Source organism: Antechinus flavipes, chromosome 2, assembly GCF_016432865.1.
Source record: "Antechinus flavipes isolate AdamAnt ecotype Samford, QLD, Australia chromosome 2, AdamAnt_v2, whole genome shotgun sequence".
NCBI lineage: Eukaryota > Metazoa > Chordata > Mammalia > Dasyuromorphia > Dasyuridae > Antechinus > Antechinus flavipes.
The window spans coordinates 444,348,396-444,634,833 of record NC_067399.1 but is presented as its reverse complement, the minus strand read 5'-3'; the positions used below and the strand labels follow the sequence as shown (position 1 = coordinate 444,634,833).

The window sequence follows — 286,438 nt, the reverse complement described above, 5'->3', positions numbered from 1 at the left end:
TTTTTCACTGAGAATGTCTCTTCTTCCTCTTTCCCATCATTCAAAGCTCAGCCCAAATGCCACATCTTCCATGAAGCCTTTGTTGGCCATCCCAGGAAGGAGCACTTTCTCTTCTTTCTCTGACCTTGGTGTCATTTATTCATGTGGTATTTGGGGTGCATGCACTGCCTTATGTTCTTGATTTAACTTTTCCTCTGGATGTATATCTGATTTTCCTAACTATCATGCTAGTTCCTTCAGGGCAGAAGCCTCAAGTATTTTTCCCTCTGCCTTCCCCATGCACCTAACATCAGGAATGCTCCTTGAGATTTGAGATACACACAAGGCATGTGATGTTGAAAGCATTTGGAGGCAATTTTGTCACGGAATCATTTTGACACCAGCCCCCAAAGCTCAAACTATCCCCTCTGTCAGGGCTTTGTCACACTGGAATCAGTGGCTATGATTTTTTGAGTTGTTGAAGCCCCCCTCAATATTTTCTACCTGTACAATCTCACTTGGCTGGATAGCTTTCAGTCATTTCCTCCCTGCAGAGTAAAACATGATTTTTTTCAGCATAAGATTTGCTGCCTCCTTTATGGATCATCCCGAATAGTTACACACACACCCCAACAGATTTGATAAATGAGGCTGTGGAGTTCATCTCAGATATCTTAAATGTGCTTCCATCTCTGGTTGGGGGTATATTGCCCACAACCCTGGGGCCCTGTGTAAGGGAAGATGGGGGCTAATTCTGCCTAGTTCCACCCTGTACCATCTCTTTTGTCCACAGCAATACTAATCCATAAGGAAGCACTGTATTTTGTATGTTTCGTTCTTTGTCTCTGCATCCCATGTGTCTGACATACAGTAAATACTTGATGATTGATTGATAGACTTTTCATAAGTGGGTTTTTTAAAATTTTCAGTAGTAGTTTATTTTTCCAAATACGTGTAAAAATAATTTTTCACCATTCATTTGTGTTCCAAATTTTTCTCCTTCCTTCCCTTATCTCACCCCTCCCCAAGACAGCAGGTAATCTGATAGAGGTTAAATACGTACAATTCTTTTAAACATTTCCATATTTGTCAGTTGTGCAAGAAAAATCAGACCAAAAGGGGAAAAAAGCATGAGAAAGAAAAAACAAAACCATAAAAGCTGAAAACACTACACACACATACATACATACATACATACATACATACACATCCCTAGTCAGTATTCATAGTTCTCACTCTGCATGTGGTTAGCATTTTCCATTCCAACTCTATTGGAAAGGACTACTACAAACATTTTTTATACATATGGGTGCTTTTCCCCCTTTTATGATTTCACTGGGATATAGACTAGTAGAGACATTGCTGGATCAAAGGATATTCATGGTCTTATAGCCTTTCAGGCATAGTTCCAAATTTCTCTCTGGAATGGTTAGATCAGTTTCACAACTCCACTAATAATGCATTAGTATTCAATTTTCTCATATCCTCTCCAACATTTGTCATTTTTTCCTGTCAACATAGACAATCTGAGAAATATGAAATGAAACCAGAGGGTTGTCATAATTTTCATTGCTCAAATCAATGATTTAAAGCATTTTTTCACATGACTAGAAATAGCTTTAATTTCTTCATCTGAAAATTGTTCATATCCTTTGACCATTTATCAATTGGGAAATGACTTGTATTCTTTTGTAAGTGTTTATTGAAAACTTTGGTTGGAAAATGACATCTGCATCCAGAGAGAGAACTAAGAAGATTGAATGTGAATCAATGCATATTATTTTCACCTTTTTTTTCCTCGTGGTTTTTCCTTTTGTTCTGATTTTTCTCTCCCAACATGATTCATGGAAATATGTCAAAAATGAAGGTGCATGTATAACCTAAAAAAAAAAAAAAGTTTACTGAATTGAATTTGAGTTGCATTCTTTTTTTTTTTTTTTATGGTAGAAGGAAAAAAGTGCTGGACTTAAAGGGTCTGGCTTTGAGTCTCCACCTCCATATCCATCTGTAGTAATAAAAGAATGCATATGTAATAGTTACTACATATGCATACTCTCTCTTTCTCTCTCTCTGTGTATATATGTATATATATAGGTCTATATTTGATCCTCGATTCAACAGGAACCAGTAGTTGAGGAATAACACTGAATGCAATGCAGGGAGACCAATCACGAGCCTACTATGATAATGTATAAGGAGCAATGAGATACTGAAGTCCAGGGGCAGATGTGTGAGTGGAGATAAAATCAAGACTTGGCAACTGGATTGGAGTGGGGGAAGAGAGGGAGTGAAGAGTCAGATGACTGAGGTTGTCCATCTGGGATGATTCAGACTCAGGCAGTGAAGAGAAACAGGGAAGTTGGGAAGAGAAAGGTTTGGGAGAAAAGATGATGGGCTCTATTTTACACTCAAGACTGTGACATGGGATCAGAGCTCAGGCTATACATACATATATATATATATGTATGTATGTATGTATTACATATATATATCCACATACATACACATATCTGCATTGAAATAATATTTAAACCCAAGAGAATTTATAAGGGCATCAAGATTTTAAAGAGAAGGAACAGTGCTGAATAACATCCATAGTGGGAGAAGAACTTGGAAGCTATTTCAACTAAGTAAAGAACAGCCAGCTGAATGGAAGAACCAAGGGAAAATGGTATAACAATCAAAGAGAAGAAAGTGGGCAGGAGGAGAGGAGAGAAGTCTAGGGGGATGAAGACCAAAAAAGCCCTTGAATTTGGCAATTAAAAGGTCACTAGTTACTTTGGAGGGCACTTTTAATGTCACTGGGAAGTGATTAAAGGAAGGTTTTTAAGCATGGACACAAACATGATCTAAGATTAACTTGATGACTTCTATAGATTAGATTGAAGTAGGGGATAGTGAAGAAACAGGGAGTCCAAATAGGAATCTACTGTTCAGTAGTTTAATCTAAAAGTGATGAGAACCATCAAGATGATGGTTATGTGAATATAAAGGATGGAGATGAAAGCAAAATATTTTTGAGGTAGAATACAGTGAATTTGTCATTTGGTCAAATGATTGGAGAGAAGATGGGGGATAGACTCATGGAACCAGATGTCAAACTGTTCTACAAAGCAAAAATGTATTTTTTTAATACTGGTTAAAAGGCAGTAAGGAGGCACATTGAACCAAGAATCAAAAAGACCTGAATTTTAATCCAGCCTCAGGTACTTGTGTGACTTTGGGTAAGTCACTTAACCTGTCTATCTCAGTTTTAACATAATAGAATCTATCTCCCTGCTTTGTTCTAAGGATAAAAAGATAATTTGTAAACGACTTTGCAAACTTCAAAGTGCTCTATCAATACTAGCCATTATAATTCTTTTCATTTATTTGTGTTGTTTTTATTCTTAGTTATCATTATATATATATAAAAAAAGATTGTCAGTGGAACAGAGTAGATATATAGCATACAGAAGCAAACATAGTAACATGGTGTTCAATAACCCAAAGACTTCAAATACTGGGGTAAGGCTCATTATTTAACAAAAACTGCTAGGAAAATCAGAAACAAGTTTTGAAAGAATTAAGTATAAGCTAATACATATATACACATATGTCTGGAAATCATCTCACATTGTATATAAATATAAACTCGGAATGGGCATGTGAAACAGACATAAAAGTGGAATTACAAATAAATTCCAAAAGTAAGGAAGAAATTACTTTTCAGATCTAGAAGAGTCTATGGCCAAATGAGCATCAGAGAAGATCACAGAAGATAAACAATTTTGGTCATATAAAGTTTTTGCATAAACATAATGCAGTTAGAATGGAAACAAATAACTGGGACTGAATTGGGAGGAGAACTTTGAAGCAAATATCTCTGATAAAGTTTTCTCATGTACAAAATATATAAAGAACTAATGTAAAAATATATGACTAAAAGCCATTCCCAATTGATAAATAGTCAAAGAATAGACAGTCTTCAAAGGAAGAAATCCAAGCTACCAACCATATGAAAAAATTTGAGAAATAATTAGAGAAATAAATATTAAAGTAGTTCTATAGTTTCATCTTTTACCCATCAGGATGCCAAATTTGATAGAGCAAATGACGTTATCCAGATCACTGGAAAACTAATGAATTATTGATAGACCTGTAAATTGGTACAGCCATGTTGGAAAGCTGTTTGGAATTATAACCCCTAAAAGTTACTAAAGTGTGCATACCCTTGATCCAACCATAGCACTTGTATCCCTAAAGAAATCAAAAAAAAAGAGGAAAAGGATAGATAAGATGATAGAACTTTTTAGAGTTCCCCAAAATTAGAACATCAGAAGATACTATTAGGAGATAGTTAAACAAATCATGGTATAGGAATGAGTGGAATAGTATAAAAATTGGCAAAATTGACAATTTCAGAGGAAACCAGAATGATCTCTGTACTGTAAAGTGACCAGAAGAACAATTATAAAATAACATTTTAGAACTTTGAAATAACTTTGAAAGATGGGAGATGAATATAAACTGCTTGCATTTTTGTTTTTCTTCCCGGATTATTTATACCTTCTGAATTCAATTCTCCCTGTGCAACAAGAAAACAGGTTCTGCACACATATATTGTATCCAGGATATACTGTATCCTATTCAACATGTAAAGGCTGCTTGCCATCTGGGGGAGGGGGTGGAGGAAGGGAGGGGAAAAATCGGAACAGAAGTGAATGCAAAGGATAATGCTGTAAAAAATTACCCTGGCATGGGTTCTATCAATAAAAAGTTATTTAAAAAAAAGAAAGATGTTAGAATCCTGATCAATGCCATGATAATTCTTGAGTCCAAAGTCTACTCCCGCCCCAAGCCAGAAGTTATGTCCTTAAAATGCATTTTGAGACAGAGTTAATGTGGGATTTTGTTTTGCTGAAGTGTGTGTATTTATTACAGAGGTGTCTTTTTCTTTTGTTGTTGTACAATGAAGCGGGATTGGGAGTAGCAGTGGAAGGGAGAGATAGTAAATGCTTATAAAAATAAACGTTAAACAACAACAACAAGAAGGACGCAAAGATGAGATTTTGAACATGAGAGAATAACAATGACAAGGATCCCAAGAATAAAGGGGCCAAAAAAAGGGAGCTCAGTGGAAGAAAGCAGTTCAGGACTCATTTGTAAATTATAGTATAATGATGAAAAACAAAAGGCAATCCTTTGGAGAAACTACAAAGGAGATAGAACCCCTTCGTCCTTAAAATTAATAGTTTAATCAAAGGATCCAGCTGTAAATACTTTCCTGTCCAGCCTCCTCTTCATCTGACCCTTCCTCTCCTCCACCTTCACTGGTTTCTGCCTCTCCTGAAGACCACGCTTTTCCTAAAACCCTGCTTCCCTTCAATCCCTACCCAGCCGTTGGCATAGAATCCAGCCACACATTAAGAGCTTAATGTTTGCCTGTTGACATCTTAACCTCCACCTCTCTACATCACAGACTAAGACAGTGATCCTTCTCTACTTCTCCTTTCTCTAGTCCTAGAGCCACAATACTCTCCTCTGCCACATTGCAAGGAGGAGGAAGGGAAGTCTACTTTTCAGCAGCGCCCCCATCCCTCTAATTGCCCCTTCCTAACTATTATTACCCTATTGTATTATCTTTCCCTATTAGAATATAAGACTATTGAGACTTGTTTTTGAATTTGAACCCATTAGGTTCACCATAATATCACAAGATCCAATCATAAAGTTTAATAAGTATTTTTCATCATAAGGTTTAATAAGTATTTTTCATTGTTCTTTCCTTTTAATGCTGGGATTCTGAAATTCTGTGGCTCTCTTTTATCCTTTTTAGTTTCCAGATAAATTCCAGCTCTGCTCTTGGAAAGAAAGGGTTCATTTAAGTGGTAGAATGGGGTTTGCTGAGACATTTTCCTGTTGGAAAAAAAGTACAGATGAGACTTGGGCATGATCGGGGAAATCCCTTCTTCCCCTTTTCCCTTTCTTTCTCTCCCTACCCCTTCAATCCCCCCACACACTTCTAGTTTCTCAGTTGCCTTCTTTGAAAGAACAACTAGATTCTGGATCATTTATTAAGCAGGAACTGTGGTCAGGCATTTCACTGAATACTGGTAATAGAAGTAAAAAGTGAGGCAATCCTTTTCCTCAAGGGGCTTACTATCTTCAATGGGATATAGTGCTTTCACCAAACAGTAAATACAGGATAATAAAAAAACAAACTAATAAAAGTAGGTACCAATCCCTGGAGGAAACAGCAAAGTCCTCCTGTAAGCACCTTGAAAATGGAATTTTTTCTATTTTGTATTTTATCCCCAACATCTACTGTAGTGTCTTCCACAAAGGCAGCCTGAATTGAACTCAACTGAACAGAAATTAATTAAATGAGTTTAATTGACAGGTTCCAGTATTTTCATGTTCAGGCTCAGATACCAGATTTCAACTGAATCTCCCCACCTCTTCCAGGAGTCCAGATCCTCCTTTCTTAGCATTTCTTATTTATCTTGAAGCAATTGAGACTAAATGACTCGCCCAGAGTCACACAATTCTAAAGTGTGTGGGTCGGATTTGAATTCGGGTCCTTCTGACTCCAGAGCTGGCATTCTACCCACTGTGCCACCTGGCCGCCTGCTTTGCTCACATTAGTTGACTTACCTAAAACTGGAAAATAATCTCTTCTTCAAGTAATCTCCTGGCACTTTGCAGTCTATCACATTTTCATCTACGCTCTTGTTATCTGTGTGTATCACATTTCTCCCAGTGGGCTGGGAGTTCTTTTATTTCTCTCGACATCTCTGCTAGTGCCCAGGACAGCGTCCTGCCTGAAGTTCTCTGATGCTTATTCTTGTCCTAGGTGACCTCACACAAGCTACTTCACCTCCCTGGGCTCCCTGTAAAACTGAGAGGTTGGACTTATTAGATGGCCTCTGAAGTCCCAGGTTCTAGAAGTATGAGCCTGTGGAATAGTTGATTAATGAATGACTATTGAGTAGTGGGTAAAGTCTCACTTTATTGTACCTTCTGCTCTAATGGGCATCCTGAAGGAGAGTACAGAGGTAAGGGAGGACATTGGAGTGAAGAGAGATTGGGAGAGGCTTTCTGTAGGTGATGGGGTTTTGGTTGGGTAACAGCCCCAGCTACAGCTCTCTGTTAACTATTATATAATAAGTGTATTAGATAGATGTAAACAAAATTCCTTCAATTATGAGGGACCCCTAATAATGAATATGAAGAATTAACTGACTGATTCTGAGAAACACGGGAAAAATTTATTTGAATTGATGCAAAGTGAAATAAGGAGAACCAAAAGAACAATATGCATAATGATTACAACAGCATTATTGAAAAAATGGCTAAAAGGAAACTAAACTGAGTTACAGAAAACAAAAACTAATGGTCCTGGAGGAGAGAAAATGAAATAAAACATTGTCTATATTATCATATGGATCTTTATGGTTAGTTTTTTGTTGTTGTTGTTGTTGTTGTTGTTGTTGTTAGGGAGGACTTTCATAAGGGAAGTGACAGGAAGTGAGGGAAGGTAACTTTCCAGATGTGATTATGAGTTTTTAAAAAGGCATCAATAAAAATTTTGTTTAAAAAGATAATGGCATCTGCAAACCCCCTTGACTTCCTTAAATGTGCAGGCTATGTATATATATTTAAAGCCTCCCACTCCATTTCCATCCTGAGTCAGTTCCTGAGAGTGAAAGGGGGAAGGGAGGTCAATTGTATATATCCATTCACTTCCCTCTATGTGAGGTAAAAGTTTTATCTCTAAGGAAACATATATTTCTCCCCTTTCTGTCTTTCCACACTGAATTTCCCTATCAATTTGGATAGTTACCTGGATAGTGACTCTGGGACAAGACAGATCCATTCTCCTCAGGAAAAAAAACAAAAAACAAAAAACAGTAGGGTCAGTGGTCTGTTTGGAAGGGGTCAATACAGCAGGTTTACCCACTGTATTGTAAGTCTCCTTCATCCCCGGGTCAGTTCTGACTTTGAGTCCTGCCTCATCTATTTTGTCTAGCTTTAAGCATTTACCTGTCTCCCCCCTACATTTTCCTAATTTGGCAACCCCTGACTCTGAGGTCCTCCCTGAGGAAAGTTGGTTGTTGTCCTTTGTTCCTGAAGAGGGTCAAAATGACATCACTGTTAGAATCAAGTTACAGTGTGACTGACTGGCTGATCAGACCCATACACCCTCAGAATGCTCTGCCACAAAGTCCTGATGAACATTTGAGGTGACTTCTCTAACTTTGCACGTCTTGAGCTTCTTCTGAGCTAATTCAGTTCTCATAGAGCATAGAACCTTCTCTGATATGGACACACCATAGTTCCCATGGCTTGCAGTCAATTCAAAATTTCTTTATAGAGACCATGAGAATGTCCTTATATCACTTTTATTGGTTACCTTGTGAGTGTTTGCCCTGTATGGGCTCTCCATAAAATAATCTTTTTAATAAATGTACGAGATGAAAAACTGTATAAGGAAAGCCCTAATATATTTTTGGGCTTTTGTGGTTCCCTTTTTGACTGAAGGAGTTGAACAAGATGATCTCTACCTTCCTAACTCTGTAATTCTGTGAGACAAGTATGGTATTTGGGAGCTGTCCTCTCAAATGTCCGTGTACATCTGCCCCAATCCCATGCCTGTGCAAATAAAACGGGAGATGTGAGAGAGAGAGCTAAAGGCAGTGGGGGGAGAGGGGAAAAGCAAACCAAAATCCAAGCAGAATCAGCTAAAGGCTGAATTCTCTCTTGAAGAGACAGCTGCACCTGGAGATTCTAGGCCCAAGGACCAAAGAAATAGAAAGCAGCCACCCTGGTGCTAGGAAACTTCACTCTGAGGCTAAGGGATTGGGCCTGGTTTTCTAATAAAGGGCTACCTGGCCCGGATAGAATAAGTCAGTCTAATAATTCATGAAGGCGGAACTTTGTAATTAAACTGTGTATCTATAACGTGAAGATTCCAAAAAGTCCCTAACTTTATACTTAACAGGCTCCAGAAACTATATGCTACAGCAGTCACTTTAACATCTTCATTCCCTCCCTTATCAGTGGCTGCTTCCATCTGCCCCAAAACATGATCAAATGTCTCTAATCCTATAAAATCATTTTTGACCCTCCCATATCACTCAGATACCAATCCATCTCTTTCCTCCCCATTACTTCTAAAGTTTTTTTTAGTAGTATTTTATTTTTCCAAATACATGCAAAGATAGTTTTCAACATTCATCTTTGCAAAATCTTGTGTTCCAAAATTTTCCCCTCCCTCCCTTACCTTCCTTCCCCTCTACAAGACAGTAAGCAATCCGAATTAGATTAAAATGTGCAGTTCTTCTAAATATGGTTCCCTATTCATCATGCTACGCAAGAAAAACCAAATCAAAATACTCCAAAGCTTCTTGAAGAAGTTTTTCGTGTCAATGATGGAGGAGCTTTGGGAAGACAGGCACACGGTTGCTACAGTAACCCTGCTGGTAGAAATGCACATTGGTCCAGTCATTCTGGAAGCCAGTTTGTAATGATGCTATAATAGTGTTCGGGAAGTGCTGGGTGCATTGCTAAAAGGTGCACTTAGTAACAGATGCAATCAATCACCTCTGGCTGGTTCCCTTGCTCTCTGCTGAGAGAGATGGGGGACTTGGGGAGGGGGAAGGGTGTAACATGTGATCTGTTAGCAAACTGAGGTAAGTACATTGTTTGGCCACCAGAGGGAACTCGAGCTACCTGTGAGCAGAATATTCACTACCTATCCCCCCTCCCTCTCATCCCACATGCAATTGTAGCTCAGCAGATCTGATCCCAAATATACTTGAAAATTACACAAAATGCAAAATTTCTCCTCCAGTAACTGGAGCCCCATTTCTACACCCCCATGCACAAAAGACTAGATTCATACCCCACTTAATCCTAAAACTCCAAACTCATAGGAGTCACCATTTGCAATTTATGTCCTTGTATTTTAACATAAATAGCAACAATAAAACTAAGCTCCATATAGCCGGCCATAATAACACTGAAACCTAGGTTGATTTCTTCTTTTCTTCCTAATTCCTTTTTTTACCAGTGGGAATAGAAATGAGCAGGAGCTTCCTCTAATGCTTTTAGGAAGCAGAAGTAGAAGAAAGAAACTATGGAACAATCCTGTTTCACTTCACTTTTGATAATTTCTAATTTCACCCCAAACTATACCCTACGATCTTTCTGGACTCAATTCTTTTCCACTTTCTCTGGTCATCATTCATACCCATAAATACATATACAGACATATACATATGTATGCATACTATCTATACAACCATCTCATATATATATGCACCATAAATTGATATATCCATATATATGTATGTGCATATATATAGATTATATAATGTATATATATAGACATTACATATATAAATACATATACATATATTTATATTCTATGCTTTTCCCCTTGGGAAAATGAATAGTTCTACAAAAAGATCACTTCACACTTGGTTTTTCCACAATTGCAGTCACAGGGATAAGGTGCCTTCTTTGTCCTTAGCCTGTAAAAATCTGGGTGGAAGTGTCTTTGAGGGCAAACAAGATAGAAACCCAAGAACTCTAAGAAATGTATGTGGACATGCATTTTTAATATTTTGATCTTTTGCCCCCCTTTTTTTTTACCCTGGGGTAGCCTCCTGTAAAGTCTGCAATGTACTGGGCTACTATCCAAAAAAAGGTGACTACAACGTCCATATCTCTGTTTGATTTGTCAACAAGAATACTAAAATCATAGTGATACAGAGAAGAGTGGTATGGCCTTATTGCAAAGATAACATACAAAATTGTGGTGATCTCTATTTTTGTGGTACATAATGGAATATTACAGTACTCTGGGAAATGATATCTCTATAGGAACCGAGGCAAAGTGAAACAAACAGAATTAGGGAAAAATATACACAATGCCTTCAACAATGTAAGTGGAAAGAACAAAAATAGTCCAAACCAATTGCTATCTATCATTACCACCAGGCTCGGCCCTGAAGAAGAGATGGGGAAATATACAACTTTCCCGTTTTCACAGAAGGGGAAGACTAAGTGTGTGGAACATAGAATATAATGCCAGATATGGGTGATTTGTTGGCTAGTTTTACTAACTTGTTTTCACCCCTTTTTTCATTTTATAGTCCTTATGTTAATTGATCAAGGGTAGCTAGGTGATGCAGTAAACACCTGGACTGGAACCAGGAAGATTCATCTTCCTGAGTTCAAATCTGTCTTCAGATACTAGCTGTATGAGCCTGGGCAAGTCACTTAATCCTGGTTACCTCAGTTTCCTCATCTATAAAATGAGCTGGAGAAGAAAAAAGCAAAACATCCCAATCTCTGTCAAGAAAACCCCAAATGGGGTCACAAAGAGCTGTACACAACTGAAATGAATGAACAACATTAATCAATCAGTCAGTAAGAATTTTTTAAACACCCACTTCACACCAAGCACTATGTTAGGCACTAGAAATACAAAGGGGAAAAAACCTGAAACTACCTGATCTCAAGGAATTTACATCCAAAAAGGAGACAGCTAGATGGTAAAGGCAGTAGAGTGTTCAAACTGGAGTCTGCATAGTTCTATCTCGGGTACTTACTAGCTGTGTGATCCTGGCTTAGTCACTTAAGTTCTCTCAGATTCAATTTCCTCACCTGTAGAAGGGGAAAAAATACTACCATCTACCTCATTGAGTTGTTATGTGGAAAGCTCTTCCCAAATTTTAAAGCACAATGGGTATGTGCTGTTGTTAAATATAGTGGGTTTGTGTCGTATGTAATATGCAGTAGGCTTTTCTCTTATGCACAGTGTGTGTTTGGTGATTTTATTGGATATTAGAATTATCAATGCCAGTCTTAGCCCCTAAGTAAAATGTGCCCCTTCATGACAGCTGGGTGGAGATCTATATTTCCTTCAAAGCCAAGCACTGGGTACCACACACAGGAGACATTTAATAAATGTTTGTCTTCTTTTTAATCATTGTTGTTTGGTTTGTTCTTGGACCCATGATTTCATCTGCGTAAGAAGCTCCCCATCCAGGAACTCTTTTTTACCAATGGGGGTAAATAATTGCTCGGAATCTAATTGTGTAGAAAATTATTTAGGGCCCTGAAAGGTTGTGACTTTCTCTGTCACACAATCAGCAAGCCACCCTGACACCAAGGACAGCTCTTTGTACATTACTCCATGAAGCAGCCCCTTTGGTTTGTCCTATCATAGGGCATGGTGCTTGGGATGACAGAGAGTCCTGAATTTGTAAGCATGTGTGAGCATCTTATCCTTATGCTATGACCAGAGGGCCACAGAGTCAGTCTATGGGTGTGAGAGCAAATCCTATTTCTGCCCTTGGTTTTATCTGGGTAAGGGGCTGAACTCAGCTGTTGAAATGACTTTTGAACTTCTAGATTTCCAAGTTTGTCCTCAAAGAAGAGATAACCTATCTCCTTCCCTTCTTTATTGGGGGAGTAGTGGTGTTATGAGTGTGGATGTCAAACTGAATTGATGTCTGCTATTTCCTGCCAGTGTGAGTTTAGACAATACATTTCACCTCATCAGGCTTTCTTCCAATCCTCTGTAAAATGGGAAGTAGAGGGAGGAGAAGAAAAAAATCTTGCTAGATAATCTCTAAAATTAATCTCTTTAAATTTTTAATCTCTTAATCCCAAAGATGTTGGTCCTATTGAAACTGTCCAAAGACCAGGCAGGGGAAGGGCAAAAAGTAGCAAGAAATGTGGACTCTGGGTCTTTCATCTGTATCCATTAAGGCTTCATGGGCAGAAAAGTGATTCTGATATTCTGGCTGGTTTATGAAGACAAGGGCAATCAGATGCTGATCCACAATCAATAAGTCAATCAGTGAACACTTACTGTCTTCTCAGGCCCTATGCTTAGCACTTAGGGGGAAAAAAAGAATATAATATAGTCTCTGCTTTCCCAGAGCTCAGAATGTAGTAGGGCTGGGCCAAAAGGTAAAGATAAAAATAGCCAAAATGTATGGTGCTCAAGAGTTCCCTCTTGGGTCATCAATTTAAAATTGGAAAAAACTTTAGGGACCATTTGTTCCAAACCTTATTCTACAAAAGAGAAAATTTAAGGCCTATATGAAACAATTTGCCATGGTCATACAGAAAGTAAATGGCAGACAGGGAAAAATAAACACAAACTCTCTTAAATCCTTCTACAGTAAATTCTTCCTCTTTTCCCTCTAACTTTGTAATAAAGGTTCTAGGACTCAGCTTCTTAATCTGTGATTTTCAACCCTATATGCAGTCTTGTAACTGAATGTGTGTGTGGGGGGGTCATAAAATTGTGATTTATTATCAGTAAATGCTTGATTTGCCTACCTATTTTATATATCTATGTACCCAGGGTCATGTAAAAATTTGTCTGGTGAAAAGGGTGGGAAAAATTTAAGCAGGTCTTCTCTAGAAGTATGGACTACCAAGTGGGAGAGGCTGAAAGGAATCAGGGAGGAGAGGGAATTAGTGCTAAGGCTGAGGAGTCCAGACCTGAGCTAACACAGAATCTCAGGGCTAGAGGGGACAAATAGCTGGAAGAAATAGTCCAAAACTTACTCAGAATTATCTATGACAGGTTTAAGAAGCTAGAATCTGTAACATCCTCAATTAGTGGTTATCTAGCTTCTTCTTGAAGATCTCCAGAGACAGGGAATTGGTCAGTCAGTCAACCAGCATTTACCAGACCCTTATTGGGTATCAGACACAACTAAACTCTGGGAATATAAACACAAAGGAAAAAAGAAGGATAATCCTTCTCCACAGGGAGCTTGTATTTTACAGAGACTTGTTCAGACATTCCCCAACTCATGGGCATCCACTCCTTTTCCAATTCTTTGCAACTACAAAAAGAGCTGCTACAAACATTCTTGCATATGAGGGTCCATTTCTCTGCTTTATGATTTCTTTGGGATACAGACCCAGTAATGGCACTGCTGGGTCAAAGAGTGTCTTTATGTAAAAAATGAAGAGTTGGTTGTTCTGGGTGCCCTCCTGAAATGAAGATTCTAGGAAAGATCCCTCCAATCAGAGGGAGGGGTTCCAGGGAAACAGGGTAGTCACAAGATTTGAGTTTGAGTGATTTGAGGGTATGATGGAGAAATCCAAAGGAGTACAGCCTGGTGAGATTAGTTCTTGTCCTTTATTCCCCAAGAAAATGAAAATGAATGTTAAAAATCAAGTTGCATTGTGTTCCATTGTGGCTGATCAGACCAAAATAAGCTTAACATACCCTACCTCAGGTCGGCACAAATAGTCCATGTGAACATTTGGAGTAGAAACTCCAACTGTGCAAATTTTGCATTTCTTGTGAGTTACTTCAATTCTACTTGGAAAAGAAGATGTGACTGGTCTGTGTGCCTTTTCCCCCAGGCAGTCCATTACACTTTGGAGCAGCTTTTGTTGCTAGGAAATTTTTTCCTTACAAGAAAAGTAAACTTTCTGGGAATTTCCCCTCATCTCTCCTCCTAGATCTGTCCTTTTAGAGCTAAACAAATTAAGTCCCTTTATCCTAGGGGAACTTTATTTTCATTTAATGATATTTTATTTTATTTTTTTGTTTTGAAAAATAAAAAGCTTTAATTTAAAAAAAAGGCATCATTGGTAACTTTGGAAAAAACAATTTCAGTTGGGTGATGGAATTGGGAGACAAATTTCCAGGGGAGGAGAAGTGAATAAAAGGTATAGAGGTGAACGCAATGAATATAGATGGTTCTTTCTTTTTTAAAAAATAAAGCTTTTTATTTTCAAAACATATGCACAGATATGTACAGCCTTGTGTTTCAGATTTTCTTCTCCTTCCCCCAACCCCTCCTGAGATGGCAAGCAATTCAATATATGTTAAACATGTTAAAATATAAGTTAAGTCCAATATATATAAACATATTTATACAATTCTCTTGCTGCACAAGAGAAAGCAGATCAAAAAAAGAAAGTAAATGAGTAAAAAATCAAAATGTAATTGAACAACATCAAAAAGAGTGAGAATGCTATGTTGTGAACCACACTCAGTTCCCACAGTTCTCTCTCTGGGTGTTGATGTCTCTCTTTGTCACAAGATCATTGGAACTCTCATCAGTTATCTCACCGTTGAAGAGAGCCATGTCTGTCAGAATTGATCATCATATAATCTTGTTGTTGCCATGCACAATGATCTCCTGGTCCTGCTCATTTCACTCAACATCAGTTCATGTAAGTCTCTCCAGGCCTCTCTGAAATCATCTGGTAATTTGTTACAGAACAATAGTATTCCATAACATTCATATACCATAATTTATTCAGCCCTTCTCCAACTGAGAAGGCATCCATTCAGTTTCCAGTTTCTAGCCACTACAAAAAGAGCTGTCCCAAACATTTTTGCACATGTGGGTCTTTCCCTCCTTTAAGATCTCTTTGGAGTATAAACCCAGTAGAAACACTGCTGGATCAAAGGGTATGCACAGTTTGATAACTTTTTGAGCATAGTTCCAAATCGCTCTCCAGAATGGTTGGATTCACAATTCACAATTCCATCAACAATGTATCAGTGTCCCAGTTTTCCCGCATCCCCTCCAACATTCGTCATTTCCTTTTCCTGTCATCTTAGCCAATCTGACAGGTGTGTAGTGGTATCTGAGATTTGTCTTAATTTGCATTTCTTTGATTAATAGTGATTTAGAGAAACTTTTCACACAACTAGAAATGGTTTTAATTTCTTCATCTGAAAATTATCTGTTCATTTCCTTAGACCATTTATCAGTTGGAGAGTGGCTTGGATTCTTATAAATTTGAATTAATTCTCTATATATTTTAGAAATGAGGCCTTTATTAGAACACTTAAATATAAAAATGATTTCCCAATTTATTGCTTCCCTTCTGATCTTGTCTGCATTAGTTTTGTTCGTACAAAAATTTTTTAACTTACTATAATCAAATTGTCTATCTGGTGTTCAATTATGAATTCCAGTTCTTCTCTGAACACAAATTTCTTTCTTCTTCACACATCTGAGAGGTAAACTATCCTATGTTCCTCTCTTATAATATTACTCTTTATGTCTAAATCATAAACCCATTTAGATCTTATCTTGGTATATGGTGTTAAGTGTCAGTTGAGCCTTAATTTCTTCCATAGTAGTTTCCAATTTTCCCAGCAGTTTTTGTCAAATAGCGAGTTCTTATCCCAAAACTGGGGTCTTTGGGTTTGCTATAGTTCAATTATTGCCTATTTTGTCTTATGATCCTAACCTATTCCACTACTCTATTTCTTAGCCAGTATCAAATGATTTTGATGACTGCTGCTTTATAATATAGTTTTAGGTCTGGCACAGCTAGGCCACCTTCATTAGCATTTTTTTTTCATTATTCCCTTGAAATTCTTGACTTTTTTTTTTCAGATGAACTTTGTTACTAATTTTTCTAGATCTGTAAAATAGTTTTGTGAGAGTTTGATTGGTATGGCACTAAGTAAGTAGATTAATTTAGGTAGTATTGTCATTTTTATTATATTCACTCGGCCTACCCATGAACACTTGATATTTTTCCAACTGATTAGATCTGACTTTATTTGTGTGGAAAATGTTTTGTATTTGTACTATCGACAATTATTTTGAATGGAATTTCTTTTTGTATCTCTTGCTGCTGGACGTTGTTGGCAAGATATAAAAATGCTGATGATTTATGTGCATTTGTTTTATATTCTGCAACTATGCTATAGTTGTAAATTGGTTCTAGTAGTTTCTTAGTTGATTCTCTAGGGTTCTCTAAGTATACCTTCATATCATCTGCAAAGAGTGGTAAGTTGGTTTCCTCATTACCTACTCTAATTCCTTTAATCTATTTTTTTCTCTTATTGCCAAAGCTAACATTTCTAATACACTATTGAATAGTAATGGTGATAGTAAGCAGCCTTGTTTTACTCCTGATCTTATTGGAAATGATTCTAGTTTGTCCCCATTACATATGATTCTTGCTGATGGTTTTAAATAGATGCTACTGGGTTTTAAGGAAAAATCTACTTATTCCTATACTCTTTAATGTTTTTTAATAAGAAGGATGTTGGATTTTATCAAATGCTTTTTCTGCATTTATTGAGATAATCATATGATTTTTGTTAATTTGATTTATTGGTAGAGGTGATATATATGCTCATAGTTTTTTAATGTTGAACCAGCCCTGCATTCCTGGTATAAATCCTACTTGGTCATAGTTTATTATCCTGGGGATGACTTTCTGTAATCTTATTGCTAATATTTTATTTAAGATTTTTGCATCGACATTTATTAGGGAAATTGATTTATAATGTTCCTTTCTCTCTATTCACCTTACCTGATTTAACTATCAGCAACATATCTGTGTCATAAAAGGAATTTGGTAGGACTCTTTCTTTCCCTATTTTTTCAAAGAATTTAGATAGTATTGGAATTAATTGTTTTTTGAATGTTTGGTAGAATTCACATGTAATACATGCCCTGGGGTTTTTTTCTTAGGGAGCTGATTAATAGCTTGTTCTATATCTTTTTCTAAAATGGGACTATTTAAATAATTTATTTCATCTTCTGTTAACCTGGGCAATCTATATTTTTGTAGATATTCTGCCATTTCATTTAGGTTATTAAACTTATTGGCATATAATTGGGCAAAATAACTCCCAATTATTGCTTTAGTTTCCTCTTCATTGATGGAAATTTCTCCCTTTTCATTTTTGAGACTAACAATTTGATTTTCTTCTTTCCTTTTTCTAATCAAATTAACTAAAGGTATATCTATTTTGTTGATTTTTTTCATAAAACCAACTCTTAGTTTTATTTATCAATTCAATTAATTCAATAGTTAAATAGATAAAATAGGTCAGTTTTCTTTTATGATTTCCTGTAAGATAATGTCTAGGTTCTTTTTTTCATCATGGCTTTCAGGAAGTCTAATAATCCTTAGATTGTCTCTCCTAGATCTATTTTCCAGGTCAATTGTTTTTCCTAGGAGATATTTCATATTTTTGTCTATTTTTTCTTTTTTTTGTTGTTTTTTTTGACTGATTCTTGAAGTCTGATAGAGTCATTCACTTCCATTTGTTCAATTCTAATTTTTAGTGTATTATTTTCTTCAGTTATCTTTTGTTAGCTCCTTTTGTAATTGACCAATTGAATTTTTTTGTTCATTGCATTCTTTTTCCATTTCATAAAATTTGTTTTTCAGTAAATTGGTGACTTTTTCACATCTCTTTTGTAGGGCATTATATGCTTTTTCCATTCCTTCTTGAAATGATCTTATTTCATTTCCCCATTTTTCTTCTAACTCTCTTCTTCTTACTTATGCAATCTTCAAAGAAAGCCTTGTGAAATGGGGACCAGCCCATGTCTCCCTTTGGGGATACATCTGGAGTTGTTTTGCTTTTAGAAACCTCAGGATTTGGGGTCTGTTCTTCTTCCTCTCCATAAAGGCTATCTATGGTGAGAGTTCTTTTTTGTTTTTTATTCATTTTTAAAGGCTTGAGGTCTGTTCAATGCAAAGGAGAGACAGCTGCTTTAATTTGCCCTGGGGCAGTTCTGCTGATTGATTTCCAGTGCTGGGTAATGGCTGCTAGGTCTGGCCTTCTTCTGGGGCTCAATAGTTTACAATTTGCCTTTTGTAGCCAATCTGCCAAACCACCTGCTTTTAACCAAAACAGAGAGCCTAAGAGGCTCACAGTGATTCCCAGATGGGTGAAAGCTGCAATGCTCTGACTCCCCACCCAGCTCCTTTCCCCGGGCTCCCTGTGCTGCAGTCTGGGCTTGGCAGACTGTCCCCCTGCCTGTTTGAAACAGACCTGTTCTGAAGTTTTTCCAAGGTATCTTCTTTTGGGAATGTGTTGTACTCCAGATATTTGTGGGTTCTGTGACTTCAAAACCAGTTTAGAGGCTTAATCTGCTGTTGGTTTGAGAGAAGGTCAGAGGGGGTCACAGAAAGACATGTCTGCTCTCCACCATCTTGACTCCACCCCCCATATTTTATTTTTTATAGTTACAGGTAAGATAGTTTTCAACATTCATTTTTATAAGATTTTGAGTTCTTAATTTTTTTCTGCCTCCCCTTCTTCTTCCCCAAGACAGAAAACAATTCAAAATAGGTTATATGTGTGCAATCATACTAAACATAGTTCCACATTAGCCTACAGTGTCCTTTTCTCCAAGCTAAACTCCTTGCATTCCATCTATCAATCATCCCATAGCATGAACATGATCTACTATTCTCTCACCAGCCTAATTGTTCATCCCTAGATTTGTCCTGATTTACCAGTGTTTTCCTAAAACATGGCACCGAGAATTGCAACTGTAAAATGAGGGGATCAAACTAATGGACCTCTATGGTCCCTGCCAATTCTAAATCCATGATTCCATGATGACCCTTGATTTGGAGAATGTCTAAGCCTACAAATTCTTTTGAGACAACTCATGACACTGGTCCCTTAACTCTATACTCAACACCATGCTCAGAGGACCACGGAGTCAGTCTAAGACTATGAGAAGAAATCTTACTTCTGCTTCAGTTTTATCTAAGTCACTGGGATCAGCTTTTGAAATGACTTTTGGTTACTAGACTTTCAGACTTGGTCTCAAAGAAAAGATAAGGAAAAAACACCTTCTTTACTTTGTTATAGTGGGTACAGTGGTGTTAAGGGAATGAACATTTTATGGAATATTATTTTTCTGTAAGAAATGACCAACAGGATGATTTCAGATAGGCCTGGAGAGACTTACATGAACTGATGCTGAGTGAAATGAGCAGGACCAGATCATTGTACATTTTACCTTCTGAATCCAATTCTCCCTGTGAAACAAGAGAACTGTATGGATCGCACACATATATTGTATCTAGGATATACTATAACATATTTAACATGTATAAGACCTCCTGCCATCTAGGGGAGGAGGTGGAGGGAGGAAAGGGAAAAGTCAGAACAGAAGTGAGTGCAAGGGATAATGTAAAAAATTACCCATGCATATGTACTGTCAATAAAAAGTTATAATAATAAAAAAAAAGTAAAAAAGAGAGAGAGAGAGAGAGAGAATAAACATTAAATATGCTGTCAGCGAATTGGTTAATTGGTTAAAATTAGTTTGCTGGGTCTGATAAGCTAGTCTTCTGGAAGTTTAGGTCTGATGTTATATTGAAATAAGACATTGGCAGGCTATTCAATAGTTAACATAAGGAGATTTACTTAGCCATGGAAAAAGAAGGGTATTTATTTCACAAGGATGTACAGTGAGGGTATCTTGTATTGATTCAGGTGAATCAGCTCTCCTACTTCAGAGTTGTCCATGGTGCTCAAAGAGAGCCAATCTGTTTTTGTACTCAGCAACTAAGCAGTCATGTCAATGGCAGAGCCTTTCAAACCCTCACCCATCCACCCAGGGAGTCAGTTATTAAACATTCAGCAGCATCCCTTTGCTCCTATCACAAGTTAATTTTGTTAAATTCTTTTTTCTTAATTTTTTGTTTCTTGTTATGAGAGAGAGCTTTTTGGGTATGGGAATAAAGAAGGATAAATTTGGAAATGAAGATAATGGGGAAAAAAGTTATCAATGAAAATATTCAAATGTTTAAAAATAGCAGATAATATTAAAATTATAATTAAGTAAGTAGTGGGGAAGATATTCTGATCTTGGAGCCATAAGACCTAGGTCAGGCACAATGCTAAATAATGGGAACAGAAACACAAAGAAAACAGTATCTATTTTCAAAGAGTTTATCATCTAATGGGGAAAGAAAAACACATAAAGGGGAGCCAGAGAAGGGTGAGACTATAATCTGGAGATGGCCGACAAGTGGAGGTCTAATTCTTGCCAAGATAAGGTAAAAATGTATCTATAAGACGCTGTCCAAGGAGCAACATCCAAATTTGGAGAGGGGGGACAAGGCAATAAGGACCAAAGGATCAAGGGCAAAATGAGGGTCACTCTTCTGACTGTGACTGTTCACCTAGCATTTATTAAATGACTACTGTGTATCAGGCACTGTGTTAAATTCAGAGAGTAAACTTGTAAGCAAAAAGTAAGATGGTTCCCTTCCTTAAAGAACCTCTTTACATTCTAATAGAGAAGAACTACACCAAAAAAAAAAAAAAAAAAAAAAAAAAAAAAAAGGATCTGAAAGACTGGAATGGAATGGGAGATGAGAATGCTGATGAAGACTCAAAACCTCAGCTGGGAGGGCTACATCCTGTCCACAAAATAGAGGCATCTTGGAAGGAACACATCAGTGAGAGAAGGGAGCCGCTTGTGAAATAGGTGAACTATTTCAGTAGGGTCCATCAGCATCCTCCACTTCTTTCACAGCTTGATTTTTTGGACTGTTTTCCTCATCCTTATCTCCAACTCCTCATCTCCACCCTTTCAGATTCCCTTAATAAGCTATCTTTCTCCATTAGCAAGTCAGTTCCTTGAGAATAGTGACTATCCATCTTACTTCCTGGTATTTGTATCTCTAACTCTTACCATAGCATCTACCACATAATAAAATGCTTAATCTCTCTCTCTCTCTCTCTCTCTCTCTCTCTCTCTCTCTCTCTCTCTCTCTCTCTCTCTCTCTCTCTCTCTGTCTTTGCCTTTCTCTGTCTCTCTTCTTCCCTCTCCCTCTCTCTTTCTTTCTTCCTCTCTCTCTCCCCCATCTTAGTCTTTCTCTCTCTGTGTCCTCTCTCTCCCCTTCCTCTTTCTCCTCTCTCCCTCTCCTTTCCCCTCCCCCTTTCATTTTTCTCTCTTTGGAAGTGAGTCAGAAGAGCCTGGAGTTGGGAAAACTTCTCTTCCTAGGTTCAAATCTGACCTCAGACACTTATCAGCTGTGTGATCCTGGGGAAATCACTTCACCTTGTTTTCCCCAGTTTGCTCATCTGTAAAATGAGCTGGAGAAAGAAATGGCAAATTCCTCTAGTATGTCTGCCAAGAAAACCCCAAATGGGGTCATAAAAAGTGGGACACGATGGCAACAACAAATGTTCTAGATACTATTCTAAGTTTTGGGGACACAAAAAAAGGCACAAGACAGTGCCTGTCTTCCAGGATCTTATCACCTAATAGCAATGACAACATGCAAACAACTAAGTACCAAAATAAAAAGTCATATATAAGATTAAAGGAAGGCCCTAGAATTAAGAGGGTTTGGGAAAGGCTTTTTATAGAGGTTGGGATTTAGTTAGGACTTGAAGGCAGCCAGGGAAGCCAGGAGGCAGTGAAAAGAAGGGAGAACATTTCATGCATAAAGAACAGCCAGGAGGAAATTAAATACAAATTTGGTTTTTAAAAAAATTTGTCTTCTGACTTGGGTAATCTTGAGCATTGGGACAAGAAGGGTATCAGAGTCTTGCTGTCCTTGGGAAAAGAACCTTTAAGACTTTAGGGTCAATAGCATGGCTTGGGATGAAATGTTACAGACTTTCTGTGAGCCTCAGTTTCCCACACTGTAAAAATGAGGTGCTCAGATTTCTTAGGCCTTTTCTACTACTTCCAAGTCCTAACGTCCAATAATCTGGTTCTTCCAAATCCCAAGCCATGCCCAGGGGAGGTGCAGCTCGGGGCATGTTGAAGCAAGGAGCTGCACTGTACTCTTAAACACATTACAGGTCCTGAAGGAGCTGGGGCTCAGGCAATGCTGCCTGGGAGACAGACATTAAGTGGGTGTAGTGGAGCATGTGCAGCCCTGAATAGCAACATGGGGGTGGGGGATCCCTCTAGAATTTCTTTCTCTTCCCCAGCCTCAACATCTTCCCATTTCTTTCCCTACTCCTCATCTCTCCAAACCCTTCCCCAGCTGAGGCTTCATCTCTTTTCACTGAAGTTTTTCAACAGCTTTTTTTTTTCATTAGTTTTCCTTCTTTCTAATCCCTCTTCCTCCAATCCTTTCTGCTTTTACAACCAGATTCATATTTGTAAGTCACATATAATGATCCTTCCCAAAAGCTTTTCAGGTTTTGCCATTGCCTAAAGTGCAGTGTAAGGGTCTTGGATTTTGAGTTGGGGATGACAAGTTCAAAGCATGGCTCTGCTATTACTTTAGGCAAGTGACATCCTGTCTCTGGCCTCAATTTTCTCATCTATAAAGTAAAGAAAGCAGACATGATGGGGAGAAGGGGGAGGGGGAGAGGAAGGGAGAGAGACAGAGAGAGAGAGAGAGAGAGAGAGAGAAAGAGAGAGAGAGACAGACAGACAGACACAGAGACAGAGACAGACAGAAAGAGACAGACAGACAGACAGAGACAGAGATAGAGAGAGAGAGAGAGACAGACAGACAGAGAGAGAGAGACAGAGAGAGAGAGAGAGATACGAAGAGAAAGACACACATGTGGAGAGAGACACAGAAAGAAATAGAAAGATCACAGAGAGGGAGGGAGGGAGAGAGGGAGGGAGACAGAGAGAGAGAGAAAGAGAGAGAGAGAGAGTGAGAAGAGGGAGAGAGAAAGAGAGTGAGTATTCAGACACAATCAGTTCCTTCTCTGAATATGGGTAGGATTTTTCATCATAATAAGTCCTTCAGAGTAATTGTGGATCATTGTACTGCTAAGAATAGAAGAGTCATTTACAGATGGTCATCTTCAGAATATTGCTATTATTTTGTGTATTTCACTTTGTCCATAGAGGATTTTCCAGGTAAAAATAGTATTATTATTACTTTTTTTTTTTTTTTTTTTTGCTGAGGCAATTGGGGTTAAGGGACTTGTCCAGGGTCACACAGCTAGGAAGTGTTAGATTCAAACTCAAATCTTCTTGATTTCAGGGCTTATGTGCTATCCACTGAGCCACCTAGCTGCCCCCAAAATAGTATTTCTTAAAGACAAAGTAAAAGAAGAGGAAAAAGATGAAATAATGGATACATTGAAAAAGTCTGAAAATATGTGCCTCTAATACTACTTTTTGTTGCTGTGTTTTGTTTGGAGGGTTCGGGGTGGTAATCAGAGTTAGGCAATCTGCCCAGGATCTCATAAGCTAGTAAGTGGTGTGAGGCTGCATTTGAACACCAGGACTGGTGCTACCCAGCTGCCCTTCTATCTAATATTCTTTATTTTTAATTTAGTATTTTATTTTTCCCAGTTACATATAAAACCAATTTTTATCATTAGTTTTTAAAACTTTGAGTTTCAAACTGTCTCCCTTCCTCCTTCCCCACTTTCCCTCATTGAGAAAACAAGCAATTCAATTTAGGATATATAAGTGTAGTCAGTCGTATTAAACATTTCCATAATAGTCCTGTTGTAAAAGAAAATATTGGCAAAAAAAATTCACGATAGAGATAGTTTAAACAAATATGCTTCAATATGTATTCAGACATGATCAGTTCTTTCTCTGCAGGTGGATAACATTTTTCATCATAAATCCTTCAGAATTATCTTAGATCATTATCCTGAGAATAGCTGTCATTCACAGATGATCATCTTACAATACTGCTGTGTCTAACATTCTAAAGGAAAAATGAATACATATAATGAACTTAATCAAGAAACATGAATGTTTTCATGAAAGAACAGTATACAAATCTGATTATCTGTTACATACAGTCTGTTCTGGGAAAAAAAAAAAAAAGAGATATACGGTTATCCCTTCCACATCTCAACTTTCCCTATCAAGATATCAATATATCATCAATGATATCATGATCATATCAATAATCATCAAGCAGGATGATTTCAGAGAAGCCTGGAGAGGCTTACATGGACTGATGCTGAGTGAAGTGAGTAGAACCAAGAGAACATTGTAAACAGCATCAAGAAGACTATACAACAATCAATTCTAATGGACTTGCCTCTCTTCAACAATGAGATGATTCAAATCCGTTCCAATTGTTTAGTGATGAAGAGAGTCATCTGCACCCAGAGAGAACTATGGTAAATGAGTGTGGACCACAACATAGCATTTCCACTCTCTCTGTTATTGTCTGCTTGCTTTTATTATTATTATATATTATGTTCTAGGTCCATCACTTCTTTTACAGGAAGTATAATCCTTACTTTTTCATGAGTGTGGGTCCTGAGATCTCCTTAACCTGAGTGTGAGTTCTCTTGAGGGCAGGAATTCTGTATCCCCCTTTTTGTCTTTCCCACAGCACCAGGCACTGGGCTGAGATTGTATTGAGCACTCAAGACTGTCTGAAATGTTATTCCAGAGACTTTTCTCCCTTTTGAGAGGCAGCACCTACATTCAGAGGATATTTGTTGTGGAGAAAATTCTCCCTCGGGGGGAGGCCTTCACATGCAGCTCTACAATGAGACTTACTCCAGAGAGTTTTCACATAGGCCTTCACCAAATTTAAAGATATTGTGAGCAAGAATGGTTCAGAGACGCTTACTGAAGGCCATGTAGAGAATGAGGAATGAAAGTTGGCCCCCTCTTGCACTTTCCACTTCTGTTCTTTGCTACAAACCAGACTCCAGTGTTCCAGGCTGCAGTGACCATAGGCTGTGATAGCCTTGGACACCTACAGCCTCAGTCCCCTATCTCACTCCCATCTGTCACTTTTGTTTCTCTACCCTATCCATTCCTACCCCCTTGAGCTTTATCTATGTTCATCTCTCTGAGCCTCTCCTTTCCTGGATTTCCCAATCCTGACTTCTGACCACTCTTGGGTTCCCATCATTATGGCCTGCAAGCTGATCCCAGTAATTGAACAGGTTCTGGGCAACTTTGTCTAACTTTCTCTTTGGCTCCCATAACATCTTACCTTATGAATATATTATACTCACCTTTTTCACGAAGTATCCCTTTCAGGAGAATGCCCTTTTGGCAGTATGGAGAGTTTCCTTCTTGTCCTTGTAACTTCCCTGTGCCTAGAGCACTTAATGAAAGGCTGTCAAATGGAACTGAATTGAATGTGGGTGATATCTGTGGTCTATACAACCTTCCTGGGTTTGCTCTACATTATTCAATCAATCAACAAACATTTATTAAACACTTACTAAGTATCTGGATCTCTTTAGGCACTAGGAATATGAAGACAAACCCCAAACAGGCTCTACTCTCAAAGGATTTAATATTCTATCAGAGTTATTCTATCACATTCTGTGGGTATATATAAATACAAAATAAATGTGAAGTAGATTAAAACTAATGGTGGAGAGTCACTAATAGTTGGGATTAGCCCAGGTATCATGAAAGTCTCCTCCAGGAAGTATCTTGTCTTGGGCTTTGAAGAAAGCTGAGGATTCTGAAGGCAAAAGTGGTGTGTCATAATCACGGATAACAATAGTCTGTAGGTTAGTTTGGGGGATGTTGTTGTTGTTGTTGTTGTTGTTGTTTTGGTTGTTGCTTTGGCTATTTGGGTTAAGTGACTTTTCTAGGATCACATCTTAAGTGCCTGATTTGAATTCAGGTCTTTTTGACTTCAGGGCTGGTGTTCTCTCCCCTTTGCCACTTATCTGCCCCAACCCTAACTTTTTTTTTTTTTTTAAAGCAAATCTCTTCGATGGAATGATGGGATGATGGAATGAAGATGGAATCTCATACACAAGGAAAGAAAAAAAAAAAGGATCAGTATGACTTGACCAAAAAGTGTGGGAAAGGGTATTTCTGGAAAGGTAGGTTGGAATCAGATTCCAGCCAGGTTCTTTATGTGCTGGAGAAGTTTGGAATAGTTACTGGAGCTTTCGGAGCAGGGGAGGGACTAGTCAGACTTTACTTTAGGAATATAACTTTTTTTTTTTTATTAGACTATTATATGAAGGATGTATTGGAGAGGAAAAAGAAAAACAGAGAGATCAATTTAGGGAATTCATTAAATGCCGACTATGTCCCAGAAACTGTGCTTTATGAGTATTATTTCACTTGATCCTCACTATAACACTATGAGATAGGTGCTGTTGTTGTTTCTCTTTCACCATTGAGGAAACTGAGGCAGACAAAACTTAAGTAACTTGACCAGGTTCTCACAGCTAGTATCTGAGATCAGATTTGAAATCAGGCGTTTCTGATTCCAGGCCCAGTGCTTTATCAGGGACTGTGAAATTCAGGACAGTCCTGTAGATTTTAGCCTCTATTAATAGAAATTAGGAATGAATGAGAACATTATTGCAATAGTACAGGAGAGATGAATGGAAATAAGACCAGGCAACTGATTGAAAATGTGGGGTGAGAGGGAGAAAGGGGAGTAGAGGATGACACTGGGTTTCTAAGCCTAAGGGACCAGATAGGGACTCTTGATATGGATAAACAGTTAATTCAGAATATTCCATAGGCAATTGGCAATATAAAACTGGCAATCAGCCTGAAGACCAGGTATATTGATCTAGGAGTCATATACATAGAGATAATTGAATCTCCGGGAGTTGATTATATATCTCTATATAATTATAATACATGCTATTTATAGAATCAGCTCTCACAGGTTAAAATTTATGTATGTATGAAATATATGTACATCTGTGCATATACATATGTGGGACACACATACATGTATATATCTGTATATTATATATACATATATTGTTAGTATATATACAACATATCCCAGCTTCTTAAAATGTGATTTGTAACACCATATGGAGTATCCTAACTGAATGTGGGGGTCAAGAAAATATGATTTATTATTAGTAAATGTTTGATTTGTATACAGATTTTATATACTTATAAAATCCCAATCTGGAAAAATATCTTTGGCAAAAAGGGGTCACAAGTGGGAAAAAATTAAGAAGCCCTGCAGTATACAATATAGAAATGAATATGTGTGTATATATACACATACAAAGGGAGAAAGAGAAACAGACTGTGGCAGCCACAGTGAGGAACAGGGTACAGATCATGATTCAGTAAAGGATATGGGGGAGTAATCAGAACTGTCTATTCCCTTTCCCAGACCTTACATTCCATTTCAATCTTTCTCCTTGACCTCTCTGAAGCCTTTAATACTGTTAATCACTCTTATTTCCTTCCCACTCTCTTTTCTCTAGATTTTTAGGATTTAGTCACTGACTCTTCCTTCTCTGTCTCCTTTGCTGGCTCCTCCTTCAGATTCCACCCTTGATGACCCTCAGGGGCCTTTTTCTCTTTCTTTCTATATTTTTTCAGCTGATATCATCAGCTCCCAAGAATTTAATTACTATCTTTAAAGTGACGCCTCTCAAATCTCTGCTGCTCTAATATCATATAGAGTTTCAGACATCTCAAACTGGAAGTCCAGTAGACATCTTAAACTCAATATATCCAAAACAGAATTCATTGTCTCTCCTCCTCTTCTGCCTTCCTTCCCCGCCTTCTCCTCAAATTCGTCCAGAGTGTATCATTCCTCTAGTCCTTCAGGCCTACAACCTAGGAGCAATCCTGGTTTTCTTCACTATCTCTATGTATCTAGGTGGCCAAAGCCTACTGATTTCTCCTTTGCAGTATTTCTTGAATACATCCCTTTCTCTCCTCTGACATTGCTGTCATTTTAGTGCACATTTTCATCATTTCACACCTGTATTACTGGTGGATTTGTTTTCTCACTCCAAACTATCCTCCATTCAGCCACTAAAGTCATTTTCTTAAAGCACAGATCCAATAAAGTCACACCCACCTCACCCTCACCCCCCCATTAAAAAATTCTAGTGGCTTCCTATTGCCTCCAGGAGTAGATGTAAATTAATGTTTGGCATCCAGAGGCTTATCTAAACTAGTTTTCTCCTACCTTCCCAATCTTCTTACACCTTATTCCTCTACATTCTTGAATCCAGTGATAAGATCTTCCATCTTTCAGTTCCAATCATTTTCTCTGGCTGTCTCCCATGCCTAGAACACTCTCTTTCCTCTACTCTGATGGCTAATTTCCCTGGTTTTCTTTAAATTCTAAGTAAAATCTCATCTTTTACAAAAGTTTTCCCCAACCCTTCTTAATTCCAGTGTCTTTTTTCTTGTTCCTTATTTCCTATTTATTTTGGGTATAGCTTGCTTTGTGTATATTTATTTGCATATTTTCTCTCCCATTAGATTGTAAACTTTTTAGGGAAGGAGTTGTCTTTTGCCCTTTTTTTTATATCCCCAGTACTTAACACAGTGCCTTGTTGCACAAGTCAATGTCTAATAAGTTTTATTGATCCATTGTCTCCAAGTCCTTAAATCTGGAATGAATATCTTTAATCAGTCGCTTGGAAATCTCTAATTTCTTTCATGATTCAGTGAAAGTGCCTTCTTACCTGAGGATTCCCTTCTACTTCCCAGAGCCCTTCATCTCAAATTATTTTGTATTGATTTTTATCCAGTAGAAGACAAGTTCCCAGAGGGAAGGAGTTTTTATCTTTGTTTTCCCAGTTGAAACTGTATCATCTGAATAACTGACCACAAATAAATAAATAAATGTTTGGTAAATTAATTTAGAAATGTAGGAAATCTTCATCTTAGCTTTGAAGATGAATTCTTGTTTTCGGTGTGCTCCATACTTTGGCTTTAGGATGGAAATTCCCAACTGGAAGGCTGCAATGTCCCCAGGCACAATATAGAATTCTTCAGTTGTCCAATTAGAGTATGATTAAAGCTAGCTGGTGAAGTGGATTGAGTGTTGGGTCTGGAATCAGGAAGATTCATCTTTGGGAATTCAAATTTGGTTTCAGATATCCCCCTCAGATATTTAACACTATTTGCCTCAGTTTCCTCATCTGTAAAAGGAACTGGTTAAGGAAATGTCAAACCACTTCAGTATCTCAGCCAAAAAAAAAAAAAAAATCTAAACAAAATAAAACTCAAATGAAATCATGAAGAGTTGGATTTAAATGAAAAGTGACCGAACCACAAAATGATTGAACTTTACCTTTGAAATTTTTGGCCCATTTATGACCGGGAAAAAGACCTGACCACAGTGATCTAGTGGAGAGAGAGCTACCTGTGGATCAAGTCCTAATTGATACATATTGCCCGGTTAACATTGGCAAGCTATTAAACTTCTCTAGTTCAGGGTTTCTTAAATATTTCCCACTCTTGACCCTTTTTCCCTGAGAAATTTTTATGTGACCTGGGTATATAGATATATAAAATAGGTATGCAAATCAAACATTAATTGATAACAAATCAAATGTCACTAACCCCCCCCCCAATATGCATTAGAAGACTCCATATGGGGTCGAAAACCAATTTAAGAGACTGAGCTCTACCCAGCTGTTCTTAATATGGGGCAGGACTATCCATGGATAGATTTTTAGGATTGTAAACAAGAATGGAAAAAAAAAATAATGCTTTATTTTTGCTAATCCCTAAATGAAATTTCCTTCAATTATAACTTTTATGACAATTATACCTAAAAGAGTTCATCGCGAGCGTGGAGCTCGCACCCACCCAGAAACTCAGAGAAGGTGCCTTCCCTATTCCATTGAAACCACAGGTCCAGTCTCTAATCCGAAGACCTGTGGGGAAACTGGGAAGGCAGTCCCAGAGGCTGGTAGTAGGTGGGAATTAATCAATCAGCTAGCCCCTAAGGGCGGGAGAAGGTAGTCTAAACCTAGTCCGGACCGTCTGGAAGTGACCTCAGCCCGGGCCGCCTCCACCTCTCAATGGGAAAAGGGGGTGGTGGAGGAGACCTTGTCAATCAGTTGCCCCCCTGGCCAATCAACAGGTGGCACCGCCTTCCCAAGCCCCTTTTCCGTCCTTTACTCCACCCTCCTACCCCCCTAAGAAAAAGAGGGAAAGAGGGTCGATTCGGGGGGTCTGGGGCCAGCTCTATCCGACACTTCTCTTTCCTTCCCATTTTGCAGAGCTGAGCTAGACGTGCTCAGGTGAGCGAGGGAGGGGGTATTACATCTGAGTGAGTCCCCCTCCCCCCGGAGTTAAGCTGGTGTCCCTTTAAGAGGTTGGGCTCCCCCCACCCCCTCCCTCTCGCCGCTTTGTCTTTCTGAGAGCCGGGAAAGGGGGAGCGTCTTGGTTCTAACTCGCCCGCCCGGCCCCTCTCCCCGCTCCCCGCTCCCTCTGCAGCTAGAGCTACGGACGCCACCGGATGTGGGGCGGGGGAGGCCAGGGGCAGCGGGGGCCCGAGAGCCCGGGGGCACGTAGGAGACCCTGTCGGGCTCCAGCCCAAAAGAACGAGAAAGAGAAGAGAGTGGAGCCAGGGAGAGACGGGCAGACTGGGAGAGGCCCGGAGGCAGGGGCAGGCAAATTGGGAACCGCCCTGCTGCTGGACTCGGTTCTCTCCCACTTCTGGAGCCCATGCACGTGTTGATTTAGGGTCAAAAGATCCCTCCCCCCCACCCCATCAGCCCCTTCCTCCCCACCCCCTCCAGCAGAGGGAAGAGAGAAAGGGGGAAAGACGGGCCCAGGTAGCCGCGGTGGCCGAGATGTGAAACTGACTCAGGCTGTGGGGTGGCTCTGGGACTTGTGCGACTGTTTGTGTGTGACTGTCCCAGGGACTTGTGTGTGCCGCCGTTGGTGTGGTCCTATTGCACGCCGTGACTTTCATTATTCGTACGTGGCTATTTCGGGGTGTCCGTGGGGGTGGCGGCGGCTGTTCCAGGGTGTACGAAGGACTGTGGCAGGATTCCGGCTGGGCTTGTGTTTCGTGTGTGTGTGTGAGAATGAGTGTGTGACACCGCTGTGTGCTCTTTTTCAGCCATTACTTCCTGAGTTTTCGGGACATCTTATCGGCCTCCAATCGATGCCTGGGCTCGTAAGATCGGAAGACTGACAAGGGGTTGGGGCGCTGAACCCGGACCGTGCTGGCTGTGGAAAGGTGGTCCTGAGGGCTTGCTTGGGGAACGCTGGGAGGGAAGGACGCGGCCTGGGTGGGGGGCGAACAGCCCCGCCTGCTGGGGGGCGGGAAGGGGGGGGTCTTTGTTCGGGATGGGAGGCGGGGTCTGCGCGGGCGGGGCGCTGGGGAAGGGGGGGGGTCAGTCTCCGGCGCCTCCTTAGTTAACTCGGCCCCTTCCTCCTCCTCCTCCTTCTTCTTCTCCTCCTCCTCCTCCTCTTCCTCCCCGCCCCCGCAGGAGCCGCTGCCGCGGCGCGGATTGCTGGATTGCTGGCAGACGCAGCCCTCGTCCGGACGCTGCCTCCTGAGCGCCCTCCGGGGCTCCCTGGCCTGCTGTTTGGGACTAACTCGGATCTGGAAGAGAGCAAGAGATCTTAGGAATGATGGCAGGGGTCGGGGCCCCCTTCGCCAATGGCTGCGGGGCCTGCGCTCCCTCGGAGGCCGAGGCTCTTCACCTATGCCGGAGTTTGGAAGTAGGCACAGTCATGACCTTGTTCTACTCCAAGAAATCCCAGCGACCTGAGAGGAAAACCTTCCAGGTCAAGTTGGAGACCCGACAGATCACGTGGAGTCGAGGGGCAGATAAAATCGAGGGAGCGGGTAGGTGCCTGCGGCCCCTGTCTCCTTCCCCACCTTCTTTGGTTGGAGAACTCGGATCGTTCGGTCCTGCAGTTTGTCCTGGGCTGGGGGAAGGGGGGTGGTGGAGATATTTTTGCAAACTTTATGTTTCTAGATCTCTTCCGCCGTCTGCTACTTCTCAGAATTTGGTTGCTTTGGGGAGGGGGCAAGGTCTAAAAGCCTTAGTTACACTCCCTTCACCCTTAGCCTGGCGATTTTTATTCGTCTCGCAGGCTGTGGATCAGGTACTGGCTGCCATGACGATTCGTCCAGGGAAAATTGGGCCCAGGTGCTATGAAAGACACCTTCCCACTCTCTTGACTACAGGCCCAGGGCGTAGAGATGTGTGTTCTTTCCTTCAGGAGAGTTGGAGTCATTGATGCTGGTGTGTGTGGGGAGACTGAATCCCGTGGTCGGAGGATAGGGATTATGTCCTTCTCCCCTTCTTCCTCCCCGCCTTCCCCTCCCCTAAATGCGCGCCCAGCCTCTCGGCTTAGGCTGGGAGAAGAGGGGTAGCTTTGTCTCCGGGCTTTTTCCTGCTCTGGGCCTGAAGAGGAAAGAAACAGCCACAGTGTATCGCTTAGGTTGTTACATTGTTGCAGTTAGGTTTGGGGGGGGGAGGGAGGCCGACAGGCCAGCCTGCCGGCGCCTGCCTCTCCCACCTCCCGGCTCTTCCCGATCCCAAAGGGAAGGAAGCTGTGTTTGGGAAGGCCTGGGAGGGAGGGAAGAGAAGGCCTCCCCTAGGCTCCCTCCTTCCTGCTGGGCCTTTTGTCCTAACACTGAATATCAGCTTAGTCTGGGTCAGGCCCACAGGGGGTTTTCTTGGAATTAGACCTAGTTAATGAGGTAGTCCCTGGCTAGGGGAATGGGCTACCTCTCCTAGTTAGGGTGCGTTCTGATCCATCCAGCCCTTCTAGTCTGGCGGAGGGTGTGTGTGGATATGTGTGTAATACAGTTCCAGCGTGTGGGCTCTCCTTTCCAAGGCAGGCCCTGAGGAAGAGTACTCCTCAGGCAAGGGGGTTGGCTTAGATCTAGACGCATATATATTGGCTCCTAGAGCAAGAACTTAGCTTCAGTGCAGGGCGAATGACATCCAGGACTTTTTTGGGGGGACTGTGTCTTCCTCCTTCCTGATGGGAACCTGGAAGTGATACCCAGAGGAAATAACCCATAGAACTTCCAGGAGGAGATAGCACCTGGTGGGGAAGTCTCACAATGGGCAATTAATTATTAAGGAAGATCTGAAGAGAGTTTGGCATTCTAGGCCTGAAGAGAAACAACTCTGGCTGTGGCAGACTGATGAAGGGCTTTTTCTCTTCAGCTAGAGCTGGGGTGGGGGTAGGGGAAGGCGTAGATTACCTCCCCCAGGAAGATGGAATGATTACTGTTTATATCAATACAGGACCTTAGGAGGAATCTCCCTTAAGGGCAAGAGCTAGAGAATTGAAGTGGTTGAGGTCCTGCTTCCTTTCACATTAGGCTGTCAGTCAGGCCCCATAGACCCAAGGGTATCCCCTTCCTGGGTCCTTGGCAGAGGCCTCTGTTCTTATTTCTATTGTTTTCCTGGGGATACCCAGTACTGGATTGATGTGTGAGTCTGCTGGCTGCTCATGACTGATGTTTGGGGGAGGAGAAAAAAGCACCTGATTTGAGGAGAGTAGGTGGAGCCAGGTGCTTCAAGGTTTGAGATGGGGTGAGGATGTTGGAGAAGGGATAGGCAGCAAATAGTTTGAGGATGTGCATGAGGTGACTCAGAATCTGAGGACAGCAGGAGGCATGTTGAGGAAATACAGAGCTTGGTATGGGAATGAGGCAAGGTTTTGGTGGGATTTGCAATCGGGACGGTAGAGTGACCTGGTTTGGAATTTGAGGACAGTGGGAGTGTCTCAAACCTGACTTGAGAACAGAGATGGGGCCCTTGGATCTCGGTTTCCAGAATCTCAGATAGATGCAACTGTAAGATAAGATGACCCATTCCCAGCTAGTCCCACAACTCCCAGGTCTGGGTTTCTAAATGTGATACCTTTCCAGGTCAAGTCAGCAAGCATTTTTCAGGGCCTATAATTCAGATGTCCAAACAGCATGGGAGATAGACTCAGAGGGGCTGGATTTGAAACCTGTATGATCCTGGCCATAGGTAGTGCTTAATAAATGCTTGTTTCCTTCCTCCTTCTCTCCATCACTTTCAAGGTGGTGTAGTGCAAAGAATGCCAGTTTGGAGTCCGTCTTAATCTGTCCTAACCTGGGGTTATGGGTTTTCACTAAGCTTTGGTTTCTTTATTTCAAACTTCAAGGGCTTGGTTAAGATGATATCTAAGGACCCTTCCAGCCTGAAATCCTGTTGTCCCTCAGTCATATTATTTGATTGAGAGCATGTAGGTAAGTTAAGTCTCAAGTTAGGACTCCATCCTAGGTTTTCCAGCTCCATGTACTAGGTTCTTTCCACCCCACTGCATGTTGTGCTTCTTGAGGATCCTTGCTCTTGGGGAGTTTATGATCTAGTAAGATAAAACACAAACACTAATTATGTGATAGATATTCTGTGATCCAATAAGCATTTATTAAGTACCTAATGTATTCCTTTTGCTAGGCTCTAGATCTAGCAAAGAATGAAAATTATTATTGCTTTCTAAGGGCCTTTATTTTAATAAGGGAGAAAACATGCACTTCCTTAAAACTATGTAGAATGAATACAAAGGGAATAAATATGTTAGCAATATGTATGGAGAGAATCGGGAAAAGCTCCATGTGCATGTTTGAACAGTTTTTTGAAGGGATTTGTTGAAGGGATTTTAGGAGACTCCTGGGAAGGGGAGTGCATTACAGGCTGGGGGGATGGCTAGTGAGGAGACATGGGAGTGGGAGATCATTGTGTGTAAGAGACAGGAAGAAAGCAGCTTAGCAGGATTGCGGAAGAAGGGAGTGATGTACAATGCGGCACTAATGAAAGGTTGAAACCAGGTTGTGAAGGGCTTTAAAAACAAACAGAATTTTATATTTTATCTTAGAGGAAATAGAGAACCACTGGAGCTTATCGAATGGTAGAGTCAGAAAAATCACTTTCAACAATGTGGAGGATGGAGTGGACTGAGACTTATGTCAGGGAGGCTACTTAGGAGGTAAGGTAAGAGATGTCAAGGGCCTGAATTAGTTTAGATAGCGTATGTGTGTAGGGAAAAACCCATCAGATTAGAAATGACAGGATTTGGTAATCAATGGAATAAGAGAGAATGGGATGAGGAAGAGTGAGGAAAAGAGGGCAACATCCAAGCTATGAACTGGAAGATCTTTAACAGAAATTGAGATCTTTGGAAGAGAACTGGGTTTTGAGAGGGAAATAAAAGGCAGAAATTTGAAATAAGTGTTTTTGTGAGATCTGAAGAGAAAGCAGTCACCAACAGGAAAGAAAGAAGGTGGCATTTGAGTTGGATTTTAAAAGAATAGTAAGAATTAAGCAAGTAGAGTGAAGATGACATTCTAGGTGGGGGAGACTGCCCTGAGCAAAAGTGTGGTGGTAGTGAGGGTACAGTGTTTGTCTAGGGATAAAGGGTTGTCCAGTTTGCTTGTAGTACAGAGTATAGTGAGGAGCAGCATGGAATGAGACTGGAAAACAGCAAAATTCGGACTACTTAGAGATCCCTCCAAGGTCAGAGACACTAGATCTTGGAACCAGTCTGGCCCTGTTGGGTTAGGTAGCCCTCCATATTTTTTTACCTTTCTCTGTTTCTCAGGAACTTATGTTTGGGGTTATATGGGATTATATGGGGTTCTGTTTCTCTATTTTTTTCTTCCCTTACACTTTCAGCCCCATCCGGAGGAGGGGATTGTGCTTCTTGGTGTCTCTGTCAGCGTCTTGGATCCAGCTCCTCACACTGTGCTTGTGGCTGTGCACTGATACATGTGTTTAGGGATATAGATATTTATATGGGGTGTGCCTGCCTGCCAGTGTTTGCTACACATATGTGGCAATGGGGGTGTGTATACATGAAGAGCCGGTGCACATGCCTTCCTTTCCGAATATATGTTTCTGATGTGTTCTTGCCTGGTGTGTGTGTGTGTGTGTGTGTGAGAGAGAGAGAGACAGAGACAGAGACAGACAGACAGGGAGAGACAGACATGGAGAGACACGGATTTGGAGAAAGACTGAGGAGAGAGAGAGAATTTGTATCTGTGGGCTGGAGTATGGTCATGTGAGAGAAGGAAAGGCTTATTGACTGTGACAGCTAGAAGAGATCTTCATTCATCTTTGTTTTAAAGAAGAGTAAACTGAGGCTGAAGAAGGCTAGTGATTCTGGAAGTCTGTGACATCCAGAAAGTGTAACAATGAAGTCAGCCCCAGAATTCAGTCCTTCTAACTCCAAAGCCAGGACTCTCCTTCCTGCTGTGCCACAGGACAGTGTGCTATAAATCTAAAGATCCCTAGATTAGTGTTCGGAAGACTGACTTTTCTCTCCGACTCCTTTATTCACTTATGGAGTAACCTTCATCCTGAGAGGGGTCACATTTTCATTGTAAGGCATTCTCTGTGGATGTGAGTGTCTGTACAACACAGAGCTGGGTGGCTCCTGTCTGGAGCCCCAGCCCTCATGTCCCAGATCTGAATCTTACCTCCCCTCACCGGCCTTCCTGGAGTGCCACTCACCTGGGGGATTTTGAGTGTCCTTGATCATTGGTGTCACTAGTAGGGGTTCTTAACCTGGGGTGAATGAACTTGTTTTATTTAAAAAACAAAACAAAACTTGATAATTATATTTCAGTGTAATAGGCTTCCTTTGTAATCCTTTGTATCTTTAAATTTTTTGCATTTAAAAATGTAATTTTGAGATTTTATCAGACTTAATTGATAGAGGGTATGAGGAACTCTTGCCCTTAAAAGTTATGGGTGATAAGTCCAGAATCATGATCTTGAGTATTTGGAGCTAAGGCAAAGAATGAAAATCCTGGAACATCCTTCTTGACTTCTGTGGAAATGTTCTGCCTGTTCTGTTACCAGGGACCCTGCATGTCCCTCTGCCATCCCTGGCCTCTTGTCTCCCCAGCCTTCGGTAGGATTGGCTGAGAGCGTAAGGAAGTGCCCCAGCCCAGGGTCAGCTTGATGAGCTAAGTCACAGCTTGACCTCTTTAGAATCCCTCATTTCCTTCAAAACTCAGCCCAGGTGCTGCTTCCTACGAGAAGCCTTTCCCAGCCCTCCCCCTGGGTTTCCTCAGTTATTTTGGGTTGATTTATTCTGTAGCTACCTCTATGTATATATGTTCTCTGAAGACAACCTCTTTCATTCTTGTCTTTGTATCTCTAGTGTATGGAATATAATATGTTTGTGTGCCCTTTCTCCCACTCTCTTTCTCTTTCTTTCTTTTCTCCTCTCTCTCTTTTTTCTCTCTCCCCCCTCTCCTTCCCCTCTCTGTTTTTTCTCTTTCTCTCCTTTTCCCTCTCTCCTTCTCTCTCTCTCTCTCTCTCTCTCTCTCTCTCTCTCTCTCTCTCTCTCTTCTTCCTTCTAATACCTGGGATTTCCTCAGCATAGGGACACCCAGGGAGGCTGCTGATGCTGATGAGCAGGTATTTTCTCTACAATTTGTAGCGTTGCCTGGGGCACCAAGAGATAAATGACTTGCTTGGGGTCCCACAGCTGGCATGTCTCATAGATGTGCCTTAGACCCAGTTCTTCCTGCCTCTGATACCAGTTCTCTCTCCAGACTGCTTTTCTGTATGTGTGTTTAATACATCTTGGTTGATTGACTGGTAAAAGTTTCACAAAGGAACTCTGGTGCTCGAGTAAGTACATCCCTGTATGTTTGTGCTATAATTGAAAGAGCTCTGGATGTGGAGATAAAAGACCTGGGTTCAGGTACCAGATTTTCCACTTCCTCACTGAGTGACCCTGGAAGTCATTTCCCCTTCTCTGTAGAATTAGAGAGTTGGGCTGAGTGACCTCTAAGTTTCCCTCCCTCCTCCCAGCTTTGTTGTTCTAGGCCTTTGTGATTCTGAGTCCTGGAAGAAGGGATATTTCCAGGTCTGTCCCTTCTGGACCAAAGGCAGTTTTCATCTGTTTTGAATGTTAACTCCTTCTGAGGGTGGTTGCTTTCTGACTTGTTGCCTGCCTGCAGAGAAAAGCTGTTTGAACACATTGACTGAGAAACTGCTGCTTTGTAGAAAATAAAAGCCTCTCCAACCTGTGTTATACTTGGAACTCAGTCCTCCTTCCTCATGGCCAATGCCCCTGTCCTAGGGATTAATCAAATGTTCTTTTCCCCTTCTTGATTTAACCCAAAAGAAATGGCTTCGAAGATCTCAGTCCTGGATGAATTGGAAGGAGGGAAGATGAACTGGCAGGGCACGAGCTTTGTTAGGGATCTGGTCTGGAGACTGATAACTCTTTCCTATCTGGTTTGGGTTGTTGGAACCCTCAAGGTCAGACATGGAAAGGGAAAGTTGCATGGATGGAGGTGGGATGCTAGCAGGGATTGGAAACAACTGTGTCTAATTCAAATCTATAAATATGTACTAAGTACTTGCTATGTACCAGGCTCTATAAGTCCACGGAGTATACTCTTTCCCTTTTGTATTAGGACATAATTTTGTCCTATTATGTCATAGAGTCTTTTGGATAATAATTATATTGATAATAATTCATATATCCATGATACTTTAAAGTATTCTCATAATACTGTGAGATGTTTTACAGATGAGGAAACTGAGGCTGTGACTTGCTCATCATCACAGACCTCTTAAATACCCGAGTCCAAATTTGAACCTGGGTCTTCACTTCAAGTCCACAGCTCTGTTCATAGAAGTATAGATTTATTCATTTTCAGATCTGAAGTCTCTCCTTCCTCCCTCCCCTCCTATCCCTTGAGAAAGTAAGAAAAATAAAACTTCTGTTATAAACACATATGTGTCCAGTAAGCAAACAAATCTCCATGAAGCATAGATTTAGATCTGCAAGAGACCTTGGAGGTTACCTAGTGCAATCCCTCCTATTTTATGGAAGGGGAAACTTCTCAGGGCTCTGCATTATCTTAGGTACCTGGGGAGAAGAAGCTTCTTGAAGGGTTGCCCATTTCATTGTAGGAACCAGCAGCGTGGACATGGAATCAAGGCCTGGTCTTAAATCCTTCTCCAACACTGACTAGTTTAGCTGGTAAATCTTGGGCATTTTTCTATACCCAGTGGCCACCTGCGCATTTTGTTGCCTTCTGCTGATACTGCCCAAGAGAAAGAAGAAGTCAGGAGCCCTATCTTTAGATTCCTGCATTGCCACACAGTTGTGGGAAATCCTTTCTTTTCTTAAAAAAACTCCTTGTAAAAGTCCTGTTGTGATTAGGTCGATAGTACAGATGGTCCTGTGTGCTGGGGCTGGAGCTGGCTGTGTGGGAACCTGGGGCTGAGATGTGAAAGCTGAGTTCTGGGTAGCTTCTGGCCCAAGTTTGATATTTCTCAGGAGACGCAGTTAGTGGAACTGTGAGATGCCTATTTCTTTTCTTTTAATAATATGGCTTTATTATTTTTTAAACTTTTTTCCATTTTCATTATTTATTTTTATAAGATTTTGATTTCCAATTTTCTCCCTCTCCTCTCCCCAAGATGGCAATTCATCTGAAATAGGTTATATATGTACAATTACATTAAATATATTTCCACATTAGTCATGTTGTGAAAAAAGAATCAGAACAAAAGGAAAAACAATGAGAAATAAAAAATAACAAAAAAGTGAAAATAGTGTGCTTTGATCCACATTCAGGCTTCATAAATCTTTTTCTAGATGTGGGTAGCATTTTCTAACATGAGTCTTTTGGAATTGTCTTAGCCCATCATGCTGAGATGAGCAAAGTCTATCAAAGTTGATTATCATGCAATGTTGCTATTACCAGGTACCTTTTTCTTTTCTCTCTTGGGAGGCTGTCAGGGTCGAGTGACTAGTTAGCAAGTATCTGATTTTAAATATTTAAATTTGGGGTCTTCTGACTTTGAGGCTGGTGTTTTATTCACTGTGCCACCTAACTGCTCCTGTGAGGTGCCTTTTTTTGATTCAGAGCTTCTTAATTTATTGCTGGAACGTATCTTAGAGAGGTCATTTTTGTCCAACTCCCTCACTTTAATCAGAATGGTTAGTGACTTGTAGTAAGTTAGAATTTGAACTCCGGTCCTCTGTCCAAGTGTGACATTCTTTCCACTGTTCCACAAATTCATCCTGACTTCCCCACTGTGCCAGAAGTCCTCAGTCCTGAAACAGGATTAATTGATCATCAAACAAGAAGCATTTGGTAAGTGTTTGTGCCTTGGGGGCAAGGGTACAAACATGCAAGGACATAGCATGAAACACCCTTCCTCTAAAAGGAGGTGTTTAGGAATCCTCTGAAAGGTGCCGGAGTGGGGAGCATCTGCTGCCCTGGCTCCCAGAAAACATGGACTTTGTCCCCGTTGGCCAGCTCCTGCTCCCTGGGAGCCAGTCTTGGTCAGGGAAGGAGACCTTTTTTATAACACATGTTTGAGTCTAAGACCCTGGGCGACAGGAGGTGCCGCTTCCTTCCTGGCCCCAGAAACAACAATGCTCTGTAAACACCCCCTCGGGACCCTACTGGAGTCTTGGGTGGGGCCCCAGGGAGCTCAGATTAGGAGGGGCCCGGGTTAAAAAGGATGGAAGGGGACTCAGCCTAGTAAGGAGAAGGGATCCTGAAGCAGCTGGAGGCTACTTTGGGAGGAGGATCAGGGAACTGCTCGGACTAGAGAGCTGCTGTGTTAGGAGGAGGTTGGGTGAGAGGGGAAGCTAAGTGAGGGCCAGGAAGAGGGAGAAGAGAGATCAACAAATGGGAAGGCTAGGAGGGTCAGTCTGAGTTTGGATGTGGGAGGACGAGTACAGGGCATGTGCTGGTAAATATTCTTTTACAAAGAATCTGCCGTGCTATTTTATTTTCTCAATCACTTTCTTCAATCTAAACTGTCAACAGAATAATAAATTAAGCTCTAATATGTAAATTGCTGGTTTCTGAGGGGTAAATGTTTTACACTGAAAAGTTTGACAGTCAGCTGAGGGCTCCAGATGGCTTCAGCACACCTGGGAGAAAAGGAACCTCTTGGCTCCTTCAGCCAAAGCTGGGGACAAGGAAGGGAGTCATTGGATTGGCCAGCGCTGCTACCAGATCATAGTTTGGAACTGAACTGGAGGGAGGAAAATTCTTGGAAAACTCTTTATCTGCTCCTCTGGTCTTCGAAGCCTTATTGAGCTGTGGGCTTGTCTGTGTTCTGGGAAGGGGATGGGAGGTGTATGTGGGCTATGTACCTTTGAGGAATTCTAAATCTAATTAGGGCCAAGAGTCTAACATACAACAGAAATTATCTAGTATCATTTTATTGTTGTTATTACCATCTCTGTTCAAGATGACATGCTATCCAATACTAAGCTGTGTGATGTCCAGACTGTTAGTAGATCCTAATGGACCAGTACAGGACTCAAATGCCTGCCTCAAACACTGAGCATTTGTTTATTATATGGGCATTCATAAATGTATAGAATTTGAGCTGGAAGAGCGATTAAATGGTCATCTTACCTGGGAGTTCTTAAGTTGGAGTCCACGAACTTAAAAAAAAAAAAAATTATAACTATTTCTATATAATTGGTTTCCTTTGCAATCCTATGTATTTTAAAATAATACTAGTTTTTTATTTTTCAAAATACATGTAAAGATAATTTTCAACATTCACCTTGCAAAACTCTGTAGTCCAAATTTTCCACCCAAATCTCTTCCCTAGACAGCAAATAATCTAAGATAGATTAAACATGTATAGTTCTTTCAAACATATTTCCACATTTATCACTGCACAAGAAAAATCAGATCAAAAGGGAACAAAATGAGAAAGAAAGAAACAAGCAAGCAAACAACAACAAAAAAAGAGATGAAAATACTATGTTGTGATCCACATTCACTATCCCCAGCACTCTCTCTAGATGCAGACGGTTCTCTTCATCATAAGTCTATTGGAACTGGTCTGAATCATCTCTTGTTGAGGAGAGCTGCGTCCATCAGAATTGATCATCTAATTTTACTGTTGCCGTATACAATGATCTCCTGTTTCTGCTCATTTCACTTTGCATCAGTTCATGTAAGTCTCTCTAAGCCTCTTTGAAATCATCCTGCTGGCCATTTTTTACAGAACAAGAATATTCCATAACATTCATATATCACAGTTTATTCAGCCATTCTCCAACTGATGGGCATCTACTCAGTTCCTTGCCACTACCAAAAGGGCAACACTTTTGCACGTGTGGGTCCCTTTCCCTCCTTTAAGATCTCTTTGGGATACAGGCCCAGTGGAAACACTGCTGGACCAAAGGGTATGCACGTTTTGACAGCCTGTGGGCATAGTTCCAAATTGCCGCAGAATGGCAACCCCCTGTGTATTTTATTAAAAAACATTAATCTGAGAAAGAGTCAGTAGATATCAGTGGACTTTCAGAAAGATCCATGATAAACAAACAAACAAACAAAACAAACTTTAGGATTCCCCTGCCCTAATCCAGTGCTCTGGAGGCAGCTGATGCTCAGAAAGGGGAAGCAGTTTACTTACGGTCACACAGCTAATAAGTGGTAGAGCCTGGATAAAATCCAGATCTTTTGATTACAAATTCAGTGCTGTTTCTATTGCACATTGTTCCCGTTGCCCCTCCTCCCTCCCTTTTTTCCCTTGAGTCTCACTTTGCCTGGTAGGACTGACTGGGTTTCTTCTCTCAGTGAGATGGCCTCGGTTCTCCAAGGTTACTAACTAGGGCAGTAACTTTTGGAAGTGGACATTTCCCATGCTGGGTCTCCTTCCTACAAGCTTAAAACTGTGACTTCCTCCCTTGGTGTGTGGTTTGGTTTGGGGACTAACCCCAGGTGACCCTACACCCCCCGGGGAGGTGGGGGATGTGGTTTCTGAAATTTGCCTGAGGCTGAGGGGGAGCGGTGTGGACATCTCCTTCGGAAACCTTCCAGTTGTTACCTTGGTTCTAGTGAGAAGTCTTGATTCTCCGTCCCTCCCTTGGTCTCCCCTTCTGCCAGTCCCAGTTGGGAGGGGCCAGCTTTGACCTGGAGGCCATTCCTCCTCCCATAGGTTGCCCTGGGGGCCTGTCCTTGGGGCCTTACAAAAGAAGCCTGCTCTCCTTTCTCTTTGACAAATTTTAAGATCTTTGAAACCCGTCATTTCCCCTACATTGTTTTTTTCTGGCGCTCTGACCTAACCCAGATCCACCTATTCATTTGCTTATTTAGCTGTTGGTCTGTCACCTCAAGCTTTTAGGCACTTTAAAAGTGTTTCTAAAATTACTCTTTTGGGGATGGGTAGAGAGAATGGCGCCTATAAAAGGTTGCACTCCTCCCTCTCCCCAGTATCTAGGTGTGATTATTAAGTCACTAATAAAACGTCCCAGGAGGCTGGGGGAGAGATTAGGAGTTGTAGTTATATTGTGTTTGTAGAAAGTACTTTCTTGACTTGTCTGATCCCACTGAGCTGAGATGGGAGAATTTACCATTGTCCTCCAGCCCTGGACGAGGGATAGTTAAATGCAGACTAGACGGGGACCCAGCCTTGGGAAGGGCTCTCTTGTTTCAGAAGATGCCCAGGGCCAGGGCAGAAGGGTCCCCGTTATGGGAGGGGCAGCCGGGGGAGCTGACCTTGGATGTGAGTGACCTTGGAACACGCAGGGTCCGAACTAGACGGGACTTCAGAGCCTGGAATGCCGGAGCTGGAAGGGGGCTTTCTGAAGGTCCCTCCCATTTGTAGAACTCTGACTCCGGAATCTCCTATCTTTTAGTCCAGCTCTTTTATGGATGAGGAAGCTGAGGCCTGCCGAGGGGAAGTGGTTTGCAACCAAACTTCTCTCAAGAGGGATCTATAACCTCCTGGATGACCAGGGCAGAATCTCTGCCCTAGGAGACGTTCCTCTCTGCTGAGGTTTGATTTACAGAGAGATGGGGCTTTCGACCTGCCCAGGAGGGTCTCAGTGATTTACCTCAGTTCCCCAAACAACATCGGGTTTTGTTCTTTGGAAATTACTGTGTGGAGAGGAGCAAGAGGTCACAGAATCTTTGCTCTTAAGGAGCTCGCTAAGGGGAAGTCACGCACTCAGATGACAATTGTGACATGAAGGAAGATGATTCATTTGCAGAGGAGCGGTCTTATCAGAGTGTTAGAAATCACAGGGCAGAGTCGTTGCTGGGGAGAGGCTGGATGGGGAGGGGGTGCCAGAGTTAGGCTCAGAGGGAAGGGACAGGTGAAGGAGCACACGGGGGCCTGGGAGGGCGGGCCAGGAACGGGTGACAGCAAGCACCTGGAACGGTGGGGCTGTGCGGAAAGTAAGAGCGTGGGCTGAAAGGGCCATAGCTGCTGAGTGTTTCAGCTACCGGGGCCTTTCTCAGGCTCTTGCTCCCAGAGATTGCAGGAAGGATCTAGTTCAGGTCAGGAAACATTTATTAAGCCCCTAGGTGGAGAGTGTTCAAATCCAGCCTCAGACTAGAATGTGACCCTGGGCAACTCACACCCTCAACTCCAAAATGAGGTTATAACCTCATCCAGTCTTCAGTAAAAGGAGATAATATCTGTGGTGCATTTAAGCACAGTTGGTGGGCACTTAGTAAGTGCTTCTCTCCCCTATCCCTCATCACTCTAATTAATGTGCCAGGATAAAGACAAATCAACCTGTCCCTGCTCTCCAGGGCCTTGCCAACGATCAGGTACATCAAAGACAGTGTTGGGGAAGGGGATGCACAGTGGGATGAAGGGCTGATGGGACACACGTGAGCTTCTTAGATTTAGTGTCCTGTTCTCTTGACACTGAACTCCAGGAAGGTGAGTGACAGCATTTTAGCTAAACTCTTTGTGCTTGTTGGTACCCAGAGCGGGGAGTCAGTAAATTTTGAATTGAATTGAATTCAGGTTAGATTTAGGCCTGAAGTCTCAGAGATTGTGCGAGGGACAGAAGACTGAGGCAGGGATGAGCAGTGCTGGAAGGGGCGAGCGAGCATTCTGGCAGGAGAGCTGAGTGGGCCCCCAAGGGTGACCAGGACTTAGGTGAGTCAGGACAGCGGGTACAGGCTGGAGGACCATGTGGACAAACCTACTGGCTCTTTGTCACTGTAAGGGCTGTGATTGAAGGCCCAGAGGAGTGGGAGGAAACGACTTGGCTGCCCCAGAGGAAGGACTTGGGGGTGAGACTAGACTGGAGACCCCAATGGGAATCAATATTTTTATCATTGGCTTGGGCGAAGGCATCCAGGACTTACTGGTTTTCAGAGGTCACTGAACTGGAAAGGAGACGCTTAATAAATGTTCACTTACTGACCGCAGGGATCTTTTGTGGGTCTAAAAATAACTTGACAAATTAAAATAATGGGTAGACTATAAGTAGAAAATAGGGATAAGTAGAGAATAGGGATAAACAGAGTTCAGTTTGATTCAGGAAATGATCTGTACAAATGCAAAATGAGGGCGGTGCGATTCGTTTGTGAGGAGAAAATTCTAATGGACCTCAAACCTAAATGGCTCGAGCCATATAGTAATGGGGAAAGCCAATGGGCTGCTTTGAGAGAGATTTGGTGGCCAGGATGAGGGAGGGGATTGTCTTGCTGTGTTCTACCATGGTCAGACCCCCATTGGAGTGTTAGGCTCAGTTCTGGATGCCGCAGTGTCTGGAAGGGCATCAATGAGCATAAAGTCCCCCAGAGGAGAGAGTGACCAAGATGGTGAAGAGGTCCCATGACTGAAAAGGAATTGAAGGGACTGGGGGATGTTTGGCCTGGAGAAGAGACTTAGGAAGAATGTACATTTCAAGTATTTGAAATGTCATGTCACCAGTCTCCAGAGGGGTAAAATAGTAATAATGAATAGCAATAGAAAAGCCTCAATATGTTCTTTAAAGTACTCTACAGGAGCAGCTGGGTGGCTCAGTGCATAGACTGGCCCTGGAGTCAGGAGGACTTGATTTCAAATCTAGCCTCAGACACTTACTAGCTGTATGACCCTGGGGAAGTCACTTAAATCTGATCGCCTCAAAAAAAAGTTCTATACAATCCGGCTTCACCTACCTCTCTGGTCTTATTTTGTATTGATCCCTCCCCCAATTCCTTTCCCACACTCTCCGATGAGAGTAGCTCGCCTCACTGTGCAAGATATGCTGTCTTTCGGGACTGTTTTTTGTCTAGGTGGTTTGGGTCTTTGTGATACACGTTCTTCTCACTTTTACCTCTTAGAATCCTTACTCCCCTGGGCACCACTGTGGGGTTGCGTTCTTTTCCAGTCCTCTCCCAACCCTCTAGTCCCTCTTGAAAAGCCAATTTGTATTTGTTTTTGGGATACATATCGCATTTCCCTCCTACAATTTAAGGTCCTGGAGCAAGTAAAATTTTATTCTATTCATATTGTTGTTGTATCCTAACTGCCTTACAAATGCTTAATGAATGGTTGTGGATTTGGATTTTATAGAGATTGGTCTTCAGACTGCAAAGTGAAGGATGAAACTTGTAAAGAAACCATTGTCCCATGAGAAGCTGTGGTAGTTATGGTTGATGGGAGCTCTCCGAGTAAAAGCTGAAGGCAGGTGCTTGGTCTCACAGGCAGAGGTCCTAAGAGTGAATAAGACTTTGTTACTGGGGAATCATTTGGGATCCATGGTATGATCATTTGAAGTATAGGCTTGGCCAGGGATCAAAATATTTTTAGTGTGCAAGGTCTGAGACCGAACATTGGTCTTGGTTTCTGGTTAGCTTTATGGGTTTTTTGACTAAGACTTTGGGTAGTCACTATTTTCACTTGTAGGCAAATGGGACACAGACAGGGAGGAAGGGTACGAAGGAAGGAACATGCAGCTGTGTGTTCCCAGAACCGCTGTCATTTTGACAATATTATAGGGAATTGGAGATCTGAGAAGATGTTAGCATTGTGAGCCTGTTGTGATGTTTCAAAAACAGAAACAAGGTTGGATTCTGAAAATGATAGGCTAGTAAACTTGCTCTTTGGGAAGATTTTAGAACATCTAGTAAATAAATGGTTGGTGAGCATCAATAGACTCTAACACGCATTCATTAAGAATTGCTAAATTAGCTAAAGTTCCTTTTTGATAGGATTGCTAAATCACAAGATTATAGATTTAGAGCAGTAAGATTTTAGAGGCTCTCTAGTCTAACCCTCATTTTAAGGAGGAGAAAACTGAAGGCCAGGGAAGTAACTTGGCTGAAGGTCAAAGAGGTCTGAGCAGAGGTGGGATTTGAACCCAGTGGCTGTGCTGACAGACAGAGAAACATTATAATTATATTTGATGTTGATTCAACAAGGCATTGGATAAAGTCTGTCATGAGACAAATGCAGGGAGATTAAGTGATGTGGCCAAGAACTCAGTAAATGTAAGAACTGGGATTTGAACCCTAAGTGGCATTAAAGCTGTTTGAATAGTTCAGAAACAAGGAGTGTAGTGGAGAATAGAAGAGATGTGCTCATATTTTTATGCTATCTAGCCATTACTTAGAAGATGATGCAGGAGGTATTCTTGTCTAATCAATATATACAAAGGTGAAGAGGATGAACATTATAACCAGGTAACGTCCTGTTATGGAAAGACAACAAATGAAACAATCCCTGCCTTTGAGGAGCTGAACATTCTGTATGGGGAAACAACTCATGTACATGGGAGTAAATTCAAAATATGTGCAAAGTCAGTACAAGGTAATTTAGGGTGTTTAGATCATGTTAAATTTGAGGACACCCAGCAGGAAATGTCCCATAGGCAGTTGGTGATCTGGTGCTGGAGATCAGAAAGGAGATATGAATCTGAGAAGGGGGGAGGGAGGGAGGGAGAGAGAGAGAAAGAGAGAGAGAGAGAGAGAATGAATGAGAGAATGAGAATGCTGAGCCTGTGAAAGCTGATAGGAGAAAGAGGACAGAAAGATAAGAAAGATAGGAAGAGAGAAAGGGAGAGGAGGAGAGGGCAGGGAGAGATGGGAGAGACAGGGAGAGAGAGAAGAAGCAAGAAAAAGAAAGGAGAAAGAAAGAAGAGGGAGGGAGGGAGTAGGCGAGGGAGAGAGAAAGAGAAGAAAAGGGGGAGAAAGAGACAGCAGGGGGGAAGCTAGAGATGGGAAGGGTGAGAGTGAAAGGGTTCAGGACAGAGTTTGTGCACAGCAGGGTTTTGGGGGTAGCAGCCCTTGGGGATGGGGCATGCATTAATCCAGCAAAGGAGCCTGAGCCGCAGCAGCCATATGGGCGGGAGACACCATCAGGAGGAGAGGGTGGCAGGCAGTGGGCAGATGCTCCGCAGAAGTCGGGAAGAACAAGGATGGAGAAGAGGGCTTCAGGGAGCAGCTTTGCTGAGAGTGGTTCCCCAGGAGTGATGAGGTCAGGAGCCAGACTGCGAGGGGCTGAGAATCAGGTTTCAGAATGATCTCAGAAGATGGGAATGCTGGACCCAAACCATCAAAGAGAACACTTACAGGATAAATGTAAAGTCCTGCATAGAGTTTCTGCATGCCCAGGGCTCAAGGGTAGTCCTGAGGCACACTCGTCTTGGTGGTTTTTCACTGGAAAAAGCCCCAGTGGTTTCTGTCTAGCATGAGCTTGTGATGAGCCAGTCTTGTGATGTGGCTGCTACCAAAATTCAGCAGGGCCTTCTTCTCTTGTGCTAATCAAACCCTAGTGGCCTGAGTAAGGAAGAAGAAAGCCCTGCTGTCCTTGTCCCCGGCCAGAAAGCAAATGCGGCTTTGTGTTTGCTTCTAGATATCATATTCTAGAAAAGCTAGAGAGAGTCCAAGGAGGGCTTCCTGGATAGAGAGGGAAAAAAAGATCGGGTAACTATAAAAACAGATACACGGCATTGTCTGGATTTGCAGAGCTAGAAGGAGCCTTCAAAGTTGTAAAGAACCCTTATTTTACAAATGAGGAATTTGGGGAACAAAGAGGTAAAATGACTGACAAAAAGCCACTTACAGAGAGTAAGTGAGAGAGAGGATGAGAATCCAGCTCCTGATTCCAGCCTGCCCTGTGATTTAAGGCAATTCCAGTAGACTTAGGTTGGAAAATGCCATCCACATCCAGTGAGAGAACTCTGAAGACTGAATGTGGATAGAAGCATAGTGTTTTCACTTTTGTCTGGTTTTTTTCTTTCTTGGTTTTTTGTTTGTTTTTTTCTCAGTTTTTTTCCCCCCTTTTGGTCTGATTTTTCTTGCACAACATGACAAATATGGAAATATGTTTAAAAGGATTGCACATATTTAACCTATATCAGATTACTTCCCGTCTTGGGGAGGAGGAAGTAAGGGAGGGGGAGAAAATTTTGGAACACAAAGTCTTATAAAACAAATGTTGAAAAATATATTTACATGTATTTGGAAAGTTATACAGTATTGGAAAATTAATAGCATTTTATTTTTCCAAATACATGCAAAGATAGTTTTCAACATTGTCTTTTGCAAAACTTTGTTTCAAATTTTTCCCTTTCATTCTCCTTCTCCAAAACAATCAGATATATGTTAAACATGTGCAATTCTACTAAATTTAAGTTTTGAAAATTTTTTTTAAAAAAAGAAAAGTGTCCAGTTTGGCATCAGGAAGATCTGAGTTTAAATTCATTCTCAGAGACTTACTAGCTTTGTGATCCTGGGCAAGTCACTTATCCCTGTTTGCCCCAGTTTCCTCATCTGTAAAATGAGTTAGAGATGGAAATGGCAAACTGCCCCAGCGCCTTTGCCAGGAAAACCTCAAATGGGGTCACAAAGAGTCCAAGATGACTGAAACAATTGAAAAACAGTAATCTCTGATTCCAAAGGCCACATACATTCCACTGTACCACAAAAGAACAGGGTCTTGAAGAAGAGAGACCTGTGGTCATGGGGGGTGGTCACTGTCCCAAATAAGTGAAGAACTGCTAGGAGCAGACAAATTTTGTGTTTGTCAGAATAGGATGATAGGTAGCAGTTCCAGTAGGCAGATTTTTAGCTTAATAAAAGAAAGAACTTTGTAGCAACTGAAATTATCTAACAGTGGAATCAGCTACCTGGGAAGGTAATGAGCTCCCTGTTACTGAAACTGTTCAATAAATCATATATTTAGAAAAGAAACTTTAGAGATCTTCAAATCCAGGGGTTTTAAATCAGGGGATATTTAAACTTATATGGAAACAGAATCGCCTCTTTATTTTCATCCATTTCTTTCCATTATTTTAAAACATGATCTTGAGAAGGGGTCCACGTGTTTCAGTAGATTGCCAGAGGAATTCACAAAACAAAAATGGTCAAAGCCCCCTGCTCCGGTCTCTCCCTCTTACCTGGTGCAGAACTCTTTCTCTGATTCATGGACATCCAGCTTGTCCCAGAGGCTGGCTGACCTATGCTTTAGTTGACTTGGCCCTTCATCCTTCCTGTGGGATCTCATAGCCATGTTTTTCCATCCATGAAATGGGCCCTATGCCCAGGGTTGAAATTACTTTGTGTGTATCAGGCTTGAAGATGTTTCTAAATAGCTCTCCATTCCCAGGACCTATGTCAGGATATCATACTATAAAGGATGAAGTACTAGGTGTGGAGTTAGGAAAACATATTTCAGAACTTGGCTTTGGTAGTAGTTGTGTGACATTGAATTCTTCACTTAATCTTTTGAGCCTCGGTTTATTCACCTATAAAATAGGACTAGTATTACTTTTGTTACCTCTACTTCACGGAGTGATTCTGGGGAAAGTGTTTTGTAAATAGCATAGCCATCTACAGATGGAAGTCACGAGCCTTGCTTATTGGTGGTGAATTCTTAAAATTGTTTTTCTTCCTCCTCTCTTTTACCCTATTCTGCTCCTGTCCTCAGAATGGCTAATGTGGAGCTGGGGTTGGTTTGTGTTTGCCAGGGTTGTGTGTGTGTGTGTGTGTGTGTGTGTGTGTGTGTGTGTGTGTGTGTGTGTGATGTTTTGGGATAGGAGGCTGTTGGGGGTCCCTGGCCCTCTGAGCCAGCTGGCTGAATGGCCTTTTCCTGTTTACCTAGTCAGGGAAAGGGGACCGGATGGTGAGTCAAGCTGGGGCTGCTCCTCTTTGCCAGGGCTGGGGAAGTGTGTGGGGAACAGCCATTATTAAGCACCAGCTGTGTGTGCAGCTTAGCACTTGGCTCTCTCTCATCTTGGTCCTTAGGGAGCTCAACTTAACTTTGGTCTCCTCTAAGATAGAGCAGGGACTGAACAATGCTTCCTTCCTGTAATTTGGTTCTCCTCTTGCTAACCTTACTTTGCCCCATTAGGTACCTCCCTCTTCTCCCCAAACTTAAGGTTCAGGTGAATCTGATTGTGTCCACTTGTCTGTGCAGGGGGCTGGGGAATGGGAGCAGAGAAGTCATCAGTCACTATCTTCTTATAGCTGCCACCTCCTTGTTCTTATCGTCACTTATGTCATTGTTATTTTATTACTCCACTTCCCCCAACTCAGTTTAATCCAATTCAGTAAACATATATTAATCACCAACTGTATATGCAAATCCCCGCTGTGGAGAGAGACAGAAGTAATCATAGCACTCCTACCTTTTAGTATTTGATAAATATACAAATAGTATAATTCAAAACCACAGATGGTGAATGCATCAGAAAGATGCAAAGGGTCATTACTGACTGAGCGGATCAGGGAAGCTGCATTAAAGAGGTGACATTTGATTGGATTTGTAAAATCTGGCTAGAAATTTTTATGGAGTGGGCAGGGCATCCTAGTCACAGTGAACAGTTCCAGCAAAGCTGGAAATGGTTCATGCAGCAAGCATTTGTTAATCACCTGAATGTGTTCGGCACTTCGGTGCCATTGCTTATAAAAAGCATTTGAGAGGAAAACGGTGTTAAAGGTAGGCGAGGAGTGCCCCCATGCAAGTTTAATCACGTAGAGCTTTGATTGCCCATTTGTAGGAAAGTTCAGGCCATGTCAAGTAGTAGAAATATAGAAATAAAGCAACAAAGATTGGGTGGATCAAGGATGTAAGGGCCTTGAATGCCAAGCAAAAACTTGAACTTTTGGGGGGCTACAGGAGGAAGGCACTGATGATTTTTGAGGGAAAGAGGCAGGACCCCTGAGTGTTTGAGTTTCAAAGCTGCTATTAGCATAGGAACTGTGACCAAGGAAATTCACCTTCCTGAACCTTAGTTTCCTCATCTCTGAGATGAAGGGATTGGACTAAGTGGCCTCCGAGATCCTTTTCAGCTCCAGAATACGATCTTTGAACTCCAAAGTGCTGTTGCTGTGAATTCTTCCTGAATAAGGAAGGCGATTCTGAGAAGTAGGATTGAATGGAGGGGGCAGAAAGTGGAGGAGGGAAATGGCTGCAAGATGGCCACACAGGCCTGCATGGACATGTCTTGGTGCCCTGTGCACTCTGGGTATTCCTCTTTGTGGTAGAGGATGGGCAGAGACCGCGTAGGTGCCATCCCTGACCTCATGCTCGTCTCGACTGAGAAGGCGCCGGTGTGACTCCTCGTCCGGGGACAGAGCATGTGCTCATGGGGTCCGAACTCCTAGCTGAGGTGGGCAGGGGAGGCTGCCAGGGGAGCTGGGGCTTAAAGAGGGGCAGAATTTAGAAGTGGTGAGGTGGAGAGGATCATGGGATCCCCAGGACAGCTGGGAGGGGCTGAGACTGTGCTAGCCTGGGCTGGATATGAGGGGGGAGAGAGAGAGGGAGAGGGAGAGGGAGACAGACAGAGGGAGGGGTAGGGGAAGAGAGGGAGAAAGAGGGAGAGAAACTGATAGAAATAGAGACAGAGAAAGAGAGAGAGAGAGAGAGAGAGAGAGAGAAGAGAGAGAGAGAGACAGAAAGAGAGAGAGAGAGAGAGACAGAGACAGAGAGACAGAAACAGAGAGAAAGAGGGGGGGGAGACAGAAACAGAGAGAGAGAGAGAGAGAGAGAGAGAGAGAGAGAGAGAGAGAGAGAGAGTGTGAGTGTGTGTGTGTGTGTGTGTGTGTGTGTGTGTGTGTGTGAGACACATACACACACACTCAGCTTCCAGCTGCACAGGAACCTGGCTGTGGTAACTTGGGGCTGGGGGGATGTGGGAATTGCCGGATGGCGGCTGCTTCCCCTCCTTGTTTCCTACATTGATCACTCCTTGTTCTCCTGGGGCCCTTAGCTTACAGGATAGCCAGAATGAGCCCTGCCCTTCAGCCTGGCCGGTAGCCTGGGGAAGTTGAACTAGGAGGAGAGTGGTCTCCCTCCCCACTGCCTGTATTTAATGATTACAGTTCTTACAAACACATCCATACACATCCACACACACTCTCACTCTCTCTCTCTTTTCTCTCTCGCCCTCTCCCTTCTTTCCTGCTCTCCCTTCCTTTGTCTCTCTCTCTTTCCCTCTCGCTCCCCATCTACTTCCTCCTCTTCTTCTCTCCCTCTCCCTTCTCTCTTCTTCTCCCCCTCTCCTTTTTTCTCCCCTCCTTCCCTCTCTTCCTTGCTCTCTCTGTCTATGTCTCTCTCTGTGTCTATGTCTTTGTGTCTGTGTGTGTGTGTGTGTGTGTGTGTGTGTGTGTGTGTGTGTGTATTGAGGCACTAGGACTGAGCTTTGGATGGTGTCTGTAAAGGGCAATGTTGGGAGCAGTGGAATCTGTGGGTCTTGGGGGAGGGGTCTCCTCCTGGGCATTGATTCTCCTCATAGTGTCTAGTACAGAGCCATATACTCAACAGGCCCCAGTCCTAACGTCGAAATGTTGGGGGCCGTGCCCAAGCCTCCCCCAGGGCCTTTTGGGCAATTACCCAAGCTTTCCTTACTCTGGCTGAATTCCATCCTCTGTCCTGATTATCCTGGGCTTCCCTACACATCCTGTCCACAGTGCATTGTACTGGCATTTTTCCTTTCTCTTTATGTATCCCCTTTCCACCCCTCCCAATGACTCTCCCTGTTCTCTTTCCCCTCTGCCTGCCTGTCTGTACTGCTGTCCTCCAGGGCCCCCCCAGCTCCATCTTCTGTCCCCAGGGACGTTGGCAGGCAGTCCTTATCGATCAGTCTCTGCATCCCGCAGCACTCAGCATCTTTTCCACACACTTAGTTCTTGCTTACATCCTGTTCTGAGTTTTCTAATTGCTTCCTGGGTGTGAGTCTTTGTCCAGCTAGGAAGCCTCTTGATACTTTGTAAATCTTTGAGTTAGTTTTGAACAAGTGGGAACGGCATGAAGGCTGGGATTGGTCTCTAGGACAAACTTTATTAAGTGTTTTGTGTTAGACACTGTGCTGAGCATTGGGGGGATGGTGAACTGTAGCAAAGGCTGCTCAATGTGGTCGTGAAAGCATTGGTTTGTGAGAGGATCCAGGTTCAAATCCCAGCTCAGCTGTGAACTCTTTGTGTAACTAAGGGACAGATTTCTCATTTCCAAGACCTCACCCCAATTCTTTTGTAAAATGAAAAAGCTGAGTCTAGATGGTCTCTTAAAGTGTCTTCTAGGTCTAGATATGATGGCTTACTGTGTTTTCCTTTGGTGTCTTCCATCTCTCTTAAAAATATATATTTTTTTTAATTTATGGAATAAAACAAGTATTTTCATAACAATATAATAAAAAGATGATTATACATGGAACTGCAAATCTGTCATATACAACTTGCTATTCCTTTTAAATAGATAATAAAGTTATCATGTAAAATTTTTACTTTCCCCCCATTCTAGAGATGACTGCCATTAGACACAAATATTTACGTATATGTAAAATCATTCTATTACATACTCCTGTTGATCACATCTTTTTCTGGATGCAGATAGGGTCTTCATATGACCTTTCTAGTTAATTTGGGTATTGATAGTTGTCCAAATGACTTATTTGTTCCAAGTTGTTCTTAAAAAATATCACTGTTGCTACATACATACATACATGTATAAATACACACACACACACATATAATATTCTCTTGGTTCTTCTCACTTCATCATTATTTCATGGAAGTCTTTCCGTGCCTTTCTGAGATCAATGAAGTCATCATTTCTTCTAGCACATCAGTATCCCATCACAATCATACACCACAACTTGTTCAGCTATTCCCAGTTGATGGGCATCTCTGCAATTCCCAGTTCCTTGCCACTACAAAGAGAACTGCTATATACATTTTTAGAACATATTGGTTCTTTTCCTTTTTTCCTAATCATCTTTAGAAATAAACCTAGTTCATGAGATTCTTTCCTCTCCGGTAGCAACTAAATTGGATCTGGGACTGCAGTAAGTAGGACACATAAACTATTTTGTTTTTAAAATTCCTTTTGGAATTTAAAAAAAAGTTGTGAACTTAACAAATATAAAATATAATGAGAATTTCCTCATACATGGTAGAACAACAACAATAACAAAAAAGAAGATGGGGCATAGAAGCTTGGTGCTGGAAGGGCTCAGAGATACCATTTACTTTTCCACCACTTCTACCACTACCACCTTTCATTTAGAGAAAATGGCAGAGAGAATTAGTGCAGGATCTAAGAGTTTTAACTTCATTCTCTTGATTTCCATTTTAAAGCTCTTTTCACTAAATCAAACTGGTCTCCCCTTGTTCCTTGGGTTGGTTATTGGGCCAAAAGATCTGGTGACATTGGGTGGAATGGTTGCTGTTTGGGCTGTTTGGTCTGGTTAGAGGGGCTTCCCTACGGCTTCTAGCAGCGTATTTCAGGCTGAGGGGCTTTATGTGTACTTGGTGTTGTGGGCACCTACTCTGGGTGTGCTTCAGGCACAGGGACATCCTATCTGAGGGTACCCTCCATCCCTGGGGGATTTTCATCTCCTGACTTTGTTCGTCCCTGTGTTGTGTCTGGGCTGTCAGTATCATCCTATGGTTTATCGTGGGTAGGGACCCAGCCCGGACTGCAGAAGAAAAGCCAGTTCTGAGGAGGTGATGGGAAGTGGTAAAGGCCCCCGAGAGAGTTCCAGCTGGCAGAGGCTGACAGCCAGGAGGGGAGCGATGACCCACCTCGAGCCCTGCACCTGTAGTGTCACCGCAACATGTATCTCCGTCTTTTCCAGATGCTGAGAGCCTTGATTCCTAAAATACATATATTTATTTTTCTTTTTCCTCTTTTTTTTTAACTTAAAAAAATGCTATTTTCAACTAGGTTTGTGGAATAGAAGGAAATAGCATCCCAAGCCTATTCCTCCCCTGTTCCGCCTGGGCTCAGAGCTCCTCACAAGTGTGTGTGTGTGAGTGTGTGTCTGTCTGTAGTTATGTGTGCCTTTGCTGCTGGGGACGTGTGTGCATGTAACTGGAAATGCTCTGTGTATGATGTATGCCTTTGTTGGGTCAGACAGAAGACTTTAGGAGAGGCTCTAGTATTTCCTACTGCTTGCTGGACCTGATGAGAAAATGCATTTTTAGAAATGGCATCTCCTAAAGAAATGCACATTCTCTCTGTCCGTCCAAGGAGGTTTCGCAGTGTGGAGTTGCGTTGATTTTTCTCTTCCTTGTGACCAGTTAAGGTTCGTGGGAAGCAGTATGTAAGTGAGAGTGGCGTTCTTTTTGTGTGGGGGTTTGAAGGCATGAGTCTCTGGGTGTATTAAAAATGACCATGCTAGGAACACAAAAGGCATCAATTAAGCTTCAATTTTAAAAATGACAGATAATTATCCTTCTCCCTCTCACCTCCCAGGAGGTTCATGGATTGATACATAGGGTATCAGTGACTCCTCCTGGACATGCATTTGTGTTTTATTTTTCTGTAGGACATAAATCTCATTGGATTATCCACAGGCCCTTACTTTTTATTAAGACTATTGCCTTCATTTGGACTTTATGCAGTTATGTCTTCTTGACAGTGTTGAACACCTTTGGCAAACATCCAACTCCTTGTTTTATGCCTCACTTGATATTTTTAATCAGAGTATTGTTGAACAAAGTTATTTCTGTGGTCACTTCTATCAAGCAGTCTCATATGATCTTAATGTTGCCTGGGGGCCACTTTGGGGTGGATGAGAGCTCTTTAGATTCTCACGTTTTGTTCTGTGGAGTCCAAATGCTTTTTTTTTTTTTTTTTTTTTTAAATAATCAGTAAATGTGCCAGGACCTTGTATTTATTTCTCAGTCAGTTGTTTGACTGTGGTGATGTGGCCTGTAATGAATAACTACAAAAACTTGCCTATTTACTTTATGTATGTGTGTGTAAAATATATGCATGTATGTATACATACACATAAGTATATTCATGAAGGAAATCTTTGATGACCATTCTCATGAAGATTTTATGGAGCTGAGAAAATAGGTGTCTGGATTGTTATTTACTGCTGTCATCCTGATTTCCCTTTTTTGGGGTAATGATATGGTCCACAATCTCTTTTCATTCTTTGGAGATTTCTGAAATATTCTGAAAATTGATTCCTGTGAATGGCTTTTAGAATTGCTAATTCTTAACAAAGATCTCAATTCTGTCACGTCTAGCTATTTTCCTGACTTAATTTTTTAAAGTATTTCCTCTTATATGTCAAGTATAATCCAAATGTGAAAACAATTCAACCTCAGAAACTTGTACAATTTTATTAGTGGAGATGGCATTAAAGAAAAGGAATTACCATCTCCTTTGTGACGGACCCCATGGATCCAGGGACCTTTCTATTGAACTTGCTGCTGAAATGTTGTCTCTTCTCCATTCATCTTTTCTATTTGCATTCTTAGCACTCGGCTTGGTGCTTTGCAAATAGTAAGTACTTGGCAAATCGCCCCATTTGCCTCACTTTTCTTATCTGTAAAATTAACCGGAGAAGGGAAGGGCAAATCCCTCCACTATCTTTGCTAAGAAAAACTCAAATGGAAGAGTGGAGAGTTGGACATGATTAAAAAGTGACTCAACAATAACAATATAATATTTGATGAATGCTTTATTCATGCATTTCATCGTCAGCTCTTCATTTTCACTCACCTTACTTATCTGGTTAGTTGCCAGATTTGTCATTTTTCTTTCCTCATTTCTTGTATCCATTTTTTTCTTCCACTCACATGGTCACCACCTTAGTTCAGATACTTATCATTTCTTATTTGGACTGTTATCCTGGTGTTTTGGGTCTGCGAGCCTACCCTCCACTGGGCTGTGATTGTGGTATTCCTGATGGAATTACTTGGTCAACTCCAGGAGCTCCACGTAACCTCTAGGATTGATTAGAAACTTGTCTGTCTGTCCTGGAAAGCCTTTTACAATCTGGTCCTATACTACCTTTCTAACCTTATTGTGCATGACTGAGAGTATTTGAGCAATGGGAATGGACTTTGATGGCTAGTTAGGAATTGCTGCTACAGTGGGCTTAACACGTAGTCACCCAATTGCTGCCTGGAGAAATTCAAGAAAGGAAAACTCCTGACCAAGAGATCTAATTGTTGGGATGCTTTACCTGACATTAAGCTCCTTAGGCCTCTCTGCATCTTCTACCCATTGCTCCTAAGAATTTGGAGACAATCATTATCTCAACTCCCTTTCCACCCTCTCTCTGTTGACTTCAGTGATCTTCCCCATCTAACTGCCTTCTCCATCTTATATTTGTGAAATTAATCTTTTGGACCCGAGCATGAGACTTTGCATTTATTTCTGCTGACTCTCATTTTATTAGGTTCAGCTCACTCCTAGCTTGCCGAGATCTTTTTAGTGTCATTTCTGGATTTGATGTTCTTGCCATCTATGCCATTTACTCAAATCATTGCATCGTAGGAGCAAACATATGCTAGCTTATTGTACTCACCACTTCCCTTTCTAGAGATTTACTAAATATCTTTTCATAACTAGTTTTAGAATTTTGTAGGAATTGAAGTTAAACTTCCTGGACTATATATAACTTATAGATCTTTTCACTTCCTCTTTTTTGAACATCAGAACCTTTGTCCTTCTTCAGGCTTGCCGCACGTTTTCCATTTTCCCTGGTTTTTCAGGAAGATCACTGCTAGAGGCTTGGAGTCACATCTGCTGGTTCTTGCAGTCCTTAAGGCTAGGGGACTTGAATTCTTTCAGGGCAGCATCAATTCCCTATTACTTTTGTTGTATCATTTCTAGTCTTGGCCTGCAGGATAATCATGATAGTCTCCTTTCAGTCAGAAAATGCCCACAGACCTCCTTCCCATGACCAACTTGTTCAGTGCCCACCAGCTTAATTTTCTTGCTTGCTGATTATTGCTGTGCACGTTAGAATTTGACAGTGTCCGAACTGGAAAGTGTTGGAATCCTTACAAAGTGTTAAGTCATTAGAATTGATAGAGACAATAATTATCTAATTTAGCAGGGTTCGGTATGATTGATCTGATCCTACAAGGAGATGTTATGGGCCAGAACTTGAAACAAGGTACTAAGTGGAATTGAGGAGACAATGGTTAAATCTAGTTTAGAATTGATTTAATCCTACAACAAATAATGGTTTCCCAGTGATATAATGATTGGTGTATACTCGGTGTACAGCATATAAGCAAGAAGCTCTCAGGGCCAGACACACAAGACCACTCTCAGAGGCGGAGACAGATTCATTCCATATTCCACCTTTGTGCTGGCTGGAGACATTCGGAGGGAACTAGGGGCTGAAGCTCAAGACTGTGAAGGACACAATAAAGAACTGGATTTTAACACCTGGCTGCATTTGGAGTGATTATTACTTTGAACTGAAACGAAGGCTGCCTCTGAAAACCTCCCCAAGAAACCTGCTCCAGAGAGAACCATCCTATATTTTAAAAAAAGAAGAGAACATCACAGAAAAGACTCATTAAGGTCATCAAGTCCAACCCCCTCATTTCATTTTATTTTTAGATTATAAAATTTTATTAATGCCTTTTGTTTTTACATCAGTCATTTCCAGATAGATGCTTACACCTTCCACTCCACTCTTCTCAAATGAGCCTTCTCTTGTAAAAAACAAAAACAATAAAAGGAAGCTAAGCCAAACAAAGGAAGTGACCATGGCTGGCTTTATATGTGACATTGTACACCTATAGCCCCTCGCATCTCCAGGCAACATCAGACATTACCAAAAGCACTGTAATTAGAGCTTTTTGCTTCATTTGAGTGTTTTTTCCATCATTTATATTGTTTCCTTGGTTCTTCTTCATTCTGTACCATTTCATAGAAGATCTTTACTCTGTACCATTTCATAGAAGATTATCCATGTTCTTCTGAATTCCTCATATTTGTCACTTCCTAGGATGTAATAATCCATGACTTTCAAATATCACAGTTTCTTCACTTGCTTTCCAGTTGATGGGTTTCTGCTTTGTTTCTAGTTTGGAAAGTTTCTAATTTCTAGATTGGAAAAAGCCCACCATGATTTTTTTTTTTTTAAAACACTATCTGTAGTTCATGGTTCATGTAAGTCATAGTATCCACTGCCTCTAGGGTAGGATAATCCTGAGGTGACTTCTGGACCCCAAAGCTGTGGCTCTTGGATTTAGATCAGCAGGTTATAGTGTGGGTCTAGTCCATGTGATGGGTTATGGAGTCCATAGTTTTTGGAATGGCATCCATGTATCTTGATATCTTGTTGCTGGGTTCTTCTATTCCTTTCCCCTAGAAGAGGAGTTAATTGGGTCGTTGTGCTATGGGAAAGTAGAAGGGGGCTGGGAGGTGGGCAGGATGTGGGTTTGAGGTACCAGGGGCCTCATGCCCTCCTCCAGGCCCAGCTCACAGTTCTGAGGAGAAGGTGCTTCCTTCCGGTTGGGGCTGAAACTGAACCCCGTTTCCCCCCAGAGGAGGGAGGCTGGTTCAAGGGGCTTTTCTTTTATTATTTGGCATAGTGGAAGCTCTTTGGAACAGGATCTGAAAAGAGGGGGATACTGTCACATAGATTAGAGGGAATGGGGGGCTTCAAGGGGGAACTTACTGTATCTGGGAGGAACCCAGCCCTAGGTAGTTGGGAGCTTTGAGGTCTATTTTGGCTTTCTTCCTTTTCCTCTCTTGTTGATGTCTCAGTTTCTCCATCTATGAAATGGGGAAAATTATTGCCTTTTCCCTATTTCCTGGAGATGGGGAGGAGAATGAGTTGGCAGGTAATATGTCTGGGCTCAATATTACTTAATATTAATTTTCAAAAGTTCTCAAAAATTGTGTCAAAAGAAATTTTTGACTGTTTTAAATACACTCTGCAAGTGGAACATTCTTTCCACTTTGCTTATATTTTAAAATTTAAGTTTTACAAAAATTTTATTTTTTCTTGGAAATTGAATAATGAACATCACTATAGACAACCAAATTCACTTAGTAACCATTCACATTTAAAGTAATTTCACAAAATGACTTAACACTTTTTCAGTCCCTCCCAAGAGACCAAGTTCCATTTCAATATTCTTTGACCATTCGTTCTCAATGACGTTTTCTTGCATGACTGCAATTAAGTGAACTCCATTATTCTGGTTCTCCTTTTTCATTTTCCATTATTTCAGAAAACACTCTTACTGGATTTCTTTGTTTTCCTCATAATTGTCCTTATTTATTTCATATTATTCCATTATATTAATGTAGCACAATTTGAACATTCCCCTATTAGTAGACATTTAGATTGCTTCCAACTTTTTTGTTATTACATATAATGCTTCTGTGAAGACTTTGAGCAGATAGTTTTTTTTTTCTTGTTTTTGCTAACACTGATAAATATATTCCTGGCAGTGAAATTATCTTTCAGAAGTAGGATTATTTTTGTAACTTTTACCTCATATTGCCTGGATTGCTTTCCAGAAAGATTCTACAAGTTGTCCATCCTGTTAGCACTGAATGTGGATGTGCCTCTTTATTTAAAAGTAAATTGCTACTAACTCTACTTGACAATTTGATATGGTGAGAGTCAGTGTGGTATACTAGGTAGAGATGGCCTTGAAATCAGGAACTTGAGTTTATGATTTGCTTCTGGTGTGTGTGTGTGTGTGTGTGTGTGTGTGTGTGTGTGTGTGTGTGTGTGTCTAAGTGTGTGAGAAAGAGAAACACAGACTGACACAGGGAGAGAGAGAGAAAGAGAGAGAGAGAGAGAGATGAAGAGAGAGAGAGAGACACAGAGGGAGAGATCACTTATCTCAGCACTCTAGGCCACTCTTTAAGGATCTGAGTTAAAAAGAAGGTGACAGTGTATGGGAAGAAACTGAACCCCATTTCCCCCCTGAGGAGGGAGGAGATTTTTGACTGTTTTAAATACATTCTGCAAGTAGAACATTCATTCTACTTTGCTTATATTTTAAAATTGAAGTTCAAGGGGCTTTTCTTTTGTAGCTTGGCCCAGTGAAGGCTCTTTGGAACAGGATCTGAAAAGATGCTCATCATTCCCTGTACCAGTGGATCCCATTCCTCTTCCCTGGGTGGTAGTGCCCCCAAATTGTGTTTGATTATTGGTGAGATTCGGTTCTTACTGTGTTTCCCCATTTGAAGGTGGTCATTTGACCATTCATCAACCCCTTGTGGAGGTAGAATCATTTAGTTTTGGGTAAATCGAAGAGCCAGAGCGCTCTCTGTGAGCATGTTTGTGATGCATGAACTGCACTTGAGTACCAGTGGGACTGAGAGAGCATCTCTCACATGGCCACAGGAAGAGGAGCCAGGAGCAGAACACTGGGCTGCCGGGGAAGGGTCTGGGCTTGCACGCACTCCCGGGGTGACTGAGTAAGGCACAGCTTTCGTAAGCCTCAGTGTTCTTGTATGTAAATGGGCTTTAACGAGCTTTTCCTCAGACTCCCTCCTGGAAGTATTATGTGAAGGCACTCACGACTCGCCAGGTTTCTCTACATCTGAACCAGCATTTATTTTTTTTTAGTATTGTATTTTCCCCAAATACATGTAAAAACAATTTTCAGCATTCATTTTTGAAATGGAGTTCCAAACTTTCTCCCTCCCTCCCCACCGCCCTTATTGAGAAGGCAAGAAATTGGAGAGAGGCTGTACACATGTAGTCACAGCATTTCGTTTTTCATTGTTTGGTCATTTTGCTGGTTATGAGGCGGGAGAGGAATGGCGGACACGGGAGTCCGCTGCCCAGGATGTCACGGGGGATGCCTTCCTGTAACTTGGGCCGGGCTGGAGGGAGGTCAGCCCTTCCGAGGGCAGGGCCATGGTCCAGCGGGGCCGGGAGGGGCCCTCCCCCGCGGGCAGGCCTTTGGGCCACCAGACAGTCCTGTGCGGGGGAGGAGGGTCAGGTTTGCACAAGAAAAGTTGTTTTCTGTTTCAGAGGTGTTCACTGGTGGTTTCGCATGGGGTGAGTGAGGAGCTGCCATTAAGGGCTCCTTCGCCCTTTGAAGTTGCCCTCAGGAGAGGCCGGCCCTCTCCCCCTTTCCTTCTCCACCCAACTGGTCTCTCCACTTCGTTTCCTCTCCTCCCGACCCAGACCCCTGTCTCTGCCCTCCTGGTGCGCTGCTTTCAGAGATTGTTATTGTTGCTGCTAACAGCTCCTGTTTACACAGGCCTCTGAGGTGGCCGAGGGCCTTCTGCCCCAGCCGGGCCTTCCTTCTCTGGGGCCGCAGACCCTGCGCGCTTCTCACCAGAGCCTCCGGGGTGGGCAGCGCAGGGACTGTCACCCACGCTTTTCAGCTGGGAAACTGAAGCTCCCAGACTGCACAGACTGATTTGTCCAGTCCCTCTCAGACAGGAAAGAGCAGCGTCCAGAATCAGATTTGGATCTTCTGCCTCCCATCCCGGGAGCGTGCCCTGTGTTTTGTGCGAGGAGTGGGTGGGGGAGGGAGGGAACTGTGGTTTGAGGTCCTGAAGGAAGCCAGCATGGGAGGGGAGCCACTCTGGGGGGCAGGGCAAGGCAGAAGAGGGGTCCTGAAAAGCTGGGGGGTCAGCTGTTCTCAGAACTGAGGGAAGGAGGAAAGGGAAGATGAGGAAAACAATCCATGAGCCTTGGAGTTTGGACTTGACCAGAGAGAGGAGAGGGAGACAGAGAGAGAGCAAGCAATTTTATATAGGTTAAATATATGCAATTCTTCTTAACATATTTCCATATTTATTGTGCTGTGCAAGAAAAATCAGATCAAAAGGGGAAAAAAGAGAGGAAAAAACAAACACACAACAACAAAATGGGAAAATGCTATGCTTTGATCCACACTTCTCTCTCTGGATGCAGTTCTTGGGAGTTTTCTTGGCAAAGATACTGGTTTGCCGTTTCCTTGGATTAAGGCCGAGGTTAAGTGACTTGCCTATGATCTGAGGTTGGATTTGAGCTCAGGTATTCTTGATTCCAGGCCCAGTGCTCTATCCATTGAGCTTTATGTAACTTTTAGAGCTGCCTAAACCTGGAATGGACTACTTTGGGAGGTAGTGAGCTCCCTGTCATGGGACGTGTTTGAACCCAAGGTAAAATTGTGCCTGAGATAAGAAAAGGATTTCTGCCTGGGATGGTACCTTACATAAACTGTCTCTTTTTATCTGAAAGATAATGTTGTTGTTAGTCCCATTTTACAGATGAGGGGACTGAGGCAGACAGTTTAAGTGACTTACCTAAGTTCTCACAGCTAGTAAGTGTCTGAGGCAAAATTAGAATTCTTCCAGGCTCTGGGTTCAGCGTCCTGTCCACTGCGTCCCTTAACTGTCTCTATGGTCCCGTCCTGTAATTCACTAGACATTTATTAATGACCCCTAGGAGGCCTTTAGAGGGCAAAGGCTGGATTCTCCAAGTGCAAGTCAGGAGAAAAAGGGGATTGGACCAAGAGATTATGCGCTTAAGGTCTGAGGGTTGTAGTCGTTCTGGGGTGCCCCCTGTGTGGCCTAATGAGGAATGGGGTGGGAGGGAATCCAGGGGGCTTAGGCCTGCTCCTGACCTTTGTTCCTCTCCGTGGGGTTGCTGAGATCCCGTCCCCTCAGCAGCTTCTCTCTCCATTCTTTCCTTTTATAGCTGGGCCTGGCCCTTCTACTTAAACACTCAAACTCGGAGCGTCCAAGCCCGTCTGGGAATTTCCCAAGCTAAGAGGCCTGTGGTAAAACAGACTGCGTTCTCTCCCCGTCTGGGTCCTGAACTGGCCCATCCTTCCCTGTTCGTGGGTTCTTGAGTCTTTTACTTCTGGTCGGGGATGGGTGCTTCCTTGTGGTCCCTCCCCCTGGCTGGAATGGGTTTGCCACCGACCCGCTTCAGCGCCCGACTCCCTCCCCGGGCCGCCGTCTGGGCTGGCTCTGGGCTGAGAGTTCTGGTGCTCCTGGGCAGCCTCGGTGTGCTGGATGTGGGAGGTGCCGGGGAGTCACCTCGCCAGCCCCTGACAGCGGCTCCCTCTCCAGAAATTTCCGAACTCCCGCCATTACAGTGTCACTCCCCCCGGGGGAGCGCTGCCCTCTCCGGAGCCTTGTTTCTTGAGCTGACACTCACCAAGTTTTAGGGTGATTGTGTTTTTCAGCAAGTTGCTTCCTCCCTGTGGGAAGGCCCAGCCCTGGCCAGCCTCCCCCGAGGTCCCTTAGCTCGGAGGACAAAACTTCTTTCTCTCCCATGTTTGTGAGACGTATTTATAGTCTCCATGGTATTTGCCTCCCACCTGAGGTTTGGGTGGGGTGCACGGGCTCTCTCTCCTTGGCCACCGACCGCTTCCCACCAGACCAGAAGCTATAGCTGGCAGAGCAAAGGGAAGAAGTGGGGGTGGTGGGGGACGTTTGCAGCTCCTCATTCTCAGCATCCCCCCCTTGGCTAACAAGCCAGCCCCCCATTCTCCCAGCCTCCACCCCCAGCACAAGCACCCCACAGGACCCTAACTATTGGTTGGGGTTTGTTGTTCAGCACTACCTTGTGTTGAGAAAAAATGACTCACAAAGTGTCACTCACCCCCACCCCCTCCCACCTCCAGTTTTTCCCAGGCATCTCCTCACCTGACTGTGCTCCCCTGGCGTCTGAAGGGGAGGGTCAGGTCATGGGAAGTCATCGGGAGTCGCCATGGTTCCCTCTCAGCTCTGGGAGAAGCGCCCGAGCCCCAGCAGCCTTGGGGAGGTGCCTTTGTCCCGGACTGGCGAGCCCAGGCCAGCCGTGGCTAGTCGTGGTGTCAGCCCGGGCTGAGAACCTGGAAGAATGCCTGGCTCTGCTTTTTCGAGCGGTCTATGAGACCCAGGGCTGGAAAGCATTTGGAGGTCATCCAATCTGATCTTCTTATTTTACAGAGAGGGAAACCGAGGCCCAGAGAGAGCAGGGACTTACTGAGCACATTATAAGTAGCAAGGCCAGGATTTGAATTTAGCTAAATGAGGGAGAGGGATGCTTTTGATAAGGATTATAATTAGTTCCCTTTCATTTATTTATTTTTTTTTTGCTTTTAAAAATTGATAACTTTTCTTTTTACAAAACCTTTATTTCTGAACATATGCCTTCTTTCTCTATTCATTGAAGCTGTTCCTTGTACCAAAAATGGAAAAAAGGGGGGGAGGTCAGCAAAATAAGTAACACGGCCTAGTCTGACAGTCCGTGCAGTATCACACACCTATAGTCTCCTACCTCTTCAGAGAAGGGAGGGACGTGCATTTTCTCAGCTCTTTTCTGGGGTCAAGTGCACAATAGTCTTTAAAAAAAAATTCTTCTATTGTTATCTTCTGTTTTTATATCACCAAAATTTCCTTCTGTGGTCCTCTCCTGTCTCTCCAAGCTATTCCATGTGGCAAAGCTTTTTTTTTTTTTTTTTTTTTTTTTTTTTTTTTTTTTTTTTTTTTTAAGAAAAAAACAAAACAAGGAAGAAGAGGAAAAAACATCAGCTAAATTGGTCAATTACCAAAAAAAAAAAAAAAAAAAATCTGGCAATTTGTGCACTATTCTATGCCTGTGGGCTTCCCACCTCTGTAAAGGAATGAGGAGGTACACAATAACATGATCTTTATATTGTCTCTTACGATATAATCTTCCAGCCTTCATTTGCAGTTTCTTCTACTGGGAGCACTCTTCACCTCCTACCATATCTTACCTTGCCTTGTAGAATCATAGAGATTTAGGATTTGGAAAGAGTCTCAAAGATTATCTAGTTCAAAGTTCCCCTGCCACATGAAGGAAGCCCCTTGGAATCCCCTTAAGAAATTGTCATGTTAGATAAGTAAAATGATATTGTGGCTAAATAGAAATGGTGATGAGTTTGGAATCAGGGCCTTGGTTTTAATCCCAGCTCGGCCGCTTGGGCCTTTGTGACTGGTCTTGAGGAGCTTCTGGCTTGAAAGCTGTGATCCTACAAGACCTTCAGGGCTGGGGGAGCTACATCCCTCACAAAGAAATCCATTCCTTTAGAAAATCTCTTCTCACTGCACTACGCTACCACTGGTCTCTTCTCAGAGCTCAGAATTTCTGAGAGTTGGGAGGAACCTCAAGAGTTAATCTAATCCAGTCGGGTCTTGGTCAAGAAGCCCCTTTCTGCCGTCCAGGACAAGTGGTCATTCCAGCCCCTGCTTGGAAGACTTCCCAGCTTCCCTTCCCAGCCCCTTCTACTTCTGGACAGCTCCAGTTATTGTACCTCCCCATTACTCCCAATTCTGCCCTCGAGGGCTAAGCTGAATGGGCTTCTTTCCAGGTGCAAAATCCCTGGTTCCCTCATCAGCCTGGTGCCACATGGTGCTTAGAGCCAAATGATTCAGGGCTAATTGTCCTGATATGGGGGCAGGTAGGTGACCCAGTGGAGAGAGCCCCAGCCCTAGAGGGAGGAGCCACTGAATTCAAATCCTGCCTCAGACACTGTGTGTCCCTGTGTCACTTAACCCCGATGTCCCCCCAAATGCGACAGCATGTGTGTCTCTATTCCCCTTCCTGGAATGGGGGCTTTTTAATAGCTGAAGTCTCTGTTTTTGTGTTTCACTTAGAGCTCAGTATAGAGATAGACTAGTGGTAGGGTGGGGGAAAGGGGGGAGACTTGAGTAAAATGGGTTGGTTGGGATCCTTGGATCTTAAATCTGTAGTCAGAAGGGACCTCAGAGGGCCTCCCCCTTCGTTTTACAGATGAGGAAATGGAGACCCAGAGAGGAGGGGAAAATTCCTCCCATTCACAGGGGTGGGCAGGAGCCTATGAGAAGACTCAAACCAGGTCTTAGCGTCCACTTTGCCCCACCAGCTCTTGGCTATCGACTGTCTGAGCCAAGACCGTTGGAGGTTTCAGGTGGAGGCACTTTCTGAACTGACTCACGGGCCCTTTGCTCTTCCATAGTCGATATTCGTGAAATCAAGGAGATCCGGCCTGGGAAAACCTCTCGTGATTTTGACCGTTACCAGGAGGACCCGGCCTTCCGGCCCGACCAGTCCCATTGCTTTGTTATCCTGTATGGCATGGAATTCCGTCTGAAAACGCTGAGTCTGCAAGGTGCGGTCTGGGGGAGCCTGCAGGGAGGGCCGGGGGGTATGTCCGGCAGCTTCTCGGGGAGGGCCCCGCAGGGGCAGCCTCAGCCTCTGCTCACCCGGCTTTCCCTCTGCCCGCAGCCACATCGGAGGACGAAGTGAATATGTGGATCAAAGGCTTGAACTGGTTGGTGACTGACACCGTGCAGGCGGCCACGCCCCTGCAGATCGAGAGGTGGGTCCGTCAGCCAGCCCAGTCTGTGGGTGGTCGGGGGGGGGGCCAGGACGGGGGGCGGGTTCCCCCCTTACAGGGAAGCTGAGGGAGACGCCAGGACTCATCAGTGTATTCAGGGGGGCCCTGTCACCCGGCCCAAGCCAGTGACCCGAGCCCCTTCTCGAGCTGTGTGCTTTGTCGCAGGTGGCTCCGGAAGCAGTTCTACTCTGTGGATCGGAATCGGGAAGACAGGTAAGCGCGGGGCCCAGGGAGTGCCCTGCCGTAAGGGAAGGGGGTCTCGGAACAGCTGGTGTAGGAGCAGGGGCCGGGTCGTCCCATAGGAGCCGGCTCTGGGTAATCCCTGGGCAGTAGCTCTTCCCAGAACAGACCCACCTTCCTTCCTACAGGCAGTAAGGTCATCATTGTATGGAAAGAACGAACCGCTTGGGACTCCCTGACTAAGGTTATGTCCTACTGTTCTTCCAGTGGGGTCACCTGTAGGAGCTGGAGGGCAAACAGAAGCCCCACCCACACCTTTTCTGTATTAAATTAGTTACTGAAAATAAATGGCCTGGATCTTAAAGGGAAAGGACGGATTTGTGTTAATGTAAAACGAATTTATTAGGCACCTACTAAGTGCAAGAAATTGGGGATATAAATAGAAATGAACTATATCTTATCGCCTGCTGCTTCCTTTTTCCTCAGCAGCGTGTATGCATGCACACATACACTCATGCACATGTTCTTTTCTTCCTTCTTCTAGCTCCTAAATCTCTCTATATAGTTTTAACTTAAAAAAATTTTTTTTATAAATAATTATGTATCATATATAATAATTATATATATATAATACATAATTATGAATTAGTAAAAATATTATTTCAAATATTTATATTTTTTCCTTTAATTACATTAAACAATTTTTTTACGTTAAAAAAAGTTTTGAGTTCCAAATTCAGTCCCTTTCTCCCTTTCCCCCTCCCTGAGGTGCCAAGCGATCAGATAAGGTTATACATGTGCCTTTGTGTGTAGGCTGGCTTAGCTTGGGAGTTTAAGTGAGTGCTTCTCGGAGAATTGGTTGAAATAGTCTAAGTGGGGACTTGAATGATAATTAAGAACATAGCTAATTGTCATTGGTGCTATCCCTCCCTCATAAGTTCCCTCGTCTCACAAATGAGGACATTAGAAGAGGTGTTCTCTGAGACCAGCTCTGACCTGGTTTTTGTGCCCCGAGCTCCTTCCCAGCTGCACATTCAGGGGTTTTATGCTCCTTGTCCCTCTGTCCATTCAGGCACCTCCTCCTGCTCCTGGCCCTGGTTAGGGCTTTGTTAACTTAGCCCTCGGGAGGGCAGGAGTCGGGGTGGGTCTGCGCAATGGGCCCTCGGGCTCACTGACCGCAGGGGGAAAGACGAGGGGATGTCTTTGTCCTCTCAGGATTTCTGCCAAGGATCTTAAGAACATGCTGTCCCAGGTCAACTACCGAGTTCCCAACATGCGGTTCCTGAGGGAACGGTTGACGGTAAGAGTTGTTTCATCCGTGTCTGTCTGGTGCTGGCCAGCATGTGGGGCCCGGGGCTCCGAGTCAGCCCTGACAGAGAAGGCCCCAGCTGGGTGGATTGGGGCACACATTGCCCCCCGAGGAACCTGGGAGGAAGGAGAGGGAGCCCGAGTGTTTCCTTACATCTCACTCTGTCTCCCTTCTCCCCTGATACCCTTTGACCTTGGGCACTCCTGGGGTGACCCATGGGCCTATGCTTTGCCAGGACATGGAGCAGCGGAGCGGGGACATCACCTATGGCCAGTTTGCCCAGCTCTACCGCAGCCTCATGTTCAGTGCCCAGAAATCGGTGAGAACTGCTCTGGAACTGCCGCCCTTCCCCATTTCACCTCCAGCATTCTGTCTTTGGAAATCTAGACCCCCTCACTTACATATGAATGTAACCCCAGGCCCCTATTGCTTTGTAGCCACCTCCATTCAGTTGAACTGAATAAAACATTTATTAAATGCCTACCAAAGGGGAAAGGAAGGGACTACGCATCTATTAAGTGCCTGCTGTATGTCAGGCCTCGTGCTAAGCATTTTACAAAGATTATTTTGTTTAATCCTCAACAAGTCTGTAAAAGTAATAATGTCTAGCACTTATACAACACTTTACAGATATCTCACTTAATCCTTACAACAATCCTGGCGGATAGATACCATTATGATTCCCATTTTATGGATGATGAAACTGAGGCAGACAGGTTAAGTAACTTGCCTAGTGTCACGTAGCTTGTAGGTATTCGGGGCAGGATTTGATTTCAAACCTAGGCCCTGTCAGCCTATGGTTCTGTCGACTGCACCACCCAGCTGCCATGTTGGTATAGAAAAGATACTATATCCAGAGTCATCATACCCCTAGCTGGGCTCCTTAGTACTACTGGCAAAGCTTTTGGCCTCCGCTTTCTCATCTGTAAGACAGAAGTCTTGGACTGGCTAATCTCTCGGGTCCCCGACTGACAGTCTGTGATTCTAAGTTACCCACTGGAATACAAGGGGACTCTCGTTTGAGACCCTGGAACTCCCATTTCCTTGAAGTCTATTTCTGTCTTCCCCACCTCCAGTTCCTAGGGCATCTTTGAGCCCCTTCCCCTAATTTGGCTGTCTCCCACAGATGGACCTTCCTTTCCTGGAAGCCGGCACCCTGAGGTTTGTGGGGTGGGGGGGCTGCTTCCTTTCCCTTCATCTTAACCCTTCTCCTGGTGGGGTGGGCTGGCATGGGGGGACAGGGGAAGGAGGAACTGGGGAGAAGAATGGAACCCTTCATAGGATTAAGATTCTCCTCAGAGCCTGGATGCTAAATGGCTTCCCAAGGAAAGAGGGACACTGCTTTGTAGGTCCAGTACACAGATCTAATGCACAGCGCATGATGTAGACAGAGTACAGGATTTAGATTCAGAGGATCTGGATTCAAATCCCACTTCTGTCACTCAATATATGACTTTGGGAAAGTCACCCATCTCTTTTTCCCCTCTTTAAAATGAGGTTCTTAGACTAGATCTCGGTGGTCCCTTTCTGGAGTAGGCTGAGACCCTAATCTCTCCCTCTCTTTTTCCTAACTGCAGGGGCGGGGATCGACCCGAGCTCTGCAGAATTTCCCTGTCGGAATTTCAGCAGTTTCTCCTGGAATACCAGGGGGTATGAGGGGTCCAAGGGCCAGAGGGGAGTGGAGGAGGGAGAGGGTCTCACCATGTTGTAGGACTTAAACCTAAGAGAGATGACCTTGAGCTTTCCTGACTAGGGAGTGACATTCTCTGTGGCAGGCTGGGATTGAGGGAAGGCCGTGGTTGTCGTGTGGCCCTGCTTTTGAGGGTTTGGGGAGCGAGGTGATTCTGGAGGGTATCAGGATCGGGAAAGGGCCTTTGGATCCCCCCATCCTCATCCTCAAGGCTCCAGGGCGGATGGCGAGCTGGGTTGGGAGGTCTGAGGCTCTTTGTACCCTACGCCAGTTCTTTCCCTGCAGGAGCTGTGGGCCACTGACAGGCTGCAGGTGCAGGAGTTCATGCTCAGCTTCCTCCAGGACCCACTTCGGGAAATCGAGGAGCCCTACTTCTTCCTGGATGAGGTGAGGCCCTCACAGAATAGAGTGATTGTCCAGGGTTGGCTTGAATACCTGTAGTGATAGGGAGCTCCCTATCTTCCAAGGAAATCTATTTGACAGCCCTAGTTATATTAGCAAGTTCTTTTTTATATATATTGAAAGACAATCCCCTGTAGCTTTTCCTTTTAGATTATAATTGCGTTAATAAGAGCTATCACCTATAAAATGCTTTAAAGTTGTAAAACACTTCAGAAACATTATCTCCTTTTATCCTCACAACATTCTGGGAGCTGGGGATAGTGTTTATCTTCATTTTATAGATGGGGAAACTGGAGTGGGCAAACGTTTAAGTGACTTGTCACACAGCACGTAAGGGTCTGAGGCTGTGTTTGAAGCTAGATTTTCCGACTCCACGTCCGGGGCTCTGCCCACTAACGAGCTGGCTAGCTGTGCCTTTGGGACTTGGCTGGAACAGAGAGGTTCACTCTTTAGGTGACGTCCCCAGTACTTTCACCGGCCAGTTGGGCCTAGAGCTCTTGCCCAAAGAGGCTTCCTGTAAGGGGAGAAGCTGGACCCTGCAGATAGGAGGGGTTGGGGGCAGCAGGAGCAGCCTGAGGGGGGCTGTGGCTGATTAGCCTGTGGCTGGCCCGGGCCGACCCAGCAGCACCGTGACCTGCACACTCCTTGCGGGAGCCATAAGCCCAGACTGCCTTTTGGAGATAGCATCCAAACTGCTGGGAATTTAATTACTCTCCCCATCTGTTTTGGGGCAGTTTGTTACCTTCCTGTTTTCCAAAGAGAATAACATCTGGAACTCCCAGCTGGATTCGGTGTGCGTGGACACCATGAACAACCCTCTGTCTCAGTATTGGATCTCTTCATCTCACAACACGTGAGGACCTGTGGATGGGGGCATGGGAGGGGTCCCCTCGGCTCCAGCATCTCTTTCTCCCTTTCTTCTCCCTCGCCTCTGGCCCGGGAGGAAGCCGGGTGACGGGCTTAGGGGAGCAGGGTCTGCCCCGTGGCTACCCCAACGCCGGCCCTTTCTGTGAATGACAGGTACCTGACCGGGGACCAGTTCTCCAGCGAGTCCTCCTTGGAGGCCTATGCGCGGTGCCTCCGAATGGGCTGCCGATGCATCGAGTGTGAGTCGGGGCGGGAAGGGGGCGAGGGATAGGGAGGAGGGGTTCATCTGTCTGGCGCGGGCGTGTCTGGGGCCGGGCGCAGGAAGGGGAGGGGCCCCTTAGCTGCTGCTCTTCCTGGGCCCAACCACCTTGTCTCTCTTGAAGTGGACTGCTGGGATGGGCCAGACGGGATGCCAGTCATTTACCATGGACACACCCTCACCACCAAGATCAAGTTCTCTGATGTTCTGCACACTATCAAGGAGCACGCCTTCGTGACCTCGGAGTGAGTGGAGTGGGATGGGGAGTGGGCAGGCTGGGGCTGCCGGGCAGGGGTCTGAGGGAGGGAGGGGGCCTGCCGCCTACGCCTGTCATCCCTGCTCCCACTGGGTCACTGAGACTCAACGCTTATGGCCGCCTCTGCTCATGGAACGTGAGAGCCGAAAGAGACCAAAAAGGGCATCCAGTCCCAGCCCTTGTGGCTGTCCCATTCCCTCTTAGGGCTGGGGAGACTGACTTCACAGAGGTTCTAAGAGAAGGGAAAGTTGAGGGGTAATCCCAGCCCTGCTGGGCTGCTGTCTGTGTGGCCTGCTGATTTGACTCTGATTCTCAGTTTTTCCATCTGTGAAATGGAATTGGATTAGGTGATTATTTAGAGCCTTTCTAGCTCTAGTGGTCTGTGGGATTTGCCTGAAGTCACACAAATTAGTGGCAGAACAGAAAATTGAACCCAGGTTTCTTGGCTCCCCATGCAGCATTCTGGCACACAATACTGGCTCTCCTTCCATCTAAGTCTTGTATTTTTGACCTGTTTATCTTGTGGTGTCAAAATAAAATAGAAATGGATTAGTGCCCACATTGACTTAGAAAACCACAAGTGACCATTATCTATATTGTATTATATTTTTATATTTTTTTTGTTAAACATTTCCCAATTACATTTTAATCTGGTTTATATTTTCTTTCATCCATCTCCTTTCTTTCTATTTCTTTGTTATTCCTTGTGTAATTGTCACAATAAGCTTCTAACAGGTATTCTTGATTCTGGTCTTTCCTCATCCAATCCTTTCTGCCAATGTGATCTTCCTAATGATCAGCCACTTCTTCTCTTTAAGCCTCAGTTTCTTCATCTTTAAAATGGGAGGTTTAGTCTAGGTAATTGCTGAAGTCCTTTTCAGTGATAACTTGATCTTGTCCCTTCCTTGGCTACCTGTCCTGCTAGGGTATCCAGGTTGGCATCTTCAGAATCAGCCTTGATTTCTTAGCTATTTCTTACCCCTTATATCCAGTCAGGTACCCAGTATTGCCAATTAACAATAATAATGGTACTGATAATTCTTTCACAATATGTAACAGTGATAGTGATGATGATTCTACTTTGATAATATATAACAATAATGGTGATGACCATTATAATAATACAAATGACTAGCATTTATATGGCACCTATAATGTGCTGGGCCTTGTGCTAAATAATTTACAAATATCTCATCTGATTTTCACAAAAACCTTGCAAGCTAAGTGCTATTATTATCCCCATTTTACAGTTGAAGAAACTGAGGCAAATAGGCTAAGTGATTTGCTGAAGGACATAAAGCTGGTAAATGCCTGAAACTGGTCTTCCTGTCTCCAGGCTCAGTACTCTGTCCATTGCGCCACCTAGCTGCCTGATAGATCTTATATTCCTCACCTTCCCTCACAAGGCCACCACCTGATTCTGGTCCTTATCACCTCTTACCTACAGTAGCCTCGTAACTGGTCTTTCAGTCTTTGGGCTTTCTCCTCTCCAAAACAAATTTCACAGAACTGTGTGTGTAATTGTATTTTTTAAAGTTAAATATACTCATTTTTTAAAATTACAAATTAAAAACTACCAAAAAAACCCTTATTATAATCATGCCTTGTTCAACAAAACAAATTCTATATGAATCGTGTCTGCAAATATGTCTTTTTCTACATTGTCTTGAAGAAATGGTTTTTCATTGCATTGATTAGATTCTAAAGACTTCCAAAGTTATTTTTTAAAATAATTTTTAATAATGTTGTGTAATTATTTAAGTTGTTTCCTTAGTTCCTAAGTTCACCTTACTCTATGGTTTATGACAGTCTTCTCTCCATTTCCTCTAAAGCTACTCATTTTATACTGTACCCATTTCCACTTTTTTGGCTACTTATGGAAAGAGCTGCCATAAATATATTTTTTTAACATATAGATTCTTGAGGCAGCTAGGTGGTGCAGTCCTGAAGTCAGGAGGACCTGAGTTCAACTCTGATCTCAGACACTTAACACTTCCTGGCTATGTGACCCTGGGCAAGTCACTTAATCCCAATTGCCTCAGCAAAAAAACAGATTCTTATCCTCTTTCTTTGATCTCTTTAGGTGGAGTAGTAATAAAGCTGGGTCAAAGTGTCTACAAACTTTTTGGACTTAATTCTAAATTAATTTCCATAGGTTCATCAAAAATATACCAATGTGCTTGTTTTCCTTCCCATAGTCCCTCCAGCACTTGTCCTTTTTGCTCATTTTATAGATGTGATATGGCACCTGAGTCGTTTTTTCATTTCTCTATTAGTTATTTAGACTATTTTTATGTGATTATTGAGAATTTACCATGATTTTCTTATAGATCTGACTGATTTTGGCTCCCTGCTCACCTAACTCTAGGGGCCTTTCTTTTGCTCCCTAAATCAAATTACTTTGTGTTGTTTTTAAGGCCTTTCACAGTCTTGCTCCAGTCTTGCCTCTTCTTTTACATGTCGAATCACTTTCCTTCACACACTCTATATTTCTAGTGAACCTGCCTTATTGCTATTCCCTGTCCCTGACATCAGTCTCCCATTTCTGGACCTTTGCCTCCGTACCCCATCCTTGTAGAATCCCTCGTGTCCTTTTTTCAAAACTCAGATCAAGTACTTAGGGCATCCTACAAGCAGTCCATCCCATTGGTAGGAGTATGTCCTACCCTACCTTGGAGAGATATTTTGTATTTGCTTCCCTAGTATAATGCAAATTCTTTGAGGAAAGGGATTGTTTCCTTTTCATTTTTGCATTGCTGGCACTTAGATTAATGGCCTGCATATAGTAGGTGCTTAATAAATGCTTGTCCAATGAATGTGTAAAGGACAGTCAGGCATCTCCCTGAGTTTCCAGCCTTATCTTGCATTGGTCTATTTTTACAAAACAGGGATGCCCTTGTTTTCTGCTCAGCAACTAGGTGGCAAGGTGGATTGAGGGCTAAATTTAGAGTCTAGAAGAACTAAATTCGAATCCTTCCTTAAGACACTTGAGAACTTTTTGATGCTGCTCAGCCTTAGTTTCCCTCTGTCAAATAAGGATGATAAGAATAGCACCTACCTCTCTAGATTGTATAAGCCCAAATGAGACAACATGTGTAAAGCACTTGAGAAACTTTGTAAGGCACTATAAATATCTTAGCTCTTGTTATTATCATTCCCAGCGTCCCCTGCCCATCTTGCATTCATGTCTTCCTTTTATCTTGCCTGCTTGAAATATCCCCTTCCCTCACCCCGTCCTCTTCCTCTATCCCCTCCTCTAAGCCCCAGTTTTAGCTTTCTTCATGAAGCATTCCCTGACTACAGTGTGCTTTTAATGAATCCTTCGTTAATGCTGATTGTAGACAGAGCCCTGTGCTGAATGGTGGGGGGAGAGGGGAGAACCACAGTAAGCTTCAGTTCCAGCCCCAGGTGCTCCTGTGCAGTCGCCCCCATTTCTCCTGGCCTGCCCCTTGTTCAGTCATTCCAGCTTGTATCTGACCCTTTGTGATCCCCATTTAGGGTTTTTTTGAGGCAAAGGTACTGGAGTGGTTTGCCATTTCTGTCTCCAGCTCTGTTTCCAGTTGAGGAAACTGAGGCAAACAGTTAAATGACTTGCCCAGGAATCACAGCTAAGGAAGTGTCTGAGGCTGGATTTGAACTCATAAAGATGAGTCTTAATTACTCTAAGCCCAGTGTTCTACCTGCAGCTGTACCTGGCTGGCCAAACCAGCCCCGAATGGTGATCTTTTCCTCCGTCAGTGCCCCGGCACTGTGTGCTTCCCTCATCCCACGCTAAGTGCGCCCTTGATTGGAGGATATGTGCCGTGTACCCCAGCCCGACTTCTTCCCTGGCGAGACCGCGTCCCTCCTCCCCTTCCTACGGGGCGAGCCTGGGGGGAGACCTAACCTGATTCTGGCCCCCTTCCCGAACCAGGTACCCCGTGATCTTGTCCATTGAGGATCATTGCAGCATTGCTCAGCAGAGAAACATGGCCCAGTACTTCAAGAAAGTATTTGGGGACACGCTTCTCACCAAGCCCGTGGACATTGCGGCTGACGGTCTGCCTTCGCCCAACCAGCTCAAGAGAAAAATCCTTATCAAGGTATCCTTGTGGTAGGCAGGGCTCGCGGGGAGAGAAGGGAGCAGGCAGGAGGGCCTAGGAGCGGGGGACGAGGTGACGAAAGGATGGGGGGCCCAGTTCTCTGGGCTTCCCGGCCCTTCCTGGCCCTGTTGCCTCGGCCAGAGTTGGGAGGCTGAGCCTGGCCGGGAGCGACCTTGCTGGGGCCCAGTGACCTTTGCAGAGGTACAGGCAGGCCGAGGAGCCAGACCCTCCCGTCTGTCAGGGACTTGTGGCCTGGCAGGGTGAGGTTTTCTAGCAAACCGTCAGAAGGACAGAGGTCGGGGGGAATATTGGGTGAGCGAGGACTCCGACCCCCCTTCTGCAGCACAAGAAGCTGGCAGAGGGCAGTGCCTACGAGGAGGTGCCCACGTCGGTGATGTACTCGGAGAACGACATCAGCAATTCCATCAAGAACGGCATCCTCTATTTGGAAGACCCCATTAATCACGTGAGAGTTGGGCCGGGGCCACGGGAAGGAGAGAGGGCCAGGAGGGTGCAGTTAATTTGTAGTAAGAGAAACTAGATTTAAACCCCAGCTCTGCTATTTAATGCCTATATAACCTCAGGCAAGGAGGCCTGAGGAGTGCAGGGGACCCTCAGATCTTGGGTAGGGGACGTGGGGGCAGTGAGGAGCGAGGGATCTCGGGTAGGGGACGTGGGGGCAGTGAGGAGCGAGGGATCTCGGGTAGGGGACGTGGGGGCAGTGAGGAGCGAGGGATCTCGGGTAGGGGACGTGGGGGCAGTGAGGAGCGAGGGATCTCGGGTAGGGGACGTGGGGGCAGTGAGGAGCGAGGGATCTCGGGTAGGGGACGTGGGGGCAGTGAGGAGCGAGGGATCTTGGGTAGGGGACGTGGGGGCAGTGAGGAGCGAGGGATCTTGGGTAGGGGATGTGGGGGCAGTGAGGAGTGAGGGATCTTGGGTAGGGGACATGGGGGCAGTGAGGAGCGAGGGATCTTGGGTAGGGGATGTGGGGGCAGTGAGGAGCGAGGGATCTCGGGTAGGGGACGTGGGGGCAGTGAGGAGTGAGGGATCTTGGGTAGGGGATGTGGGGGCAGTGAGGAGTGAGGGATCTTGGGTAGGGGACATGGGGGCAGTGAGGAGCGAGGGATCTTGGGCAGTTGGGCAGGGGTCATGGGGGCAGTGAGAGGTCCTTGGTGACTTTGTCCTGTGGTCCTCAGGAGTGGTACCCGCACTATTTTGTACTGACCAGCAGCAAAATCTATTACTCAGAGGAGACCAACAGTGACCAGGGCAACGAGGACGAGGAGGAGCCAAAGGAGGTGATGATGGAGCTGGGGCCCAAAGGGTGGGAGGTGGGATTGGGAAGGTGATGGAACGCTGAAAATCAGCCGATCAGATAAGCCCAAGAGGGGAGTGAGGGATGAAATCTCCCTCCCCCGCCCTCCCGCCAGGTGAGCAGCAGTGCCGAGCTGCACTCCAGCGAGAAATGGTTCCACGGGAAGCTCGGGGCCGGTCGGGACGGGCGACACATCGCCGAGCGGCTGCTTACCGAGTACTGCATTGAGACCGGGGCCCCCGACGGTTCCTTTCTGGTCCGGGAGAGCGAGACCTTTGTGGGGGACTACACCCTGTCCTTCTGGTAAGGCTGCCTGCCCCGTCGGTCGCTGGGAGCCCCCCCCCCCCACTCTGCCTAGAGTTGAGTCTCCTCGGCGCACGGGAGTTCCACAGAGGGACCCCGATGGACGAGCAGCGCTCGGCCTCCCAGCATCGGTTTCCCGCGGCATCCTGCGCCAAGGGCCGAAGGGAAGGGGCTCGGGAGGGCCTGAGTCGGTGGGGCTTCCTGAGCCTCTCCTCCCTCCTTCAGGCGGAACGGGAAGGTGCAGCACTGCCGGATCCACTCCCGTCAGGACGCGGGCAGCCCCAAGTTCTTCCTCACAGACAACCTGGTGTTTGACTCGCTCTATGACCTCATCACCCACTACCAGCAGGTGCCGCTGCGGTGCAACGAGTTCGAGATGCGCCTCACGGAGCCCGTGCCTCAGACTAATGCGCACGAGAGCAAAGAGTGAGGGGCCTGGCGGGGCCTGGGGGGGCGGGGGGCCGTCCTGCGGACGGTGGGGTGCATTAACCTGGGGCCCTCCCTGCAGGTGGTACCATGCCAGTCTGACCCGAGCCCAGGCGGAGCATATGCTGATGCGGGTGCCCCGGGACGGGGCCTTCCTCGTGCGAAAGCGGAGCGAGCCCAACTCCTACGCCATCTCCTTCCGGTAGGCCCTGGCGGGGCGCCAGAGAGGGAGGGGCTTTGGGGTGGGTGAGAAGGGGCCCGTGGGGACCGGCCTGGAGCTCGGCCCCTGTGTGGGCTGGGGGCAGGGTGGGTGCGGAGGTGTCCGAGTCTTGTCAGGGACTGCGGGCCCAGGAGAGGCGGCCCTGGGCCTGTGCTCAGGCAGGCAGTCAGCCAGCATTTATTGAGCGTAGAGCGACAATTTTTTAAAAAGATGTTTAAGGGTCAATCAGTCGCTATATTTTTATCTTTAGAGGCAATTGGGGTTAAGTGACTTGCTCAGGGTCACACAGCTAGTCAGTGTCTGAGGCTATATTTGAACTTGTACCTGTTTAAATTATACTGATAGATTTGCTGTCTTGGGGAGGAGAGAGGTAAGGAAAAATGATTGGAACACAAAGTTACAAAAATGAATGCTGATATTTTAACATATTATTGGATTACTTTCTGTCTGGGAGAAGGGATTGGGGAAAGGAGGAAGAAAAAATTTGGAACACAAGGTTTTGCAAGGGTAAATGTTGAAAACTATCTGCGCGTGTGTTTTGAAAATTAAAACTTTTTATAATTATTAAATTAAAAAAATATTTAAAAACTAAAAAATATTGAAAACTCTCTTTACATTTAAAATACTGTTGAACTTAGGTCCCCCTGAACTGGTGCTCTATTCACTGTGCCACTTAGCTGTCCTGTTTCAAATGACTAAAAATGAAATTATCCCTAATCTCAAGGAGTTTATTTTTTAATGAATTAGAAAACAAGAACATGTGTAAGTATTTATAGCAGAAGTAGAGGATAAATGTCAGCGGGTAGAGGGTGATTGGGGAGGATGGGGGAGACAAATATTAGGAGGCATCAGAACAAGCTTCATGTAAGAGTTGCTTGAACTGTGATTTGAAGGAAGAGAGAGTGTTAGAGGCCAGAGAAAGGAGAAGAGGGTGTTAAGGGCCTAAAAGAGAGGTAGAGCAAAGACTAGGAGATGGGAGGACTGTGCCACATTTGGATGCAGTTCTGTGGAGAGTTGAGCTATTGTCTCACTGACCCCTCAGGGCAGAAGGGAAGATCAAACATTGCCGGGTCCAGCAGGAGGGGCAGACGGTGATGCTGGGGAACTCCGAGTTTGACAGCCTTGTAGATCTCATCAGTTACTATGAGAAGCATCCACTGTATCGAAAGATGAAGCTCCGGTACCCCATCAATGAGGAGGCACTGGAGAAGATGGGCACGGCGGTAAGAGGGGGCCACCTGGGAAGGCAGGGAGGATTTGGAAGGGACAGCCTGGGCTGGGGAAGCATATGAGAACTTGGAGAAGGCTGAGAATCTGTGAGTGTAGGGCCTGGGGGACACGAAAAGCACTGGATAGGGAGGCGGTTTTGAAATGAAAAAGTAATAAAACCAAAATTTTTTTAAAGTAGCATCTTGTACAGTAGCTGATTTGGGAGCATCTAGTGATGGCTGGGAGAGACCATGAATAGCAGGAAACAAGAAGAAAGCCCACGGATGGCCAGTGGGGCTTAAGCTGAGTCAGGCAGGTTTGGATTGGTGATGAAGGGGCGGATAGGACCTACAAGTAGTCCAAGGCAATAAGGCAGTTAGGGGTGAAGAAGAGGAGGCAGAGAATTGATTTTGAGGGAAAGTGAGAAAAGGGAGAGTAAGAGATGACACCAAGATTTCAAAGATGATAGAACAGTGCTGATACCATCAACAGAAATAAACTCGGAGGGAAGGCAGGTCAGTCTGGGGTAGCAAACAGCTTCATATTTGACATTGATTCTGAAGTGTTGGATCTTATCTCACTAGTAGTTGGAAGTACATCTCTGGAAAGATTTGGGACTCATTTGTATTGAGTATCAAAGTCATGCAAATGGATGAAATGGTCAAGGGAAAGAATGTAGAGAGAAAATTGAGGGCGGGACTGAGGAAAATCACTCTTTAGGGAGTGGGAGAAAGATGAGAAAATGGGATGAGAGACCAAGAACCAGCATTCTGAGAGGAAGCAAGCCAAGAGAAGTGTGAGTTTGAAGAAGATGATCGTATGTGCTTACCACTGAGGGGCGAGATGAGGCCAGAGATCTTGCTGCACCTGATAGGAAGTCACTTTCTTTTCAGGAACCTGACTATGGAGCTCTGTATGAAGGACGGAATCCAGGTTTCTACGTGGAGGCAAATCCTATGCCAACTTTTAAGGTAAAGAGTTCTAGGTGGCACGGGATCCAGTGGTAGACTCGGAATCAGGAAGACTTGTGTCCAAATCTTTCCTACACAATTACTTAGCTGTGTGACCTTGGGCAAGGCAATTGCTCTCAGCCTGTTTCCTCAGCTGTAAAATTAGAATAGCACCCACCTCATGGGGATGTTGTGAGGATCAGACAAGTCAACACGTATAGTACTTTGTAAACCTGAAAATGCTATGTTAGTACTTAACTATATTAGATGCTATCACCTTGACATTGTTCCCCATGGCCTCTCATTCAAACTCTTTCCAGGGACTGGGAATCCCTTCTTGAGACCTCCCTTTCCCCTGGGATAATACTAGTCTGGGACCTCATGGTTGCCTTTGGGTTATCTCTTGAAGTTGAGAGATAAGTGGGAGATTTCCCATAAGGGGAGATGATTTGGATTTCTTCTCTTCTTCCCTCCCTTCCCTATACTTGCCCATACCTGAACTTCTGGGTTGGGGGAGATTACAGACTTGTAGTCAATACTCAGCTTCCCCTTCTTTGGAAGAAGTACTAGTAGCACAACACTGTGCAAAAGTGTTCCTAAGAGACCACAAGATGATTTTTCAGGATGGTTGTAAAAGAGGGTTCTTGTTCTGAGAAGAGTTACTTAATTGAGAGGCCATATCTTGCTCTGAGATATTGTCACTTTCTGGGGCTGAGGAGCTTCTTCAGCTTGAGCAGGTAACTTAAAAAAAAATGATAATAATAATAATAACTTTATTTTTCAAAATTCATGCAAAGATAATTTTCAATATTCACCCTTGCAAAAAAAACCTTATGCTTGAAAATTTTTTTCCCTTCCCATCTCCTCATTCCCCTAGACAACAAGTAATCCAGTATACATTAAACATGTGCAATTTTTCTAAATATATTTCCACATTTATCATGCTGTGCAAAAAAAAAAAAAAATCAGATCAAAGGGGGAAAAAACCGAGAAAACAAAAAACAAGCAAGCAAACAACAAAAAAAAACAGGCGAACATACAGTGTTATAATCCACATTCAGTCTCCATAGTTCTCTCTCTGGATGTGGTTGACACTTTCCATCACTAGTCTATTGGAACTGGCCTGAATCATCTCATTGTTGAAAAGAGCCATGTCCATCAGAGTTGATCATCACATAATCTTGTTGTTTCCATGTACAATGTTCTCTTGGTTCTACTCACTTCACTTAGCATCAGTTCATGTAAATTTCTCCAGATCTCTGTGAAATCATTCTGCTGGTTGTTTCTTATAGAACAACAATATTTCATAACATTCATATATATAACTCATTCAACCATTCCCCAAATGAGTTTCCAATTCCTTGCCACAATAAAAAGGGCTTGAACAGGTAAGTCTTGAAGCTTAATCTTCTTCCTCTGGAGCTGATTGAAGACTCAGTTGCCCCTAAAAGTTCCAGAATCACCAGTCCTCCTACTGGGCAGTCTCAGCTAGACGTCTCAGTCCCAGTTCCTGCCTAAGTTACTCTAAAGTATGACATATGCCAATCAAAATAGCTCACATCTAATAGGTAGAGGGAGAAGGTTCATTAAGATCAAACCATGTATTAAGAGATGAGCTATACCAAATCCTTGATTTTTCTTTTTAAAGCAAAAGAAGAAGTAGACTTGGAGAGACAAAGGGACTAGCTCAAGGTCACATAGGTAATAAGTAGCAGAGACAGATTTTGAATCTAGGCCTTCTGGCTCCAAATTGGGGTCTTTCCCTTTATATATCCCTGCCTTTCCTAGGCTATTGGGGTGGAAGAGACCTTAGAACTTATGAATACGTTTTTTATCTGCATATATTTATATGTATTTGGGGTTATGCATGCAGGCAAGTGATTGCTCTCACATGTGAAAGAGAGACCAGATGGAGAATCAGTCCATCAGCACTGTCAGCTGGCTACAGTGAAAATAGTATGGAATTTGGAAGCAGGACCTGGGGTTGCCCCGTCTGCTTAAGTCCTGACAAGGCCTTTCTACTCTCTTGTCCTCCATTTCCTCCTCTGCAAATTGAGAGTTTGGTTAGACCAGATGGTCTTTCTTTATGAAATGAGGAGGTTGGACAAAACGACCTTTCAGATCTTTCTCTTGTGGCTTTTAAATCCTGTGACAGCAGCACAGGGTTAGGCCATCTGCTCTCCAGGCTGTACAAAGTTCCTCCAGGAGGATCCTCCAGCCAAACCCAGCTTAGCTAAACTCAGCTTTTTCCCTTCAAGTTTTTGCTCCTCATTTGAGTAGTGAATAATGTGGAACCATGTTGTTGTTCCCAGTTTGGAGACCTGCCTCCATAAATTATTCTCCCTGCCTCCATAAATTAAGACGCATTTTCTGAACACAGATCCCTCTTTCTCTACTAGGGCTTGTTAGGGGCAGGGTCTTTGTCCCCTCCCCTTTTTGACCAGCCCCCCTGTCTCCCCAGTGTGCTGTCAAAGCCCTCTTTGACTACAAGGCACAGCGGGAAGATGAGCTGACCTTTACGAAGAGTGCCATCATCCAGAATGTGGAAAAGCAGGAGGGAGGCTGGTGAGTTGGTGTCTGGGATGCTTCTTTTTTCCCTCAGACTATCCTAATTCAGACGATCTCTACCTCACTCTCTTGGACTAAGAGTTCTGATAGTGGGAAGGGTTGAGTGCGTGGTTGCTTGCCAAAAGGCTAAGAATTGGGTCCACAGTTGAGAAGGCAATGGGAGTCATGGGATCTACTTGCTTATAGGTCTGGACTTTTGCCTGTGTGGTTACGCCCAAGTAAATAAATACCTGCACTTACTTAAAAATATGCCAGTCTTCCAACTGGGTGGTAGCATTCTGTACAGGACAGAACTGTCACATGGTATGAGGAAAGGGGAGATAGGGAGATGGCTAGGGTGGCCATTCATCCAACATGTGATCCGAGTCCCATGTGCCAAGTTTCCAGATTTGCCGTCTGTCTGCAGGTGGAGGGGAGACTACGGAGGGAAGAAGCAGCTCTGGTTTCCATCCAACTATGTGGAAGAGATGGCCAATCCTGCCACTTTAGAGCCTGAGAGGGAGGTGAGACCCAGAAGGCCCTGTACGCATACATGCATAATCCCTGTTCCTCCCCAACCCCCAACCTGGCAGGAGAGTCAGTAGGTCACACCCCATAATGTGTGTGTACACATGCAGAACAACATGGAGGTTGACAAGCTGGTGATCACTGTAGCTTTGTTCTTTACAGCAGTTGGATGAGAACAGCCCCCTGGGAGATCTGCTCCGTGGAGTCCTGGATGTGCCCGCCTGCCAGATCGGTAAGCCCTGGCCTTGCCCAAGCTTGGTCTGGATCAGCCCCCTTGGCTATAGCCTGGGCTCGGGTGGCTACAGTCTCCGATCTGTGTGTCATGTTCTTATCTAGACTTCTATACGTGTGTCTGTTTTGTAGGGGTAAGGAGCTTGGGAGAAGGGCTGGATAGACAAATCCTTCAGGCGCTGATCTGTTTTCTCTTTGCGCTTTTTTCCTTGTAGCTATCCGCCCCGAGGGGAAGAACAACCGACTCTTTGTGTTCTCGATCAGCATGGCATCCATTGCCCATTGGTCCTTGGATGTGGCTGCTGATTCCCAGGAGGACCTACAGGACTGGGTGAAAAAGATCCGAGAGGTTGCCCAGACTGCGGATGCCCGGGTGAGGGTCACTCCTGGGGTGAGGGATAGGGGATGTGGAAGCACGACAATTATTGTATGCGTCCTGTGGAGGCTGCATGGTCATGCACTCATTATAGCTCATAGTTTTTAAGGGTTGGGGAGGATGTAGGGAGGGATGAGCAGATGAGAGCCAGACTCTGGGAGGGTTCAGAGAAGTGCTCTTGGTAAATTCCTAAAGGGAGAGGGTTTTTGTAGGGCTGGCCCTGGTCATTGGCATTAGGTCATGTTCTCACATTGGGTCTTACTGCACCTCTCTCTGCTGTACAGCTCACGGAGGGAAAGATGATGGAACGAAGGAAGAAAATTGCCTTAGAGCTGTCTGAACTTGTCATTTACTGTCGGCCCGTCCCCTTCGATGAGGATAGTGAGTATGGGAAGGGGAGGCTGGGAGCAGCCTGCGCGGGTCACCGCCAGTGTGTGTGTGACCAGGCTGGGGGTACATGGGCGGTAACTGTTGGTGCCAGTGACTGTGCAGTAGGGATGTTTGGGGCAGACAGTGGCCCTGAGTCAGGGCTCTGCCCCACATGGCCAGCGAAGGTTGTGAGGTCAGGGCTTGGCTGCAATGGCTCTTTTTGTCTATGGCACGGGTTGGCAAGATCCTAATGGCCAAGTCAGTGACCTTGTCCTCACACATTCCCAGAGATTGGCACTGAGCGGGCCTGTTACCGAGACATGTCATCCTTCCCTGAGACCAAGGCAGAGAAATACGTGAATAAGACCAAAGGCAAGAAGTTCTTGCAGTATAATCGGCTTCAGCTGTCACGCATTTACCCCAAGGGCCAACGGCTGGACTCTTCCAACTATGACCCTTTGCCCATGTGGATTTGTGGCAGCCAACTTGTGGCCCTCAACTTCCAGACTCCAGGTGAGGGAGCATGTTAGCAGTTCTAGCTTGAGAGCTGTAACTTCCATGTGTGAGGGTGGTTTAGGGATTTTGTTTCCCCTTTTCCCATTAATTCCGAACTGGGAGTCTAAAGGTAATTTGAGTTCACTATAGCTAAATTAATTTCTTCTAGACAAACCCATGCAGATGAACCAGGCCTTATTCATGTCCAGTGGGCGTTGTGGCTACGTGATGCAGCCAAGCAACATGAGAGATGAAGCCTTCGACCCCTTTGACAAGTGTAGCTTGCGTGGGATAGAGCCATGTGCGGTCTGCATTGAGGTGGGCAGGGCGAGTAAACTCACAGAGGAGTGTCACCATGCTGCCCTAGCAAAGGCCACTTAGGGCAGCAATGGGGTGTCCCCCCCGGGCAGGGGGCAGTCGGTCCATAACCTAAGTCCATCTCACATTGGAACATGGCGTTTGTCCATTAGAAAAAGTCTGACTGACGCAGCCGTGTGAGTTTGGAATCTGACTTGGGACCCCAACGAGCTGGAGGATAGACCCTCTTATGTGGTGTCTCATATATATGGGCTATAAATGGAAATAGAACGAATGAGGTGGGTCTTAGAGAGGTTTGGGGAAGGTTGAAGCAGAGAGCAGGTCGGAGAAGGGGACGACGAGTATAGAAAGCAGCAGGTAGAACTGAGTTGAGTTGGGGAATTTGCATCCTGTTGGTGGGTGCCATCTACAATAATGACAACTCCCACTTCTGTATTGCTTTACAAGGTGCTTTTCTCACAACTATCCTGTGAGGTGGGTACAGACATTATCTCCAGTTAACAGAAGAGGAAGTTGAGAACCTAGGCCAACTTCCTTGTGGTCTTACCTTCTGAGGGCTGAAAATTGTGACACCGTCCGAAGTCTGGGATTAATTGGATGGCTGCTGCCATCTTGTAGGGTTGGGGGGTTAGAAAGGATGTCAAGTCCAGTTTCCTTTTACAGATGAGGAAAAAAAGACTGGGAGAAGTGAGTTTACTTGCCAGAGGATACACTTAGAAGCTGTATTCTGAATTCTGTGTTTTCTCTGCTGTCCCAGCACAGGGCGTAGCCATTCGTGGCAGGCCCTTCCGTAGGGCAGTGTGCAGGGGCGGGGGCCAGCCGCCACCAGTCTGGTTGAAGGCCCCCAAAAGGGTGGTAGGTTAAGGGCTGGCTGTGGCCTCCTGGGAGTCCGTCTCTGGGTGAGAGGGTGTTCCCCGCTGAGATGCTTCTTGGGGCAGAGCGGCCCTCAGATTGGTGAGGGCGTGCTCGAGGCTCCCGCTCCAGAAAGCCTCCCTTCCACAATTACATATTCTCCACCTGTCCCTGTAGGCAAGTGAATACGCAGTAACAGGCCCCACTCCCCCGACGTGAATGAGGGGCTGCCGGGCAGGCTTCCTTGGGATAAACCCCACGGGGCTGTGGCAGATCCGGCTGGGCGGGGCACGAGAGACTGGGCCAGGGGGACGGCTCGGGTGGGCAAAGTCTGTGAACTCATCCTCCCCTAGAGAAAGTCGGGGCAGCTGGCAGAGAGAACAAGAGGGCGGAGGCCGGCTGGGATTTGAGCAGCAGCTTCCTTAGGCCCCAGCAGAGGGCGTCACGTCTCCAGCCACGGGGCCTCCCCGCTTGACACGTGTGGCCCAGGAGTGCCCGGGCTGCCTGGTCCTGGGGCTGGGCCTGCCTGGGTCTGCGTGGCCGGAGCCGGCCCAGGGCTGGGCCTGGAGTTGCCCCTGCTGGGGGTGCAGGCTCCCAGCCTCTGGGTCACAGCAGAGCCTGGCCAAAGACGTCCTCCACCGAGGGGGGACGGCCTGCGGGGGAGGGGGGATGGAGACGAGCCATCTGTGCCCTGCCTAGGTCCTGGGGGCCCGGCACCTCCCCAAGAACGGCCGTGGCATCGTGTGTCCTTTTGTGGAGATTGAGGTGGCTGGAGCCGACTATGACAACATGAAGCACAAGACGGAATTTGTGGGTGAGGGCCAGGGGGCAGGTGGGGGCTCCCCAGGGCCCAGCTGTCTTTGTCCCTGATGACCCGGGCACTGTTTGGGGGGGGGTTGTTGGGGCCCTCAAGGTCAGGGCCGTCTCACTGGTCGCCGGCATTTTCTCTGTGTGTCTGTGCCTCTCGGGGGAGAGTTGTGGTGCCGAGTCTAGGCTAAGTGAAGAGCCGGAGGCTCTTCCCCTCGCTTCCCCACCCCCATCCTTTGCTTCATTTCCCTTTCCCCAACTCCCCAAACACTGGGGCACAGGTGAGAGCTGGAAAGTACTTGGGAGGCAGGGGGAGATACCTACCTGTCCCCAAAGGAAGCTAGAGGTAATGGCCCTCTTCCTTCTGGTTCCAAAGAATGGCCTCGGAAAAGGGGTTACTAAGTGACCTGAATCTCTCAGCTCTCTGACCTTTTCCTCCAACATCCTGTCTGCCTCTCCCATGTAGTGGGGTTCAAGGGACTGGGGGAGGGGTGCCCCAGAAGCCAGACTGAGACGCGGATTACCCTCCTGCCTTTTCTGCTTTACAGTGGACAATGGTCTGAACCCCGTTTGGCCGGCAAAGCCCTTCCACTTCCAGATCAGCAACCCCGAGTTTGCTTTCCTGCGCTTTGTGGTATATGAAGAAGATATGTTCAGTGACCAGAATTTCTTGGCTCAGGCCACCTTCCTGGTGAAAGGCCTAAAGACAGGTAAGAGCTGGGGGTGGGGGGTGAGGGGAGCCTTCAACCAGCTGTAAGGTTCCCTTTTCTCTCTTTTGATGACCAAGTCACAAGGATCGTCATTTAGCCCACTTGGTTTTGGAAACCATGGCTTAGCTCCTTTCTGCTCTTTAGGGGAACCTCCCAGGCCACAGCGAGGGGTGGTGCCCACATAACTTCTGTCACTAACGCCCACCTCCGGGGGTGGACCGGCCAGGCCGAGTGGGCGTCACCGTGCTGAGCTGTGGTTCTGGGAACGCCCTCTGACCCCCAAACGCCTCCCCATTTGTCTTCATTACGAAGCCTGAGCTCCCGTCTCATCCTTTTGGGTCGTCACCTAGCCCTGTGCCCTCAGGAGTTGGCTCGTGTTTGACTCTTATTTATTGACAGCTCTTTTCGCATGCTTACCTAAGGGTAGCATCAGTATTAACGCTGGGGGTGCCTTGTAAGTGTGAGCTGTACCCGTGAGAGGGCTGGCGTCTGTGACGTCATGGACACTGTCAGAGGAATTAACCCTCTGACAACCAAGCTGAAGTTGCGGGGGAGAGTCAGACAGAGGGTCATGGGAGGGGGAGCATGAGGGGATCCTTTCTCCAGTGGCTCAGGCTCGGACGGAGCCGGCCGCCCAGCTCCGTGGGAGGGAGGGCCGCGGGAGGAAGGCAGGCCCAGGCCGCGGGAGCACGCTGCCTCGGGCAAACTCGCACACGGCTTGGGGGTCTCTTGGTTTCAGGATACAGAGCGGTGCCTTTGAAGAATAACTACAGTGAGGACTTGGAGTTGGCCTCTCTGCTTATCAAAATAGATATATTTCCTGCCAAGGTACTTGCTGCCCACCTGAGCTGCAGAAGGGACCTTAAAGACCCAGGTGGTGTCAGAAGGAAGGAAGAGAAGGCTCCAGAGCGGGGCGGGGAGAGCCTGGCCTGAGCACATGCTCTGGCTCTATAGAGGAGACTGGGGGGGAGGCTCTGTCCTGGGACCTGCAGAGGCTGAAGCAGGTTGTGTGGGGGGCTTCTTCCTAAAGCAGGAGAACGGGGAGATCAGTCCCTTTGGCAGCTCGTCGTTCCGAGAACGGGGCTCCGAATCTTCTGGCCAGCTGCTCCACGGCCGAGCCCGGGAGGGCTCCTTTGAAGCTCGCTACCAGCAGCCCTTCGAGGACTTCCGCATCTCCCAGGAGCACCTAGCAGACCACTTTGACAGCCGGGAACGAAGGTGACGGCAGCGTCTGCTTCTGGTTTCCCACTCCCTCCTCTCGGGCTGGGAGGGAGAAGCAGGAATGCAGCCAGGGCACTCGGGACTGGCCTGGATTTTCTGGTTCCCCATTTCCCAACAGGTTCTTTCCCCATTTGCAAAGGCTTGGAGCAAAAGCGTGAGCCAAGGCAGCCTCATGCAGCTTCAGCGTTCAGGGGCAGCCCTTAACCCAGATTCCATTCGAGGCAGGCTGGATGCCAGGATACGTAGCCCTTTTTGCCCAAACTGACTTGTCCCAGGGTATACACCCGTTTGCTTGCACTCACTGTTTATATTCATAAAAAAGCCTGAGACCAGAGCTTAAGGTGATGGGAGAGGCTGTGATGGTGAATCTGTTGTTCAAATAATCAGCCAGTTGGAACAGCCTTGCCTGATGACTGTATTATTTATGGCAGAGCACCCCCTCGGTGGGTTTCATAAGTCAAGCTTGTGGTCTCCCTACAAGAGCCTTTTAGGATCATTGAGTCAGGCCAACAAGCATTTATTAAGCACCTGCTGTGTACTTAGGCACAGTGCTCAGTTGCATGTGGCTCAGACCGCCCTTACACCTTATATCACTTGCTTGGGCCACCTTGCTTAGATTCTGAGGCAGAATCGAGTGTCCCTGCTCCTACAGTACCGCTCAGGGTTTGGGCCCAAGCCTCACATGGGACTCCGCTCTGGGATTTGTGCCTTTTTTTCTGGGAATGACTTGTCGTCTCACACCTCCATCCTTAGCAGGTCCTAGTGGGCAGCTTTCCCTTGGGCCCTGTGCCCCAATCAGAACCACCGCTTCTCTCTTCCAGGGCACTTCGGAGAACTCGTATCAATGGAGACAACCGCCTCTAGACTTCACCGCACCGGCCTTTGAGAATTAGGCGGGTTTGAGCAGCAGATGCCTCGTGGAATTCTGTGAACTGGCCCTTCCTGCAGGCAGCCCTCCTGGGTTCTCTGTCCGATGTTCCGGCAGAGATCCGTCACACAAACACCAAGCCATTGTTCAGCTGTTGTACTGTCGTGAGTCTGTTCACTCTTGTCCATGGTAAAGGCAAGAAGACTATACCATGCCTGGCATTGAGCACAAAATCTTGTCTCGGCCCCCCAGAGACTGGTGCTCTCATCTCACCTCTCCTGGAAAGGACAGGGCCCTTGTCCCGGCTCCCTCGCTCACAGGGAGCGTGGGCAGGTCAGTCACCTTTGCCCCCAACAGAGCTCCTGGGGCTCTGAGGAGCACGGACAGATTCCCGAGACTGGCCGAGGGGCTGACTGCTGACTTTGCTGGTTCCTGAAGGGACCCACAAAGACCCCCAAGAACAAAGTTTACATCCTCCTGTAGCTTTAAAACCACAAACGAACAGCATGAGAGGGCTAATGTTCCTGAGTGGTTTGTCCCCTGACCGATCCAGACCCAACTTGATGGTTGCCTTGTTAGTGAGACCTGAAACCCCACAGGGGCATCTGTGCTGAATATTTTACTTGGGGAGTGGGACAAGAAAGGCAGTATTGCAGACATAGCAGTGTGGCCCTGGAACACTAACCCTCTTTCAGGATGGAATGCTCTCCTGAAGTTAAAACATGTTACAAACAGCAGTATTATTTTTTCTTCTAAATTGTATTGTAACTAAGTTATTTACCCCCCTCCCTTCCCAATACTGTTCCTGTTATCACAAGTAAACCCTTAAAGCAGGTGGCATTTAAAAAAAAAAAAGACCCCTGCCAACCACCCATGTGCAGCCTCCTGAGCTGAGCTGAGGGCCAGCTGAGATGCTCAGAGGTGGCTGGTTGGTGGGCCTTTGAGAAGTGACACTTAGGCAGTGTCAGTGAAGAGGCTGGGGATAATAGCTGACTCAAAAAAATTTTTTTAAGGGAAAGGGGCCACATTTTAGGATTCTTAAGTTTTTTAGGCTTGAAAAGGGAATTTGAAGTTATATTCATCAAGAGCAACAGAGAACATTGGGAAATCCCTATGTCTGATGTTGAATGGCCAGGAAGGCATCTATGAGGCTGAACTAGAAGCTTGGATACTGTGGTTTTTGTTATCTATTTGGAATGACTGACTTTCTTTCCCCAAGGGGAAAGCCTTCCCTCAGACCTGACAGGCTAACTTGGGTGGGGAGAAGAGACACTGTAGGCCTACAACTGGTGTCTCATATCCTGGGTGTGAGAAAATAGATGCTTGCCCTGGGGCAGGAGCTCAGAGGAGGCTCGGTCCTCAGCCACCTTCTTTCAGCACAGGCAAACCTCTCACCCCCAATTTTGGGTCCTCAGGACCCCGACTACCAAATGAAAAGGCTTCAGGTGATTCCGCCCCCTCCCCCCCATTGGTGTATTCTTTATGGAGGCAAGGGCAGAACTGGGAAGCTATTAGCACTTAGTCACCTATAATGAGCTTTTGGCAGTAAGCAAAGATGTTACCAGATAAATTGGAAATATAGGGTGTCCTAAAAGTCTTAGTGCTGTTGTAAATTACTGAAGCAAGTTTAGTAAATTAAAATTAAAGTTTTAGTAGCTTACAATGGCACTAAGATTTTGGGGACATCCTATATTGTCAAAAGATTTGTCTATACTACAGCTTCTTTTTGCCTGACTGTGTCTATCATTCCCCTTAAAGTGGTAGGGAGAGAAGGCAGTTAAGCAGGGAAGGTTCCAATTTCTTATTTCAAAACTTCCATTCATACAAGCTATTCCCATAAGGCCAGCAACCCAGGAGGTCTATCTTCTGTCAGGTTGTAAAGAAATTTAATAAACTCTTATCTCTCCTGTTCCCCCTGAACCCTGTCCTTAAAAGGCCCCAAGCTGCTCTGAAAGCAGACCTATCTCTGGCTAGACTGCTGCTGAGCAAGTATTTCATATAAACTATCTCCCATCTCAATCTCGTGTTTCAGCAGTTTACATATAAGCCTAGGCAAGACTTCAGATAGTCACTGTAGGATGAATTCCTAAAGCTCAAGGCATACGTGTTCCCCAGGAATAAGAATATCTAAAGAGAAACTAAATCTGTCCAGGAAGATGATGTTTTTGTTAATCAACTGCAGGTGGAATAAAAATTACCATAAAGAAAAACAATTTGAACTCCAAGCTATATAGAATGCCTAAAGGAGCATTAAAAACAAAAACAAAAACAAAAAAAAAAACTTGTTTTATAAGTGTTTCATTGGAACTTAGAAAGTATATGGCTCAGTTTGTTCTTCATGCCATCATTACCTTGTTCTTCTCCAAAAGGAGATTGACCCCCCAAAAAAGGACTTCCATTAACCTGTGGTGCCTGTGAGAGGCATTATTTTGCAGAGATTTGGGAAAGATGTTATTGGGGTACTTAAAGGTCACCGAGCCAAAAGCATGAGGAAGGACCTGGTTGAATGTCCATCCATCAGCCCTCCCAGGATTTTCCTCCTGGGCTCTATTGGAAACATATGGTCTAGTCCACCCAAAGGGGAAGAGGACTCTCTGTTATTCATAGGTGGGACTGAAACAAAAAAACTTTTCATTTGTTTTCTCCTGGAGGGCATTAAATGACTAGGCATCAGGCAAAGTGATCCCTCCCATTGTTCCCATAAAAAAGGCAGCCCAGGCCACCTCATGGCAGCCTTGAAGTATGTACGCATTACTGTGTAGGAGTCTGTTTCCAATTCTGTTGGGTTTTTTAAATTCCTTGATTCTGGGTTTCCATTCTATTATTATTTTGGTTTTTAATATTAGAAAAATGGTAACATCTTTGATGCCACGAGAGCTTTTTCTGATTAGTAAATGGCGAGGATGGACAGTGGTGCATACCATTGTCAAGTCTACTTCATTACAAAATGTACTTTGTTCATTTATTCTGACAAGTTTAGTTTTTATGAATAAATACCTCAGTTTATTAGCAAACTTTATAGTATATATTTTGTCAAAGGGATGAGATGAAGTCATTTCTTTGAGCCTCTCAAGTAATGGTTGAATTTGTGTGACTTGTCTTTTAGTAGAATGTGATGTTTCTAAAGAGAAAATAATCTTGATTCTAAGTTAAAATTTTAAAACTTTCCATTCAGTAATAGCCTCCTTTTACTTCAGGTGAATATGGTTAGCAAAATTAAGAGGTCCAACTGAGCACAGAGACATGGGACACATCTACAATCCTGCTCTAAACTCATATCCTCAACTTGAACTCATTCAGCCAATTCAGCAGACCCTTTGGTCACTTTTCAGGAGGATCCATTCCCTGAAGCGGGGGAATTCTCACATTCTCACAACCAGACTCCTGGGATAACAGAAAAGACTGGTTCTGGGATGGTTATATTATTCCCCTTTCAACTGCTGTATTTATTCAAGACTAATTTGGTTGCAGCTTCTTCAGCAGTGAGGTGTGAACTATGGTTCACGAGGGTTTGGAGGTGGGCAGGGAAGACCTTCCTTTGCAGCACCAATAGTAAGAGGAATAAAGTAAAGCCGTTCTGACCCTGGCCTCAGGGAATTAAACAGCAAGGATCAGGACTCTTCTGTACATACTCAGGCTTTTTTTCTCTGCTCTTTCAACAAAAGCAGCAATTTCACATCTAGTTGTGATTAAGGCAACTCAGCTTGGCATGAGAGAACTAGGTTATATCTGGAATAGAGGCTTTCCTTTGTAGACGTGCATCATCTAACAGATGATGTTTGGACAGGCTTTTACTCTCCGCTTTAAAAAAAGAAAATCGAACTATAGGAATTAGCAAAAGCTGCCTAGGCTGCTGCTGCTGAAATGTACATGGAGGCAGTTGGGACTGAATCAAGGGCCCCTTCAGATTCCTTATGCATTATTCCATGTCAGTGACATTTTACCATTAATGGGCTTGGTACAGTTTGGCTTAGTTTATTTAAGAATTCAAAATCTCTGGCGGAAGTCAAATATTGCAACTACACATAGAAACCAGAACAACAGTTGATACAAGTTGAGTTGGATCATTTGCTGATAACCCACCTTACCTATAAATTCAGATGCCCTTCGTAGAAAAAAATCTGTGAATGTGAGATAATGGTTTTATGTATTTTATTTAGGATTAATCAAGATTTGAAGTACCATTTAGAACCATTTCAAACTATACAAACAATTTTTCTTTTTCCCTCCTTACATCAAGTCCACATATACAAGATTTAGGGAAATAACACAATGTACTTCTTAGAAGGAGCAGTAGTGCTATAAGGAGTGCTAGCCCTTGAGACCAACTGTAGGTAAATTTTGCACTCATGTGAGCCACTATAAGCAGTAGCAATAACCACAACCCCCAATCTAAGGCAGGTTTTAGATTTTTAAAAAATGTTTATCCCCAGTTTAAAAAAAATTATATTCACATGTAAGGCTAAATTAACAGGTGCCTTAGCCCCCTAGTTTTTCCACTGAACCCTACCCCCCACCCTATCCCTGGCTGTCTTCTAGAATCTTAAGGCCTGTTTCTACAATATGTGAAATCCACATATTGAGTCCACAAGGCTAGTTCTTTACCTTTAGACAAGTAACCAGAAACAGGTCCCTTTTGAACTGCTAAATCCACTGAAGTGAATTGTTTTCAAATCCAGTTTATTTCTCAGCAGTGGTCAGTCTTACAATAGCAAAATCTTTACAATCTTTTTTCAAAATCTCTTCCTGCAGCATATAAGGAACAAAGTGCTTATACTCAAATTAGCAGGAGAGAGAAAGAAGCGAGCTATTTTCAGAAATTACCTGTAGGTCATTGGCAAAAACAACTGGTTTTTACAAAGAGTACGCTTAATAACAGTCTCAATGAACAATCTACAGGGGGAGAGGAGATGCTGGCATGTTTTCATTTTTTAAATAACAGTCACATAACATACCATTTCTCCTGGCACGACCGAACAAAGCTCTTGCCTGTGGACAAAGCAGGAACTACAAATGTGCCAAAGATTAACTGTGTCTCTTCTTTAATTCTCACCTGAAAACAGTTGGGCTGATTATCGGGTTAAGCATTTGGGGTGTAAAACCACACTCTTCCTGGTTCTAGTCTATCATTTATAATAGGATATATCTCTGTTTTCCAGCGGACTGCAAACATGGTATAGTGTTATATGGACAGGAAGCAGAGATACCATTTTTTGAAATATAAATTATACAGTTCTTAGGCACCATGTGAGTAGTTAACACTTAAAAATGTGGCTCTGCCTGGGAGGGGGAGGAGAATTCACATTTATTGTGAACAGCTTTTATCCTAGATTTTGGCCCTGTTGATTCTACTTAAGTCATTCAAATTTTCCTGCCTCATCTTTTTTAAAAAGGGAACAAAAAGATGAAAAGGCTTTCATTGCAGTAACCAAGACAAACCATTTCTTCTCTCCTCCCTCTCCTCCTTTCTCCCTCTCTCTCCTACTCGATTATTATTATTTTTTTTTGAAAAACTACACCCAAACAAAATTTAATTAAAACCTCTGACAACTTATTCTTGATTGCCTTTGAACTTCTCCCAGAACAGTGATCCCACCAAAGCCATTGGGAAGCAGACATGCTTCCAGATTTTAATGAAAATGCCTAATATTAACTCTTTGACCAGGCAAAGAAAATATTCAGGCCCAGACAAAACTTTGATTTCAGAAATGATTTTCCCTACAAGTCTTTTCACGCATACCAAAAAAAAAGTCTGTTAAAGAATCCACAGCAACTCTGTCCTTACAACAGTCATCCTTTCCACACCATATTAAGTTTCCTACTTGGTAATTATTTTTGGCAATCAAGGCTCTCTCTGAGTACCTGGGCCAAGAGGACAAAAAGGTGCAAGCTAAATTCAGTTACCAATTTACATTGTTCACTCAGGGCACTGGGAATGTATTGAATTGATAAAGTGGAGGGAAAACTCAATTCTAATCCCTAAAACTAATCATTGTTAACCTATATAAAGAAGACTTCATTTAAGGATGTCACATTGCATTGGGACCCCTTTTTCAATTAACAACCAATTTATCTAGTCAAGTACTCATTAACCTATATTTAAAAATTAAAAGTGGTAATGCTAATAAAAATTAGGTATTTTTTTCTTCTCATTTAACATGACTAGCCTGACTACAAGATATAATCTGAGCAGAAACTGATTAACTGTTAAAGACTGGGTTTTAATCTTCACATATAACTGCATAAATAAATCAAGTAATTCCCCTGATGTGTCCACTTTATTTACATTTCCCCACTATTAAAATTTTTTCCACAACCTGGATGCAACTTGCCAAATTACACATGGACTACAGAAAATAGGATGGGACCTTATTAAAATGTCTGCTCTCTGAAAGTAAAAGTTAAGCTTTTTATAGACAGTTGCTATCCTCAAGCACACCTCATTATTATAAATGCTCCAGAATATTATTTCTTGGGTTTGTATTCATTTATCTGTATACATCAGCTTTATCAAATAAAAGTTCCTAATGGGTTCTCTGCATTTAAAAGGAATAAAAGGAGGCTGAGCTTGCAGTCACACTTATTACCACAGTCTGGAAAAGTAACAGGTCTGCAGAAGGGAGGCTATTTGAGTGAAAGTGATGCAAGTCTGGGTGGGTACCACTTTCCTTTAGTTTCTTGCATGATTGTTTATTAATGAAAGTCTCCTATTTCTTATGAATGACATCTGAAATGCTTTTCTTGCATTTCTGCTTGGACAAAATCACAAAGTGTGTGTGGGGTGACCAGTGCATTGCAGAAATCTAATGAGCTGTCAACAGTACACACATCCATTTTAGGGAAGTGACCCTACTGAACACTGCCTTCTGCTCTACATGGTCCAGTTAGAACTTAACCAACTATACACTAAAATCTGGACTTATTAAACATACATTAAGGAAGTGTCATACTTGGTTTTACAGCAACATAGCTTTTGTAGAGTCAAGGGTTTTGCAGTGCTTTATAAAAACTTTCTCTTAAGTTCTTTTTATCCCTTGGGGACTAACCACCTGAGTTGACCATAAAACACTACTGCCTACTAACCCCAACTAAACTCTTTTGGTCCATTAAGAGGGAAGGAAGAGAAAAGCTGATAGGGTACAAGACTGGTTATCATGAAGAAGGGGGATTATTCACATACTTAAGGAAAGGTTATATTCTGACACCCAGAGGAGAAAGATAATAGAAGTGATGTCCAAGAAACTAAAGGAGAGTGGCAGAGGAATGCTAGCCACTAATCTGCTCACTCAATGAATGAGCCTACCACTTGCCAGGATCACAGCCTGGAGAAATGTTCTGAATTTCTAGGTCAGAATCCCAGGCAAGGAGTAAAAATAACTACCCACTTACTTGAAACCAAGGAAAGATCTCTGATACTTTAAGCTGAGTTCTTTAATCCTCAGAAAATAGTGCAAATAATCAAGCATATTATGAATAAATCAGGATCAGAGTCTTAAGTGTAAGAATTATGGGAACTAGTATTAGAAATGAGGCAGCACTCAAAGAAGTAGTCTTAACTATTAGTGCATTCAACTAACAACAAAAAGTCAAAAGTGCTAAAAGATCAGATTTCAGTAATCTATTTTTTTTAAAAAAGCTTTTTAAAAATGAGAACTCAAAGCACAAATCTTTTCTACAATCAAAACTTAAAACAATCAAAAATATGAAAAGCATACCACATTATTCTTTTCCTTCAGCATAACAGATCTGGTTTCATCTATAAAAACTGGATCTATATCTTCATGTAAAAAAATTTAAACATTTTTTTAAAAAGGCAGTAAGAAACTTACATGTATATAATATTACTATCCAAAGTCCAAGTGCATACTGAGAAAAGAAAGGTTAGTCAGATTTAAACATTTTTTCCTCAAGACAGACCAATTCTACTCCTAATTACATTCCCGATTCAGAAGACTGCCTTCACTTAGAAGATAACACTTCGGCTACATGCAAAATTGTGGCAATGTGTCCTAGGATACCACAATGATTGCTGGCAGTACCATTAAACCCAGTTATCGACTCCATGAACCTATTCTTGATTCCAATTTTTCTATTTGGTTTTGGTTTCTCCTAAGGTGTGTACCCAACGTACTGGGCCTCTGATACCCACATAACATTTTTATTGAAGACCATTTTAAGTATATGGATCTGAGATCAAACAACTTTGTTCATTGCTTATGTACTTAGATAAAATTTTCTGCAATAAATAAATATCAAATCATATTTAAATACACTGAGATAACAAGGATATGAGCAGAATGTGGATCTTTTCTGCTTCCCTGGGATTTCCCTTTCAGCTTTCCTTCCTGATTCTCTCACCATGCTAACTATGCAGCTATTAGGTCATAGCTGTCTAAAGAGGCTAACGCATATGAAAAGTTTATTGAAAAGATCCTAAATCTTCCACTCAACTTTTTTCTGCAAGTGGACCTTCATGTATAATGAATAATTTTTATATCCATAATGTATTCTGTGAACCTTGCCTGAATATGCTTTCCACACTGCAATTTTCTAGTACTATTTTTTTCCATTTCAGTGTTTGGATTTAATGTGACCTCTAATAAAAGAACCAAAAAAAAAATTCTCCAGTAAAAACTCTATAGTTAACATATGAAGAAACTATGGGAGTGATCATATTTCAAGGGTTGTCGTCACTTTGGAAGTGAGATGCCCAAGTGAGATACTTCAACAATGGCCTTCTCTTTGCCTCTCCTTCAGTCACATTCAATGTACAAATACATTCATTTCTAATGCATGAGTTTTTTTCCCCTTAATATCTAGGTTATTCATTTACTAAATGCACATAGCATGTACATTTTACAGGGTAATAGCGAATATTTGTACTGTATATGTACATATATAAATTAACCTGCATGTATATAAACACTAGAGAAAAATCGTTCTTTGTTCTCTGCAGGAAGCTACTACTCACAAATCCATGCTCTTGACATAATATCCAACACAATCCATCAGTGTCATACCAATGTCATGTCCATCATAGTGTGTATAATGATAGAATTCAAGTCTGGGTAAAATTGCCAGATCATTTTTTTCAAGAAAAATTAGGCTCCAGAAGAAATAGTATGGAGGCCTCTGGATTCCAAAGAAAGAGTTCAAGACCACAGAATAAAATGTCCCTTACCTCCAGGAAAAGCACCTGTCTGCTATAAACCAATTTAATGCTGTGACTTGCAACATGTGCTCCCAAAGTGTTCATGTAGAATAGTAAGGGTTTAGGGAAAGCATGCTTGACTTCTGCTAAAGAGCCACAGTTCATGCTCCTCAATTTCCAACATAATTCATTTTAAGCTTTTACTTGCCTGTCTTCAGCTGACTGCACCACATAGTCCCAGACATTTATCTTCAGGTTTTCCTGTGTCTTTTGTGTTTTATTCTAGACTGAAGTCCTATCACCTGATCTCCCTCACTCTTCCCTAAAGAGCCGGCAGTCATTCTCAATGGCGTTCTACAGTAGTTACCATTAGACTTGGCATCAGACTACTTCACTCCAGGTTCTCTTCTGCTAGTTGTGTGACTTTAGGCAAATCACTTTAACTCTTGTGGCTTTAATCTTATCTGTAAAATAAGAGAACTGAATGATTTCTGAGATCCTTTCTAACTCTGACATTGCAAGTTAGTCTTGCAAGCTAATTAAGATGCTTTCCAGTCTTTCCACTCATACCATGGAAATCACTACTTACATTAGAAGATCTTTATGTGAATAAAAAAGATGGTACATTCAAATAATTATTCCCAAAAATGTCAAAGTTTCAAGGAAGGCAAAAATGGCAAGCTAGAGATTAAAATTAAACCATATTAGCTTACAAGTTAAGGGGAACATTTTAAAAATTGATACTTAATGATTTCTGACCTTTTTAAATCTTGTGCATTCACTGAGAGGACTAGTAGAACTCATGGTTACAATAAAAAGATAACTTTTATGATTTTATTGGGAAGTCTCATTAAGGGCTACTCTCAACTCAAATAACTAAGAAAGTTAATCTCTTCTCATTCTCAGTTTCCTTACTGGTAAAGTGGTGGTCATGTTTGCCACATTTTTTTCTTCCCAAGTTTTGTATGAGGATTTAGAAATCAACATTTATAAAGTGCTTTGAAATCCTCAAGTGAAAGGTGCTGTTTGTAGTGGCTTTGTGCTTTTGTTTATAGATTTTTGTCTTTTTTTTTTTTTTTTTCCTCAAATACTGGAACATTTTTGACTTGAAGTAGTAGGCATTTGAATACATATACCAGATTCAAAATCAAACACATCTTCATTTACTCCAATGATGGAAAAATAGTTAATTATCTAATCTAGAATTTTTCAGAAAAAGGAAAGTAAAAAATGTGTTTTTTTTTTTTTTTTTAAACCTGGGGGGAAATAGCTATTCAATTACTTCAGACAAGAAAACTGTTGCTTATAGACTTGCTGGTCAGAGATTGCTTAACAAAGCATAATTATTTTCAGAAAGGGGTCCACAGAAAGGATTTCAGATAAAGTCTTAACTATATTGATGACATGCTCTCTAGATTCAATGCACTGTACCCTGATAAAAGACTTAGAATGGAGTAAATATAGTGATATCAACCTTCAGAGAACAGACACTAAACACAGAGAGAAAAAGGAAATGCATTGTTTTGCTAATCAGAAGTTTCTATGTAATGAACATGTTTATAATTTGATGTTTTATTAAATGTGTATAGGCAGATGTATATGTTAAAAAAGTTGGTTCTGTTGTACATGAATAAGAAATCTGAAATATTTTATCCACTGGAAGGCAAAGAAGAGGTCCTATATTGCGGGAGAAAGAATCTGACATGAACCCTGCTCTCCAGCTCAGCATCTCATCCTAAGTTGGCTGTGAAGAGCTCTGGTGTGACCAGTGAGTTCCCAACAGCTTCTCCCCAGTGTGCTTGGGTAAAAGTCTCACAGCAGCAGGCACTGAAACTGGCCCCTGCAGCAGAGGTTCAGATCTGACCCGTTCCATTTGACATCTTCCCATATTTGGCAGATCCTTCATAGCAGTCAGTGTAAATTCAATCTGCTTCTGGAAAAAGAAAAAAAAAAGATACATAAAATACATTTTAGAACAGACTTCAAACATGTCCACGTGAAAGTTTGAGCATTTTCAATGTAATTCCACATTCGTAAATTAAGAGCTTTTTGGAAGTCTCACTTCCAGGTTCAGCTCAATTTCAGACTGAGGGAGGAGAGCTGCTAGTTGGCTAAAATTCCAACATAGCAATCAGAATAGTTACAAGAAGCCTTCTCTGGCCTGACGACCATAGACCCCTGGGCAGGGTACCTATGTCATGTTGTGCCCTTCAGAACACTCCTCTAAGATGAGCAAGCATTCTAATTTTCTACCCAGATTTTTATTACAGCCTTCATCTTTGTTTCATAATTTTTAGCCCTGAATGTGAAGTAAACACAGGAGTTTTTTTAAAAAAAAAAAAAACACAGACCTTGGTATCTTCTTCACTGACCTTGACTGAAAAAGCATTCCCCAAACAGGCTTTTTAACAGCTTATGATGATTAACAATAATCATAACATTCTTTCTATGTTATTTGCCCTGGCCTATGGCAGCCATTTGGTGTCTGTGACACCTTCAAAAAAGGATCATTAAAGTGTAACATCTCTTCTTCCCCACCTCCACCCCCTGAAATGCCACAAATCCCTTGTCATCCCACTGTTCTTTCTTGACTACAATAAAATCGAGATGATTAGGAATAGATCTGTAGATCACAGAACCTCTTGTCATTTGGAAAATGCATAGAGGAAGGCCCACCAAAGTCAAGTCAGATCTCAAGGTCACACAGATAATAAAGATCAGAGGTGAGATTTGAATCTACATCCCCTTATTTCAAAGCCAGTGCTCTTTTCTGTACACCACACTGCCTTCCAAGTAGTAAAAGCTGAGAAGATACCAACAATTGCATTACAAATACAGGTAATATTCTTTTAGTTTGTGGGATGACAATAAAAACGTTTTTTTTTTTTTTTTTTTTTTTTTTCATTTCCTCATGTGTTGAAAGCTGAAGTGTTCATACTTGGAATCAGAAAAATATAGAAAAAACTAGAATTACAAAGGACCTGAAAGGTCACTTCTTTTCTCCAAAATCAAGTTGGACTTGAAATTACAAGGAAAACTTGGAATATTTTAGAGCAAATCTGTCAGATGAAGAGAAAAAAGGCCTCCTCTGCCATATTAACAGTTTTAAGACTTGAGGTTTAAAAAAAAATCATTTAAACACTATGTCCTTTTATGATGACTCACCAATCTTAATACCACAATTAAGCACACTCACTATTACCACATCAAAGGTTTACATAAAAAGTTTTCTATGTAGAAAAGTTATTGAGCATTATTTACTCACCCCACAAGGGGAAACTGGCAAAAACTCAGGCTATAATAAGAAGATGAAATACATTTACTGTGACTAACAACACTGGGAAGGCTACATTATTACAGTAATATTGCTTATCATTTATTTTGCAGCAACCTTATGAAAAGACTGTGATTTAAGTATAAATGTCATGTAATGTCGTGTTTAGGCCATATAACAAAAGCATGCTACTTTGATTAGGAAAGCAAAGTATTCACAGTGATTATTCATTATCTTTCTTATGCTAATAATCATGTAGTAATTAACAGTCACAATAACATACAGTAATTATAGGTTGGTAACGAAAAGACATGTTCACTTTTAGTGCTATCCATAATGCATGTAACATTGGTTTAACAGCTTGCCACTGAAAATTTTGGATAATTTTTTTTAACCAAAAAAACTTATGTGAAACAACCACTGAAAAATTTATGTTTTAAAATCAGCCTATTCTTTTTTATTCCTATGTTTTTAATTCAAATTCAGAAAGAAAAGGCAAAAATGCCCCATTTATTAAAAATATTTATAGTGGTATTTTCCATGGCAGGACCAAACTAGAAGTAAAGTGGGTGCCCGTCAATTGGGAAAAACCGAACAATTTATTGAATTTGAATTATATGTAATATGATTATGTCATTAGAAATAAAAAATAGAAGGTATTCAGAGGAACTTTGGAAGACTTGTATGAACTGAGGCAGATTCGAGTAAGCACAACTAGGTGAGTAATCTCTAGAATGACCACAATAATATAAGGAAAATACTGAAAAAATACTTTGATCAATGCTGTGTACAATCTTGACTTATGAGGAATGATTATAAAACAAGCCTTCCTCTTCTCTTAAGGGGGTGGTTGGTGATAGCTGTAAAATGAGGTATGCTTTGACCGACAACCAATATAAGAGTGTCCCAAAAGTCTGAATGCAGTTTTAAGTACTTTTGGAATTATATATATATTGGTTTGTAAACACTTTGAGAGCAGTTTTCTTCTAATATTTCTCGCACTGTAATGTTCAAATTTTTTGACTCGTCTTCTGGGAGACCTATAATCCTCTGCAGCTCAGTGGCACATTGGATAAGAGTGCAGGGTCTGGAGTTAGAAAGATTGGACTTCATTTCAAAGAGTCAGATACTTACTAGCTGTGTGACTGTGAACAAATCACTTAACTGTTGTCAGTTTCCCTAACTATAAAAAAAAACAAACTATAAAAGCATCTACCTCACAGAATTATTGTGAGAATCAAACAATATTTACAAAACACTTAGCATAGTACCTGGCTCATAGAGGGTACTCATACCTTATTTGCTGTCTCCGCCTCTCCCCTTGTCTACTAATCCTATTCTTGAAGATTAATGTTTTGCTTGAATGGAAATAATGTGTCTGTGTGTGTATGTGTAAAATGTGGGATTTTTGGCTTCTTTTCCAGATTAACTTTCACTTTAATGTATTTGCATTCCCATTCAATTACTCTTTTTTTTTTTTTTTTTGTTTCTTACCAAAGTTTCTCTATTTTGCCAATTATTTCTATTCTGCAGACATTCTACTTTCACAATTCTTATTTCTCTTTTAAATTATTCGGAAATGTTCTGCTGTGGTTCCATGCTCTCTTGGAAATCTACTGGATCCTCTGACTTTTCATGTATTGATTAATTTTTCTTTGCTTCGAAAAATTTTTTCATAGATATTTGGACGTTTTTATGTGATCTAGAGGCCATACTCCTTTCTGTAATTAATCTTTTCTGTGTGTTTTTTTCTGCTAATGCTCAAAGTTTTTAACTGAAGTTTTCTTAACGGAAGTTTTCTTCCTTTTAAAATTTTTGGAAATTTCAGTCTTCTTTTTTTATATTTCCCTATGGATCACTTTCTGACTCTCTCCTTTGATAAAGGTATCCTTAAAGGCTGACCTAAAGGTTGTCTCAGCTTCCTCCTACTTGGACATTTCACAAGTCTCAGTTTCTACCCTCAAGTGACTTCTGAAGGGGACAGAAGTGGCTCCAGATGGATGCTGGACTCCTCCATTCAGGTTAACAGAGTGATACATAGCTACATACACATATCCTGGCCTACTTCCCTTCATTCCTAGGTTTTCTTGCTAAATTCTGTTGCAGTATAGAGACATTTGTCTCTCTTCTTCCCTGCCAGAGTAAAATTCTGCTTTTTTATTTTCCTTGGCACTGGGAGAAGGGGAGGGGAAGGCTGATTTTCATTACCTGCTCAGGAATCAGCTAGTGCTTCCAAGTAAGTTAAGAGACCCCGGTATCAGAATAAATAATCAAGTTCTATATATGGGGGAGTGGAACAGAAAGTGCTGAGCAAGCATGTTGTGTGTTAGAGATTATTTTTTCGATGAGGTTTTACTTCATTAGGACTCTTTGTGTCCCATAGTCTAGAGAGAGTTGAGATTACTTGATTTTTTAATCATGATTCCTATTTTGGACAAGTTTGAGAGGTTGTAAAGTTTGGAAAAAATGTCTAGTTTGTGATCCAGGAGTAGGCTATACTCATTTGTCATTAGAAAGGTTTCCATGGGGGTAACTGTCATTGGGAAATGTCACAGATGTAAGAAAGAAAGAAAAAAAAAGCATCAATAAAATATATATTTAAAAAAGGTTTCAAAAAAAAAATTTAGGACTAAATCATGGTTTTAAAAAAACCTTTGGGGATTTGAAAAACTCATAGGCAACGGAATCTCATGAATAGATGCAAAGAAATCAGGTAGACTTGGGTTTAAATTCTTCCTCGGATATTTACTTCTTCTCTGACCCTATTCAAGTCAACTTATTCTTCATCTCAGTTTTCTCATTTATCCCCGTAAAATGGAGGTTAAAAATAGCATTTTACCTCACTGGGCTTTTGTGAAGATTAAAAGAGATAATATATGTATAAGTATTTTGCAAACTTTAAAATGTAAGCTATTATTCACAGAATTATATAGACTTAAAGGTAGAAATGACTTTAGAGATGATCTAATCCAACCCCTTCATTTTATAGAAGAGGACTCTTAAATCCCATAGAAGCTGTATTTCTTCAATCATTTTTCAACTGTGCTCTGCTCTTCATGACCCCATTTGGGGTTTTCCTGGTAGAGATATGTGGTTTGCTGTTTTCTTCTACAAATCATTTTGCAGATGAGGAAATTGAGGAAGACAGGGAGAAATGACCTGCCCAGAGTCATACAGGTAAGTAAGTACTTGAAACCAGACCTCAGGAAGGTGAGTCTATCTGACTCTAGGCCTGGTACTCTTATCCATTGTACCACCTAGCTATCCCCCAGAGAAGTTAAATAAACTTATAAGGTGTCCCAAGTCATATATGTAACAAACATCAGAGGTACAAATTTGAACTCCAGGTACTCTGAATCTAAAGCAAGTGATTTTTCTAGTATACTATATTATACTTAAAGAATAATCTTTATGCATATAAAACAACTTAGAACAAAGCTGAGTTGGATCAAGTAGAAGGAGGGAGTATTGTTTTAAAAAAAAAAAACTTTTTTGATTACATAAAAGAAAATCTCACAATTGCCTGGGGGGGGGGAGGGAGATGAGAACAGTTTAGTCAATTGTTTCTGGATTTTTGGATAGAAGATAAATACAGAATTAATAGATAGGTGTCAGACTTCCTTCCCTAAGATTAAAAAGGTAGTCGGTTCTCTCTACAAGATATACTTTTGAAAAAGATGTAAATACTAGGGTCCTCGAAGAGGGTCACTCAAACACTCAGAATGTGGGTACCTTAAACTCAGAAGTAGATTCATTTTTGTTCTTGTATTTACAGCAGCTAGCTTAGTTCCCAGAACAGAGTTAATAAATGCTTGTTTGGAAAGCCAAGGACCTGGGCCATTTTACTGTTCAAAAATGCCAACAGCACAGTTTCTGACTTTAAGAATAATTTCAGTTGAATTAAAGTGGTTTTCTCTTCTTCCCAAGAAAAGAAAGCCAGAGTTATATTAAGTAGCAAAGATAGCTAAAAATTAGTGGGAAGAGGAATCTAAATTTGTGAATTGGAACTTATATCACTTTAAATTTCCTCCCTCTCTCCCTGCCTTACTTTCTATAGTAATAGTATCTACTTTTTAAAAACATTTAAAAAAACCATTTTTCATGTTACAATCTACTTTGGCATTTTGCTAAAAGCCCATGAATCTTTCCTAAGAATGGCATTTATAAAAGCATAAAATAAATACCTAAGGTTTCAAAGGAAATTCGTTATGTTAAAATAAAGTTACAAAAATATTAAAGACCAAGTACATGAACCCCAGGTTAAGGATCCCTGGTGTAAGGAGAAATAATCAACCTCTCTATGTAGCCTGTCTTGTAAATCTGAGGTTACACAGTAAGACCAAATAGCACAACTTCAGATTATCAACTCTCATCTATGAAGAAAAAAAATTTTGGTTGGTGAAAGCCCATGCTATTCTGGCTCTCTAAGGTTTTGACATACTTTCTCCATCTTCCACAAACATGCATTCCTCACACCTGAAAGGCAATCTCTCATTTCTTTATTTTCTTAGGTATCACTTAAAATCCTTATCTTCTTTCTCTTCAGCTCAGATTTTTTTTTTTTTTACTAGAAGCTTTTTCTAATTCCTCCAAATGAAAATGTACTGTTTTCTATCTCCCTCTTATCATTTTCCTAGAGGACTAAGTCTCTCCCTTATCCCATATCACACCTTACCCTAAACAATACTTTTCGGGTAGTATACATAAACCATCATTGCTCCGCCTCATTCTACTACAATCATGTTATGAGATGTAAACCAGATTTATTACAAGAGAAATGAACCTGCATGTTGAACCCAAAGGATTCCCTGTCTTTTCAAAAATTTACATTTTTATAATAGTGGGACAAAGGAAGGAGGGAATACCAGGCAATAGTGTAACATGGGAGGGGGAGGTTATACAGCTAAGATGAGGGGGGAAAAATTTAAAAGAGTACTCCCTGAGACTTACACAAACTGATGCTGAGTGAAACAGGCAGGGCCAGGAGATCATTATATACTTCAACAACAATACTATATGTTGATCAATTCTGATGGACCTGGCCATCCTCAGCAATGAGATGAACCAAATCAGTTCCAATGGAGCAGTAATGAATTGAACCAGCTATGCCTAGCGAAAGAACTCTGGGAGATGACTAAGAACCATTACATTGAATTCCCAATCCCTATATTTCTGCCTGCCTGCCTGCCTGCATTTTAGATTTCCTTCACAGGCTAACTGTACACGATTTCAGAGTCCGATTCTTTTTGTACAGCAAAATAACAGTTTGGTCATGTATACTTATATTGTATTTAATTTATACTTTAACATATTTAACATGTCTTAGTCAACCTGCCATCTAGGGGGAAGGAAGGGGAAAATTGGAACAAAAGTTTTGGCAATTGTCAATGCTGTAAAATTACCCATATATATCACTTGTAAATAAAAAGCTATTAAAAAAAAAGAGTACTCTCCCTTCTCTTTTTCCTCTCCCCCAACTCCAGGGAAGAGCTTTCCCCTGGGAAACAGCTACACTATAAAGGCAGGCTTATATGTAAAGGACCCCAACTGTACAAGCATTATCCCAACCTGGTACAGACTGGCTAGTGCCTATCTTGCCTCTTAAGGACACACAGGGAATCCAGCTTGAGATGCAACTACAAATTATTTCAGCTCAGGGGGAGCTTCATTCATCCTTGACACAGTTAGGGCCTCTTGTATGCTTTAGGTCCAGCATATCTGGAAAATACAGTAACTCAAAAAAAATTTAGGGGACCTGGACCCCTTAACAAGCTCTCTGAGGGCACGTTTTTAATCTTTGTATCACTAGCACCTAGCACAGAATTACACATGATAGACATTTAACAAATGTTCTTTGAATTGAATTTTTGACAAGAGATGGCATTAGAAGGAAAATATGCCACACAAAATTATCCATGTGGTAATGTCACATAGAGAAAGCACAGAAAAATTCACAGCTCATCTCAAAATCTTACTAGGCTTTCACCAAATCTTTCACTAGAATTAATAATCTACAGGTGAATGGGCTCATCATATTTTCACCTTCTCTTGGATATTTCTTAATATATGTGTTACAAATAGTAAATCAAATGAAAGCCTTAAAAATGGGGAAGAAGATCCCAGAGAAAGACCTAGAGAACCCACCAAATGCATAATCATGGCCTGGATACCTTAGAGATGTTTGTTCCTTCAACTGTTTTTTTTTTTTTTTTAAATAATGTAGGTCCCTCCAAAATAATCTTTAAACAATTGGTGTCAAACTCGATTAGAACCAATCCGAGGATACTATCTACTTACTTAGAAAATATCTATGTTACAACATGTATTTTTATTAATTTTGTTAAAGATTTCCTAATGACATCTTAATCTTGTTTGAGCACCAGGCCATTAGTTTGATATCTCTATTTTAAAAGAGAACCTATATAGTTCCGCAAAAAAGCATGACATTCAAAAAAGAGAATCAAAACACCTATACTCTTCTAAAAGATACTAAATGATTTTTCCATCATCAACATTCCTAAAAGTTTGAAAGAGGGCAGCAGAAAAGGCAGTCCATAAGTTTTTGTTAAAACTTATTACATCTTATATAAAGGCAATTAAAAGTTTTTTTCCCCTTACTCATTACTCTTAAATTGTTGGGCTTTTAAAAATCCCCTCTCTTCTCCTTCCTCCCATCATCACTTAAAAAAAAACAAACAAATCCCAAACCAAAACCCAATATGAAGGCATATGTACTTCTCTACCTCAGCACCACATCTCAAGAACTTCTGGAGCTACTTACTACTCACAAACTACACGACTTTTTAGTTCAGGTAACCAAGTTCTAGGACAGTTGGAGAGGCCACCTTAGCCAAGCACATTAAGTTCTTGCCCCAGCACTAATACATTCCTATAAGGGACTGGCTCTTTCTCCCTCTTCTAGCATTACATTAATTCATCCTCATGACTGCTGTCTCATTCTCACTGTGCCACTAGATGTCCCATGAAAAATCAACAGTCATCAGACTTGTACTACTATTGATGACCAGATCACAATAATTGAGAAGAGTAATCTAGATAGAAGTTTGGTAAGCTTAGGCTCTCCACTGCAGAAAGGGGCATGCTGTGATTCCTTACCTAGCTGGATTCCAGCTTGAGGGCTCAGTGTATCAAAAGGTTCTGAACTGATCTCCTGGCCACTGGGCTCCCAGCACTCACTATTCTCAGACACTTCTGAATAGGTGTCACATGTTCCTTTGTGATTTCCTGCTTGTTCTCCAGTACTGGAATACTGGTCCTCACTGCAAGTGTCAGATACAGCTCGGGTTTCCTCACCCATTTTTTCAGCAAACCACAATTTAACTTGTTGTGAGCTCATCTGAGTTTTGTCACATAGGCCCTGAAGATCATCTTCATACAGCGTTTTGTGGGTTTTATAATAATCCTGAAGCAGCTCTCTATTGCTTGGACTGATGACCAATAAACCAGGGGGGAAATTACCATGCTTATAATCCTCATACCACTTCAGTTGTCCATTTTTAAGTGCATATCTGCTGTCTCCAAACCAGCGCACGACCTCTGCCCTGGGCAAGCCAGACTGGGAGACAAGACCATCGTATTCCTGATTTGTTGGCCACTGGGTTTGGACAAACAGCTGCCTGAGCAAGTGCCTTTGCTGGGCAGTCTTTTTATAATTCACTTTGTTCTTGGGTTGTTCCAGGGATTTGCTCAAACCTTGCTCATCCTCGTGGTCATTAGTACTCAGTCCTACTGATTCGTTTCTGCCATTGGCCTCTGTCACTCTCAGATTCTTGAGATTGATTTTGATGGGGCTGACTTTCCGCTCCACTCGAGGATGGTCACTACCAGCAGCCTCTGAAGAGCCATTTTCATTTGAAGCCCTCCACTCATCAGCGGGATCCTCTTCACCGCAATCTTCCTCAGCCTCTTCTTCCTCCTGAGAAGCTGCTTCTTCAGATTTTTTATTCTCTTCTGCGGACTTTTTTTTCCGCCGCTCTGAAAACCAGCTATCGATTTCTCTTCTGGTCATTTTGGTTTCACTTCTCAGTCGGTCTACTTCTTCCTCAAGGGGAAGAGGATTTTGTGCAAAACTGCTTTCCAAGGCTCTGAGCTGTTCTGGAGCTCTCTCCTTATATTTTGTTGGGGTGAAATCTGGTGTCTGATGCCAGGATTGCCGTTTGGCTGAGTGATGAATTCCTGGTGTTGTTGCTGTTGTCACACAGGCTAAGTCAGGTGCTTTGGGTGACAGAGTGAAGGTAACATCAGGTGTGGAATCCATAATCATAGAACTACTATCTCCGGGTAACATGCTCCGAGTACCTTTCAGATTTCTGCAATGATATCTTCGATCACTGAACCATTTTCGAACCTCCCTTGTAGTGAGGCCTGTGATTTTGGTCAAGTGCTCTACTTCACCTTGTCCAGGGAACTGATTCCTACAAAAGCTACCTTTCAAAGCTGATAGCTGTTCATGAGATTTTTTATTTTTGTAGATGCTAGAATCTAAGAAAGCTTGGGAAGTTATAGTTGGACATGCAGTGAGCAGAGACTGAGCAGCATTTACCACCTTCACGGTGGATGCAGTATTTGAGCAAACAGTGTTATGTGGTGCAACAGCTGGCTGCTTGGGAACAGAGGTAACCGCTAAGGTGAGAGAGGAACTTGTCCCCTGTAGCCCATTGGCCATTATTGGCTGAGTAACCAGCAATCCGCCTGTACCTTCTGGTTGCCCTGTAACAACATGACCGGGTAAGGCAGCCTGAATGAGATGTTGGACGTTGCCAGCATTGGCAACCAAAGGAGTATTTAAAACTGTGATTGTAGGCTGAGGTACTGACTGGATAACTGTGTTAAACATCTTTTTCCTTGCATCTTCTATCTCCTCAGGGGACCAACTGATACCTTGCTTCAATCTTTGGGCAGTAAACCAAATTTTTAGTTGTTCTTCAGGGTACTTGGTCACAACAGTCAAGTAGCAAAGCTCAGCTTTGGTTGGGTAAGGAAACTTATGGAAAGAGTTTTTCAGGAAGCTATTTGAGTCCATGGCTGCATTGTATGTTGGAATGCTGCTCAATGGAATCATCACTTTGGGAAGTGACTTAGATGTAGGCAGTGGCTGGTGGTGATGGTGTTGTGTATGCACTTGGGGCTGCTGTTGAATAGATAGAAACTGAGCTATGCCAGCAGGTAAAACAGGCACGGTTCCAATTAGCGGGCCATTGGCAACGTGTGAAGTTTTCACAGGGTTGCTGGTTGCCTGGCTGACCGGGACAGATCCATTGGTGAAAGAATGGTCACTCTCTTTCATCTCAGTTTCACCAACTGACTGACTGAGTAAGTTCTCTCCAGATGGCTGATTTAATAAATTCTCTCCAGCAGATGGATTTGGCAAGTTCTCCTTCAGTGTGTGAATTTTTTTGGCTTCAGCTTTCCCTTTCATTATCTTCATAATTGGAGTTTTAGTAATAATAATTTCAGCTTGTCCATCTATCCCTTCTTCATAGGATTCCCCTGAAAGGTCGTGACTGCTGGTGCTATCAGAGATGATTTGTTCTATAGTTAAATGATTGTCCTGTTTGGCCACATTCCAAATGAAGCTGATTTCACCAGTATGACATTTGGCATTGTGGAGTGAAAGCCCTTCAGAGGTTTTTGCCATAAAATTGCATTCAATACATACAAAAGAGGGGTCTTTATTAAAGTCTGTGTGTTCTGAGTTCATATGCCCCATAAATTGATTCATGTCTTGAGACCCAAAATCACAATATTTACATATGTAAGAATCACCATCAAAAGTACTTCGATGCCCATTAGATAGTGTTCCATTATTATTATTGTTGTTGTTAACAGCATCATTAACAGTAGAAGTTTCAGGAGGTAACTCTTGCTGAGTTCCTTCGTTAAAACCTTCAACAGGGTCTGCTTCTGTTTCCTGTAACACCACAGTTTTTACTGGTATCATGCAAGGGGTGGTAGATTTCCGTTTGCTGGCCATTGCTAGAGTCTGTTCAGGTGATCAAAGCTTGAAAGCTCTTCTCAGCAAGGGCTTCACAGTCCAAATTCCAGCTAATCCATGAGGTTCAAAGAAGTATTCTCCAAGAGCTGAATCTCAATTGGCTGAAGAGTGTACATTTTCCCTTTTAAACCTAAAGAGGAAGAAAACAAGCAGTTAACTTATTTAAAAGCATTTAATTCAAAGATGTAGTATAGATTCTTGAATGTACTCTACAATCTGGTTCCAGTTTCCTTGACATTTTCAAAGGAAATTAGCTAGCAGCAGTTTGGATATGAGGGTTCTGCCAATTTTTCAGTTGGGAGGAAGGCTGGATCTGGAATAAAAGGGTTTGGATTAATTTTCCAGATCTGCTGCAATTTCTCTGACTAATCATATGCCAATCACTTGACATCTCATTTCTTCATCTATAAAATAAGGAGGCTGGGGCCACCTTTAAGGTACCTTCAAGCTCTAAATCTATGCTCTATTTAGTGCTGCAGCACAATATGCACAAGAGTAATCTAGAAATCTATTATTTCAGTTTATTTGACTGGAACAACTTGTTTTTCATGTTGCACCTATAAGCAGGAAACAACTCAGTGAAAAAAAATTATCTTTGAATGAATTACAGCCATGTGAGCATAGAAATAAGATTCTAGTCTAATTCTGGCTCAAAAAATTTAGAGCAACAAACATTCATCTTTATGTATTTTTCCTTAATAATAGGTTTTTATTTTCAAAATATACACAAAAATAGTTTTCAGCTTTATCCATGCAAAACCTTGTGTTCCAAAATTTCTTCCTCTCTTCCTCTTCCCTCTCCCCTAGTCAGCAAGTAGTGAGATATGTTAGACATGAGCAGTTCTTCTATATATATTTCCACATTTATCATGCGGCACAAGAAAAATCAGATCAAAAAGGGGAAAAATACAAAAAGAAAAAAGCAAGCAAACAACAAAAAAGGTGAAAATACTATGTTGTGATCCACGCTCAGTCCTCACAGTCCTCTGTCTGGATGCAGATGACTCCATTACAGGTCTATTGGAACTGGCCTGAATCACTTCATTGTTGAAAAGAGCCACCCATCAAAGTTGATCATCACATAATCTTATTGTTGCTATGTACAATATTCTCTTGGTTCTACTCACTGCACTTACCGTCAGTTCATATAAGTCTCTCCAGGCCTTTCTGAAATCATCCTGCTGGTCACTTTTTATAGAACAATAATGATATTCCATAACATTCATATATCATAACTTATTCAGTCATTCCCCAAATGAGTTTCCAATTACTTGCCACTACAAAAACGGCTTGAATAGGTAACTCTTGAAACTTATTCTTCCTTTGGGGTTGATTGAGGACTCAGTTGCCCCTAAAGATCCCAAAATCACCAGGCTATTCCTCAATCTTTTCCATTAAAGAATCTCTTTTTCATATAAAAGAATAAAAAGAAAACTCAAAACAGAAAGGCCACATAGCCACATATTAAAGGAATCTTACATAATCTTGGTGTTATTTGTTGTTATTCCTCCTGTCTCTATCAATTTTAATTCATGTTGCATGTTCCTTTAGGTCTGAGAGAATTATAAAATCTTTTATTCAGTTCTAAGCCATTTTTAAATTGAAATATATCCAAACTTGGAAAGATACAGGTTTAGTTACTAGAGATAGATGATAAATGCATAATGATTCTTGGCAACATTTCTTCACAATTGATGAAAATTTATTAAGTTACTATTATATGCTAGTACTGTAGAAACACAATTGAGAAAGTCCCTCCCCCTTTGTGGAGGTTACATTTTACTGGGGGTGGGGGAATTCAGCATTTTCTCAGATGGGTAGAGATTACATATAAAATAAAAATGCAAAGTTAAGGGGAAATAACAACTGGGGGCATCTTAATTAAAAATATACCATATAATAGGCATTCAATAAATAGCTATTTAATTGAATGGCCTGATGAAGGATCTGACAAATCTATTAGGGACTAGCTACCCTTTCATCATCTTATTATGAATTGACATTAATTTAAAAATTAGCCTGAACTTGAATTTATACATCTCATATAATCTTTTCCTTTAGCATACATTCATCATTAGGCTTTTCCCCAAATTCTGATTTAGATGAATACAGAATAGCAATACTGATACATTTATCGAGTGTTCAGAGTTCCAGCGACCTTAATGCCCTTTGAACAGTTATAAACACAAAATAAGTTCCAAAGACATAGAATCCACATCACAGTTAGTCATTCCTTCCCTTCTCAGACACACACACACACACACTCTTTTAAGTTTCTGATAATTGGTTTCTGAATTCTTGTGTAATTTGTACCTGTACTTCAGAGTGAAGGTGAATGGCAAGAAGGGTGAAGAGGCTTGAGAACAATGGATAGCAGTGGCAAGCAAGTGATAAAAAATAACCAAGACACATAAGGAAGGATGGTAGGCTCACCATCTATGGCACAGTGTGGTATAGTGGAAAAGGGCTGAATTTGAGTCAGTGGGACATGAGTCAAACAAGCCACTTTACCTCTCTATCTTACAGTTTACTCATCTGTAAAATGAGATTTCCTTCAAGTTCTTTTCCAGTTCTAATTCTATGATCCTATGAACAAGAGAACGATATAAAGGAAGTCAATTTAAGAACAAGCCAATCAAACACTTCCAGTAACTCTGAGAGAATCCTTATTTCCACATAATACAAAAAGGGCTTATAATGATGGCCCCAAGTCACTAAGAAAAGATTAAATTATGTTTCAGTATTTTTTTACTAAAGGAGGGAAGTATAGTATATACAAGGTGTGCCTATAAAGATAACAAAGTGGTCTTTCCTCTTTTAAAAAGTGTGTAAGTTGGACAAAGAGGGTCGCTTCTAGTTCTAAATGAATTCTCTTAAAAATATGCACATATTCAAATGATGATGATTCTTCAAAAGAGTTACTCTGAGCAGCTGTGCCTTCACTCAAATGATGCTGCCATTGCTCTAAATACTTGGGGAGACAACTTGTTGGAATGGCCATCAGAAACAATAGCATAAACAAATATGCATGCATACTCTTTGATCCAGCACTAAGTCTATATTCCAAGGAGAGCATAAAAAAGGGAAAAGGACCTATATGTACAAAAATATTTATAGAAGCTCTTTTTGTGGTAGCACAAAATTGGACATTAAAGGGACACCCATTAATTGGGAAATGATTGAAAAAGTTGTGGTATATAAATGTAAAAGAATATTATTGTTCTATAAGAAATGATGAGCAGCAGCTTTCAGAAAAACCTGGAAAGTTTTACAGGAACTAATGTTGCGTAAAATGAGCAGAACCAGGAGAACATTGTATACATTAACAGCCAAACTGTGTGATGATCAGCTATGAGAGATTTAGCTCTTCTCAGCAATATATTGATCTAAGACAATTTCTAAAGACGTGAAAAAAAAATGCTACACATCCAGAGAAAGAACTATTCACTATTAATATAGACAGAAGCACACTATTTTCACTTTTAAAAATTGTTTTTTTCTTTTTCATAGTTTTTCCTTTTTGTTCTGATTCTACTTTCACAACATGACTAATACATTTAATATGATTGCAGAAGTATTGCCTATATCAGTTGCTTGCTGTCTTGGAATGGAGAAGGGGAGTGAGGCAGGAAAAAAATTGGGAATTTAAAACCTTACAAAAATGAATGTTAAAACTATATTTATATATAATTGGAAAAAAATACTGTTAGTGCAAAAATAAAAAAAAGAATGTTGGTATATTTGCATACTTGAAGTCAGACTTTAGTTTTAGAAACAACTAAGTCATTCAAAGCCAAAACTGGCAAATAAACTGTGACCAAGTTCCGTAATAAACATCATTTTTAAAATATAGTGTTTCTATAAAATACACATAAAAATAATTTCCTTACATGACTTATAAACTAATGCTAAAGACAATTTCCAAAAAAATTTAGTGCAAAGATTCTATTCCCCCATCCCCAACCCAGCTGCCTTTTTTTTTTTTTTTTTTTTTTTTTTTTTGGTCCCAGGGACATATTTGCTTTAATAGTTAACAACTTATATTGGGTATTCTAGAGTATAAATCTGGGTCTGGGTCTGATTATCTGATTCTGAGTGCCTTTTTTCGGCACTATCTGGTCTGGGTACCTTTTGGGCACATCTAGGTGACATTAGGCACAATTTGGTTCTGGATATATTTTTATATCTGGGCATTTTCTGTGAAGGCAGAGAAATGCACCAAACTGGGAATGAAAGCCTAAAAAGCTCCATTTGGATTCTGGAAGGAAAGAATCTCCAGCTGAAACACTTCTCTCGGGGCTATCCCTGGGGAAAAGCCCTAGTTTTCTGTGTTAAATGTTTTGTTTAATGTTGTAATTGTGCAGTCTATATCTGTATGATTTATGTTCTGTGTGAATTGTCTGTGAATTTTGTTAAAGAGCTTTGCTAGAGGTTTAAGAACAATGATTAAGAATTGGTCATTTCAATGTTGCAAATGTGTTTAGCATAAGCTTGATTTGGGCTGGGCAAGGCAAATAAAACTTCTATAGGAATTTCTTAACCTATTGACAAAAGAGTTTATGCTAATTGCTCTGAAACTTGGGGAAAGATTTTGGAGAACTAGTTTAAACCTAAGTGAAAAAAACAGTATCATTTTTGGCAGTTTTAAAATGGTGGGAAATGATTTTATTGTTGCCTGTGCAGGCTAGATTTGGTTATCTTGAGTATAAGATCTTAAGAACAATGGCTTGTTAAAGTGAAATTCTGTTAACTTGCCTCTAATTAGGTAAAGTATGTTTCTGAAATATATTGGGTAATTTATAAACATTATGAGTTATGCTTTTCTGGACATGCATGGGTTTTATGGAGTTATTTAGCTATTCACTGTATTGTGAATCTTAAAAGTTTTGAAGGAAAAGGATAGGAGAATGAAGGTGATTTCAGAAAGAAGGGGAGAGAAAGTATTGGGAAGATAATTGGGAGGAGAGAGCGGTTAGGTGAGTGAGGGAGAAACAGGAGAGGAAGATTAAACTCATCTTCTTCTGCCCCGCCTCCCTGCCACTGCTTTCTGCTACTTGAGCAATGGAGCATCTAGTTAGAAAAATTGTTGGAATTTGTTTAAAGCATGTAGCAAGAGGGAAAGAGGAAGTTGAATAGAGGGTCAGGAAGCATGATGGATTTAGGAGAAATTCCATGTGGAATTGGGGGGCAGAGGGGAAGAGCAGAAAGTCAGCCTTGGAAAGAGCCTTGTCAAGGTGTTATCTAATTCCCTCCACCCCTCCAAACTGTGTTCCAGCCACTGCTGCAGAGGCTTGGCTTTGGCAAGTGATTTTAAGAGACAGGCCTACTTTTAAGTTAATTGACTGAATATTTGTTTCTTTAGATATATAATGGTTTTCTTGGTTAAGGAATATGGTCATAAATGTGATCTATAATTTGGTAGGATTATTTCTAAAAGTTTAATTGATATTTTTAAGAATCTTTCAGAGTCTTTTATGTGGTATTAGGATATTCTGTATAAGTTTAATTGATTATATTGGTTCATCTTAAGGTTATTTAAAGGGCCTCTGAAAATAAGATTTTTTTTTTCCCTTTGTCCTTTTGGAAATGTTTCTGATATGGACAATATGTAGGTATTTTTAAAGCAAAATGATTTGTATAATGTTCAACTTATATAACTATCTACTTGGGTATGAAAGATGTGAACTTACTGAGACAAATTTCTTATTGTTATCAATATAAGGTTAAGGTAAATACCTGTTTAGGATTTATCTGAAACTTTGGTTAATAGGATTTGTTATGGGAGATAAAATTTCTTGGGCTTGTAGTTAATATTATTTGGGAGTTTTAAAGCTCTATTGGGACAATTACTGGATTATGTTATAGTCATGTCCCTGCATTTTTTCCTCCTATGACTGATTTCTGTGATCAGAAGAATAGTAACAACTATTAATGCAATTCAATTATGTCATACCTTACTGTTTCCAATCTGGTTATATGTAAACATTATATCCTAAATATTTAGGCAAATGAGTATTTACCTTGGTCATCAATCTGTTACTGGATATTTGCATAAGTGGATATTCAAGTTTTTAAAAAAAGTTTTCTAAATAATGAGAGGACAATTCACAGTGGTCTGTGAAACCTAACTGCTGTTTTATTTATTGGGACTATGTTTGCCTGTCCTGTGAGGAAAGCTCATCTTTTCACATAGGAGCTGCTGGATAGTCTATACTAGCCTCTCCACATTTTGCAACAATCTTATGAGCTAAATCTTTCTATCTCAAACTGTTCTAACCTTTATTTGTTGGATTTGTGTTTTTTGTTCTAGATTTTGGTCAAATTACATCTATAATTGACCTGCTTCTGGGTTCGTTCTCAGCACACCATACCCACACCCTGCTTTAACTGGGAGTCTCTGACCCTTCTCAGAACAAAGCAGTTTTGAATGAGGCTTTACTTCCTGCCCTCCATGGATTGATGTGGGGATTTGGGAATGGCTGATGAAGAACTGTTAAACACTGACTGAGTCATCTATTACTGTGTGTTTGAGATTAGGGATAGAAATTGTTAAACTTGTGTTAACTACTGCTATTATGTTTGTGGGATTTTTTTAGAAAATCCTTCTGTACTAATCTGTTTTACTTCACTTTCAGAATTTATATATGGGATGGTTATTTGATAATTTATTTGCTTTTCTTTGGATGATTCCATCTAAACAAAAAAGGGGAAGAAGGGATATAGGAAATTAGGGAAACTGGTGGATTTTTCTCAAAATACCCTAAAGAATGGGAACCCCTAGTTTTTTGTTCACTTTGCCTCAGGCATTTCTGCCATTGTGTCCCTTATCACTGAAGCTTTCTAGCAGTCCTTTTTTCCTTTTAAAAATCTACTGGGATGTGACTGCTGGTTATGCTTTAACTTTGAAACCCCCTTGTTCTGTTGCAATTGCCCTGGCAGACTTAGTTTGGGGGCCTATATATATATTTTAGCTTTTTATATACAAGACATATGCATGGGTAATTTTTCAGCATTGACCCTTGCAAAACCTTTTGTTCCAAACTTTCCCTCTCTCTCCCCTCACCCCCGCCTCTAGATGGCAGGTAGATCAATACATGTTAAATATGTTAAAGTATATGTTAAATACAATATGTGTATACATATTTATACAGTTATCTTGCTGCACAAAAAAATCATATTTAGAAATAAGGTAAAAATAACCTGAGAAGGAAAACAAAAATGCAAGCGTACAATAACAGAAGGCATAGAAATGCTATGTAGTGGTTCACACTCATTTCCCAGAGTTCTCTCTCTGAGGATAGCTGGTTCTCTTCATTACTGAACAATTGGAACTGATTTAGTTCATCTCATTTTTGGAGAGAGGCAAGTCCATCAGAATACATCCTCATACAATATCATTGCTGAAGTATATAATGATCTCCTGGTTCTGCTCATTTCACTCAGCATCAGTTCATGTATGTCCCTCCAAGCCTCTCTGTATTCACTTGCTGGTCATTTCTTACAGAACAATAATATTCCATAACATTCATATGCCACAATTTATTCAGCCATTCTCCAATTGATGGGCACCACTCAGTTTCCAGTTTCTGGCCACTACAAAAAGGCTGCTACAAACATTCCTGCACATAAAGGTCCCTTTCCCTTCTTTAATATCTCTTTGGGATATAAGCCCAGTAGAAACACTGCTGGATCAAAGGGTGTGCACAGTTTGGTAGCTTTTTGAGCATAGTTCCAAATTGCTCTCCAGAATGGTTGGATGCATTCACAATTCTACCAACAATGTATCAGTGTCTCAGTTTTCCCACATCCTCTCCAACATTCATCATTATCTTTTCCTGTCAGTTTAGCCAATGTGACAGGTGTGTAGTGGTATCTCAGAGTTGTCTTAATTTGCATTTCTCTGATCAATAATGATTTGGATCATTGTTTCATATGACTAGAAACAGTTTTAATTTCTTCATCAGAAAACTGTCTGTTCATATTCTTTGACCATTTATTAATTGGAGACTGGCTTGATTTCTTGTAAATCAGAGTCAATTCTCTATATGTTTTGGAAATGAGGCCTTTATCAGAATCTTTGAATATAAAAATGTTTTCCCAGTTTGTTGCTTCCCTTCTTAACTTGTTTGCATTAAGTTTTGTTTGTACAAAGGCTTTTTAATTTGCTATAATCAAAATTTTCTATTTTGTGATCAATAATGATCTCTAGTTCTTCTTTGGTCACAAACTCCTTCCTCCTCCATAGATCTGAGAAGAAAACTATCCTATGTTCTTCTAATTTATTTATAATCTCATTCTTTATGCCTAGGTCATGAACCCATTTTGACCTTATCTTGGTGTACAGTGTTAAGTGTGGGTCAATGCCTAGTTTCAAGAGAATTTTATTACTAAATTTACTTATTTATCCCAAGTGTTCAAGTGCCCCATATACCATTCCATGCTATAGAGGTCCCTTTTAAAACATAAAAATTGGTATTAAGTATTATATGAGAGCCAGGGTATTGAAAAGAGAAGCAAGATCTTTCCTTTAATTCTTTGAACTCTGGGGAAACAATCCTCTTTATTTCTGGTGCCCAAATGCATCCACTAGGTTCACCTCTAAAATAGCAACTTCTGGTGCTTAAAACCTGATTCTGATGTGTGCTAGCTGGGTTATCTTTTTAGACTTCAGTTTCCTTTTCTGTAAAATGATAGAGTTTATTTTTGATTGATAGTCCTTTTCCCCTCTCAGTGCTCTGACTCCGACCCTGCCTTGGTCTACCCCCTGGTAGTTTGGAACCATGTTGAGAACTCACATTTGCTGCTAGGTTTTTGGAGACAACCATCTCATTCAGCCATGGATCCATTTGGTCCCAGCACAATCTCAAATCAAATATTAAAAACTCTCTAATCTCTATCTTGCCTCAGTTTCTCCAGCATTACATTTCAAATCAATTATATTCTTTCAAAAAATTAAAAAAAATTACTTTGTAAAATTGGCCTTTGTAAAATTTCTTATACAATTACCCAAACAGAAGAATACATAAAATAGGCAATAAAACTATTACGGTCTTGTGATAAAGAGGGTCATTCACACCAGAGAGAGGGCTGTGGAAAACGAGCCTGGTTCACAACATAGCATTTTCACTTTTTTTGTTGTTTGCTTGTGTTTTATATTTTTTTTTCATTTTTTTCCTGTTTGATTTGATTTTTCCTGTGCATCAAGATAATTGTATAAATATGTATGCATATATTGGATTTAACATATTTCTACCATGTTTAACATATATTGGATTATTTGCTATTGATGTAAATTGTGTCCCCTTTAATCTGTGGGGGGAGAGTCATAAAGGAAGCTTTGGGGGAAGGTTGATTTGGGGGTCTCAAACCCTTCCGACCTCTAGCACACCCTTCTGTCCATAAGGGAAACTCCCAAGATAATTAATTTCATCAATTTCAAATTTAATTGAATTGGAAATCAGTCTCTCAGATTCATCCAGAGATTGGCCAGCACCACTCACCTCCGGGCCAAAGATCAAAGAAGCTCCAGATCTCAGAAGGCTAATAAAAGATGACTCTGAACCCCGAATCTCTGCTAAATGCCCTTCTGGACTTAGCTCACTGATGAAGATATTTTCTTCTCAATGTAAATCCGTTTTTGTTAAATTCCTAATCAGGAGTTTGCCAGTTAAGAAAGCTGTCTTCTTAGTGTACTGTTTTCTTAGTGCAAATAAACCCATCATTTGCCACAAACCTTTTGTCTATATTCATTGGAGTTTGCAAATTCTTTCACAAAACCTGCCACCCACCAAAGGGGATCCCATTGCTGTTAGGGGATCTCTTACCCTCAATTCTCATACCTCAACACTACCTAGGGGAAGGGGTAGGGGAAGGAGAAGGGAAATTGCTACACAAGGTTTTACAAGGGTTAAGGTTGAAAAATTATCCATACTTATAATAAAAAGCTTTAATTTAAAACACACACACACACACAATAATAAAAGGGAGTAGGACAACCTTCAGGAACCAATTAAGTCATCTGAAAGTAAATATGCATCTCATATTAAAAAAAATGATGACTGAGAACTACTTGGTAATGAAGAGCCCCAAAACTATTACTCACTTGAACTCCATTAACATTCCTCCAATTTTGCTACATTTTTTCAATTTTGTCCTTGTTATTGCTTGCCTGTTTAGAAAATAGCTGGAAGCAGGACACCATTTTTCAAACTTGGAAGTCAATATGAATAAAGAAAAGTCAGGAAGCTAAGAAAACAAAACAGGACTGCTGCTAACCCTTAACCAGCACATCTGGCAGAATCCCCCAATAAGCAGAAGTATAATTTGAAGCTGGCAAGAAAATGTCTAATCTCATCTATAATTTAAAACTTGTTGAAGCTGATTGTGATAAATTCATTAAGAGGGATGTGTATATATGAAGGAAATCCTAATATAGGTGCAAAATTTGCTAATATTCTAACTGTTGTGGTTAAAAAAAAGATAAAAAAACTTCTTTTAAAAGTATTGATCAGGAACTAACTTTATATTAATACAGGAAAAGTGAAAACAACAAAAGCACAATCATTTCTTTGATTAAAGAATCAAACACTGATTGATATATAATGCAAGGGATATAATGCTAACACTGTTTTGGCTTACTGCGAAGTTTCTGTAACCAACTGGACACTATTATAGTGGAACCATGATAGAACAAAGATACCATAATCCTATGATGTAAGGAGAGGCAATGCATTATGAATGCATTATGTGTTTTCTATCTATAACAGGAGAACTACTCTGTTTTCAGGAATTAAATGTGTGACTGATGTCAGTCAAGTCTGGACAAATTTATAACAAAAAAGATCAAAGAGGTAAATGTGTTAAGGGCTTTGGAATTTTATTTTTAGAGAAGTCAAGGAAAGTAGCTGTAAGCAATTTCAATTTCCAATGATCTTTCCAACCACATAGCCTTTGTTTGCCAAGTGTTGGATAATTTCAAGCCTGTAAGACAACAGGAGAACAGTGTGCTGCAATAGATAAAAGTTGGCCTATGAGTCTGGAAAACTTGAGCTCAAGTGCTGTCTCTAAGAGATAATGAATATATGACCTCGGATAAATTATTTACCTGGTTCTCAGAGCATCAACAATGATTTTAGACTATAAATTACATAACATATACTGAACGATGTTGATAGAGTTTCTTCACTTAAGAATTCCTTATGTGAATGAAATCTCAGATGTATATATCAAACAGAGTAATTATCTGGGAGATGAAGGTCACTCTATTTCTGCACTAAAGATAGCACTATGGGTTCTCAATAGCTTTGTTCATTTGGTAACTGCTATTCATCTGAAGGGTAGAGGCCCACTTTCCATGGTTTTTTTCCATTCAAGTTTTGTATCTGTCAAAACTCAGATAAAAATAATGTAGCCAAATGTAATTAATTTAAAGGAGCTACTTAAAGTTGAATATTAAAGTCAGTAGCATCTATTTAAAACCATCAGGAAACATCATCTGTAATGGGGATAAACTCATTCCCAATAAAATTCCCAATAAGATCAGGGGTAAAACAAGGTTGCCCACTATCATGATTACTATTCATTGGTATTAGAAATGCTAGCCTCAGCAATAAAAGATGAAAAAGAAATTAAAGGAATTAAGTAGATAATGAGGAAACTAAATTATCACTCTTTGCGGATGATATGATGATATATTTAGAGAATCCCAGAGAATCAACCTAAAAAGCTATTAGAAATAATCTACAAGTACCCTTCTTTGTACTGGCCAGAAACTGGAAACTAAGTGGATGCCCATCAATTGGAGAATGGCTGAATAAATTGTGGTATATGAATATTATGGAATATTATTGTTTTGTAAGAAATGACCAGCAGGATGACTTCAGAAAGGTCTGGAGTTACCTGAACTGATGCTGAGTGAAATGAGCAGGACCAGGAGATCATTATATACTTCAACAACAATACTACATGATGATCAATTCTGATGGATATGGCCCTCTTCAACAATGAGATGAACCAAATCAGTTCAAATAGAGCAGCAATGAATTGAATTAGCTACACCCAGTGAAAGAACTCTGGGAGATGACTATGAACCACTACATAGAATTCCTAATCCCTCTATTTTTGTCCACCTGCATTTTTGATTTCCTTCACAGGCTAATTGTACACTATTTCAAAGTTTGATTCTTTTTGTACAGCAAAATAACTGTATGGACATATATATGTATAGCGTATTAAACTTATACTTTAACATATTTAACATGTATTGGTTAACTTGTCATCTGGGGGAGGGGATGGAGAGAAGGAGGGGAAAAATTGGAGCAAAAGGTTTTGCAATTGTCACTGCTGAAAAATTACCCATGCATATATCTTGTAAATAAAAAGCTATAATAAAAAAAAAAGTTGTTTCCAAAAAAAAAAAAAAAAGAAAAAGAAAAAAAATAATCAAAAAAAAGAAAAGAAATAATCCACAACTTTAACAAAGTTGCAAGATACAAAATAAATCCACATAAATCATCAGCATTTTTATACATCACTAACAACATCCAACAACAAGAGATATAAAGAGAAATTCCACTTAAAATAACTGTTGATAGTATAAACTATTTGGGAATTTATCTGCCAAGGGAAAGCCAGGAACTATATGAGCAAAACTACAAAACACTTTCGACATAAATAAAGTCAGATCTAAACAATCGGAAAAATATTAAGTGCTCTTGGATAGGTTGAGCAAATATAATAAAGATGACAATACTACCTAAACTAATCTATTTATTTAGTGCTATGCCAATCAAACTCCCAAGAAATTATTTTACTGACCTAGAAAAAATAACAAAATTCATCTAGAAGAAAAAAAGGTCAAGAATTTCAAAGGAACTAATGAAAAAAAATTAAATGAAGGTGGCCTAGCTGTACCAGATCTAAAACTATATTATAAAGCAGCAGTCTTCAAAACCATTTGGTACTGGCTAAGAAATAGACTAGTTGATCAGTGGTGTAGGTTAGGTTCACAGGACAAAATAGTCAATAACTATAGTAATCTAGTGTTTGACAAACTCAAAGACCCCAGCATTTGGGATAAGAATTCACTATTTGACAAAAACTGCTGGAAAATTGGAAACTAGTATGGCAGAAACTACGCATTGACCCACACCTAACACCGTATATCAAGATAAGGTCAAAATGGGTTCATGATCTAGATATAAAGAATGATACTATAAACAAATTAGAACATAGGATAGTTTGTCTCTCAAATCTGTGGAGGAGGAAGGAATTTGTGATCAAAGAAGAACTAAAGATCATTACTGATCACAAAATAGAAATTTTGATTATATTAAGTTAAAAAGTTTTTGTACAAACAAAACTAATGCAGACAAGATTAGAAGGGAAGCAATATATTGGGAAAACATTTTTACATTCAAAGGTTCTGATAAAGGCCTCATTTCCAAAATATATAGAGAATTGACTCTATAAGAAATCAAGCCATTTTTGGTTGATAAATGGTCAAAGGATATGAACAATTTTCAGACGAAGAAATTGAAGCTATTTCTAGTCATGTAAAAAGGTGCTCCTAATCACTTTTGATCAGAGAAATGCAAATTAAGACAACTCTGAGATACCACTACACACCTATTGGCTAAGATGACAGGAAAAGATAATAACGAATGTTGGAGGGGATGTGGGAAAACTGGGACACTGATTCATTATTGGTGGAGTTGTGAACGGATCCAACTATTCTGGAGAGCAATTTGGAACTATGCTCAAAGAGTTATCAAACTGTGCATACCCTTTGATCCAGCAGTATGGACTTATATCCTGAAGAGATATTAAAGGAGAGAAAGGGACCTGTATGTGCAAAAATGTTTATGGCAGCCTTTTTTGTAGTGGCTAGAAACTGGAAACTGAGTGAATGCCCATCAGTTGAAAAATGGCTGAATAAATTATGGTATATGAAATATTGTTCTGTAAGAAACAACCAGCAGAATGATTTCAGAGGGGCTTGGAGAGACTTATATGAACTGATGCTAAGTGAAAACGAGCAGGACCAGGAGATCATTATATACTTCAACAACAATACTATATGATGATCAATTCTGAGGGACGTGGCTCTCTTCAACAATGAGATGATTCAAACCAGTTCCAATTGTTCAGTAATGAATAGAGCCATCTACACCCAGAGAGAGGATTATCAGAACTGAGTGTTGATCACATCATAGCATTTTCACTCTATTATTGTACGCTTGCATTTTTGTTTTCCTTCTCAGGTTATTTTTACCTTATTTCTAAATCCAATTTTTCTTGTGCAGCAAGATAACTGTATAAATATGTATACACATATTGAATTTAACATATACTTTAACATATTTAACATATATTGGTCTATCTGCCATCTAGGGGGAGGGGATGGGGATTGGAACAAAAGGTTTTGAAAGGATCAATGTTGAAAAAATTACCCATGTATATGTTTTATAAATAAAAAGCTATAATTTAAAAAAAGTTGAATATTAATTCTGAGTAAAGTGCAAGTGATCATCTGGATTTTAAAATTCCATGGAAAAATATAACCCCCTGCTGATTTAGAGCTTAATCTTCTTTTCTAATAAAATAGTATGACACTGTTATGTGGTGAGCTTTTTCTTCTCAAAACGCAGCCAGGTGATAAAAGTTCAGATCTTTTATTATCTCCAATATAGCCCGGTTAGCTTAGAGGCCTATCTCTCTGCTTGGTTCCAAGAGCTCCCTCCGAATGTCGCCAAATCCAAAGGTCTGATCCTTCAGCCTCTGCCTCTGCTTTCTTCAGCCTCCAGCCAGCTCCACTCTTCATGTCATTCCAGTGAAATCTCAACTTGTAGTTTCTTCACCCTGAAGAACTTCTTTGACTGGCCCATTGAAACTCTATTTATGCTCCTTCAAGAGAGGGATTGTGGGTTTTCTCCCATAGTGCTCTCTGGCCCAAAGAGCTTCAAGGGAGGTGTGAACTCATTGAACTCCAATGAGTAAAGGTGTGAACACAAGCCTTGTATTAATTAGTTCTACTTAGTACCTTGTTTCAGGTTCTGCCCAAAACATCTTCTTGTAAGATTAGATCAACTCTAATTAGTTAGCAGTTAGTAAGGATTCCAACACTGTTAAATTTGATTAAGTTTGATAGACTTGGCACACTAGCATGACAAGCAAGAGAGGTCAAGATACTAAATTTCACTTGAACTTGGTGAGTTTAGTAGAAATAGTACTTTTATATAAAACAACACAAGCAGGGTTTAAAAAGGGCTAAAATGTACTGCTAAAACTGGAGTGCTGCCTTTTTCTGAGCTTAACTAGAAAGATGGTTTAGTCTTAAATGTTTCAGTAAATTAATAAGTTAAGGTGATAATACTGAAGTTAGACCATACAAAGCTATGATTTCCAGTGAAAAAATTTTTATCCTTATCAAGTATCAAATAGAAAATTGAGTTGGAGAAGGAGAAGACATGGCAGACATTTTTACATGTACATTAAAATATCTACAGTAGACTAAATCAGAATTCATATGATAAATCACATTAGGAATTATGTCTAAAGTCAAATTCATTTGTTTAAGAAAAAACTTGCCAATTAACTCTGAGGAACCACGCCACACCTCCTGACTAAGGTGACAGAAAAAGATAAAGATAAATGTTGGAGGGGATGTGGGAAAAGTGGGACAAAAGGGGACACAATGCATTGTTTCACAATTGTAAAATTGTGAAATGATCCAACCATTCTAGAGAGCAATTTGGAACTATGTCCAAAGAGTTATCAAACTGTGCCTACCCTTTGATCCAGTAATGTCTTTACTAGAAAAAAAAGATCACAAAAAAGGGAAAGAACCTCCTTGTTCAAAAATGTTTGTAACAGCCCTTTTTGTAGTGGCAAGGAACTGGAAATTAAATATATGCCTATCAGTTGGAGAATGGCTGAATAAGTTATGGTATACGAATGTAATGGAATATAGTTCTATAAGAAATGATCAACAGACTGATTTCAGAAAAGTTTGGAAAGACTTGCATGAACTAATGCTGAGTGAAGTGAGAAGAACCAAGAGAACACTGTACAAAGTAACAAGATTATGTGATCATCAGTTGTGATAGACTTGACTCTTTTCAATAATAAGGTGATTCAAGGCAATTTTAATAGACTTGAGATGGAAAGTGCCATCTGCATTCAGAGAACTATGGAGACGGAATGTAGATCAAAGCACAGTATTTTCACCTTTTGTTATTTGTTTCTTTCTCATGTTTTTTCCCTTTTGATCTGATTTTTCTTATACAGCATGACAAATATGGAAATATGTTTAGAAGAACACGTGTTTAACCAATATTGGACTGCTTGCTGTCTTGGGGAGGAGGAGGTGAGGGAGGAAGGAAGAAAAATTTGGAACACAAGGTTTTGCACAGATGAATATTGAAACCTATCTTTGTATGTATTTGGAAAAATAAAATACTACTACGGAAAAAAAAAAAAACTTGCCATCAAATTTTTCTAAGACCAAAACAAAACCAAAAAACCCCAACAAAATTACATTAAGTTTAAAACTAAAAGTTAAAGTGTATTATTGATTTTAAAATTGCATTTGCTTTAATTTAATTTTCAAATTTTATTTTAAACTTAAATAAGAAAAAAAATTGCTACATATATAGAACATAAAATACCTATATATACACAGATAACTAAAATCACACACATATATATTCATATGTATCTATGTTAAGACTGTGCCATACTTGTTCTCTATTTCTCTGAAGGTGGATAACATCTTCCTTCATAAATCTAAGCCTTTCTATATTTTTCTAACTTCAACTCATCATTTCCTACATCACAACAATATTCCAAACTTACACTGATTAGTCATTTTAAATAGTCTAAAATAATATTGATTAATATGGCTAATGCATTTTCTCTAATTTCTGTTTTGATTAAATCTATTTTAGCTTTAACTTTGTCTGAGGTCATGGGTACTACCCACCTTTTCCCTCCTCCCCCCCCCCTTTTTTAACATAATAAATTATACTCCTGATCTTTATTTATGTCTAATTTCCTAACCCTCCCGACTTTTCTGCTTTGCTTCTATTTACCATCTTCCTCTCCTGTTACTTAATCTAACACCTACCCCCATTTTCAAGATTCCTCCCTTATCCTTTCCTCCCTTCCTTTCCTCTTACCTCATTTCTTTCTGAATTTAGAAGACTTTTATACACATACACACATGCACGCACGCACATGCACACAGACATATGTATTATTCCCCTTTTTAACCCATACCTTATGCGAGTTGGTTCCAGAATTACCAGCTCTTCACTACCATTTTATTCCTCTGTGTGAGTTCCTCTTGCATCTTATTTGTGTAAGATAATTATTCTTTTTACTTTTTTCTACACAGTTTTGTTTTAAGAATGTCATGCTCAGCTCTATCCCAATCTTTCTTTTGAACTACCTAATTACTAATGTCAACCTTAGACATATGGTTTACATTTTCATGTATAAAAAATAGTCTGTCCTTATGTTTTTAACCTTGTAAATTAGTCTTTGATGTTTACATTATATTTCTTTTAGATCTGTATGTCAGATTTTCTATTAAGTTCAGGTCTTTTTGCAACAAAATCCTAAAATTCTGGCAATTCATTAAACATCCTTTTTGTTTGTTTGTTTGTTCAGAATTACGTATAACTTTGCTGGTAAGATATTTTCAGCTGCAACCCCAATTCTTTTGTTCTTTGATATATAGTGTTCAAGACTTGTGATCTTTTAATTTAGCCATTGCTAAGTCTTGTGTGATTTTAATTGTGGATCTGTTGTATTTGAATTTGTTGTTGTTGTTGCTCATATTTTCTCCTTGAGCTGGGGGTTTCAGAATTTGATGATGATATTCCTGTTGATTTTTGATTTTCCTTGTAGGATCTTTGTCAAGTGGTGTTTGGTGGATTTTTTTCTATCTCTACTTTTTCTCTCTTGCTTTAAGACTAACACAATTTTCTTTAATTCTTATATTATTGAATCAAGAGACTTTTTAAATTGTAGTTTTCAGGTAATCTGATTATGTTTTCTATTTTTGACCTGTTCTCTAGAATCAGTTTTTCTTATGAGTTGTTTCACATTATTATCTTCTTTTTTATTCTTTATATTTAGTTTTATTATTTCTTGGTCTCATAACTTTGCTGGTTTCTCTTTGATCAAATCTTTTTTTTAAGGAGTCATTTTCTTCCTTAAGCTCCTTTTCCAGTTGGTTGACTTTCTTTTCATCTTTTAACTTTTCTTGGATTGTTCTTATTTTTTTTTCTTTCTTTTTTTGGGGGGCTAGGCAATTGAAGTTGGGTGACTTGCCCAGAGTTATACATCTAGAAAGCGTTATGGGTCTGAGGCTGGATTTGAACTCAGGACCTCCTGATTTCCAAGGCTGGTGTGCTCTATCCACTGTGCCATCTAGCTGCCCCCCTTCCTTTTTAAAATTTCTACAATCTTTGTCATTTGCTTTTTAAAGTTTTTTTTAGTTCTTTTATGAATTCTTTTTGAGCAGGTGAGCATTTGATGTTATCCTTTGGGGTAGGAGAGACTTTTTTGCTTCAGTATCCTCCTCTGAAGAAGAACTCATCTTCTCTATTCCCACAACAACTTTCTCCTTTGCCTGATCATTTTTAAAAAAATTTATAGCAACTTGTTATTGGAATCATTTCTAGTTCTGGGGCAAGGGGGAATGGTGTCTCTGGCCTCAGGTCCCCTTCAGTCTTCCTTTAGATCTAGAACCAAAACCAATAATTTTACCCTCCTATAAATGCCCACAGCCAGCAATGTTCCTGTCCCACTGCTTCTGGACTCACCTGGCATATATTGGTTCCCTCTAGCACAGGATTGCATCTCAGCACCACAGCTGGGCCTGGAGTCCCTTATCAGCAAAGGTTACCTCAATTTTCTCCCATTTTAATTCTAAGTCCACACATTGTTCCCTAGATGAAAATTCCTGTGACTGGAGTCAAGGTTATCGCCCAACCCAGCTAGACCTAGCACTGGCTGCTTGCTGTTTCAGTGGAGTTAGCTTGAGGTATTTACATTTCATACATGTCAAACCTCCTTCCTGTATCTTTAAATATTTTTAGATTATCCCAGAAAGACCACGGTTCTGTCCCAATTCTTATCTATTTTTACCACCCTATGTTTGCCCTGAGGTGGTATTTTGTCTTGTGTGTGGGAAATCTGGAGAGCTTAGAATTTTCTGACTTATTCTGCCATCTTCACAGAATTGTCTCCTATTTTATTTTAAAGGGCTTGTTCTCCCTTCCCCCCCAAAAAAGTCTGGATGATAATTAAACTAAATAGTACAACTAAGACAAAAAAAAAAAAAACTTTCTTACCCTTTTCCTTTCCTTTGGAAAAAATGCTTCCCCCCATAATTCTGGTAGTTCCATAATTCACAAACAAACAAGAGATAGCTGCGGGAACCTTATGTCCATAAATGAAATGATAAAAACAGTGTCTCAAAGCACATATCTTATTGATGGTATATCATCTTCATATAAGATGGCTAACAAAGAAAATTTTTTTTAATATTTTATACTAAAATAAAAAATTGTCTTCTTTTGGATTAATTCTTTTCATGAGGATGTTTAAAGAATTATTTGAATATATTTGTGACAAAGAGCTTACTATAACCTCAAGGCAACCTGCTCCATTTTTGGTCATGTACAAAGCAAGAAGTTTTAGTTCAACAGACAACTGGAAGTTTGTTCTGAGATATAAGTGGATCTCACTGAATCCTTTAAAAAAGCCTAACAGTTTTCTATGGGTCTTTTCCAGAACTAGAACTTTTAGCAACTACATTAAATAGATGGCAGAATGATAATTTTCTTTTCTTTCACTTAGATTCTAAAGGGGAAAATAATAATAGTATCAGCTAATATTTATGTAGCATTTTTTAAATTTTTATTTAATAATTACTTTATATTGACACTCGTTTCTGTTCCGATTTTTTTTTCCCTCCCTCCCTCCACCCCCTCCCCTAGATGGCAAGCAGTCCTTTATATGTTGGATATGTTGCAGTATATCCTAGATACAATATATGTTTGCAGAACCGAACAGTTCTCTTGTTGCATAGGGAGAATTGGATTCAGAAGGTATAAATAACCCGGGAAGAAAAACAAAAATGCAGATAGTTCACATTCGTTTCCCAGTGTTCTTTCTTTGGGTGTAGCTGCTTTTGTCCGTCATTTATCAATTGAAACTCAGTTAGGTCTCTTTGTCAAAGAAATCCACTTCCATCAAAATATGTCCTCATACAATATCGTTGTCGAAGTGTATAATGATCTCCTGGTTCTGCTCATTTCACTTAGCATCAGTTCATATAAGTCTCGCCAGTCCTCTCTGTATTCATCTATTTATGTAGCATTTTAAGGTTTACAAAGTACTTTACGTATAGTATCTCATTTGATCCCCACCACAACTGTATGAGATAGATGCTATTGGTGCCCACCTCTTCTCCCCTTTTTTAACAGATGAGGAAACTGAGATTAAAGAAGTTAAATGATTTACTCAGGGTCACATAGCTAGGGTGGTCTGGGCAAAAATTTGCCCTCAAATCTTACTGACTCCAATTCCACTATACCACCTAGGAAAGAGAGCACATTGTTGGTAATGGTAGATACTGTTGGACACAGAGTGTGGAGAGAACAAGATCAATGTGAGAATAAGCAGGAATCATCAGATTTATGGAGGTTAGGAGAAAGAACATTTTGCAGTGGGGAAATCAAAATGGAAGGGGGCAGCAAAAGTCCTAAGGCATATCACTTAGAAGGAAATAACAGCAACAATTTCTCCAACATTTTAAGGTAAACAAAGCATTTTTTAAAAAATAATTATAACTTTTTATTGACAGAGCCCATGCCTGGGTAATTTTTTTTACACCATTATTCCTTGCATTCACTTTTGTTCTGACTTTTCCCTTCCCTCCTTCCACCCCCTCCCCCAGATGGCAAACAGTCTTATACATATTAAATATGTCGCCGTGTATCCTAGATATAATATATGTATGCAGAACCTACAGATCTCTTGTTGCATAGGGAGAATTGGATTCAGAAGGTAAAAATAACCCGGGAAGAAAAACAAAAATGCAAGCAGTTTATATTCATTTCCCAGTGTTCTTTCTTTGGGTTTAGCTGCTTCTGTCCATCCTTGATCAATTGAAACTGAGTTAGGTCTCTTTATTGAAGAAATCCACTTCCATCAGAATACATCCTCAAACAGTATCGTTGTTGAGGTATATAATGATCTCCTGGTTCTGCTCGTTTCACTTAGCATCAGTTCATGTAAGTCTCGCCAGTCCTCTCTGTATTCATCCTGCTGGTCATTCCTTACAGAACAATAATATTCCATAACATTCATATACCACAATTTACTCAACCATTCTCCAATTGATGGGCATCCATTCATTTTCCAGCTTCTAGCCACTACAAACAGGGCTGCCACAAACATTTTGGCACATACAGGTCCCTTTCCTTTCTTTAGTATCTCTTTGGGGTATAAGCCCAGTAGAAACACTGCTGGATCAAAGGGTATGCACAGTTTGATAACTTTTTGAGCATAGTTTCAAATTGCTCTCAGAATGGCTAGATGTGTTCACAATTCCACCAACAATGTATCAGTGTCCCAGTTTTCCCACATCCACTCCAACATTCCACTTATCTTTCCCTGTCATTCTAGCCAATCTGACAGGTGTGTAGTGGTATCTCAGAGTTGTCTTAATTTGCATTTCTCTGATTAATAATGATTTGGAGCATATTTTCATATGTCTATAGTTTCAATTTCTTCGTCTGAGAATTGTCTGTTCATATCCTTTGACCATTTATCAATTGGAGAATGGTTTGATTTCTTATAAATTAGAGTCAATTCTCTATATATTTTGGAAATGTCTCTCTCTCTCTTTCTCTCTCTTTTCTTAATTTTTCTTGAGGGTTTTTCTTTTCATTAAGGTGGGAGATCTAATTTTTTTCATAATGACTTTTATGGACATCTTTTACATAACCTAAACAAATGGTTTCTTAATGGTGATTAACAAGTGGTTTCCTAATGGTGAGTAGGGATAAAGGAGAAAACCTTTAACTCAAAAATTTTAGAAACAAATGTAAAATTTTAGAAACAAAAAGGTAAAAAAAAAACAAGTTTTTTTTTTTTTTTTGGTTTTTAATGTAATTGGGTAAAAATATTTAATAAATAAAACAAAAGACCTGTAGATTTTAACTAGATTACTCTAATTTTAAAAATAAAAAAAAACTTAAAATATCAGAGAAGTTAAATGATTTGCCTAGAACTACAAGATGGTTAAATGTTGGTGGGTAGTTCCAAACACAGGTCTTTTGATTGAACTTTCTATTTCCCAGAAAGGAAAATGTTTTTTGACCACTTGATTGGGTTAGCAGTTTCTAAGAGGCCATCTGTATACAAAGTACAGGTGGCAGGGGGCATATATAAATCTGGGGATTACTTGTGTAAGACAAAAAATAGAGGTCCTATATCTTTCAATCAGTAGCTAGGTGGCACAGTAGATAGAGTATCAGGCCTGGAGTCAGGAAGATTCTTCCTGTGTTCAAATGTGGCTTCAGATACTAGTTCTGTGACCATGGGTAAGTCAGTTTCCTCATCTGTAAAATGAGTTGGAGAAAGAAATGGCAAATCACTCCAATATCTTTGTCAAATGGCAAACCACTCTAATAGTTTTGACAAGAAAACTCCAAATTGCGTCACAAAGAAATAGATACAACAAAATTACTGAAAAACAACAAAATATCTAGTAATCAGAGGAGAGGGATTTTAAAATTGATCATTATAACTTACAGTTTGAAGTAAAATATTGGTTGGTTTTTCTTTTTAGGGCTAATTCATTATCACTCATTTGGGAAAATGAGAGAATTATTTTTCTTGGTACCTTTTCCTTTATTGTATCCTATGTTTTAAAAAGTTATATAATTTTTAAATTTTTCTCCCAAATTCAGTCATAAAATCTGGTAAACTTTTCCCAAAAATTACTTTGTTCTCCTTTGTGTAAGGCAGGAAAAATCCATAGTCCATTTTTCCCAAGATAATAATAATGTTACATATTATTATAGACTTTTAAGATGTCTATCTTGGTAATATATCTGATGTTTGTTATGCTTAACCCATTTCTTTCCCTGTAATTATCAGCAGCAAAAAAGTCACAGAAAAACACAAATACGTTTTTGTACTTGTTTAAGAACAGAAGAAGAAAAGAAGTCATTGAAAAATTATGTATGCTGTTCTATCATGGACATTGGAGAAAAATCCAGAGGAAAGCAGATGGTGTTAGCAAAGAAGAGGAGAAGGTGGGACAATCTCTGGGGGGCCACAGAAGAAAAGTCAACAAAGCAGGTGACAACATGCATAGGACTAGGAAATGATGAGGAGATTGTATATCTGCAGAAAATTACTTGACTGCATTTTATTTTCCCAAATAATTGCTAAAGTTTTTCTTTGCCCACTTCAAATCTAACTCCTTATAACTTCCTATCTGTTGGCTTTAATTCTTTCCTCTTGAGTGTCAAAAGATAAGTCTATTTCTTTTTTTTTTAAACTAACATTTCTTCATATATTGAAGAGAAGAGTGTGATCCTTTCTATTATTTATCTTTCATTCTTTAGATTAAAACCTCCCAATTTCTATGCTAAGAAAGTGACTAAAGTGTTTGCATTCTTTACTGAGATATCTCACTGACAGACATAAGATAAAGGAATAACATGTACACCAAAATATTTATATAAGCACATTTTTTTTATAGTTACCAAAGAACTGAAACAAAATAAGATATTTGTAATAGGGGTTAAAATCTAGTAAATAATAGTATTTGCTGGAATATTGCATAATATGTCAAATTTGGTCATGTTGATGAGTGCTAAGCTCTTTTCTTAATTTCTTTTTAAAATAAATAATGGCTTTCTGGGTAGAGAAGAAGAAAGGAATATATTTGGGAATGAAGTTGACATGAAAATAAACAATGTGAATTTTTTTTAATGTCTGCCATGGTTTTCAAAATTCTCATCCATTCTTTTTACCTTCATTTGGATACCCTCTAGCCTGTCAATGTCTTTACTAAATGTGATACTCAAAACTGAATGCAATATCCCAGATATGATCTGATAAAAGTAGAGAATGATAATAATATCACTTCCCATGATCGGTACACAAATGATGTCTCTTTGAGTTATTTTGTCAAGGATTACCTCTCATGTCATGGTTCTAAAATTTCCAAGTGCTGATCTATGTAGGATCTAACTTGTTGTTTATTAAATAAAACTGTAATGAGAAGTGGAAATCCTGCTGAAACTCTCACAGCTCTTTTGAACACTTCTTGGGCCACTTGGTTAGGCGTTTATTTTCCTTTCCAGGTCCTAGAAATTATTAGTTTAAATGTTACATTGAGAAATTTAAATAAATTTTAAAACAGCAATTAACATATTATCAGAAAGTTGCTGGTTTCTATTTAGTATTGGTTTAATGTCTTAGAGCCAAAATATTTTTACTCCAATTTTATAGTATAAAATGAATGAATGAAGCACAATTCTATCCCATATTAACTTTTTAAAGAAGACTTCTACAACTTGTAGAGGTTTAAGTGATGAGTGAGCACTGAATAGAAGAACAAATAGAGTTAAGTAGGAAAAACTTTTGAAATTTTAAGTTGGATTTTGAAAGACTACAAGGAGCATGGTTGCTCAGAGTGAGAAATGCTGTAGTGAAAAGCAATAAAGCATGTCAACTTTGAATTCATGATTAATAAACTCAGTGGCAAACTCTTGAAAATAATGATATCTATAACAGTGAAAAGAAGATATATATTCAAACTCATATATGCTTGTTTACCATCTTCAACTCAGGCTGTGGATCACATCTCTCTCATTCACACATATTTTATTCCCCACCCAATTATATGTTAAAATAATGTTTACATTCTAAAAAAGTTTTGAGTTCCAAATTCTAGCTACTCCTCTCCTCCCTCCCTGAGAGAGTAAACAGACAGGTGGGTATCACCTATTATATATAAATCATGTATCCATTTTGACCTTATCTTGGTATCCAATGTGAGATATTAGTCTATACCTAGTTTCTGTCATATTGTTTTCCAGTTTTCCCAGAAGTCGTTGTCAAATAATGAGGTTTTGTTTCAAAAGCTTTGATCTGGATCATTTGTATATCTAATCTAGTCCACTGATCCACCACAATTTCTTAGCAAACACCAGATTATTTTGATAATTACTGTTTTTAAAAATAGTTTGAGATCTGATAAATTCCAGGAGATTGCAACTGCAAACCATTACTTACATTCCATTCAATAAGGAACCCACTTATCAAAAGTTATAAGGTACTATTCTATTCTGTTAATTCACAAACATTTTATTTCTCAGAATTTTAGATTGTATAGTTTTGGTGGCTGCCTATCATTACAAACTGCATAATAGAATTTTATTATTTGGGGAGGGAACTAAAAGGTCATAGTACAATGACATTAATGCCCCACATATATTTATATATATTTATGTTCTCTTCTTGGGTTTTCATGGTAATGTCCTTTTTAGATTTTATTTATTTTATTTTATTTATTTATTTTTATTTATAGATATAGATATAGATATAGACATATATACACATACACATACACACACACATGGTTTTCAAGAGTGTAAGTTTCTAAAGGGCATGCACTTTCTTTTTTTATCTTTATATTCCTCTTGCTTGACTGCATATTTTGAATCTCTTGTTACTAATATATTTCTGAATAACAAATTAAATTTGCTTTAATTTTTCTTTAAATACCACTAAATCATTACAGTAAGAGCAAAGTGGACATAAGCATCTGATTAACCCCGGATGATGAATGCCTCTTCCTAATGTAATAACATCTACTTAAATTCAGAAGACTAGTAAAAATTTCTAAACAAACAAGATGATAATTAAGCCAACAATAATTTTTTCATAAGCATCATTTAGTATACCAATATTTCTATAAAGTAAACACAACTGCATTTCTAGTTAACAATTGTATTATTTGTACACAATTTACTATGATCAAACTATTGTGACTGGGGCCTATGATAAGAGAAATTTTACTGAATCTAGCTTAAAAATGTTTGTACAGGAAACAGAGATTGTTTACTTAAAATAACTGCATTCCTTCTCCCTTGGCTGGCAGAACTAATCAAATTAGAACAAAAGATACTGAAATGGGAGTCTTTGATATACTTTCTGAGGAGAGTCTCCAAGATGATTAAAGGGTCAGAAAATAAGATAAGTTCTTTTTTCTTTATAAGAAAATTTAGATGATTTTGCTTACACAGAGCATAGAGATGATGTTAATAAACGCTTCAAGCATGATTATGATGTGGATGTCTTCCCTGTCCACTAAAGATATTTCCACCAAGGAGTGAACACACACAAAAAAAGACAAGTTAATAAATAATAAGGGAATAAAATATATTTAAGGAAATAGTTGTTAAAAACTATTAAACATCAAATAGATAAGGGATGCTATTCTCTGAAGACCTTTCATACCAGAAAGTATACACATGATACAGTAAACACACACACACACACACACACACACACACACACACACACACACACACACACAAAATACTGAATTTAGAGTTCAAAAACGTGGATACAAATTTTTAGCTCTATTGCTTATTACTTGAGTAGACTGGAGAAAATCATTTTACTTTACCAAATAGCATTCCAGACTGCTTATTTCATTCAAGCACATGGAAATCCTCCTCCATTTTCTTTTTCAGCTTCCTTTATATATTGCTATTTTTCTTTTTATTTGTATTTGCATTTCCAACTTTAAGCACAGTGCCTGGCACATAGTAAGCACATATATTTTTCCTAAGCACTTATTTAAAACTTGTTGACTGATACTTCAAATCATTTTTTCATTTGCAAAATGAACAAATTAAATTTGAAGATTTCTAAATTCCCTTTTTCTCTAAAATCTTATGATCCATCTTGCTAAGTTGGTTTAAATGGTCCAAAACAGAGACAATTGTTTAGGAATCAAACAATAAGCATTTATTAAAGCACTGAAGTTACAAAGACAAAAATTAAACAATGTCTCCCCTCAAGAGGTTTTCATTCTACCAGGAGAGACAACACATGCATATATAGAATGTACAAAATATACATAAAATAAATCCATGGTAATTTTTAGGGTAAGATACACCAAGGTAACTTTTCAAGTGGATAGGATTAGAAAATGTGTTTATTAAATACATGCAATGCATCAGATACTATGCTGCATGCTGGGAACACAAATACAAAAGCAAGACAGTCTCTGTTTCCAAAGAACTTACATTCTAAGTGGGAAAGATAATACATTAGGAAGCGGTGGCTAGACGAGGGCACTTTAGTTTGAGAAATCAAAGGCATGGTAAGTTGAGCCACAAAGCAATTAATTGTCAGGTAGTACTGATTCTATTATTGGAAAAGCCTTATGTAGGAGGTAGCATTTAAGTTAAACTGATGGAAATTAGGATTTCTAAAAGGTACAAATGAGGAGGAGGATGGGTTTTTCTAAATTTTAAATTCAATTTTGTCTTATTTTCAATTCCAAGTTCTTTCCCTCCTTTTACTTCACCATTGAGAAGGCAAGATAAATAAAATCCATTACAAATACATATGAACATACAATATAAACTTCTTCATTAGCCATGTTCCAAGGGGGGAAAAAAGCAAGAAATAGAAAAAAATATGCTTCATTCTATACCATCAATTCTCTATCAGGAGGTGGCAGCATGTTTCATCATTAGTCCTTTGGAATTGTGGCTGGTCATTGTGTTGATCAAAGTTAGTAAGATTTTCAGAGTGGACTATTGTTAGAATAGTTCTGTTATTGCATATTGTTCTCTTGGTTTTGCTCATTTCATTTTCTATCAGTTCACATAAGTTTTTTCAGGTTTTTCTGAAACTATTTCTTTCATTATTTCTTATAGCACAATGATATTCCATCACATTAATATACAATCTGTTCATCCATTCCCTAAATTATGGGCATTGAAAGGACACTTTCTAAGAATGGGGAATAGACTATACAAAGAAATAGGAGGTAGAATGTTGTGTGAAAATTAGAAAGTTGCTCATTTTGGTTGGGCCATAAAATATATAAAGGAAAATAATGGACAATAAGCCTGGAAGAGTAGGTTGGAGCCAGTTTGTGAAGGGCTTTAAATGCCAAATAGAGGCATTTGTATTTGATCTTAGACATAATAGGGAACTACTGAATTTAGTTGAACATAAGAGTGATATGTATAGACTTATACCTTAACAATATTAGCCTGGCAGCTATGTGAAGGATGGATTAGAGATAGGAAACATTTAAGGCAGGAAAATCTATTAGAAGGCTATTTCAATAGTCTGGACCAGTGATGTCTAACCAGAATCAGGTACTATTCAACTGTACATAAGAATCCCTACTGGATGTATACTGAAAATGCATTTACCAATTACTTTTCAATCTGGTTTGGGCCATAGTTGGTAGTGTTGTGGGCCACAGGAGGAGCCATGGGTTCCTATGTGCAAGTAATGGGAGATTAATTTGTAAATAAAGGCTGTGGGTTTGAAATGTAAAGCTAAAGACTAGTTTTTTTATTCTGTAAATTATGGGAAGCCACAACATTTTTGATATAGGGAGTGAAATAATAATATAACAGGGTGCTTAAAACTATTAGACAACAGTGACTTTTTGTAAAAGCCTTTAAGGAAGGAAACTTGTTAGTCATTCCCTAAACCTAATCATCACCTACAAGTATTGCATTTTCTTGAATAAAATCTTTGACATTCCTTTGATACAAGCCTCCTTTTATCATTTTACCTTTCCTTCTTATTTCCCTCCTAAACCTATTCTTTGCCAACACTGCTCCTTCTGATTCCTCTACCCCAAAGTACTTAATCAGACCATGACCCTTGCCCTGACTTTACTCTCCTCCTTTTCTAATTTTAACTAAGTTAACCAATTAAATTCAAACATTGTACTTTATTCTAGCAGCCACTTCTTATTCACCATTCATCCTTTCCTAAACCCCAGTTTTAGGATTATTTCCATTATCTGTCTACCTCTCATTCTCACATGCTGCAACAAAATGGCAATCTTGAGATAAACATATCCAATTTTCAAGGCACTTTATACGTTTCAAAGATTGAAGAGTCAAGATCTACTGGTTGCCCCAGGTGACTAGTGGTAGAGGGATTTTGTCTCACTAACAGAGGGATAGTTTTAGGTCCTGCCCTTGATTACTAAGAGATATGAATAAAAAAATTTTTGCAGCAAAACCAAGAAAATATGTGAAATATCTATTTGAGAGTCACACTAGATGTTTTATGTTTTTATGGTTTGAAGTCTTGACCTTCTAGGAGAATATAACAATAGTTATTATTGCAGTTTGTTACCTCAAGTCTATCAGTGTGGGGCCTTTTGTGGGAGACAATGAAAATCTGGTCCATACCCAATTCATATCCATATATATCCAAAAGGCAATCAGAGGTCAACAATATAGATTAAAAGAGAGGCCTAAGCTGGAGATAATGAGAAGAGCTTTGTAATAATATTGGAAGTACAAGTTTAAACTTAGTTTATTCCTAATGTTTTGAAATATTTAAAAGGAAGGGGGAACGCCAAGATGGCAGAATAAGGCAGAAAAACTACCTGAACTCTCCCAAATACATCTTCAAACAACTATAAAATAACGCCTTAAAACAAATTCTAGAGCAGCAAAACCAACAAAGGAATGAGTTGGAAACAATTTTCTAGCCCAAGACAACTAAAAAGATTGGCAGGAATAGTCTGTCTCACTAGGACAGATTGTGGATGGCCTTTCAGCAAGCCAGCCAGGTACAAGGCTCTGAGCCTGAGATCAGTGGCAAGATACCACGGTCCTGGTGCAACAGGCCAGTGGAGAGGCCTCACCCTCTCTGTCACAGATTAGTGGCAGTGCAAATTAGTGCCCCAGTGCAAGAAACTTGTAACAGTGTTCACTTCACAGCAGGAGTAGAGCTCATCTTTAATATGAAAATGTAAAGTTACAAAATAGGCTAGAAAATGAACAAAAAAGAAATTTAAAAAAATAACATGACCATAGAAAATTATTATGGTCATACGGAGATCAAAACAAATGTCAAAAGGGATATATGAAAGCCCAAAGAAAAATGTGAATTCATTTCAGGACCACAAAAAGAACTAGAAAAGCTAAATAAGAAGATTTTTAAAATCAATAAATGAGGCAGAAGAAAAATTGAGGAAAATGATGCAAGAAAATTATGTGGAATCAAGTTGGGTAAAGAAAGCAACAAAAAATAGAAAAAGATGGACAAAAATTTTCAGAATAAAACAATTCCTTAAAAAGTAGAAGTAGCCAAATGGAAAAGTACCAAAGTCTATTGAAGAAAATCACTCCTAAAAAAATGAAGAATTAGCCAAATGGAAAAGAAGGTATAAAAGCTCACTGAAGAAAATAATTCCTTAAAAATTAGAATTGGGCAAGTGGAAGCTATTATGTTATCATATTAAGATATCAAAAAACAAAAGTAAAAGAATGAAAAAATAGAAGAAAATGTGAAATATCTCATTGAAAAAAGCAACTGATCTAGAAAAAAAGGTCAAGGAGAGACAATTTAAGAATTATTAGACTACCTTAAAGCTATGATAAAAAAAAAAGAGCCCAGACAACATTTTTCGAGAAATTATCAAGAAAAACTGCTTACAACAGGATAAAATACAAGCTGAAAGAATCCACAGATCACTTTCTGAAAGAGATTTCAAAATGAATTCCCAGTAATATCATAGCCATACTCCAGAATTCTCAGAACAAGGAGAAAATACTGCAAGCAACCACAAAGAAACAATTCAAATATTGTGAAGTCACAGTCAGAATTACACAGAATTTAGTAGCTTCTATACTAATGGATTGGAGGTCTTGGAATATGGTGTTCTGGAAGGCACAATAGGAATACAGATAAGAATCACTTACCAAGCAAAACCAAGTATAATCCTTGAGAGATAAAAAAATGGTCATTTTATGAAATAGAGGACTTTCTAGCATTCCTGATAAAAAGACCAGAGCTACAGAAAATTTGACTTTCAAGTACAAGATTCAAGAGATGCATAAAAAGGTAAGGAAACTCTTAGGAACTCTAAAACTATGAGATCAACTAGAAAGAGGACACCATAGACAGAAGGTATGGATATAAGATGATTTTGTTGCAATGGTATTGAAAATAAAATAAAACTAAGCAAAACTAAGGGGTGAGAAAAAAGTGGCATTGGGAGAAGAGGAACGGGAGAGATAGAATAAAGTAAATTATTTAACATGTGAAAGACCTATTACAATACAGGGAAAGATGGGAAGGAACATCATTTGAATCTTACTGGCACATGAATTGCCTCAAAAAGGGAATAAAATATACCACTCAGTTGTCTATAGAAATCTAAGAAAAGAGGACCTAGAAGAGAACTTTGGGCAAATCCCTTAAAGACTGTAATGAGCCAGCAAAGGCTACTGAATAAAAATGGTTAGACAAGTAGGGGATGACACAGAAGAGAGTAGTATCATGAAGATCTATCATGAAGTCTTCCTTTGAGAGAGGAAAGAATCCTCAGTAGGAAAGATTGGCCAGCAGTGTCAAATGCAGGAGAGAGGCCACGAAGAATCAGGACTGAAAAAAAGACCAATAGATTTGGCAATTAAGAAATTATTGGTAACTTTGGAAAGAGGGTTTCAGTTAAGTAATGAGGTCAAAAGCTAGACTGTAAATGGCTGAGTAGTGAGAGAAGTCAATCAATAAGCTTTTATTAAACACTTACTATGAGTTCAGGTACTATGCTAAGAGGTAGGGATAAAAAAAGAGGCAAAAGACAGCCCTTGCCTTCAAGGAGCTCATGATCTATTGGAGAAACAACTAATATGTACAAATGAATTATACAAATTATATGTATGTGTGTATATATATATATATATATATATGAAAAATAGGGAATCAAAATAACATATGTACAAATGAACTATATACATTATATATATACGAAATAGAGAATAGTAAAAAGTCAGACTTAAGTTAAGAAGGTTGGGGGATAGGCTTCCTTTAAAAGAAAGGATTCTAGTTGGAACTTGAAGGAAGCCAGGAGACAAAGATTAGGAAGGAGAGCATTCCAGGCATGAAGGACACCCCAAGAAAAAACCTGGCACTAAGAGATGGAGTGTCTTGTTTTAGTAATATTAAGTATTATTATTTTATTATACATTATAATATTACATATTAAGTAATATTAAGTTATTGCATCAGAGTATTTTGTGAAATGTAAGATAGAAGAAGATTGGGAAAAGGAGTGTAGGTTATGAAGGGCATCAAGTTTTTATTATCATTTTAAACATTCTTTTCTTTTTAAATTTTGAGTTGCAAATTCTATCAATTATACATATGAAATCATGCAAAACATATTTTCCTATTAGCCATATTGCAAAAAGAGCAAAAAAAATCATACTTCCAATTTGTACATAAGAGTTTATCAATTCTCTCTGGGAATGGATAGTATTTTTCATCATGAGTCCTTAAGTCACAATTGATCATTATTACAATATTGCTGTTACTGTGCACAATGGTCTTCTATTTCTCTTCAGTTCACTTTGTATCAGTTCATATAGGTTTTTTCCATGTTTTTCTGAAACACTTCCCCCCTCCCCCATCACTTCTTATAGCACAATGATGATCTATCACAAGCACATGCCACAACTTGTTGAGCAGCTAATTCTTTGCTATCACAAAAAAAGCTGCTATATATATGTTTGGTACATATAGGCCCCTTTTCTTTCTTGTCAAACCTCTTTGTGATGCAGTCCTAATAGTGATATTCCTGTATATATAGTTTTTTTTTTTAACACTTTGGGATATTTCCAAATTGTTCTTCAGAATGATTAGATACATTTAATATTACCTTTTTATGCATATTCCTTTTTTCCTCTTTAGCTCATTAACATACCTAATTTTATCCTCATTCTCACCAGCATATCATTTCTGATAGGTGTGAGTTGGTAACTCAGAGGTGTTTTAATTTTCATTTCATTAATTTTTAAAGCAAAGTGTTCTTTTCTCAAAAGGTATTTTAGTTTTCCAAATACATGTAAAGTAGTTTTTAACATTCATTTTTCTAAAACTTTGTATTCCCCAATTTTCCCCCTCTTTCCTTACTCTTCCCTCCCCAAGAGAGCAAGCAATCTGATATACATTAAATAGGTACAATTCTTTTAAACATATTTCTATATTTGTCATATTGGGCAAGAAAAATCAGATCAAAAGGGAAAAATCCTGAGAAAGAGGGAAAAAAGCAAGCAAGCAAACAACAATCCCCCCAAAAGGTGAAAAAACTATGCTTTGATCCAAAAGAAATCTCTATAATTGTCTCTGAATGTGATTGTTATTTTCCATCCCAACTCTATTGGAATTGCTTTGAATTACTGCATTGTTTAAAAAAAAGAAAACCTGTTAATGCTGTGTACAATGTTCTCTTGGTTCTGCTCATTTCACTTAGCATCACCAGTACATTTTAAGTCTTTCCAGATTTTTCTGAACTCAACCTGCTCATCATTTCTTATAGAACAATAGTATTCCATTATATTCATATATTATAACTTATTCAGCCATTCCCCAATTGAAGGGCATTCACTCAACTTCCAGTTCCTTGCCACTACAAAAAGATCTGCTACAAACATTTTTGCACATATGGGTCCTTTTCCCTCTTTTATGATCTCTTTGGGATACAAACCCCATAGACACACTAGTGGATCAAAAGGTATGCATAGTTTATAGCCCTTTGGACATAGTTCCAAATTGTAGAACTTTTTTTTACATGATTACAGAGAAATTTGATTTCTTCTTCTGAAAACTACCTATTTATATTCTTTGGTCATCTATCAATTGGGGAATGACTCTTATTTTTATGAATTTGACTCAATTCTATATCTAGTATATATTTGAGAAATAAGACTTTATCAGAGAACTTACAGCATCTATGTTACCTCTTAGTAAAATGTAGTTTCCCTAATTGTCTTTTAATTATGTCTGTTTTTGCTTTTTTTTGTATGAGATTATTATTGCTATTCCTGTCTTTTAAAAATTTTAGCTAAAGTATATTATATATTCTGCTCCAGCTCTTTATTTTCATTATTGTGTCTTTTTGTTTCAAGTGTGTCTTTTGTAAACAACATATTTTTGTATTCTTACTTCTAATCCATTCTGCTATCTCCTTCTGTTATATGGATGAGCTCATATCACTCACATTTACAATTAGATCCCTTATTGTGTATTTCCCTCTATCCCATTTTCTTGTTTCTTTTCTCTTTTTTATCCTGTCCATCCACAAAAGCTATTTTGCTTCTAACCACTGCTTCCCTTAATCTAACTTCCCTTTTGCCATTATTTCACTTTCTTTTATCCTTTTTTCCTCTTTAGCAAATTACATTTCTATATACCACAGAGTGTATGTATTCTCCTTTCTTCAAATCAGTTATGGTGAGAGTTCATTGTTTGCTATACTCCTTACTCATTTCTCCCTCCACTATAAAAACTTTCTTGATTGCCTCCTTCTATGTGAGAAAAATTTCCCCATTGTCCCTCTCCTTTCTTTTTCCAGTGGATCCCTCTTCTTCTGCCTTTTATTTGTTTATTTTCTTGGAGATCATTCCCTCATAATCATCTTACACCTATAACAGCTATCTATGTAAACTCACTTTTAAGTGCCCTACTAATGATAAAAATTCTTATAAGTTACAAGTATCATTGTTCTACATAGGGACTCAGTTTAACTTCATTGATTCTCTTAAGATTTCTTTTTTATCCTTCTATTGATACTTATTTAAATGTCAAATTCTCTATTCAGCTCTGGTATTTTCATTAGGAATACTTGAAAGTCTTCTATTTCATTAAATATTTCTCCATTGAACTCAATTTTGCCAGATTTTTCTTGGTTGTAATCCTAGTTCCTTTGCCTTTCAAAATATCATATACCAAGCTTTCTGCTCCTTGAATGTGGAAGTAACCTTGTATGATCCTTACTGTGATGCCACAATTGCTTCTATCTGGCTGCTTGCAATATTTTTCTCCTTGATCTAAGAGGTTTGAAATTTAGCTATAAATCTCCTGGGATTTTTCATTTTAGGATTATTTTTCAGAAGATTAGTGGATTCTTAAAATTTCTATTTTGCCCTCTGGATCTAAGATTTTGAGGTAGTTTTCCTCATGTTTAGATTTTTATTTTTGATGATGGCTTTCTGGCAGTCCAATAATTCTTAAATTACTTTTTTCAGATTAGCTATTTTTCCAATGAGAAAGTCCACATTTCCCTCTATTTTTAATTCTTTTGACTTCATTTTATGATTTCTTACTATTTCCTAGAATCATTAGCTTCCACTTTCCAATTCTAATATTTGATGAATGATTTTCTTCAGTGAGCCTTTGAACTCTTTTCCCCCTCATTTGGTTTATTCTGCTTTTCAAGGAGTTATTTTCGTCAGTAAATTTTTGTTTCCCTTTTGCCATTAGACACATTCTTTTTTTAGGTCATTATTTTCAATTTTTTGTGCTTCTTTTATACAGTTGTCAGTTCTCTTTTAATTTCTTGTATAATTGTCATTTCTTCTTCTACACTCTTCACTTTCTTTATACTCTTCTATGAATTCTTGTTGGGCTGGTATCCAATCAGCATTTTTCTTTGAGGGTTTGGTTGTGTTTAATGTAATTATCTTTTTCTTGATTTTTGTCTCTTGATCTTCCCTGCCACGTTAGCAGTTTTTTATGGTCAAATTCTCTATTATTTGTGCTCATTTTTCTAGCCTATTTCTTCATTTTGCACTTTATATTAAGATCTGCTCACTTGGGATGAGAAAGGACTGTTCCAAGCTTCAGGCTTTTTTTGTTCTGCTATTTTCTTTTTATTATTATTATAATTGACAGAATATATGTATGCATGGGTAGTTTTTCAACATTGTCCCTTCAACATTATTGGAATTTCTGTTCCAATTTTTCCCTTCCCTCCCTCAACCCCCTCCCCTAGATGGCAGGCAGTCTCATACATATTAAAGATGTTAAAGTGTATCTTAAATACAATATATGTGTACAGATCCATACAGTTCTCTTGTTGCATAAGAAAAATCGGATTCAGAAGGTAAAAATAACCTGGGAAGAAAAACAAAAATGCAAACAGTCCACATTCATTTCCCAGTGTTCCTTCTCTGGGTGTAGCTGGTTCTGCTCATCACTGATCAGTTGGATCTAAATTGGATCCTCTCATTCTCAAAGATATCCACTTCCATCAGATCTTCATATAGTATCATTGTTGAAGTGTATAATGATCTCCTGGTTCTGCTCATTTCACTTAGCATCAGTTCATGTAAGTCTCTCCAAGCCTTTCTGAAATTATTCTGCTGGTCATTTCTTACAGAACAATAATATTCCATAAAATTCGTATACCACAATTTACCCACCCATTCTCCAATTGATGGGCATCCCTTCAATTTCCAGTTTCTAGCCACTACAAAGAGGGCTGCACAAACATTTTGGCACACACAGCTCCCTTTCCCTTCTTTAATAGCCCAGTAGAAACTCTGCTGGATCAAAGGGTATGTTGTACTGCTGTTTTCAAAGCTATTTCTGGGGGTCTTCAAATTCTCCTGGGGGTCTCCCAGGAATCATCCTGAGAGAAATGTAGTCACTGGTCTCTGTTCTGGTCTTTATACAGAAAGGGTACCTGCTCTCCTGGAGTCATAAGAACTAATGCTCCTCTTGGCTCTAAAACTGTCTAGATTCCATGCTTCTTTAAGACTAACCAGAGTCACTCCTGTCTGCCTTAGAATTGCAAACCAGAACTATGTATAGGCAGTAAGAGTTGCCAATCAGCTACAGATGAACCCACTGCCAGCAATGGGTCCCAGAAATCTCTTTCTGGCCAGTAGTTCCTTTACTCTTTTGGTTAAAAGCTCTTAAAGTTATTAAAGTTTCTGTGACTGTTGTGGCCACTATTTAAAATTTTTTTTAATTAAAGCTTTTTATTTTCAAAACATATACACGGACAATTTTTCAACACTGATCTTTGCAAAACCTTGTGTTCCAATTTCCCCTGCCTTCCCCCATCCCCTTCTCTAGATAGCAAGTTAGTACAATATAAAGTAAACATGGCAAAATATATGTTAAATCCAATGTATGCATACATATTTATGCAATTATTGCACAAGAAAAATCAGATCAAAAACAAAAAAAAATGAGAAAAAATAAAATGCAAACAACAACAGAAAAAATGAAAATGCTATATTGTGATCCACACTCAGTTCCCACAGACTTCTCTCTGGGTGTAGATGGCTCTCTTCATCACAAGATTATTGAAACTGGTCTAAATCATCTCATTGTTGAAGAGAGCCATGTCCATCAGAACTGATCTTCTTGATCTTGTTGTTGCTATATGCAATGATCTCCTAGTTCTGCTCATTTCACTTTGTATCAGGTTCATGTAAGTCTCTCCAAGACTCTCTGAAATCATTCTGCTGGTTGTTTCTTATAAAATAATAATATTCCACAACATTCATATACTGTAACTTATTCAGCCATTTTCCAGTTGATAGGCATCCACTCAGTTTCAGCTTCTTGCCACTACAAAAAGGGTTGCCACAAACATTTTTGCACATTTATTTTCCTCCTTTATCATCACTTTGGAATATAAGGCCAATAGAAACACTGCTGGACCAAAGGGTATGCACAGTTTGATAGCTCTTTGGGCATAGTTTCAAATTGCTCTCCTGAATGGTTGGATCAGTACAAAATTAATTTTTTTTTTGCTGAGGCAATTGGGGTTAAGGCCAGGGTCACACAACTAGGAAGTGTTAAGTGTCTGAGACCAAATTTGAACTCAGGTCCTCCTGACTTCAGGACCAGTGTTCTATCTACTGTGCCACCTAGCTGCCCTTGTTGTAGCCACCATTGCTGTCACAGTATGTGTGCAGCTCCAGAGAGGCCTGCACTCCTAAGTCACAGATCTCTCCTGAGAATAGACCTTCCTAAGTTTTCTTAGGCTGGAAAAATGTCTCACTCTGACATTCTATTGGCTCTCCCATTCCATTGATTTGAGGCATTGGTTAGAAGGGAATGAGTCAAAGTATAATCAATACTAGAAAGAATAACCCAATGAGGCTATGTCATCAGGAGGAGCCAGGTTTCAGTAATTGCTAGAAGACATAAGAACTGCAAGAAGAAATTGCAGTTAGGATGTAAGGAAGTTTGTTGACCAAGGAATATGTATTTCAGAAGGCACAAAAGAGGGGTAGATAGCATTTGGCTAGGATTTCTAGGAAAAGGATTCAGGGGGATGAGTATAAGGAATCTGTATGGGGAAGATGGTGAATGGGATAAACTGAGTGAAGACCTCTCATAAGAATGTGGCTTTGACGTATAAACTGATTATAACTTTAAACTTTGAAATAATAAGTTGTGCTGTAGCCAAAAGCTGCAGATGCTTATCTTGGATAAATATACACTTCCCTCCTGTTCCCTCTGCCCTTTTTGCCACAATTAGCATTAAGTTGCTAATATGGTAAATAGTTTGTCATTGGCTAGTATTCTTTGCCTCTGGGTAGATTTCTAGTCTCTGGATAGAGTTCCCATTTTAGAATGTAAGCTTGGACTTGTATCAAGGAAAAAAGGTCAGAAAGGGATGGCCAGGACATCCTCATTGGGTATATATAATCTGTTCTTTGCAACTTGTGATTTATATTCCTATACTGACACTGCTATTGTTGGGAGCTACCCTTTCTTGCAAGATTGTAATAAATCCTTTTTACTGTTTACCTTGAGAATCTCTGATTTTAATTTGGGTAAGGCTTGCTGTCCTATACAACTCTGGGGACTCATTCCAGGATATTTCCTGTTCATAAGGGGTCTCTCCCAGGCTGAATCCTTAGGCAGATCCCTTCCAGAGAGTTCTCTGGTGGTCCTTGGACTTGGCTTGTAGACTCCTGATCCTACTGGATAAATTCCTGAAGAGAGACACTCAGAGAAAGTAAAAATGAAAATAAGTAGTACTCTGGACTGGTCTAGCAAAGATAGAGAATTAATTCAGCTCAGGAGACAAGCCAGTAGAAAAAAAATTGGAATCAGTGACATAAGTTGTACACACAACCAAGTAAAACAATAAACTTGTAAGCTAGGGGATTCTAAGTGGTTCAAGTCTGTAAGAGTACTCTCTCTTTGGCAAGAACTGGTGAAAGTTTGGGTGCCTGGAGTTGGGAGATTCTTAGTGGTTTAAGTCCATAAGAGTGCTCCTATTTCCCTTTGGGGTTGGGAGACTCTAAATAGTTCAAGTCTGTAAGAGTGCTCCCAATTCCCTTTGGAAATATCAGGTGAGTCCTCCATCAAAGGAACCATGGAATTATAAATCATGAAAAAGGAACAATTTAAGATAACTGGCTCAAAAAACTTATCTAGTATCCCAAAAGATAGCCCTTTAGGAAATGGGCTTAAGAATCAGGATGAAGTCAAAATTTACAGGGAAGGAAAAAAAGAAAATGATTTAAATACTGTTGTTTTGTTTGGACAGGTGCCCCACTTGGAGGAAATGTCTTCTGGCCAAAGAACAGATTCTCTGAGGGCTGAGTGCCAACAATTTTATCTATCTGCAAATTAAAAGGAATTGTTTAATACTGAGAAGAGTGAGTATGCAGCCTTATGGTTGCTGACTGCAGGACAATTTGCATTGAAGGAGGAGGGAATGGAGTCAGAGAAACTCCATCCTTGGAACCCCTTCTCAGCACTAATTCCTCCCTAAGCTCCCGAGTCAGCTGCCACTCCTATGGCTGCAGCACCAGAACTGCCCTCCTCGCCTCTTCTCCAAAGAGGGACCAAGAATAGGAGCTTGATTAATTTGGAACCATTGTCTATTTCATCTCCTCATGGTCCTCTTTGGAGGGAACTTAAATATTAAAAGTTCAAGAGAAGAATTTAAAAGCAGTTTGTGTGTGTGTGTGTGTGTGTGTGTGTGTGTGTGTGTGTGTGTATGCTTTGTCTTCAGTCAGCTGAATTACAAAAGAAGAGATCTGGACATTTGAGATTTAAAAGAGCTTGTCTTTTATTTTCATTTTATGTCTCTGTTTTCCTGTCAGGCAGACTAACCTGAATTTTTCTTAAAAGTTAAACATTCAATCTTCTTTCCCTAGAGGAGACTGGAGAATGGCTAGGATTGCTGCATGTGGGAATGAAAGGTCCAATCCAGCTTCTTCAAATGGTAGGCTTCCCCAAACCTCCACCCCATGCTCTGGAATCAGTCTCAGTTTCTCTCTAGATGGGTCCCTGTGTCCTGATTCCCCAGAGTCCTAACATTTTTTCCCCAGGGTCTCTGGATTCTGTAAAAATAAGTGTGTATTCCTATATGGCTTGGGAAATCTAGGAAAATAAAAAATTTCCCTCTTCCTTATATAAGCAGTTCACATGGGTTTAGGGAAGAGTACAAATTTTGAACAGGAGACAGGAGCAATTGTAAAGATTTTGGGAATCGAGGATGGTGGAATTTTTGAGGGGGAGGAGGAATTTTCTTCCAATAATGTGACCTAAATTAGTGTTTTTAAATTTAAATTGTATATGATTAGAATTACTTTCAATTGATACATTTGGAAACAAGATTTTAGAAATATGTGTGCATTAATACTGAAGTATTGCTATTAGAAATTTAAATTTGTATTTGAATTGATTTTAAGTAGAAACTTGTATTAAAAAAAAGTTCTCTGGTAACTAACTTAAATCACATGTTTCTATCTCCTACTTAGATGAAATATATTTAAGATACCATATTGCTTTCTATATTGTATAGTAGATAATTTGTAAAAATTGTGTGAAGCTATGCTTTAACATTTTGTCAGCCCTGCTGGACATGTGGTATAAATTTTGTGAAATTTGGTCCAAAGTTATTTAGTTATTAGCTATATTTTGAATCTTAAGATTTGTCTTGCTTTCTCTCTTTAATCTGGACATCTGCCTTATCAGGGAAAGTAGAAAGAATGATCTGGGATTTTCCCTATATAAGATGCTGCTTGGTTTACTTTATATGGAAGGGGAAAGGGAAATAGCCTCTTTTTAAACAAAGGATAAATTTTAAGGACTTATAAACTGGCAGTGTTCTCATCCCTTTCATTCCTTAGTTGGCCCAGGCAGCACCTTTGGAGTTTGCAGTTTCAGGAGACTGGGTACTTACTAAGTCCTGGAAGGAGCAGAGTGGGAAGGACCTTATGAGATATTACTGATAATTGAAACTTCAATCTGGAGGCTGTTAAGAGATGGACGACTCATTACACCAGGGTGGACTATTAAAGACAATTTACAGACTGACTTAGCACCAGGGCAATTAGGAAGGTTTTAGTGGAAGAGCAGATTAATTGTGCTTAGAGAAATTTTTAACAATATTGATTTTGTTCTTGTTATTCCTCAAATGGAGGAAGTTGAATTAACATTTCTTAGGATGAAATTATTAATGTTAATTCTGATAGGGTTTTTTAACGTAAAATTAGGACTGCCCTACCCCTCTCTCTCTCTCTCTCTATATATATATATATACATATTCCATAATATATACATATATTTTATATATCTATATTCTATATTATAACTGTGCAATTGACAGAGTGCCAGCCACTAAATTATGCTCATCATACCCTACACCCTTGAGTCTGGTCTGGATTTTTAACTTCAGTCAGATGTAAGGGAGATAGTATTGAATTTTGGGTTGGATTTGAAAGACATAGTTGGCCTCTTACTAAACAAACACAAGGTATATCAAGAGCACATTCCACCAAAAAAAATTAATCCTAAAGATAGCTAGGATGAACAGGCAGGAACATCAAGCTTAGTCCCTTCTCTGGGATCCCTGTTAGTTTCCCTTCATTTGAAAACTTGCTATGTTTCTTGAAATGTTATGAGTTCAAATGTTGGAGTTCTTGTTCTTCTCAGAACACAGCCGGTTTAGAGGCTTAGAGCCCTCCGAATATCTCCAAATCCAAAGGTTCTGTCCTTCAGCCTCTGCCTCTGCTTTCTTCAGCCTCCAACCAACACAGAGATGGAATGTCTCTCTGGTATCCTTCTGGGGAGCCCAGGCACCAACTACAGTGGTGTGAGATGAAGATGAATCTGGTTGTCCATTGAACTCTCCACTCGTAGCTTCTTCCTCTGTAAACTCTTCGTCTGCCACCAGCCAGCCAAGAGGAAAAACGTTGTTTGGGTTTTGCAGTTTCCAACAAGGCATGAGTTTATTTAGAATCTAAAAGTTTGTTATATGTTAAGTGAAATCTCTTAGGTATGTGAGTTTTAATTGGTTGTATTGAGTCATCTTAAAACTGTTCCCATTGTTTAAGTGGCTTCTGAGGACAGTGTCTATATCTTTGAACATGGTTAATACCTGAACATGTTTTGTATAGATTGGTTACTGAGCATTTTAAAAGTAAAATGATTTGTGTAATGTTAAATTTAAAACCATCTACCCTAGATATAAAAATAAGTTGTGAACCTTATAGAAGGAATCTCTTACTGTTATCAATCAATGTAAGATTATAGTCAATACTTATTTATGTGATTCTTAAGAGCTAAATTCACTGAAGCTTTGATTCAAGAGACTTGCTATTTGAGGTAAAATCTCTTGGGATTGTAGCTGATCTTAGAGTTTTGAATTCAGTTATAATTGTCTGATGGAATATCAAGTTGTTAACCCACCATTTGAAAGAACTATGCCATACTCAGAGGAATATGATCCTGAATCATTAACAGGAGGTGATTAGTATCTGAGCAAGAGTTGGGAGGACAACCTTGGTCTCTACTTAAGGTGGGATCCTTCTGACACAGTTTCCAGTGGAACTTATTCCTTTGAAGAAGAACCTACTTGATTATTCCTGAGTTTGGGTATAAGGTGGAATTATTTACTGCGTTATTGGTTGAAAACTGTGACAATTATCTAATGTCAAGCTGATAATCAGCAAATGATCAGTAGAAGCTATGAACATAATTCAAGTATATAGGATCTTTGAGTTTTCAATCTGAGAATATGTGGTCATTATATCTTAAATAAGTAGGTAAGTAAGTATTGGGGCTAGTTATCTATCTGTTGCTAGATGCATATGTCTGTTTATTTTAGCATTTCTGTTGTTGCGACTTTCGTGATAGGCATCTTTATTTGTGAAGGCTTATCTACTCTAATTATTGGGGATGCAAATGACTGGGATGATAGGTGATACCAGATGGAGTTGGGGGTACAGAACCCCAATTTACATGATAAATAGGTTCATTAGACTCCAGGTTGTGGTCAAAATAATTAAGGCGTTGGACTTGTTAGCAGACTAGGCCCAAAGCAATTGGAGACTGAGGATGAGATAGCTGAGGAAATATATCTAGAATTTGTGTGAAAGGTCTTCAAAGATTAATAAGACTGAATAGAATGAATTGAGTAAAGACCTCTCATAAGAATGTGACCTTGATCTATACAATAATCATCACTTGAAACTTTGGAGTAACAAGTTGTGCTATAGCCAAAAGCTGTTCCTGCTATTCCTGCTGTTCCTCCTGTTTCCCCTGCCCTTTTGGCCACAATTAGCATTAAGTGGTAATGGTAATGATAATAGTAAAGGTAAAGAATGTGTCATTGGCTAGTATTCTTTGTCTAGTAGATTGGCTAGCAGATTTTTAGTTAGTCTCTGGGTAAATTTTTAGTCTTTAGATAGATTTTCCATTTTAAAATGTAATCCTGGACTTCCACTCAATGGAAGAAAAGATCAGAAGAAGATGGGGACTTGCCCATTTGGGTCTACATAATCCTGTATTTTGTACCTTGTGCTGCAAAACACACCAACATTGTTATCTTTGGGAGTCGCTCTTTCTTGAGAGATTGTAATAAATCCTTTTTGTTTTTTACCTTGAGAGTCACTGATTTTAATTTGGATAAGGGTCATTGTCCCACACAATGAGGAATTGGATTTGCATGATGACCTATAGGGGGTTCAGAATCACTGGGATGTATAGGATAAGATTTAAGTATAAAAAATATTAATCACTGGATAGAAGGTATCACTGCTATTCCTTCTTTGGAAGGAATGGTCTGAAAATCAGACCACAGACAAACACATCAAATGGAAGACACATAGTCAAGATGGTTATAGGAGAGATCCTGTTTTATTACTATTATTTTTCTTCAAAAGTTAGAGACTAGGCAGAAGATGGTACAGTAAGAGATCTAAATAAAATGTGAATAGCAGGAAATAAAAGTTCTGCTCTTCACTGACTTTTTTGTTCTCCCAAAGGACAGATACAGCAGAAAGCCAAAGGTCAAAGGAAATGTTGCTCCTATTCCTACCAAAGTGTCTCCACATCTCCAGTGAGAAATCAGACAGGCAGCAGGAGGTATAAATTGCCTTGAGCTAGCACAGGAAGTCTGTGGTCCCTAGCACCTTTCCCTCAGGGAACATATATGCAAGAAGAGATGAAAAGCCTGATAAGATCAGACAAAGATCTTATTCTTCTCACCTGAGGCTAGAGATCAAGCTGGTATAACAGGAGGTGGAAGTCTCTTGCTGCAGGGGGACTGAAGTTGTCCTATCCCTTGAGGAGTAGGAGATAGAAGATAAAGGTGATCAGAGGAAAATCTTACTCTTCTTCTCACCTGAGACTGGAGATAAGGCAGCAAGCAGTAGGAAAGAAATCAGCAGATAGAGAGAAGTTGAAGTTTAAAAAAAAAATGGGATTAGATATATCTACTGGAGAAAATGAGAGGGAACATACATAGAGATAAACAAATAGATACAAGACAATGTTAGGGGGAAGAAACATACATAAGATTATATATAATATATATATGACAATGTTAAAAGGAAGGCAGGGAAATCAGGAAAAACTTCATGTAGAAAGTCACATTTGAACTGAGCTTTGAAGGAAAGACAAGATTCTAAGAGGTAGAGGTAAGGGACATTCCAGGTATAGGTGACATTCTATACTATACAAAGTCATAAAACAAGGAGATGGAGTACTGTGGAGAATTCAAAATGGATAAAGTGTGAAAAGACAATAACACATTCCTTACTACAATTCCTACAACAAGACAAATTTAAAGATTGCTTTAAAGAAGATGAATTCTGATAATGGAAAAACCAATGAAAATCCTAGAGAAGAGATAAAGGAAACAGCTTTACTCCATCACATTACAGTAATGGAAATCTACTAGGATAGAATAGTGAATTTGCATATATATGTATAGACATATAGACTTTATCAGACAAAGTTTATTCTGGACATTGTCCCTTAGTTTTTCTTTATCACAAGGAAAAATTCAATCTGGAAAGGATAAGTGGGAAATGTCTTAGGGAAAAGCAGAAGACTTTAATAAAATATGTTTTTAAACCACCTAACAGATATTTACATCTTTCTCTTTATTTTTTCCAATGATTTAATTTAGATTGCCAGTTATTTTTGTTGTTTTTGTTAAATAAGACACAAGCATGCAAGATAATGGGCTGGAAATAACAAAGTAGCTATAAGAATAAGCCACTAATAAAACTTTTGGAACCCTTTTGCTAATATTTTATTTAAGATTTTTGCATCAATATTCATTAGGGAAATTGGTCTATAATTTTCTTTCTCTGTTTGGATACTACCTAGTTTTAGTATCAGCACCATATCTAAGTTATAAAAAGATTTTGGCAGGACTCCTTTCCCTATTCTTTCAAATAGTTTGCATAGTTATTAGAATTAATCATTCTTTAAATGTTTGATAGAATTCACATGTAAATCCAACTGGCCCTGGAGTTCTTATAGAATTAATAACTTGTCCAATTTCTTTTTCTAAAATGGGATTAAGTAATTTATTTCCTCTTTTGTTAATTTGGGTAATCTATATTTTTATAGGTATTCCTCCATTTCACTTAGATTATCAGATTTATTGACATAGAATTGAGTAAAATAACTCCCGATTATTGCTCTAATTTCCTCTTCATTGTTAAAAAGTTCTCCCTTTTCATTTTTGATACTAATAATTTGGTTTTCTTCTTTCCTTTTTCTAATCAAATTAATTAAAAGGTTTATCTATTTTATTTTTTTTTGTAAAACTAACTCTTAGTTTTATTTATTAATTCAATAGTTTTTCTTACTTTCAACTTTATTAATCTCTTCTTTTTTTTTGAAAATTTCAAATTTGGTATTTAATTGGGAGTTTTAGAATAAAACTTTAGACTATGGAAAAGTTTCCTTTGCTTTGATTGCAATTTTAATAAAACCCTTAATAGCACTGGAAATGTGTTACAGCGTTTAAAGGTATTCTCCCTTTTATAACATTGTTTTACTCTTTTATTTTTTGAGTTACTGATTAAAAAAATTAATATTTTCAAGCAACCCCATAGAACACTATCCTTTGACTAACAAATGCTAATAAATAATAATAAGAGATTTGTAAAGGGCTGAGACTCGAGTTGATGCACTGAGGTCCCAAGCACGTGAGGCTACATAGTAATTGGACCATACTCTATTAATATATATGCTTGGAGAAAGAATGGCCCCTGCCCACTCGCCAAATGTGATGACTGCGTATTTAAAATTAGCCAGAGTCAGGAATTCAGGTTAAGGGAAAAATCTTTGATCTTTATTCTTTTTGAGGTGAAGGGGGATTGTGATAGCAATATGGGCAGCTGCGACAGGAAGCCAGATAGCAGAGGTGAAGGGGGATCGGAGGTGAAGGTGGGTCTCAATAGCAATGCGAGAAGCTGTGTCAAGAAACCAGCCAGCAGTCTCTCTTTCTGCTTCCCTTTCCACTCTCCTGCCTCCACCCACCAAAATCGTCATTTCCTATACAACACATCAGGACTTGCACAAAGAGTGGGCAGGGGCCATTCTTTCTCCAAGCATATATATTAATAGAGTATGGTCCAATTACTATTTAGCCTCATGTATTTGGGACCTCAGTGCATCAACTCGAGCCTCAACCCATTACAGAGATTGACCCTTAAAACTTTATAAAGGAATTTTTGTAACAACTACATATATCTTTATTCTACACTAATAAGTACATTAGGCAAGTTGTCCTCTAGCTATAAGAAATGCATAAAATCCAATGAAAGAAAGCTATATGTGAATACTAAGATAATGATAATGTAAACAGAGATATATGTTGATGAATTCATGTCAATTCAAGTCACTTAATACAAAATTAAGAGGCAGCACAGCAAAGTAGGCAGAGCCCTGGATTTAAAATTATGAGACCTGTGTTTAAATCCTGCTTCTGACATTTAATAGCCATGGAGCCTTGAATAAATCACTTTATTTACTCTCTGAGTTTCAGTTTCTTCATCTGGAAAATTGGAATAATGATACTTATATAATCTACCTAACAGGGTTATTGTGAAGTCCTTTGTAAATTTTAAAAAGCATCATTTAAAATATGATTTATTATTATACATATGCAAAATCAAAGTTGTTGATTTTGACTAAAACTTGAAAAATTAAGGCCAAAAAGAGAGAAAAAATTAAGGCAAAGATAAATATACCTATTTTACATTTTTGTTTGGTATGCCTAGCCTATCTATTTACGACAGAATTTGTAGAGTCTTTTAAGTTTAAATATAACATAGAGAAGACAATTTAGGATAAAACCAGAACTGAACTGGAACAGGAAGAGTAGATGTGTTTGTTTAGCTTACAACCAATGTGTACCCAGGGCGGGAGGACATATGAATTTCTGTTCTGTTACCAGGTACTTGAAATCATTTGATTGCTATATAATTCAGACTTGGACAGAATGGATATAGATGAGTTTTAATCTGCCCTATGATTAATTGGTGGTATATATTCATATCAATAAGAACACAGATCCTTTTTGAGTTCTTAACTATTTGAGATAATCAAAGAAGTTTAAAACTAAAAGGGACCTTCTAGAATATGTTCTTTCTTATTTCCAAATATATATTAATTAGCAAAATTGTTGTAGAATGATAAGAGGACCTGTTTTAGTGTACAAAGAATAATATAGTAAATCATCAATTTTAAATATAAATGGGTGGCTTCCCATGTGTTTAAAAACAATTTCCATAATAAAATTAAAACATTGCCTATTTTATCATTATGGGTTCCCCCCTTCTTCAGTTTTAAGTTTTAAAAAAGCTATTCCCTGTCTTTTCTACCCCCACCCACCCATCCATTCATTGCTAAATTTCCTTTAAAAATTACATATAACGAATAACTCTTATTAGCTAACTTGTCCTTCCTAACAAGTCTAGTGAAATGGCTTTCTCGAACATGACCAACAACTGTTTTATCATCAAATCTAAAACTTTTTCTTTCCTCCTCAGTTATCATCCTCCTTAATTTCACTGCAATATTTGAAGCTGTTGACCTCCTTCTTAAAAGGATACTTACTTCTCTCAGATTTAGAGACACAATATTCTCTTGATTTTCCTCCTATATCTTCACTAATCATTTCTTATTTTCCTTATTAGCTCCTCATGCTCTTCTGGATCCCTTAAGACTGTTGATCCCTGCCCTCTGCCACTTACTATTTCTGTGAGCTTGGCTGGTCAACTTGACCTTTTGGGCCTCAGTTTACTCATTTGCAAAATGAGAAGGTTGGACTCAATGGTCTGAAATCTAGTTACTGTGTTCCTCAAAGTCTGTCCTAGGATCTCTTTATTCTCTATACTAGGTCTTGGAAATTTCATTCATTGCCATGGGTCCTTCTACCTCTATAGATGACTAAAATTCATCTCCTACCCCTTAGTTCCAAAATTTAGAAGATAACTCTATCAGGATATTCTGTTGATGTGTCAAACTTAACAGAGCCTAAATGAAGTACTTTTCTTTCTAGATCTGCTCTTAAGACTTTTCTACTTTTATTTATAGCATCACTGATTTCCCTATTTTTCATCTTTAAAACCTCTGGTTTGTTGATCTTTGACCTCTTCTTTGGTCTTCAAAAACACAATGTTTGAGCTGAAAGGGACCTTTATGTATCAACTAGTACAACTACTTTTATTCAACGTTTTATTAACATGTTTTGTCTTTACATCAGTCATTCATGACACAGGTCTCCTGGTCCTGGGCTTTCTACTGTACTACAATGCCTCTCGATTCTGTATCAAGTGACAAATACAAAATAAACTCATCAGTCATCTACCATTCCAACCCTCCAATGAACTCTTCTTTGTAACAAAGAAATATAATCAATACAGAAATCACATTTTTGCTTTGTATTGAATCATATAATCAATGCATGTAATATTCTGTCTGAACAGTTGCCTCTGTCTCTGCTACTCTGGAAGGAATATACTTTAATTTTCCCTTCTTTGGGACCTTAATTAAATTTCTTATTTTATAGAAGAAATCCTACCTCTTTAAACTCTATTAAATTCATCCCTTCTCTATTCCCACTGCTGCCACTTTATACAATCCTTACAAAATATTACCCTAAATATTAGTAGTCTTCCTTCCTCCCCCTTCTTTTCTATTATCCAATTTTTTCTTCATGTGGCTACCAGCCTAATTTTATATACATTTATTGTTATTCTTACTCCTTTACTAAAACATCTTCAGAAGCCCTTAGTGAAGTTATAAGTTCTAACTTCTTTACCTGACAATCAAGAACATCTACAATTAGTGCCTATCTTTTCCAGTCTTGTTCCATTTCACTCCCTTCTGTGAACCTTATGCTCCATCAAAATTGGATTTCATTCTGCTCCCAACTACATCCTGTACTCTACATACCTTAAGGTCTTTGGTCCCTAGCTAGAATATTCTGTTCCTCCTCTACTTAATTTGTACTCATTCTTTAAATCCCCCTTCACCTCAAAAAGAATAAAGATTGAAGATTTTTCCCTTAACCTAAGCTTAGTTTCAGCTTTCTTTATATTTAAAACCTTACCTTCACAAAGTTAATAAATAACATTTATTATTAAAAATAGCTATCACAAATTATTTTCAAGGGTTTTAGAAGACAAAATATACAAACTTATAAATTGACAAGTCTTATTTATTTATTTTAAACAAAATAAAATACTTCATTATGCAAATCATATGTTTATGATTTAAGATGTGCGTTTTAATTACCTTACAGCTTGAGAGGCTGTGTGGGCTCTGTCTGTGTAAAGAAAGTTGGTCTAGAAGAAAGGAGACTTGGGTTCAAATCCAATCTCTGACACACTATCTGTGTGATTTTGGGCAAGTCACTTAACCTTGCAGTTCTCCAGTTTAGGCCATTCTCTAAATTTATGAATTGCAGGGAAAGTATTGGGTTAGAGTAGTAGGAGGAATTTCTTTGCCTGGGAAAGAAACTATAGGTCCAGTCATTATATTATTCTAATAATTTGTAAGGCTTGACTTTATTTCATTCTACTAGTTACTAGTCTACTAGTTACATATCTACTAGTTAGATAAAATCACACTAGTGATTTTATATATGGAGAACTTTCATTGAGAGGCAAATTGCCCATAATCTGGAACAGGACTTGAACCTAAGTATTCCATGGCTAGCTTTTCTATCCAGTATTGCTTGCTGTCTCATGAAAAATTATCTCCAGTACTAAGCCATCTATATAACCTTCTCAGGTTTCCTTTATTCCAGAACTCAAACTTTCCAAATGGTTAATTGGGATCAGATGCAAATACAGAAATAAAATATAATCTTGTTTAATGAAGCTAATTGTAAATAAAAATCACACTTGTAATCCTGGCCTTTTTAGCACCACACTCTGATCACTATGCTAATTAGCCCTGAGCTAAGCCTTTCAAATGTTGCAGCCCAAATAACTAAATAATTAACACATCATTTCCAAAGCTAGATATGCCCCACTTTCAGAATCATTTTAAAAAATTAATGTGATTGTTACTTTGTTATGCTTTTTATAACACTGTGAGGGTATAGACAATGGTATAATTCTGCAAACTTGGATGGATATATATATATATCCTGATTATAACAAAATTGATTTCTTCATTTCTTTAAATTCTTTATAATTGCTTCACTTTGTTTTATATATAAAATATGTATAATACATGATGATATAAGTTTAAACTTTAAGTATTTTTAGTTTCACTTTGGCTTAAGGACAAAGGAAGAAACATGAAATAAAAACTAAGGAGGGCTGGTTAGTAATAAGTATCAGTGTGCTAAGATCCCTCGATATTAGAAATCAAAATATATAAAATTCGGTAAGTAATCAATGGCTAATCCATCATAAAGAAAACACATTACAAGACAAATTTTGACACAAGCAAGTTGTAAAGGGTTTGGGGGATACTCTTCCTTTCTCCTTTTATATCCCTTTCCTTTCCCCAAATGAAGTCAATCTAAGGGGACTGGTGCTCCTTTGGTGCCAAGGGACTCACACTTTAAGCACCTGTATTTTTTCTTCCCCTCTCCCATCAAAATTTATTTATCTGGTGTCCTCTTCTCACTTTAAGGCTTTTCGAGGTGACTTGGTATGTGGAAAACTAATTCTCTTTTCAGTATGGCTTTAAATATGAGTTCTCCAAAGCTGGTTGCCTTTTATTTATTTATTTTTTGCTGAGGCGATTGGGGGCAAGTGACTTGCCCAGGGTCACACAGCTAGTTAGTATTAAATGTCTGAGGTCAAATTTGAACTCAGGTCCTCCTGACTTCAGGGCCGGTGCTCCATCTGCTGTACCACTTAGCTGTCCCAGCTGTTTACCTTTCTAACAGAGAATTCCAGGAGATAAAATGATTTGGCTCAAAGGAATGAATTGGTAATAGCAGAACGATAGAACTTGTTGTATTTGCATGTCAACAAGGAAATTATTTTGAGGTGGAGCAGCTTTTCCAGAGGTCTTTCCAAATTATATCATATAGCATATAAGACTGACCTTGGACCCCACTCTGTTCTTACCACATGAGAAACTTGTGGATAGGACTGTTAATCCCACAACGTCTTGAACATTAAGCAGGTTACTCAGGAAGGGCTTGCTGAAAAAGGGAGGAAAGGAAAGAGGGAAGATAGCACTTCTACTTTCTGAAAATAAAGAATTAGCAAGAGGAGGCAACTGTCAAATTCACTATATTAGTTCTATATTAGTGGAATTGATGGATTCTCTTTAAAAGTTAGTAGGATGTGATGTTTATATTAAATTTCTGATTTGCTAAGTATCATTGATGCTTCACTACATTAGGAATTTTTGTTAATTCAAAAGGAAAGCTTAGTTGCAGCTTTCTTTATACTTAAAACCTTACCTTCATAAAGTTTTCCTTATAATATTAACATTTATTGTTAAAAATAGCTATCACAAATTATTTTCAAGGGTTTTAGAAGATAAAATATACAAACTTATAAATTGACAAGTCTTATTTATTTTAAAATTTTTCACTGTTTTAATGCATAAGGACTTTTAACTCTGAAAAAAACTTTGAAAAGCAGAGCCTGAGAAAAGCAGAACTGAAAAGTTCTTGAATTTTGGATGGTGTTTTCCAAATGGTAATATTGAGCTCATCACAATTTTTCTGCAAATGAGTGACTGATCATTAAAAAGTCAGATTTAGTCCCTTCGATGGGCCCAATTAAAGTGGATCCTTCAAGTATGTTTGTTACCACTGAAAATTTTCTTTCTTAAAAAATTTATTTATTGAACTAAACACAAAATAAAAAACAATATAAAAAAGACAGAAAAGGAAAATTAAAACAAAACAGAACATCATCACATGCCCAGTAGAACATCAGGAAGGATTCAAAATATGTAACAATAAATTTCCACATCAAGAAAGCATATATGATAATAGAAGAAATTATATTTATGAATGTTTGTCTTTGCTTCTTTGTTACTTATTCTTTTGTTTCCTGCTGCATACTTTTTAGTTTATTCTTTTTTTCCTTTCAATTCTCCAAACTCCCCCAAGGAGGTTATAATTAAGCACAGATATATTTATATATACATATACACATATACACCTATATATACACAAAAATAAAATTGTAAACTCCACAAAAGCAGTGATTTTGTTATAATCTGTATCTCAAGTGCCAAGAACAGTGCCCAACACACAGCAGGTCCTCAATAAATATTTGTTGAATTGAATCATTGTTTTACATGTAAAGAATCTGAAGCTCAGAGAGGCAGACTGGTTGATAGTTACACAATAATATATTGCAAACTGCTAATTCAGGTTGGTCAGTCTATTGATTGTTCCAAATTAATAAGTTTTTGTAGTATAGTCTATCTTGAATATCATGATGGGTAATGAAATACAGAGAAGAGATATAAGAAAGGATATAGATCCAGAGCATAGAGAGGGCTTTAAAATCCATCTAGTCCAAGTCCCTCATTTTATTTATTTATTTATATTTATTTTTATAACTTTTTATTGACAGAGCCCATGTGCCTGGGTAATTTTTTTACAACATTATCCCTTGCACTCACTTCTGTTCTGACTTTCCTCCTGCCTCCCTTCACCCCCCCCCCCTTAGATGGCAAGCAGTCCTATACAAGTTAAATATGTCGCAGTGTATCCTAGATACAATATATATGTGTAGAGCCAAACAGTTCTCTTCTTGCACAGGAAGAATTGGATTCAGAAGGTAAAAATAACCCGGGAAGAAAAACAAAAATGCAAACAGTTTACATTCATTCATTTACATTCATTGGGTGTAGCTGCTTCTGTCCATCCTTGATCAATTGAAACTGGGTTAGATCTTCTCTTTGTCAAAGAAATCGACTTCCATCAGAATACATCCTCATACAGTATCATTGTGGTATATAATTATCTCCTGGTTCTGCTCATTTCACTTAGCATTAGTTCATGTAAGTCTCGCCAATCCTCTCTGTATTCATCCTGCTGGTCATTTCTTACAGAACAATAATATTCCATAACATTCATATACCACAATTTATTCGACCATTCTCCAATTGATGGGCATCCATTCATTTTCCAGCTTCTAGCCACTATAAATAGGGCTGCCACAAACATTTTGGCACATACAGGTCTCTTTCCCTTCTTTAGTATCTCTTTGGGGTATAAGTCCAGTAGAAACATTGCTGGATCAAAGGGTATGCACAGTTTGATAATTTTTTGAGCATAGTTCCAAATTGCTCTCCAGAATGGCTGGATGTATTCACAATTCCACCAACAACGTATCAGTATCCCTGTTTTCCCACATCCTCTCCAACATTCCGCATTATCTTTCCCTGTCATTATAGCCAATCTGACAGGTGTATAGTGGTATCTCAGAGTTGTCTTAATTTGCATATTTTCATATGGCTAGAAATAGTTTTTAAAGTTTTAATTTCTTCATCTGAGAATTGTCTGTTCATATCTTTTGACCATTTATCAATTGGAGAATGGCTTGATTTCTTATATTTTTTTTAATATATTCTCTATATATTTTGGAAATGAGGCCTTTATCAGAACCTTTGACTTATAAAAATGTTTTCCCAGTTTTGCAATTTTTTTGTTTGTACAAAAACTTTTCAATGTGATATAATCAAAATTTTCTATTTTGTAGTCAATAGTGATCTCTAGTTCTTCTTTGGTCATAAATTTCTTTCCCTTCCACAGGTCTGAGAGGTAAACTATTCTATGCTCTTCCAATTTATTTATAATCTCATTCTTTATGCCTAGGTCATGAACCCATTTTGACCTTATCTTGGTATACGGTGTTAAGTATGGGTCAATGCCTAATTTCTGCCATACTTACTAGTTTCCAATTTTCCCAGCAATTTTTGTCAAATAATGCGTTCTTATCCCCAAAACTGAGATCTTTGGGTTTGTCAAACACTAGATTATTAAAGTTATTGGTTGTTTTGTCCTTTGAACCTAACCTATTTCATTGATCAACTAGTCTATTCCTTAGTCAATATCAGATGGCTTTAGTAACCGCTGCTTTATAATATAATTTTAGATCTGGTACATCTAAGTCACCTTCATTTCATTTTTTTTCCATTAATCCCCTTGAAATTCTTGATCAAAAATTTTGTATTTCCATATGAACTTTGTTATTTTTTCTAGATCATTAAAATAGTTTTTGGGGAGTCTGATTGGTATAGCGCTAAATAAATAGATTAGTTTAGGTACTATTGTCATCTTTATTATATTTGCTCGCCCAATCCAAGAGCATTTAATATTTTTCCAGTTGTTTAGATCAGACTTAATTTGTGTGGAAAGTGTTTTGTAGTTTTGCTCATAAAGTTTCTGATTTTCCCTTGGCAGATAGATTCCTAAATATTTTATACAATCAGTAGTTACTTTAAATGGAATTTCTCTTTGTAACTCTAACTGTTGGGTTTTGTTAGTGATATATAAGAATGCTGATGACTTTTGTGGGTTTATTTTGTATCCTGCAACTTTGCTAAAGGTGTGGATTGTTTCTAATAACTTTTTAGTAGAATCTCTGGGGTTCTCTAAGTATACCATCATATCATCAGCAAAGAGTGATAATTTGGTTTTCTCATTGCCTATTCTTATTCCTTTAATCGCTTTCTCAACTTTTATTGCCAAAGCTAACATTTCTAATACAATATTAAATAGTAACAGTGATAGTGGGCAACCTTGTTTCACTTCTGCTCTTACTGGGAATGGTTGCAATTTATCCCCATTACATATGATGCTTACTGATGGTTTTAAATAAATGCTACTGATTATTTTAAGGAAAAGTCCATTTATTCTGTACTCTCAAGTGTTTTTAATAGGAATGGATGTTGGATTTTATCAAATGCTTTTTCTGCATCTATTGAGATGATCATATGGTTTTTGTTAATTTGATTATTAATATGGCCAATTGTACTGATAGTTTTCCTAATATTGAACCAGCTCTGCATTCCTGGTATAAATCCTACTTGATTGTGGTGTATTATCCTAGGGATGATTTTTTGTAGTCTTTTTGCTAATATCTTATTTAAGATTTTAGCATCAATATTCATTAGGGAGATTGGTCTATAATTTTCTTTCTCTGTTTTCAACCTACCTGGTTTAGGTATCAGTACCATGTCTGTGTCATAAAAGGAATTTGGTAGAACGCCTTCATTCCCTATTTTTTCAAATAGTTTATAAAGTATTGGGGCTAATTGTTCATTGAATGTTTGGTAGAATTCACATGTAAATCCATCTGGTCCTGGAGATTTTTTTTTAGGGCAACTCCCTCATTTTAAAGAGGAGAAAACTGAGGCTCAGGAAGGCTAGTCACCAAGTGATAAATAGCAGAGGTAGAATTTCAATTCAGGTGGTCTAACTCTATAATAAGCATTCTTTTTAAAAAACAAAATTGGTTCTTAGGAACCTAGTCAAACAAACAGTTCAATATACAAACAAAACAAAAAAGAAGGTTATATAAAATTATAAACTTATGTATTGTAGAAGACCAGAAGGTAAGAATCCATTTCCAGGTTTTGAATCTTATAGTAACTTGGCTCACCAAAACTCCCTTATCTAAATAGCAGAGACTGCTTGTCAATAATCTAGTGACTGAAGTAAAATGCAAATACTACTCTTTGGATTAAAGGCAAACCTTTGAATTCCAGACAGGAAAAAGAGCCCACAATAGAGACTAAAGGCATTTGGGAGAAATTTGAGACAATGGTATGATAAATGTGTATCTAAACTATTTGCATCTCTATCTAATTAACTAAGATCCAGGACTTAATCATTTACATCTCAGTAGATTTTGCTTGTTAGTGAGAAAACTATAGGAACTTCAAAGAGTGTACTTTGTATTCTAGTCTATGAGCATTTGAAATATATATATGTATGTATATTCGCCTCTCTGATCAATAAACTTTGAAGAGTCCATAATCCAGACTTTCTGCCTGGCTCTAGTATATTTTCCATACCCTTCACATCATTACAGGAGTTAGACTCCAACAATGTACTGCCTTTAAAATATTATATATGTCCACTAATTTTATGAGGTAGTAACACACTTGTATTTTTCCTCTATTTTTATTTTTATTTTTTTTTGTGCACTTAAAAATGCACATCATGGGGCTCCTCTTTAAAGCATATCTATCAAGGCTGTTTGGTGTAATGAAGAGAAAGCTGGCTTTGAAATTAGACCTAGTATATATTTGAACTACGAGTGCTCTTTGCATACTAGTCCATGCTGTATTTACTGGGTTAAGCATTTCTTAATGGAAAGGTCCATCCCAGAGGTAAATATTATGAATAATGTATATTTTATGATTCTTTATGATTCATTTTAATACTGGATTATTTATAGGAGATAATAGATTTTAATCTTGATGAGAATTCAGAAATTATTTAAACCAAGCTCCTTATTTTGTATGTAAAGAAAGTGAAACCCAGGGAATTAGTGATTTGCCAACATAGAGCTAGCAACTAGCAGAGCTAGGCAGTAAACCCACATCACTGACTTAAAATTCTTTGCTTTCTGCTATATCACAATGTTCAAGATCAAGAAATCCTATTTAAGGTATTGTTATAAAAAAACACAACTTCTTTTTGATAAGACAGAATATCCATATTAGAAAAAGACTCTTCACAAATTAGTTCATGCCAAACGAGCACGTATATGTATATTATATATATGTGCATATATGTATATTATATGTGTGTACATATAATATATATTTTACCACAATTACATTTCATTAGCCCGTTTCCCACAATTTAATAATTTTTCTGTCAAAATCTCTTTTTTGTCAAAAAATGATTTGTTTATAAAAGTTCTAGGACTTTAATATCACAGCAGGCAGCTTTTGACTTTTACATTATTCAGTGTTCTGGATTACGATACTGCCTCTGCATAATTTTATAAAATTTACCCACTTAGAAAATTGTCACTACTAGGATTCAGAATAAGTCGTACTGTCTAGATAATTACTATGGAATTAGAAGGAGTAAAATGCATACTCTTAAAACTCAAGCAATATATGCAACATTTAACTTAATACTATTTATATCCCTATTTTTTTGTCTAGCTTGCTCCCACCCAGGCCCAAAATAAGGTAAACCCTCAGTTTCACAAAGTGCCTTCCCTCCATAGCACTGTTATGGATAATCTCTCTTTGAGCTATTGAATATGCCAATTTGTGGCAATGTTTTTCTGTTCACTGAACTGCTTCATTTCTTCAAGGGAACAAACTGTTCTTCAGTAAAGCAGGAATTGGCTGTGTTTTAACAAAGATTTTTCCCTTCTGACTGTGTTTTTGCAAGAGACCCAAGTCAATTTATAGCCAAGTAACAAAAGGTCAACAAGGTTAAGTCAAGCAATGGGTGTAATTCCTGTGTGTCACAGCCAGTAAAGGAAATGGGTGGGAATAAACAGTATGAAATTTTGACTGAAATTATTTGTGCAAAGTCATTATAGTAGAATAAGTTAAGAAGCAACTCATGACTTCCAAAGTCCAGGGATCCCTGTAGTCCTCAAAAAAGTAGTCACTTTAGAAACTAAGATTCCTCAATGAGAGCTGGGCCAGTATTATTTTTGCTTTCATCTTTGATTCCCCCAGCACCACAATTACCTGGAACATAATAGGTATTTATAAATGTTTACTGAATATCACAGTCTCAAACAGAGGGGATATGTTTATAGCCCGATTTTTTAAAAGATAAGTTTAAATTTTTTCTGATGCAAATTTAGCAGTCCTTGATAATTTTATAAAAATTAAAAGTTACAGTAAACCAGAACTTTATGAACATTTTCATTCTAGAATCTGTCAGTCTAACTCATCAAAAATAGCTATTTTAACCAAATAATAAACTGGGAAGAACAATCCTATAAAAGTGAAAGTTTATCTGTTTTTAAACTGCTAGACCTGTGAAGAACTAAGGTATCATTTAGCAAAAAGAAAAACAATATAAAATGCCTACTTTTAAAACGGATGTGAAATGCTTACTTCAGTAGGTTAAACAATGGCAAACAAATTTATCATTATTTTTAACACAGAGACCTCTAGTATTTATGTAAAGGGAATAGGAAAACAGTTTAATGTCAGAAAAGACTATTTACCTCCAAAATAGTTCCTCTCTACCAATTTGTTCTATTCCCTAAAATTCCCATTACTGGGTTTTTTAAAAAAGAAAAACTATTGTGAAAGTGTTATCTAAGAAGAGTAATTTACTAAGCCCCAATCATGAACATTAGTTTATCAGAGGAGTTGGACTAGTACCCAGTGTTGGTACTAGTCAAGTTTGTTTTCATGGATAAAAGACTAGGCACAAGTCATAGAATGATATTTACTTAAGTATAGAAGCTCATAGTAAAGGCACACTGGAGACATGATAAAATATGATAAGACAAAAGGCAGCAACTACTTCAAGAGTTCTGCTTAGAGCTAGCTGCCAGATTACCAAGAATAAAAATTGGCAGAATAATTGGAGTAAACATCCTCAAAGAAGTCTAAGAAAGTTCAACAGTATCCTTAAAGCATGTTTAAGATACAAACAAATGTGACAGACAAGAAGAAACCATAGTTCGGTAAATAAAGAATTGGACAGGGTGAAATATGCTGGATGTATTACAAAAAAAAAAAAAAAAAAAGCAGAATCATTAGGAGTTACCAATGGTATCACAATGATGCTATATACATGGTATGTATGCTTTACATGCTTCTTAAAGAAACTAAAATATTTAAGATTTGAGGAAATGGCCTAGAAGAATAAAATGGATCAGTTAATAATAATTTGAAATTTTGTTCAATTAATTTCAATTTAGAGAAATGTTTTTAAAAGTCCTTACATACAAATGTGAAAATGCATTCAATTAATTTCAATTTAAAGAAATGTTTTTAAAGTCCTTATAGAGGGCAGTATAGAATGGTTAAAAAAAAAAAAATGAATTTGGCGTCAGGCATTGGATTCAAAACCCAGCTCAGATATTTATAATGGCTAGTCACCTAATCTCTCTGTGACAGTTTCATAATCTTTATTTATTTATTTATTATTTTTCCATCATCTTTAAAATGAAAGTATGTTATATTGGACTGTCAAAGATTAACAACAGGCAAATGGTAATTGTTCAAGGGAGTGCAGGAGCTTTGAAACTAATGCACAATAAACTAAACAATTTTCCAACTTAAAAAGCAATTTAGAATTATACCTAAAAAGTCACTAAGCTGTTCATGTACTTATGTTTATATATCAGGATAGTACTATAAGGCCATACTCAAAAAAGATCAAAGAAAGAAGGAAATGACCCATGAACACAAAATTATTTATAATAGCTTCTTCTTCTTCTTCTTCTTCTTTTTTTTTTTTTTTTGATGTAGCAAAGAACTAGAAACAAAATGGGTGCATATCAATTTGGGAATGGCTAAGCAAATTATTATATGAATCTACTGAAATATTATCACTGTACCATAAGAAATGATGAAAAGGATAATTTCAGAGAAAATTAGGAAAATAATTTGATCAAAGCAAAACAAAAGAACAATGATGAAAATATCTATGGGAAGGGTGAAATCACAACTGAAGAGAGGGGTAAAGGTGGCAAATGACACCTTGAAAATGACAAAATCTCAAACAAGCAACTAAAATTCTCAGCAAACAAGGCATCTTTCTACACCCTCAAACTGCAGAATACTTGCATTATATTATTTTCTCACTTAATACTCTTTGATCTGTTCTTCTCACTTCATCTCTCATCTATGTACTTTTCTACCTGGAATTTTTTTCTCTCAGAGACGTCTGTCCCCTTTGTCAAAGAAGCCTCTTTTTAAAGATTCTCTCAAATGGCCTTGTATTTATTCCCTCACTTTATATTTATTCGATAAATATCCAAGTATGTACACATACATACTTGTCTCTCTTAAGATATGAGCCTCTTGAGAGTAAGGTTTCACTCACTCATTTCATTGCATCGCATCTCCAGTGCTTTGCAAAGTGCGTAATACACAATTGTTGTTCAGTTGTTTAGTTGTGTTTGATTTTTCGTGACCACATTGTCTATGAGTTTTCCCAGCAAAGATGATAAACTTATTTGACATTTTTTTCTTCACTGTAACTGTACATAGTAGTCACTTAATTGAATTGGTAAGGAGCACTTTACCTAGAGTTCTCAACAGTGAACAGTCTATACTAGTCTCCAAAGTGGAGCTGTGAAGATATAAACAATAAGATTTGGCAATGACTGGGTATATAAGATACCAAGGTTGTCTGAGAGAATGGTGGCACCCTCAATACTAATAGAGAAGTTCAGAAGAGGGGAGGGTTTGGAGGGAAAGATAATGCCTTCTGATTTGCAAATGTTTAGTATGAAATGCCACTGGGACATCCAATTTGAAATATTCATTAGGTAGTTGGAAATAGGGGATTGGAGCTTAGAAGAAAGCTTAATTAGAATTGGATACATATATATGAGAATCAACTATAAAGATGATAAGTGAACTTATAAGAGCTTATGAGATCACCAAGTAATTTTCTTTAATTAACTTTTCTACACAAATAATTTCAGGGCTTTCATCATTATTCTAGGATAAATATCAATGAACTCCTTCCATTTAGCTTTATCTTCCCCTTATCTTTCCAGCCTCACTGAACACTTCCTTCCACAAGGTGATACAAATAATATCTCTATTCTTCATCTCTTTATTACTCACATACGGCACTCCAATTTTGTGTGATAGCCCTAGCTGTCCCATATGCCCATAATGTACTCCTTATTTGCCTCAACCCCCTTCTTTATTTAAGATGTATCTCAGGTGAGGCAGGTAGTTGGGGCAATGGATAGAGCACAAGCACTGAAATCAGGAGGACCTGAGTTCAAATCTGGTCTCAGACATCTAACACTTCCTAGCTGTGTTACCCTGGGCATGTTACTTAATCCCAATTGCCTCAGCAAAAAAAAAAAAAAAACCTCAGATAACCATCTCCTTCATAAAGCCTTTCACGACTGCCCCCCTCCCCCATGTTGCTAATACATTTTCTATCAAACTACTATGCAGCTATTTTTATATAACTTTATTAACTTTATTTTTATCCAATTCAATGAGGTCACAATTAATGAGAGTGTGAATAGTACAAAATTCAATTCAGTACAAATTATAAAATAATATCAAATTGCATTTAATATGAACCAAAATTCAATTAATGTGACACATGCAAGCTTGCCATCTGTGTCTCTTGCCTATTTCATGGGTGGATGTGCTGTGCTGCAGCAAACCTTATTATCAACAGCTGCTTTTATTTTTTTTATAAAGCCCCTGATGGACAAAAGGACGAATACTTCAAATAGGAACAATGTCAGCACAGAAAAATCAGAGGTTTGTTATTTTATTATAACAAAAAAAAATTGATGTAACTGAAGCATGATCATGGTCACAGTAAAATACAATAAGATGCTGAAATGTCTGAATCCAAGGTACAGAATATTATAAAACATGAAAGTGAAATAAAAGTAAAAAGTTGCATCAGTTTTTTTGTTTTATACAAACAACTGCAAGGTGTTAGTGATCAGAACAGAGTATTTATCTAGTTGTATTGGTTGAAGAGGGCAAACAAAAATACATTCCTTTTGAGCCATTGAGACAAAAGTTTATTTGAAGTTTATGACAGTAAAAGAAAAGACAAAGTGTCAAAACTTCTATCACAAATGTTACTTGGTTCTAAAGCTTTAAAACTAAATTCAACTGCATTACATTAAAATTACCAGAGGTGAGGCCAGCATAAAGATCCAACAGGTAATTATCCTGATGTTTTGAATAAAATAACTGAAGGAGCATATACTGATCAAGAGATTATTAATGTGGGAAAAGATGTCTTCTAGAACTTAAGTTTCTGAAGAAAAAAATTCAATTTGGATTGAAATTTCTAAGGATGGGTCTCATACTTTTATTGGAGGATGATAATGAAGAAAGACATTTCAAGTTAAAATCAGTGCTTATTTATTGATCTTGAAATCTTCATCCTTTGAGTGGCTACAACCATTGATCACTTTCAGTTCTTTCACAGTCAAACAAGAAATCATGAGTAACTAAAACTGTTTCTGAAGACTAGTTTCAAGTTAACTTAAGTCCAGCTGTTGAAAAATATTACAATAAAAACAGCATCCTTTATAAAGCATTACTGATTTTGGATTATGTCCTAGGAATTCAGGGGTCCAGTTCACTGTCCCTCAGCCTGTTGGAGGGCCGGAATATAGTAAAAACAAAAACTTTGTTTTGTGGGCCCTTAAGTAAAGAAACTTCATAGCTCTGGGTGAGGGGGATAAATGTCCTAAGCTGCTGCATCTGGCCCGTGGGCCGTAGTTTGAGGACCCCTGTGACTAGGTCATCCAACTACATTTGGTTAATCTTATGAGAATGAGAATACACAAATTTGCTGTGATATGAAAAAAACTTTTCTGTACTTAACAACATATATATATAAAGATTTTAAAAAACAGTTCATTTTATACTTCTGAACACAATAGTAACTTTTTGTCATATCAGTGTAGGATTATCTTTTAACTATGACATTCAGTAATTTTAAATTTAAAAAAAATTTTGATTTCTATAATGTATTATTTTATAATAAAATTTAGTAAGAAATATTGTTCACATCTTTTGCTATTATGTTACGTTAAGAGATTAACACAACTTATTTTAAAATATTTTCACTGAATTGGGCTGGAAATGATAATCACTTTATACATAATTACAACTTTAAACAGTTTGAATTTAAATGATGCAACCACTTCATAGGATTTCTGAATTCACAGTAACTGATACCTAACTTTATTTTTACATAAATTTGTTGGTTCAACCATTAGAATACAGTAGATAATAAGTTTACTGAGATATATTGATTGTTTGCTTACTGTGGGAGAGGGATAGGAAGAGGGAAGAGAGAGTTTGGAGCAAAGAGTTTTGCAACCGTGAGTGTTGGGGCTATCTTTGCATGTATTTTGAAAATGGGGGAGCTGTTATTAAAAAAAAGAAGAAAAAAATAAAGGTTTAGCAAAATGAATGTACTGAAAAAATCTGAAGTTTTGTTACATTCCACACCATAGTCTCCCACCTCTGCAAAGAATAAAAGGGAGCTGTTTTCTCAAAAAGAAAAAGCTCATTTTTAATAGGGATGGTTTCCTTCTTTGTACTTATATCCTCAACACCCAGCATAACTTGATTAATATAGCAGATTAATAAATATTGATTAATTGATAGGAAATGATAATCAACACTGTTCAGTGATAAAGAGAGGGTGAGAAGCCATTTCAAGAAATCATTGGAATATTTAGAGAAAGAAATTGTAGATGGAAGCCAGTTATTTAAATCTTTCTCTATTTCTGCAGTGTTTTATAAGCTGTATTCTTATAATTTCAGTGTGCATCTCAGTAGATGGATAACTAGATATTTTATACACTGTATAGGTAATTTTGAACTGAATTTCTCTCTCCCTCTGCCAGTTTTTGTTGGCAACATACCAAAACGTTGACAATTGTGGGTTTATGTTCTTTCAAGGATGAAGTGAACTTATTGTTTGTCCTTCATTGTTGAAGAGAACCATGACACATCAGGGAGGTGATGTCATGATATGCAAATGAACTATATTTAAGTAAAGGAGGGCTATACAAAATCATTAGCCTTTCTTTCTCCACTAGAGCCACCTGGGCTCCAGAGAACAAGATATAGATCAGGATGACTGGAGATGGCCTTAAATGCAGTGGGAAACCTTGGCTTTAACAAGTCCTTTAATAAGTCTCCATTTGACTAAGGCAACACCCAATCAGTGGTTAAAGCTGAGTAAAAAAGAAATGAAGACTTAATCTTTTTTACCTGGTCAAAAAAGAAATCAATCAGAGGGAAAATTCTCAGGGTTGCTGGCTAAGACAAACAATTGATATTTACATTCTCTCAATTAAGGCCCAAATGAAGAAAAGGGAGCTTGGCTTGGGACCAATGCATGATTTATATTATTTTATTTTTTAATTATAAACTTAGTCATCAGCCAACATGAAAATTTCCATCCATAAAGAATACGACAAATCTCACTGAGAAATTGCTATAATATTCTATGGCTTAATATAATCAGTATTAACATCTGTAACAAAAACTAGAGGATTCTTCTGTCTCTATATGGAATGGCTTTTAATTTAGGCACTACATATCCTACTGAAAACGGTATATACCTTTAGCAAGTATATATTCCTTGACTTTTTGTCTTTTTTAATATTAATAATCAGAAAATCACTGAACAAAGTTATCTCTGTTGTTATATTCATAGAAGAATTCTATATGATCTTTAAAAATGTCTGAGAGACTCCATATTGGAGAAAGACCTTCAAGTTTTGATTTAATGTCTTTACATTTCAAATTCCATTATAAATATTTTCTTTGAAGAACTGGTACATATTTAATAGTTTAATGAAATGAATAACATTCTGAAATTCTAAGTAAAATAATTTGTGTCTAGCCTTTTTTTTCATCAATTGCTTATAGTCTTAAGTAACTTCACTCTAATGGGAAACTTTGGAATATAACATCAATAAAATAATTTGTAGAAGCTTACCTATTTTATATTTTAATCTAGGATATTCTTGATACTTAGGTAAATCATTCTTATAAAAATTTTATGAAGAAATTAAGCATATAAATGGATAGTGATTATTTTTTGAGGGGATATTCATATTCATATTTTTTTCATTCTGATTTTTAAATTTTGGTTAACTTCCCTTGTCTATCTGATAGTGTGCTTAAAGAGTAATGGTAACTACAATATATATTTTTTAAATGCTTTCAAAATTATGTTAGCTACAATATAGATTTTTTTTTTGAAAAAAAATTGTTTTTTGTTTTTACATTTTAGTCTTTTCTCAGTACATATTCTGCACCCCCTCCAACTGAATGTTCCTGTACTATATAAAAAAAATTCAGCACAACTAACCAAGAATTACCTCTGACAACATATTTAACATTCTGCATCCATAGTCTCCATCTTAGTTTGTTTCATCATCTGTTCTCTGAGATTAAAATTAATTATAACTTACAAATTCAGCTGCTTTTCAGTGTTCTTCTCTTTTACATTATTTGTAGTTGTGTGTAACATTCTACAAATATAGATTATTCTCTATCAATTTAGGTAAATTTTCCTATTCTTCTTTGAATTTTTCCCATTTGTCATTTTCACAGCAATAACAACTTTTTATTACATCATATTTCCAGAATGGATACCATCAGGTTTTATTTGGTTTCATCTAGCAATTTTTTCCAGTCTTGTTTTCTTGTCATTTGTTTTTCTTATCACATGAGTGAGGTCTAAGGCATCCAAATGTCATGGTTCTTCTGTTACAAGGATAAAAACATTATAGACACACTGACAAACCTGTTCTATTTGTTGTCTTTATGTCTATTTCATCCATGAATACTACTGACAGGATGTAGCTCATGGTAGAATATGAAGGGGAGATCTCAAACCAAGATTTCTGTAGACTTATTTGTTTTCACTGTTTTCCCTTGTTTTAAAGGGCAATAAATACTATTTGTCATCTTCCTCCATCCTCTTATGTGTACTCTAAATCAGTGTTCCTCTTGGCTGCTATCTTTCTATTTGGCGAGGAAATGGTTTAAATGGTCTTTTTAGCCAAGATTTCTGGGTTTCTTGGTTTTTTTTTGCTATGGCTATTGTTTTATATCAAATTGTTTTAGGAAATGGTAACAATAGTCAATATGTTTTTTTACTTTTTAAACTTTTTGGTATTGAATGCTCACTTTAATAGATCAGGTTAAAGCTACTGAAATTGTTCAAAATGCCTATTTTTAAAAATTATCTTTAATTTTTTTCCCTGACTTGATGATTTGACCTTTACTCTGATCTAGCAATTAAAAACAATAAATTAATAAACAATAAATTAAGCACCTACTGTGTGTTAGGCATTATGGTAAAGGCTAGGAATACAAAAAGAAGCAAGAGATAATCTCTATGAAAACTGTTAAATAATTTGGCAGAAACTATGTTATAAACCAACATCTTAAGCTGGGGATATAGAAAATTAGGAGAGCATTCTGGAATGTTTTCTATGGATGAGGGAAGAATTTATGATCAAACAAGATATAGAAGGCATTTACAAGATGTAAAATGGCTAATTTTGATTATATGAAATTACAAACAAAACCAATACAGCCAAGAATAGAAGGACAGCAGGAAACTGGAGAAAATGTTGATGATAAATTTCCCTGATAAAGGGATCATGTCTCAAATATTAGCGAATAGAGTTAAAATTTTATGAATATGAGTCATTCTCCAATTGATAAATGGTCAAAGGATATGAACAAGCAAGCTTTCATAAATATAATTATTTATAATCATATGAAAAATGTTGTTTTGAATGCTATAGTGAAATAAATCACTATTAATTAGAGAAATGCAAATTAAAGTAACTCTCAGGTACCAATTCAAAACTATTAGACTGACTAATAAATTTACTCAACTACCAACTTAAAAATTTATTCACTAATATTTTAATTATTTTGCATACTAGTGATGTAAAACTAAACAAGATATATAAAAATCAGCCCTTCAAGGGCTTGTGAAAAACTGGAGAGCATGTGTGAAATCTTCACTTCCTAAAAATCCTTCGAATATGATTGAAATAGAGACAATTCTTACTTTACTTAAGGGGACCATTCTTCAAATCTCTGCTAATAATGTGAATTTGCCCCTACTCACCTACTTCATTATATTACAAAAACATAACACAAAATAATACCTTTATACAAGTCATAAAATGGACTAAAATCGAGGTATTGAAATACAATACCATGATAATAAAGAGAATTATGAAATAAAAGCTAAAATTAAGGATAAAGCATGCATAGTACTGTAGAGTAAGCTAAATATAGATTTGCAGTATATTGCCCTTCCCCCACCCATTGTATTTAGCCTTTAGCACTGGTAGTTGACTGTGCAACTTGGAAAATCACTTTAGAGACTGAATGGAAGATATATGGGCGTGGGGAGAGATTTGAGGCTGGCAGACCCACCAAAAAGTTCTTGCAACAGTTCCAGAGATGAGGTGATGCAACAGTGTCAAGTAGCAGTGTCAAAATATAAAAAGGGGAATATTGGAGAGATATTGCAAAGGTGAAATCAACAGATCTTGGTAAAAGATTGGATATATGAAGAATTGAAGATGAGCCAGAAGATGGTGAAGCCCTCTACAGTCAGAGGAAGGTAGTAAGTAGGGAAGGTTTAGGAGGAAAGATAATGAGTTCTGTAAATGATTTGCTAGCATAAAGCTAGCCAATTCTACTATGATTCATACCGATCTGTTTTTCATACAGTAAGATATTAATATGTTTCATTTTTTATGAAGTTTTCTGGTGCTCACTATATCTCAACCTTTTAATTCTCTTTTAGAAAGCATTCATCTATCAAACTGTGCATACCCTTTAATCCAGCAATGTTCCTACTGGCTTATATCTTATAAGATTTCTTAAAGCTCTTAAAAAGGAGGGAAAGGACCCCACATGTGAAAAAATATTTGTGGCAGCCCTTTTCATAGTGGCAAGGAACTGGAAACTGAATGGATGCCCCTCAGTTGGAGAATGGCTGGATAAGTCATGGTATATGAATGTTATGGAATATTATTGTTCTGTAAGAAATGAAAAGCAGGATGATTTTAGAGAGACCTGGAGAGACTTACATGAACTGATGCAAAATGAAATGAGAAGAACCAGGAGAACATTGCACACAGCAACAAGAAGATTATACGATGATCAATTCTGATGGACGTGGCTCTTTCCAACAATGAGATGATTCAGATAAATTCCAATAAACTTGTGATGGAGAGAGCCATCTGCATCAGAAAGAAGGTTGTGGGGACTGAATGTGGATCCCAACATAGTATTTTCACATTTTTTGGTTGTTTGCTTGCTTTTTTTTTTCTTTCTCATTTTTCCCTCTTTGATCTGATTCTTCTTATGTAGAATGATAAATGTGGAAATATCTTTAGAAGAAATGCACACATTTAACCTATATTAGATTATTTGCTATCTGGGGGAAGAGAAGAAGGGAGAAGGAGGGAGAAAAATTTGGAACACAAGGTTTTGAAATTGTGAATGTTGAAAACTATCTTTACATCTATTTTGAAAATAAAAACCTATTACTTTTTTAAAATGAAGACAAGATCAACAACAAAAAAGAAAGCTTTCATGATTTGGAGTGAGGCTTCTCAGTGATCCAGGGTTTGGGCTCCTTTCACCTTTTTAAAAACACTTTTATTTAACAAGCATTTTCTCCCTCTCCTTTCCATCAATTAAAAAGTAAAACAAAACCCTAATATAACAATTATGTATAGTAAAACAAAACACATTAGTTATATTTTAAAATCCCATGGCTTATTTTACATCTTGAGTTCATTGATCTTTCTTTCAGCGGGTGGATAGCATGCTTCATCACTGGACTTTTGGAATCATGATTAGACTCATAGAATCAGGGAATCAACTGTATTGATCAGAGGTAAGTCTTTTCAAAGGATTGCTGGGTGATACAGTGGATAGAATTCTGACCCTGGAGTCAGGAAGATCTGAGTTCAAATCTGACTTCAGACACTTACTTAGCCATATGCTTCTAGGCAAGACACTTAATACTGTTTACCTTAAGTTTTCTCATCTGTAAAATGAGCTGGAGAAAGAAATGACAAAATAATCCAGTATTCGTGCAAAGAACATCTTAAATGAGATCACAGAATCAGATGTAATTGAAATTGTACAATAACAACAGAGTCAAATTTGTTTGTTTTTATAATGAGGTTATCACATTCATTATCACATATCACATATCACAAATCATTATCCTACTTGTACTACTTCATTCTATATTATTTGATATAAGTCTTCCTAGATTTCTGTGACACCATCACTTTTACCATTTCTTACAGTCTAAGAGGTTTTTACAAATACGTTTGTATATAAGAGTACTACTTTTTATTTTTTATTTCTTTGGAATATACTCCAAAATGGTATAGTTCTACTAGTATGAAGGTCAAAGATCTGGGTCAAAGATTATGCAGTTTAGTGACTCTTATAGTTCAAAATACCTTTCCAAAATGGCTAGATTAATTCACTGCTCCACCAATAAGACATCCACAGCCCTTGCAACATTTGTAACATTTATGGAATCATAATTATCATAATATAGGGTCATAAATTCTATTCTAATACTTCATCTTGGCATGGAGGTGACCCCGGGATTTTGAAGGTTATGTCAGCAAACATAAGCTCTGATGGGTTCTACTAGATCAAAAAGATTTAAGTATGGTCTTTAGTCTGTTTTGGAAGGAACAGCCTAGCTAAGTACTAAAGATTCATCACTGTTAACTAGTCATTAGCTGATTATCTGATTAGCTGATATCCTAACTTCCTTTGATTTTACACTTAGTCATATATTCCTTAACTTGGATCCTTGCTGTTTCTTGCTCATTTTCCTCACTATTCCATTTCTAGTATTCTCCCTTATCTCTCTCTTCTGGCTTCACTGGCTTTCTTAAGTTAGGTAACTTCTTTGACTATGAATCAAAGAAAGAAAAATGGTCCTTTATTCTATGTGGTTCCCTTTCACTTATGCAACAATGATGGCAGTCATGAAAAAAGACCTAGGAATCATAATTTTTAGACCATCTTTATACTTTAACTTGATTGTTGACATACTAAGTGTGAGATCCTTCTCTATTCCTCAACAATTGAACATTTTACTAAATGAATTAAATCATGTCTGGATATTCTTGTTTTAAATGAAACCTAAAGAAACAAAGTTGTAGTTAAGTGTATAGCTAAGAGAAAGGATACTACTTGGAGGGGCAAATAAGGAATTGGTGATATTGGTTTTTATCCTCTGGGCATAGGCAACAAAAACATTGCATGTGACATCTTATCATCTTATACTGCAGTTCTCTGATTAGTGTTAGTATCTTTAAACTTTTGTTTAATAAGCATTTATTTTCTTAAAGAAAATTGTTAGTAACTTGGGACAAAAAAGTAGGAAAGTTATATAAATGATGAGATGAGACCCTCTAAATTAACTTTATACAGAAACTTTAATGAATGGCTAAAATATATATCTAAATTTCATTTTACCCACATCATCCTCCCCTAATTCAACAAGCTCTAGTAGCTGTCCATTACATCTAGATTCAAATATAAATTCTTCTATTTAGTGTTTAAATCTCTTCTCAATCTGGTTCTTTCCTAAAACAAATAATGCTCTTCATTTCTCCATTTCTTTAATGTTCCCCTGCTCTCCTCTCTCTCTCTCTCTCTCTCTCTCTCTCTCTCTCTCTCTCTCTCTCTCTGTGTGTGTGTGTGTGTGTGTGTGTCTTCTCTCCCCAATCCCTGACTTTCTTTAAGGTTCAACTCAAGTGCCACTTTCTACATGAGATCTTTTCTGATCCCATAAACTACTACTGCCTCTCTTCCAAAAAGACCTGTGTATATACTTTATATAAACAGTTTGCAAATTCTCATTAAAATATAAGCTCCTTGATGGTAAGAATTGTTTCACTTTGTCTTTGTATCTTCAGCATTAAGAAAAGTATCTAGTATCTAACACATACAAGGTACTTCATAAATGCTTATTAAGCGATTCTTTCCAACAGTGAGATAACTGATGCCAGTTCCAATGATCTTGTGATGAAGAGAACCTACACCCAAAGAGAGGATTTGGGAACTGAATATGGATCCCAACATAACATTCTCACTCTTTTTATTGTTTGTTTGCATTTTGTTTTCTTACTCATTTACTTTCCTTTTTGATCTGATTTTTCTTGTGCAGCAAGAGAATTGTATAAATATAATTTACACATATTGGATTTAACATATATTTTAACATGTATAACATATATTAGATTGCTTGCCATCTAGGGGAAGAGTAGAGGGAAGGAGGGGAAAATCTGAAACACAAGGCTATGCAAGGGTCAGTGTTGTATGTTTTGAAAATAAAAAGCTTTAAAAAATAAGTAGATGTTTGTTAATTAACTGACTGAAAACAGGAGTCAGGAATAATGAATGAGAAACAAAAACTCTAATACCTTCACATTATAAATACTTCTTTCAAAGCCATAGGTTCTAGATATGGCAAGTACCAAACAACAATACAAAAATTGAACCTGATTTTATTGTAACATACAGGAAAATATTCATTACTAACGTGGAAGTCATTCCTAAATTGATTATCTGTGTATAGATGTAGCAATGATTTGATAGGACAAAGATAAAAATAAGTATAAAGCTAGAAGAAGAAATGAAAAAAGGATACTGCATACAACTAAAACAACTCAATCTTGATTGATTTATTTATTCAAAGTATTAATTTGAAAGATAAATAATGCATGGTAAAAATACCAATTAAATAATTTTACATAAAAGATTAATGACTATAAATTAACTGCCATAATAAAGAGGACCAAAGTACCTAAAATACTTCAGTCAACAAACAATTGTCTTGCAAAGTAGAAAGAGATGTGGTAAAGGCAAATGTAAATTCATTTCAAGAATTTTATTATGAAAACTGATAAAAGATTATGAACAGTGTCACCTCATAAAAAAAGAGGAGAAACAAAAGGTAACACTAGTTTAAAGTAAGCTTGGTGAAAGACCTAGCTAAGTAAAGTCATTTTTAAAGGCATTTAAAGATATAAAATAGCAGTCCAAAAACCACCACCAGCAGCAGTACTACCATCACCACCATCACCACTGCTGTCACCCCAAAAAGGGAAAAGATCCACAAAATTTATGTGATAATTTTTTTTTTACCATCAAGAGACAAAAGAGCTATAGTGCTTGGATTCTAAATTATAGTTCCTGGTATACTTGTAGAAGTAATGACAGTGAAAAAAAACAAAGACAGGAAAAGCAGCCAGATTAGATCAAACGGACATATACATAAGAGGAGATTAGCACTAGAAGTGACATAAATATGAGGACATCAAAGAAATGATTTAGATGGTATTTAAATGTAATGATATCAGAGGTAATAAAAAACATCTTAGGCCCCAGGAATGCCCCAAAAAGCTGAACAAAGGAACATTGATGACCAGTGATCCATGTTAACTTTTCTAGCTTTATGTTTATAAGAATCATCTCTATGGAGGTCATGTGACAGAAAGTTACTTCTTGTATATTTATTTCTCCTCCTTGCAGAGGACCTAATCATGCCAAGGAACCTTTCTCTCCCCTTGGCATAGCTGTGGCCCTTTGCCTGCTGAAAAGACATTCTCTTTTCAGCATTACTCCCTCTTTATCTCTCTCACCTATTTCCCTAACAGGACCCTATCTACCTTTTGTTGGGATTTCTCTGCTAAAAACTTTCAGCCCACAAAAGCTGACTTCTTAGTTCTAATAATAAACATCTTTTGCCAGTTTAACTTTCTGGGTTTGTAAATCCATTTACAAAGAACGCATGCTGACCAAAAGGTGATTCCCCCAACTTCCTGCCCTGCGCCAAACCTCATCACTTAGGGTAGACATTAGCTATTCTGTCCCTACACCCTCTCCACCCTGAAATTTAGTAGTAGTAGTATAAGATAATTCATTGCAAATATGTGAGAGAAAGATGGAAATAGGCTGGAAATAACTCAGATACATTCGGCAGTTTGAGTCACTGGATAAAAGGAAGCAAAGGAGCAGGCATGACCGAAGGAGGAACTAGAAAATGTCCAGTTCCCAAATTCCCCAATGTAATGAAGGCTGGGTCAGTCCTTACAGCCTAGGTTTTAACGGGTCTCTGCACCAGGAGAAAAAGGGAGAAAACAAAGAGTGAGGGGAAAACTTGAAAGATAAAACCATCAAATATATCAAATGAAAAAAGCATCGTTAAAACTTCAGCCCATACATTGTTGGTGGAGTTGTGAATGAATCCAACCATTCTGGAGAGTAATCTGGAACTATGCTCAAAAAGTTATCAAACTGTGCATACCCTTTGATCCAGCAGTGTTTCTACTGGGCTTATATCCCAAAGAGATACTAAAGAAAGGAAAGGGACCTGTATGTGCCAAAATGTTTGTGGCAGCCCTGTTTGTAGTGGCTAGAAGCTGGAAAATGAAAGGATGTCCATCAATTGGAGAATGGCTGAATAAATTGTAGTATATGAATGTTATGGAATATTATTGTTCTGTAAGGAATGACCAGTAGGATGAATACAGAGAGGACTGGCGAGACTTAGATGAACTGATGCTGAGTGAAACGAGCAGGGCCAGGAGATCATTATATACTTCGACAACAATACTATATGACGATCAATTCTGATAGACCTGGCCATCTTCAGCAATGAGATGAACCAAATCAGTTCCAATGGAGCAGTAATGAACTGAGCTAGCTACAACAGTGAAAGAACTCTGGGAGATGACTAAGAACCATTACATTAAATTCCCAATCCCTATATTTTTGCCTGCCTGCATTTCGGATTTCCTTCACAGGCTAATTGTACAATATTTCAGAGTCCGATTCTTTTTGTACAGCAAAATAACAGTTTGGTCATGTATACTTATTGTGTAGATAATTTATACTCTAATATTTTTAACATCTACTGGTCATCCTGCCATCTAGGGGAAGGGGTGGGAGGAAGGAGGGAAAAAATTGGAACAAAAAGTTTGGCAATTGTCAATGCTGTAAAATTACCCATACATATAACTTGTAAATAAAAAGCTATTAAAAAAAAAAAAAGGACCAGCAGGATGATTTTAGGGAGGCTGGAAAGACTTACATGAATTGATGCTGAGTGAATTGAAAACATTTGATTTGGTATAACAGAATAACACTTTAAAGTCTCTCTTCCAACAAAACGTCTTCATAAACATATATGCTGAATGATCCTTAAAAGATGTAAATAACCAATGAGATAACATTGCTCAGTGACTTTTTGTTCATAAACATCAGGCAAAGTATAAAACAGAACCAGGAGATCATTATATATGGCAACAAGAAAACTAAACGACAACCAATTCTGATGGACGTGGCTCTCTTCAACATTGAGATGATTCAAACCAGTTCCACTTGTTCAGTGATGATAAGAGCCATTTACACCCAGAGAGAGAACTGTGGGAACTGAAGTGTGGAATACAACACAGCATTCTCATTCTCTGTTTTTGTTTGCTTGCTTTTTGTTTTCTTTTTCAGTTTTTTTTCTTCCTTCTTGATATGATTTTTCTTGTACAGCAAGATAACTGTATAACATTGTATACATATATTGGATTTAACATATATTTTAATATATTTAACATGTATTGGACTACCTGCCATCTGGGGAGAGTGGGGGGGGGAGGAAGAAGGAGAAAGTTTGGAACAAAAGGTTTTGCAAGGGTCAATATTGAAAAATTACCCATGCATATGTTTTGTAAATAAAAAGCTTTAATTTATTAAAAAAAGGACAGCGCACAAAATAATGAACGAACACATAATAGTCTATAAAAAGAATGGGTAAAAAATCTTGGAAAGGAAGTTAGAAATGCTTAATAAACATTGTAATTTGAATGAAAATTAATTGATAGTCATTGATAAAAGAAGAGAACACTGTGGACCCTCCCTCCCCCCAGGAGATCGTAAAAGAGGAAAGAAATTCTGGAATCCTTCAAAAGAAAATTCATATTCATAAAAGAAAAGTTAGGAATAATTTTAGGTCACATATTAGAATTCTCAATGCAAAACTGAAGAATACAAAACAAAGTAATAAAATAATAATAAAAAAAACTGTGGAAAATCTTTCCTAAAAAGTAGAGACAGTGTGAGAGAGAACAGCAGATTAAGAACGCAAAGATAGAGAAAATTTGTCAGAAGAAAAGCAAAAGGCAGCAACATTAAAAGAAAATATGAATTCTATACAAGCCAAAGTGATCAATCTTGAAGAAATGATACACAGCAATAGCATAGGTCATCCATCTCTCTCAAAAGAACATTCCAAATTAAGAACCAAAAAAACCTGACTCCCTTAATGTAGGGAATATTACAAGAAAATTGTGTAGAACATTAGAATCCAGGCAACACTATTTCTATTAAGAAAATTCACAGATCCCTGCCAAAAGTGAAACCTGTGCATTGACACAATAGTTAAATTTAACAATTTCAATAACAAACAACCAATTTCACAAGTAAACAGAAAAAATACTTTCAAATACAGAGGAAAAATAATTCAAATAAGGTTGTATTATTCCAGATGCCCAAGAAATCATTGAAGGAGAAAAATAACAAATCAACAAAAGCTGTGTCTCAAAATGTCATTACCTGAAAACCTGAGGTTAAGATTTATGTTAAATAAAAAAGGGCAGTTGAAGTACTCGTGGAAAAGAATCAGAAGTAATCTCCTACCCTAATCCATCTTCCAACTCCCACTCCTTAATTCCCTCTAGGCATTTTCAAATAAATGCTGACCACCAATCTTCAGAATATTCTGGAATATTTTGAAATATGTCAGAGCTCTACAGAATACTCTACTTGAATTCTTAGGCTCATTGCCTTCTTACTAACCTTAGAGATCATCTGCCTTACCATTACTTTCCAAGTATAGTTGACCTTTTCATCTGTTTTAAAACTGAACCTTATGTAGGATGTCTGCTTTAAATGGAATATGTGCTCCTTGAGAACAGGAATTATCTTGTTTTCTATTTGTATCCCCATCCCCCTCAGTGACAAGCATAATATTTGATATATAATATATATATATAATAAGTGCTTAATAAATGTTTTCACAGATTCTACCATAATTATGACTCAACTTATTGAAAAACATTTGATTTGGTATAACAGAATAACACTTTAAAGTCTCTCTTCCAACAAAACGTCTTCATAAACATATATGCTGAATGATCCTTAAAAGATGTAAATAACCAATGAGATAACATTGCTCAGTAACTTTTTGTTCATAAACATCAGGCAAAGTATAAAACAGGGAGATGTATACTTGCCAAAAGTGCTTACCACTGTAATGAAGGAGATCCAGTGCAGGCTATGTTGAAGAGGGATTTCCTTTAGATGGTGGTGTCTTCCAATTGTTATATGAAGCATACACAGTATTGCAAAGACTCTAAGAGTTCTGTAACCCATCAAAAGAGTTTGGTCTGACCATCCACAAAGGAAAAATCAAGTGAAAAGAAAATGTCTATTGCTCAGTTGATGACATGCAGTCTATCTGGACATTCCTTGAAACTTCTTCATTAGCATATACATCAGTACACACAGTACACATAGAAAATGGACTGGATCAAGAATTAAATAAGAGAAGGAGAGTGCCTAGATTCCCTTCAGGAAATTACAAAGATACTTTCATGATCCCAAATTTCTTCTAGAAACAGAAGTTCATGTTTTTAATACCAATATTTTACTGGTTGTGTCATATAATTGTGAAACAAAAAACACAATAGTCATCAAGGCACTGACAAGTTATCACACAAAAAATATAAGCAATGTCTGACTAAAACAACATAAATGCGAAGAGCCAAAAACATAGACTGAACACTGTGTAATTCTAATGACCAAGCATAGCGCCAAAGGAGAGAGATTATTAAAAAGTGTACCCCCTCACTATTGTAGAAATAGAAATTTCTGGTATGGAGTTTTTATAAGTTTTCAAACACTACTGCTATAGACTGGTTAATTTTATTGAACTATTTTTTGTTTCTTTCTTTTTAAAACTCTGTTATGAGGAATAGCTCCCTGAGTAAAGAAAATCAGGGATAAAGTTACAAATGAATATGACATCAAAGTCAGAAATTAAAAAATGAAAAATTTTAAAAGAAATTAATTGCATTAGAACACATCTATTTCACAAAGGGGAAAATATCCACATTCATGTTTATTACCTTTTTAATCTATATTATTTTCTCTATTAAATCTATGCTCCTTCAGGATAAGTGCTATGATTCCTAATATATATATACTTCAGAGTCCTAGCATAGGTTTTATCAATCTTGGAATCAAATTACCTTTTTTCCCCCTCCTAAGAGCTTCAAAAGCATTAATATGTCTACAACTTGACTGATACAATTCTAATTTAGATTTTCAGGTTATCTTAGAGTTTGTAGTCCAGAATTCTGTAGGCTGTAAGGGTTTGACAAATATCTGATTAACTAAATTAAATGAAAAATGAAATAATGATACACAGATAGGTCTTCCATTAAAGTTAAAAAAGAGATCACCAGGATGGTCTTATCAATTGCAGTAACAGACACAAAACATATTCAACAAGTCCAGAGTCTCAAAAACTTATATGAACAAATTTCTTTTTTTATGCAGACAACATTAATCAAACTAATTAATATCTAATATGTTCCTATCAAGTTTGCCTTCTCATAGGCAATCTATCCCTTTGTCCTAATTTATCTTCTTGATATTTTTAACAAACAGAAAAGCTTTTAGTTCAACTTAGCAGGAAAAATTTTCTTAAAAAGAACTTTTACAAGCAATCCAAAAGCATATTATGTACAGAAGTACAAGTTATATCCTCATCTGTTTTTTTCTTATTAATGATATTCACATTATATTAATAATGCAAAATCATAAAAGCTGAAGTTGCAACAAAATTTAAGATTCAGATGCATTCTATTAAGTAGGAAATATAAGTTTTCCTTACCTCATTATTTTATCCAGTTCTTCCTCTTCACTTTAAACAGACTTTTATGCATCTTTAAAGTGTTCTTTGTCGCAGCACCTGTGGTTATGATTCAGCCCTATATAAAACAGAATAAATTATATTACTGAAACATAACATCAAGTTTCATGGAGGAAGATCACTCAAAAGCAAAGTGATCTTTTTAGCTGAATAAGTTCAATTTTCTCTCTTGCCAAGCCTTTTTATAACAGCTATTGGGGGGAAAAAAGCTAGAAAAATTAATTACGTATTAAGGGAACCAAAGAGTAGCTATGCTATATAAAAAGTTAAATACAATAAAAAGTAACATTATGGAATTAAAAATGTAAGCAGATGCTAGGATGCATAATTGAAACCAGAATATACACTTGTTTTATCTATAAGGGCTAAGTACAGTTTGGATAATTACAGTCTAAAATTTCAAAACTTTTTATCCATGAATTCAACCATCTTTGTCAACCTAAATTTTTATTATAGCTCAGCAGAAATAGCAAAAATCAATTGTTTAGAAAATGGTCTTTATTAACACTGAATATTTTTTCTGGAAGTTCTTTTTTGGGGGAATTTGCTATATATCAAACTCCAAGTTTTGAGGTAGTGCTAAACTGGAATCTAAAATGAAGAAGTAGAAACTGAGTCTATATATGACTACACTTCCTTTCAATAAATTCCTAGTCATGTTTCAGAGATTCTAATATACACTTCAGAGCCCTAGCATAGGTTTTTAACAATCTTGTAGTCAAATTACGTTTTTTTTGTGAAACAAGAGTTAGAAAGTCACTTAATTGGAATTTCCACATTTCTTTCTCTCACAAGAAGATTCTTTGCTTAAGATGCTCATGATCAATGAAGGCTCAAAAGTTAAAAACCATAGAAAGAAAATAAACTTATAGACAATCTATGAATCTGACAATGAGTTACTAGCCTATAATGATCAAGGAAGTTCAATAAGTCAAAAAATAGCAGTTAGTGAAAGTTAGGTCTTCTGTGTATGCTTCGAGCTGTTTAGGATTAAGAAACAGTTCTGATTAATTCTATAATTTTGCTTTAAGTTGTGATTCTTCTCTATCTTTTAATTCTTTTTACCAAGACTAGTCATTCAAAATATAATTCTGAGTTATTTGAATTCCTCAACTTTTTTTCTTTAAAAAAGTTTATTTAAAAAATACACAGGTGCTTGTAATTATAAAATGGATCTTTCCCATAACTGAAACTACTATCCTATGTATATCACAATAGGGACTTAGCACATATCTAATAAAAACCAAAAGTTCAATTTTTTTAATCTAAAAATTCATACTTATCTACTTCTGTTTTATTAATGAACATTTTAGTCTAGATTTGTCCTGCTATTATCAGGACCTTTTTATAAATAAATAATGCAAAATCATATTTTGCAGACCTTTTTATAAATAAAATTTCCAATACTAAATTCTATCACACTTGACATTTAGCATTATAGCTGGCTGATTAGAACATAGTATTAAAAACCAAAGCTATGGCTTTTATTCCTCTATGAATTAGTTTTGCTCTACTCTATGATTCCTGATTTACATCCTTAACTGATTTGGCCAGTTTGCAAATGTATGTTTATAAACCAAAGACAAAGATTTATTTATCACCATTCTTGGAGAAACAGTAGACACAGTTGAGGTCAGCATTACCTTAATTCTAAAAAGCAGGATTATTATTATTGATAAAACACTTATTTTTTTTTAAGCAAGGTGTTCCTTTAAGCCTTAAACTCCTTTCCAAATAAATAACATTAGAACAAGCTGCTTTTTTTTTTGATTAGAGGATGATAAAGGAATTTTAATCAGGGAGTCCTATTTTAAATAAAGGCTTTTCACTAATTTAAAAAAAAGACATTTTGTAGCCATTAGAATTTTCTTAATCTTGTGCATTAGTTTGATGAAAACATTTCAGGTACTCTCAATGTATCAATTTATGGGGCATATCATATATTTGAGGAAGAAATATTACAAAGGGACTAAGCAAAAATCTAGAATCATAGAATGTTAGAGATGAAAAGGACCTTAGCACACTTAATCTAACTCCTTCATTTTACAGATGATTAAACAAAAGTCCAAAGAGATGACTTGACTTGTTCTAAGATCACACAAATAATTAGTAGCAAAGCCAGAATTTCAACCAGACCTACTGACTCCTAAGTACTAGTGCTCTTGCTACAGTTGTGATTGCCTATAAGAAAAACACTGCAATTTAGTAATGCTTTCCATATTCAGTTGCCTTAAAATTTTAATTTTCAGAAAATTCTGATTCTTTTATTTCCAGAGTGTTTTTTACTTAAAATATTAACTTTCAAACAAAACACAAAAATCAGTCAATTCTAGTCTCACATTTACTTGTAAATTAATCAATCAATTAGCAGGATAAATAAAACCACTTATGGTTCCTTCATCAAGGATAAAGTTTTACCAGTTCCAAAAAATGAAAATGAAGCACCAGTTCTTGTAACTGTTATTCTAAGAAGGAACCTACTTGAGATCATCTGTCTTTGAGTTCTCCTGGATGCAGCTAGGGCAGTGAAGGGATTTTCCCAATACAGTAACATTACAAAGCACTTGAGTTCCAATAGCCACATGGTAACTATGACAGCAAATCCAGAGGTGCTTGTGAGGTCACAGAAAACCTATGATGTAACTTTATTTTTCTTTGATATAATAATAATCTCCAATATTCATAGGCATTGAGGTGGCACAGTGCATAGAGTGACAAGCCTGGAGTCAGCAAGACTCATCTTCCTGAGTTCAGATTTGGTTTCAGACATTCACTAGATGTGTGACCATGGGCAAGTCACTTAACCTTGTTTGCTTTAGTTTCCTCATCTGTAAGTATCTCATTTCCAGTATTCCTCATCTCTAGTATTTTTGCTGAGAAAACCCCAAATGGGATCACAGTCAGATACAATTGAAAAACAACTGAACCACAACCTTCATGCATTACTTTCCATCTCTAAATTTCTTTACAAAAATAATTTTTACATTCATCTCAGAATAGTTTGATATTAATTTCACAGGGAAGGAATAAGTAATTGATTTACACAGAGTTCTGGTGACAGGTAGGATAAGAACTTGAGGATTTCGAGTTCCATTTTATATTTAAATGGTTTTATTTATACTCTCCTACTAATAGAGGTCACTAAATTATTTTTTAACTATTTAGTAAATATATACTGAGGAGAATGATGAGTAGCACATCACATATAATACTAAGATTTCTCTTTAAAATAGCCCCCTTATGGGTAGGGCAGAGTCAAAAATGGAGAAAAGAAAGGGACTTGCCTGAACCCTCCCAAACTCTCCTCCAAACAATTTTAAATAATGCTTCACAATTCTGGAGCTGCAGAATGCACCAAAAGATGGGGCAAAATTTTTTCAACCTCAAGACAACTTAGAAGGATGAAAGGAAAAGTCTGTCACACTGGAGTGAGAGTTGGAGTGCAGGCTGTGCCTCAGCAAACCAGCAGCAAGTTTTAGGGGCAGCTGAATCAGCATCTGCAGTAATGGCTTCTGGACCTCTTAGCCTACAGATGGTAAGGGGGTTCAGGCAATTGGTCAAAAGGAAAATAAATGGGGTCCCTTTGGTGGCATGAGGTGTAGGACCTTGTCGTATTGCATCTATGTGAACTAGGTCATAGTCTTGGGTTGTAGTCTTAGGGCAAGGAAGAGCATTAATGTACACCAGAGCTACAGCAGGGGTAAGCTCACAGTTCCAGAGCAGGAAAGAATGCTTGTGGTTACCTACAGAGCAAAAGACAGGCTAGGAGAAAACTAAATACACCTCTCTTTATATCATATCACCTGAAAATAAATAAAAAATTGCAAATCTCCACAATTAGCTCTGAAAATAGGTGCACAAAAATCTGAAGCTTGAGACAGTGTCCTCTCCATTCTGGGAGTAGAGTCCAATATTAATATATAAAGGTAGAAATCAAGAAAGAGCTGGAAAAGTAAACAACAAAAAGGTCCTCACTATAGAAAGTTACTCCTGTTAACAGGGAAGATTGAAATACAAATACAAAAGAAGACAACAAACTCGAAACTGATACAACCAAAAGCTCAAAGCAAAACATGAATTGACATCAGGTCATGGAAAAGTCAAAAAAGATTTAAAAGTCAAATAAGAGAGGTAGAAGAAAAATTGGGAGAAAAAAAATTAAGAGATGCAAAAAAATCATGGAAAAGGAGAAAATAATTTCATAAGGGTGGTACAAAAAAAACTGAAGAAAATAATACTTAAAAAAAAAACAGAACAGGCTAAATGGTAAAAGAAACACAAAAACTCACTGAAGAAAAAAATATCTTAAAAGCCAGAATTGGCCAAGTGAGAAAGATATAAAAAAAATTCACTGAAGAACTTCTTAAGAAGCAGAATTGGCCAAATGAAAAAGTTACAAAAGCTTACCTGAAGAAAATAATTCCTTTAAAAAATTGAGAATTGGTCAAATGAAATCTAATTACTTAGAGACATCAAGAAGCAATGAAACAAAATAGAAAAAGAATGAAAAATAGAAGAAAATGTGAACTATCTCACTGGAAAAACATGTGACCTGGGAAAATAGCTCCAGAAAAGATAATTCTAAAATTATTGGACTACCTGAAAGCCTTGATCAGAAAAGAACCTAAACATCATCTTTCAAGAAATTATCAAGAAAATTGCTCTGATATTCTAGAAAGAGAAGGTAAAATGAAATTGAAAGAACCCACTGATCACCATCTGAAAGAGATCTCCAAATGAAAACTCTCGGGAATATTATAGTCAAATTCCAGAGTTCCCAGTTCAATAATAAAATATTGCAAGCATCTGGGAAGAAACAATTCAAATACTATGGAGCTACACAAAATAACACAAGACTTAGGAGCTTCTACATTAAAAGATCAGGAGATTTGAAATAATATATTCCAGAAGAAAGGGTATGATATTCCTAGCAAAGAAGTTGGGGTTACAACCAAGAATCACCTACCCAGCAAAACTGAGTAAATCCTTTAAAACTGAGGGAAAGTAGAAGTTCAATGAAATAGAAGACTTTCAAACATTCTTGATGAAAAGACCAAAGCTGAATAAAAAATTTGACTTTCAAATACAAGATTTGAGAGAAGCATAAAAAAGTAAACAGGAAAGAGAAATCATAAAGGATTCAATAAGGTAAAGTAAACTCTTAACATTACTATATAGTAATATGATACTTGTAACCCCTAAGAACTTTTTCATTATTTTTTCCCAAAGATTTATTAAACATTAATCTTTTATATATAGTTGATGTGATTTTTGGTATATGTAGCTAATCCACTGATCTCTCTTTTTTGCCTATTAGCAGCTAATTTTTTAAAAGTTTCATTTAAAGTTTTTGTTTCTAAATCCTATCCCCCTACTCCTTTCTTCTTTCCAAAATGGTAAGCAATCAGATATTATTTATACATCTGCAATTATATAAGACATTTTTATATTAGTCATTTTGTACAAGATTTAAAGAAAGAAAAAAAACAGCATGCTTTGGTCTGTATTCAAACAATATCAGTTCTTTCTCTGAAGGTGGATAGTAGGCTTCATCATTAGTCTTTTGGGATTTTCTTAGATCACTGTATTGCTGAGAATAGCTAAATCATTCACAATTCTTCACTGAACAATATTGCTGTTACTATGTATAACATTACCTGATTTTGTTCAGTTCACTATTCATCAATTCATATAATTCCAGGTTTTTCTGAAATTTTCCTGCTTGTCACTTCTTATAGCATAATAATATTCCATTACAATTGGCTGTTTAGCAATTCTCCAATTGATGGGTATTTCTTAAATTTCCAGTTCTTAGCTACCACTAAAGAGTTGCTAAAAACATTTTTGTACTGAGAGATCCTTTCCCCTTTTTTGAATGCTTTTGGGATACAGACCAAGCAATAATATTGCTGAATCAAAGAGTATGTACAGTTTTACAGTCCTTTGGGTATAAGACTGTCTCATTAAGGCAGAAGGCATGGGCATAAGTTGAATATGATGGAATATCTAAAAAATAATATTAAATGGTAAGAAAGAAGAATGCACTATGAGAAAAAGAAAGGTACAATGAGTAAATTATCTCATATAAAACAGGCATGAAAGCAGTTTTTACCATGTAGGAGAAAGTAGGGGAAGCACCTGAACCTTACTTTTATCAGAACTGGTTCAATGAATAGGGATATAGAAATATAAATTACCCTCCCTGGAAAGGAGAGGAAGAGGTTAAAAAAGAGGGGGAGCTGATAAAAGACAAATGGGTGGAGTTCAAAAACATTTTGAAGAAGAATAGTAAAAAGAGAGAAAGAGCATAGGATAAATGGGGAGAAATAGGATAAAGGGAAGTACACAATAATCATAAGTGTGGGAAAAAATTAATAACAATTTTTTTCTGAGAAAGGCCCCCTTTCTCAAAATGGGCAATGGATATGAACAAGAAGTTTTCAGCTGAAATAATTAAAGCTCTTTACAGTTATATGAAAAAAATGTTCTCAATCACTATTGATTAGAGAAATTCAAATTAAAACAACTTTGAGGTACCATCCACACCTGTAAGATTGACTAATATGACAGAAAAGGGAAATGACAAATGTAGGAGGGGATGAGAAGGAAATGGAGATACTAATGCACTGTTAGTAGAGTTCTGAATTTATTCAACCATTCTGGAGAGCAATTTGGAATTTAAAAAAAAAGCAAAAGGACCTATATGGACAAAAATACTTAGAGCAGTTCTTTTAATGATTGGAAATTGAAAGGCTGCCCATCATCAATGGGGAAATAGCTGAACAAGTTGTAGTATATGATTATAATGGAATAGCACTGTACTTTAAGAAATGATGAGCAAGAATACTTTCAGAAAAACTTGGAAATACATGCTCTGATGCAAAGTGAAATGAACAGAATGATGAAAACTTATCACCTGAAAATAAATAAACAACAATACTATACAATGATGATCAACTGTAAATGACTTAGATATTTTTAACAAACAATGATCCAAGACAATTCTTAAGGATTTATGACCAAAAAATTCTATCAAAGTATACTTTTTAAACTTTATTTTTCTTGGGTTTTTCCCTTTGCTTTGTGTTTTCTTTCCCAACATGACAAGAATACTGAATATGAAAAAGAGTCAAAATTCAACAAAGGGAATATCTTCAGAATGATTCATAAATAAAGGTAGCCAGGGATAAATTAGCTATAAAAAGATAAACTGAAAAAATTAAGGATAGAAAGGCAAACCAGAAATTAAAAAGAAGCAAAAAATCTTCAGAGAAATAGAGAAAATTACACATCACATGAAAGAAAAGTCTATAGGATAATTAAAGTTGAAGGAGAGCTAGAATTTCTTTGCTCTTTATATTCTGAGTTGAATTTTCAAATACTAGTCAGACAGTAATCCTTTTAACATGAAGACCAATGGATAATTGCAATCCAAAAGAATCATAATGCATAAGGGACATGCAGATTTAAAAACCAACATGGTAAAGTAGAAAGAACAATGACTCTGGATATGAGTACTTGGGTTCAAATCTCCTTCTTGAATGACTTTGGGCAATGTCACTCAACTTCTTTCGGTCTCAGTTTTTTCATCTGTAAAATTAGAGTGCTGAATTATATGACTTCTGAAGTCCCTTCAAGTGCTGTATCTATGATCTTATAATTCACAGTCAAGTTGAACTTCAATTGGAAAATAGTATCTGATTTTTAAAAATTACTTGCATTTGCATTGGACTCCAAATCCAATAACTAAAAGCCAATTACACTTATTCTGCCAGCCATGATAATGTTTAAGACAGCAAAAACAAAACAATACACCACACATATTTAACACTATATTCATATGAATAAAATCTCTCTGAACAAGACCACACAGTTTATCTAAATGTCAAAGAAGTCTGTTATTATCTGAGTGAAGATAACCTCATTAAAACCAAGTACAATAAATAAATATATTTTTACTCTTTCAAGTAGAATTGGCCTCTGTCAGAAGAGGCCTGGAAATATTCCCTAGTCACCCTAAAGAAGGAGTTTGAAATAAAGACTATAAGTAGTGAATTCTTTTTCTCCAGAATTTCTTGAATACTAAGGAATACTCCAGTTGTGCCTTTCTTCCTTGGAATATATACTTTAAAGTCTCCTGTTGTAAAAGTGTTATCTTAGAAAGGCTCAGGGTAAGCTATATGAGCCAATGAGAATCTTATTTGTGAAGTTAGAGGGTTAGTTTAAACTACAAGCAAGGTCCAGAAAAGAGAAATAGTGACAGTTTAAGCTCTGCACCTGTCAGCCAGCTATCCATACAGAAATAAGGCAACAGCCATATGGTACAAGAGACAGAAAACCACAGTCAGCTGATAAGAACAGGTACTAAGAGGTCAGCTTATTTAGGCTATGTGACTATTGTGGAAGAAGAGCCAGACACAAGCATCAACTTAACAAACAGATCAATATAAAGGAAGAAACTTGTGATCTTGGATGTAACAAAAACCCAACTAGACATCAAAAACTGTACCAATGAAAAACATAGATGGCTTCTTTTTATATTGGTGATGACTAAACTGGACCTGATAGGAACTTGTCCTCTAAAGACTTTTTATTCTTGTACTTACCATGATTTTATTTTCTCTTAGCTTTTTTTTGGTAAAAATTGAGGTTATTTGCCATGAACTCTCTTCTTCATCTCCTATCACTCAAATACATTTTGTTAATTCTCCTTCACCCGTTTCACATGAGAAAGTGGCCTTACTCCTTACCAAGGCTAACCCCTCAACTTATTCAACTGATACCAATTTATCTCCTCTTTCAAAACGCATCCTCTGTCATCCCTACTCTTTATTGGCTCATTTCCTACTGCCTACAAACACAACCAGGTTTAATCTATCCTGAAAAAAACCTCACTTGATCCTTCCATCCTTGCTATCATTTTATATTATATCTCTTCTACTCTTTGTAGCTAAACTCCTTGAAAAAAAAAAAGAGTATCTACACTGTGACCACTCTCTTTTCCTTAATAGTCTCTTCTCTCTAGCTTTTTAGGGCACTTCTCTCTCCTAATTTTTCTCTTACCACCCCTTTTCTGCCTCCTCTGCTGAATCCTCTTCCTGTAAGGAAGGAATCTTGTAGAAGGGATATTTTAGTTTGAAACTTCAAGGAAGGCAATAAAGCTAATAGGAGGGGATGAGGAAGAAGAGAATTCCAGGGATGGGGGATAGCCAGAGAAAATGTCCAGAGTTGTCAGTGTCTTATTCATGAAACAGTTTGAAGGCATGATCTGGGGGAGAATCCAGCATTTAAAACAACTCAGAATATTTTCATATATACATATAGAACATAAAAAGCAGATTCCATAGGAAACTGATTCTTTTTATAATACTTTTTATTTCATAACTTGTCACACAGCTCTCTGTTGGCTCTTCTACCTGATAAACTACTTTTTCTCATTCTCCTTTGCTGATCATTATTTATCTTCACCCATGTGAAAGTTATTCCCTCAAAGTTCTGTCTTTCATTTCCACCTCTTTCTACACTTACCATCAGCTCATATGTGTTGAATTTTCTTCTTTATGAAGATGACTACTAAATCTCTCTGTCTATACTGAATGTCTCTCCTGAACTCTACTCTCACCTCACCAATTATGTTCTGGGCATCTTCACCTGGATGTCTCATTGGTATTTCAAACCTAATGGTTAGGGTACTTGCTACATTCCTCTAAACCAGGAACGACAAACTTCTGGCTCATGGGCTGTATAAGACCCATAAAACCATTTGCTAAGGCATCTGCAGATGATGATGAACTGAAAGGTAGGTACAACAACCTGCCACTACTTGAATTCTGTAAGTTGATAATTTTGTATGGCCCCTGAATGATAATATAAATATTCAAATGGTCCTTGGCAGAAAAAAAGTTTCCTGCTCCTGCTCTAAACCATCTATTTTAATATCTATGCTTCTGTGGAGGTAACTACTATCTGTCCAGTCAGTGTTTTATAATGTCAGTCATCTTTGACTCTTAATTCTCTTTAATACTCTAATTTTCAAATCTTATAAACTCTTTCTCAACATCCTTCATGTCAATCATCTTTTCTATATTAACAAGATCCTCATCAGTCTTCACTTGGGCTGCTGTAATAGCCTCCTAATTGGTTTCCCTTATTTCTAATCTTTCCTTTCTCTAATCCATCTTCCACACTGATGCCAAACTAGTAATCCAAAAATACAAGTTTAACATCATTCCTCTGCATAAAAACCTTCAGTGTCCCTATTGTCTAGTATAAAATACAAACTCCTCAGTTTGACATTTTTGAAAACTTGACTTCCACCTATCTTTGCAGACTTATTTCATAATACTCCCCTTCAAACATTTTACACTTTGATCACAAATGCCTATTAGCTCTTCTGAGAACTGGATACTCCAATCTATCAATCATTCCTTAAGTCACTATGTGTCAGGTAATGAAGATACAAAAAAAAAAAAAAACAACAACAAAAAAAAAAAAACAAAGAGGAGAAAGGAAAAAGGCATGTCCTACAGAACTTACTTTCTACAGGGATTTACAATCTATATATATGTAAGTATATACAAAATACACATAAGATAACTGACAGCAAAGTCCTAAGCTCTGGAACCAGGGAAGCTTTATGATGCAGAGGGCTTGAACAGAATTTTGAAGGAAATCAGATAGATGCTAGTTAGAAGGAGGTATATTCAAGGTAGGGAGGACAACCTGTGTAAAGGTACAGGGAATTATGTATGAAAAACAGAAGGCTAGGAAAATAATGCATTATGAAAGGGAATAATATGTCAACAATGTTGGAGAAGCAGGTTGAGGTCAGGTTGTGAAGATCTTTTAAAATATAAAATACTAAAGTTTGGGAAAAAAAGGTCTAGAACAGGAAGGAATCCAGAAAGCATCTAGTACAACCCTTTCCTTTTACATATAAAGAAACTGATGAAGATGGAAGTCAGGGGAAATTAAATGCCTGGGTCAGGACCAGAGTATTTGAAGTGACATTTGAACCCAGATCCTCTGAATTGAGAGCCAGAGCTTTTTCCACTATATCACACTGCCTCCTAGAGGTGACAAAGAGCCATGGAATTTATTGTACATAGAATGATAAAATACCTACACTTAAAGAAAATAACTTTGGTAGCTAGTGAAGGACAGAATGGAAAGAAGACTGTTTTGAGGCTAGAGCTCAATTGAGAGGTTATTATAATAGTACAGATAAGATAAGGGTATGAACTAGAGTGGTAACTAAATGAATAGAGAAAAAATATGGGAAATGTGGCAGTAAATTAGATAATGTAGCAACTGACTGGGTGCACGGGATAAGGGAGAGTAAAGAGCTGATGATGGCTCTGAGGTTATGAATTTGGGTTACAGTAGTGACTACCTGCCATGGGGATATGATCCCCTAGGATTTAGATCAGTGCCTGGCACACACTGGGCACTAACTATATAAATGTTTACTTCCCCTTTCCCTCCATCTTCTCCATAAAATGAATTCTTCCTTCATCAACATAAGGTACTACCATTTCATGTCCAAAATCTCAACTCTCTCTGAGATATTTATTCTAAGCTTTAATTACTTATTATATAGCCTTATTTTCAGTTTCCATTGGTTTGTCTAGGTTACGTGCTCATAGGAACAAGTTTTAAGTGCCGAGAGATAGTTTGGTTGGAGGTAGAACATGTTGCAAAGTTGGCAGAGAGAAAAAAAAATAGTTTATAAGCATAGCTCAGAGACAACTAAGAATAATTCCCAAATAAAGCAAGGGGAGTTATCTAATATATGACATGTATATGAAGAATATTTTGAGAACTAGTTACATTTTAAGCTCCCAGATATATGGCTTATAAAAATTTTTATAAAAGGGAAATGTTTTTGAAATTGTATATAGAAATTTCTTCAAATAATTACTTTTATAAACCAATTTAACTAGAGAATTTTACTCTTTACCCACATGTTCCTATTATTTTGCTGGGAACAGAAAGAAATATATTTTTGAGGGGAGAAAAGAAAATGCAGGAGAGAATGCAAAGTTTCATATCTAATAACTTTAAAAGAAAATGAAAAGTTTTTCAAAGTAAATATTCAAATGGATCTGTGTTCTTATCACTGTGGGTGATGCTTCCAATAGGACAGATTGCAAACTTTCCATGCTTATCCATTCTATGTGCCTCTTCTCTTCATTCTTCCATATGTTTACCACTGAGGATTCACCCAACTAGAGACTTTTAAGTTTTCATGACACTACAATGTTAACAGTGGAGCAAAACCCATAAAAATGTAAATAACAGGGAAATTTTAAATAATAGAAAGGATTTAGTATTGTCTTTATGCAAGATTAGTGAGAAGTATGACCCTAGACAAAACCACTTGATGCATGTGGCCTTAGCTCCCTCACCTTTTAAGGTCTTTCCAAGCTCTAATATTCTATGAATAGTATAACCAGAAAAGATGAAGAACATTATTGACCAGAGGGGGAATGATAAATTTTTAAATCAAAAGTATCTGGGAGATATTGCATACAAATATACTTGTAGTATATAATTTTATTTAGTAAACACCAAGTTCATCAACCATTTCACAAGTTCCTGAGCTAAATGATGGTGTTAAAACCAAGGAAGAAAAAAGTTGGCATACTAAACTCAATTATGTAAAAGTTGAAGTAAATATCATCAAAGAAAAAATGTTTAATATTTTTTAGTAAATGGCTAATATCCCAGGACTAATTTCTTTCAAATTAGAATGTTTTCAGAACATTCTGAAATAATTTTTGAGTACTCTTGCTCTGCCGAATTCTTCTACACCAAGTGTTTAGCTATAGGGTATGCTTTATATACTGGGAACAAAGTCATAACTTCTCAATTGTCTCTAACAAAATACCAAAATTTTTCTTAAAATACAATTTAAGCATGCTTTTAACATTTTAGCCTTTTGAAATCTAATGGATAAATATTTTCAAAGCCACAAAATTAAGCCTATTCTTTAAAAAATAAACCTACCTTACCTATGTCCATCTCTAAATGATGGTCAACTATCATCAAAAATAACTGTTCCGTTACAGGGGCAGATGGTAAATTAAAGAATTCTGTTGTTTCCAATGAAAACTCCAGCAGTCTCAGCATTGGTTTTCATTAACATTTCCTAGAAAAAACATAATTTTGATCAGCTAAAAAAAAAAAAAAAGCAAATATATTGAAACATTTTATTCCATTAAAGAATGAGTTCTAAATATAGATCAACACATGCTATGTTCACTTTTTTCCTTTTTCTTCTGTTTTTTTTCCTTTTGTGGTTTTTCCCTTTTGCAATGATTTTTCTTTCCTAACATGATTCATAAAGAAATGTGTATTAAAATTAATGTATATGTGTAACCAAGAAAAACAATAAAAAGAAAACAAATAAAAATAAATAAAATTAGAATTGAAAAAAAAAAAAAAGAGTTCCTCTAAACAAGGGGTCCTCAAACTACAGTCCGTGGACGACGTTTATGTGGCCTGCTGAGTTATGGCAAAATCAGACCAGAAGTGATGTTCAACCTAAACTTCCGTTAGCAATGCACATTTCCGGCACTGGGCTGAGGTGGCGGAGACAGAGTGTGAGGCGATACTGAGGTGAGGTGAGTTCCTAGGCCGGGGTGTGTGGTGTGGGGAAGGGAGAGAGATGCAGAAGATAGAGAACTGATGGCCCACAGCCTTGTACAGTAACATCAGCCACCACAACAGACAGGCGTGGGGGGATGTAGAGTGCATGCTGCACATGTCATGGCCACTGCAGGGGGAATTCACTGCAGCAATGAAGGTTGGAAGCAGTAGCGTGAAGAGTGAGAGAGAGAGAATGCAGGAAACGGAGGCATCACAGTGCAGAGGCAGCTTGGAGGAAGTTGGGCATTGCAGTCTGTATGTCTCTGTGTGAGCAAAGTTATTGCTGGTATATTGTTTTTATAGCACTGTGTATATATATATATATATATATATATATATATGTATGTATGTATGTATGTATTTTACTAATAGCAATTTGGAATCCCTAGAAAAAGAAAAATTGACTCGGAGTGTAGGATATACAAAGAACAGTGGACTTATGATTACTTTTTCATGCAGTACAAGGAAAGAGCTATATGTCTGATATGCCAGAATATAGTGTCTGTGTTCAAAGAATATAATTTGCGTGGACACTATGAAACTCAACATGAAGATAAATATGATTGGTTGAAGAAGTGAGAAAAGATAAAATATTAAAACGTAAAAATACATTGACAACTCAGCAAAATACTTTTGTGAAGCAGAAGCAGCTAAATATTTCATCACTGCGAGCAAGTTTTCAAGTTGCCAAAAAAATAGCATGCACTGGCAGACCATTTGTGGAGGAAGAATTTGTTAAAGAATGCCTTCTTTCTGTTGCCAAAGAGATGTGTCCAGAGAAGGCCAATTTATTTAGTACAGTGAGTCTTTCAGGACCTACAATTACATGGAGGATTGAAGAAATGGAAGACAATCTGCATCAGCATTTGCAAAACTTCATTAAAAAATTTCATATTTTTCCTTGGCACTCAATGTTCATGATTCTGCACAACTTCTAATTTTTATTCATGGGACGAATGATGATTTTGAAGTCATAGAAGAGCTTGCTGCACTGCAAAGCATGAAAGGAACAACTACAGGAGAGAATATCTATGAAAAGGTTTGCCAAACTATAAATGGTTTGGAGCTGGACTGGGCTAAACTAGCCAGTGTGACAACTGATGGTGTTCCTAGCATGATGGGGTCTAAGAAAGGAGTAATTGCTCGCATTAACCAAGAGATGGACAAACATAACCATTCTCATCCACTAGCCATACACTGCCCCATCCACCAACAAGTGCTATGTAGTAAATCACTGAAGTGGGACTCTGTTATGAAAATTGTGGTATCTTGTGTTAACTTCATTAGAGCTAATGCACTAAATCACAGACAATTTCAGGAATTTCTGTCTGAGCTAAATGTTGAGTATGAAGATGTTCTATAATGCACAGAAGTCCATTGGCTGAGTCGAGGGAGAGTTTTGAAATGTTTCTATTACTTACTTCCACAGATTACAACTTTTCTGCTTTCAAAAAACAAAGAAGTAAAAGAGCTCAATGAAGCAGAATGGAAATAGCACCTTGCCTTTCTGACAGATGTAACAGAGCTACTCAACAATTTCAATATGCAACTTCAAGGAAAGGGAAAACTCATCTGTGATATGCAATCACATGTCAAAGCATTTGAAGTAAAATTAGGCATCCTCATCAAACAAGTGAAGGAGGAAAACTTCTATCTCCCCACAACTCAAAATCTGTTAGCGAAAAAAACGCTGATTGCATTCCCAAACAAAACGTGTGGATTCATTGGAAAAATTGCAAAATGAGTTCTGATTTAGATTTAAAGAGCTTCATCTCCATGAACAAAATACAGCTTTTCCATAATCCATTTTCTACTGACACTGAAAATGTGGATACAAGTTTACCAAATGGAACTGGCTGAACTGCAGAATTGTGACTCTCTGAAAGACGCATTCAAGTCTAACAGCCTTCATAATTTCTATGCATCTCTCCCCCTCTGAGACATATCCTCGTCTCAGGAACCATACACTCAAAATGGCAACCATCTTTGGCAGCACTTATGTCTGTGAACAGACTTTTTCTAGAATGAAACATTTAAAATCTCCAACCAGATCAAGACTAATGGATGCACACTTGCATCACTTGTTACGACTAGCAGTGACAAATATGGAACCAGACATTGACTATCACATTAGCCAAAAGCAGGTCCATAGTTCCCATTGAAATACTGCTAAGTTTGTTGATTTAACTTTACTTCATTTTAAATATTGTATTTGTTCCTGTTTTGTTTCTTCACTTCAAAATAAGATATATACAGCGTGCATAGGAATTTGTTCATGGTTTTTGTTTTTACTATAGTCCGGCCCTCCAACAGTCTAAGGAACAGTGAACTGGCCCCCTATTTAAAAAATTTGAAGACCCCTGCTCTAAATAATGACTATCATATATTTGAAACAATATGCATTAAGTTATCCTAAAACTTCCTAATAGAAGCAACCTATGACAAACATTTCTTTTTTCACTTTGAGCTGTCATTATTATTAAAAATAACTTTTCTTTGTCAAAGTCAGGCATAGTACTTTTGAGGACCTATAAGATGCCAGGACTAGAAACTAGTCCTTTAGAAACTAAAGGAAATACAAAAATAACACAGGACAATAGCGCCTTATAATCTATTAACTATTGTTCTAGCTAGACAACAGCATATGTGCCCCTGTGACTGTCACACAGTGAGTGATTACTTTGCCATAAGGAGGAGTAAAAATTGCTCGACTCCTACCAAGATTTTATTGTATATGTAATGATGATCTACATCAATTTTATATGTATGATAATTTCCTTTTTTATATGTCAGGTAAATATTTTTAAGAGTTATACACAAATGAAATTGTTATAAATAGTAATATTTTCTTTCATGTTTTATTGCTTGAATAAAACTGTTTATTAATGTTAAAAAAAAAAAAAAAGGAACAAGTGGATAGAGCACCAGCCCTGAAGTCAGGAGGAACTGAGTTCAAATGCGACCTCAGACACTATTTCCTACTTGTGTAACTCTGGACAAGTCACTTAACCCCAATTGCCTCAGCAAAAAAAAAAAAAAAAAAAAAAAAAGGAGCAACATAAATACATAAAACAACAAGGAACTATATCTAAGGGGAGTATTCTATGCCTCTACTTCAGTAATAAATGAGAGCAACACTTTTCCATTGTATCTGTTAATCAGAAAATAGGGGCTGTAATGAAGACAGCTCACTAACTCAGTGGATAGAGTTCTAGGCCTCAGTTCTTTAAGACATGAACTCAATTCTGATCTCAAACACTTATTAACTGGGTGACTACCTTCCCCTTGGGCAACTCACTTAATTTCTATCTGCCTCAGTTTCTTCAATTGCAAAATGAGGATAATAATGGCACTTAAATCTCCTATGGGTGTTGCGAAAATCAAATGAGATAATAATGGTAAAGTAGTATAGTATCTGGCTATTGTAAGTGCTATACATAAATATGACATTATCATTAAATCTTTTCAATCAACAAATCAGAGACATTAAAGTACAAATAACCTAATTAAATAAATGGGAAGAGAGAATAAAAAACCATCGGATAAATATGAATGACATTGCACAGGAGTTGTATTTGGACTAGCTGAAGAAACTCAGGCACATCCTGTGGGGCTTATACAAATAAAACAAGTTAGTTCAGAAGTGCACATTTTCTGAGGCCTGGCAGCCTGGAGAAAAGAATAGTTCAGTGGATCCCCTAAAAAGAAATTACTTGGGAAGCAGGGGTGGGGGAAATAAAGAAGCCCTGTATTACTCCTTGCTCTCCACTTTTAATTAGAGGGGTATTTAAAAAAAAATGTATTACTCAGTGTTCTAGCAGTGTCTCCAGAAGATCAGTGAGTGATGGGAATGTCTATATTGGGAGCCCAGGCCAAAGGAAGAAGAGCAACTTTAGCTCTTTACAAAAAGCCCAGCAGAAAGCCATACTATGTTGGTGGAGAATTTCATGAAGTTTCTATGAAGAGAGCAAAAGGATTTCTGGGTAATGAGTTTTATATTCCATTTGTTTCATATGCTCTTAGGTTGAGCTCATTTTCCTCTAGAGTGGAAACACTTGTGAGGAAGTGTCCCAGATTTTTGGATGGTTTGTACTAATTGTTCTTACTATACATCTTAGTAAATACCTATTTATAAAAGCTAATTAAGTTTTGTTAATTGATATTAACTGATAATCAACAGGGAATGCATATTCGCAGGGATTAATGAGCAACAATAGTAAAAAAAAAAAAAAAAAAGCATCTTTCAATTCCTCAGAGTTGAACCCAAGAATCCTGAGGAGAGATATATAATAATCCCTTAAGGGATCCAATTTACCAGTGCAAGTGGGAGTTGGGATAAGGAGCCTAAAAGATGTGCTACAAATATTAGACAGTATATAATAAATGCTGAATGATGTGGTACAAATTTGAAGGTAGTTTCAAGAAGGGAAAGAGCAAAATGAGCTAGAATATTGAATTTTATGAAGGACATGTTAGTGATAAGCAGATACAAAGGGTTTTCAAATCTTTATCTTAAGCACCATCTTTTTTCTTTTTTTTAGTTCCAGTCCTATATTTCTAATTACCAGTAGACATATCTATTTGAATACTGTAAAGCAAGTATGTGGTTAGTCCCATGTAAGATTGTTGACGGTCATGTATACATAACAAAGGCAGAGATATGACTAGGCAGGCAGAAAACAAGACTTGCTCCCTCGGTTTACTTGTGCCTTCCTTCTTCCCCCACATCATTTGCAAAGGAAATTTGGGGTTGAAAAACAGGAGAGGTGAAACTTCAAAAGCATTTTTTTTATGAAGGAAGTCTCTGAAACAGATACTATGAACAATTTAACCACTGGGAATTGAATAGAGAGAGAGAATATAAGGAACCAGAATTTCCATGTCAGAGTGAAGCTTCTAATAGAGATCCTTCCATTAATGAAAATGAAATCCAGATAGAAATAGAGATTCAAGCCTGAAAATACTGGTTAGCTAGAGAGGTTCTGGCTCATGTTCCAAAAACCCTGGCCTAGCATAAGGAATCCTTTCTACAAAGGAAAAAGACATTACAGTTAAAAACAACAACAACAACGAACAACTTGAAAAAGCATGACTTTATTACAGGAAAAATGTCCTGAAGGTTTTTCCCAGCCCTTCAATTCTATTCCAATAAAACTTAATTATGTTAGAGCTTTTACTTTTTAAAAATAGTTATAGAAGAAAGATCTCTGGACTCCAATGTACCTTTCAGGGCTTCATTAACCTAACGCAGAGTAATAGAATAAAAATGTAGATTTTGAATCCAGATGAATTGCCAGTTTTTCTAGCAAAACTCTTTTCCTATTTCAACATGCTATTCGTATCACCTCTCAAATTTATGTTTATTGTGTGTGTGTGTGTGAATGTTGCTTTCTTCAACTTCTTGAAGGCAGATGTGTTTTATTTTTATCTTTTTATCTCTAGTGCTTAGCACAGTGCCTACCACTTTTGAACTACTCGGATTTTGCTTTGCTTATAGAGCAAAGCACCTTTTCTGATGTAGGCATACTATGCTGGGCAGTCCTGTACTAGTGTCTCCCAAGTTATGCAATCATTTCTAAAGTAGAAGCTTAATAAATGCTTGCTGACTTGACTTGGAATAGTAATGACAGAACCCACTGTATCACCAGTTGAGTACTTTCAACCAGGAAGGGAAGGGGAACAGAACTCCTCTGGCAAATGGCAATGATTCAGTTTCCTGGCATGGTGCTGGTAGACTGTCCAGATTTCACAATGAGGTCAGTATAATGGCTCTGTACACCTTCAGTTTGGTAGTCTAATACCTCTTCTCTGCCACACTTTCCTTTGGAGGCTCTCAAACACTGAGCTAGCCTAGAAATGTGTCAACCTCACATCAATGTGTACATCCCTGGAAAATATGTTGCCAAGATAAGTGAGCTTATCCTCAGCATTCAAAACGTCTCCATTTGGTATAATCAATGATGCCACATGTGATGATATGGTGCTGTCTGGTGAAGAATCTGTGTTTTCTTGGTGTTTATTGTTAGGCCAAAATTAGCACAAGCAGTAGAGAATTGATCCACATGTTGCATCTCAGCTTTAAATGCTGCATTGAGTGCACGATCATCTGCAAACAAAAAAATCATGTACCAACTCCCTCCACTTTAGTTTTGACTTGCAGCCTTTTCAAATTGAAGGAATTACCAATAGTGTAATAGCTGACCTTGATGTCATGTTTATCCTCATTGAAGATGTTTGACAACATAGCTGAAAACGTCATGCTAAAAAGCTTGGGGAAAAGCACACAGCCTTTTTTCACTTCACTGGTGACTGGGAAAGCATGACAACAGCATCTATTATCTGGAACCTAGACAAGCATGCCACTGTGATACTGATGTATAATGCCGATGAACTTTTCTGGGCAACCAAATTTTGACATAATTTTCCATAAGCCCTTGTGACTGGCAGTTTCAGATCTAAGGGCAAAGACTCCATGCCTTTTGAGATAAGCAATTCACAGAAGCAGTGTAATAACTGCTTGAAGAAAGTGAGCTTGCTGAGCAGAAGGAATAACTTCCTGCTTGTACCTCAATAATGCCTGTTACCGATACATGAATATCTCCATTCATGTCCTCTATATGTGTTCTCTCTTCTCAGTGGGAATGTGCATATTAGGGGCAAAATGTACCCCAGGTTTATGAGGGGAATATTTTATTAATGCTTTTCTTACTATGTAATTTCATTTAAATGGTCGATTTTAAATTAATAATGTTTCTAAGCTGATGAATGAAGCTTGTGGGAGCTTGTAAGCTGTGGTTTTGGTGTTTAGAGACCTACAGAATACGCTCAACAGAGAAACCTAAAGTGCCCCAACTGCAATCCCAACAACTCAAATTTAACACGCCTTAAAACAAATTAATCCCTTTGCAGCATTAAATTGCCTGTTTTCATCTGTAAATGGCAACATGATTTTCTTATTCACCAGCAAGTGAAGTCACTGCCTCTGCCAGGCCTGCTCCCTATTGATCTCAAATGGCAGGCAATCTTTACCAGGTGTGTGGTCTTTGCTGGACACCTGGGCGTGGTGAGTTGCTTCTTCCCAGTGGCTGTTGCTAAGTCTTTCTCTATTGGTCCCACAACATGGTGTTTCTGAGTACACACCAATGAGCAGTGGAGTTCTGCTACATTTCCAGCTTCTAGATTCAGATGGAACCCTCCACATGGATCTGTTAATATTTCACTATGAGATAAATGAGTTCAGTCTTTGCTTTTTCTGAATCTGTTCCTTCCATGTTCACTGCCACTAATGTAATGATACAACTCCATTGACAAAATAAATGAAAACAAAACCTTTAAATAACTTCCTGTTATCTATGAAATTAAACACAAAATCTTCTATGCTCTGGTTTCCAAGCTTTCCTTTTCAACCTATTTCTTAATATTCCTTACGTTCCCCAAGTTCTAAGAAACTGAATTACCCATCATTCCCTTAACATACCCTATTTTATACTCTTTTACTTCAGACATTTACTCACACTGTTCCCTTTACTTAAAATAGCATTTTCCCCTCTTAGTCTTTTTTCTTCCCAAATTAAACACATGCAGTATAAAAAACTCAATTTGTTGAGTACCTGGTATATGTAGAAACACATACTAACTCTCTGATTGCTCTCCATGCCTCTCCACTCCAATTTATACTCCACTTAGTTTACAAAGTGATTTCCCTAAAAAGCAGTCCTGACTATGATACCACCTCTACTCAAAAAACTTTGGTGGTACTCTCTTCTTTCCAGGATCAAGTATAAAATCCTTTGCTTGCCATTTAAAATTCTTCATAATCTGATACTTTCTTCCCTATTCAATCTTCTTATACTTTACTACCCTCCATACCCTCTGTACAAGTCAGCTTCACGATCCTTCTTCCTATTTGCTACTCCTTACATATGACATTCCATCTCCTAACTCCATGCCTTTGCATTGGCTTGCTTTCTTGCATAGTCTCCCACCACTAACTCTTGCTGCAGCATGTAAGTAGTTATTTGCATATGTTATCTGCCCCCATTTAGATGTAAGCTTGAGGACAAGGACTGTGTTTTTGCCTTTCTTTGTATTCCTAATGATAGTGCAGTACCAAGCACATTGTAAACACCAATTAAATAAAGCTTCTTGTTATCATGGCATGGATGTAAATTCCTGTTCTCAAAGGCCATGTCAGTCAATAAGGATTTATTAGTATATATGTGCCAGGCACTATACTCAGTGCTGGAGATAGTAAGAAAGTCAAAAGACAGTTCCTATCCTTGAGGAGCTTACAATCTAATGTAGGAGACAACATACAAAACATTTACAAGATAATTAGAAAATAATCAATAGAGGGAAGGCACTAAAATTAAGAGTGAGAAGGGCTTCCTATAGGAGGTAGGATTTTAGTTGGAACTTGAAGAATTCAAGAGAAACCAGGAAGTAGGAATGAAAAGGGAGAACATTCCAGAAATGGGAATGTCAGTGAAATGCAAATTTTGCCAGGTTCTATCAGGTTAGAAAAGTTTCCAGTTTGAGTCTGGTGAAAAAACTGTTGTCCAAATAATCTAGCTAAGTGCATCACCATAAACGGAAAGCCTCAATGTCTAAGACCCTCAAAGTACATCCTAGAGGGATAGGGCAGAGGCTCAATTTGCTTACATGGATTTATAGCCTAGACTATAACTGAGTTATCCTTCCAACACAAATTTCACTGTTACAAATTCACCCTTCAGCTGAACATCCCTATCCCAACAAAGTTCTCTTTCAAGTGATGAGTATATCATAAGTATACCCAAAACACTTCTGTGTTAACTAGGTACAGTTTATCTCTTTTCTTGTGCACAATAAGGTCAGTTATTCTCTTTATGGCTAAATTAATCTGCTTAAAGGGAAAAGGTTTGCTGCCATTCATCATCCTTTCTCCTTGAAAACTCTAGCATAATTCTGCCTCTGAAATGGCAGGGGAAAATATCAGTGTGTCTTCACTTCTTTATTTCACTTCTCTGCCTTCACTAAGTTCTCCCACTTACCAAGCAAAACCATCACTGCATGATGAGCTTTAGTAGGACTGCAGAAATTCATAAAAATGATCTACTTATGTCCAACATGATATAACTTATTTTATTTAATTGAATTTCTTTGACATAAGGGAGGATTAGCAGGGGGATGGGAAGAATCCTAAGGAAATGATGGTGTGATGCTGGAGGGAAAGAGCATTATTAATAAAATATTTATTTAGAGGAGGTATAAAGTAGATATATAGAAATTTTCCTGAACAACAGAGGAAGGAAATCCAACAATCAATCTGATAATATTATGAGGTACAAGGTACTATAGAAGGATAACTGAAAATGATCAAAAACTTCTAGTGGTTCAAGGTTCAGCCACATTATTTTGGGGAAAGGGAAATCTAAAGAGCTCATCTTTCTGGCAATCCAGTTGTGGAGTCAGTTGAGAAGAGAGCCAGTTGTGGAAGAATCTAGCTCTTTAGGAAGCTTTTGATAGTTTATTCTTCATTCTTTTTCCTTCCCCCTTTTAGTGGGCTTAGAGCAGGAGAGATATTTCTTAATCAATTACTGCAACTGACATAGTATTTTGCCACGTCATGTGTAATACAATCAGCTAGAAAGGTTTGTAAAAGTCCTGGAACTTGGGTCTGCTGAAGAGAAAGCAGATTCTGGAGTTAAAATTTCTGCTGGTCCCATAATTGCTCTACTCCTTTAAACATGGTGCAGTAGGGACCCAGGATATCAACTAGTCCCAAACTGGAAGCAGTGGTGCCTACAGCTCACTAAGCAGCAAAACAATATCATACAGGATCCAATGGAACAGCAGGATCTGATAGCAACAAGCAGCCCAGCACTAACAAGCAGACCAGCATCTGAAGGCAGACCAAGGTTGACAAGAGGAAGACAAAGATACCAAAGGATCTGGACCTTGAGAGGCATGAATCCCCTCCTAAAAATAGCGCTGGCAATGTGCTCTCTAGGTGTGAGCTTTTCCACTTATGAACTCTTTTGCGTTTACTCCTCCCACTGATGCTGTATGTATTTGTAGAAAAGGACATATCAGGTTTATAGCGTGGACATGTTTTGCTACTCTTCTTACTATATACTATTTTAGTAAAAGCTTTTGTTTTGAGGTCATTCTATCTGGGTAACTAGAATCAAGTTAAACACATATAAAGTTTTTTTTTTTTTTAATATTTTCTCTCTCTACAACATGATTATTCTAGAAGTTTGGTATGGCACTGAATAAGTAGATTAATTTAGATAGAATTGTCAGTTTTATTGTACTAACTCAGCCTACCCATAAGCAATTGATATTTTCCCAATTGTTTAGATCTGACTTTATTTGAACATACATAAAAGTTTTAGGAATGTGAAATGAGTCCTTTCCCCCTAGGGACTCAACCTACAAGTTGGAGTCCTTATGCTTCCTTTATATTTGATTTAAAATTTCTTAAGACAATCTTAAGACATAGAAGAGATGTGATCTGTTTTAGTGATTTTTATTCACTAAATTTTATTCACTAATTTTATATTTATGAAATCACAGATGTTGAGAAGTATTGATAAAGAAATTCTATATACGAAACCATATACTCATTATGAAGGATATGCACAAGAAGCAGTACTGCTCCCAAAAAACTAATAATATAACTGGATAAATAAGACATATATGTGTAAAATATAAGCAATAATATCAAGTAGTATGCAGTAAACATCAAATAAGTGGTAGAGACACTTGATTGATTTAAGCTTTCTAATTTGAAAAACTTAAGTATAAGTCAGCTCTCTTGATCTTATTTCTTTACATTTGTTTTAATATAATTGAAGAAAGAAAAGATATAATATTTGCTTAACTTTGGCCTCAATTTCATTTTTAAATTACTGAAGGAATAGATTTAGAGATAAAGGTATGAATCACTCATACAGATTATAGTTATTTTTGTTACCAACTTGAAATATGGTTTTGCTTGAAATTGGATGTCCCATTATGCCTAAAGGGCAATCAAATGGTGCATCCCCTTTAATCCAGCAATACCTCTACTAGACCTGTATCCTAAAGAGATCATTAAAAAGCGGGAAAGGATCCACATATGCAAAACTATCTATAGTAGCTCTTTTTGTGGTGGCAAAAAATTGAAATTGAGGGGAGACCCATCAATTGGAAAATGGCTAAACAAGTTGTGGTATAAGAATTTAAAAGAATACTATTGTGCTATAAGAACTGACAAGTAGCAAGATTTCAGAAAACATGAAATGACTTACATGAACTGATGAAAAGTGAAGTGAGAAGAACCAGGAGAACATTTTGCACAACCAGTATCAGCAACATAGGTTAACAATCAATTATTAATGACTTAATTCTTCTTAGCAATACAATGATCCAAGAGAATTTCAAAGGACTCATTATGTAAAATGCTCTCTGCATTCAGAGAAAGAGGTGATAAGAGTCTGAATGCAGATTACAGTTTTTGTGTTTTTTTCCCTTTGGCTTATTTCTTTTTTCACAACATGACATTTATGGAAATATGTCTTACATGATTTCACATACATATCAAATTGCTTACCATCTTAGAAAAGAAAGAGATAAGGAAGGGATGGAGAAAATTTGGAACTCAATTTTTTTAAAACAATATACAAATTGTTTTTACATATATTTGGAAAAAATAAAATAATATTTAAAATGAAAAAAGAACGTCAATAAAAACCTGTATTTTCTTTACAAAAAGGAAAGAAACTAGATATTCTTAATTAGCCTATAGAATTTAAACTAAGAAAATAAAATCCCACCAAAGTCTTTTTTTATTCTCAAATTGAAAGTGCTATTATATTACATTGTTGCCTTAATAATTATAATTACTGTATGATTGAGTAATATTGTCATAGAAATTAATCTGGATTATAAGCATTTTCTTTTAATGTCACCCACATCAAATAAATACCAAAATTATATTAAAATGTTCTGAGGCTCCAACAACTTGAGAATATAGATAACAAGCAAACATACAACTCAAATAAAAAAAATTTAAAGAATAGAAGGTTCAATATCTAACATATATAGGACTGCTTGCCATCTAGGGGAGGGAGTGGAGGGAGGGAGGGGAAAATTCAGAACAGAAGCGAGTGCAAGGGATAATGTTGTAAAAAAAAAAAAAAAATTACCCTGGCATGGATTCTGTCAATATAAAGTTATTATAAAATAAAATAAAATAAAATTGTAAAAAAAAAAAAAAAGAATAGATGGTTTATTTTTAAAAAGCATATCCTTCATTCTTTTCCAAATGGCTGGGAAAAATTTGTCTGGCTCAATCTTAAAACACTATACTTCTACATTATATCTTAACTATGTTTAAAGTAATGAAATACAGGCTCAATGGCAGTTCTCTTATACAAGTTAAATCCTTTTGCAATAAATCACAGCACAGAGAGGGGTTCTATATCATAATTTTTTTTCCTTGCCACAGAGGATGGGTCATAAAAGTGATCCTTCACAAACATCTAGAAACCTCAATTAATTCATTAAGAGACAAATACTAGCAGGGTTCTCCATTCTCATGGCTTACTACTATAGTTGACAAGTTTCTTTCTATCTATATGGTTTAAAAAAAACAAACTTGGAAATTTGTCATCAGTCAGTTTTTTATAAAAGTTTTTTTATATTTCAAAATATATGCAAAGATAGTTTTCAACATTCACTCTTACAAAACTTTGTGTTCCAAATTTTTCTCCCTTCCTTGCTCCCTCCCTCCTCTTCTAGACAGCAAGTAATCTTATACAGGTTAAATATATGCAATTCCTCTAAACATATTTCCACATTTCATGCTACACAAGAAAAATCAGATTAAAAGGGGAAAAAAACCATAAAAAAAAATAAGCAAACAAATAACATAAGTGAAAATGCTATGTTTTGGTCCACATTCAGTTTTTTTTTTTTTTTTTTTTCAGTTTATCCAAGGCTTTATTGCCAAGAAGTGACAGAACTGAGATTTGAACTGTGGTCCTCTGACTCCAAATCCAAAATTCTTACAGATCTGTTTCTTCAAAGAACAAATTCACCGCCTCTTACATTTGAAAGGAAGATAAAAGGGCATCTAAGTCAATCTGTATATGAAGAATATCTCTGTTAAGAGGACAACTAGATATCACTTGAAGAGCTCTAGTGAGGGCAAACAGTACTTCCCAGGGTATACTATTATTATTATTATTTTAAATTTAATTTTATTTAATAATAACTTTGTATTGATGCCTTGCAATCACTTATGTTTCGTTTTTTCCCCTCCCTCCCTCCCCCCCCCCAAGATGGCAAGCAGTCCTATATATGTTAAATATGTTGCAGTATATCCTAGATACAATACATATTTGCAGAACCGAACAGTTCTCCCGCTGCACAGGGAGAATTGGATTCAGAAGGTAAAAATAACTCAGGAAGAAAATCAAAAATCAAATAGTTCACATTCATTCCACATTCAGTTTTATTCATATTCATAGTTCTCTCTCTAGTTGCAGATGGCTCTTTCTATTGGAACTGCCTTGAATCACCTCATTGTTGAAAAGAGCCAAGTCTATCATAGTTGAAGATCACATAATCTTATTGCTGTGTACAACGTTCTCTTGGTTTTACTCACTTCACTTTGTATATCAGTTCATGTAAGTCTTTTCAAGCTTTTCTGAAATCAGTATGCTCATCATTTTTTATAGAACAATAATATTCCATTACATTTATATATCACAACTTATTAGTCATCAAAACCAGTTTTTAAAGTATAAGCACAGATTTGGGGGTAGAAAAAATGAGAATAAAGTAACAACCTATTGCTATAGGAATGGCTAAACAAATTATGATACATGGATATTATGAAACATTTGCTACAAGATAAAAACAACAAAGATGAGGAATTCAGAGAAAGGTGGGAAGATTTGTATGAAGTGAGCAAAAATAAAAGAATAATGACTACAATAATATAAATTAAAATGCTAAAAAGCTGGTAAACTCAGGTTAATTGTAGAGGACATGGGATAAAATATGTATTTCTCTGCTTGGAAAAGAGATGAGGATTTAGAAGTATGGAATACATGGGGTCATAGCATAGGTTGGTAGTAGATTTTGTTTATATATTTTTCTTTATTATATGAGAAAGTTTAATAGGGTTAAGAGAATCTAGAGAGTTCATCCTCAGCATCTTTTCTAACTACTTCCTGATCTTAAGACCTTAAGGGAATTAAAGATTTGGGAGAGAAATAATGCCTTATTGAGATGGTTACAATCCCTAATTATATATACAAATAATACTTTTTTAATGCTTTATTGGTAACTATGACTATTATAGAAAATGGTATAATGTGACCATTTCCAACAATAAAATAGCTTCCTCCAATAAAAAAAAACTTCATAATGAGTATGGCTTTATTATATGGAAGTACATACAGTATAATGTAAGGAGAATTGGGTTACAACCCTTTGACTAATTCATTCTCCTTGGAACACAGGTTATTTAATCTAGATTTTTTGGGGAATACTATGGACAAAAATAAATAGTTTGCACCTACCAGAGTCAAGTTATGATTGATGGTGGTGACCTTTATGACATCTACAATTTAATATAGGAAAAAAATAATATCTGTGGTTTCTCTGCCCTCTTAAAAGGATTCTGAGTTACTGTTTCAAGTTTGAGGATAAAGATTAGGAATGTTATTATTTCATATTATAAACAATAACTGGATCTGCCTCAATAAGGATGGAAAAGGAACACATTATACCGAGTTTCTTCTACTAAATAGAAGCACAGTCAAAAAGTCAGATGAAGTACATTGAATCATCAAATCCCTCCATAATCCAATGAAGTCTGAGACTATATGAAAATATTCCTAGAAGAATGACTGAAGGGTCATTGATTTCTTGTCCTAATATTATATTATTCTTAGGGACAAAGAAAGTTAGATAGCTCTCCAGCAATAGTGGTAATAGCAGCTACTTTATAATATGCATGTCCTGACTGCATTCTTTATTTCCAAAATCTTGAAAGTGAAATAAAGGCAAATGAAAAAACAAAACCAATTCCCTTTGCTACTCTCAAAAGAAAATGTGAACTAATTACTACCACATAAAAGAATGTTCTAAATAACCAATAATAAGAGAAATACAAATCAAAAGAACCTTGAGTTTTCACTCCAACAAAAGAACAAACATGACAAAAAACAGGAACAGTCAGTGTTGGAAGAGTTGTGGAAAGATAGGCACATTCATAAAATGGTCCAACTGTTTTAGAAAGCAATTTGAACTTTTGCGAAGAAAGTAACTCAAATGCCTATCTCCACTGACCCAGAGATTCCCATAACCTATAGTTGTATGTAATGAAATACTGCCTATAATAAATATCAGTCTTTTTTGTTTGGCAGAACTTTTTATTTTTCTTCTGCTTTTTTTGTTAGTTCTTTAATATAAGACGAGGAAGCTCTTGGAGACAGAATGAAGGGAAATTTGAATGGGACATATAGGTGATGTAAAACAAAAGAGATCATTAAAAATTAAATTTAAAAAAAATTTAAAATTAAAAAAAATAAAAAAATCCTGTTTACTGAAGTGGAAAAAATACTTGAGAGTAGTTGAACTTTAAAAACTTCAAGAAATAGTGTCATAACTAATGATTTTCTAAAAGTTGCCTTACCATTTTCTGGTTGATCCTACAGTGGCACTTAAAAAAAATACTTCAGGGATCTATAACCTCATTAATGTGAGTACTTCTTTAAACTGTAATGCTGGTTCATTCACACCTTCTTTTCTTCTGTGAAACTTTCCCATCTATGTCTTTCCATAAATATTCCATATATTCCACACATCTCCACCACTCCTTGAATCATTATAATTTCATTTCTATGTATACTGTGACAATCCATGACTTGTAACCATATAGTTTTAACCAAGAGAATATTAGCATTAAAAAGTTGGATTTCCATGTCAAGAAGCATTTTGTAGGCTGAAAGTGCAGTTTCCCAAATTCAATCAAACTCATTCTTTCTCTAATGCTGAGTCCAGCTCATTGTCTCTCTTTAGTGTCTGTCTAATATAAGGTACCGATAGGCCATCCTACAACTACATATTATATACAATTCACTTGTTTTCTCTTCAATAGATTACTGGAATGAGCTTTTGAACAGTTGTATAAGAGGCTCTATAATATCCTAGGATTTGATGCAATCAACACAAAAATCTTTCACATGCAGGAACATTTGGAAGATATCACTATTTTATAAGAGAATCCTTATCTATCTCTCAGTAGACATAATTCATGACGGTGTCAAACACCTTTAGCAAAACCTGTCTCTTTGATGTGTCATATGGCAATGTGACATGACAAATAGAAGCACTATCATGAAGTGGTGATCGTACAAATTTACCTTCACCAAATGTAACTATTACTGGAATCTAGTAAGCAAATGAAACTAATCAAAAAAATCTTAACATATAATTCTGAATTAACAATGAGTACTTTATTTTTGTTTTTGTTCTACTACACCTTACCTCAAATATTGGATCAAGGAGAAAAACACAGAGATAAAAGATCAAAAAAGGATGTGGTGAAATCTGAAAGATAAAACATAATGTAACACCAAGATATAATCATGAAAAAATTATTTGGGAGTTTTAAAAAAAGGTATTTTATTGCACTAAACTTATCTAAGCCATAGATTGGCTTAGTGGATTGGTTACCTGGAAGCATGACTATTTAAATGAAGCTTTGTCAGGGTACTTATTTACTGCTTTCAGTGATAACACAATTAAAAGTAAGGGAATGATACAGTTCATCTCTACGTAAGCAATTATTCTGTCAAATGTGAAATTACTGAATTAATAAAGCTAGTGAAAGATTTAGTTGGAGGAAAGAGAGTTAACAAAATTACCAGGTAAAAAATAAATACTTTTTTCAAATTCTATTATAGAATTTTATGTTCAAGTAATTTATTTCTTTTCATAGGTGGATTTAAATTAAATTGATTGAAGGTTATTGTGACAGTTGGAATTTTAGACATGTTTAAACTCACAGAGTGAAATAGGAAATATATACTACTCTTTAAAAGACACAAATCATGGGTAAATATTTTCATTATGTAATATGATTGCAAAACAGAGATTTGAGAAAATATTATTTATTCTAAATTATTGTGACCTACCTGGTCCATTAAAAAATATATACTGTAAGTCATCCACAAGAATACAAAAATATTTTTGATATAATGGACTTTATAACAGGATAGTCATTATAAAGTGATCTGATCTTTAAAATGAAGAAGCTTAATGCTTGCTAGTCACTTGATTCCAGAAACTGTCTTTATTATAGCCTTAGATTCAGGGCCAAAATTACATGGGAACATCTCCAAAGCTTCTAATGGACTTCGATGATAAGCAGTATCAACAATGTAATAAGCTTTGATAAGGCTTACATAGTCTTGTTGGTGTAGGGCTAGTTGTACACTCCTTTCCATTCTCTCTACTCTTTCCAAAAGCATTTGCTATCTATACTATTCATTTGTCACTGATCTGCCTTAAAAAATTCTTATGTTTTATTTCTCCTTAGTTATTTGTAAACTTATTAAAGGAAGGGATCTATATTTAATGACTCTATATTCTCAGTGTCTAGGAAGGTATTCCATATGCATTGGATGTTCGAAAATTGCTTGTTGTTAAAGTCTATGTATAAAGCTTACTAATACTATTTTATATATCTATATTTTTCCTACTAAACTTATAGTTAAAACAAAAAGCTCACTAAAAGAATAAGGCCTAAAAGGAATGAATCCAGAATTAAATAAGTACCTTCTCCTCTCAAAATGGATGTCTAAATCAAATGAAAGACTGAGAATGTCTCAAATTTTTAAGAACAATATTACACTGAAGAAATACACAATCCTAGAACTAGAAGGGATTTCTTAGTTATTTTAATACAATCTCCCAAACCCATTTATGCTATCTTCTTTATTTGACAAGTAGACATCTAGCCTGAATACATTATGCTAGCTTAAGACATATAAGGTGTTTTAATTTACACTTTTCTGATTATTAGTAATTTTGAACATTTTTCAGGTGGCTATTGATAGTTTATATTTTTTTCTTTTAAAGATTCTTTATTCACATTCTTTGACTTACTGAGGTCAATTTCTTATCATTTTTGGATATTGCACTTAAAAATCAGTATAAAATTAATTTAAAGATTTTTTTCTCCTTATTTATCTTTTCAGATATTAGTGACTGATCTCCCTGAAGCACAGTACCATGCACACTGTAAGCCCATCTTTCTTAATAATATACATTTAAGAAAGGCCAAAAGAGAAGACAGCAAGAGCAGTTCTGAAGCACCTGGATTCTTTCAGGCACTAGTAATGACAGATAGGTGTCTAGTAATTTAAAATCTGTTTAAATATTTTCCATGCATTTTTCATAATATATATTATTTTCTTTGAGCCTCACAACAATTCTGTTAAGTAGATATTGTGGGTATTATTAACCCATTTTATAGACAAGGAAACTGAGGCTAAAAGAGATTGAATGACTTGCCCCTAATCACACAGTTTGGAAACATCAGAGGCAGGATTTGAGTCCAGGTTTTCCTGACTGCAAGTCTTATACTCCATTCATTTTATTATATATACACTACCTTTCATTAACCCTGAAGGCAGCATTAAATAAGGCAAAGTGAACTGGATTTGGAAAGCAGAAGACTGGTTAAAGTTTCTGTTCTGTCATTAAGAACTGGTAGGGTGATCTTGGGAAAGTCACTTAACCTCTATGCAACTTCTTAAATTTCTATAAAATAGAAAGCAATTTGGAATTATGCATAAAAGTTAAGTAAAAAAACATGCCTTCTGACTCAGGTAAATCATTGCTAAAGAGAATGAGGCACAGGACCCATATGTATAAATATTTATAGCAGGGTTTTTTTTTTTTTTTCTGGTAACAAAAAACTGGAAACTTAGGGGATGCCTATCAGCTGAGAAATGGCTAAACAATCTGTGACATATAAATTAAGGGGATACTATTATGCCATAAGAAATGAAGAAATAGATTTCAAAAACACATGGAAAAGCTTAAATTAACTGATTCAGTGAAGTGAGCAAAACTGGAAGAAAAATTTAAAAAAAACAAAACAAAACAATTCTGTAAAGCAAACTTTGAAAGCTGAAAAAATAATAATCAATGAAATGACTAACCAGGATTCAAGAGGATCAATAATAAAATCCATTTCTTGACAGAGAAGAAATGGATTGTTGTTAAGAGTTCACTTTATGTATGTAGTCAGGTCCAGCCTCCTAAAAAACACCCCCTTCTATGTGGCTTCAAGCATTTCAATGTCTTTTCTACTTCTTCCAATAAGAATAGAAATAAAATTAATATGAATATTTAATATAGCTCTCTCTCCTCTTCTGTTTCCTCCTCTCCTTCCCTCTTATCTTCATTTTTAGTATTTAGGAAGCACTCAACAAATTTTTTTTTTTCATTCATTCACAAGGGCCTGTGGAAAAGGGGAATGAAGTGAATTATTTTAGGAATCAATATAATTCAGTGAATGATTGCATATGGAAAAAGCAATGGAAAGAGAAAGATAAAAAACAACTGAAGTTTTGTGCATAAGTGCTTGAGATGATAGAAAAGATTCCTAATGAAAATAGAAAAATCAGGAAAAATGATTTAGGGTAAGGTGGCAAATTAGGTTTTAGACATGTCAAATATAAACTTCTTGAAGACATGTTGTTCATGTTTTATTCAACTTTGTATGCCCAGCATCTTGCAGTGTTTTACTTTTAGCAAATGTTCAATACATGGTTATTACTGAGAATAGAATGACATTTAAATAGAAATGTTGATTAGAGGGCTGGTGACATAAGTATAGAACTTGAGAAATATCCTATCTGAACATATACTTGAAGAATCAGTTGAATTGAAGTGGAAGTACTGAATGGTTAAGTTATTTGAAGAAGCCAAAGAATATGGAATTGATGTTGAGAGCCTGAAATTTATACTATACTATTTTACATATATTTGGTCAATAACTTTCCTCTCTGGAGCTCTCCTCAGCCTAACTAAATATAACTTTTGGGAAAAGTCAGTCAGAGTGCAGCCTGATGGGAAATTAAGAGAGGACTAACTTGGGTGCTCTCATTAAATGTAGGTCCTAGGAGGAACTCTCTAATTAGAGGAAGGGGTATCATAGGGAAAGGGTACCTCTGATATGGGAGGTTCCAAGGCTAAGACGATCTTCTAGGATGAAAGGTTTCTGTGCCATAATAGAGCAGTCTAGAGAACTAAAGCTTATTAGAAAAGAAAAAGATGACTTGCCTGGATTCTCACCTTAAATGAAGGTTCTTGGAAGAACTCTCTAATGAGAGAAAGAGGCCCCAGAGACAGAGAATAAGTTGCAAGGCTAACATGATCTTTCAAGATAAAGAGTTTCTGGAGTTGGTAGTTTTCAAATTACTTGCTGGGAAGCCTTATCCCATCTCTTCACAGTTGTATCAGAGAACCTAACTAGTCTGTCCAAAATATAAAATCTCGGTAATAAGCATTTTTTCTTGGCATAAGGCTACAGGCTATTTGTTCTTTTTCTACATCACAAGTGCTTTTCATCTTAAGGAGTTCATTAAAAACAAACTTTCCAAATTTGCTGTGGAAAAGATAGATTGTGATAGCAAATATTCAAAACAATAAATGAAAAATTCCCTCAATTCAAAGGATCTTAATTTTTTTCCTCCATGGCATCTCCTAATTAAAGTAAAAAGTTAAAATAAAAAAAAAATCTGTTGTCCCAATATTTCAGCAGACCTACCAGTCTAGTAGCCATATCAAAAAACAACTAATATATAGCCCATAATTACTGGACATTCAAATGGTTTGCTGAAATTGTGCAATTTGGCTGATATTAAGTAATAATAATAGAAGTTTATTGTCTAGAACAAGGGAAATAAGAGTTCCATTGAATTTTCCACTGGTAATAATAAAGCTTAAGCACATACACTACATTTTAAGAGAGACGTTGATAAAACTAGAAATTGTTCAGTAGAATGAATATAGAAATAAGTCTAAAAGAAACATGTCATATGAGAAATGACTGAAAACTGGGGGCAGGAAGATTTAGTAAGAGAAATGATAAAGGTCTTCAGATCTATGAAGAACTATCATATGAAAGTGTGAGAAGTAAAAGTCAATGCTAAAATTTTAACTGAAAGACTCAACACATAAAAGAAAGTTAATTTTAGGGAGGATGAGGGAAGCAAAGAGAAAATTAGGAATTTGGTTTTAAAGATGTTTAATTTGGGCTGGAGGTAGAATATCTAAGAGAACTATTCAAAAAGCAGTTGAAAGTTTAAGGAGATAGACCCTCTAAGAATTTAGAGTTGAATATAAAGATTTGGGATTTGTGGACAGCTCTGTTTAGCATCTATATGCTATGTGTTCAATTAAATTTCTTTCATACATCGAATATAATATTTAGTTCCTCTCAAGTTGATAAATCATTTATCCACCTATTAAGTGAGGTGATTGACTAAACTAACATTACTAGAGTCATCTAGTACAGAGTGTCAAATTTGCTGCTACAAAACTCCAAAGTGCAGCCAAAATAAGATTAAAATATAATTAAGAAATTTTTAATAAAATAAAAAAGTACAACATAGATTTAGGTAGCTAGGGGACACAGTAGATAGAGTACCTGGTCTAAAGTCAGGAAGACATCTTGAGTTCAAATCTATTTTCAGATGCTTTCTAGCTGTGTGACCCTGGACAAGTTACTTAACTCTTTGCTTCAGTTTCCTCACCTGTAAAATGAATCACAGAAGGAAACAGCAAACTCTTCTATTTTTATGCTTAAAAAAACAAAAAACCAAAACAACAACAACAAAACAAATGGGATCACAAAAAGTCAGATACAACTGAAAGCAATCAATAACAGCACAGATGATGTTAAATTATGATTTTTTAAAAATTTATTTTCCCCCAAATACATGTTAAAACAATTAACATTTAAAAAAAAATGTTGAGTTCCAAATTCTATCCTTCCCTTTCTCCTTTTTCCCCTCCCTGAGACAGTAAGCAATCTGACATAGATTATACATATGCAAATCATGTAAAACATTTCCATATTAGTCATTTTGTAGAAGACTCAAACAAAAAAGAAGGAAAGAAGGAAGGAAAGAATATATCATGCTTCAGTCTGTATTCAAACAATATCAGTTCTTTCTCTGGAGGTGGAGAATATGTTTTGTCAAGAGTCCTTTGGGATTGTCTTGGATCACTGTACTGCCCAGAAGAACTAAATGATTCACAGTTCTTCATTGTACAATATTGCTATCATTGTGTTCTCCAGGTACTGCTCACTCCACTTTGAATAAGTTCATGGAAGTCATTTCAGGTTTTTCTGAAAGCATCTTGATGGTAATTTCTTTTTCTTTCTTACTTTCTTTTCTCTTCTTTTTTTATTTATTTAATATTTACCCCATTACATTCAAAACAATTTTTTTACATTTTTTTCAAAATTTTTGAGTTCTAGGTTTTCTCCCTTATCCCACCCACAATTTTAAAAAACCACATGTAAAATTATGCAAAACATTTCCATAAATGTCCAATTGTGAAAGAAAACATGGATCTCCCACTCTAATAAAAATAAAAACCCTCAAGAAAAATTAAGTTAAAAAAAAAGAGAGAGATAGAAAGAGAAAGAATACTTCAATCTCTATTCAGATACATCAGTGTCTTCTCTGGATACGAATAGGATTTTTCATAAGTCCTTCAGAGTGGTTGTGGATGACTGAACTACTGAGAACAGCAAACTAGTCATTCCAGAACATTGCTATTACTTTGTATATAATACATTTCACTTTGTTTGAGTTCATGGAGGACTTTCCATAATTTTTTTCCCTAAGAACATCCTGCTCATCATTTCCCATAGAATAACAATATTCCATCACAAACACATACCACAGTTTATGGAGTCATTCCCCAATTGATGGGCATCCCCTCAATTTTCAAAATTCTCAGGGCAAAAAAGCCCTGAGAAGAGAGCTGCTATCATTTTTTTTGTACATATAAGTCATTTTCCTTTTTTTTTTTTCTGTTGAATCTCTTTTGACATTCATGCCTTGTAGTGGTATTGTTAGGTCAAAGGATATGCATAAATTTATAGCCCTTTGGGCACAGATCATATGTTTTGATCATTTATCAATCTAGGCATGGCTCCTATTTTATATAAATTTGACTCAGTTTCCTCTATATTTGAGAAATGAGGCATTATCAGAGAAACTTGCTTTAAAATTCAAAATACTATTAGAAATAGTATTTCAAATTTGAAATTTGAAATACAATTACTATTGATATTTGTATTTCCCCTCATTTATTCTCTCTCCTTTCACTCTGTGTCTCCTCAAAAGTGTTTTGATTCTGTTACTGATCATTTCTTATAGCACAATAATATTCCATCATAGTCATATACCCACAGCTTGTGAGGCTATTCCCCAATTGATGGGCATTCCCTCAATTTCCAATTCTTAGTCACTATAAGAAGAGTTGCTATAAATATTTTTGTACATGTAGGTCTGCCCTCTCCTCTTTCTAAAAAACTTTTTTTATGTTACAGACTTAGTCATCGATATTGCTGGATCTAAGGGTATAGGCATAGTTTTAAAATCCTTTGAGTACAGTTCCAAATTGCTTTTCAGAATGGTTGGATCAGTTCTAACTTATGATTTTCTAAGTCAAGATATGGCCAAAAAGGATGTTTTTACTTGACACACTACTATTTTAGAGAACCACTGTTCTTGGTCTTACTTCAATTTCATGGAACAAGATGTCCGAGATTGCCCTACTTTATTGCCCCCCTCTTTTTGTGTATTTACTCCCCTTTAGATCGTAAACTTCTTCAGGCAGGGACTGTCTTTTTTTTAAAAAAATGAATCATAGCCCCCGCCTTTAGCATAGTACTTGGCACTCAGCAAAGCATTTAATAAGTGTTCATTGGACTGTATTGGATTAGTACACAAAGGAAATTCAGATGGAATATTCTAGCTGAAAAGGAAACTTATAAGAGAAAGAAAACCAAATTAGGGTATAGGGGAAGAGGAAAAGAAAGAGAGAGTAATGTTGGGGGGGGGGCTCTTCAGAGAAAAATAAATAAGTTTTTTTTTTCCTAAAAGAACTAGAAAGAAGAGATTTTGTTACAAAGAGGAGAGTAGTTCTAGAAAGGCATGCCTCTTTTAAATTTGAAGAAAGAAACAGACCAGAAGCATTAACTAACAGAGTACTAAGTGGTTAAGGAGTGACCATGGTTAAGTATTTGATAATTGCTTCTTGCATTACATTGAGAAAAGAATTTTGTAAATAAAATTTGAGGAAGAAGACAGAATACCAGATGACTCTTGAGTAAGGAAGTGTAAGCTTGAATGTAATTGGGTAAATTTATTAGATAATGAAAAAAAAGATCTATGATATCACTGGTCAAATTTTAGAGTGGTAATTGGCATTCAGAGAAGAGAGCCAGGAAACCATTTAGCAATGGCAACCTGTCTTTAAAAAACAACAACAACAACAAAAAAAAAACTTTGCATGTTTTTTTTTTTTTTTAAACAGCTGGTTTGGGTTTTCTTTAATTATGTAGGGCAATTATCCCAACTGGCAAGTGGGGCCTTGTAAACAGAGTATAATACTATTATGAGGGTCTGAATAAATTAGGGATGAAAGTTTAGAATGCCTTGAGTTATGAAAAAGCTGCTCAGGTAAATAAAGTCCATTGGAAATAAGCATTTTTATTAAATAATATAATACTCTGTGCTACAATTTACGAATATCTATCAATAAAATTCTAAGTCAAAGTTGAAAAAGTTCATGAACTACTTACAATCTACATACCTTGGTAGGTCATTCTTAGTCTATCTCTGTAGATATATTGTAAATATCCATTTAAAGTCCTTCAGGAAAAATAGCTGATCTGGGAATTTAGCAGTTTTATAGTCAAAAATGCATTTCTCTGGCTTGGCAAATAGTCAGCATTCCTGGAGCTCTACAGAACTGCTCACACATACTGGGTATGTTCTGGCTGAAAGAAGAAAAAGAACAAATATCCCTATAGGTAACCATGAAATGACCAAAGAATTCTCTAAGCATACTTTTAAGTCTTGAAATATTACAAGCTTGCTGTATAATGTGCCAAAGATAGTATTCTTTATTTGAAATGTCTCTAATCTAAAGTGTGTTTTTTAACACATTCTCTTTGAGTGTTAAGCCAAAACCAAATCATCAAAAAACTATTTGGAAAACCATCAGGTTGTTTAAAGACCTAGGTCCCCAGCAATGTGTTTAGTGATTCAGCTGATTCATTGATTCAACACATGTTAATATATGCAGGCATCCAGTCTTTCAATCTTTTTGGTAAGAAAATGAAGTTCCCTCTGAGATAAGAAATGAATGAATACATCTCCTCTAAGTTTTCTAGCAATGTGTACACAGTTAAAATAAGGCCTTGATACTATATGGTTTTCAAAATGGCCCTGGTCAAAACTTTGCAAAAAAATCAAATCGTATGATGAAAGTGATGTAGCCCTTTGTCTCCCAAATATTGCTTTAAATCTACATGCTGAATGGACAAGTGAAGACACAGCCTGGGATATTCTGGCTATGACTATTTTCTGTGTATGAAAATACCACTTCTAAATAAACCACCAAGATGTCAGTAAATCAAATAGTGGTCCTTAACTGGCAACCCCTGTTTGAAAGGGGGAGGGGACAGGTATAAGTGGAAGAGAAAAGGACTTCTATTTAAGAGAATAAAGGGGATAAGAACTGGGACACCTTAAAGATAATGAATAAGTATTCTGTAGTTATGCTACCTCAAAGTAAAACCATTTTGTGGGTGATAAGGCCAAATGTTAAAAAGTCTGCCTTATAACTTTGTTGTCAACAGAGGAAGCCTCCAGTTACATGGTTATTTTGATCTTGGTCTCTACAAAATTTTCTCCAAGTCACAAATTAACAGAATCCAAAAACTAGGAGGGAACTCTATCTAATCTAACCTTTACCTGACCAAAAATTACCTCTTAAAATATGTCTAAGAAGCAGTCATCTAACTTATATTTGCTAAGTATTCTCAATTTGATTTTTATATCTCCTACATCAATTCGCTTCTTTCTAGGCCCTCACCTGAAATATTCCAATAGTCTTCTAATTAATTAATCTCTTGCAATCTTGTCTCTCCAAATAATTCATCTTTTATCCACATGCAAAATTCATATCTAAAACAATGATCTGACCATATAACTTTCCTAATCAAAAATCTTTAATAGCTCCTTATTGCCTCAGGATAAATATATAAAATTTGACATCTTCCATAATAAGGTTTCCATCTATCTTTTCACTCTTTTTCCTCTTTCCACAATTCTCTATCCACTCAAATTGACCTAACAGTTTTTCCCCATAAACATTTCTGACCTCTATTTATTCACAAATGTGGTAGCCCTAAGTCTGAGGTGAACTCTTTCTCACTTCTGCTTCCTAGAATTTCTAGTTTCCTTCCAAGCACAACTGAGGTGTCATCTCCTAGAGGTTATTTTAATTTCATTTATCAAGTTGTTACTCAGCTCTTTCTTGAAATTTCTTTGTATAAACTTTCTATTTACTCTCTGTGTTGGATTCTACCAGTAGAATATAAGCTCCATGAAGGCATCTATTCTTTCATTTTTGGCTATTCCTTACAAAGTAGGAACTTATTTGTTGTACTGAAGTGAGGTGAGAGGAGAAGCATATTCAGTATAACAATCTCTTCATAAGGCAAAGACTATTCTATTTGTTAATACGTTTATTCAAAAGGTTTCCCATAAAGCAAGCCTACAGGTGCATTTCTGTACTTTCCATCTAACTGCTTTCTGCGACCAAACAGAATAATTCTAATTCTTCCTTCTCTTTTATACTCCTTCTCCCTCCTCCTCCTGTTCTTGTTCTTCTCATTTTTACTTGAAGTTTTGAGTTCAAAATTCTATTCCTCTTTATTCCTCCCAAGACAGTATGCAATTAATTACAGATTACATATGTGCAATTTTGTAGAACATTTCCATATTAGTCAAATTTTACAAGGTTCAAATAAAAGGAAAAAAATGAAAGATAATAAGTGAAAAACAGCATGCTTCAGTCTTTATTCAAATAATATCATTCTTTTGAGGTAGATAATATGCTTCATCATTAGTACCTTATGATTGTCTTGAATCATGTTATTGCTAAGAATAAGTCATTTACAATTCTGCATTGGACAATAATGCTTGTTACTGTGTGCAACATTCTCCTGGTTCTGTTCACTTTACTATGCATTATTCATGTAAGTCTTTCCAGGTTTTTCTGAAATCATCCTACTTGTCATTTCTTATAGCACAATAATATTCCATTTTACTCATATAACATAGCTTGTTTAGCCATTCCCCAATTAATGGGCATCCCTTCAGTTTCCAATTCTTAGCCACCACAAAAAGAGCTCCTATAAATATTTTTGTACAATCCCCCACCCCCAAACACACACTTTTTTTGGACGTCTGGAATGTGGATCTATCAGTAGTATTTCTGGATTAAAGAGAATGTACAGTTTTATAGCTCTTTGGGCATAGTTCCAACTCTAGAATAGTTGGATCAGCATTAGGTTTCCCACATCCCCTCCAATATCCAACATTTGCCTTTTTGTCATATTTGTCAATCTGATAGTAGGTATAAGGTGGTACTCCCTCAGAGTTGTTTTAATTTGTATTTCTCTAACCAATAGTGATTTAGATCATTTTAAAATATGACTACAGATAGCTTTGATTTCTGTCTAAAAACTGTCTATTCATATCCTTTGACAGTTTTATCAACTAGAAAAGTATTTGTATTTTTATGAATTTGACTGAGATCTCTTTATACTTGAGAAATGAGACTTTTATCAGATACTTGTTGCAAACTTACCCCTGTCCCCTGTTTTCTGTTTTCCTCAGAATTTTGGTTGCAATAGTTTTGTTTGTTCAAACTCTTTAATTTTATATAATCAACATTATCAATTTACATTTTCAATGCTCTGTATTCTTCTTTGGTTCTAAATTCTTCATTATCCATACATCTGACAAATAATTTAGTTCATGCTCTCTTTATCTGCTTATAGTATCATCCTTTAGGTATAAATCACATAGTCATTTTGAACTCATCTTGGCATACAAATTTGGTGAGATGTTGGTCTATACTTAGTTTATGCCATAATATTTCCTATTTTTCCAGAAGTTTTGTTAAATAGTGAGTTTTTGATCCAAAAGCTTGGATCTTAAGGTTTTTTTTTTTTTTTATCATTTTCTAGATTAGTATGGTCTTTTATTATAAAACAATTTGTTCCTAATTTACTCAACTGATCCATCACTCTACTACATGGCCAGTATCAGATTTTGATAATTACCACTTTATAATAAGTTTGAGATCTGGTATGACTAAATCGCCTTTTTCAGTTTTTTTCCCTAGTGATTTCCTTGATATCTTTGAGCTTTTATTTTTTCAAATGAAATTTGTAATTATTTTTTCCAGATTCTATAAAATAATTTTTACAGTTTGATTGGTATGGCACTGAATATATAGTAATTTAGACAGAATTGTCATTTTAAAAAATTTTGCTTCTACCTCTTCATGAGCAATTAATATTTTTCTAATTGTTTAGATCTGACTTTATCTGTGTGATAAGTGTTTTGAAGTTGTGTTCATATAGTTCCTGGGTTTGTTTTGGCAGCAAGACTCCCAAGTATTTATATCGTCCACAGTTAATTTAAATGGAATTTCTATCTCTTGCACTTTATTGGTAATATAGAGAAATACTGATGATTTATATCGATTTATTTTGTATATTGCAACTATCCTAAAATTGTTAATAATCTAAAGCAGTTTTTTAATTGATTGTCTAGGATTTTCTAACAACATATCATCTGAAAAGAGAACTATATTACAATACTATATTAAATACTACCAATAAGGTAGTATTTAGTAAATATCAATACTCTCTTGCTTATCTATGTTCCCTTTTAAACATTTTTTTTTTGCTCTTTCTTAGGTATTTAAAAATATTTCATTAATGTTTTCCTTTCTTTTCCTTTTTTTCTGCCATGGTTTTTTAGTCTTTCTCTATTATCATATATATATATTTACCTATGTACATACATACATATATATTCATATATCTTTTGGATTATAAATTGGCCACCATTGTCCACTTAATTTCTTTTTCTTCTTTTATTGCTATAGCTAACATTTCTAGTACAATATTAAATAACAGAATCTAATTTTCCTATAAGGCAACTGAACAGATGCCTATAGACAGCAATCATGTTCCTGCTAAATCTTATTTCTTCATGGAAAAAAAAAATCCTTTATTTATTATTTTTTTTATTAAAGAAGTCCTCTGATCTGAAGGCCTTTCATTATTCTTGTCTCCCTCCTCTGGATAGACTAAAATGTGGCATCCCAAACTGATCACAATATTCTAGCTGTGGTCTGAACTAATTCTGAATAATGTACAATTCTTAATATAATTAAAGATCATAGCTTTTTTTTTTTTTTACTACATATGAAACTGTTGAGTCATACTGAGCTTGCAGTTCACTTAGAACTGTTAGATCTTTTTCAGAACTATTGTCACACCTTCATCTATTTGTGAAATTAATTTTTTGAATTCACACATAGAATTGATATTAATCCCTATTACATTTAATCTCATTAGATTTGCCCAAAAGTTGTAAGTAATTCAGATCTTTTGGGATCCCATGTCTGCAGGCTAAATGTTAGCTATCTCTTTGAGATTTATGTTAGCTGCTTTCAAAAGCATGCCTCCTACACCTTTTTAAAAAATCTATGATAAAGTTGCTTAAAAATACAGGCCCAAGGACAGATAAAAGAACCCTGGAGTAATCCTTCAGGGATCCTTTTCTTTCAAGCTGTAGTTAATCAATTAACAATTATTTGGGTACAGTCATTTAGCAATTTCCAATCTACTTACCTACACTATCATCATCTAGCTGATATCTCTTTACATGTGGTCAACTAGAATAACATGAAGAACTTTGTAAAATACTTTGCTAAAATCTATGTAAATTATGTCTGGAGCATTGCCCTTCATTTACCCTATCAAAAAAAGGAAATTTAGTTAGGCCAGTGTAGCCTGTACTTGATGAAACCATGTTGACTCTTAGTAATTACCATTCCCCTTTCTAAATATTCCAAACCACTCTTTAAAAAATATTTTTATTTATTTATGAATTTATCAAACATCCACAAACATGAACATTCCCATATAAAAAGAATATAAAAATATAAAATAAAATTGTATATGAAATCATGATCACATCATTTTATAGATTTTGGATGTATTATATTAATGTATATTTATGTAGACAATACATATTAATATAGTATTAAATACTATATCATAGTACGGTATTAAATACTATCTCACTGTAGTAAAAATATAATAAATGGAGGTAGTTCTAGACATAGGCACTAAGGGTGAGGAGTATAATTAGGAAAAGCCTCTTACAGAAGGTAGGATTTAAACTGAGTCTGATGGAAGAGATTCATCAGATTATTCTCATTAGTCCTTTGTTTCTGTGGCACAAACTGTAAGATGGAATGGTCATGTTCCCTTCTTCCCCAATATTTCTATTGTTGCATGTTAAGCAGTCAGTTCCTTTCTGATCAAAATTGGCTTAGTAAGGCAGTTTTCCTTGTACTTTGTCCACTGTTTTTGTTAACTTTTGGCTGAAGAACTCCAGCAAATACTCAGATATCTCAAGTCTTCATTCACTATTATGTCATATGTCTGTGTCATGCTCGTAATTTATTTCCTTAATTCCTCATCTAATTCCTTCTAGCAGTGTGATTTGAAGTATACTCATAACAATATTATCTTCTATTGATCTTTTCCCAAACACCCTCTACAATACTTTCTATCTCCATTTTCTGACTATCTTCATATGAATATATGTATGCGTGTATGTCTTTAGTGTACAATGACATTCTGCCCACTACCTTTAATCTATTTTCTTCCTTTTAAATTAGTATATTCTTCCAGAGTCACAAGTTCTCAGTCAGGAGTTTTGCACCACTAAATTTCAATAATACTTAAAAAGTTGAATTTTTCTCCATGGAATAAGTTTTCTAGGCTTGCTTATTACTCTGTACTCTATTCCTTTGAGGGAAAAATAGATGTAGAATTGGAATGGACTACTTTGGAATACTATTAATCCAAATGATTTGATCCTTATAATGCCATTGTGGATTATTTAAACCAAACTAGTCATTCTCCAGATTAACAAATTCAGGGATCTACAGAAGTTAAATGACTTGCCAAATGACAGGTAGAAAGTTAAAGAAGCAGGTTTGGAGCCAAATCCAGTGCTGTTTTCACTATATCATGCATTCTTCGGTGTTGTCTCTATGATTGGATAAATATTATTATTGACTCTTTTCTTGAATCTTGCTATGCATGGCAAAGATACAGGCTAGTTTTCCAAGCCACAGCTACAGAGGTCAGGGATCCCTTTGAGACTGTTTCAATTGTGCTCCTATTATTATAATCAAGTAAAGAAATATATTGATCTGCTAAAAACCAGAAGCTTCATAGGTTGGAATGTTATGTAGCCTGACCTGAAGCCAGAAGATATGACTGAAGACATATCTTTGACTCCTGGACATCATTAAGATCTTCCTTATTATTTTTAACTTCAGAGTGTCTGTTCAGTTTCACAAAGCTTTTAAAGAACCTCTCCTCATTATTCCTGGAGCATCTGATTAGCTGGTGGTCAGTTTCTACAGGGAGGGGGGAAAAATCTCAACTCTGAATACAAAAGAGGGGATTAATCATTTGAAAAACTATCCTTCCCAGTGAAACTGCACTGGAGCCCTATCAAGCCTTTTAGTCATTTGGCTTAATCCTTTCTCTTGGTTTTGTAATATTGCTCCATAGAAATTGGGTCAAACAACAGTCAATGACTATAGTAATCTAGTGTTTGATAAACTCCAAAGCTTCAGCTTCTGAGATAAGAACTCACTATTTGACAAAAATTACTGGGAAAATTGGAAAACTATGACAGAACAGACTGGCTAGAATGAAGGGAAAGATAATGCGGAATGTTGGAGGGGATGTGGGAAAACAAGGACACTAATACATTGTTGGTGGAATTGTGAACACATCCAGCCATTCTGGAGAGCAATTTGGAACTATGCTCAAAAAGTTATCAAACTGTGCATACCCTTTGATTCAGCAGTGTTACTACTGGGCTTATATCCCAAAGAGATCATAAAGAAGGGAAAGGGATCTGTATGTGCACGAATGTTTGTGGCAGCCCTCTTTGTAGTGGCCAGAAACTGGAAACTGAATAGATGCCCTTCAATTGGAGAATGGCTAAATAAATTGTGGTATATGAATATTATGGAATATTATTGTTCGGTAAGAAATGACCAACAGGATGATTTCAGAAAGGCCTGGAGAGACTTACACGAACTGATGCTTAGTGAAACAAGCAGGGTCAAGATCATTATATACTTCAACAACAATACTATATGATGATCAATTTGGATGGACTTGGCCATTTTCAGCAATGAGATGAACCAAATCAGTTCCAATAGAGCAGTAATGAACTGAACCAGCTACGCCCAGTGAAAGAACTCTGGGAGATGACTAAGAACCATTACATTGAATTCCCAACCTCTATATTTTTGCCTGCCTGCATTTTGGATTTCCTTCACAGGCTAATTGTACAATATTTCAGAGTCTGATTCTTTTTGTACAGCAAAATAACGGTTGGTCATGTATACTTATTGTGTATCTAATTTATACTCTAATATATTTAACATCTACTAGTCATCCTGCCATCTAGGGGAGGGGGTGGGGAGAAGGAGGGGAAAAATTGGAACAAAAGGTTTGGCAATTGTCAACGTTGTAAAATTACCCATACATATAACTTGTAAATAAAAAGCTATGAAATAAAGAAAAAAAAAAAAAAAAAAAAGAACTATGACAGAAGCCAAATCTAATATCCTATACCAAGATAAGGTTGAAATGGATTCATAATTTAGACATATGAATGATATTATAAGCCAATTAGGATAACAGATAGCCCACCTCTCAAATCTGTGGAGATGAAAAGAATTTATGGTCAAAGAAGAACTAGAGAACATTATGAAACGCAAAATGGATAATTTTGATTATATTAAATTTTTAAAAGTTATGGCAAGAAAACCAATTAGAAGGGAGGCAGAAAACTGGAGGAAATTTTTTTACATCCAAGGCCTCATTTCTAAAATATTTTGACTCAAATTTATAAGAATGCAAGCCATTCTCCAAATGATAAATGGACAAAGGATGTGAAGAGACAATTTTCAGATGAAAAATTTAAAAGTGTTTCTAGTCACATGAAAAAAATGCTCTCAATACTATTGAATAGAGAAATGCAAATTAAGACAACTCTGAGGTGCCACTATATAATGTCTCAGACTGGCTAAGATGACAGGAAAAAATAATAATAAATGTTGGAGGGGGTGTGGGAAAATTGGGACATTAATATAGTATTGGTGTGGTGTGAACAGATCTAACCATTCTGAAGAACAATTTGGAACTATGCCCAAAGGCTATCAAACTGTGCATACCATTTGATTCGGCAGTGTCTCTACAGGGTCTGTATCCCAAGGAGATCACAAAAAAAGGAAAAGGACCCACATGTACAAAAATGTTTGTAGCAGCTTTTTTTTGTAGTGGCAAGAACTATCACTACATCAGTGGGAAATAACTGAATAAATTATGTTATATGAATGTAATGGAATATTATTGTTCCATAAGAAACGATGAGCAAGATAATTTCAAAAAGGGCTGGAGAGACTTACATGAACTGATACTAAATAAAGTGATAAGACAACATTGTACACAGCAACAAGATGATATGATGATCTACTGTGATGGACTTGGCTCTTTTCAATAATGAGGTGATTCTGGCCAATTTCCAATAGACTTCTGATGAAGAGAATTATCTACATCCAGAGAGAAGACTATAAGGACTGACTGTGAAGCACAACATAATATTTTCATCTTTTTTGTTGTTTGCTTGCTTGTTTTTTTTTTCATTGTTTTCCTTTTTGATCTGATTTTTTCTTATGCAGTATGCTAAATGTGAAAATATGTTTAGAACTGTATATGTTTAACCTATATTAGATTACTTGCTATCTAGGGGAAGGGGAAGATGGGGAGGAAGGGATAAAAATTTTGAACAAGGGTTTTGCAAAGATATATATTGAAAACTTATCTTTTGTATTTTGAAAAATAAAAAGTTATTATAGAAAAAAAGAAATTGGGTCAAGATGTACTTTTTCAGACACAAGTGCCATCTCAGCCAAATGGACTATGTCTGTCTTTCAGAGGGTGTGAGTGAAACCTTCAATAACCAACACCACCTGGTCCAGAATGAAGTAATTCATTTCTAAGTATATAATGAAAAGGATCCATAAAAAGGATAAGATCCATCCCACTTTGTTTATAAAGACAATGATGTTAAAGGTGGATAAAAGTAGTCACTGATGAAACTGTGCAGCTTCCTTCAAATCTGACAAAAAAACTCAAGCAATGATACAGATAATGCCATACTATATAAATAAATAGCTTTCAAAAATTGAAAACTATCAATAATTATATTAAAAAGCTCCAAATCCTCAAATTAATAAAAACACCAAAAAAATTTTTTAAGTAGTCCATAGTTTCACAAAAGAACAAAAGGTATAGGAGGGAAAATAAACACTCTGGTCCAGATGATTTTATAGAATAACATTGCTTTTAAACAATAATTCAAACCTTCACAGATTTTTCTCAAAACTTAAGGAAATACAGAACTCTTTTATAAGACAAATATAATTCTAGTACTTAATCACAGGATAAAGCAAAGAGGCTTTTATATCAATATATTCATATATATCTATCTAATCAAATATTTAATATAAATCCTGGCAAAAATATTACAGTGATCACTACTATGATCAAGTTGGATTTGTAGCAGAGATCCAAGGAAGATTCCAGATAAGAAAAACAATTAACATAATTAATTGTGATAAAAATGAAAACATCTCAAACCACATTATATCATTAGATAAAGAAACTATTTAACAACTTTTTAACAAACTCATTTTATGCTTTAAATAATTACAAAACATAGGCATAGAATTATCTTTCTAAAGCAAAAGCTAGCATTAAAGGAATGAGGAAGTATCATAAGCTTCCCCAAAAACACAAGATTATTTATTCAACACAGTTCTAGAAATGCTAGCAAAAATATTATGATGAAAGAAACTAAAGGCACAAATAAAGAGAAGACAAAATAATTCCTGCTGGCTTAACACATGATTTACTTTAAAAATCAGCAAAGAAGCTACTTGAAATTATTATTAATAGCTTCAGTAATATAGTAATTATACACAATAAACTCATAAAATCAATAGCATTTCTACACAGTAATAACAAAAACCAAGAGGAAATTATAGAAAAGAAAATATCATTCCAAATAACTAAAAATGCATAAAACATCTGGGAGTCAATCTACCAAAGCATACTAAAGGTTTGTAAAATAGAATTACAAAATGTTCCTTCAAAAAATGAGCTAATTAATTAGAAAGACATTTAATGCTCATCGATAGGCCATGATAACAACATATATAATTATACTAACTAAATTTATAAACATGTAATGTTATTCCAAAGTATCAAGAGGATACTTGACAGAGCTAAACAAAAATAGCGACAAAATTTATTTAAAAGAATAACAGAAGGTATTAAGAAAAACAATGAAGAAAGTAGGAATGAAAAAAAATAATACTTTTAGATCTCAAATTATACTATAAAGCAGGAATTATCAAAATGACTTCATACTAATTAAAAAATAAAAAATTAGATTAATGGAATGGACAAGAAAAAGGAATAATCTAATAAACTGAAAACATCTAACACTCTATCTGGGGCTATTTTCTCAACTTACCATTCAAAGTTTTACAAATTGGGAGGTTCAAGATGGGTAAAGGGACAAATGATTTCTGCTTCAGGGTTCATGGAGATCCATACATTGAAAGCTATTCATCATTAGACCTACTCCAGGTTTTTTTAATAGCCAACCAATAGAAATAATTAGCTCAAAGCAAAGACATTTCCTAAAATGGTATAATAACAATAGTAGCTATAAAACATTCTTCATGATAAACCTGGGCACTCTTTTCAACAAAAACAACAGTGATGATGGGAAGAACTGAAACACTTAGCGTAATAGTAATAAGGTATTATAGAGTACATATATGGCCAAGGTAATCCACACTTCTGGTACTTTAGAGCCTTGATATTCTTTCTCTCCACATGAAGTCACCACACTACTGGAATCTTCTAGATATAGTGTTTCTGCTGGGCCAAGTCATTCAATTGGGATCTCAGAGTCTCTTTCCCCCCCTCCCTTAATTATAAATTCCCAGAGCTGGTTCTTTCCAATCCATCTTTAGACTCTTTGCTGCTAGAGGTCTTGTTCCTCAGAGTTGCTTCTTACTTCAAGATCCTTCTCTGATCTATCTCTAAACTGGACATGTTCCTTTAAGTCCTAATTAAAATCTCACTGTCTATAGGACTGAATAAGTTATGTTATATTAATGTAATGGAATATTATTGTTCTATAAGAAACAATGAGCAAGATGACTTTAGAAAGGGCTGGAGAGACTTACATAAACTGATACTAAGTGAAGTAGAACCAAGAGAACGTTATACACAGCAACAAGAAGATATGATCAACTGTGATGGATGTGGTTCTTTTCAACAATGAGGTGATTCAGGCTAATTCCAATAGACTTCTGATGGAGAGAGACATCTACATCCAGAGAGAGGACTATGGCAACTGAATGTGGATCACAAGATAGTATTTTCACCTTTTTTTTTTTTTTTTTTTTTTTTTTTTTTTGCTGTTGTTGCTGCTTGCTTGCTTGTTTTCTCTCATTTTTTTCTTTCTGATCTTGTGCAGCATGATAAATGTGGAAATATATTTAGAAGCACTGTACATGTTTAACCTATGTTGAATTACCTATTGTCTAAGAAAGGAGAGAAGTTAGAAAGGAGGAAGAAAAGTTTGGAACACAAGGTTTTGCAAGGGTGAATATTGAAAACTACTTTTGCATGTATCTTGAAAATAAAAAAAAGTTATTACCGAAAAAAGAAGTACTGGGTAAATTGGAAAGCTATCTAGTAGAAATTAAGTTTAGACCAATACCTTTAACAATATATACCACAGTAAATTCAATGTGTGACCAGAATACTGACAGTCATACCATAGAAAGATAAAAGAGAATCAAATTGGGCACATTTAGCAGCTATGGCTAAGAAATTTTTATTCCCCCCTGAGGCAATTGGGATTAAGTGACTTGCCCAGGGTCACACAGCTGGGAAGTGTTAAGTATCTGAAAGCAAATTTGAATTCAGATCCTCCCGAAATTCAGGGCTGAGGCTCTCTTCACTGCACCACTTAGCTGCCCCCTAAGAAATTAATTCTTAAGCAAATAAGAGAAAAGCTAGTACACAAGGTAAAATCAATTATTTTGATTACAAGAAATTGAAAAGCTACTGCACTAACAAAATGCAACTAGAATAAGAAATGGTGAACTAGGAAAATAATTTTTGTATCAAATATCTGATATTAAGATATTTTAAAAACTAACACAAATATGCAAGAACAGAAAAATTATTATAGATAAGTAGTTAAAGGATATGAGCAAACAATTATCAAAAGAATTGCAAATTAGTAAAAAAAAAAAAAAAAAAACACAAAAGAATGCTCCAAATTTCTAATGGGGCAAAAAAGCAAATCAAAATAGTTCTGAGGTTTCTATGCCACAAAATAATAAAGATGACAAAAGAGAAGAATAGTCAGTGTTGGAGGGATTGGAAAGACAAAAACACTGCAGTGTTGGTAAGACTGTGAACTAATTCAACCATTCTAGAAAGCAACTTGGAATTATGCAAAGAAAGTGACTCAAATACCTTTTAACCTAAAGATCTTACCACTAGGATGTTAATAAAAATGTCCCACATAACCAAAATATTCATAGTAGTATTTGTTGTAATAGCAAAGAACTAGATACAAAATAGATATCCATCAAGTGGGGAATGCCTAAACGAGTTATGGCATGTGTGGGAATGTAATGTTCTATAAGAAACAATATAAGGAATTCCAAGAAGTATAGGATTACTTCCATGAACTGATACATGTAAGTATCAACAGTAAGCGCAACTGGGAGAAAAATATATACAACGATTAAAACTACATAAATTTTAAAAATAACAAAAACAACAAAAGAATCAAAACTGAATGCTCTGAAATTATAATGACTGATCTTGGTCCCAAAGAAAAAATACAAGAAAGCCTACCTTCCCTTCTCTGTAGAGATGAGAAGCTATGGATGAGAAACATTGCATATGTCAGACTTTTTCAATGTGTTAGTTTTGTTCATTCCATTTCCCACCGCCTTTTTTATTCTCTGTTATAACAGATGGCTCTCTGGGAAGGGAAGGAAGGAAGGATATATTGGAAAATGTGACATAAAAACAAAAGAATAAAAAAATTTAAACTGCTTCAACTCACTTATGAAAATGACATATTAAAATAACTTTATATTTATCCAACTAGTAAAGTCAAGGCAGTATTGGAGGTACTATAGGAAGACAGCCACATTAAATACACTATTTGTGGTACTATAAAAAAAGAATATGATGATTTTTATTTTCTATTTAAAATACTAAATAATCTACTGAGAGTGATAGAGGGGAAGATGACAACTAGTTTAAATTATAAAAGTCTATAAGAATCTTCCAGGTAAATTCAAAACAATTTATATATCTATAAGAATTCTTACCAGCTCCTTTTACTCACTAATGCTATCTACTGCTTCTTTCTTTGGCTGCTCATTTCAGTAGACTTAGCATAACTAAAATTTGAGGATTTGGGGTTAGAAACTTTTGAGATGATCAAATTCAACCTTCTCAATTTACAAATGAGGAAGCTAAGGATCCAAAGGGTGAAGTGATAACTTCAATCAAAGAATTCTAGTTCAGTTTACTAGTTTACTACCGAATGATGATGAAAAGGAATAGACTTTCTTTAATTCCCCTTAGCCGATTTGTTTTATTCTTTGAGAACACTCAGAGTCATTCTCATGACTATTAAGAATCTTACCCAAATCTAGACTTGGGCTACAGTTTTTTAAGAGAAAATAATAGATAAAGTCAAAACACATCTAGAATATTATAACAGTATAAGATTTAGGGAGAGAATACTAGTAAATTAAAGCATGTTTTAGTTAACTTTTTAAATCTAAATTCTATATTAAGGGGACAGATAATAAGAGTAGTCTTCAAAATAATCCAAGAACTTTCATATAGAATCAATTCATCAACTACAATTTATTAATCATTTACTATGTATCAAGCAGTGTGCTACAAACTGAGACTACAAAGAATGAAATAATTCCTTTGCACAATGAGTTTACATTCAAATGGAAGAGACAAGTACATATGAAAAATATAAAGCTAACACACACACACACACACACACACACATAAAGTAGTTAGATATAAGACTAAGTGGAAGGAAGGCACTAGCATGTGGATTGGGAAGTGTTGGGTCAGAAAAGGCTTTATGCGCAAACTAGTACCTATCTTAAAGGAAAAGAAAGACTCTACAAATTAGAAATAAAGAGGAAATGCATTCCAAGTATTAGAGATGATGACTGCAAGGATGCAAATGCCAGAGCTGGAATGTCATATGTAAGGAAAAGAGAAGTGGACAGTTTGACTGAATCAAAGAGTACATATGGGAGAAGGAATAATGTACAATGAGTTTGGAAATATAACTTGGAACTTAGTTGAATAGGTTTAAAAGCTAAATAGAGGAGTTTGTTTTATTTTAGAAGCAATAGGATGTCACCAATATTGGCTAAATAGAAGAGTCACATGATCATATCTATGCTTACGAGGGATAAAAAAAAAAAAAAAACTTTGATAGCAGTGTGCATAAAGGACTAAATGGGTAAGAGACCTGATATAAGCCAACAAATCAGGTAGAATAAGATGAGTTGTTTTTGACAGTATTGGGATGGGTTACAATAAGAACAAATGTAAACTTTATATGAGGAAAAAAAAAAACATTCTCGAAGATAAATGCTGAACAATGGAATAAAATGGCTCATGAGGTCTCCTAGAAATTCCAGTAAATTAGATGATCATCCATTAGGAATATGCAGAAAAGATTTCTGCACTGGGTAAAAGACTAGACTAAAATATTTGAGATGAGATCTTTTCCAATTCTAAGAGTTCGTGATTGCAGAGAAAAACAAGTATCATTTGAAAAAGCTTTGAACTACTATGGCCAAATCTTCATAAAATCTAGAAGCAAGAAAAACAGGAATCATTCATTATATTTGGAAATCTGCCTTTCTGAAATATTTGTCTAGTCTTTAAGTTCATCAATATTACACATAATACACTCATCTATTTATTGAGCATATTTTTGAAATCTAATGGTACAAGCATTGTTTCTCCCACCATAGACCTAATATATATCACTAATGGCAATTTTCTAATTTAGCCATAATGAAAATTCATCCCAACACAAACTCTGAGAAAGGCTCCTTTCATTAAAACATCACAATTCAACACCTACCAAAATCAATATTTTGAGCATTAACATCATTAACAGTTATGAATCATGCTTTAAAGAATAAACAGATCTCCACCTTATAGTATACATAAGATCTAATTTGAAGAATATTTTAAAATGCAGCTCTGCAGAATATTGGGTTTTTCCTCCACGATATAATAACTTGTTAAATATTGAACAGGGTAAGTATTCTGATATATTCTCATTGCATTAAATTGAGAAAAGGATTTTGCCCATACAATTTGAGGAAGAAGACAATACCAAATGAATGAATCATAAATAAGAGAGTAAACTTGAATGTAATTGGGTAAATTTACTGGATAATGAAAAAAAGTCTGTGGTATCAATAGTCACATTTTATAGTGGTAATTAGCATTCAGATGAGCCAGATAACCACTTAGCAATAGCAACTTATAGTTTTCTAACTTTACATGGCTTTTTTTTTGAACAGCTAATTCAGGTTGCTAAAATCTAGAGAATTTATCTATAACATTCTTTTAATCCATCAATCTAATAATCATGCTCCCCAAATAGGAAATGAGGCTAAATTCAACTTGATCTAGTCTTGATAAAGACCCACTAGTGTTATGTGAACATCATGACTTTTTCTTGATGTTCACTAATCATCTGCATTAAAATTTTTCTAAGATTTTTAAAATTTCAATTTAAGTATCAGAAAGGGGCATTTTAAATATGCAGAAAATATACAGAATTGATACAGGATGAATTTTCATTTCTTAGCATTTGCTTTTAAAAAGTATATAATAAATTATACATTAAAAAAAAAAAAAAAAAACAACTGTCCTGCGCAATTGATAGAGCACCAGCCCTGAAATCAGAAGGATCTGAGTTCAATCTGGGCTTAGACACTTAACACTTCCTAGCTGTGTGACCTTGGGCAAGTTACTTAACTCCAAATGCTTCTGGAAAAGAAAAAAAAAAAACAACAACAATCTGTCCTAATTGTGTTTCCTTCTGAAAATTGATTGTGAAACAAGAATTTGTTTTCTTATTTTTCATGGTTTTTAGTGGCAGAGAGCTAGGGGAAAAGAGACAATAATAGGGATGCCAGAAAAACAAGAAATAGGGCCATTAAAATTTTAAAAAAATACATGCACTGGAACATGGAATTCAGAAGGAAACACAGTATCCTCTAGGGTAAATTTACCTTTCTAGATTTCTTCAGATTCTTCTATTAATATTTCAAAGTTCCAACTCAGCTCTGGTCTATTCATCAAAAATATTTGAAAGTCCTCTATTACATTAAATATACATTTTTCTCCCTATAGCATTATACTCAACTTCACAGGGACTATTCTCAGACATAAGCCTATTTCTTTTGATTTGTGGAATATTATATTCTAAGATCTCCTTTCATTTTAAGTAGAAGCTTACAGGTCCTGTGTGATCATGACTGGTTCCTTGAGACTTAAATTATTTCTTTCTAAATGCCTGTGTAATTTTTTCTTTGACAGGGAAGTTCTGCATTTTGACTATGAAATTCCTGGAATTTCTTTGAGGATTTCTTTCAGGTGGCAACTAGTGGATTCTGTCTTTATTATTATGGTTCTAATAGATGTGGGCAAGTTTTTTTTTCCTATATTCTTTAAATATAATACCCAGATAAGAAATCACTATTTGATAAAAATTGTTGAGAAAATTGAAAATTATTATAGCAAAAACTAGGCATTACTCCCTATAATAAGATAAGATCGAAATGGCCTCATGATTTAGACATAAAGAGTGATACTATAAATAAATTAAAAGAACAAAGGATAGTCTAGCTCTCAGCTCTCAGATTTGTGACCAAAGAAGAACTAGAGTACATTGTGGAATGCAAAATGGACAATTTTGAGTATATTAAGTTTAAAAGTTTCTGTACAAACAAAACCAATGCAGACAAAATTAGAAGGGAAGCAATAAACTAGGAAAAAATTTTACATCCAAAAAAAAAAAAAGAAGAAGAAGAAGAAGAAATATAATACCCGGGCTTGTTTTCTTATCATATTTTTAGAGATTCTAATTAAATTCTTAGATGGTCTTTTTTCCTGGGCCTAGTTTTCTAGGATAGTCCTAAAATATTAGCTTTTATTTTTTCTATTTCATCAATTGTATAAATATTTCTTGCTATCTCATGTAGTTATTGATTTATTTATTTTAATTTCCATGGAGTACACCATTTGCCACTTTCTGTCCTAAGTTATTTGTTCTTTTTCCAATTCGTTGTATCACAGATTTTATTTCATTTATTTCTTATTTTAGTTCCTCTGAACATTCATACAATTTTTGCAGAAAACCAATTTACTCCTCTGACTCTTTACTTTTAGTTTTTTATGGCATTAATCTTATTTCTGAAGGTGGATTTTTGAACATCTCTAGACGTATGATCATTTTTATGCTGACCAATGTCTTCTTTAGCTAACTCATATCCCCAGCTTTAGTTTCTGATTTAGGAATTTATGACAAGGACAGGGACTATTCCTTGATGTGTTTTAAAGTGAGGTGGTCCCTAGGTCACTTAGATTAATCTGTTGACTACCACGTTACTTAGAGTTATGGCCCTAATCTTTGAAGTTCAAAGTGCTACATAGTCTGGGCTCTTTAAGGCATCTCTAGGTAGAGTGCTAGGGATCTCAGAGCTTGGGAGACTTCAGCATTCCTGGTCTGAATGCTTCCATATCACACTGGTCACTTGCATTTGTGGTAGCTTCCAAGGTCCCTGCTTGGCGCTTCCAGTTACTCTGAGACTGTTTCAGGGGTATTTCTAAACTCAGAACCTTGAAAGTGATGTATCTCTGTTCCATTTCATGTTGGGGAGCTGCCAGTTTATTTGCATATACTATTGTTGACAGATCCCCTTTCCTATTGTGAAGAAGTTCTATGTTTCTGGCTGAATTTGTGTGCAATTCTGGGACAGTATAATTTCATATTTACTGAATTTTTTGATTATTCAATCATGTAATTTCAATTTTTTTTTTTGCTAAAGTATGTGGGAGGTGGGTCTGCCTTCATTTAATCAGACAAATTGATTAGAAATCACATTTGAGAATGTGAATACATACTTAAGTAAAGCTTATTGGTCAGAAAATTATATTTGTCAGAAAATATAGCCCTTCAGTAAACTATACCAAAAGGCTCAATTTCTAACAAATCAGCCATTCTCAAACTAGTGAAAATTGGCCTTTTTAAAGCAGAACTTGCCAATTTCCATTTTTTTATAGAATATTCTCCTTTTATAAGGTGACTAGTTTTCTCTATTTGAGATTGCTATAATAACAAAGGCAGAAAGTGTCATATCCCTGCTATTTTCATCCTAAAATGGGATCCTTAAAAAAGGATGGGAGAACAATTAGTGTAAACATTGTAACTAGTGCTTAGGCTAAGTAGGAAAAAATAAAGTCAAATGCAAGTGATAAGCCCAGCAATAGGAAAGGGTAATAAATTTTTGTCTTTGATTTGGAGTATCTTCTGTATAAAAATCTTTGCATATGTGGGCACTGACTACTCTTAATTTCATGTAGCAATTGTGATAAAGTACAAATTATAATAGCTGCTTGAGATTGCCCCTAGAATCTAAAGCCTAATTTAGAACAATATAAAGTTCTGAAGTCATTTCAGGGAAATTCTATATGGATTCGTGATACTAAAATTTCTAAATATCAAATAACATAATCAGAGAAAAAATAAACCTAAAATATTTAGGTGACCAAATGAAATCTGGTACTAGATGGATCCAAAAAGAGTGATAGGGTCAAATGCTTAGTCATAAGCAATGTAATTTTGCAGGATGCCAAGAGTGAACAGTATTCCATATAATTAGGTAACTGAATCAAGTTCCTTGTGCCAAGAAAACAAAAACTATAATAGTAGTAAGTACATAAGGAACTAGGTGGAACAGTATAGAATGCCAAGCTTGAGTCAGGAAGAATCCTCTTCTTGAGTTCAAATCTAACCTTAGACACTGACTAGCTGTGTGACACTGGGAAAGTCTCCCTCAGTTTGGCTCAGTTTTCTAATCTGTAAAATGACTGGGAGAAGGAAGTAGCTCTCTAATATCTAGTATTATTGCCAAGAAAATCCTAATTTGGGTCACAAAAAGTCAGACACATATGAACAACAAAAAGTGACAACAAAAAATCACCCTCATGATTAGACAATTGTGTGGGAAAGTACAAATATATCTTGTCCATTTTTCTAAAGAAAACTTTTAATTCTCACCTAAAAAATAATAATTGTGTTTGAATTACTTCAGAAGAAGAAAAGAAAGGTAGAGAAAAGGAATGTACTGGGAGAGTGGAGAGAAGAAAAAAATGATCAAAGTATTTCACATAAATGGGGCAAGAAACAACAAAACAACAGGGAGTAGGGAAGAATGGATGACATTTGAACCTCATTTTTGTCAGAACTGGATGGGGAAAGGAAGAATACACATACACATATTGTGGGAACAGAAATTCATCTCATCCAAAAAGGACGTAGAGAGGAAAGGGAATGGAGAGTAGTGATCAGAAGGAGGGTAGATTAAAGTAGGCAGTGATCAGAAGCTCTGAAAGATCCTTAAAAGACTGAACAGAGAAAAAAAAAGGAAAGCTTAAGATAATAGGATGGACAGATGTATAGCAGTTATAAATAGGAATGAACTCAATCATGAAAAGGAAGAATTTGAAATCAAAATCCAACAATACATTACTTTCAATAAACACAACTGAAATAAAAGATACATGTAGAGTTAAAATAAAGGATTGGAACTACTGATCAAAGAAATGCAAATTAAGATAACTCAGAAGTCCCACTACACACCTCTCAGATTGACTAAAATGACAGGAAAAGATAATGAATGTTGGAAGGGAATATAGGAAAACTGGGACACTAATACATTGTTGGTGGAGTTGTGAACTGATTCAACCATTCTGGAGAGCAATTTGGAACTATGCCCAAATGGCTATCAAACTGTGCAAACCCTTTGATCCATTAGTGTTTCTAATGGGCTTGTATCCTAAAGAGATCATACAGAAAGGAAAGGGACCCACATGTGCAAAAATGTTTGTGATAGCGCTTTTAGTAGTGGCAAGAAACTAGAAACTGAGTGGATACCCATCAGTTGGAGAATGGCTGAATAAGTTATGGTATATGAATGTTATAGAATATTATTGTTCTGTAAGAAATGATCAGCAGAATGATTTCAGAGAGGCCTGGAGAGAATTACGTGAACTGATGCAAAGTGAACTGAGCAGAATCAGGAGATCATTATACACGGCAACAGCAAGATTATATGATGATCAATGCTAATGGACGTGGCTCTTTTCAACAATAAGATGATGTCTTATGATGAAGAGAGCCATCTGCACCCAGAGAGCGCACATGAGAACTGAATGTGGAACACAACATAGTATTTTCACTCTTTTTGTTGCTGTTTGCTTGCATTTTGTTTTCTTTCTCTTTTTTTTTTCCTTTTGGATCTGATTTTTCTTGTAAAGTGTAATTGTGGAAATATGTATGGAAGAATTACACATGTTTAACATATACTGATCACTTGCTGTCCAGGGAAGGGGGTAAGGGGAAAAGACGAAGGAAAATTAGAACACAAGCTTTTGTAAGGGTGAATGTTGAAAATTATCCATGTATATATTTTGAAAATAAAAAGTTTTAATAAAAAAATAAAATAAGGGATTGGAGCAGAATCTAATGCTTCAGCTAATTTTAAAAAAGGTTTAAGCAGAAATTGCCAATTTCCATTTTTTCATGATCTCATCATGCTCTCAAAGAAAAAGCATTTTTTCTAATTAAAAGGGATAATCAGGGAAACTACACTTTGTTAAAAAAAAAAGGTATCACAGACAATGAATTAATATAAATACTGTGGACACATATGCACTAATGGCATAGCATCCAAATTCTTAGAGAAAAAGTTAAATGTTATAGGAGGAAATAATAAAACTATAATACTGGAGGACTTCAATTTATCCCTCTCAATCCTAGATGAATCTAACCACAAATAAACAATAAAGAAAACAAGGAAAGGAATAGAATATTAGAAAAGTTAGATATGATAGAACATTAGAGAATACTGAATGGGAATAGAAAGGAGTAAATCTAATTTCCCAGCTCTTTACAGCACCTTCATAAAAATTGACCATACGTTAAAAATTTCACAAATCCAAAAAAGCAGAAGTAATAAATGTTTCTTTTTCTGACCATAATTCAATAAAAATTATACTCAATAAAAGACCTTTGAAATATAGATTAAAATTAATTGGAAATTTAAAAATCTAATCCTAAAGAATGGGGTGGGTTAAAAAACAAAGCACAAAAACAATAAATAATTCAATTAAATGTGGATAATGAGACCATATGCCAAGATTTATGAAATGAAGCCAAAGTGGTACTGAGGAGAAATGTCATATCTCTTAACACTTAAATCAACAAGAGAGAGATAAAGGACAAGTGAATTATTTAAACATTCAACTAATAAGATGTTCCAATTAAACACCAAAAAAAAAAAAAAAATCTTGAAAATAAAAGGTGAGGTTAACAAAATTGAAAGTAAAAAAAAAAAAATCTTTGAACTAGGAGTTATTTTTTGGAGGAGAAAAACAAATAGATATGCCATTAGCTATTTGATTAAAAAAGAAGAAAACCAAATGAACTATCAAAAGTGAAAAAAAATTAATTGGCAGGAAAACACAAGAAATAAAAGCAATTATTGGAAACTATTTCATCAACCTCTATGTTGACAAAACTCACCATCTAAATGAAATATAGATTAACATTTATAAAAAATATAAACTGCCAGATTAACAGAAGAAGAAATTAAATGTCTAAATAACTATCTTAGAAAAATAAATAAGCAATAAATGAACTCTCAAAGGAAAAAAAATCCAGTAGATTGATTTACAAGTGAATTGTATCAAATATTTAAAGAACAATTATTTCTAATGCTACGTATATTATTGGGGAAAAAATAGGTAAAAGAGTCCTAACAAAATCCTTGTTTGGCACAGCTATGATCTTGACACCTAAACCAGAGAGAATTAAAAACAAAGAAAACTATAGACTAACTTCCCTAGGGAATATTGACATATAAATTTTAAAGAAAATGCTAGCAATGAAATTACAGCAATACATTACAGAGATTATACACTAAGAACAGATTGGATTTATATTGGTAGTGCAGGGCTGGTTCAACACTGAGAAAACTAATTATAATTGACCATATTAATAACAAAGACAATGAAAAATCCTCTATTTCAACAGACACAGAAAAAGCTTTTGATGAAACCAACACTAATGCTTGTTAAAACATTAGAAGAAGTAGTAATAAATGGATCTTTCTTTAATATAACCAATATCTATCTAAATTCAAGAGCAAGCATTCTCTGTAATGAGGATAAGCAGGAAGCTTTTCTGATGAGGTCAGAGCACCTCATGAGAGGACATAAGAGGTAAGGATGTCATCACCACCATTACTATACAATATTTTACTAGGAAAGCTAACTGAAACAACCACTTCTGCAAAGTTGTAGGATATAAAAATACAGTGACACAGATTATCAGCATTTCTGTATATTGACAAACCAAACAGGAAAAGATATATATATATATATTTAAAATAACTTATAGACAACATAAAATTCTTGGGAGTCTACTTGTCAAAATATAGGAATTTAAGAAATGCATACAACTACTTCACACAAATAAAAACAAACTGGAAAAATCTTAATTGTTCAAGGATAGGCCAACGCAAACTAACAAAAATGACCATACTACCCAAATTAGCTTACTTTTTCAGTTCTATTCGAATGAAACTATCAAAGAATTAATTTGTAGAGATAGGAAAAATAATAAAATTCATCTGAAAAAAAGATTAACAACATCAAAAGCATAAAAAAATGGGAAGGTAGGAAGGTAGTACCAGATCTCAAACTATATTAATGAAGCAGTAATCATCAAAACAATATGCAACTGGATAAGAAATAGAGATTGATCAGTGAAACATATTAGGTAGATGACATATAGAAGCAAATAAACACAGTAAATTAATTTTTGATAAAAGTCAAAAATCCTAGCTATTGAAGTAAGAATTCATTATTGAACAAAATCTGCTGGGAAAACTAGAAAATAGTCTGGCAGGAAGTAAACATAGATTACCATCTCATGTCATATTCCAATATAAGTTCAAAATAGGTACATGATTTAGACAAAGGATGACATCATAAGCAAACTAATGCAGCATGGAAGGAATTGCATATTAGATCTATGAATGGTGGAAGAGTTCGTAATCAAGACAGTTAAAAGAGATGAAAATGGGACGTAAAATTATTTTTATTATAAAATGTAAAAGTTGTTGGACAAGCAAACCAATGCAGCTAAAATTAGAAGGAAAAAAAGCAGAAAATCTGGAAAAATCTTTGCAGCACGTTTCCCTGATAGAGGTTTCATTCTAAGACAGATGGGAAACAGAGTCAATTTTACAAAAATAAGAACCATTCCCCAACAATAACTAGATAAAGGATATGATTAGGTATCAGATTTCAGAGGAAGAAATATAAGTTATCAATAGCCATATGACAAGAACCTCTAAATCATCAGTCCAAACACTCTGGAAAACAATTTGGAACTATGCTTCAAAAGTTATTATGCATGTACTTTCATTCATCTAATACCACTACAAGGGATAAACTCCGGTGTGATCAAAGAAAGAGGAAAAGGATCCTTATGTGCCAAAATATTTATAGCAGATTCTTTTTTCTAATGGGAAAAAAACTGAAAACTGAAGGGATGCTTATCAATTAAGGAATGGTTAAAGAAGTGATATGAATAAGATGAACTTTAAGAAATGATGAAAGGGAATAAATCCAGGAAAAACAAAAAACAAAAACTTGGAATGACTTGTCTGAACTGATATAAAGTGCAGTAAGGAAAACAAAAACAAATTCATACAGTAACAACAATTATTTAAGAAAATCAATTTTGAAAGACTTAGTAACATTGATCAACATAGTGATTCACCGTTCCAAAGGATTCATGATGAAACATTTTATCTACTTTCAGATGAGAACTGATGGATCCAGAGTACAGACTGAAGCATATTTTCTTCTTTCTTTCGTTGTCTTTTTTTTTTTTTTTGGGGGGGGGGGCACAGCAAATGTGAAAATTTGTTTTATGTAACTATACATTTGTAATGGATTTTGTTTTTCTTGCTCTCTTAAAAGGAGGGAGAGAAAAATTTGGAACAGAAAATAAAGATTAAAAAATTCCCTGAACAGAAAGGGACCCGTATTGTGTATGAATGTTTGTGGCAGGTCTCTTTGTAGTGGCCCAAAACTGGAAACTGAGCGGATGCCATCAATGGTTGAATAAATTGTGGTATATGAATATCATGGAATATTATTATTCTGTAAGAAATGACTAGCAGGATGATTTCAGAAAGGCCTGGAGAGACTTACATGAACTGATGCTGAGTGAAATGAGCAGGACCAGAAAATCTTTATATACTTCAACAACAATACTATATGATGATCAATTCTGATGGACGTGGCCATCTTCAGTAATGAGATGAACCAAATCAGTTCCAAGAGAGCAGTAATGAACTGAACCAGCTACACCGAGCGAAAGAAATGAGGGAGATGACTATGAACCATTACTAGAATTCCCAATCTATTTTTGTCTGGCTGCATTTTTGATTTCCTTCACAGGCTACACTATTTCAAACTTCGATTCTTTTTGTACAGTAAAATAACTGTTAGGACATATATGCTTTAACATATTTAACATGTCAACCTGCCATTGGGGGGAGAGAGTGAGGGGTAGGAGGGGGAAAATTGGAACAAAAGGTTTGGCAATTGTCAATGCTGTAAAATTGCCCATGCATATAACTTGTAAATAAAAAAACTATTAAAAAAAATTTTAAATAATGGGAAAAAAATTCCCTAAACAATGTCTGAAAAGATGATGTCATGTTAAGGAAAGAATGCTAATCAACATCATTAGCACTATACAGTCCTCACAATTCAAGTCAAGTATTTATTAAGCACTTTCTAAGTGTCAGACACACAATATCATAAAGTAATATAATGATAAAATCTTTAATGACAAAAGTTGAACTTGGCACAGACCAGGTTTTATCCAGTTGTTACTTTTAACACTACTATAATTCAAAAGCAGTATCTGAGAAGAAAATCAAATATAATAAGAATACATATTAGCTATCATTTTCTATAATTCATTTCCTTCCCTTCCCTAAATTCCAACTTAGTACCAGGTAGCACCTTTTTTGAATCATTTAAATGAAATGAAAATTAACTAGCTTTCTTTTCTCAAATAAAAAGTAGGAAAATTCATAGGAGTAGGAAAATGTCAAAGATTCTCATAGTCAATTTGGCATTTTTTCCAACTAACTAATTTATCTAGCATTATTGTATAAGTATCTGTGTTGATGTCTTTTCTATACTAGACTGCAAATTCCATGAGGGCAAAAATCGAAACCTTCATCTTCCTAGTACACATAGATCATCAATGATAATGCATGTAAAGAGCTTTGTAAACTTTAAAGAGGTATATTAAAGTCATCTACTGTGATAAAAATACACACACATATCATTAAAAAAAAACAGGATGGTAATTTCAAACTATAGATATTATTTTGTATTCTACTGGAGCTTTAGCAGTCTTTTTATCAAATGATTTTTTTTTTTCTAATGGGAGCAAGATATTCCTTCCAGGAATGAAGATCTCAACCTCTCCATGCCTCTTCTTCCTAAATCTATGTTCCACCACCCATTAACTCAACATGCTACTTTTTTTCCTTCTAGAAATTCTAGAAAATACCAGTGAAGCATATACAATCTCATGGTCTTATCATATGACTAACCCATTTTTTTGCATTAATATAAATCATATGTAAATTATATGATTACATCCTTTGTATTGCTTTACACTGATAATTTTTTTTTCTGTAATATATTACAAACTACTTAAACACTTTTTCATTGCTCCATTCCCAATTTGAATTCTTTGGAGTTTGTATTACATGATTCATAGATATATACAACATCATCAGATGAATACTATTATTAAAAATATGGATTTTTTTTCAGGGAGAAGCAAGTCTGTTTGATACAGACAAATGGAACACAGTAAAAACAAATATGTCTAGAAGGAAAAGATCTGGATGATGAAATATGTTGACATTTCAAGTCACAGGTAAATTTAGAAATGTGTTCTAAAATTATAAGTATATTTAAAAGTCTCTCCAGGATATCAAAATTGTTTCATTGTGGTTGACCTATGAAACCTTATTCCTCTTCAGCAGGAAGCACCATATCCTGGAAAGAATACTAGATTTGGAATCAGGATTTAAGTTTAAAACCCATGCTGCCATTCACTGCCTATGTGACCTTTGGTGAGTGACTAACCAAAAAGGGATTATATTTCTCATATCATTAAAATGAAAACCAAATACCTGAAATTCCAAAAAGTTTATATCCACACTATATTATTCTCAAAATGTTTGCCAAGAATGTAGTTTTCTATGAAGTTATAAATGAAAATGGAATTATAAATTTTCTTCCAAATGTTATATTATCCAAAAAGTGACACATTTGAAAGAGGTCTTTATAAGTATTTTAAGGAATATACCAAAAATGCACTTAACTCAAGCAAATACATTACTTCAAGGATTTATAACTGTTTTGACCATCCCTTCCAAATCCTTTTAAAAATAGATGGTTTTCAAGGGTTGCTGTTAAGGTTATATGTGTGGGAGACATCAATTCATGGGCAACCTTGTGATGAGCCTCTCAAAACATAACTGGGGCAGCCCTTAAACAACAAATAGGGTCAATCACCACGTTCAGACTGAACGTCTTAGGAAATGAAATAATCACAAAAGCAATAAATTACTACTTTCCACATATTAAAAATATTTACTCAGTGTTTTCTGTCAGAATGTCCAAGAGATTAATGGATATCTTTTAAAAGATAAAAGGGAGAATGAGAAAGATCATTAGAGAAAAACAAATAAATATAAAATTTCTTCCGCAAATGAAAACATTAAAACATCTGAGCATTTTGACATGAACAAACCACTATATTTTTGTGATTTAGACTGTCACCAAGAGCTCCTCAAATGGAATTATTGGTGTATTTCTAATTGGGATCCTTAATACTTTTTGTTGTTCTTTAAGGTAATAATACATAGTAGAATTTATTTTTTTTAAAAAGTAACAAGCCATGGGCCAAAATAGTCAGTTATTCCAAGGTAAAAAGTTAAAATATTATTGAGAAGATATTCTTTAAGGGCTCATAATCCTAACTTATTAGAATCCTTGTTCCCCAATTTCTCAGACATGGAGAAGATTGATTATGCATCAGAAACAATTAGGCTTTTGAGGAATAGTTATTTTTCTACTTTCTGCTAATAAGACCTTCTACCTGCTAACTTCCTGAAGAGAACTACAAGAAAGTGAGCCAGAGGAAATACAAGTTCCTGTTTCAAGAATCAAGACATCAAACTTTGTATAGGCAATATAACAGAAGATCTCTAAAAGGTAGTGCTCAAAATTTTTTTAATCAACAATTTCAACAAAATAAGCTGTTACTCTAGCATTTTCTACTTAGAAAGAGAATTAATTTAGAGACTAAGCAAAAATTAAAAGACCAGTCAACAATAAAGTTCATCAAAAGAAAATGTCAGAAGATTACTGCAAATAATAATATGGGATACTGTCTGAAATCCTGTCCTTCATAGAACTACTCAGAAAACCACTACTTTAAAGACAAAATGCAGTATTTGTAAAGCTGTGGAGGAAAAAAGAAACACATTTATCCTGCTGGTAGGATTATGGAATGATACATTTTGAAAGATCATTTGCAATATTGAAAACAAAAAAAAAGTCTTATGACCTAGGGATTTCAAAACTTTGTCTTTAAAAATTATCATTAAAATACCTCCTTTTAACCAACCCTTTTCCTCCCTCTCCCCTTCTCCCCCCCTCCCCCCCCCCAGCCCTCACACACATATTGTATGACTATTCTATATAAATGCCCAAACTTGAGTAGTAGGAACCTAGATGTTCAACAACTGGAGAATGGCTGAAAAAAAAAACGTAACAAATTAACATACAGGTAACATGATATAGTAGATGGAGAGTTAGACTGGAAATCAGAAAGACTTGGATTTAACTGTTTAATCTCAGATAGATTACAACCAATCTCCTAGTAACTCCAAGCATCTTTCTTAAAAAGATTAGCAACCTCTAAGAAGTGCTTATTTGTATTAATAGTAGAGATCTTACCCTGAATTCCCTCTATCAACAAAATTATAGATGTGGTCTAAAAATTCCTATAATGTAATGTTATGGCATCATTTAAAACATCAAAGAATATAAGGAAATATAAGGAGAGCTATAGAAAAGTGATGAAGACAACACCACCAGAATTATTCTCATGCTCTAAAACCCTTAAAAAAATAATAAGAGTAATAATAACAAATCCAGAGGTAGCAAAACATCAAAAAGACCTGAAATAACACAAAACAAGAGAATTTTTTTTTTTTGCTTGTTTTTTGTTCACATAATCACCAAATCCCTGAGCAGGATGAGATCTTAATGGTTAGTAGTACCTGTACTAGTAGTTAGCATTTGCATAGTGTTTTAAGGTTTGTACAGAACTTTACAAATGTCCTATCTTACTCTCACAACTCCAGAGAAATAGGGGCAATTATTGTCTTCATATTACACATGAAAAAACTGGGGCACAGCAAGGTTAAGTGACTTGCCCAGTGATACACAGCTAATAAATGTCTGTAGCAGGATTTGAATTCAGGTTTGCCTGACTCCATATTCAGTATTCTTACCCACTACCATCTTGCTGTCTAACTACCAAGTTAGGACTACCTTCCAAGGCAGTCCATTCCACTTTGGGGTATTTTTGCTAAGATGTTTTTCCTTGGATAGAATCTAAGTCTTTTTTTTTTTTTTCTGAAACTTCATCAACTTCTGATTCTCCCCTCTGGCATAAAAGCTAATCCTTTTAACATGACAACTCTTAAGATATTTGAAGACAACTAACTTGTCATTTCTCTCTATTCCTAATTTTCTCTTCTCTAGATTAAATATTAAATGTTTCTTTAAACCAATTTCATTTAGCAAGATCAGAAGGCCCTTATATATTAAGGTTGCTCTCCTTTGGTTACTCTCTCTACTTCATCAAAGTCTTGTCTATGGAGTGGTCCCTGGGACGGAGTATAAATATTGTTCTGACTAGAGCAGAATAGAGCAAAACCATCATCTTCCTGATCCTGTTACTTATGTCTCTCTTAATGCAGATTAGCATTTTAAGCTCCCATATCACACTGCCTCAAACTGAGCTTGCAGTTTTATAAAATCCCAAAATCTCTTTGAAAAAAACTGAAAATAACCATGCATTAAACTGATATAGTTTTGACAAACTATATGGGTTTTATGGAGGCCTTTATTTTTTTCTCTTGTATGTTATGAAGTTTGCCTTTAATGGGTTGTTTATTTTTTAAGAAAAAAAAAAAAAAAAAGGAAAACTAGCAGTCTGCATTATCTATGAAAAGAGTAGCATTTTCCCCTAAACTTAGAAAGCTATACAACCCAATGTTTGTCTTAAACCACTGTACTGTTACACAATGTATCAAGGTCACAAAGCCAACTCAGTTAATGTGTTTATCATTACATTGTAGTTCTATCTTCTTCAGTGATTATGATAATATCTTATGAAACAGTAATAAAAGATAGCTTTTCATTCGTTTGTTTTTGATGGTTCTGTGCCGTTTCTGGATTTTTCCACTGTTAAACGTTTAGAAGCAAATTAAAGCAGAATAAGTTGTTCCAACTAATGAAGTAAACTTTTGGCTTATCCAGTCAGAATTATACATAGCAATACCAACAATCTTAAGATACATCAATTCTTGATTTTTGGTTGTTTTGCATGTGCAAGGGGGTGTGTGTGTGTGTAGAAATGTTGAATTTAAATTAATATTAGAAAAATAATGCACAAGACTATGCGAAGGTGGAAAGTCTTAATCTAAAGTGAATCTAATTGTAAAAACACCTGGCTTTTTTTTTTTTTTTTTAAGATGCATCGATAATGTTGAGGGATGAAAAGTTGCACTTCAAATCCTTACATTTCAGATCTTTAAACCTACGTTGTATGTTTGTATTGGTCTACGAAAATCAGAAAGAGGGTCCAGTTCATTCTTAAATCACTTAACAGTTTTTCATACAGCAGCACAAGCCTAGTGTAATCACTTCTCAGAAATGCTAGCCATGCAATTGAAAGTGACGCAAGCTCCCAAACACTTTCCATCCAAGATCCACAACCCACCCACTCGTCTTCAAACATTTCCGAAAGGAACCTCTGAATGAAAACCCGAGCTTGAAAAGTCTCTAAAGTTTAAACCCCGCCAATAGAACCCTCGGGTAATTAGGGTCCAGAACGAATAACTTTAAACAAAAACACAGAAAACAAAGAAACACAAAACAAAACAAACCGGACAGAAGAAAATAAAACCGTAAACAATCACAGCCTGGAGACTCAGCAGCCCCACAAGTGGTTGGATTTCAGGTGGATGCCTGTTCTCCAGGGAAGGGAAGCGGGAATGAGTTGATAGTCCTAATTCTAGATGAAAAAGCTGCAAAGCCTGGCAGCTGACAGAAGCCAGGAAGAGTTGGCAAAACTGATTTTCTAAAGGGGTGGCATTTGTGCGACCTTCCCATTGCACATCTGCGAGCTCAGCCTTCTCGCTCCCTCCCTCTCCACCCCTCCTCGCCCCTGTAAAAGCACCCCCTCCTTCCCATCTTCCCCCTCCCTCCCGAGCATTTGTAAACACCCTGGGCCCGCCCGCCCATTCACTCCCACCCCCCTTTTCTTTCGGTGGGCCTCAGTTATGCTTTCTTTCGAGATCCGCGCCTCGCTGGGAGCGGGAGGAAGGAGACTCCTGCCCCTTACAGAATGCTTCTCCCCAGTTCATACTCGCACCCTCCCCCCGCCAGCCCGCGCCCCTGGCGCTCCCTTCTTGCCTCCTTGGGTGTCGGGACTCCCTCGCCCCCTCCCTCGGCCAGGCCCCTCGGGCCGACCCCCTCCTCCGCCCGTCCCTGCCCCCTCGACGCAGTGCTCGGGCTGCTGACAGGAGCGGGAAGGACCCCGGTAGTCGGGGCTGGGGGGCAGCGGCGTTGCTCACCTGGCTGAGCCTGGGCGGGGGGGCCGCGCGCCCGGGTCCCGGCGCTCGCGCTCCGCTGGCGGCGACAGGACGAGGCCCCGGCGGCCCCCGCGGCGGCAGCAGCGGCAGGGGCAGGGGCACGGACAGACCAGCGCGCGCGGACGCCGGAGCAACTGACTCCAGACAGCCGGGGATCGCGCGCGCGCGCGCGCGCGCGTGGGATGGCTCAGACTCGGTGGGGAGGAGAGAGAAGGGAGGGCTGGGAAGAACGGGCACGCGCACTCGGAGGGTTGGATGGCCGGGTGGTGTTGGTAGTGGGGCCTTTGGGGAAGGAATTGGTACAGTGTAGAGAGACCAGAAGGCGGCACGACCTATAGATGATGAATCTTAAACAGGGAGGGAAGGTGGGGCGGAGCGAGAGCTGGGGCGGAGCTGTCAATAACAAGGAAAGAGCAGCGCAGGAGCTGGCCGACGTCATTGAGAGCTAGGGGCGGCTAGAGGAAAGGGGGAGGTTGTGTCCTTTAGGCGCATGCGTTATTCTACAGTTCTACACCACGTGGTAAGCGCCCTGGCTTCGGACTGTGGAGCCGAGTTGGAAGATCCGCGGTCCAGCTGCTTGTTTCCTAGAGGACCTCGCCTAGACTAGGCCAAGGCAATGGAGAAGAATGGCCTATACTAAAGCATTACAGTGGAAACTGTCATAGATCTGGCGTAAGGGAATCGTGATTTGAATTCCTGGCTCTTCCACTAACTTCCAGTGTAAGTGTTCGCTAGTCAATTAACCTGTGTCTCAATTGACTCATCTGTGAAGTGAGGATGGACTCAAGGCCTTTTCTAGTTCAAAAAAATTGCAATTCTCTGAACTCCAGGGAAGGACTCTTATCAATAATTTCAGTATTTGCCAAGTTCATTCAAGCCACTTTCCTCTATTTTCCCACACGATCACCACAAACTCTAAATCCTGCAGTACAGCCCCTTATTCATATGGAAGTGAGACTAAGAGTTATTAGATGAGTTAGCCAAGATTGTATAGCTATTACAATCAAAGCCAGATTTAGCCCCATGCCTTCTGATGTCCAAATCTGGTATTTTTAATTCAACTAAAGGAAACTAGCTGATGAACCTTTGCTTTATGTTGTAAATATTAGCCGTCTCTGTTCTTGAAAGCTTTTCTATCAGCCTCCACCATTCCAAGAAACTTCAGGTCCACTCCTGGCCTAGGATCCTAAAAGTTCTCTATCTTGGAGCCCCTGCCATTCTTTCCAAGTCATTTCACTTGTTTATGGAACCTAGAAGTACTCTGAACAATAAGCGTGTCAGAATAGAAGTTAGAGATAATCTAGTCCAGCCTCCTTGTTTTATATAGTAGGATGCTTCTACACAGATATTTGGGCAAATTAGGACAGCTAGGTGTCTTGAATAGAAGACCTGGCCTGAGGTCAAGAAGACTCATCTTAGTAAATTTAAATCCAACCTTGGACACTTACTATCTATGTGACCCTGGGCAAATCGTTTAACCCTGGTTGCTTCAATTTCCTTTTCTGTAAAAATGAGGTGGAAAAGGAAATGGCAAACCACTCCAGTCACTTTGCCAAGAAAACCCTAAATGGATCATGAAGACTTGGTTATGACTGGAAAAACAAACAACAAACAAAAAGTGACTGAACAACAATTTAGACAGATTAAATGATTTGATCAAAATCATTTAAGTAGTAAGTACACCAGGATTTAATCCAAATCACCTTGCTCAAAATCCAGTGCAGCTATGTTATTCTGCCTCTTACAGAGGGTGGTAAAATGATTCTTACACACTAGTCTTTCTATTTAAGTGAATAAACATCATGTTGATTTTTTTAAAACCACAAAACTTATATAATAATAATAAAGATGATAATTAAATTTAGTAACTGGCCTTCCTTTTTCAAATCTCTTAAAATTGCGATCCTATCAACACATGGCAGCCAAAATTAATTTTTTCTGAAGCACAAATCTGACCATGTAACCACCCTATTCAATCAATTTCATTGGCTTCCTAATGCCTCTAGGATAAAGTAAACTCTTCTGTTTGGCTTTTAATGCTTTGTATAATCTGTCTTCAAGCTATTTTTTTTCCAGCCTCATTGGATATTACTCCCTCTCTCCCACATTCTGTTATCCAACCAAACTGGCCTCCTCTTTATTTCTCATTCATGATACTCAATTTCCTCTCTGTGTGCCTTTACACTAATTATCCCTCATGCTCGGAATACACTCACTCCATCTTATATACTTATCTTTTTGTAACCTTGTATCCTCCTTAAAAATCTGTTTTACTTCTAGCCAATGCCTCCCTTATATCTTCTTTCTTATCCCTTTCAAGTCTTTTCCCTTTTACTTCATTGTTAAGAGGAATTTTTGAACCCAACTGTGTTCATATGAGTATTCTTCCCTCCTTGAACTAGTTCAGATGAGAGTGAAGTTCAAATGTAACTGACTATTCCCCCCATGTATAAATTTTCCCTTATACATCATATTTATGTGAAATAATTTTTCCATACTCCCTTTCCTTTCCCCTTTCTTAAACTGCATCCCTCTTTCTCATCCTTCCATTCTTCTTCTGAGATCATCTTAACATACATAATACAATCATGCTCAAATCCTCTAAGTAAACTCTCCCTAAAGCCTTGTGGACAAAATTTCTGAATGATTAGAAATTCCCATATAAGAATGGCAATAGTTGACCTTGTTTAGTTCCTTATAATTTCTCACTCCTGTTTATTTTTTTTTATACTTCTCTTGAATCTTATGTTTGAATATAAAATTTTCTATTCAGCACTACTCTTTTCATCAGGAATATTTGAAAGTTCCCTATTTCATTAAATATCCATTTTTTCCCTCTGTAGTATTAGTACTCAGTTTTTCTGAGTATGTTATTCTTTGTTGTAATCCTATCTCTTTTGCCTTCTGCAAGATCTTATTCCAAACTCTCCGCTCCTTTACAATGGTATCTTCTAAAACTTGTATAATGCTGATTGTGACTCTATGTTTGAATAATTTCCTTCTGGCTGCTTTCAATGTTTTCTCTTGGAGTTCTGGTTCTTGACTATAAAATTTCTGGGAATTTTCATTTTGGGACTGATCAGGGGTTCTTTAAATTTCTACTTTGGCTTTTAAGATTTCTGTGCAGTTTTTCTTTATAATTTCTTGAAATATATCAATACTCTTTTTTTTCAACTTTCAGGTAATCTGATTTTTTTTTTGTAATGTTCTCTAAAATGTAATATTCTCTTTGAGGTTTTCTTGGGGTCTCTGGGAGCAGCCTTCGTTTTAGTTCAGTAATCACCACAAGTACAGCCAGGTTTTAAAGTCCAAATCCTTTATTGTCTCTTTCAAAGTCTTGTCTTCTTTCCTGGGGCCCAGTTTCTTAGAGTCCAGATCCTTTATTATCTCCTTCCTGGAGCTGGGCAGCTTTCTATAGAGCCTTCCAGTCTGGCCTTGGTCTTAGTAGGGGAAGTGCAGGAGTCCAGGCCAGCCACCAGGATGATCGAAGATCGAATTGAACTTCTCCCCTTGGTTCTGAGAGCTTAAGTTCCTGCCGCTAGTCCTTTGCCTTCTCTCCAAATGTCTCTGAATCTCCCTGGCTGAGGCTTCTAGCTTATATGCTCCACACTGAGTACAAACTAATCATTATATAATAATTAGGAAACCATTATTTGTTGTAGGATTAAATCAATGCTAAACTAGATTTAACCATTGTCTCCTCAATTCCACTTACCTTGTTTCAAGTTCTGACCCATAACATCTCCTTGTAGGATTAAATCAATCATACTGAATCATGCTAAATTAGATAATTATTGTCTCTATCAATTCCACTGACTTAGTACCCTGTAAGAATCCTTTGTTTCAAGTTCAGTGTTCTGGTCCATAACAGTTTTTGTTTGTTTGTTTTTGCTGAAGCAATTGAGGTTAAGTGACTTGCCCAGGGTCACCCAGGTAGGAAGTGTTAAGTATCTGAGATCAGATTTGAACTCAAGTCCTCCTGACTTCATGGATGGTGCTCTAACCACTTCGCCAATTAGGTGCCCCAAGTTGAGATTACTTATCTCCCATTTATTTTCTAGGTTAGTTTCCTCCTTATATTTTGTAATTTCTTCCTTTTTTCCAGTCTTTTGACTTTGGTTTATTGTTTCTCAGTGTCTCATAAAGTTATTAGCTTTGATGGGTTCAGTTCTAGTTGGAGAAAATAACTTCAGTATTGTTTCATACTTCTTTTGCCAAGATGGTAATTCTTTTAATAAATTTTTTTGCATAATTATCATTTCTTATTTTCTTGGTACTCTTCCTATTTGATTAAAAAAATTTTTTTGCTCTTCTTTATCTTTTTATTCTAGGAATTTTTATTGGGCTTGTGTCCAGTGTGCATTTTTTTTCTTTGAGGCTTTACTTGAAGATTTTTCAAATCATTCTCTTTTTTTATATTTGTCTTTTGAGCTTCCTTGTTACCACAGTAGTTTTTTTTTGTTTTTTTTTTTTTTTTTTTTTTTTTTTTTTTTTGTGGTCAGGTTTTTTTAGTCTTTGCTTGTTTTTTCCAGCCCATTTCTTGATTTTGGACTTTATGTTAATGTTAGATGGACTCTGCTGGCTTCTGAAATAAATAAACATTTCTCATGTATATACCCCTTTTCTGCTTTCACAGCTCAGTTTGGGAGACCTGTGATTTTGACTCTTCCAAAGTGCTGAGACTAGAGAGATTTCTTCACTATCCTTTCAACCTGATCTTTCCGAGTTCCTGACCCAGGTTTAAGTCTGTTGGCTTATGTATGATTGAGTTTCCATAGACTATTTCTGGGCTCAGTCACTGTTAGCCCATTGGAAAGTTCTACACTTTCAAAGTGAATGAACTTCTGTCTCTCCCTGAGTTTTAGCCCTACCTGGTTTATTCTACTAAAGGTCTATATAAAAGGCAGAATTTTAGAGCTGAGTCTTCACTCTTTTCACGGTCTCAGAACTGAATAATGGGTGACAGTTTCCTGATGACACCCATTCCTGCTTCCATTGCTAGTAAAGGGATATCATTCTGATTATTTGCTATTTGCCCTGGTGTTAAGTCCTTTTACCATGTCTGGGTGATGGAATGCTTCCTGCTCATTCCTGGCTAGCTCCTGTGTCAGTGTCTATAGACTTCTCTATCCTCCTAAGAAGTCCTAAGCTGAAAAATAACTTACTGTGACTTTTTCTTAACTTTCCTAACCCGAATTCAGTCTGATGTGTTTTCTAGGTTGTTGTGTAGAAGTTAAGGCAACATTTCTGCCTCTCACCCACCATCTTGACTCCACCCTTTTCAAGTATATTTTAATCTGTAGAATTCGTAATGTGTTAGAGATCTGCTTGAATAAATAGGTTTTCTTGCTGTTTACTATTTGTAATTGTCTTTTGTGTGACTAGACTGTGGTGGAAAGGAGTCAAGCCTTTGGTATAAATTTGTGTTAATTTTTCCCTTTAGGGAAGAACACCAGGGAAGTCAGTTGCTTTTTTACTTTTGAACTTAAAAATAATATCCCTACCAGTGGAATGGTAAATGAAAATTGATAGAAATGGATCAAACAAATAGAAATGAGTATCTCTATGTTACACATATTGACTTAGAAAACCACAAATTAACACTATCTGCCTTGTATTATATTGTCTTTTGTTTTGTTAAACATATCTCCATTGCATTTTAATCTGTTTCTGGCTTCACTGAAGAGTTTTGTAGCCATTTTCATAAATTTGACACTTCTATACTAGACCATTGATATTTATGAAGAAATGGAGCAGAAAGATATCATTCTAGGATGTTATCTCTCTTTTTTCAGAGGATAAAGAAGTAAGCAATTTTGTGCTTCCATCTTTTGATCCCCTCAAGGTAAGTGTGTCTGTGTCAAAATTTCTTTAGGAGAGTGGTAAGATTTCAAAGCTATATATCCAAGTCATCCCTTTAGCTACACATCTCATGAAGACATAACCTACATAGGCAATATTCATTTTGCACCATATAGTCTGGCCCACAGCGAAAGCTTAATAAACACTTTTTTTTTCAATTGAAGCAATATTTTACTAATCACCTATTGTGTGCAAAGCAGTAGGGGAACCATGTAAGGATCTTAAATGGAGTAAATGATCAGATAAACACTTCAATTAAGTTATGATTAGTTTGGGGTGGAAAGAAGAATATATTCTTGGCCCTCATATATTATATCCCCTTCATGTACCTTACTATCTTCTTGGATTTTTAATTTGTTGACTGTATGATTTGTGATCTCTGACCTAGACTTTGTTCTCTGTGTTTTTCCTTAGTCAGGTTTTCTCCATATAATTTGTAATGTTAACTCTTGATCCTTATTGATATTTCAGAAGATTTGAAGGGACCTCAGAGATTTTCTATGCTTATCCCTGTTCAATTTTATCTCATTTTGTAAAATGATCTTCTCTGGTCCCTTTCTTAAACTTGATTTGAGTTTCAGCCTATTAGATTTTTGCCAATAAATTTGAAGGTTTCTATGGAACAGAAGTACTGCAAAATTGAAGAGCATAGATTGAATCTGAATACTATAGGCTATTGTTCGACTTCAATTTCTGGCCAAAATCTAATATGTATTATCAAAATGATGGTTATGGCACATCTAGAAAAGACATTACCACAGAAAACCACCATGGCTGCAAGAATAGGTCATACTAAACTAACCTAATTAAAAAAAAAACATTGTTGCCAAACTGTTACACCAAGAAATTGTTATAGATACTATTTACTTAGATTTTACCAAAGCATTTTTAGCAATATATCGTGAAGCAGTTGGAAAGCGATGATCAAACTCATATAGATGGAAACAATACATAAAGATCCCTATGGATAATATGTTGACTTGGAAAGTCACATATGCTTATATATTAATTTTTTTAAATTAATATATCAACACATTAAAATCACCACTCTGTGGTGAAGGACAAAATAACAACAATAACATGGGCCTCATGTGGGTCAAGGACTACATATTTGATATCTCTAGTCTAGACAACAGTACAATGTGGTAGATTGGAGCTGGTTGAATGACTTGTCCCAATTAATGTTTTAATTAGTTCTCTGGTAGAGGAAATGTCCTAGGGAGCTGTGCTTAGTTATTTGCTATGTGGCTTTTTTTTAAATCAATGACTTGGATAAAGGTATCATAGATGGAATACTTTTCCAATGTATGTTATGACAGAGCTAGGAAGGATACCCAGGATAATAGTTCACAGAATCATATTCACATATTCACAAAGATTTGACAAGCCAGAACATTGAGCTGAATTAAATAAGATTCAATTTATGGAGAAAAGTCTTATGATTGTGTTCAGAAAATTATATTCACAAATTCATGATGGGAAATATATGGCTACATAAGCATTTGTCTGAAAGATGTCTGTGGGGGGGAGGGGATTTAATGGACTGCAAGCTCATTATGAGTCCATAGTGTGATATGGTGGTTTAAAAAATGCTAATATCTTCCTAGGCTATATTAAGAGATGCATAGTAACTATGTTTGAGGAGGTAATAATCTTGCTACACAAGTTGAGATCATATCTAGAATATTGTGGTCAGTTCTATTGACCACATTTGAGAGAAAATGTCAATTAACAAACTGAAGAACATCTGGAGGAGAGTAACCAAGGTAGTGAAGAATATCAACGTCATAACTTAGGAGCATTGTTTGAAGGAGATGGGACTGTTTAGCTTGGAGAAAATAAGACCTAGTAGGGACATGAGAGCTATCTTTAAGTAATTCAAATGATGTCCTAAAGAAAAGGATTCAACTTTTTCTGCTTGTCCCCACAGGACAGAATAAGAAGTAATGTAAGAAAATTGAAAAAAAGACAGGTGTAAGCTTATCAATTGGCTATATGCTTTGCTTCATCTCCCAGTGCTAGGCCACTGCATCTGCCCTGAAGAGTTTTAGAAGGTAATTCTGAATGGTTGCAATGTTTTTCTTCTCTATTGCCATGAACTTGAGTTCCCAAGTTGAGTTGGGGGACTGTAGTGAAATGTGCTTTAAAGATGTAGCAGAATCAAAGTATAAACATTCCCCTGATGCCTCTAGATCATATTCTCCCCCAATCTCACTTCAATCTCTAAAGGAATAGGCTCAAAACTAAGCTCATTTCTTACATGTCATTGGTCTCCTTAAATTCACATACAAAAGTGGTTTTTGATGCTGGATGAGTCTTTTGATTCAGTTTTTCTGGGGTCCAGAAGGCCAATCTTGAAAGTCTCGCTCTAGAATCCAGACTCTGGAATGTTGAGTTGCTGAGGTACTCTACTAACAATCTTTTGAACTCATTAAGTCATGAAGCTCCTCTTTCTCCACCTAGAACGAAAAAGAGTACATTAAAAAGCCAAGGAACTAGACATGTTTTTCAGGGCCACATAGCTTTAAAGGAAAAAAGCCCTCCTTATTCCACTGACTGACGCTGACAATTTTTCCACTATATAGATAGTCAACAAGAAGCAATTTTAGAATATTCATTATTGTTCCACTTTATCCAAGGCATTTCCCTAACACATCAAGATGATTCTTTTTCTTTTTTTTCCCCTCAGCCAATTGGGGTTAAGTGACATGCCCAGGGTCATATAGCCAAGACGTGTTAAGTGTCTGAGGCCAGATTTGAACTCAGGTTCTCCTGACTTCAGGGCTAGTGTTCTATCCACTGCACCACATAGCTTATTCTTCTTGATTCTTCTTGAAAAAAGCAATAATCCGCCACATGGAGAATTTGTATCAGCTGAGGAAGCTGACTGGGTCTGTAAATGCATCTAATCTTCATAGGCTTAAAGGGCTTCTTTTACAAGTATAGGTTGGACCAGATCAGGGATCCTTAACCTCCTTATCACAATAATATGAGTAAATGCACTAATTAAAATAGGATTAGAAAAGATACTAATTCTATTGACATAAAGATGTAATTGTCCCATTCCAGTTCATGGACCCCATGAAATCTACTTATGATGAGATGTCCTGAGCCTCCAGGAGATGAACTCCTAGTCTAGATAGTTTATGAGCTTGCTTCCAAGTCTGAGAATCTATGAAGCATTTATTAAGTGCTCACTGTATGTGGAGTACAGTTGTGAGAGGGATTTCAAAAGATGCATAAGTCATAGTCTCTAATTTCATATAACTTAGTCTGAAAAAAGATAAAATATGTACCCTAATAACTATAATACACAATAATTCATAACAAATTCATCCAAGAAACACAAAACAAAGCTTTTTGAGGGCCAAAGAGAGAGATTGCCACTTTCCAGGGATATGAGGGAAAGTTTTTTGAATTGGATTTTAAAGAACACATAGATTTTCCACAGGTGAAGTTGAATAGAGCTATATGTGGGGAGAGGGGAAATCAGAATAATTATTGTGATTTTTGTTGAATTATTTCATTGAGTTGCCATTTGCCAAAATCTTGGAATTTCCGGAACATTTTAGTGACTTGTGGAAATAAGAAAACTAAATGTTTAAAATTGGGACTGTCCCAGGATAATTGGGCCATCTGGTCACCATAACTAGATAATTTCTAAGATTGCTTCCAGATCTAAAATTCTGTGACTCTTAAGGCTCCCACAGTACCAAGGACATATGTTAAGGGTTCAGAAATAGTGTAGGGAAGAACAAGCCATGTGAAAATGCAGTACTTGGGGCTGGGTGAATTAGAAACTCCTTTCAGCAGTTCAGATATGGCCTAAGCTGGCAGATCCTGGAGGAAAGGTGCCTCCTACAATAAAGAAGAGCTATAATAATGCTACCCCTGAAGAGCTATAGAGGAAAGGAATTGGGCCTAACTCTATGACTGTTTTTCTATTTGGACTTCTGATTCTTACCCACATGTGATAACTCAGCTACTCTCACAAGTTTGTTACTAAAAATAGTTTAGTGTGAAGACTATGTAATTAAAATTACCAGAGAAGAGAAAATATAAATTGCCCCAGATCTTTTGTTAGATCCCCATCATATCAGGAAAAAAATTCCTAACAATTAGCGCTATCTCAGAGTGAAATGGACTGCTTTGAGGAGGATTGGCCCCTTTCATGGGAGACATTTAAGCAAAGAATGAGTGACTATTTGTCAGTGTATTATAGGAGAGGTTTTTTTTTTCAAGTATAGGCTGAACCAAATCAGTAGTTATATTCTCAAGAAGAGAATATAAATACTCTAGAGAAGAAAAAAATGCCTTCTCTTACTTGTACAAATAGGACACTAGGAGTATGAAATATTGCAGAGAATAATGATGTGTCAGTTGGTTTTGTTGAAATACTAACTCCTCCCTTAATCATCCCAACCTTTTTTGTTTAATCTTTGTTACAAGAGATGACTTGCTGATAAGAGAGGAAAGAAAAATATATTAAAAAATCAATATGCTGGTAAATTTTTTTAAAATCAAAAAGACAATAAGGAATAGAAACAAGTGATAAGGAAAGAATCATTTAATAAGCAGAAATATCCATTTAACACCCTGGAAACATAGTTAAAACTAGATTATTTCAAAGAATCTGTTCTTTTCTTTCATGAGGCTAGGCAGTAGGTTATGATTTAAAAAAAAAACAAAACAAAAACAAAAACATTGAGTCAAGAGCCTTGGGACCTGCTCCCACTGGGCATGTCACAATCCCCTTTTTAGGCCTCAGATTTGTTGTTAGCCTGACTCTTTGGGATCCCACAAGGGGTTTTCTTAGCAAAGATACTGGAATGGTTTGCCATTTCCTTCTCCAGACCATTTTATAGATGAGGAAACTGAGGCAGACAAGAGACTTGTCCAGGGTCACACAGCTTGTAAGTTTCTGGAGTCACATTTGAACTCAAGAACATGAGTCTTCCTGACTCTAGGCACACTGTACACTTTGGCACCACCTAGCTGCCCAGGCCTGTTTATACACCTATAAAATGAAGGGTTGTCTTATGAGAAAGAGATTCCTTAATTCCTCAATTTCCACAACATTCTGGCTCAATAGAGTGCAAACATTTTAAGTCTTGAAGGAACAAAGCATTGGGATTTGAAATGAATCAAATATTTCTTTTCAAAAGTATATGAATATCTGAGAGGTGATGCAGTATAGTGGAAGGACTACTGGACTTGGAGTCAAAACAATTGTGTTAGGGACATGACTCCAGAATTTCAAGTTGTATGACCTGGAGCAATTACTTTAACCTGTCTGAGAGGCAATTTCCTTATTTGTAAAATCAGGATACTTTCACAGATTTGTTGTTAAGAAACAATTTTGCAAACCATAAAGCATTGTAATCAACCAAACAACATTGATTAAGAGCCAGAAATTGTTCTAAGTGCTGAGAATAAAGAGACAAAAATGAAACATTACCAGATCTCAAGGAACTTATGTTTCAATTGAGAAAAAATACATACACTTCCACATACACACAGAATGAATAAAAATACGAATAAATAATGTTACACCTACATTGTAAATAAATTCTGCTCCAGAGTTAAGAAACACAAGTAGACACTATGCAAGAGGTCATTGGTTGGTAAATCACAGAATAAAGTAGAACCTCAGTGGGTAATTGTGAGAAAAAGAGAAAGGGATCAAGGATAGACTTTTGTAGGATGCCTATGGTTATTAGCCATAACCTAGAGGAAGACGCAACATAGTCAGATAGGTAATAGAAAATCAGGAAAGAGAAATGTCATGAAAAGTTAGAAAGAAAAGAGTATCTAGGAAAAAAATGTCAAAGGCATTAGGTTAAGAAAGAAGAGGATTGAGAAAAGGCTATTTGATTTGGCAATTAAGAGATCATTGGTAACAGGTGATACTTTTCAGTTAAGTCTGAGGTTCTAAGCCAAACTGCAGAAGGTTTAGAAGAGACTTACCTGAACTGATGCAAAGTGAAGTGAACAGAACCAGGAGAATATTGTACATAGTTACAGCAACACTGTACAATAATAAGATAAATTATTTAACTCTTCTCAGCAATACATTGATCCAAGATAATTCCAAAGGACTAATGATGGAAAATGCTATGCGTATCCAAAGAAAGAACTAATGGAGTCTGAATGCAGATCAAAGCATGTTATTTTCATTTTCTTTGCTTTTTTCTTTTGATTTGTTTCTTCTTTCACAACACTTCTACTATGAAAATGTTTTACATAATTACACATATCTAACCCATATCAAATTGCTTATGGAGGAAGCATCTTATGGAGGAAGAAAAGAAGAAAGGAGAAAATTTGGTACTCAAAAAAATTTTAAAATGAATATTAAAAATATTTTACATGTATTTGGAAAATAAAATATTGTTCAATGTAAAACCAAGAGAACCCTCCTCTCCCCCTTAACACTGCTGCAGTAATTTTTGTTTACAGTATATATATCTTGTATGAACATAATTGCTTGCTTATCATGTCCCCTACTGGAATATGAGCTCCTTAAAGACATGAATATTGCCTTTGCCTTTCTTTGTATCCTCAGAATTTACTTAATACACTGCATATCATATAGTAAGTGCTTAATAAATGTTTTTGACTGATTGAATAGTGAATATAAATAATAAATTATGTCTCAAGGCAATCAAAAATAGAAAGTTATGTCCCATATACAACAATATATTTAAAGCAGCATTTTTTTGTACTAAAAATAAGTCGATGCCAATCACCTGGGGAACAGCTAAACAAATTTTGGTACATGAATGTAATAGGATACTATTACTCTATAAGAAATGATGAAAATGAATAATGCAGAGAAGTATTGGAATATTTTTACAGGATATCCCAAAAGTTTTTGTGCTTATTATTTAAGCTTTAATAACAACACTCTGTAGAACTGATAATAGCAAAGTACTAAGATCCAAGAAAACAATATATATTACATATATACATGATTACAACAATCTATATGGAAAAAATAAAAACAATATTGTGAAATTATGATAATCAAGTTTGCTCTCTCTACCCACAAAAAATAGATATAAGAATGCACTTCTCTCCCATCTTGCAGAAGCAAGGGACTAAGACTATGAAACACTTCATATAATGCCACTTTTTTGATGTGTTGGTAAATTTTACTGAACGCATTCATCCTTTTAAAAATTCTTTGTTAAAAGGGATGGTGAAGGGACAAGTTAGAAAGTATAGGTATCAAAGTCCAGGATTGGCTGGGATTGTTCACAAGGTTTTTTTGTTTGTTTGTTTGTTTTTTAAATCTTTGAGACTGGAATGAAATACCCATACTCTATTTAACAATTAGCAAAAGAAGATTTACTTATGCATCGCTAAGAATATTCAACAAGGAAATTCAGAGAAGAGTAAAATGATCTATGGGGAGAAAAAATTAATGCAACTTTTCTTGTAATGGAAAAGACTTAGAAATGAAAAAATTTCCTTTAGTAGGTGAATGTAATAGAATACTATTGTTCCATAATAAATTGCAAAATACATGTTTTCAGAGAAACATGGGAAGAATTGTATAAATTGATGCAGGATGAAGTAAGTGGAAACAGAGAACAATTTTTATACAATAACAAAATTGCTAAGATAAGCAACTTTGAAAGACTTAAGAACTCTGATCAATGCCATGACCAACCATAATTATGAAGGACCAATGATGAACTATGCTACTACTTCTTCTCATATAAAGATAAAGGATTCAAAACGCAGAATGAGATATATTTTTGTATACTGTGAACATTTATTTTGTTTTCCAATATATATTTGTTACAATGGTTTTGTTTTTCTCCTTTTTTCTTTTAAAAGTGAAGAGTATAGATGGAAGAAAGAGAAAATTGTTAATTGGAAAAATAATCATGCAACATTGTAACAAGAATATAAAATAGAAAAAGAAATATGGAAAAATGTGATATATATTTATAATATAGTCATTAAAAAAAAAAAAGAAATACAGTGAGAACACTGTTGATTTAGTTCAGTGCAATTTCACAGAGGGTTGCCCATGGTGGTTCTCAGGTCAAGTCTCAGAGAAGAGTTGTAATTATGTCTTTTTGATATCAGGTAAACAGGAAATAATTCCAAGATCTTTTTCGGACCAAACAAATGTCAAGGTGATTTTAATACCTTTTAAGTAAAGGTATTGGCTCAGCCCACATTGTGGTCAACACTTGTAAATCTTTCTCTTATCACTCCCCATTTCTTGGTGTTCTAAACACTTTCTAGAGAACTCTCTATTATTTTAATGACTTTAGGGCTGTTATTGAACAATGCTGACGCAAGGATGGAAGAAGCATAGGCTCAGTGGAAGATGAAAAATTAAACCAGAATGATAGCAAAAATAAAACAGAAGAAAAGCAATAAAAGATTCCCCCTATAAGAGGAACCAAATCTAGGACAATGAAGATCAGAAATACCAGACTTTACTTGCCCCATTAGAAGATCCAAGTCCATTACTTAAAGGTCTCAATTTATGTGTTAGGTGATGCCACTTCTTTTCAGTTCATAGTGGGTCTCCTGATGAAAGAAAGTGAGCATGAATAGGAATAGCACCAGAAACACTAGGACTACAGTGAAGTTAATGACACCTCCTGGATAGGTACTGATTCTTATCACAGAATCACCTGGAATAAGATAACTAAGAGGATATTACCCTCTTGCATGTAGGTCAAAGTCAAGTTCCATACCAAGATTTTTCCTAAAGGAATTTTCCTTAGAAAGAATTATTCAGTGGCTACTGAATATTGTACTGGATATAAAATGGAGAAGTACTACCAGTCTACTAATTCCAGATTGCAATTTTTTACAGGAAAGATAGAGAAAGAGAGAGAGAGGAAGAAAGGGGAAGAAGGGGAGGAAAAAGGAGGGAGAAAGAGGAAGGAAGGAGAGAAGGGGGAAAAGAATAAAGGAAAAAGAGAGTGGGGGAAGGAAATGGGAGGGGGGAAAGAGAGAGAAGGAGGGAGAGAGATAGAGTTCACAGTTTTAGACTGAGAGCAAAAGTTGTCTTTTCTTTTAAATTTTTTCAACTGATGATACTTGCTATGGGATATTTTTGTCCACATTTCCAGTTCCAGACAAGTCTAAGGGTTCATGGGGAAGATTAAGCACTGTCTCCCTAAAGGGACTCTCCAGTGTGTTGTACCAGGGTCCCAACAAAGTCCATGTGGCACAACATCCCAAATGCTACCTGAGAAGTCCAAAGCAGTTTCTTTAACACACTTTTCTTTTTTTCTACAAGACTAATGGGTTTGATCCATTTTTTTTTTTCCCACACAGATCTCACAGTAAGGTCCAAAAAGACCAAAGATTTTTCCTTTTAAACTACCAGGATACAATAGTGTTACATTTATTTTACAAACAATTTCATTAAAACTTGGAAGGTCTTCAGCTTTTGACCTTTTTCTGCTGTGGAAAAACATACACATCTAACTCCAGGAGACAGTTCTTAGGACCTAGAATATATTCACTTCATTCTCTTATTCTTAAATGTCTTCAAGGCAGCTTGCTTTCTAATTCCCCAGGGGCAATGAAGGATGCCTGGTGGTAAACAGCCACGGGTCAGGGAGTCAAGGAGCTTCAATAAGCCCTGGAGAATACCAAGAAAGACAAAACCAGTTCTTCCTTGCTCTCAAAGTATTCACATTCTGGGGATATAATATTTAAATAATTAAACAAAACCAAATCTTTACATAGCAGATGGAAAAAAATCTCAGCGTAAAGGCAATAGCACTTGAGAGAAGGACCAGAAAAAGGCTGTTCCAGAATATGGGATTTAAGATTATTTTATTACCAGAGACATGGAGGCCACTCAGGACTTCTCTTCCTCTGTGCCACCCATACCTTACTTCAAGGAAATAATTCAGCCCCAAATTGCCAACTACCTCAATTGTTATAGGCCAGAGTTGACCAGGATGATATCAGGATGACCAAGTAATTAAAGTTTGAGATTGTAATAAAATATAATAGTTGTAGCTCATCTCACAATTTTTTTTTAAAAGGAGGATTACTCAGCCATAGCAGAGGAAGTCACTAAAAAAGGTATGCAGCCAGGACATAGTGTTGATTCAGCTGAGCAGAGCTTCCCTGCTTCTGAGTTACCCAAAATGGTCTTTAAGTCAAGCATTACAGAGGAATCGAAGCTTTTTGTGTTCAGGCAACCAGAAAGTAACCTTTAATTGTTCCGTGGTGTCTGACTTTTTGTGACTCTATTTGATATTTTCTTGTCATTTCATTCTCTGTTGTGTCCTGCTTTCTAGAGCCTCCAAGTTGGGGTGATTAAAATATACTGTCCTAGTGGAGAAGTGATGAGATGAGACTTCTGAGGATGGTGGAAAAATGGGAGTCCTTTTAGTCCCAGTTCTTTCCCCTTTTTATACCCTCATACCCTTAAGTAACGAAAACACTGGGAATATGCCAAGTATATACTGCACACATGGGACCACATAAACTTGCTATTGTACATAGTTTGCCACCTGCTATCACTCTGCTTCAATCACAACATAGGTTGTCACCACCCCCTGACTTCTCAAGAGCCCTTGGGGGAGATGGGGAGCCAAACCAGACACTGTCAGCAAGTTCCCTCTGGGTTGAAAGGTCTTTTACCTTACCCAGAGTTTCCCCACTGATTGTGACACTCTATACTTCTCCAGGTCATTTTACAGATGACCAAGCTGAGACAAACAGGGTTAAGGGACTTGTCCAGGATCACCCATGGTCTACTGATGGTCTAAGGTCAGCTTTGAACTGAGGAAGATGAGTCTTTCTGACTTCAAACAAAGCACTTTATCCACTGCACCACCTAGCTGCCCTGAACCTCTAGTCACCTGTGCCAATTAAGTATCAAGAATAAACTGGCTGTCTTTAAGGAAAAAAACTAGCTCAACCTCTGCATGGTAGGAGACTGATAGATATGTATTCTCCTGTCATCATAAGTGTCATTTTAAAAAGCCTTAAAATAATGCAGATCTTTTCTATTTTTATTCTGTTAATTGTTCTTCAATTTTTATCTTTAGTTACCTTTGCTTAGTTGGGTTTATTACTATACTTTGTTTTTAAACCGGTATCTTTCACTGACTCCTGAACATTTTAGAAATGTATTTATTGGTCAAAGGATATGAACAGACAATTTTCAGTTGAAGAAATTAAAGGTACCTAAAGTCATATGAAAAAAAATTTCTAAATCACTATGGATTAGAGAAATGCAAATTAACTCTGAGGTACCACTTCATACCTCTCAGATTGGCTAAAATGATAAGAAAAGATGATAAATGTTGGAGGGGATGTGGGAAAACTGGAACACTAATGAATTGTTGGTGGCATTGTGAACTGATTCAGCCCATTCTGGAGAGCAGTTTGGAACTATGTCCAAAAGGCTATAAGTTATGCATATTTTTGATCTAGCAGTGTCACTACTGGATCAAAAAAAGGGGGGGGGGAGAAATCCACCTGTACAAAAAGGTGCATAGTAGCCCTTTTTGTGATGACAAGAAATTGGAAATTGCATGGATGCCCATCAATTGGGAAATGGCTGAATAAGTTATGGTATATGAATATAATGAAATACTATTCTATAAGAAAGGGTGCACAGATTGTTTCCAAAAAACCTGTAAAGATTTACATGAACTGATGTTGAGTGAAGTATGCAGAACCAGGAAAATATTGTACATGGTATCAGCATGATTATATGATGATCAGTTATGACAGACTTAGTTTTTCTTAGCAAAACAGTGATTCAATACAATTCTAATAGATTTAGGATGGAAAATGTAATCTCTAACTATGGAGACTGAACATGGATTGAAGTATACTATTTTCACCTTTTTTGTTTTGTATCTTTCTCTTAGTTTTTCCCCTTTTGTTCTGACTTTTCTTTCCTAATATGACTCATATGAAACTGTTAAAAATGATTGAAGATGCATAATGTATATCAGATTACAAAGGAGGAAGGGAGGGAAAAAATTGAAATACAAATTCTTTCAGAAATTAATGTTGAAAACTATTTTACAGGTAATTGGAATAATAAAATATTATTAAAATAAAAAAGACATTTATATATCAAATTGCATTAATTTTAAAGATGTATTTATATTCGAAACCAGTATTGCCTTTGATTGTTGTCACTTCTCACTTAACTGATATGTCAAATGTTTGTAGATTAAGGCCTTTTTAGTCTCTTTTTGGTCTTTTTATCATCATTGATTTACTCTGGACAAACTTCTGTAGGAAATTACATAATGGACCTCAGTCTTTTGTGGTCCTTTCCACTTTTTCACTGACAGAGTGATTTTAAAAAAGGGCCAGAAGATGTTAAGAACCACAACATTATTATAGTTTGTAAATTTGAATGTGGCTGTTGGTACTCCAAATATGAGAACTTGATCTCATGTGAAGAGAGGAAGACCTAAAGTGTATTCATTTTGACACTTGCAGAAATGAAACCAGCAGAAAGGAAGGTACAATTAAATGTAGCTTACAAGTTCCCTTTGCAGATGCAAACACAGGAATTAGAATTATCAGCTTTATTATTTACTCAGCTCAGTAACAACTATCTTTTCATGGAATATTTATTCATTTCATATTGAAGTATTTATCATAAACATTTGCACAAAGACCATCATAAAAATATATTTAATGACTCAACATCTATTAAAGAGCAAGAGAGAGGTAGAGAAAATTTATGAAGAGTTTAATAGATTCACCAAATAAAATGACCATATATTTTGATGTTAGATGACTTCAATGCAAGGGGGGAAATGGGTGAATATGGTGAAAAACACTGGAAAACATAGACGAGGAAAAACAATTAAGGGCCAAAGGTTTGTAGACTACAAAGAAGCCTCTTTTCAATGTATCAAGAATACTTTCTTCGAGAAAAGAGTTGGTAAGTGCTGAAAGTAGTGGACACTGCATTACATAGATTATATTTTAACTGTTAGGAAATGACTCTACTAACATAAGAGTTATTCCAGAATCCAGAATGTAGCCAGACCACAGATTTGTTAGACTAAAAATCAAAATTAGTAAAAGGTTTCCATGCATTAATCAAATTTATTATGCAAGCTCTCTCAAAGGATGTGAGAGAAATAACTTTATTAAATGAACAGCTGATCTTTAAGATCAACTAATGCCATCAAATCTAACCCCCTCATTTTACAGATGAGGAAATTGAGGCTCAGAAAAGTTAAGGGATTTGCCTAATATTATATGAGTATTAAATGTGAGAGGCCCAATGTTCTCTGACATCTGAAGTAGTATTCTAGTCTTCTTCCTATAGATGGTGAGATTTTCCACATATTACTTTTGCAGGTGACATAGTGCAAATTATAGAAATCCTTGAATGTTTATGGAACTTTCTAAATAATATTTATAAGCACTTAAAATGGGGTGGAGGTGGTTTTATGTGATAACCTAATTGCTAGGTCCTGTGACCCATTTTAGTGTCTTTTATATCTATATTGGCCAATGTCAAGGAATGGGTAATACTTAAATGACACAATATTAGATGGACTTGCAAAGAAATTGAAAGTTTTTCTTGATTTCAAAGTTTTCTAAGAGTTAGGTATCATTTTCTTCTCCTTCCCTCCCCCGCTCCCCACATAATGTTTTGTTTGCACCTCTTTGAAGCATCATCATATATTATGATTTTATGTTAGTGTCCTATTCTCCTACTATACTGTACCCTCCATGAGACAGGGACCTTATTTTATCCAGATTTTATATATTCCTTAGCATACAATAGAGGCTGAATAAGTGATTAGTAAATTGATGCTCAAATCAAACTTAAGAAAAGAAAATAAGGCCATTTTGCAAAAAATGTAATAGGAACAAGGATCAGGGCATTTATATTGGGACAAAAAAATGAACATCATTAATCAGGTGATAGGACACCTAGAGATAAGCACTGATGGCAGGCTTAGCCCTCTTAGTTTACTACAAATTTAAAATACAGTAATGAAGTCATCAGCTCTTGGGAAAATAGCCAAGAAGACACCGGGATGCATAAAATTAATATATTTAACACCAGAGAATGAATCCTTTCTCCCACTCTAAAAGAATCACAGTCTAATGGAGATGTTTGTGCACATCTTAGATTATACTATTCTTCTTCTGAAAACCCTTAAATAGCTCCCTATTGCCTACGAAAGAAAGTCTCAATTCTTTAACTTGTCTAGGACAGATAGCTCACTGCAGTCAGAACTGACTGCTAAATGTCCTCAGGAGGAGGTATTATTGGGACTATTACACTGGTATTCAGAACTCTCCATTATTATGGAGGGTAAATTAGTTACCCTCCAATTTTATTTCAGGCCATTCCTCTCTGCATGCTGATCTATGGTTTATCCAAAATTAACTAAAATCCTTTTCCATACATGGTCTGTTTCATGGCTTTCTTGATGTTACTCCTTATAGCTGCAAAATCTTTACCTACCTCCTCTCTCCCAGGCTCTAAAAACCTAGTGAAGTCTCATACATCTTTTAAGATCCAAACATATGTAATTCCTTTCACAAAATGTCTTAATTCCATTATCAAAAACAATACTTGCTTCATTACATATTACATAGCACTTTATATCTGTCTTATACAACATGATATTTCATCTTGTAATTATTTGAACCTGTGTCATGTCCAGTAAGCTTGGGACAACAAGCTGTGCAATCATGGACATTTCACAAGCAATCCAAGTCTTGTTTTCTTGATCTGTAAAATGGGATTAAAAAAATCTATAGCCCAGCATCTTAAACTGCAGGTCACAACCCTATACCTGAATGTGGGAGTCAACTAATTATGATTTATTATCAATAAATATTTTATTTATATACCTATTTCATATGCTCAGGGTCGTATAAAAATTTCTCAGGGGAAAAGGGGTCATGAATAGAAAAAGTTTAAGAATCTCTTGCCTATAGGATTGTTACAGGGTCATTTGGAGTATTAAATATGATAATATGCTATGATCAAGTAGAAGTTAGACTGGGATCAAAGAAATTGGATTCTAATCCTAATTTTTCCACTCATCTGAATAATCTTGGGCCATATTTAGGTTACAGATTTCTTGTCTAAAAACCAAGGATTTTAGTAAGATTAAATAACCTCCAAAAATACATCTAGTTCTAAATCAATGATCCTATTGCAGATATGCTCATCTTTATCATTTGACCTGGCCCTTACGCATGTATAGCACAATATTTTATTGATAAAATGATAAATTTAATAATAATAAATAATGAATATTTATTAAATTGTGCCCAGGTATGGACAACATATATGACAAGGAATGTAGAGAAAGTAGGGAGCATTTAGAAAGGAAAAATGCTTCTCATTGATGAAAGTGAAAATAGGATCTGTTCTTGGCCCTATGTTGTTACTGAATGTGTACTATGTACCATGTGATGATACAAAGATTAAAAGGAGACAGAGACATTCTGAGGGAGCTGACATTGTACTCAGAAATGATAGGATATAAAATATTTATTCAGATGAATAAATATAAGATATATACAAAACAAACACAAAATAATTTCGGAGTAGGAATACTAATGATTGAAGAAATCAGGAAAACATAGTACTTGAAGCAAACTTTATTTAAGGATTCTAAATGGCCTAGGTAAGGACAAATATCCCAAGCTTGGGAGGCAAAGAAGTTAAAGCAAGAATAGAATATCATATGCACCAAGTAGGCCAATTTCAGCACGACCTGGAATACAAAGTACTATATAATCAATCTGGAAAAATAGGCTGGAGCCAGATTGTGAGGATTTAAAATGGCAAACAGATGAATTTCTTTTTCATTCTAGAAGCAAGAGGGAACCACAGTGGATTCTTGAGCAGGAGAGTGACATATTTTGAGTTGTATTAATATTAGGAAGATCATTTTGGCAGCTGTGAGAAGGAAGGATTGGAGAGGAAATAATTAGATTAAAAAATAAAAACAACAACAACTATGATACTATTGCAACGATGTAGGTGAAACGTTATAAGAATTTAACCAAGGATAATTGTAGTGTGAATGGAGAAAAAAGATGGACAGGAGCGAGAAATATGTGGAGTTTTATCACTGATCTGAATGAAAGCCTACAAGTTGATCAAGTTTGCAGGTCAGAGCACTTGAATTTGAATTCTAACTCTACTATTTACTTAGTGTGACCTCAAAAAATCATGATAACTCATATTTATATGCATTATCTTGTTTGATCTTTACAATAATCCTATGAGATCTGTAAGAGAACTATTACTATCTACATTTCATAAATGAAAATATTGAAATTCAGAGTTTATGACTTATATGTGATTAGTAATTGTTAGTCATATTTGAACAATTTGGTACTGGTTAAAATATGTATATATAGATACACACATATGCAACATCATAAGTAAGCAATACCCCAAAGCAATCTAAAGCATCAATCCAGTGCCTGATAAACTCAAGAACACAAATTATTGAAGGAAACAATTTTTTATTGCATAAGAACTATTGGGAAAACCAAAATGAAGTTAGATAAAAATTATTTAGACCAACTCCTTACACCACATGCCACAATATGTTCAAATGGATATGTGACAAATAAAAAGGTCAAATCATAAGAACAGTTAGAGGAGTACTAGAGGCTATATCTTTCCAACATATGATTGGGGGAGAATTCTTAGCAAAAAAAGCTTACAGATTTTCACAAATGATAAAATAGACTATTTTAAGTTCATAAAATTAGAAAGCTTTTGAACAAATAAAATCAATTCAGTTAGGAAGAAAAGCTGTCATTAAAAATAAATATTTAGAAAACCAAAATATTAGACTCAGAATTGTAGATCAATGACGTTAAGTAATACCAGTCCAAAATATTTATTATACCATTACAAAGTAAGACATATATTTTCACAACTGGCCAATATGTGAATTTGTTTTGCTTGACTATACTTGTTACAGGGAACTACAGACTAATAGCACTAATGCTTAGTAATGCACACCTCTTCCACTCATCTCTTTCTACAAGTTTTAGGTGTATGAGATCAGAATTCTACTCCTTTGTATCTGAGGACTTGGTAGGGAATTGGAAGTATAATATTCCTTCTGCAACTATTTCTTCAACTCAATCATATTGACAGGTCAAATTTGTATTTGCTTAATGATCAAAGAATTTTAATCTTTTCAAATTGATTAAGGTATTTTCTAAGGTGGGGAAGGTGCTTTAACATTTTGGGGGGATTGAAATGTTATAGGAAGGAAGAGTGAAGGTAATGATAAGATTGCCAAAACAAACAAACAAATAAAATGGGAGACAAAAAGAGAATGAGAACAAAGAAAAAAATATTAAGCGGAAGAAAATTCGTAAGGGGACCATCACAAGCAGAGAAGTGTTGATTACATTTAATCTACACTTAAAAAAAAATTAACTTTAGTTAATACAGATTCACAGTTTCATAAAAGTATCCTTTTCTGTTTGATCTATATAGAAATGTTTATCTTGACTGGAAATTGAATGGATGCCCATCAATTGGAGAATG

General features: G+C 37.4%; 2 protein-coding genes across 11 annotated transcripts; one reads left to right on the top strand and one right to left on the bottom strand.

Moving 5' to 3' along the window:
• Window positions 1-30,774: 30,774 nt before the first annotated feature.
• On the top strand, window positions 30,775-94,438 carry PLCG1 (phospholipase C gamma 1). Of its 3 annotated transcripts, XM_051979296.1 has the most exons (34): window positions 30,775-31,201; window positions 31,492-31,611; window positions 31,865-32,226; window positions 68,254-68,406; window positions 68,523-68,616; window positions 68,800-68,847; window positions 70,030-70,114; window positions 70,359-70,442; window positions 71,250-71,284; window positions 71,701-71,773; window positions 72,099-72,200; window positions 72,950-73,068; window positions 73,236-73,321; window positions 73,466-73,586; window positions 77,511-77,679; window positions 78,023-78,145; window positions 78,876-78,977; window positions 79,110-79,297; window positions 79,523-79,723; window positions 79,806-79,925; window positions 80,986-81,166; window positions 82,046-82,123; window positions 84,564-84,667; window positions 85,077-85,173; window positions 85,340-85,409; window positions 85,624-85,781; window positions 86,069-86,165; window positions 86,442-86,666; window positions 86,818-86,966; window positions 88,518-88,632; window positions 89,174-89,335; window positions 90,075-90,163; window positions 90,366-90,553; window positions 91,378-94,438. In XM_051979296.1, the coding sequence occupies exons 3-34, from the start codon at window positions 32,007-32,009 to the stop codon at window positions 91,418-91,420; spliced, it is 3,879 nt and encodes a 1,292-aa protein (XP_051835256.1). In that variant the 5' UTR covers window positions 30,775-31,201; window positions 31,492-31,611; window positions 31,865-32,006; the 3' UTR covers window positions 91,421-94,438. The 3 variants fall into 3 exon arrangements, with proteins under 3 accessions (XP_051835256.1, XP_051835257.1, XP_051835255.1); XM_051979297.1 differs by having other exon boundaries at window positions 30,775-31,611; window positions 90,369-90,553; XM_051979295.1 differs by having other exon boundaries at window positions 30,775-31,611.
• A 7,693-nt stretch (window positions 94,439-102,131) lies between these two features.
• On the bottom strand, window positions 102,132-263,492 carry ZHX3 (zinc fingers and homeoboxes 3). Of its 8 annotated transcripts, none has more exons than XM_051979304.1 (6): window positions 263,023-263,492; window positions 227,780-231,154; window positions 205,434-205,570; window positions 192,382-192,478; window positions 110,966-113,994; window positions 102,132-102,508 (listed from the first exon to the last, which is right to left on the bottom strand). In XM_051979304.1, the coding sequence occupies exons 5-6, from the start codon at window positions 113,841-113,843 to the stop codon at window positions 102,498-102,500; spliced, it is 2,889 nt and encodes a 962-aa protein (XP_051835264.1). In that variant the 5' UTR covers window positions 113,844-113,994; window positions 192,382-192,478; window positions 205,434-205,570; window positions 227,780-231,154; window positions 263,023-263,492; the 3' UTR covers window positions 102,132-102,497. The 8 variants fall into 8 exon arrangements, with proteins under 8 accessions (XP_051835264.1, XP_051835259.1, XP_051835258.1 ...); XM_051979299.1 differs by having other exon boundaries at window positions 205,429-205,570; window positions 230,968-231,154; XM_051979298.1 differs by having other exon boundaries at window positions 230,968-231,154.
• Between the last annotated feature and the right edge of the window lie 22,946 nt (window positions 263,493-286,438).

Coding starts and splice junctions, on each gene's coding strand:
- ZHX3 (XM_051979304.1), bottom strand. CDS start 113,843: ATGGCCAGCAAACGGAAATCTACCACCCCTTGCATGATACCAGTAAAA.
- PLCG1 (XM_051979296.1), top strand. CDS start 32,007: ATGATGGCAGGGGTCGGGGCCCCCTTCGCCAATGGCTGCGGGGCCTGC. Junction 68,848..70,029: donor GATCGGAATCGGGAAGACAG/GTAAGCGCGGGG, acceptor TTGTCCTCTCAG/GATTTCTGCCAAGGATCTTA. Junction 73,587..77,510: donor CACGCCTTCGTGACCTCGGA/GTGAGTGGAGTG, acceptor TTCCCGAACCAG/GTACCCCGTGATCTTGTCCA.